This window comes from Kogia breviceps, chromosome 13, assembly GCF_026419965.1.
Source record: "Kogia breviceps isolate mKogBre1 chromosome 13, mKogBre1 haplotype 1, whole genome shotgun sequence".
Lineage (NCBI taxonomy): Eukaryota > Metazoa > Chordata > Mammalia > Artiodactyla > Physeteridae > Kogia > Kogia breviceps.
Genome location: NC_081322.1, coordinates 52967475 through 53199157, shown reverse-complemented (window position 1 = coordinate 53199157; position 231683 = coordinate 52967475). Strand labels below are relative to the sequence as shown.

Sequence of the window (231683 nt, the reverse complement as noted above, 5' to 3'; positions counted from 1 at the left end):
TAGCCTGAGTCAAAAGTAAAAATAGAGGCCCGCATACGCATTTTAGAACCTTTGAACATCACAAATCAAGTTAACAAACTGTAAAAACAAGGTAGAAATTTCCCTACCTTGACAAATATATCTTCAATAATATTTGAAAGATATGTGTAAAATTATAGTTTCATAAGGACAATAAGTTGGCAAAATATCCAAAAGACCAAATTTAATTATTTTTGTCTGGTGTCCATTGAATAGGAAATGTTTTAGATGACTAATAAAATAAAGACATATATAATTCATAAATCATTATATGTTTATTCTATAAACTTTTTTTCTTGCCTTTATTTCAACAAAATCATTAGTTAGGTTGTCAAGATTTGATCTTGTCAAGATCAAGATTTTTGCATAATCTGTGTTCTAATAGTAATGATCAAATAATTAAAAATGTAATTGTATTCAAAGCATGATTGCATTTAAAATCCAAATATGAATACATTTTACAAAACGTATTTTAAAATAAATGTAAAATTATTTAAAATTAACGTTATATTAATATGTTTTAAAGTTATAAAATATTAAGAATTACATAATCAAATTTTAAATGCTTCCACCTTTTGGCTATTGTGAATAATGTTGCTATGAACATTACTGTAGATACACAGTTTTATGCATTTTGCTTTCCTCACTTGACAACACAGGGTGGAAATTCTTTCATGTGAACTGACATAGCTGTAATTTACTTCTTTTAATGACTCCATGGTATCCGTGGTGTGTGTGCAGCACAATATATTCAGCCATTATGTTACTGGCGGGCATCCACTTTGTTTCAAGGCTTTTATTTATTTATTTTTTCACTCTGAAAGATGCTGGACAAAAATCCTTAAATGTAAGTTATTGAATACTAGTGTTTTATTTCTCTGGATTAGTGAGTTCAGATATTCATGTATAATTTGCATGGTAAATCCATACATTTGATTATTGGACCAGCATAGAAAAAGAAAGTCCTGCTGATTAAAAGGCTCCACATCTGAGCTGACAGAATGCTATTGTATACGTACCCAACACTATGACGCTCCTAGCAACCAGAAATGTCAACACCACGCTACTATGGCAATAAGCAAATGTTTAAGCTTAACAGAAAATACTCTAATATGTGGTGTTCAGGGAAGTTTTGACTATTAGATAGACATTAAAGGAGATACCTTTGTTCTTAGATACTTCCATAACATATTAATGCAAAGTCAGGAAACTAGATTTATTACATGTGACTTTGTGACACGGGTGGCTGAAGATACATTCCATGTTGCTACTGGCCCAATTTAGTTCTGGTTTACTTTTCATTAGATTACATTTATAATGGTAATTATCCCCTCCAGTCCTACTCAGCTGTGCAAAAAGGGTAAAGAAAATGAACTAGTGTTTATGGAGATATTTACTGAATTTGAGACCCAAAGAGGTGTGATCACATTTTCATAGATTCACAAACAGTATGATTCATATTTAATGTCTGGATTCAGAACTTTTTCACTTTAAAGCTGATGTCTTTCCACCACTTTGTTTAGGATTTACCCTTCGGGGACTCTAAAGGAATCCAAACCAAACCTGGTATCCCAGGTCTCCTATCTGATGTGCGTGGAGTGAGGGTGTGGCTTTCCCAGTCCACACCCTTTCCCAGTCCAGAGTGGCAGCCTTCTCTTTCAACTCTCTTAACTCCTCTGGACCCTATAACTGGAATTCAGTCATAGTCTTCTGATTTGCATTCTAATTCCCACGTTAGGTCAGAGCCCTGTCTTGGCTACCCATCCACTTACCTGGGCTGCTCTCTTAGCCCTTAGCCAGGATTGGCCACAGACTGGCTAAGACCCTTAGAGGCCAATTAATAACACTGTTATAATAAGTATAAGAAAATGCAAAAAAGTTCTGCTTTTTCCATGATGATTGCTTTGATGCTTTTTAAAAATATCAAGATCTGCAAAAACAAAACAAAACAAAAACCCCAAAATACAAACAAAAACATGTTTTGGTTCTCCTGCTTTGCCTAGTGCTTAGTTAGGTAATTGGGTGCTACAGTTCAAGTCTTGCTTTAACCAGATAGATGATTCAGATCTTGATGCTAGGTGTTATGGGCTGGATTGTGTCTTCCCCCACCACCCCTGCCAAAAATTTCTATGTGTAAATTCTAACTACCAGGACCTCAAAATGTGACTGTTTGGAGGCAGGGCCCTTAAAGAAGTAATTAATAAGGTCAGATGGATGGGCCCTAATCCAATATGACTTGTGTCCTTATAAGAAGAAGAGGGTTAGGACACAGATAACACACAGACCAAGGGACAAGCATGTGAGGACATAATGAGAAGGTGACCATCTGCAACCCAAGGTGAGAGGTCTCAGAAGAAACCAAACCTGCCAACACATTGATCTTGGACTTCTAGCCTCCAGAATAGTAAGAAAATAAACTTCTGTTGTTTAAGACATCTAGTTTGTTATATTTTGTTATGGCAGTTTTAGCAAACTATACCTCAGGTGAGCATTACAGCACCCCAACTAATCCTTGGGTTCACTTTCTTGGGCATCAGTCCTGGCCTAGGTAAGGAAGAAGTTCACCTTACTCTGTGATATTTGTCATTAGCTAGAAAAGGTTTAACGAATAAGCAATACTTGATACGTAAAAAGAAAAAAAATGGAACTGGCAGAAGGACAGGTTCCATTTAATAATGTATTAACCCTACTCCAAGTTATCAAAGAAATGAGCCACTAATGGAGTCAATAAAGAGTTTAGGTTGACCCTTAAAAACATGAAATACAAATCAAGGTACTTTATTGCTATTACTTGTTCCCTCAATAAACATGTATCTAAGATTTTCCATACCACTTGTAAAAACAATTTCAGTAGTAATGATTTGAGACTTTACAATAAATTTACAGAGTTCTAATCTTTTATATTAGTTCAATTTTGACATTTGATAATTCTTGCTAAATTTCCTTGGATAACTCTAGAAATGTGCATTTTGATTTTTTATTCTCACTTTATGGGTATTTCCATAGTTGTTTTGCCTGTGTAATATAACTGTTTAATCCAAAAAATCATTTCTCCAATTTATCTTACTTCTATTAATGGAAGATGTTATAGAAGAGCACATACTTGGAGTTTGGTAGACACGGATTTGAACCCCAGTTCTGTTATTATTAATGACAGTGTGACTGTAGACCTTTCTAAGCCTCACTCACAAAATCTCATAAGGTGGTTGTGAAAATTCAATTAAATAATGAATTCATCGTGGATAAATAGATATGTAAAAGTAAATATCTGACAAATGTTCCCTGATACTGTCAAATAACCCTGAAACAGTGAAATACTGTTTATTTATTTGAGCAGTTCTCAGTTCTTCTGAGCTTACTTATAATTTTCACTTTCCACTAATGGATGTGCAGGCTTACATGTCATACTAGTCACTTATTCACTTCTAAGACATGGAATACATTGATTAGTTTAGCTGATGCTTCTTTGAGTGTCTCTTAGGTGTCCTCAATTATATTAGTTTCATGGACAAATCAAGCAAGCATACAATACTTTGTGGGACCTGCCAAAAGGAATTTATGATCCAATGAAGACATAAAATGAAAATACATAAAATAATTAAAGAATAAATATTAACTGGGTAACAGTGTCTAGGAGTACAATGAAATTAAAAGTCAGTGAGTTGGAGAGATTAGAAAAAACTTTATGGAAAGAGTGTAGAGTACTATTTGAATTGGCCTCAATTAACTCTTAATACAACAAAAACACCAACAGTAAGAAATACTTTTACAGCACTTAACATGTTCCAGGAACAATTAAAGTACTTTACATTTATTAACTCACTTAATTCTCATCAAACCCCTATGAATTAAGTACTATTTTAATCCTATTTTAATCCTATTTTAATAATACTATTTTAATAATAATAATAATCCTATTTTAATAATACTATTTTATGAAGGGGGAAAGAGGCAAAGGAAGGGTGAGGATTAGTAATTGTGATATTCAGTCTTTCCTACCAAGTCTACAGGAAGGTGGAAGAGGTTAACCGAAAGGGAGAGTCTATTATGAATATTGCAGACGGACCATCCTTGTTGTTTGACAAATAACGTACAAAACCCCCAGCTATTCTTTAACACTCTTAAACTTCTCCCTCTCTCATCTCGTGTTATTTTTCATTTTGTTCTCTCCATTTACACTCATTGATAACCCTCCATCCCTCAAGATTCCTCACAGAGGTTGTGTCCTTAGAAAGTTTTCATGTTAATCCCTTATATCCCCATAGAAAAATATTATAGTTTCCTGATAGTACTGATATTATACTGCCTTGATATTTATCTGTGTCTATTTCTTATTATATTATGAGCAGCAAAGGAAATGAATAATGTCTTTTTCATTTTTATTTTCTTCATTCATTCCCTATTGCTACCCTGCCCTGCAACCCTGTTGCCTACTACATATTTTTCATACTGTAGGCATGCCTTAAGCATTTATAAAATAAGTAAATCAGTGATTACAGCAGCAGATTTTGTTATTCCCATTTCACAAAAGTGGAAAAGAGGTAGCTTTTTAAATAAATGTGAAAAGAGAACGAGGAAAAGAAAAATTTTGAAACAATGGCTGATTATAAAAGAGGGGAAGCTTGCAGATGGAAGAAAAGGATGAATGAAAAAAGGAATAAATTATGAAAAAGAAATTAAAGAGCAATAAAAATAGGGGTTGAAATTAAATGTGATTGGAACAAAAGATAAAAATATAAAAGAAAACATAGGTGTCATTTGGAGAAAAGGAGTTGTAGAAATGAAAGAGTAAAAGAAGTAAAATACAAAGGAAAAGAAATATATGAAAAAATAAGTGAGAAAAACATGAGACAATAGAGAAGAGAGTAGTGAATAGGCATTTTAAAATGTCTCACTTGTGGGAATAAATCTGCAACTGGGCCACCCTAGCAAGTCCTTCTTAGTAGAAGTCATGAGTCAGATGATTCGTTTTGGCTTAATTCCTCACCCAGGGCGTCAAGTCTTCATATAAGTATCCCAGACTCTGCACTGATTGATGATACAATGACGATCACGGAGGTGGTGAAATATTTGGTAATGGTGTTTCCAAAATATTTTAAAAATATAATTTCCTAATTATATTTGCCCAATAAATAATATTTGGCAAGAATGAGCTCCATTAAGGGTAGTTTGATATTTTCATACTAGTTTGATATTTTCATACTATTTTTTTTTTAAATTATTTATTTATTTGTTTATTTTTGGCTGTGTTGGGTCTCCGTTTCTGTGCAAGGGCTTTATCTAGGTGCGGCGAGCGGGGACCACTCTTCATCGCGGTGCGCGGGCCGCTCACTGTCGCGGCCTCTCCCATCGCGGATCACAGGCTCCAGGCGCGCAGGCTCAGTAGCTGTGGCTCACGGGCCTAGTTGCTCCGCGGCATGTGAGACCTTCCCAGACCAGGGCTCGAACCCGTGTCCTCTGCATCGGCAAGCAGATTCTCAACCACTGCGCCACGAGGAAAGCCCCATACAATTTTTGAGAATAAAGAAATATCTCAATTATTTCCCCCAGTACGCATTGTACGCCCTCACGGTGCGGAGTTTTGCGTATGCATGCCTCCTAGGAGTTCGAGCGTGGCTCAGCTGTAGTGAGACGCTAAGCTCGCTGACATTCCCAGGTTGGCCTGTGCCTCTAGCTCCCTCTGCTGTTCACGCTGTACTACTGCTGCGACCTGTGAATCCACGCGTTATTTTTGGCCGCTCAGTGAAAAATACATATAGCAGAAAAAGGCTCCTTATAAGAAAAAATGTCTATTAAAGAAAGATGAATCTCATTTTAAGAAGCCGCAAATGGTATTTAATTTGATTAATTTCCGAAGTTCCACTATCCCAGCACTAGAATTGCTCATTTTTAGCAAAGCCGCATTACTGAATATAGTACTTCAGAGAGTTGTTTCTTAGGATCAGATTTTTCTCACCTTGGTTAGTATCAGTGTTATATTTAGTAATAAGACATGAATGCATAGCAAGTGATTCTATTTGTAGGTATGGTTTTTTTTTTTAAAGTGTCTACATGATGTTAAAGGCACATGATTTCTCTGAGTATTTCAATGATTCACTAGAACAACAGAGTTTTGCAATACACTTAGAGTATGGTGAATATTTATTTAAACATTTTTAAAAGGTTATTTTCTTACATTTTAAAAGTGTGGTCCTTTCTGAGATCCTAGGAAACTATGCCAGCATTATAATATAGAATAAATTGCATTTATAATATGTATTACAATAACTGTTATGTTATCGATATAAATTTTAATTTCTGAGAAAACTATTTCCATAGTCACCAATCTACTGAGTATTAAATACCCCCAAGAGGGATAAGTAAGCACTGTAAGACAGGCCACTAACATCCTACTGCTTAGGCAGGGCAACCAGTATAGAGGGAGAGAAGACAATGAAAGAAAAAGGGATGGGTGGGTTCGGGGGTAAGGGTAGGGGTGGGGAATGAAAGGAAGTGAAGGGAAAAAGAAAGGAACAATTGGTGTATGTAGCAAAGGGGAATAGAGCACCAAAACATTTTTGCCTGGAAGATCATAGAAGAATGAGAATTTGGGTTAGTTGCACTCATATTAATCCTTTAATTCAATTTGACTTTATAGAGATGTTTACTACTATTATGAGAGAGCTTAAAAATTCATCATATAAATTTAAATTTGGCTTTTCTAAGCTTTGGAATTAACCTTAATCAATGGTAAGACATGATTTTGAAAGTTATTTTAAACAAGTACTTTTCCTGAATAAGCTTATTCTTTTCCAAGAATAAGCAATACTTATTCTTGTTAAAAGAAATAAAATAATAAGAAGGGTAAATAATGAAAATTAAGAGCCCTGTGGCTCCCTTCCCCATCTCCACCCATATTACTCATCAAGAGGCATAAAATACACACACACACACACACACACACACACACACACACACACACATTTGTATTTGGCACTCACAATATACCAAGCAGTACAGTTGGCCTTCTATATCCACATGTTATGATCTGTGGATTCAATCAACCCTAGATCAAAAATATTAGAAACAAAAATCCAGAAAATTCCAAAAAACAAAACTTGAACTTGCCATGCACATGTAACTATTTACATGGCCTTCACATTGTATCAGATATTATAAGTACTCTAGAGATGATTTAAGTATACACGAGGATGAGGTAGATTACATGCAAATATCACATCATTTTATATTAGGGACTTGAGTGTCTTGAGTATGATTTTGATATCCGAGGAGGTTACAGAACTAATACCCTGAAGACACTGAGGGATGGTAAGGGATTTTACGTATATAAACTCACTTAATCCTCACAATAAACACCATGAGGTATGTACTATTATCGTTCTTATTTTACAGATGAGGAGATAGGCATAGTGGTTAAGTTAATTTAGCTCTCACACAGTAAATCTCTATCGCTAAAATATGCTTATATATCTATTGCTAGATTTATCATTTTTATTCTTTATTGACTTCTTGCTATGATAGATCAGGATTTAGCTCATTTTTGCCAAGCTTTCCTGTATTCCCCTGCTTCTCAGTATATTTTTATCAAAAATTTAATCTTCTATGTAGTAGCTTTAGTTTAGTTTAGCTAGTATAATTTTTTTTACTATCTTGATTTCTTGTTTCTCCAACTATAGAGTATCTTTTGACACTTCTCTATAAACACAAACAGTAGCCCTGTTCTTCAGTTTTCCTAGTTTCCCTTCCGCCTTCACCTTTTGTCACTGAACTTTTACTTTTTTCACGGTTCACACCACATACATTCTGCGCTATAACCACAATAATTTTATACTTTGTCCATAAGTTGATTTTAAAATATAAAATTCAGTAGACACTGTTCATGTTATTAATGATTGTGTAAAATATAAATGGCCTTCACTGAAGAGGCAAGTAGTGCATTATATTTATATTTCCTTTTACAATTGTTTCTTTCTTGTAGAGTTTCTAACTGGTTTTGTTTTTTCCTTGATCATTTGCCTTTACTATATTTTACATTTTGTTCAAACTACCCATCATGCAGTCTATGATACTGTGAACATTTTTTTCCCGCCAAGCTCTCCTGCTTGGATCCCTCCGTCATCCTCATGATTAGCCAGTATGACTTGCTGTTCTGATGCTCCACTGTCATCCTGTGGCTTATCCTTACTGCCCTTCTGAGAAGAAGCCACTCTTTGCTGGTATTTTACTTTTTCTTGGATTATCCCTTCTTTTTTTTTGGCATATATCCTAAAAGGAATTTCATCAGAAAGCACCATGGTAGCTGAACTTTCCGACTGCATACATGTCTGAAAATATTTCTTGTTTCTGTCCTCACAGTTCATGGGTGGTTTTGCTGTATACAGACTTTAAGATGGAAAATCATTTTCCCTCAGAATTTTAAACATTCATCCACTGGTTTCTATCATCGGGTACCACTGATAATTCTGATGACAGTCTGTGTCTTGTTCCTTTTTATGGAATCTATTTTTATTTCCACACTAGAAATTTAAAGTATATTCTCTTAGTTTATTGTTTAGAGGTTTTAAAATGCTATGACTCAGTGAATGTCTTCCTTTTAGTAATTGAGCCAGACATATCATTGAGCAGACTTTCACTGAAGTACTTTAGCTGTAGGAGATTTCTTCTAGGATGATTATTAGTATTTATTATTATTATCACCTCTCTTCTATGATCTCTGTTCTCTCTTTCTAATGTTGGGCATTTTGTTTTATATTTTCTATTTCTTGTCTTTTAGTTCTATTAAGCTGGAAGATTTTTGGTATTCATATTTTAATTTGACATATATTGTAACACATTTGCCTTCTGATATTTAATCTTTAATAGCATCCTGTTCTTGTTTTTTTGTTTGCCTTTATACATGCAATAGATATGGTATCTTCTTGAATATTTCTGAGGGTACAAGTTTTTTTTTTATCCCTTTGTTGAGGAATTACCTCTGTTTTTCCTAGAGTCATTTTTGCTTATTTTGATCTTTCTCATTCATAGTGCAGGGTTTTTTTCTTCAGATATTTGGTGGTTCTTGCTTCGTTTATATTTTAGAAAGAGGTAATAGAAAAGCTGAGTGAGTTTTTGTCAAAGGCCGTTACTGCCCTGACAAGCCTTGTTGAATGTGTGTAGGTGCGGAGATGAACATTATAATTTGGGACTCTTAAATGTCAGAGTTCCAACTCCTACACAAGCTGCCCAACTTCTTCTCAAGCACTGTATTCAATTTTTATAGAGAAAAATGGCTACTTTTACTACTTCCTTTCTTCTTTTCTCCCTCCCTCCCTCCCCCCACCTCCCTCCCTTCCTTCCTTCCTTCCTTCCTTCTTCTTTCTTTCTTCTTTTTTTCTTCCTTTCACCCAGCTTTGGGATGAGGGTGAATGCTAGGTAATTGGACCTTCTGAGAAAGATGTTGGCTGAGAGAGGAGGGTGTAGGGGGAGATAACATGTTTTCTCTGAAGTCTTTCAATGAATCTCTTCGTTTTTAGCCTAGGCTTCACTTCTGCTCTCCACTGTAGTTGGCACTTCAAAGTTCTCAGTCATTTGGATTCCACTGGGAAGATGAGCTTTCTTCTACAGCTCACTCTGTGTGCATACTTATAGCATCTTCCTTTGCCTTAATTTATCAGTCATTAGTTCATCATCATCTGGTTCAGTCTTCCCAAAATTTGTTGCAATCATTTGGTGAGTGCCACACTTTCAATACTTGCTCATTGTCCATGTATATCATTTTTGTGTATACCTCTATATTATTTTTATTGAGTCTTGGGAAAGAAAGGAGATAAACATAAGTACTCTGTCTTTCATCTTGATTTTTTTTCTTGGAATGAAGACACAAATGGCCTTTGTCGTTCATGTATTTATTTGCTCAGTCAAGAAATATTAAGTGCTTGCTAACTCTATGCCATGCACTGAAAATACAATGATAAGCAAAACCAGAGAGTTTTCCTATGCTCATGAGGACACCAAAGGGGACAGATAAGAGAGGGGATCTGGCCTAATCTCAGAGGGCAGGTTCCCTGAGAAAGTGAATTTGAGTTGAGATCTGAGGAATAGGCTGAGAATGAGGTGATTAGATTAAAATGGGGTAAGAGGAAGCATGTTCTAGAAAAAGCAAAAGTTATTTACAAAGGTCCAGGCTGGGAAAAGAGAATGGCGCTTAGAGGAACTGAAAGAATTCTGGTGGCTACAATGTGGAGGACAAGGGGAAAGGCAGTGTGACCTGAGATGGGTAAAGCAGGTACTGGCCAGATAAGATCAGTGAAACTAGCCTTCTTAGGTAGATTCAAGACAGGAGTATTGATCCCTAGGAGCACTGGGAAGCCACTGAAGGATTGTAAGAGGGTTTCGAGGGTGGGAGCAATGTGATGAGAATGGCCTGGCTGTTGAGTGGTAACCTGAGCATGGGTGGGAGTGATGAAGGGAGATGAGTTTGGACATTAGGACAGCTGCCCAATTCAGAAGTGTTGGTTGTTTGAACTAGGGCTGCAGAAGTGGACATGGACAGGAGTGAACAGATTTCAGAGTTATTTAGTGGCTTGGACAGTGGAGTAGATTTGAAGAGCAAGGAAGAGGCAGTTTTTAAGGATGACTTTCAAGTTTCATGGTGTCATAGTCTAAACAAAGGGGAGCTGCAAGAGAAGGAGGCTTGAGGGGGAAAGAGCATAATGGTTCTGAACAGGTTGAGTTGAACTGTCCTTGAGATATGCAAATAGAGATACTGAGTTGGCTTTTGAATATGTAGATGTAAGATCTGTATACTGTATACGGATACTAATTTGGAGTCAATAACGTAAAACTATTAACTGAGACTTTATTTTTGAATGAGACTAATTAGGAAGAGAGTATAAGTGAGAAGAGTTGAAGGCATAGCGTTTTAGTCTTAAGTATTTTCAATATAGTATAGTAAGGAGCCTCTTCTCATTAAAAAAATTGTGTTTATAAGTAATATCAATAATTTTTCTAGAAAATAAGTTGAATATATGCCATAAGGACAGAGTTGCATGTTAAAAATGTTTACTCATGGTGTTCCCTGGTGGCGCAGTGGTTGAGAATCCGCCTGCCGCTGCAGGGGACACGGGTTCGTGCCCCGGTCCGGGAAGATCCCACATGCCGCGGAGCAGCTGGGCCCGTGAGCCGTGGCCGCTGAGCCTGCGCGTCCAGAGCCTGTGCTTCGCAACGGGAGAGGCCACAACAGTGAGAGGCCCACATATCACGAAAAAAAAAAAAAATGTTTACTCATAGAGGGTAGTGTAACTATTAATTGAACACACTTTGCTACATAGAGGCTATGAGGCCCAGAAAGATACCTGGTAAAAATGGTCATAAAATTCAGTTATTTTTCCTTCTCTTTTTTGGTAATAAAACATTTAGGTTTGGAAGTTTTTGTAATCTACATTTCAGTTTCCCTGTCAGTAATACAGTTTGTTTTGTTTTGTTTTTGGTAAGGAGGATAAAAGAGAGAGAGGTTTTTCCTTGTTATTTAAACTATTTGTTGGTAACACAAGTGTTACATTTAATTTTAAATAGATAGACTTTGGTTTAATGTTAGAAGAAAATCTAGCTGTAGGCTTTCCAATTTAAGAAGGGAAATTAGAGTTTAAATTATGTTCAAGAAAAAAGTTTTAGTAACTGTAACCATAAGTATTTATGCTAGACTCCAACTGGCATCTACTTCATCTAGATAACATTGGAAGTCATATTCCAGCAGGACTACCTGAAAATCACCTCAGTCAGATGAAAGTAGTTTCTATTTTATAACTCTAATGATGAGATTTTTCACTCAGTTTCTATAACCAATGCAACTATGTTCAATATAAATTTTATATATTTCCTCTAGGTGGTGCACAAAGCACAGTTTTTTTTGTTGTTGTTGGAAAATCAATAGCAAACTCCTAAAGCCTTTCTTGATTTTATCTTGCATCTGAATAAAACCAAATCTTCTCTATTTATCTATTATAATTTAATAATTGAGATGGCATTTTGTCATATCTTTGAGATAGTGGTGTGATTACAATAACTGCTTGGAGTATACTAAAATGCAGATATAATTTTTTTCTTGGTATTATTATAAAATTAATTTCTATCCCTCAGTGAAGAAAAATTTAACATATCCTATCCATTTCTTTTAGTTATTTCAAGTGAATCATACATTTTCAAATATCATTACCATCATTAACCATACCACTATCAATGTAAAATGAAAAATAGTCTACATTCAAGTACTTCATATTAGCTCTTAGAGGCGTTTACTGCTGCTGTGCCTTCATATACGTTAAGTAATTCCCATCTCTTCCCTAACATCAATGAAAGATACAGGAAGTCTGAATGCAGCGGCTTATACAGTTTGGATTAATTTTCTTCCGTTTGTTGCATAGGACAGAAGCCACCACAAGAGTGCAGGGCAGGCTTTTGCAAGAAATGGTACGGCAGTGGATTGGTGAGCACTGGACTGGTGTGGCTAGACAGAATCCCTTTATAGGTGTTAATCTGAGTTTTACTAATTTTTAAAACTTACATTGTTTTTCTAAAAGAAGTAGCAGTATTCAAATAACCCTTAATATCTTTATTAAATCTGAATAATTCTTTAAGGTTGCCTTTTGTTTTCTTCTGATGACTAATTGATCCAGAAGTTTAAGACTATGGTACTTAATTAAGGTCTGTTTTTCAAATTAGGATCTTCTTTATTCCTCTCTTTGTGGTAGACAATATGGTACAGCTATTTTGTGAACAATCCATTTTTAGCAAATATAAAGTATTAGTATTGCCATGATAAACATTTCTTGAGAACCCTGCTGTCCCAGGGTTTAGTATTTCAAGGAAGACTTTTCTAAATCTCAAATACATAGTGTAAACAATAAGTAAAATACCTCTGGAGTTCAGAGTTCTATTGAGACCTCAGGCCCTCCGTTGGGCCTTGAAGAAATGGGATGAGCAAAGGTTCAGACGAGAAAAATTCCTTCTTTCTCTTTCTTTTCTCTTTCAGTTTCTTCCTACTCATTATCCTCCTGATCAATTTTAAGTTATAAATGAAATACATGCGAATACAAAAGAAAGTAAAACAATAAAGATCTTGCCCCCAACTCTTCCTAACATTACCTAGAGGTAGCCAGTATCAAGACTTAGATGAGAATATTCCCTGATATTTTAATACATAATATTCTTATATTTTACACCAATGAGATATAACAATTTGTCTATTTTGCAACTTGTTCTCTTTATTTTGGTTTACTAAAAGGTTTATTAAGAGAGCATAAGATTATGTCAGCATGCTCTATAATTCTAACCTTCTTTATACAAAAGTGATGTCTCTGGGCTTCCCTGGTGGCGCAGTGGTTGAAAGCCTGTGCTCTGCAACGGGAGAGGCCACAACAGTGAGAGGCCCGCATACCCCCCCCACAAACAAAAGTGATCTCTCTCTTAGTGTACTAACTATATTCAGCCTTCCATTCTAGTAAGACTTGCAGTTATTACACTCACTATTATATGATATTTTGTGTGAACACAGAAAGAGTGCCTATATATTTAAAAATTTTTTTAATTTTGACATAATTATATATTAACAGGAAATGGCAAATATATGTATGTGGAGGTCCCATGCACCCTTCACCTACACTTCTTCAATCTGTAGTACAGTGTCAAAACCAGAAAATTGATATTTGTACAATCTGCAGAGCTTATTCAGACTTTGCTAGTTATATATGCACCCATTTGTGTGTGAGTGTGTTTGTGTGTGTATACTTCAGTGCAATTTCATCATAAATGCAGCTTCCTGTAGTTACCACCAGAATTACAGTAAGAACTGTTCCTCACCACAAGGCTCCCTTGTGCTATCCTGTTACAGCTATACCCGCAGTCCCTCACCCCTGGCAATAAGCAACCTGCTCCTCTCTATAATTTTATTTCATGAATGTTCTGTAAATGGAACTGTATACTTTGTAAACTTTGAGATTTCCTTTTTTAAAAACTCGGCATAATTCCCTTGAGATTCATTGATGTTATTGCAGCAACTTTTCTTTTTACTTAATGACATATCATAAATATATTTCCATATTAGCACATATAGATCAATCATATATATATATATTTGTTAATTTCCAAAGTGCAGTGTGCCATTGTGTAGATGCATCATAATTTATTTAACTGGTTACTTATTTCTTATTTGATCTTTGGGTTGTTTCCTAGATAGTATTTTTAATAGCACAATAATGTTTAGTAAGTAAATTTGTATATATATATGTGTATATATATATAGGCATATATTATATTTGCCTACTTGTTAGAGAATTTATAGCACAAGTTCTTAGAGTTATAAAGGATGCCTTTTAAATTTTTGAGAGAAATAGCCCTCCAAACACTGAAGTAATTTGTGTTGTCAATGAATTAGAGTGCCTATTTTCCCACCTCCTTTTTAACACTGAATGTTATCAAACTTTTAATTTTGTCTTTGTCTATGTCCTGGATTAAAATTTTATTTCATTGTTTTAACTAATGTATCTTTAATTGTGAGTAAGGATGAACCCATTTTTGTGTATTATTTGTTGTTTGCATTTCGCTTAGGAGAAAGAAATGTAAGCATATATTCAGGAAACTATGAAAAGGCAGTTTGGAGCTGAGTCTTTGATCTGGGGATCAGTAAGATATTAGATTTGAGATGTAGGGTCCAGATTGTGAAAAAATAATGAGACGTTTAGTCTAAAGGCAATGGTAAAGGATCTAACTGAAGGGTTGGTGTAAAGTTGATATGTAGTGTGTCAAATCTACTGTAATTGGGAAACTAGAAATAGGAATTCAATTAAGGTGCTATTGTGGTGCTTCATGATCTAAAATGATGGGGGTCTAGGCTAGGCAGGATAGTGGTCCTGAAAAGATTGATGAGAGGGGCAGTCTTAAGAATCAACAGGAGAGGGCTTCCCTGGTGGCGCAGTGGTTGAGAGTCCACCTGCCGATGCAGGGGACACGGGTTCGTGCCCCAGTCCTGGAGGATCCCACGTGCAGCGGAGCGGCTGGGCCCGTGAGCCACGGCCGCTGAGCCTGTGCGTCCGGAGCCTGTGCTCCGCAACGGGAGAGACCACGACAGTGAGAGGCCCGCGTACCGCAAAAGGAAAAAAAAAAAAAATGGGAGTTTAGAGACTGAGAGTTTATGGAAACCTTTGGGGAGCAAGAGAATTGAGGAGGAAAACGAATTCTGCTGTGTTTTTGTGGACCATGCATTTAGATCTCCTTTTTATGTTCTTTGATGAAGGCAAGTAAAGGATTTGGATCAGAAATCTTACACTGTGCTCCATGTTATGTGCTACTGATGTTACTGCTGGTGCTGCCAGGCAGGAGACAATGGGGTGTCTAGCGAAGAGCTTCCTTCATGCTTTTTCATCTGTGTACCACTAACTCATAACATAGTTCCTGGCACATGGATGTGCTTAAGAGTAGTGATATCATGCTGAGCTCTGCTTTCCCATTTCTTTTAACAGGAGCACCGTCATTTTTCAGGTTCCATGAAGTTTCCTTCCTTTTACCAAACTGGCACGAACCTATCACTAAATACCATCCATGCTCCTGCTATGATTATGCTGTTCCAGGGGTCATATTTAAATATCCACTTGGGTCAGATGGGTACCAGAGCTATCTGGTGTGAGGCAATATGGTTTTGGTTCATCTTGTAGAATCAGAGAGATCTGGGGTTTGGAGAGGAGCAGTGCATAACATCCACCTGAATCTTTCCTCTTAATTCTTATTCAACTGGGATAGACAAAGAAGTCTAGCTGAGGAGAATCTAAATGTTAGTTGTATTATTGCCAGAGCTGCTGAGACACTCATCTTGGGTATGTGGCAAAGATACTGAACCCCATAAATATTGAATAAATATAAATATTGAATCCCATAAATATCCAGACTTTCCAACCCACAGGCCTGTTTAGACTCTGACAGGCCTCCTCCCCCAGGGCATAGATGTAACATTTTAGTTGTGTTAAGGATAGAGGATAATGTGTACTCCCTGCAAACAAATTATTCCTAAAAGGAAGGTGAGGAGGGGAAGGATCTCAGCTCTGCTTGTCGAGTTCTTGTTCCCAAACTTGTCAGTTGAATACTGAGTTTCCCCCATTCTCTATTTGCCACATTCCATGGAGTTATTGTTTTTGTTGTTTATAACCCATTGGGTTTAACCATTAAGGCTATGGTCGGGACTTCCCTGGAGGTATAGTGGTTAAGACTCTGTGATTCCCCTGCAGTGGACCCGGGTTTGATCCCTGGTTGGGGAGCTAAGATCCCACATGCCATGTGAGTGGTGTGGCCAAAAAAAAAAAAAAGACTGTGATCAATTAGGAGTGTGGCTCTCTCTTTTTTGGGAGAAGATGAACTTTTTGAGACAGCTTCACTCCTCTCGAGGGCACTCGCCTCCTACTTGTTATTGAACTTCTACCACCGCAGGTTGTCAGTATAGATTTAGCACTCAAGGCTCTGAAATAAGTCAGAACATCATACCAATTAAATTGACATTTTGTAACCAAGGCTGACCACAGTATCCACAATCACTTAGCAGGGTTTTGCCCTGAGGTTGAATGCAAACATTAAGATATCTCTGGTAATTAGGTGCTATCAACACAGAGATGTCCTAAATTTGAATATAAATCCCTTCTATGTATAACATTTCTGGGGAGATTCCAAAGATTTAAAGTCTTGAATCAAATTGTATTGCTGAGGTTAAATTAAAATCAAAGGACTTCAAGTCTTCCCCAATTTCTTATTCTCTCTCTGGTGCCTGGGTTGTGTCCGGTTTTCTTTAGGATCCATGGCTAGAGTTTTTCACCCAAAAACATGTAGTGCCTTCAGCTGTAAGAGTTAAGTCTTTCATATCCTTGTCTTTAAAAAAGTGTCCAAATAGTTAACAGAACAAAAAGATCATCTGAGCACCAACCCCTCACTAGCCTAATTGAGAAAGTGGGCCAATTCCCATCTCCTAGAGCAGTGGTCCCAAGCAAAAGTTTGTCTCCAGGGCCTTTCATTTAGTGTTGCCAAAGTCCAAGTAGTATTTGAGAGCAGAAAGATTTTTCTCTGTTTAGAGTTGCTGCAATTCCTGTCCATGATTAGTTCCTTGAAATCCAAATCTACAACCAGGGATTTCAAAAGCCTGAGATCTCTCCTAGCAAGAGGTAATTTTGGCAAAATCCCATGGCCAGAATTGGGGAGCGGAATGTATCCATGTGCTGTGTGTTTTTTCTACAAGCTTAGGCGTTATGATGGTGGCAACTTTGGCCCATGGGTCTCATTTTAAATGTTTTTCTTTACCTTCTGTGTATTTAAACTTTTTCAATTCCCAGTTTTCCTTTTGAATCTTGCGCTTCTGGCACTCCAGAGCTTAATGAGTGTGGACTCTGACCAGAGGTATAGTCATCCAATGTCTTGTCAGCAGGCATTTTCAGACCCGTACCTGTTCTTTCCTTTCCTTTTTTTTTTTTTTTTTTTAACATCTTTATTGGAGTATAATTGCTTTACAATGGTGTGTTAGTTTCTGCTTTACAACAAAGTGAATCAGTTATACATATATGTATGTTCCCATATCTCTTCCCTCTTGCGTCTCCCTCCCTCCCACCCTCCTTATCCCACCCCTCTAGGTGGTCACATAGCACCAAGCTGATCTCCCTGTGCCATGCGGCTGCTTCCCACTAGCCATCCATCCTACGTTTGGTAGTGTATATATGTCCCTGCCACTCACTTCGTCACAGCTTAGCCTTCCTCCTCCCCATATCCTCAAGTCCATGCTCTAATAGGTCTGTGTTTTATTCCCGTCCTACCCCTAGTCTCTTCATGACATTTTTTTTCTTAGATTCCATATGTATGTATTAGCATACGGTATTTGTTTTTCTCCTTCTGACTTACTTCATTCTGTATGACAGACTCCAGGTCCATCCACCTCACTACAAATAACTCAGTTTCATTTCTTTTTATGGCTGAGTAATATTCCATTGTATATATGTGCCACATCTTCTTTATCCATTCATCTGTTGATGGACACTTAGGTAGCTTCCATGTCCTGGTTATTGTAAATAGAGCTTTCCTTTTAATCTGAACAGCCTGATCCCAGAAACCTGTTTCTAGGGAAGTTTTCCCCTGGCACCTACCTGAGAATCACTTAATAGATTTCTCAACTGAAGACCCTTTTGATAACTGTGAAAACTGCACCCCTAAGGACCAGCTCTTTAAAGCATTGTACTTAGTTTTTAAATGTCTTGAGTAACATTATTTTCTCCCAAATATTTTTCTGTTGTTGTAGAATATTTGTCTCTAGTTTCACTTATCTCTACTGTTCTGTTACTTCTTCAGAGAAGCTCAACTGAATTTTTAATCAGCTTCTTAAGTTGTTTTCTTTCCTTTTCTAACACGGTTTGCCTGATCAATCCACTTTTTTCCTTTTAATTTATTCTTTCTATTTCTACCCTGTTCCTCCAGATTACTTGTAGATGCTAATAGTGGTATAGTATGATTCCGGGACTGCCAAAACCTTTGCTTGTCAAATATATCTTGCCCAATTTATATGTTTTGGGTTGGATAATCTTACCCAGGAGCTATTATCCCATCCGACTAACATCGAATTCAGACTCCATATGCTTTGGTCTTGCTTGGCTCCACTTTTATGTGCCCCGTTGCTTTACCATCCCTTACAGTCCTAATTTCACCCATATTTCTAGTATGTGCTTTCAGGGTACTGTATTACTCTGAAACTCACCTGATAGTTCTTGGAGTATTTTACTGTGATAATCCCAATGTTCTCCCCTCAAATATATTGCAGAGTTTTATGTTCTTTAACAATTTAATATTGCTGTCCTAAACTTAAGAGTTTGTTCCCCAATTACTTTTACAATGGAGTCCATATCTGTAGCTTAAGAAACCACATCTTAATAGTTTCCAGGATCTTGGCCTCCTTGGGGAAATCATTCCTTTCTTTCTTTTCTGAGACTTTACCTCTCTCTTCCTCTCTCAGATGTTGTTGGGCTCTAGTAGCCATTAGATGTTTCTTCCTTTTCTAATGACTTCTTTAACATCAAACATTCCTGGATACGTTTCTTTTTCCTTTTAATATGTTTCTATTCAGACCTTCAGAATCTCATTTTTTCCCATCATATTTGTTTATCCTTTCTTCCATATTTCAATTTTCTCTTCTGAAGATGTCTCTCTTTCTCCAGCTTAGTTAGTCTCTTATTTGTGTTCAGTTTTCTACTTGGGAAATAAGTTTGAAAAGGCAAATTTGAGTCAGATTTTAGAGGGCCTTGAATGCAAACTCTATCCTATAGGTTGCTCTAATGTGGCTGCATATTATAATTATTTGAGGAGCTTTAAACAAGCCAAAAACTCAGGCTCATTTCCAGAGATTTTGAGTTAATTGATTTGATGGAGACTGGACATGGTGTTTTTAAATATCTCTCAAGATGATTCTAATTCTTAAGAAGAGTGAAGGGTCTGAAATTTTACTCTATTTGCTAGCTAAAAACTTAGTCTGCCACAGTTTCAAGGATGCTGACATAAAACATGAGATTCCTTAGTTAGAGATGAAGGGCAGCTTATTATTCATAGAAATATCAATGTTTTTGGTGCTGGTTCCTCAAGCCATAAGTCCCGTAGGGTGATACAAAGAGGGCCAGATGATACCTTTACATATAGTAGGTTTCATTACAGAAGGGGATTCAGGAGTTTAGGGGACCTGCATATTTTATACTAGAAAGTAGCATGCCTACCCTTTGCTCCAGAGGGTGAGATGCTATCTCTATCTTCTATACAAGCATCCTTGAAAGATAATGTGAAACAAAGGACAGTTAGTGCTTTGTTTCTCATGATGAACCTGTGGTAGACCTGTGCAAAATTGACTCTCAACAGAGTTGAGACCACATCTGTGGACAAAGGGGAATCCTAAAATTATTTTAAGCAGATGAATAAAAGAAATGCTTTAAATAATATATTTAACCAGGAAAGAAAGAAAGCATAGTCACAACTTAGAAGCTATTATACTAATTCAGGCAAAATTTGAAAAAGGCTTTGACCAGGTAGTTGTAGAAGACAGAGATTAATGCAAGAAGAAATTTTAAAGAAAAATTGATAAGCTTGGGTTATCGATTAGATGTAGGGGAGAAAGTGACTGACAATGAAATCTAGTGTTCTTTGTGGGAAAGTTATTTTTGGTTTCTTTAATAGATAATGAGATATTCAGGTTATCAGTTTCTTCTTTTTTTTTTTTTTTTTTTTTTTTTTGCGGTACGCGGGCCTCTCACTGTTGTGGCCTCTCCCGTTGCGGAGCACAGGCTCCGGACGCGCAGGCCTAGCGGCCATGGCTCACGGGCTTAGTTGCTCCGCGGCATGTGGGATCTTCCCGGACCAGGGCACGAACCCGTGTCTCCTGCATCGGCAGGCGGATTCTCAACCACTGCGCCACCAGGGAAGCCCATCAGTTTCTTCTTGAGTGAGCTTTGGTAGTTTATATTTTTTAAGGAATTTATCCATTTAATCTAACTTGTTGAATTTACAAGCATGAAGTTTCTCATTAGTCAGACAGGGATGGGATATAAAAATAATTGCCCATTACAAGGATGTGGAGAAAAGGGAACACTTGTGCACTGCTGGTAGGATTGTAAATTGGTGCAGCCATTATGAAAAACATTATGAAGTTTCCTCGAAAAAATTAAAAATAGAACTGCCATATCATCTGGCATTTTCACTTCTGGGTGTTTATCTGAAGGAAAAAAACCATTAATTTGAAAAGACATATGTGCAAAAATGTTCATTACAGCAATATTTATAATAGTCAAGATATGGAAGCAACTTGTGTCCATCAATAGAGGAATGGATAAAGAAGATGAGGAATATATATATATATATGCCTACTATGCAATATTACTCAGCCATAAATAATTGAAATCGTGCCCTTTGGGATACCATGAATGGATTTAGAGAGTAGTATGCTAAGTGAAGTAAGTCAGACAGAGAGAGATAAATATCATATGATTTCTCTTATATATGGAATCTAATAAACAAGACAAATAAACAAAACAAAACAAAATCAGACTCGTAGATGCAGAGAACAAACCAGTGGTTGCAAGCGGGGAAGGGATGTGGTGGGGAGAAATAGGTGAAGGGGATTAAGAGGTGCAAACCTCCAGTTAAAAAAAGAAACCGTGGAGATGTAACATACAGCATAAAGAATACAGTCAGTAATATTGTAATAACTTTGTATGGGGACAGATGGTTACTAGACTTATTGTGGTTATCATTTCATAATGTATACAAATGTCAAATCACTATGTAGTATATCTGAAACTAACATAATGCTGTAAGTCATTTCAATTAAAAAAAATTGCCCATTCATTTTAAACAGTTGAAAATATAGAAGTTTTTTCCCACTAAGAAAATGATATATTTTTCTCTTCCTTCCCTCCCTCCTTCCTTCCTTTCTTTCTTTTCTTCCCTCCCTTCTTTTCCTCCCTCCCTCTTTCTTCCTTCTTTCCTCCCTTCCTCCCTTCCTTCCTTCTTTCCTTCCTTCCTTCCTTCCTTCCTTCCCTCCCTCCCTCTTTCTTCCTTCCTTCCTTCCCTCCCTCCCTCCCTCCCTCTCTCCTTTCCTTCCTTCCTTCCTTCCTTCCTTCCTTCCTTCCTTCTCTCTTTCTTTCTTTCCTTGTCTTTCTATGTGTCTGGAGAAGTACCATGGAACAGGAGAAAGTGTCTTCAACTTTGGAAGTGTTCAGACCATCCATCAACAATTATTGATTGAACATCTGTTGTGTGCTTGGCACTGTTTTTTTTTTTTTTTTTTTTTTTTTTTTTTTTTTTTTTTTTTGCGGTATGCGGGCCTCTCACTGTTGTGGCCTCTCCTGTTGCGGAGCACAGGCTCCGGACGCGCAGGCCTAGTGGCCATGGCTCACGGGCTTAGTTGCTCCGCGGCATGTGGGATCTTCCCGGACCAGGGCACGAACCCGTGTCTCCTGCATCGGCAGGCGGATTCTCAACCGCTGCGCCACCAGGGAAGCCCTTGGCACTGTTTTTGAAGCTAAACTCACATTAGTAAATTATACCATGTTGGCCCTGATGGAGATAATATTCAAGTGATTGAAGACACTATCTGATGTCTGAACTCTAGTTTCCTCATCTCTAACGTGGAGTTTTCCTAAAATAAAGGTATTGTGACTTAATGAGGTAATGAATGCTAAGTTCTTGAAACATAACATGTACTTATGAAATGGTACCTACTATTATTATTAGCATATTTTCTTTGGTCTATAACTAAGTTTTTTCAATTTTTTTTTTGTTGAAATTTACTAAATTCCAGGTAGAACAAGTGGAAGTCTGAGGTTCCTTGGCAACAGGTGCAGTTGTCATGAGTAGCTCTCTTGAGCTACCCAAGCAGGTAACTCAAAACTACCTGTTGAAAATTGGTGATTAACCTTCTCTGAAAGTTCTTTGAGGCTAACATTTTCCTTCTGAATGTATGAAAAACACCTTTCCCTTCTTTACCCCACTGCACACATTGTCTTTTTGACTCACTTGTCACGTGAGTGACTTTAACAATGTATCAATGTCTAATTTACTTAGTATGTGGCCAGACACCACATACAAGCCACAGAATTTCTGTTTAAGCTGGAGAGTTATATCCACAGTTTCTATCCTGTGGCACATTTCCAACCAAAGGTTGTGAACATGAGGATAAAACACCTAATAGATTTTTTTCTTTTTTAGTCTATATTAATTCCATTTTACAATAGCAGTATGAAAGCCAAGCAGTATAATTTCTTGCTGCTTCATGCAGTTCTTGTGAATCATTTTGCTTTTGGCCTCAGGCCTTACAACAGCCACTTAAGGTACGGTCTGTGATAACCACTCAGAAATGTGCTGCCTAGTGTGCTGCCGTGCTTAGATAACCCAGTTTTGTTATTTCACTCAGCAGTAATGTGGCTTTGAGCAAGATGAACTTAATACCAAACACTCCTTTCTAAAGGAAAGCAAAGTTTAGAGTCTTAAAGGAGAGGATATCTCATTTTAAGAGGCTTCTGATCATTGAATGGTATGTGGATTATTGCCTTCTCGGTATGATAGAGGAGTAACCAACACTTTCATTCTCTTCCTATAAATCAGAAAGTGTTTCTGGATTAAAGTAGATTTGAAGGCTTTTTCTAACATTTTCATGCATGACTGAGGTTTTTGGTAACTGAATATATGACTATATTTGGAACTAATGCATATAGCTAACTCTTGGGTTTTTGGAGGGGCAGTCAAGAGTTCGTAGATCATTCTACCCAGATAGTTTACTTGATGACAGATTGATTTCAGTGAGGTCAACATGACTAGCTCTCTCTACGTGCTGGTTAGTGTCACACAGAGACACACATTGTTCCTTAGCCACAGGCTGTATTCAAGTTACTGGTTGGCTGTTCCCCATATGCTTGTTCAAAATTGAAGGTTGGAGCAAACACATCTATTAACAGAAATCAACTTGAAGTTGCATCTTGTACGAGTTCTTTGGAATTTCGTCTGTGAAATCATCTTATCACTAACTATTCTTTCTAGTAGGGAAATGTAGAGGAAAATAAGAGAGCAATTAAATACATATTCACAAATATGATGCACTGAATAGTGTGGGGATTTTTCTAAATTACTTAGAAGAATTTATTAGTTGTATGTGCCTTGGTGATATTTTAAGGAAAAAATAATCATAGTATTTTCTCCGAATAGCCTATCTGTTAAAGTAATTAAATAAGTAGTTTTTCTGTAGTTATCAGCAAATGCAATTAAATGACCTTATGTAGTCTTCACAGTAAATGCAATAACTCATTGTCTAATTCACATATTCGGTGTATCACCTGCAGTTGTTGATACTAGTGGCAGCACAGAGCTGTGGAGAGAAAAATTCTTTTTAATTTTAAAAAATATTTATTTGTTTATTAATTTTTGGTCGTGCACCACAGGGCATGTGGGATCTTAGTTCCCCGACCAGGGACGGAACGTGTGTCCCTTGCAATGGAAGCACAGAATCTTAACCACAGGACCACCAGGGAAGTCTCGAGAATAGGTTTTGGAGTCAGAAAAATTTAGATTAGAATTCTCATCCCCCTCATTGGCTCACTTTGAGTCATGATAGTCTTTAACAGAAGGTCAATAATATCTACTTCCTAAGGTTGATGTAAATATTGTATTTAATGCCCTTAGCATCGGAACAGGAACATCTACTGCCAACATAGTAATTTCTGATGTTGGACATAGATGTGAAATATCTTCTTACCTTTCATTAGTTCAGAAGTCTGTATAGTATCTATATTCCTCAAAGCAAAAACAAAAACAAAAACAAAAACTAATAAATCTTCTGATTGAAGTTGATTTTGTTAATTTTATAAAGGCATTTTATAAGAAGGCTTGTTATTTTCATGTATTTCTATTTTCTCTATTTAAAGATGCCCACAAAAAAGAGTTTTTAGCAAAAATGGGCACCCACTCCTGAGAGTAAGTGAGAAACTAAGCAAGCATCAGCTTTTATCTTTCTTTTCTATTGATATATTTCTATTGAGGGTTTGAGAGGTTAGATGTTCAAATTTTTATTCTTCCCATCTCATTTATGCCTAGTCTTCTCCTCTGGGACCTGCTATAGAAAGTAGAAAAGGGTAAGGAAAAGAATACATTGACCTGGATTCTGAATCCTTACGCTTTTGTGCAAAACATTTTTTCACCATCTCTTAATTTATTTCCCTGTCAAGCATCCAATAAGTCTTTTGCACAAAAACCATGCTAGCTTTGAAGCACTTAAATTAGTGTTTTGGTTTTCAGTGGGGAAGGATAAAATTCATGTGGGTTATTGCTGGAACAAGATGTATATTTGAGACTCTGGAATTCTACTATGATTTTTATCCTTTTTTTTTTTTTCTGTTTTGGTAGCAACGATCAGGGCTGGGTTATAACATTTGTGTTGTTGTTGCTTGTTTAATTTATCTTTAAATGGAATTGAAGTCTGTAATGAGTTTCTGCTTGTTAGAGCATCAGTGTTGGTGATTTAGAATGGGGAATTATTCTTTTGAAACAGTTCTGAATCAGTACCTTACAATTGAATTAGTTCTGTGCTCCTGGGAAATCTTAAAGTTCTGACTTCTTAAAACCTCATGAAACTTCTCCTTGATGGTAGCAGTTCTCTAAGAACATTACTAAGGTGACAATTATTTGAGCTGTATCTACTTTTTCATTTTGATAGTTACTCAGCATCATTTAGATTCCCCATGTCCTTTCAAATTGTTAATGTTATAGTCTGTCATTTGAATTTAATTTGTTTTTAGTGATTTGCTTCAGTAGCTATTATATTTCACCCTAGGAGTATCTCAGTTTTACAGGTGAAAATGAATTACCTGTATCTTGTAAATGAAGCTTAGTAAGAGGATACAAATGATAGGATGATATATATGGCAAAGATCAAAATACAATTATTGTTAAACTTGGTCTCAGCACTGAGACAACAGCTAAGGAATAAAGCTTTTGTGGTAAACAAAGCCTTGAACTAGAAGACATAACATCTGGCTCCCAGTCTTAATGCTGCCACAAATTTGCTATATGATTCTGATTAAACTATCTGGGCTTCGTTTCTTCATCTATAAAATTTGTGTGTGTTCCACAAGATTTTTTCCTAGTTTAACATTACAATTTGAGTGGTAAGAAGCCCAGAAGCATCCCTGAGCACAAAAGACTTAGTTTGAAATGCCATTAGGACCTAGGTTGAAAAACAAGAGCGTGGGTGTACTTGAATATGGATGTCAGGTCTCTGGTCGGACTCAGGAGGAAACACATGGCCCAGGGCAAAGCAGGCTGGAGGATTTGAAATCAGATCAGTCTGGACTTAGGGAATTGACAAGAGCCACAAGTGTAGGGCAAATGAATAGAAAGATAGATTTAAGGCACTATTCCAACATTTTGCCTCCTCCAATCCCTCATACACACATTGTTCAGGCAATGACAAACCCCAATTAAGTCTGGCTTAAGAATTGAAAGAAGAGGGCTTCCCTGGTGGCGCAGTGGTTGAGAATCCGCCTGCCGATGCAGGGGACACAGGTTCGTGCCCCGGTCCAGGAAGATCCCACGTGCCGCGGAGCGGCTGGGCCCGTGAGCCATGGCCGCTAGGCCTGCGCGTCCGGAGCCTGTGCTCCGCAACGGGAGAGGCCACGACAGTGAGAGGCCCGCATACCGCAAAAAAAAAAAAAAAAAAAAAAAAAAAAAAAAAAAAAAGAATTGAAAGAAGAGAGAGTAAAGCAGGAATATATTGCTGATGTAAACTGAATCTAGGTAAAAAAAAAGACAGACTAATCCTTACATATGTAAATCAAGCCATTTTTCCCTTTCATTTATGATTTTTAACGAAAATTGCTTTCTTATATTGAATTTAGGCATGTCTTGATATCTAAGGTGACATACTGTAAACCATCCCTTAAATTCATAATTCTCCTCATGTTGATTATTTAATTTTTTTTTTTTTTTTTGGTACGTGGGCCTCTCACTGCTGTGGCCTCTCCGGTTGCGGAGCACAGGCTCCGGACGCGCAGGCTCAGTGGCCGTGGCTCACGGGCCCAACCGCTCCGCGGCATGGGCATCTTCCTGGACCGGGGCACGAACCCGTGTCCCCTGCGTCAGCAGGCGGACTCTCAACCACTGCGCCACCAGGGAAGCCCGATTATTTAATTTTTAAAAAGCAATGTCAAGTTAATCACATAAATATTTTGGATCTCCATGTCTTTGAAACTGGGACTATAAACCAGGAATTTCATATTTCTACAAAAATGGAAGGATTCATTTCATTGAGTTTTCTTTTCTCTGGATCTAAAGGTATGTAAGAGTTAACAGACAATATAGATATGACTTTTAGAAATGAAAAATGAAAGGGAAGGATTCAGTTCCTAGGCAAAAATAGAAATTAAAATACCTATTGGATATGTCCATTTGAAGATCATGCCATCAACCCATCTTCTGAACTTCCCTCTCTCTTCCTCTGTAATTCCTTTTATGTTTCCTATTTCTTCCAGGTATCCAAGTCTAAAACTCAAAAATCATCCTTAACCTTTTCCCCTCTCTGGCCTTTTGTAGCCAGGTAGTTCTAAGACCTTTTGGTTCTCCATTTAAAATGTATCTAACATCTAACTTATTTTTTTTCATGTCCATTCCCCAAACTGCTACTGCGTTCTTAATTTATTCTCAATATATTCTAATTCAGAGGTTACTTCTGCACATTCCTTTATTAATTTTCTCATTCTGAATTTTAATTTTGAAAAGTTCTAACCATAAAATAAACTGCATTTATAAGTTGGCATGGTACTTGGTTAATTTACCTATACTTATAAATCCAAGATATGTAATGTGTAACTACCATAAAAGTTTGATCCACCTGTAATAATTAGCATAACCACACGAAGAAAATATGCTCTTTTAGCACCCTGTGCAGTCCTCCATTTGTGGATCACACATCTTGGGGCTACAAGCTACATACCACTGTTCTAATCCATTTGAGTGAAATGCTAATTTCATTATGTTTAGAGCAACTATAGAATTGATTGTTCAAACTGGATCACTTTGAACAATGAAAGGGAGGATATTAATAATTATTATAATTACTCCTAGTGGTATAAACTAGAACTGTCCCAGGTAAAGTGGGAAGTAGCATCATCCTAGTCATGTCACTCCCATCTATAATCTCAGTGCCTTCCATCACCAATGAATAGAACTAATTTTTTTAGCTTGGCATTCAGGAGCTTCATGTTAACCCTTCGTGTCTCTCTGATGTGTGTATTCACAGATCTCCTCACATCCTTTGTTTAAACTTTTCGACCCTTGCACCTTTGCTTATATTATTATCTCTCCTTGGAATGCTATCCCCATACTACTTCACCAATCTAATTCCTATAGAAATTTTAAAGTAGAGTTTATCCCTTTTATTTCTGATAAAGCTCCCATACTTTTAGTCTGCTGAGATTACTTTCTCTTCTCTCCGAACTCCTAAGCACTGGTTGATCACTTGTCTTATACATGAAAGCTTGCACTAATAACAGATTTTTAGGTTTAATTATCTGATAACTCTCAAATGGATTTCAAATTCCCCAAAGGCACCTTTCCTATCTTATACTTCCTTTTGGTACTTCAGGGTCTTCTTCTATTTTTTCTCTTCACTCTTGTTATCTAGACAAGAAGCTCTGGAGGTGATGTTAAAGTGAAGGAAGGGATTCTAGAGGTCGGAGACTACAAGAGATACTCTCCATTGAGATGAGAAACATGGAGGCTGGACAGATGGACAAAGAGACAAACTGGGTGGCTACACCAATAGTTAATAGATGGGGAATTGATGTGAGGCATCATGACAGTGGGTCATGGAGAAGGGAATAAGTAGGTTGGGAACAAATCATGGGAAAAGTTGGGAGAAATGGCTGTAGTAGAATTCTGAATATTTGTCTAGCCCTGGAAACTTGTTATTCAAAATGTTCCACAGTCCAGAAGCATTGGTATCACCTAGGAGCTTATTAGAAATGCATATCGTCAGGACCTTTTCTACACCTGCTGAGTCAGAATCTTTATTAATAAGATCACTAGGCAATTCCTTTGGGAAGTACTGGCCTAAAGTATCCATTTGTCTTTGCATATAGATTTTATGGTCAAGCTGGGTTCTGGTGCATGAGTGGATCTGTCTGAGTTGAATATTCAGGGGTGACCCTCAGTATATCCAGTAATAAAGGTGAGTTGATTAAATGCTGAGTTTAAATCTAGTTTTAATTCCCCATTATTTCCTTAGTGCTTCAAATGATGGTATAGGACTTGTATAGACTTTCACAAAGATGGGGATGGAGGAGATTTGAGCTCTGTGTGTGTTAGAATAATATTTTTCAGATAACAGACTGTGAATTAATGAGTTGGGTGGAGAATAACTGAAATCATCTAATTATTGATGAACCAGAGTTTTCAAGTGTCTGTTCATGTCATTAGGATCTGTAAGGTTTTTGACCTCAAATATATTCTTGCCAGTTTCAAGTGCTTCAGTACAGGAAAACAGTTGGCCATCTGGTTTTACTAAACACTTTCTCATGTACAAGGATGAGATGTATTACTTGGAGCAGCTAGAACTGCACTGTTGGAAGAATTTAGGACACTTCTCTATACAAACTATTTCTCAAAGATGAAGAGCTTGGCCTGTATCAAAAATTAAAGAAATTTTTGTTGAGAGTACTTCTGATTCTTTCTTCATATGCTTCAGTTTTCTGCAGCTGTGTATAAATAAGCATTTATTTAACTAGAGAAGGTATTTCACAGTTTGAGCTACACATAGCCACTTACCCACCTTTCCCTTTATGGAATAGAGAATTTTGCTCTCCAAATCTTTAAGTGAATTGGTTATGTTTTTCTTGTTGCTTTCATTATTAAATTGGAAATGACACTTAACTAGTTAAAATTTTGTTACTTAACAAGAAAAAAGTGAAGTTACATGTTGAAAAAGACTAATGGTAAATTTCTGATAAAACATTAGTTGTATTGTCCTATAGGAAAAAAAGCAACATTAAATAATAGAAAGTTACAAATTTCAGGGTATGGTGTTAAACATACAGTTTTCACTACAGATGCAACAAACTCAGAAACATGAAACCTTTCAACATTACTAATTTTACGCTTAAAATAAATAAATCTTTTCCTCCCATGATTTGATCTAACTAGTTTTCAGCAGACTTTCCTTTTTCCAGTGATCCCTGTACAATTTGTCATAGGATGCTTTGATCACAGTTAATAGCAGCAGAAAAATATAAGGTCAAAACTACCAATTTATATCTAGGAGGACAGAATCAAACAGATGTCAGCTGGCATATGTATTTGTTCAACCACAGGCAAGATTACTCAGCAAATACTTAGTTGATGTGTTTCTCGACTTTTGTATTTGATCCAATTGTTTGTTTAGCTAATAATTTGCGCTTGAAGCAGTAACATACAGGCATTTGTAAAAATATTGCTATTGTAAGATATTAGCCAGTAGCTAAATTTTAAATGTAATTTAACAGGAGGAGCAGGATATTTAAACTGGGGATCAAGGGAACTGGTGGAAAACAGTGACATAATGTCCTCAATATCAGTCAGATTGGAGTAAATGTATTTATAGAGAATTTGTGACCTCAAGGACTCCTTACGCATGTTCAGGCATACCTCAGAGATATTGTGGCTTCAGTTCCAGACCACTGGAATAAAGTGAGTATTGCAGTAAACCAAGTCACATGAATTTTTTGGTTTTCCAGTGCATATAAAAATTATTTATACTATACTGTAGTCTATTAAGTGAGTAATAGTATTATGTCAAAAAAAGTACATACCTTAATTAAAAATACTTTATTACTAAAAAATGCCAACCATCATCTGACACCCCTACCCCTCATCTCTGGGAAATTAAAGATTGTTCATGTAAGAGGCCTAACTCCTGATACTTTCAATTTCAATACTTGTACTGGTTCCTTTCAACCAAAATTCTAACTAATTTAGAATCATGGAAAATTTATTATGCTGACGTTTAAACTTATTTGGTGGTAAATGTGGCAAATTCTTTTTAAATACCATGAGGAAGAAAAATACTGACAAAAATCATTTTATGGGTTTTCATGTATTTTTTTAAAAACAGTAAGGGTGACACATTTTTGAACACTAAAAAACAATGAAATGTCATGTTTAAAGTCAGACTCCAGGCAATTTATTTGAATAATAAATCTGGTTCTAAAACCAGCAAAACAATTGAGTTAAAAATAATTCAGACGCTAAGTTAGTACAATAAAGTATACTGTATTGTTACATGCAGGAATCCCTGATGTCTATAGAGAGACCCCTGCAACATTTACACAACTCATAGCTTAAAATGAAGTAGCAATTCAGGGAAAAAGTGACACTAGACTATTTCCTTTTCTTTTCCTTTTAATCCACTTGCTCATTGTATATACAGTAATCCTCTTTTATTTATTTATTTATCTATTTATTTATTTGGTTGCACCGGGTCTTAGTTGCGGCAGGTGGACTCCTTAGTTGTGGTACATGGGCTTCTTAGTTGTGGCATGCATGTGGGATCTAGTTCCCTGACCAGGGATTAAACCTGGGTGCCCTGCACTGGGAGAGCAGAGTCTTATCCACCTTACCACCAGGGAAGTCCCAATATTTTCTACTTTTTTTTTAAAAAGAGAGAGCTATGATATTTTTTAGACCATTAGAGTTGGCTCTTTAGTTATCCAGTGACAAACGTCATGAGGCAGGTATATTAGTTTTCTATTGTTGCTGAAACAAATAACCACAAATTTAGGGGCTTAACACAACACAAATTTATTATCTTACAGTTCTGTAGGGTAGAAGTCTGACACCAGTCACTGGACTAAAATCAAGGTATTAGCTGGGTTATGTTCCTTTTTGGAAGCTCTAGGGAAAAATCTGTTTCCTTGCCTTTTTTTTTTAACTTCTAGAGACTGTTCACATTTCTTGGCTCCTGGCCCCCTTTCTCCATCTTCAAAGCCAGCAATACTGTATCTCCATGACAATTCTTTTGGCGGTACGCGGGCCTCTCACTGTTGTGGCCTCTCCCATTGCGGAGAACAGGCTCCGGACGCGCAGGCCCAGTGGCCATGGCTCACGGGCCCAGCCGTTCCGCGGCATGTGGGATCCTCCTGGACCGGGGCACGAACCCGTGTCCCCTGCATCGGCAGGTGGACTCTCAACCACTGCGCCACCAGGGAAGCCCCATGACAATTCTTCAAGACTCACATCTCTCTCTTCCTCTGATTTACTCTCTATCTTTAAGAACTACATTGTGATTACATTGAATTACATTGGATCTACCTAGATAACCTCCCTATTTTAAGGTCAGTTGATTAACAACATTAATTATGTGGATCTACCTGGATAACCTCCCTATTTTACATTGGATCTACCTGGATAACCTCCCTATTTTAAGGTTAGTTGATTAACAACATTAATTCCATCTGCAAACTTAATTTCCTTTTGCCATGTAAACCTAACATAGTCACAGGTTCCAAGTATTAGGACACATCATTGGTAGGGGCATAATTGTACCTACCATAGAGGGAGATGATGTGGAGCTATGAGAAAACAGGTGGAAATTCTAGAGCCACATGAAATATAATTCTTTGGGGGAATCTTTGGAATACTGTGAAGATGGCCCAGGGTCCTGCTTTGCAAGGTCTGGTCCATGGATCAGAACATGGGCATCACCTTGGACTTTGTTAGAAAGCAGAATCTTGGACCCCACCACAGACCTACTGATTTGGGAACTGCAGTTTAACAAGATCCTCAGGTGAGATTCATATGCATATAGAAGTGTGAGAAGCAAGGTTCTAGAAGAGGGGCTCTGTTCCTTTAACCAGAGAAACTTTCAGTTGTATGTGCTTCCGTTATTGGGCTACTACTAAGTTTTCACTTGAAGAAATTGTATGGGAACTGAAATAAAAGTTTGATAATCCCAGCTATAAAGGATGCAGAGACATTCTTTTCTCAGACATTTCTATTCCCACCATAAGTCCATGACTTCATTTGGCATTACTGACCTGCTTCTTTAAGTATCACAAATTTCTTATGGGGGGGTGGGTGCTGGGGAGGAGTGGGAGATGAAAAGTGACAGGAAAGTGTAGACAGCTAATTGTTAAACTTTCGGAGGGTGAAAAGAGATGTTTAAGTCTTGTATAGAGATTTAGAATGCGGCTCTACTTAGTGACACACTGAGCAAATTTAACTTTACTATCTATTTCTAATATATTGGTTTCTGCCAGACTCTTTTTTTGGCTCAACTTATCCATTTTAAGTACATTTTCAGTCTCAATTTAATATGCCATTCTTTTTTTTAACATCTTTATTAGAGTATAATTGCTTTACAATGGTGTACCATTCTTATAATATATAACCTTATTAATGTTTACTGAGTTTTAATGTTTTCCATGTGACTCTCAGCTATATGTATTATTATAAATTATTTTTGGTATAAGCTTATGCTTTAATAAATATGTCAGCACATAAACTTAGAAAATAGTAGTTTCCTAAGTCTTGAGAACAAGACCTGAAAACATAATCTCAATCTCTAGGAAAAGTATAGAATGTAGTAACAAAAAAACTGCAAGCACTTTTGGAGAATTTTGGAGAATTGTGACATCACAAGGCTTCAAAATAAGTTCATTGGAAACAAGTCATAATATATTTTATGTCATTCTGTAATAGAGTTGCTAGTATGGTAAATCAGGAAAATATGTGCACAACATAACTTGAGTAAAGCACTTGATATGCTTCATGTAATTTTCATTTGTAAATCAATCGATAAAATGCAGGGTGAATGACAGAAGTGATAAATTCTGGTCTGGTTAAAAACACTGTACTCAGGGTGTGTTGCATGGTGATTTACACAGAGCAGAGAGGTCGAAGGCTCATGATAGGTGTCTGTCCTTGACTCCAAGCTACTCATTTTTATAAAAGCCATTTAAGAAGATGAAAGAATGATGGTTTTTTTTTCTAATCTTTGATTTAAGGGTTTTAACGGGGTGATGAATAGAATATACAGTATGGGGAACTGGAATTAAAAATTGTCATTCTTAAAGGGAATGCTGTGATTAAAGTCACAGTGAGTTTCATCAGTGTGGAGGAAAATTTCTTTACATATCAGTAGACAGAGATGGTGATCTGCTTGTAGAAACACAAATGAAAAAGAACTAGGGTTCTAACTGATCATAAGTTTCCCATGAGCTAATAGTTTGATACAGCTATATGAGGGCAGGGACTACTTGATTTTGAATCCCCAAAGTCTAGCCTAAAACGTATCACTTTAGGTATTTGGTAAATGTTTGCTGAATGAATAATTACTGAATTATATAAAAGCTAGCATTATGTCTGGTTGTAGTAATAGAAGTCTAGAGTCTATAGTATAAGATGATTTACACCCAAAATAGTACATCTGCTCTGGGTACCATGTTTTTGAGTTACATTGACAAAATGCTATGCAGGAGAATAAAATGGAAACTTGAAGAAAAACTAAAAACTGTGTCCTATGGGGAATGTTATAGTGGAACAAAAGAGCAAACGGGGACATTTTAAATAGTCATTATTTTAAAAACTTTATGTAAACTTGAAGACAGTCTTGTTATTATAATAGGTTAAAAGCAAAACCAAAAGTAGGAAAAATGCAAAGCTATAAATTATTGTTTAACTTAAGAATTTTCTAACAAGGCTGTCCACTGATGGAACGGGCCTCCCTTGATGGTGATGCTTTTCCCATCACTGAAGGCTATGTGACCATGGGTCAGAGATGCTGGGTAAAAGAGTGTTCATGACATGGAAGGATGCCTTAAAGAAACTTCTGATTCTCAAGCATGTTAGGGTGTGGGTTGCAGATTTTTATTTTTAATCTACCATACTATTCAGGAAATATTTATTGACTTGGAATTTGTTAACTTTTATGGGGTTAATGTCTCTTTAGTTTGCATCTGTAAATTTGAATGAGCCAGAGGGAGAGGGTATAGTGCATAAGGAATGGGAAGGAATAGGACTCTTCATGATATTTAGGAAATTCAGAAATTTCTAGTTAACATCTGGATACTAAGTTTCTATGCAGTCCTCTTATTGATTTCTCTCCTACAGTGAATAAGTAAAAAATTTAGACATGCAAATGAAGCATCTCTGGGTTTCTTCTAATTCTTAGTAATTACATTAGATTTGTATTGCTTGAAAACTTTTTGTTTAATCATTCACTCATATCTCTTACTTTAAGGAATAAAAACATATTTAAGACATAATCCCTCAAAACATGAAGGGGGACACAAAACTTACTCTTGTAATAGAAAAGTGGAGGGGGACATTCAAGATGATTGAGGAATAAGACAAAGAGATCACCTTCCTCCCCACAAATACATGAAAAATACATCTACATGTGGAAAAACTCCTACAGAACACCTACTGAACGCTGGCAGAATACCTCAGAACTCCCAAAATGCAAGAAACTCCCCACGTACCTGGGTAGGGCAAAAGAAAAAAGAAAAAAACAGAGACAAAAGAATAGGGATGGAACCTGTACCTCTGGGAGGGGGCTGTGAAGGAGGAAAGGTCTCCACACACTAGGAAGCCCCTTCACTGGTGAAAACGGGGGATGGCGGGGGGGAAGCTTCAGGGCCGTGGAGGAGAGTGCTGCTAGAGGGGTGCAGAGGGCAAAGCAGGGAGATTCCCACACAGAGGATTGGAGCTGACCAGCACTCACCAGCCCGAGAGGCTTGTCTGCTCACCTGCCGGGATGGGTGGGGGCTGGGAGCTGAGGTTCGGGCTTCGGAGGTTGGATCCCAGGGAGAGGACTGGGGTTGGCTGTGTGAACACAGCCTGAAGGGGGCTAGTGAGCCACAGCTAGCCGGGAGGGAGTCCGGGAAAAAGTCTGGACCTGCCTAAGAGGCAAGAGATCATTGTTTTGGGGTGCTCGAGGAGAAGGGATTCAAAACACCACCTAAATGAGCTCCAGAGATGGGTGCGAGCCGTGGTTATTGGCACGGACCCCAGAAACAGGCATGAAATGCTAAGGTTGCTACTGCAGCCACCGAGAAGCCTGTGTGCAAGCACAGGTCACTCCCAACCCCCCAACCCCAGGAACCTGTACAGCATGCCACTGCCAGGGTCCCAAGATCCAGGGACAAATTCCCTGGGGGGAACACATGGCGTGCCTTATGCTGTTGCAATGTTATGCTGGTCTCTGCTGCAGCAGACTCCTCCTGCATTCCAGTTATCACTGCTGTACCCCTCCGTCTCCCTGGTCTGAGAGAACAAGATAGCCTTAATCAGCCGCTGCTTTAACCCCCTCCTGTTTGGGCAGAGAAAAGATGCCTGAGGGCAACCTACATTCAGTGGCAGGGCCAAAACCAAAGCTGAACCCCAGGAGCTTTGCGAACAAAGAAGAGAAAGGGAAATCTCTCCATGCAGCCTCAGGAGCAGGGGATTAAATCCCCACAATCAACTTAATGAATCTTGCATCTGTGGAATACCTGAACAGACAATGAATATTCCCAAAATTGAGGTGGTGGACTTCTGGAGCAACTGTAAACTTGGAGTTTGCTGGCTGTGACTGATTTGTCTCTGATTTTTATGTTTATCTTAGTGTAGTATTTAGTGCTTGTTATCATTGGTGGATTTGTTTATTGGTTTGGTTGTACTCTTCTTTTATTTTTTTTAATTAAAAATTTTTATTTTGTTACTTTAAAATTTTAATATTATTTATTTTTTTACTTTTTTATGTTATTTATTTATTTTCTCCCTTTTCTTCTGAGCCGTGTGACTGACAGGGTATTGGTTCTCCAGCTGGGTGTCAGGCCTGAACCTCTGAGGTGGGAGAGCTGAGTCCAGGACAGTTGACCCCAGAGACCTCCTGGCCCCACATAATATCAATTGGTGAGAGCTCTCTCAGAGATCTCCATCTCAACACTAAGACCCAGCTCCATCCAATGGCCAGTAAGCTCCAGTGCTGGATGGCCCATGACAAACAACTAGCAAGACAGGAACACAACCCCACCCATTAGCAGAGAGGCTGCCTAAAATAATACTAAGTTCACAGACACCCCAAAACACACTACCAGATGTGGCCCTGCCCACCAGAAAGACAGGATACAGTCCCACCCACCAGAACACAGGCACCAGTCCCCTCCACCAGGAAGCCTACACAAGCCACTGAACCAACTTCACCCATGGGGGGCAAACACCAAAAACAATCGGAACTATGAATCTGCAGGCTGAAAAAAGGAGACCCTAAACACAGTAAGTTAAACAAAATGAGAAGACAGAGAAATATGCAGCAGATGAAAGAGGAAGGTAAAAACCCACCAGACCAAACAAATGAAGAGGAAATAGGCAGTATACCTGAAAAACAATTCAGAATAATGATAGTAAAGATGATCCAAAATGTTGGAAATAGAATGGAGAAAATACTAGAAATGTTTAACAAGGACCTAGAAGAACTAAAGTGCAAACAAACAATGATGAATAGCACAATAAATGAAATTAAAAATCCTCTAGAAGGAATCAATAGCAGAATAACTGAGGCAGAAGACAGAGAGTGACCTGGAAGATAAAACAGTGGAAATAACTGCCACAGAGCAGGATAAAGAAAAAAGAATGAAAAGAATTGAGGATAGTCTCAGAGACCTTTGGGACAACATTAAATGCACCAACATTCGAATTATAGGGGTCCCAGAAGAAGAAGGGAAAAATAAAGGATCTGAGAAAATATTTGAAGAGATTATAGTTGAAAACTTCCCTAACATGGGAAAGGAAATAGCCAATTAAGTCCAGGAAACACAGAGAATCCCATACAGGATAAATCCAAGTAGAAACACACCAAGACACATATTAATCAAACTATCAAAAATTAAATACAAAGAAAAATAGTAAAAGCAGCAGGGAAAAGCAACAAATCATATACAAGGGAATCTCCATAAGGTTAACAGTTGATCTTTCAGAAGAAACTCTGCAAGCCAGAAGGGAGTGGCAGGACATATTTAAAGTGATGAAAGGGAAAAACCTACAACCAAGATTGCTCTACAAGCAAGGACTTCATTAAGGTTTGACAGAGAAATTAAAACCTTTACAGACAAGCAAAAGCTAAGAGAATTCAACACCACCAAACCAGCTTTACAACAAATGCTAAAGGAACTTCTCTAAGTGGGAAACACAAGAGAAGTAAAGGACCTACAAAAACAAACCCAAAACAATTAAGAAAATGGTCATAGGAACATACATATCGATAATACCTGAAAAGTGAATGGATTAAATGCTGCAACCAAAATACATAGACTGGCTGAATGGATACAAAAACAAGACCCAAATGTATGCTGTCTACAAGAGACCCACTTCAGACTTAGGGGCACATACAGACTGAAAGTGATGGGATGGAAAAAGATATTCCATGCAAATGGAAATCAAAAGAAAGCTAGAGAAGCAATTCTCATATCAGACAAAATAGACTTTAAAACAAAGACTATGACAAGAGATAAAGAAGGACACTACATAATGATTAAACGATCAATCCAAGAAGAAGATATAACAATTGTAAATGCACCCAACATAGGAACACCTCAATACATATGCTAACAGCCATAAAAGGGGAAATCAACAGAAACACAATCACAGTAGGGGACTTTAACACCCCCATTTAATCAATAGACAGATCATCCAAAATGAAAATAAATAAGGAAACAGAAGCTTTAAATGACACATTAAACAAGATGGATTTAATTGATATTTATAGGACATGCCATCCAAAAATGACAAAATACACTTTCTTCTCAAGTGCTCATGGAACATTCTCCAGGATAGATCATATCTTGGGTCACAAATCAAGCCTCAGTAAATTTACAAAAACTGAAATCATATCAAGTATCTTTTCCGACCACCATGCTATGAGAATAGATATGAATTACAGGAAAAAACTAAAAAATACAAACACATGGAGGTTAAACAATACACTACTATATACCCCAGAGATCACTGAAGAAATCAAAGAGGGAATTAACAAATACCTAGAAAAAAATGACAATGAAAACACAACCACTCAAAACCTATGGGATGCAGCAAAAGCAGTTCTAAGAGGAAAGTTTATAGCACTACAATATTACCTCATGAAGCAAGAAAAATCTCAAATAAACAACCTAGCCTTACACCTAAAGCAATTAGAGAAAGAAGAAGAAAAAAAAAAAAACCCAAAGTTCATAGAAGCAAAGAAATCATAAAGATTAGATCATAAATAAATGAAAAAGAAATGAAGGAAACAATAGCAAAGATCAATAAAACTAAAAGCTGGTTAATTGAGAAGATAAAAAAAAATTGATAAACCATTAGCCAGACTTATCATGAAAAAAGGGAGAAGACACAGATCAACATAATTAGAAATGAAAAAGGAGAAGTAATAACTGACACTGCAGCAATACAAAGGATCATGAGAGATTACTACAAGCAACTATGTGCCAATAAAATGGACAACCTGGAAGAAATGGACACATTCTTAGAAAAGCACAACCTTCTGAGACTGAACCAGGAAATAGAAAATATGAACAAACCAATCACAAGCACTGAAATTGAAACTGTGATTAAAAATCTTCCAACAAACAAAAGCCCAGCACCAGATGGCTTCACAGGCGAATTCTATCAAACATTTAGAGAGGAGATAACACCTAATCTTCTCAAACTTCTCCGAAATATAGTAGAGGGAGGAACACTCCCAAACTCATTCTACAGGACCACCATCAACCTGATATCAAAACCAGACAAAGATGTCACAAAGAAAGAAAACAACAGGCCAATATCACTGATGAACATAGATGAAAAAATCTTCATCAAAATACTAGCAAACAGAATCCAACAGCACATTAAAAGGATCATACACCATGATCAAGTGGATTTATCTCAGGAATGCAAGGATTCTTCAATATATGCAAATCAATCCATGTGATACACCATAGTAACAAACTGAAGGATAAAAACCATATGATAATCTCAAGAGATGCAGAAAAAGCTTTCAACAGAATTCAACACCCATTTATGATAAAAATTCTCCAGAAAGTCAGCATAGAGGGAACCTGCCTCAACATAACAAAGGCCATATATGGCAAACCCACAGCCAACATCATTCTCAATGGTGAAAAACTGAAACCATTTCCTCTAAAATCAGGAACAAGTTTGCCCAAACTTTGGTAAACAACAAGGTTGCCCACACTCAACACTATCATTCAGCATAGTTTTGGAAGTTTTAGCCATGGAAATCAGAGAAGAAAAAGAAATAAAAGCAATCCAAATCGGAAAAGAGGAAATAAAGCTGTCACTGTTTACAGATGACATGATATTATACATAGAGAATCCTAAAGATGCTACCAGAAAAATACAGAGCTAATCAATGAATTTGGTAAAGTAGCAGTATACAAAATTAATGAACAGAAATCTCTTGCATTCCTATACACTAATGATGGAAAATCTGGAAGAGAAATTAAGGAAACACTCCTATTTACCATTGCAACAAAAAGAATAAAATACCTAGGAATAAACCTACCTAAGGAGACAAAAGACCTGTATGCAGAAAACTATAAGCACCGAAGAAATTAAAGATGATATAAACAGATGGAGGACATAACATGTTCTTGGATTGGAAGAATCAACATTGTTAAAATGATTACAGTACCCAAAGCAATCTACAGATTCAGTGCAATCCCCATCAAACTACCAATGGCATTTTTCACAGAACCAGAACAAAAATTTTCACAATTTGTTTGGAAACACAAAAGACCCTGAATAGCCAAAGCAATCTTGAGAAAGAAAAATGGAGCTGGAGGTATCAGGCTCCCTGACTTCAGACTATAATACAAAACTACAATAATCAGACAGTATGTACTGGCACAAAAACAGAAAAATAGATCAATGGAAGAGGATAGAAAGCCCAGAGATAAACCCATACACTTGTGGTCACCTTATCTTTGATAAAGGAGGGAAGAATTTACAGTGGAGAAAAGACAGCCTCTTCAATAGTGTTGCTGGGAAAACTGGACGGCTACATGTAGAGGAATGGAATTAGAACACTCCCTAACACCATACACAAAAATAAACTCAAAATGGGTTAAAGAGCTAAATGTAAGGCCAGACACTATCAAACTCTTAGAGGAAAACATAGGCAGAACACTCTATGACATAAATCACAGCAAGATCCTTTTTGACCCACCTCCTAGAGAAATGGAAATAAAAACAAAAATAAACAAATGGGATCTAATGAAACTTAAAAGCTTTTGCACAGCAAAGGAACCCAGGGCTTCCCTAGTGGCTCAGTGGTTGAGAGTCCGCCTGCTGATGCAGGGGCCGCGGGTTCGTGCCCTGGTCCGGGAAGATCCCACATGCCGCGAGATGGCTGGGCCTGTGAGCCATGGCCGCTGGGCCTGCGCATCTGGGGCCTGTGCTCCGCAGCGGGAGCGGCCACAGTGGTGAGAGGCCCGCGTACCGCAAAAAAAAAAAAAAAAAGGAAGCCATAAACAAGATGAAAAGACAACCATCAGAATGGGAGAAAAGGTTTGCAAATGAAGCAACTGACAAAGGATTAATCTCCAAAATATACAAGCAGTTCATGCAGCTCAACATGAGGGTAAGGGTAAACTGGGATGGAGTGAGAGAGTGGCATTGACATATATACACTACCAAATGTAAAATAGATAGCTAGTGGGAAGCAGCTGCATCTCACAGGGAGATCAGCTCAGTGCTTTGTGACCACCTAGAGGGTTGGGATAGGGAGGGTGTGAGGGAGGCACAAGAGGGAGGGGATATGGGGATATATGTATACATATAGCTGATACACTTTTTTATACATCAGAAACTAACACAGCATTGTAAAGCAATTATACTGCAATAAATGTTAATTTAAAAAGTGGATATTTAAAATTCATAGATATAAGGATCACTTCCACTAGAAGCATTGTGTTGTTATTCAAAGACATGCTTTATTTTTGATGTGACCTTATAGTGCAAACATTACCTCTGGACTAGAACGATTTCCTAAGGGAGACATGCATTCAGAAAAAAGACTGGCATGTATGATGGTAATATGATAGAATATCTATGGCGATGGGGGGAATAATGACAAAATCTCTTTGTAGGAAATGGGAAATTACAGGCTCAAGATTTTCAAGGTACGTTGTAGTTTCTAATAACCTTCGTATTAAATCAGAGTGTAAAGGTTTTGTACCACAATCAGCCTAAGTAAAGTTCTGGAAATGCTCTTTGTGACAAAGTTGCTGCAAAAATACATAGAAAAACCAAACAAAAACACTTGAATTGATGTTTGTCATAACTTTTCCCCTCCTACTTGTCCCTGTGGATTTGAAAACAAAGCCAGTGTTCTGGTTAAACAAAGAGATTGTTCTGGGCATAACAATGTGAAATAAAAGATTTTCTGTCTAATTCTTCCCATATGTTGGACAAACTAAGTTTATTGTTTGGAGTACTTTGATGGAGCAAAAAAGTTAATGAAGTAAAAACAAGTAATGAATCCAGTAAATTTATTATAATCCTAAGTCTCCCACTGTCAGATGTTGCTATTAGTTGTTATTACATTGCCATTTCTCTAGGGTAGGATCTACAAATCATGTTTACATCTAACTAAAATAAGATTTTTTTCTAAAAAGAAAAATTTTTTTAAGGCTGCCATTTTTGAACACTTTTATTATCAGTTTAAAAATATGCTACTTGCTACATAACAAGAATATATGTAACTTATATGTGAATTCTAACATAATTATATAATGGACAACAAAGAACTCTGCATTGAATTAAAAAAATGCTACCAATATTTTATATCTAAACTGGATGCTTGCTTCCTCTCTTCTCTTCACTCTGAGAATCAACACAGATTTATCATTCTCTTGTCTTAAATTTAAAAAAATATGTGTATGTAAGCCTAGATGATATAATATTATTTTTGCTTGTGTTGAGCTATAACATTTGTGTCATACTGGAAATAGCCTTCAGATTAGTGCTTTTTTCATTTAATTATGTATGTAAGAGGCCATCTATATTGTTACAAATTGTAGTCTATCCATCTATACTATTTTATTATTCCATGTGAGAGCACACTACAATTTATTTATCTATTTTCTTTTAGATGACCATTGGGTTTTTCTAATTTTACTTTATTACTGTAAACATTGCTACTGTGAGCTTTTTGGAGCACATGTGCAAGAGTTTCTCTAGTGTACGTGTAAAACTTTTTTAGAAGTGGAAATTCTAGGTTATGGGCTATGCACATGTTCTGCCTTTACAAAGTAATGCCACACTGTTTTCCACAGTGATTGTTCCAACTTACCCTAGTCCTCATGTAAGTGTTACAATTAACCCTTATCTTCTCTAACACTTGATATTGTCAGATGTCTCCATTTTTGCCATTCAAGTTGTCATAAGTAAAATGTTTTATTATAAATGTGAACATTCACAGACATTTTTAAACAAAAGGAGATAGTAATAAAATGGCAATCAAGGAAAAATTGATGTTGTTCATTCATTCAACAAGTATTTATTGCCTACTGCTACGAAAAACATGAGTATATAAAGGAAAAAATGTAAAAAAAAATGTTCTCCCTTTAAGGAGATTACAATATACATAAAACTGAAACATTCAAATAATAGTACAAGACAGTATTATTATCATTTTTCAGATTTCCTTCTCCTCTCCCTTGATATTCTTTGTCTCTATAACTTAGGACTTCCCAAGAAAGAAACTTAAGTGTTTTCTACCTTCAAAATGACTTTGACTGTCTGTTCCGTTTTATTCCTGCCATTTATTCTATCAGCTTACACTCAGTCCATTGCCACAATCTTCTCTTGAAGGATAATCCAGATCTGAATATGAGCAGAATGGAGAGTTGGATGAGTGAGGCTTTTCTACATGGTGAAAAGATATGTAAGAAAGTAAAAGAAACCAAGGTGCTGGGCCTTAAATGGAGGAATGAAAGAATTTGGACTTTTATCCTGTAGACAGCAGGGAGCAGCTAAAGGATTAAAATGTTTTTCTCTTAGTTCCTGATTTACTCAGAAGGGATAAGAGATTATATTTAGAAGAGACTTGATGAAGCTAAATGTACAAGCAAAAAAGGCCATGTATGTAAGTCCCTGGAATATATTTTTTTTAATTTTTATTGGAATATATATTATTTACAATGTTGTGTTAGTTTCAGGTGTACAGCAAAGTGAATCAGTTATACATATGCATATATCCTCTCTCTTTTTTTAGATTATTTTCCCATATAGGCCATTACAGAGTTTTTTTTCTTTTTTCTAAATAAATTTGTTTATTTATTTTTGGCTGCTTTGGTTTTTCTTTGCTGCGTTCAGGCTTTCTCTAGTTGTGGTCAGTGGGATCTACTCTTTGTTGCAGTTTGCGGGCTTCTCATTTTGATGGCTTCTCTTGTTGGGAGCACGGGCTCTAGGCACGTGGGCTTCAGTATTTGTGGCACGTGGGCTCAGTAGTTGTGGCTCACGGGCTCTAGAGCACAGGTTCAGTAGTTGTGGCCCATGGGCTTAGTTGCTCTGCGGCATGTGGGATCTTCCCGAACCAGGGATTGAACTCATGTACCCTGTGTTGGCAGGCGGATTCTTAACCACTGCACCACCAGGGATGTTCCTGGAATATTTCTTTGATGAAAAAAAAAGAGTAAAATAGCATATGGTACCAAAAAGCAGTGTCTAAAACAATCTCTAAATTAACATTTTCAATAAATACAGTAAATTATACAGACAACATTATCCTGGAAAGAAATAAAATAAAATCTACCTTCTTTACTTCTTACGTGGTATAAATTATTCTGGATAAATTTAATGCCTACCATAAAGCAGTAGTATTCTGTTTCTAAATAGTTTATTGCTTTATTTTTAAACTTTTGTATTGTTTTAATGTCAAATGTGATTAGTTACTTTCCTAATTTGTATATAACACAAATTCCTACCAAACCCTGTAGCTCAGCATTCACTGATTTGGATTGTTAGTTTACATATCAAACATGGTTTTGGAAAGAATATGCAAAAAGACCCAGAGTTTGAATGAAGTATGGAATGAATGAGAATCAGGCATTTGGCTGAATGACATTCAGAATGTCCTATTTCTCTTAGTACTTCTTTATAGCATAGTTTTTATGAGACTGTTTTCCTGTGAGAATCTTTTCTAGTGAGTTGTGATACCTTGGGGAGAAAAAAATATTATTAATTAACATAAAATTCTATAAGTAGATCCACTGTGGTTCAAGGATAACAATGAAGGGAAGAGAGAAGAAAATTTCACGGTAGAAACCAGTCTGGAAACTCTTTTATGCTGTAAATGGAGTACAGCATTGTTTTTGGCTTCATTGTATAATGTTTACGGACCTAACTTTTCAAAGTAGATATTAACCTTTCAAAAGTAAACAATGAAACCTAAACATACATACAATCTTAAAATTACAATTTAGTTTACTCAATCAAGTCTGGGACATATTTGCTTATGATTGAAGGAAGCTGTTTTATGCCTTTATTAGAATAGTTTATTTTTGTATTTTATTCATTCCCTTTTATTCCTGTTCTCTTTTTCCAATCCCCACATAGCCAATAACTCTAATGTGTTTGATGTGTATGTTTTACATTGTATGTTTGAAATAGTCTATACAACTTTCACTATTAAAGCAGACTTTTAAAAGCAAACTAAGCTAAAATTTGTACCTTACTCTTTCTCAATTACATTATTCTTGACCTAAAAAAATAGCAATAATTTTCTTTATTTGGTGTGTGGCTATGTTCTGGCTGGTTTGTTTTGGAGAAAAATGTGGAAAGTACTAATCAGGTTAAAGTGTGGGAAAAATAAATCACACATAATTCTACTGCCCAGAGGTGACCAGTTAACATATTGGTTTACTTCCTTTTAACTTTTAAAAATAGTTCTTTAAAAACAGGCTTGAGATCATATTTTACAAGGAATTTTGTAATTTTTCTACATGGCCATTATAATATAAGCACTTCATTTAAGTATTTTAAACAAAGTTTTATTGGCTATATAATATTCCATTTATAGATATATCATAATTTATTTAATTACCCACTATTGTTAGAATTTTTAGTTGTTTTTGATTTTTGTTATAAATAATATTGAACATTTTGTACATAAATATTGGTCTTATATTTTATTTATTCCTGATGATAAACTATTAGGCATGGAAATACATTGCCAAGTTATTTTCAGAAAGGCTCTACCAGCTTTCATTTTTATCAGCACTTATAAGAGTGCTCACATTATTAAGCTCTTGCAAATATCAAATATAATCTTTGTTCTTATTTGGTGGGTTAAACTAAGGTAGCGTTACATTTTTGCTTATTTTGCATTTTTTTCAAATATTCACTATCCATTTGTAATTCTTCTTTATGCATTGTCCATCCACTACCTTCATTCATTTATCAATGAGGGCTTAGTATTTTTCTTATTTATAAGCATGATAAGTTGTATTTGCAAAGTATTTGAAATTTTTTTTCAGATTTTAATCAATTTTTGCATTTTTACTTACTATTTAATGTTGCAAAGTTTTAAATTTTGGGTTATTTAAAAACTTTAAACATTTGTTTTTTTATTATTTTCATTGCTTTTATTTTAGAAAACATTTTTGTTTGCATAGATTAGATAAGTATATCTTTACTGACTAAATGTAACTTGAATCCATGTGTAATTTATACTTACTCTCTAAATTGTATATTTCCCAAAACTCATGTACCTCAGCCTTGTCTCCTCTTCATCTCTAATTTATGATGTCTCCTCTATTGTAGCTGAGATTTGCTGGCAGTTTTTCTATTTCTTTGATCTGTCTGTTCTTACTATGCTGATTTAATTTCTGTAGTATTTAGCAGCTATGTTGCATATATCTGATGGGACTTGCCCTGAAAGCTTGGATTTGAAGAATTTTATCCAGTGATTGCCCTCAGTTTTAGGATTGTTTGGCCTCAGGACACTTCTTCACTGCTTTTCCCTCAGCACATGGATGCACCTTCATTGTGTTTCATCCAAGGACAATAGACTAATAACACTCTGGTCAAATCCTAGGAGCTATAGGATTCTTGGCTATTAAAACAAAACAAAAAAAATGAGTCAGCAAAGCAGCTGCTAGTGACTACAGCACAAAAGAGAACTAGGCAAGAATTACCTGCAGCCTCTGAATCATCTGTGAGGAGGTGATGGGGAAAAAGAACTCTTATAACAACATGTGGCCTGTGACCTGACTAGGAAGGAAATGGCCAATGGGTATATATCCACATGAACCTTGAGAGAATTTTGTGAGTGTGAAACTGTTAGGAAAGTTCAAGAGAATGAATATAATTGTCTCTACTGATTAAGACAGCTTCAGATTGTGAAAATGACTCTACTACCCAAAGCAATCTACAGATTCAATGAAATCCCTATCAAACTACCAATGGCATTTTTTACAGAACTAGAACAAAAATTTTCACAATTTGTATGGAAACACAAAAGACCCTGATTAGCCAAAGCAATACTGAGAACGGAAAATGGAGCTGGAGGAATCAGGCTCCCTGACTTCAGACTATACTACAAAGCTACAGTAATCAAGACAATATGATACTGGCACAAAACCAGAAATATAGATCAATGGAACAGGATAGAAAGCCCAGAGATAAACCCACACACATATGGTCACCTTATCTTTGATAAAGGAGGCAAGAATATACAGTGGAGAAAAGACAGCCTCTTCAATAAGTGGTGCTGGGAAAACTGGACAGGTACATGTAAAAGTATGAAATTAGAACACTCCCTAACACCATACACAAAAATAAACTCGAAATGGGTTAAAGACCTAAATGTAAGGGCAGACACTATCAAACTCTTAGAGGAAAACATAGGCAGGGCACTCTATGACATAAATCACAGCAAGATCCTTTTTGACCCACCTCCTAGAGAAATGGAAATAAAAACAAAAATAAACAAATGGGACCTAATGAAACTTAAAAAAGATTTTGCACAGCAAAGGATACCATAAACAAGACCAAAAGGCAACCCTCAGAATGGGAGAAAATAGTTGCAAATGAAGCAACTGACAAAGGATTAATCTCCAAAATTTATAAGCAACTCAGGCAGCTCAGTAACAAAAAAACAAACAACCCAATCCAAAAATAGGCAGAAGACCTAAATAGACATTTTTCCAAGGAAGATATACAGATTGCCAACAACACATGAAAGAATGCTCAACATCATTAATCATTAGAGAAATGCAAATCAAAACTACAATGAGATATCATCTCACACCGGTCAGAATGGCCATCATCAAAAAATCTAGAAACAAAAATGCTGGAGAGGGTGTGGAGAAAAGGGAACACTCTTGCACTGCTGGTGGGAATGTAAACTGATACAGCCACTATGGAGAACAGTATGGAGGTTCCTTAAAAAACTACAAATAGAACTACCATACGACCCAGCCATCCCACTACTGGGCATATACCCTGAGAAAACCATAATTCAAAAAGAGTCATGTACCAAAATGTTCATTGCAGCTCTATTTACAATAGCCAGGACATGGAAGCAACCTAAGTGTCCATCAACAGATGAATGGATAAAGAAGATGTGGCACATATATACAATGTAATATTACTCAGCCATAAAAAGAAATGAAACTGAGTTATTTATAGTGAGGTGAATGGACCTGGAGTCTGTCATACAGAGTGAAGTAAGTCAGAGGGAGAAAAACAAATACCATATGCTAACACATATATATGGAATCTAAGAAAAAAAATGTCATGAAGAGACTAGGGGTAAGATGGGAACAAAACACAGACCTACTAGAGCATGGACTTGAGGATATGGGGAGGGGGAAGGCTAAGCTGTGACGAAGTGAGAGAGTGGCATGGACATATATACACTACCAAACATAAGGTGGGTAGCTAGTGGGAAGCAGCCGCATGGCACAGGGAGATCAGCTAGGTGGTTTGTGACCACCTAGAGGGGTGGGATAGGGAGGATGGGAGGGATGGAGACGCAGGAGGGAAAAGATATGGGAACATATGTATATGTATAACTGATTCACTTTGTTGTAAAGCAGAAACTAACACATCATTGTAAAGCAATTATACTCCAATAAAGATGTTAAAAAAAAAAAAAGACAGCTTCAGATAAGCTGGGGTACTCAAATCTTTAATGCAGTATAAACTCTCTGAGAGTAGTTTAGTAAGTTATATGATTATTGTAGTCAATTAGATGTGAGATAAAAAGTAAGACAATTTAAATTCCGGGTAGAATTGCATTTTGGATCACCAATTGGAATGAGACTTGCATAAATGATCGTCGTGATGCATTTTTTCATACATTATGCTAGTGAAAAGAAGGTAAGAAGAAAGAGAGCTCAATGTTTTCCCTTCCCTACATGCACAAGCAAGGAGGAGTAGAAGCTTAACTGGCACAGAAAAACATCTAAAGGCAATAACTCCTTTGGAGGGAGTAATACTGATTATTGTTGGCTGTCTAATGTACGGGCTTTAAGAGGAGGACCAAGACTGTGATTTCCCCAAAAGAGGGGCTAAGGGAACCCCATGTTGTTGTTAATTCCTTCTTATATCAGGCTGCTTCTTACCCAGAGGTCATCATCTTGAATATGAAGCCTCCTTTAGCCCTGTTTAGCATCTACTGTCTTCATCCTAAAGCAGGAAATAGGCAGTGGAAGAAATATATATATATATATCCCAATTTCCCATCTCTCAAGAAAACTAGCCAGCAGGATACTGAGTGAATAAACAGAGCTGGAATTTTGAGCATTCATTTGGTTTGATTTTTCTAGCATTCCGAGTTTTGTAGAAAAGATTTTACCATTATTTTGACAATTGACTTAGTACTTCCTATTTCCCATAAGGCAGAATGTTAAAGAGAAACAGCAGCACAGCCCCCAATACCACAGAGTCAATACCCTCATGTCCTTTCTTTAGTAAGAAATATATTTTAAAATATTATCTTTTAGAGCCATCAATTGTCCCATTACCTTAAGCCAAAGGCTTTTGCTGGCTAGCTGTAGTCTTATTTATGCACATAATTAATTATTTTTCCAGCTGATGGTTATTTCAGCTAATGGTTCATAGTAAACCTTCTTAACTACCCATTTATTATCAGACTACGGAAGGGGTGGCCAGTACCACAGTATGCTAGAAGTTAGTTTTATGCAACCATTAACATTACTAGAATAGGATATCTTGAACAAGAGATTTTTAAAAATCTAAGGCTTACATAATTTTAAATCATGAACAATCTTGTGATATCTATCAGCCATCCAACCATCTTCCATAACAGAAGCCATTGTGCAAGGCCTTACTGTGGTGTGTGACAAAAGAGGGTGGCTCTCCCTAAGCTGGTACAATGTCAGTGTTAGGAATACCCAACTGTGATGTAAAAGTACTAATCTCTCCTAGTGTTTTGCGGGCCTCTCACCGCTGTGGCCTCTCCCGCTGCTGAGCACAGGCTCCGGACGTGCAGGCTCAGCGGCCATGGCTCACGGGCCCAGCCGCTCCGCGGCACGTGGGATCCTCCCGGACCGGGGCACGAACTCGCGTCCCCTGCATCGGCAGGCGGACTCTCAACCACTGCACCACCAGGGAAGCCCCTCTACTAGTGTTTTTATAGAACCTTTTCCTAGAGAGCCAAAGGCTCTGATTCTAAAGGCACAGAATCAATACCAACACCCTTTTCTTATGGTAGGCTTATTGATTTAGGCTCATCAGCACTTACTCTCTAATAGCCAGATACTGTGCTTGGTGATGAGACACAGAGAACAACACATAAAATATGGGCCTTGCAGTTTAGTGACTTTCAAACTTCAGTGTGCCTAAGAATCATTTTGGAGGCTTGTTAAAAATGTATATTGCTGGTTCTTTCCCTCAGAGATACTAACTCAAAAGATCTGGGCTGGGCCTAGAAGCCTAAATTTTATCAGGTATTTCAGGTAATTCTGGTGCAGAAAGTTGTCAGGAATCACTTGAAGGTTTAAGGCAGGACACAGACTTTGCGATCAGATTGGTCATGTACTGGTTCCCCAGTTACTATCTGTGTGATGAAGAGTTTCTAGATCCTGGACTCACAGAGTCTCAGTTTCCTTCTTTGTAAATTCCTACTTTATAGAATTATTGGGAAGATGTATGGAAGGTACTTAGCAAAGGGCCTCATCTGGAGTAGAAACTCATTAAGCGAGTGTCTTTGTTAGTATTAAAAAGCAAATCTGGACCAACTTTACTACTTTGTGCAATCCAGTTGGGAAATGTTCAAAGTAGGAGTCTGGGGATAATTGAAGAGTCTAGGAGGAATGGACTTATGATGAAAGGCAGGAATGATTCAGCATTTACATCTGTAAAAAGTTAAAAAGTTTAGAGTGGTTGTGGGAAGAGACATAGCTGAAGGGCATAGAGAAGACATCCCTGACCAAAATGCCGAATAAGATGATTAGAGTATTTGATGCAACTAAAGAAAGGAAAGGGAAATTGCAACAGTCTTCCTAACAATTCGCAGGGAGGGTTTTGGTCATCCTGATATGTGGGAAGGAACAATAATTACAAAAAAATGTTAAAATACCATTTCAACAAAAGCAAAAAAAAAAAAAAAAGCTGTTCTTTGTTGATAAATTAAAAAGAAAAATAAACAAACAGACCAACAACCACCCTAGGGAACTTTGTCTCCAAAGAGCAAAGAAACAACAAATTGAGGACTTGGTAAGGAATGGAGATCATCAGATTAGAGATACACATCCTGGGATTATTGTTATTTTTCAAATGTCATGCAGTTAGAGTGAAAATAATGAACTATATCTGTTTTTCATAACATTTTAGTGGTCTTATTAATTTATAATATAATTAAACCAAAAATAATTATTTTATTTTTTTCAATTTTTTTATTGCACTATTTTTAGCACTTTATTCACAAACTTTTATATAGTGCTTGAGTAAGGAGTTTCTGAACAATGGAAATAACCACTATTTTTGTAAAAGCTTATACAGTATGTGGTGTATGAGGCAATAAAGGTAAATTAAAAAGTCATTAAAAGTGAATTATTGGAAAAATAATTTACCTTTGTGAATTGCTTGAACCCTAAAGCAGAGGATCAGATAGTCTTTTATTGAAACAGGAAAACCCATATGGTCCTAACCTACCTGGAAATCTTTAAGCTATGTGCCAGTATAGAGAACCAATCTAAAGCTGCCAAAATCCAATTGGAAAGTCTCCTCATCTTATTTCCCCAAATCCCACCCACTAGAAAATCCCACCTTAACAGAACACTGACCAATCAAAGACTTTCTTAAAATATACTCCTTTTGCTCTATAAAATTTACTCTCCTTTCAAGCCCCTTCCAGTCTACCAGAACTAAACAGATAGTAGCTGACTTTTCACTAGAGTTAGCTCTGAATAAAGAGCATTTGATCAATTCCGTATGTGGTTTTTAACCTTCTGACAATTTTAATAAGGATTAATTTTTAGTATTCCTTATTCACGGCCATATACTGTGATAATGTATCACTCGAGATCACAGATCCTGTGTCACATCATTATCCCCATACATGTAGAGACACATCACAAAACATATACACGAATATTTTCAGCAAGCAGCTTCCCCCATAGAAGCAGAATATACAATCCTTCAGTGTTTTAGCAAAAATAACTCCAGAGAAAGTACCTTTATATTGGAACATTTGGTTCATTCTGGATGACAGTGTCATAACTTCATTGAATCGTCAGTTTTTTCCCAGTTTACTGCTATTGGCCTACCTCTTGCCAATCTCTTCTGCTGGGTGATGGACATGATCCATCCTCATACCTTTATTGTCTGTCAGTCTTGAAGAAGGGGGGAAAGACCCGGAGATGGGACAGGAGCAAGTGTCAGCTGTGAGAATGGAAAAAGTTATAGTTAAATACAGAGTGAAACAAAAATCAAATAATAATTTGTAACTAAGCAGGTTAATGCTTGCCTGATACATTGTAATGCTTTGTAAATATTTTAAAATAAATAAGTTGGTCATTAATAAGAAGAGTATATGTTCTTAGTCCTCAAATTAAGTTAATTCCTCTCCCACCCATGATTATAACATGAAACAGGTAGTGGGTGGGATTGAGGGTACTTTCACAGCCAATCTCACCTATAAATGAGTCAGAGAGTTAATGTGGTTTGGTAAATTCCTAAAAGTCTATTCCTCCAGAATTTCTCCCATACTCAATGGCCATGGTGACTAAAACTTTTAGTACTGGAGGAATTTACTTTTAGAGAATCCTGGTGAATTGATTATATCTAATTTAGGGGCCATTTAGAAGTCTCAATAAGGTATCTGGAAATGACGTTGTTATGTTATTATCCATTAATCCTTAATATTGACTTGTTTATAGGATTGAGAGTTTCAAAGGACATGAATCTGAGGGAATGGGAGTAATTATTCAAACAGGGACAGGAGTCATAAAAGAGCTGTAGGTAAGAGTGGGACACAAAATTTACTCATGCTGAAATTTTGGATAGGGTTGCCAAAAGCATTTCTCTATGTTGTTGATTACATGCGGTTGGAATCTCTTCTTTCGATTTCCTTTCCCTCCCTTCCCTTTCTTTCTTCCTTCTCTCTTTCATTTTACATTTAATTAAAGTAAAATCTTACAATTGAAGATCCTGTTAAGGTGTAAAACTGAAATGCCTAATTGGTATGATTTAGCATTCATTAATCACATAGATCAAAATATTGATAGTTTTAAGAACATTGGCAGACCTCACTGGGGAGAATGTAAAATGGGATAGTTGCCCAGCTCACCTCTGGAGAAAAGGTTTAGCATAAACATGACCTGAGAGGATGAGCAAGTCCCACCCAGATCACAGCAGGCCTGACTGCAGTCTTATTACATGGCCAGCTGACTTGTCTGGGACATAGGGAACTACCCATTAAATGAGGTCAGCAGTTGTGAAGAAAAGAAAGCTTGCAAAGGAAAATACCTTAAGTACTGAGCCTAGGGCGTATGCTGGGAATCAAAATAATGTAAGGGGATTTATTAACAACAGCTAACGCTTATTGAGCACTTACACGATTTCAGGTACTGTTCAAAGGATTTACATGTTCTAACTTATTTATTCCTACCACAACCCTATGAGGTAAGTATTAATTTTATCCCCTGTTATGGATGAGAACCTCATTAACATTAACAGTAGAGCAATGGCCCTTCCTCTGCGTGTCTCATGGTGGTCCATCCAAGAGTTTCTTTAGGGTACCTACTTAGGAGTGGAAGTGCTGGATCAAAGAGAATGCGCATCTTCTCCTCACTAGACAAGACCAAATTGTTTTCCAAATAGATTGCACCATTTTACCCTCCCAGTAACACATAAAATCTCCCAATTTCTTTATGTGGTCAGGCTTTCAAACTTTTGCCAGTTTGAGGGGTGTGAAATTGTATCTTATTTAACTTTGGATTTCTCTTTTTACTAATGCTTTATCATATTTTCATATGTTTATTGGCCATTCCAGTTTCCTTTTTTAGGAATTTACTCTTTTTATTCTTTCCTCATTTTTATCGTTGTACTTTTTTATTGATCACATGTGATTATACGCTTTGGCTACTAATTTTCTGCTGGTTATATGTAGTGCAAATATCCTTTCCAAGACTTCCTCCCTCCCTTCCTTCCTCTTTTCCTTCCTCTTACTCTCTTTTTCTCATAGTGTTTTTTGATGTACATCAGTTTTACATTTTAATAGGGTCAATTTATCAATCTTTTCCTTAATGGTTTATTCTTCCCATCCTGAAGGCCTAAAGATATTTTCCAGTATATGGTAACCTCATATTCATCATGTCCTAAGTTCTCAAATATTCTGTTTCTGGGGTTTCTTTCTGATCTATTTTTCTTTTTTTTTTCTTAAATCCCTGAGCCAATATCACATCATCTCAATTACTTTATAGTTAGCCAAGAGATCACAAGGGTGATTCTTCATACCTTATTATTCTTCTTCAGTATTGTATTTCTTTATCTTGAATCTTACTATTTTTCTTCAATATTATATTTAGTATTCTTGGGTCTTTGCTTATTCTTATACATTTGATTTAAAGTTTTGTTAACTTCAATAAACTGACCTTCTGTGAGTTTGGATGTAACTGAATGATTTAATAGATTAATTTGGGGGTGTAGATTTCCATTTATTTAGATCTTCTTCAATGTTTTCCAATAACATTTTATCCTTTTTTTCCTGACACCTTTTGTTAGATTTATCTCTGGTATCTTATTGCTGTTATAAATGGAAACTTTAAAAAATTTCATTTTCTAGCTATTTGCTATTGTTGTATGGGAGTATGATTGATTTTCTGCATTGATTGTTACATTGACCATGCATCTAGCAACACTACTAAAATCTCTGATTAATTGTAGTTATTTGGCTATCAGTTCTCTTGTGAAAATAGCACTTTTATTTTACCTTTCATATATGTGTATATACATATATATAACAAAAGCACACACACATATATATAACATATATGTAGATATCATAATATAAATAAACATCTACATATCTATGTATCTATAACCTATATGCCTATCATCTATCATCTATTATCCATCTTCTTATTCTTGTCTTACAGAGCTAGCTAGGTCTTCCAATACAATATTAATATTATATGGCATTGTTGACAGGGAGCATACTTCCAGTGTTTCACTCTTTAGTGTCATCTTTGTTTTAGGCAAAGAGGAAATTTCCTCCTACTTTTGGATAGGTTAGGTTAGGCTGTAATAACAAATGACCTTAACATTTCAGTGGCTTTCAAAGAATGTCTGGCTCACACTTTTTCTCCATTATAGGTCAGCTGTGACTCTGCTCCCATCACCTTATGCCAGGTAAAATGATAATGGTGTTGTCTCTGTAATATTACCAGTTACATGGTGAACAGTGTCTTGGCTCCTAAAGCTTCTGCCTGGGAGGGGCAGGATACATCTCTTATGATAATATTTCATTGACCAAAGGATGTCTAATGGCCATGCCTGATTTAAATAGGTTGGGAATATACAGTCCTCCCTTAGTGGGAGGGTATCATAAAGAGAGGCTGCAAATATTTTGAACACTAGTATAATTGTCCACAGTGGGTAGAGTCAACTGCTTTAATACCTATGTCTATTTAAGTTTTATAAAGACTTTTGCCCACAGTTTAAAACTTATGGAGTTATTTTATTCTCCCCCCTTTCTCTTTTTCTAAACCCAAGGAAGAATTTATGAATAAACAAGTAAACTTTCCTAAGTCTAAAAAGTCTTGTTTAAATAATCAACATCTTTCTACACTTAGTTAAATAGCTTTTGGGGTGAGAATCCTTATCCTTTGAAGCTAACTTGTTGGCATCCTTCTCTGTCTTGGGTTTGCTTATAACTGTTGTGATAGACACAGGAGAGCTAAAAAAATGTATACTTTTTTTCTTGATATAAAACCTATGCCCCTGGGCTTCCCTGGTGGCACAGTGGTTAAGAATCCACCTGCTAATGCAGGAGACACGGGTTCGAGACCTGGTCCGGGAAGATCCCACATGCCATGGAGCAGCTAAGCCCGTGAGCCACAACTACTGAGCCCGCGTGCCACAACTACTGAAGCCTGTGTACCTAGAGCCTGTGCTCTGCAACAAGAGAAGCCACCACAATGAGAAGCCTACACACTGCAACGAAGAGTAGTCCCCGCTCACCACAGCTAGAGAAAGCCCGCACACAGCAATGAAGAACCAATGCAGCCAAAAATAAATAAATTTTAAAAATAAATAAAATAGACAAACAAACCTGTGCCCCTGAGATTTTTCATATGAGGGTACTGGATATTAGAATACTGTCTTCCATGATTGACATTGTCTTAGGAGACAGCATTAGGGAATCCATAATGGTTTGAGATTATGACTGATTGTATTTTAGGAAATAATGTATTTTTTAAAAGATAGGAAAATCAAAAGGGAAATATTGGAAGACTCATTTGTCAAATATTATAGATTATCACTATGGAATGTGAATTAGTATAGTAATGGGAAGGTATATGTGTGCGTGTGTGCCTGTGTGTGTGTATATGTGTGAAGAGAAGAAAGTTAGAGAAGAGATTGTAATAGCTGCCACAAAAACCTTTTATGCAAGTTTTCTGTTGTGTCAGACTTGAGAAGAGTACAGTCTGCTTCCATGGTGTTCCTGGGCATGAATGTCAGTTGAACAGCCCAGGACTCTGAGGTCCTCTGGCTGAGTAGAGAACCTCAGTATGCTTGCATCTCAAAGACTGAGATCAGAATTTTTTACACTCTTCTTTCTCATCTATTTTACTCTTTCCTTCTTTTGAGTAAGTAACCCAGGGCCAAATCATTTAGTCATATGTATTACATTAGATTTCTAAAACTGTACACTCATTTTGAACAGTTACCTTAAAAGTTTTACCTATTTTTAAAAATAATATTTCAAATATTTTAAATATAAAAACTTCTTTAGCTTTCAAACATCATTATGTGAAAACTACAAAAGTAACTGAAGGCCTAGATAGAAAGATTCTTGGACTGGGGCTCAGAATGCTTGAATCCAGACTCTTAATAAGCTTCTTTCTAGCTTTTCTTATTGCATGTATTCTCTTCAAGGTAGGGCAACCTCCTTCAACACAAGAATGAGGAAGTAGGTGGCAAAGAGAAAAGGGTCTATTCTTATATAATTAAAGTTAAAATATTTTTGGAACAGCTAGCACAAGTCTGTAATTCCTTAGCTAAGCATACAATTTCTTCCATTGACTGACTGCTGCCTGTCTCTTCAATGTTACCATCTTTTCTCATGCCAAGCTAGTATACCTATAACTTTCCCAGATAAACTGCATTGTTTCATGCTCTCAAGACTTAATACACACTATTTTTTCTGTTTTGAATGTTCCTCTTTATCTTATCTGTCTTATGAGTCCTTAGTTAATCTTCAATTTAACAGCTCAAACCTTCTCAATCTCCTTCATGAGCCATGTTTGCTAGTTTCTTTTGTACCATAAGTGTTGCCTAGTATATTCACTTATCATGTCCTTCATCGTAGACTTATCTGTTTGTTGAAAAGAAGAATAGATAAAATCCTAGAACAACACTTGGCACATAAGTTGTACCCAATAATTGGTCATTATTATTGGGATTATTGTTCATCTGTCTTCTGAGCTCCTGGAGGATAGAGACTATATATGGTTTATTTTTACATTGCTAACAACACATTAAGAGTCTGGTACATGATAGGTGCTCAAAACACATTGGTTAAATTAATTAATTAGGAAATCTTTAGGAAAAAGTCTCTCCTTTAATTCATAGCCCTTTCATTATTTTGAATTCTTATTTTTATACTTAAAATTTCAATTTGAAAAGGAAATTATTAAGATCCATGTTTTGCTTCTAGATTCACATAAAAATGGTTTCCACAGGCTGCAATCAGAGAAAATATATGTTACTTGGTTAAAATGAAAGGCATTCCCATAACAAGATGATTTCTGATGCCAAATATCTTTCCAAAGGCTTTTTGTTTCTTTCAACATGATATTAGTTTTTTATTGCTGTGTAACAATTTGCCACAAACTTAGTGGCTTAAAACAATAGTCGCATATTATTTCATTACATAACTTACTGTTATATATGTCAAAAAACCAGGTGGGCTCAGCTAGTTACTCCAGTCTCACAAGGCTGAAATTAAAGGGGCAAATACTGTAGGCTTTTATCTGGTGGCTTTATTGGAGAGGCAATGTGCTTCCAGGCTTATTCAGGTTTTAACATCGAGGGCTGCTGGTTGGAGGTGGTTCTCAGCTTCTAGAGAGGTTATCTGCATGCCTTGGCTCATGCCTATTCCATCTTCAAAGTCAACAAAGGCATGTTGAATCCTTCTCCTGACTTTCTCTTCTCCCACCAGCTAGAAAAGTTCTCTTCTTTTATGGTTCGATTAGATTACATTAGGACTTGTGTGATCCCTCTATTTTAAGGTCAGTCATGCTCTACAATATTATATAATCATCAGAGTGATAATAATATCATATTCACAGATTCTGGGGATTAGAACAAGACATCTTTGGATGACCATAGTTTTATCTACCCCAGTCTACTGCCCCTCTCCAAAGATTCATATCCATTTCACATGTAAAATACATTCACCCCATTTCAAGGTCCCCAAAAGTCTCATTCCAATACAACATCATCTCAAAATTCAAAATCTCATCATGTATAGCATCTGAATCAGTGCAGTTGAGGCTCCTGTGCACAATTCCTATCATCTGTGGACTGTGATACTAAGTAAATATCTAATCTGCTTCAAACAGAAACTGGTGGCACATCAAGAAGATAATAGTTACAGACAGTATGGCTCAAAATGGGAGAAAAGGAAAATAAAAGGGAGTTTCTATTCCAAAGAAGTTTTGAAATCCATCTGGGCAGACTCCCTTAGGTTTCAAACCCTGGGAACAGTTCTCTGTGGCTCTCAGCTCTCCCCACTGAGCTCTCAGTTCTACTCTCTGGGCTCTAGGCCCACTTCCTGCCAATGGAATTTCAGGGGTCCAATAACCTTTCATTTTGTAATTTTTTTCCTTTTTCTTTTTTTGGTCTATGCTAGCAGTATTTCTGTTGACATAGATTTCTCAAGAAACTTGTGCGTCTCCCTTGGCACAGGGATTCATCTCAATAGACAGATCTCAAGTCCATAACACATTTTGAGATAACCTTTTCCCAATCTTTGGCTTCTGTTGAAATGGCTGATGGAGAGTATCCTTAAGCTTCCTAGAAACTCCTTGTTTTAAGAAGATCTGTGAAGCAAACCCTTAATCTCTTGAGACTTAATATTCTGACCTTCTGGTCTTTCCAAAATTTGAGCAAAGTGGTGCCCAGACACACCCAGCTTTTTCTCTGTGCTTCACTTTCAGAAACAATCTCTTAATTTTAGCAGTTTTTGCCATCAGGATAGGCTGAGGATTTCCCAGAGCAAGTCCTGGTTCCGTTTTGTTTACTGTTCTTTCATAATTTTTTCTCTCTCCTCTCACATTTTACTATAAGCAGCAGGTAAAAAACCAGGCAGCACCTCCAACACTTTGCTTGGAAATCTACTCACCTAAATAATTAAATTTATCATTTAGAAATTCTGCTTTCCACATAAATTCAGGAAAAAAATTCTGCTAATCTTTATGCCACAGTATGATATTGATCCTCTTTCCATAGTTTTCAATAACATGTTCCATGCTTCATTCTGACCTGTCCCCAGTCTATGTACTTGAAATCCATGTTTTAACTAACAGTTTATTCATGGCAGTCTAGGCTTCCTCTACAGTGCTCCTTAAGGTTCTCCTCAAACTTCTTTCAGCCTCCACTCACTGCCTAATTCCAGAACCACTCCCATATTTTGTGTATTTGTTCTGGGAGCACCCCACTCCTGACACCAACATCTGTATTAGTTCTCTATTTCTGTGTAACAGATTACCACATATAAAACAGCTTAGAGCAACACAAATTTATTAGCTTACAGTTTTGTAGATCAGAAAGGCCAATGTGCTGATTATCTGCTTAGGGTCTCCAACGGCTGAAATCAAGATGTTGTCTTGATGGACTGTATCTGGGGGATCTGGAGAAGAATCTGCTTCCAACTCATTCCTGTTGTTGGCAGAATCAGCTCCTTGGAGTTGTAGCACTGAAGTTCCTGTTTCCTTGCTGGCTGCTAGCTGGGGGTGGCTTTCTGCTCCTAGAGGTTCCTTGCATTCTTTCTCTTATGTCCCCATCCATCTTCAAACCAGCAATGGTGTATTGAATACTTCTCAGGCTTTGAGTCTATCTGACTTCCTCTTCTGCTTTTCTCTTCTGCTTTTGAAGGGCTCATGTGATTAGATCATCTCTCTCCCACAAATAATTTTTGTATATGCAGATCAGCTGACTTAAGACTTTAATTACATCTGCAAAATTCCTTCAGAACAGTACCTAGTTTGGTATTTTATTGAATACACAGGAGTTGAGAATTTTGGGTGGGCATTTTTAGACTTCTTCCAGGTAAAACCATTACTAGAGAATTGATTTAAATAAATCAATTTGAAATCAAGATATGCAACACTTATTTTTAGTACACTGTTTGAAATATATATTAAACACAATTTTATATTCTACAACTTCTTTAATGTTGATAAGCATTCCATATTACTCTTTGGACATGTAATTAACACTCTTATTTAAAGAAAAATTGCTACCTTATTAAACGTTTCCCTGAATTTGACTAACATCATCAGTGATTTCAAAGTTTTGGCCTAATTATAGATCTTTGTGATCCTCTAATGTATATGTGTTTCTATCATAGTGTAAGACAACACAGAGGATCACATTTTAAAATCAGACCAACAAATTAAAAATCTTACAATAGTCATGCAACTCAATTGTGGCCAATGATTTGAAACTGGAAGTGAGGCTTCTGGGAAAATTTTTTCCAAAGAGCCAGATTTAGCTGGTATATGTCTTCTTGCCCTTCTTCCTGACTAGACTGTGGATGAGTTCCAGTTGTGGAGCATGCATCTTATGACCACAAAGCCATTCCGACAGAAGGATCCAGAGGAATGCAGAGACTTGAGAGCTGATATTCTTGAGCTGCTGAATTAATACCACCAACAACTTATCTCTGGACACCTCATGATGTGAGAAAAACACAACACATTTTTGCTTACACCACATTTTTGGGAGGTTTATATGACTTGGCTGCAATTTTTTTTTTTTTTTTTTTTTCTGGTACGCAGGCCTCTCACTGTTGTGGCCCCTCCCGTGGCAGAGCACAGGCTTTGGACGCGCAGGATCAGCGGCCATGGCTCATGGGCCCAGCCGCTCCGCGGCATGTGGAATCTTCCCGGACCGGGAAACGAACCCGTGTTCCCTGCATCGGCAGTCAGACTCAACCACTGCGCCACCAGGGAAGCCCTTGGCTGCAATTTTTAACTGACATAGTAGTTCAGAGTAGTGCCTAGAGAAGATACAGCCGTAGAGGAGGAAAATACATAAATCCTTTGACCTGTCAAAATACTTTATTTATCTCTCTCATGACATTTGTGTGCCACTGTTGTATAAATGAAAATATAATCCCCTGTACTGGTCTAAAAACTCATAAAAGGATATCCATCCTTTGTCTCCACCACCTGTTAGCTTAGTTAAATTCACCCTAAATATTTGTTGAATGACATCAATAAGGGTAAAGATGCCTCCAATTTAGACTCTTGCAGCTTGACGTGTAAAAAATATTTTTATTATGAGAAGGGAATAGGAGAAAAAATAAACTCTGATAAAGGGGAAATAGGAAAATCTCCTAATGTGACTTTGCAGAAAGCATTCCAGAAAACTAATAATCATCATCCTCATCAACATCACCAAAGAGTGTATTCAGGTAAGAGAAGGCATAACCAAGGAAAATATAAAAGATCGGCATGGAATTGTATGAAGTATGTCAAGAATCTTGAAGAAAATGTTCATGACAAGCAAGATGGAGAATGCTTTTAAGTTATATTCTGGGTAAGACCTGCTTGGCCTGTGTTGTGTGATTTTCACAGATGACTGTAAAAAGAGGAAATTCTTATTTTTATTCTGTGCTGAGTAGCAGAATTTTCAAATTGGAAAAATGTAGCAAGATTTTTTCCTTTCTGGGTGCTTTATTTCCACTTCTCACATTTATTAGAGACGCCTATACTTTAAAAATAGATTGGATTATAAAAGAGTTAGATTTATAAAAGAGTCCCTAACTTCTATAAATTATTATCTCCAGATTGGGAGAAATTTAGTTATAACTTTAGTGAATAAAATACATACTTGGATATCACTTATTATTAGTTGATTATTTTATTCTTACAACAGATTTTTTGAGGCCCTACCTGAGAATATAGCAATAAACAGCTAGATCTGTTTTTTCATTCCCTGAAATTAATGTTTTCTGGGGAAGATAGGCACCAAAGGGATAAGTATGATGAGGTGTGAGCACTCTTAGGATGGGGAAATATGGATGTGACATTAAATTTGAGCAGGGAGAAACTTATCCTAGCCCTGGTATTGTGAAATAATGGGAAGATAGGAAAAAGACCAGAGAATGTTTGGTTTAAATCTGGTGGAATGATGATCTATGCCTCCAAAAAGTGTCTCTTGGTTTTGAATTTAAAAACTATTATCAAGATTCTAGAATTTCCCTGTTTGGCAAATTTTTATATTCTACATTGTAAGCTAAAACACTAAATTTAAAAATTTAAAATACCTACATGTAGTATTCATGGATTCATGAAATTGTCAGGATTAAATACCATGTTATAAGCCAAATGAGTGGTAATTACAGAGAATATATTTTTGTTTCCTTAATTTCTCTTTCTTGTCTAAGCTATTCTGTTTATTAAAATAAAGAAAACAACAAAACAAAAAAGAAAAAGTCAGACAAAACCAACCCAATTTCATGTAAAATAATTTATTATGATATTTTTCCTTGCTGTGGAACACTATAAATATAACTACTTTCAAATTTCAGAAGGGCTTATTACTTCATTCTGTAAAAATCTCAATTGACAATATTATTGTCAATTTAATAAAGTCAGAATTTTGCATATGTTTTTTTCCATTTCAAAATTAAATATCCTTTATATGCAAAACATCCTTCACAACAGTGTTTTCCTCACATGCTACTCCCGTGATTAGTATTAGCTTATGCTTTATAGTGCACTCAGTGTCTTAAGCCACAGCCAGGTTAATTGTGAAATGGTTAATTTACAGAGAAAGATGGACTTTTTAAACAAATCTCAGACATATGCATTATTAACCTGAAGAGAAACATTTGCTTAGGATGCTTCAACAACACTGGAAGGGATAGGAGAGAATGGAGGAGGAAGGAAGAAGGGAAAGGGAAAGGAAAAGACAGGTGAAAGAACAATTTTATTGAATACTGATTATGGAGCTTTATTGAATGGCCCAAGTGATGGAAAAATAGTCTAGGTCAGTGTTCCTCAGCTGGTGTTTGTACAGTTATTTGGGACCTTTTAAAGATGCAGATTCTGATTTGTAGTACAGAAGTGATGCCTGAGATGGTTTATTTTTAATAAACTGCCACAAGTTTCTGGTCTATGGATTAGCCAGGCTCTAGATCTGTGGTTCTGAGCATTGGCTCACCTGAGAAATACCTGGCAAAACAGAAAACTCCTGATGCTCAGGTCACACCCCTGAACCATTAATCTAGAATCTTTGGTACTGAGACCCAGGTTTCAGTGTTTAAAAAATTTCCCTGTGGATATAGCAATATGCAGCCAGGCTTGAGAAACCACTGGTCAAAAGATTATTGTCCCTCGTCATTGGCAAGAGCTGGTGGATTCACTCCAGTGGTACTTTAGAATCACTCATAAACTGAAAGTCAAATTACTCTATTACAACAGACTGCAGCTGAGAAAACAAAACATGCACCAAACTATTTAAATAAAAACCCAGCTCACATAGGATATGTTTGGCTGCATAGACTCTCAGAAATGTTATTGTTTCTGTCCTTGCACAATTTTGCTATTGAGTTCCTGCATATAAGCACATCTTGGGAATAGTGGTTGAAATAAGAAAAATAAGCCATTTAGTTTCTCCCTGCATGAGACTGGAGTGATTGCAAGGCCGATTTTTTCACATCAACTTGCCAGATCTCAGGGATGGCAGGATTTCAGGGAATGGATCTTTGAGTGTTGGTTCTAACTTATCCTGGTCCATTTCCTACAATGTGAGTTTCTTCCCAATATAGTACTTCTGATAACTAGAATTACCCCTATTTCCCACATATACGAAAAGTATCAATCTTAATTTTTAATGTATCATTGATTCTTAGAATTGTTTTCCTTTGCTCAAACTGACTTCATCAGCTAATATTCTTAACTGAAAGCAACTGAAAAGGAGTCTGGGTGAATTAAACAGAAAAGGAGTTCATTTAAAAGGATAATGAGAATCTCACAGGCCTGTTGGAGATTTGAAGAACCAAACTCAAGGCTAAATGGCCAGGAAAAATGCCCAAACCGCACTGTAGAACTGTCTGAAGGGAAACTGCTGCTGCTGCTGCTGCTAGATGTTAAATTTTTCCCTGCTGAAATTTTGCACCAGGAACACACTTCGATCGCTTTGTGGCTGAGAGCTGGATGCACTCTCACTTCCACCCTCACTAGAAAACCATGCTGTATAGTTCCTCACCTTGCTCACTAAGGTTTCCTACTGCAATGTCTGATTGAGTTTCAGGATTGCTCCTAACTGCAGGGGTATTTTCTACCTTGGAGAGGTGGGAGTTAAACAGTGGGAAATTCCTCATACAAAGGAAGGGTATTCAAAACATGCTGGTGCAATAAAGAAACAGTACTGTCTACCATCCTTCCTAGAGTCCTCCTTTTGTAATTCAAGTCAGTATAGGGAACAGTGCAGTTTTATTGCACTTCAATGAGCATTTATTCAGTTCTGCTGCATACTCAGGATGTAAACAAGACAAAAATAAATTGGTGTAGAAGTGCTTACAGTTTGTTAGGAAAAGTTTTGAATGGATTATTTTAATATAATATTGTAAAATGTAATGGGTTGAAATATATTCAGAAGAGGAGACCTTAGCTCCACAAACTGAGTGCAAAGCAGGAGAAAATAATAGACCATTCTAAAGCTCATTTGCCTTGACTTAAATCAGGTACAGTGAAATAGCTAATATAGTATTGCATTATATTTGTGTTTTTCTGTAATATTCTCACCAAATGTTATATAAACTCTTCAAGGGCAAATATCTATCTTTTAAATTTACTTTTTATAGTATCTAGCATGTAACTAGGCACATAGTAAGTGCCCAAGTATTTTTACTGATTTGAATTATTTTGGGAAATGTACAGTCTAAATACTCCAAAACATATCCAACCATACTGTGTAAATAATATTGTGGAATAAAATATTATTTTAAATCATTTGCTGCTTGACCATCTGTATTATAATTAACAGTTGATGGACTGGCAATGGGAAGTTTTAAGACTGGTATAGTTTTCAAGGGATTAAGCCTTTCTAACTCAAGCTATACTGAGACAAGATTCATGTGAAAATAGATTTTTAAAAAATTGACATTAACAGTTGTCATGATATGAATTACTCTGCACTTTATTATTAGTTTTTAAATTCTTATTTATTTATTTTTTATTGAAGTATAGTTGATTTACAATGTTGTGTTAATTTCTGCTGTGCAGCAAAGTGATTCAATTATTCATATATATACACTCTTTTTAAATATTTTTTTTCCATTATGGTTTATCACAGGATATTGAATATAGTTCCCTATTTTTAAGTTTTTTAGACTTTATTATTATTATTGTTGTTGTTATTACATATTTAAAGGAAACTTTTCCACTACTAGGTTTGTGTATATGACCTCTTCATGACTAGGAGGATGGAAATGTCTCAGAAGTTTCTTGTGCATACTTGAGATGCCCATAGGTTAGGAGGATGATTATATATCTGAGTAGGGAAAATCACAATGCTCAGGAGAAAAAAGTATGCAAAACAATAAAGTTTGCAAAGAATAGGAACCCACTGGTAATAGCTTAAGCAAAAAGGATAATTTGTTAAATGGATAGTTCTAATTATTTTTTTATCTGCAAAATATTCATTGTAAGGTTGTACTAAAATATATTCACCTATTCCTCTATTCCAGGTGGTTTCTAATGTTTTTACAACTAAAAATAATGTTGCAACCTCCATGTGCACATAGTAATATATTATGATATTTTTAACAGAAGTGGTGTTACTGGATATGGCAGATTCTATTATTGTTAACATTTACTCAACATCTCCCTTCCCATAACCATAAGGGAATTATACATAATCAAGATTGCCATGTAACTTAGTACCTCCCTATGGTATTATCAAAATTATAGATATAAAGTTGTTCATAATATTTCCTTATCATTTTAATGTGTTTAGGATCTGTGGTAATGTCATTTATTTCATTTATCATATTGGTAATTTGCATTTTGGCCCCTGATTCTGTTGATTCTTTTAACTCTTGACATTCTTCTTTTTTTTTCTTGCTTTTACTAAAAACTAAATTGTGATGCTTAATAATATTCTGGTACTCAGATATATGGTCAAACATTATTCTGAATGTTTCTGTTTGGGGGTTTGGGGATGAGATAACATTTAAATCAGTGGCCTTTGAGTAGAGCAGACTGCCCTTCATAATGTGGATGGACCTCATTCAGTTAGTTGAAAGCCCCAATGGAACAAAAGACTGACATTTCTTGAGCAAGAGGGAATTCTGCTAGTAGCCAGCCTTCAGACTTGCACTGTAATGTCAGCTTATCCCTGAATCTTCAGCCTGATGGCCTTCAGACTTCAACTTCAGCATCAGCTCTTCCTTGGTCTCCAGCCTGCTGGCTCACCCTGCAGATTTTGGACATGACAGCCTCCATAATCACATAAGCCAGTTACTTACAACAAATCTCTTTCTATAAACACACACACATCCTATTGGTTCTATCTCTCTGGAGAACTCTAGACTCAGTGACATGTCTTGTAATTTTGGATTGAACACTAGCCACTGTATAGAGAAGAACTACAAAGGCTGACAGAAATAATACTTATGCTGTGGAATGGCATGCGTTTTTTTCTGTCAGTTCATTACTGTGGGAATTTAGTTCAATATAATTAGTAGTTGAGTTGGGTTTAGGTTTTGTTGTTGTTATCATCATTCTCCTTACACATTAGGCTACAACTTTCTCCAGTGGTGGCCTGACAAGGCAACCAACTGAACTGAATTTCTAAGTGTGACAAGTCCCTCTGAAAAGAAAGTGAACACATGAACTCTGTGTGCTTATTGTGGGTGGAGTCTGGGGTAGCAGATAGTTTATCTCAGTATTCTTTCCTCAACCCTGATATTTAAGCAGTCCTTGTACTTGGTATTCTTGTCCAGCCTCAGTCTTAGGTAGAGCCTGTATGCCAGGACTTTAGGAGCAAGGCCTTCTCAGTATTCCTGGTCTTTCTTCTTGTGACAGAAGAGATACGTATTATATCTTTGGAGAGGTTTGGGCAGGATCGAATTTTCTTCCTCTTTCCCCATGGAAGCAGACCTCTGCTTTGTATCAGTGTAGGATTGTGGGCTAGAAGATTCTCCTGCCTCTTCCACAGAAACAGATAGCTTTTTCTTCAAGAAGCAGTCAATCTTTGTCTGATATTTTGGGGTGGAAGATAAGGATTCCTTCTACTACTTAAACCATGCCTAGGGTGTGGTGGCAAGAACGTTTGATGCCTCTTGCCCAGCATCTTAAGGTTTTTGCTTTATGTGAGAGAATGGAAGCAGCACTGCTTTGTTCCTGTGCCTTATCGGTAGCTGATCAACACCCACATGATGTCCCCATTGAGGGCAGTGGCTCTCCCTGGTATCCTGTTCTGACCAGAATCTTTCTTATGAGTACTTAGCAGAAATCCATGGAAAAAGAGTTTGTGAGCAAGCAAACTGTTACAAGCCCACACTTGGCCTTTAGGAATTTCTTAAAGTTTTAGCTGGTTTATTCTTGTTCTTTTTTCTTTTTCTTTTTCTTTTTTTTTTTTGGCAGCCACCTCTTCCTCTTGTGCTCCGCCATAGATGAAAGAGTTCATGGGACCAACCTCTTTTCAGAGGAACTTGTCACACTTTGAAATTCAGTTCAGTTAGTTGCCCTGTTACCAGAGGTGTCTGATGGGTTCAAGAAATGTTTTGCTTTTTTGTTTTATTTTTAGATTATCTGTATTTTTCTTGTTGTTAGGATGGAAATGATGTTCTCTTGAAAGTTTTTACACTCTAAGAAGAATTTTTTAAAAAATTTAAACAGCTTGTTGTCTTTTAAAGAAATTATAAAGAGAAAAATTTGTCTTTTATATTTACCCATATATTTACCATTTTCAGTGATTTTTTTTCTTCCTGTTTGAATTTCTACCTGTTTTCATTTCTGTTTAGCTTGAGGGACTTCTTTCAGCATTTCTCAGATCTGCTGGCAGTAAATGTTGTCAAAATTTCATGTGTATGAAAATTATTTTATTTTGTGTTTATTTTTTGAAAGATAATTCACCAGATACAGAATGCTATAATGACAGCTCTTTTTTGTTTTTCCATTTCAGACCATTAAAGATGTTGTTCCATTGTCTTCTGGCTTCAATTTTTTTTTTTAAACTAGAAGTCATCTGTTATTCTCATTGATGTTTCTTGGTATAAAATGTGTGCTTTTTTTCTCCTTTGGCTTCTTTTAAGATTGTTCCTTTTGCCTTTGGTTTGCAGCAGTTTGACTATCATGTAAGGAGGTGTTGCTTTTCTCTTCTTACCACGTAGAATGGTTTTCTTTTTATTTAACACTGAGCAAACAGTTCTTCTCCTATACATAGCATGCTTTCAAACCAATTTTTTGAACTTTTTTCATCAAAGCTTCTATGGATAAGGGATTTTATTAAGCCTGATCCTTCAAAACTTATAATGATCTTCCTTTACTTGATTTTAGACACCATGCATAGCGTACATTATAATAATATTTAGATAAGCACTTTTTTTGTGCTTACTCTGTTCCAGGCACTATGATGCATACTTAAAAGGCTATTATTTCTTTTAAACTTCAAAACTACCACGTGAATTAGATACTATTATTCCCATTGTACATATGAGAAACTGAGGCCTAATGAGATACAATACATTGTTCAGGGTCATAAAAAATGTGTTAGAACCAGGATGTAAATTACGACTCCAAAGCCCTTACATCATTCAGTATGTTTGATAAATTGAATTTTTTGCTTATAATTAAAAAAAAACCATTTATTTATTTATTATTTTTGGCTGCATCAGGTCTTAATGTGGCACGCGGGATCTTTCGTTGTGGTGTGCAGGCTTCTTCTTTAGTTGTGGTGCATGGGCTCAGTAATTGCAGTGCGTGGGCTTAGTTGCCCCATGGAATGTGGGATCTTAGTTCCCTGACCAGGGATTGAACCTGAGTCCCCTGCATTGGAAGGCGGGTTCTTAACCACTGGACCACCAGTGAAGTCCCTTGCTTATGATTTTATTACACGATTTCTTGTAATATGAAGACATTTGTCAAACTTTAGAAGATTATTTTTGCCGTGGAATTTACAAAATTATGGAAAAATAATGTTAACCATGATGAAATATTATATTTTATTGGGTTAGCCAGAATATCTCACCTTATTTGTAGTTTAATTGCACAATTTTTATTAAAAAAATTTTGTTGTTTTGTTTCAGTGTCAAAATTCAAGAGGTAAAACTAATGGCATTAAATGAAGAGAAGAGCAGGAAGTGGGGTATTATTTGCATAGCATATGTCCAGATGATGACTGCTCAGCTAGAAGCAATTTAAATTACGTGTCTTTATCTTTTAATAGGTACCTTTACTTCACTAAATGAGAGTAAGGAGCCACATTTTACTTGACGTACTAAATGATATGTTGCAACAAAATTATTTACAACAGGCAGCAAAATCTTCTATTTTTAGTGGAGGAAAGTACTTTGAAGTTTCAACATAGTTTCCAGAAGCAATATTTAATGAGAAGTCCAAATGACCTTGCAGGAGAAGATATTCATGAAGTAGTCATGTTTCTCATTGGTTTCTCAAAATTTTTGTGTTAGGGCCCTAAATTACTGCTGCATCTAGCTACAATTTTTTTTTCTATTTTTTCTTCACAGTTTATCAAAATAAGGGATAAAATAGTTCTCCTTACTGATAAAAACTTTACAGTTGGTATTTACAAATGACCCATTCTTAGTTCAGTGCTAATTTTGTTTATGCCTCAAATACTCATGGTGTTGTTTGCTCACTAGAATGCCTATTGCTTCATTCCACCAGCAGGTGATATGTAGTTGATAGTCAAAATGCTTTAGAGTTGATCAAAAATATAGGCATGACTTAGAATAAAATCAGTAATTGTAGACAATTAACAAAATGTTGAAATTTTTGTGTTCCTAGTTTAGCCATGAATCATTTATGACATTAGGCATGTAGATATTAAAGATAAGGGAAAATCAACATGAATTTATTTTTTATTTTTTTCAACATGAATTTAAATAAGATTAAGAAGTCAGCTTTTAAAATTTAATAATGGTGTCAACTTTCAAAAGGGCCTGGTTAGATTGTTTTATTGGAAGTTTTACTAAAGAGAATAGAAACAAATCAGATCCATGTGAGAATTTTTTATTTACTTTCAAGTATTTAATCTATCTATAATTTAAGTTTGGCTACTAACTATTGGTCAACACTTTTTCATATATTTATTAAATTTCTCTAAATTGTCTTATTATCTTGAGAGTTTTACAACCATATTGTCATTTGTAATTTAAGTAAGTATGCACTATTGGTTTATTAAAACTACACTTATGGACACTCTGATGATAAGATTTATTCATAATCCCTAAAAGTTAGCATGTTTTATTTTTGCTTTTTCCTTCTTGCTATAATCTACATGTATACACATATTTTTAAATAATTATATATGACTATAACAGATATTGACCTGTTTACAAACATAGATTGTAATTGTTAATTTTCCATGAAACAACTCAATTTGCATTTTGAATTTTCATTCATTTCTCTTGTTGCAGTGGGATGGGGCTAGAAGTTAGGTAATTTCCATCCCTTCTGGTGTTTCCTCCAGCTCTCTGTGGTTTATGCCAGCATTCCAGGGTCTTCTCCAGGTATGCATGTGTGTGTGGCAGCAGTGATATCTTATCATTATTCTAGCAATGACATCATGTGTTCCTAGAAGTATGGCTCTTTCAGTTCTAGAAGCTTTCTGCTGCTTCATTGCCACATCTAGAGCATGGGGATCATTTGAAAGGCTACGTTTTTATCTAGATATACCACAAAGCCATTTATTCCTTCGGACTTATTTCTTCTTGGTGCTGTTAGAAAGCAGGAAACATTCTCTCTCTTCTCTTAGGATCCTCAAACTTCTATTTCTTGTCTTTCCTTCCCTTTGTTGTTTGGTGAGTGAGAATATGGGAGGGAGGCTGAGTATTTTGTCCCCCAAACCAGTATTGGGATGGAAGACTTAGTGACAGTGGTTGGCAACTGAATGTTGAGTGGCAGCTAATGATTTCTATCTTTCTCTTCTTCTAAGTATCTGCATTTAAACTAGTTCTACTATGGTAGATTACAACTTGGATCAGCCTTCTGGTTAAATAAGAATGGACAAGTTGGAGGTGGGATGCTGTTCCTAGGCAACAAGTGAAGGAAGGGAAAGATAAAGAGATGGAAGAGGAGAGGAAATTTCCAATTAATTGAATAGCAAGGGAAGACAAGAATTTGTAGAAGAAGAGTTTTAGTGTTCAGTCAAGCCGGTATGATTTAGTGATTTCCTGTCTATTCAAACATGCACACATACACACTCAATAGAAACCTATTAGAACATGAATTCTAATGTGCTGTAGACACTTTTTGAAGTGTATCTGCAAATAATAAAACCTGATAATGGTGGCTGAGACCTCACCAAATATCTGTGTGTTCCCTTTGCAGTTAGATGGAGACCATGTATCTAATTCTGTCTAGTGGATGATGGGTAGAAATGATGGATGCAAATTAATAGTTCTGACCATGACTTATCCTTTAGGACCTTCTAGAAGAATATTCTATTGCCACAGAAATCCTGAAAGCCATGAGTTGAGATGGAGAGGACCTGAATCCCTGAGTCACCACATGAAAGATAGATGCCTTTAAGTGATCCCTAGCTAATATCAGGAAGTGATTAACTTTGATATGTTAAGCCACTGATTCTTGGGGGTTTATTTGCTATTGTAAGATAGGCTATCCAGTTTTAACTGATACAGTTTGGAAGGTAAGATGAGTATTCTTTTGAAGTTTGATTCTGTTACATGAATCTGTATCATAAAAATATTTACTGCAAAGCCCCTTTTCTTCTTTTAATAAGTAATATCTATTGGTTCTTTTGTTTTAAAAATTAAAAATCATTTACCATAGGACAGGTTCTGGACAGAGAAACTAAAAGCCAAACTATTGGGCATTCCTGCCAATTGAAGAATGGCTTGGAATGAAGATAAAGCAAGTTAGAAATTATAAGTTAGTGGAGAAATATGATCCTATTAGAAAAAATAAAAGGTTTATGAGTAACATTTTGGTGGCATGTCTATTTTATAAAATGAGGTTTTCTCAAGATCTGGAGGTCATTCAGATAGAGGCAATTTTTTGTCATTAAAAATTGATTTAACTGTTCTCTATTATCTCAGTGAAGCTCAGCATCTACTACAGAGAAGTCTTACATGAAAGCCCCATATTTTATTATTATTTGGTGTTACTATTGTCCAAAACCTGAAAAATGTTAAGTTTAGGAGATCTCAATATTTGGGGATATAGAAGGCCTTAGTAGTTTTTTTAATAAGTTTATAAGTGACAATAATTCAATTTAGAAAGTTAATATTTTTCTCCGAGTAAGAATTGGATTCTCTGGTTTCCTCCTTTTTTCTCTCCATCCTTTCCTCCCTCTTTCTTCCTTCCTTCTTCCTTCCCTCCACCCCTTCTATTTCTCTTTATTTCTTTCCCTCCTTCCTTCCCTCCCTCCATCCTTCCTTCCTTCCTTCTTCTTTATACTCCTCTGATTCTAGAAGAATTTGTTCTCCATTTTTATAATCACTTGAAATGAAGGTCTTATAAAATACTTTTAAGTATTTGGAATAATCTTTGTAAACCCATTTAATTTTTTCCATCTCCTCTGAAATCCTTTCACAAAATTAAAACTTTAGAAGTATATTTCAGATCTCTTCCAGCCTGTCACACTGCTATTTCTTTGTTTTTTGTTTTATTCACAAAGGAATTTATTTACTTCTTTATAACTTTCTCAGGCAATTGTTTTGTGTTCTTTTATATTAGTAAATTTATATCATTTTCCCACACTTTATACATAATAAAACCTTATTACAACTTATCAAGATATTTAGAACAAACTGGAAAACTTACTGTTAAGGTTTATTCCCTAATAGCCATTGTAGCTGTATTTTCACAAATTCCATAATTCGAATTTTGGGGAACCATGGTAAATAAGTGAGAATTTTAAAAAGAAGGAGGTTATTCTAAGACAGCTGTGGAAAAAGGAGTAAGTCAACAGCTGATGACAAAGTACAATTTAATATCAGAATTTAATACCTCTAAACTTCCCTTATAACTTGGTCCGATGTTTTGCCTTCTATGTACTTCTAGAGTACACATCTAGTGGCAGACATATTAATGGGAAGGGGTGGTGGTGGTGATGGGAGGATGTTAGTTCTAAAGTTAGCCCTCAAGGTGAAATCATACACAGTCACAATTACATTTTTAAAAATCCCTAAATAGCCAAGAAGTCATCAATATATTTTTTTGTTTGTTTGTCTCCCTGTCATTCCATTGGCTTCCTATCGTTCCCAAGACAGTGACTAAAATCATTAACATGTTGTATAAAGCCCTGCCAATTCTGGCTCAGACTTCTTTTCCAACCTCATCTTGCCCCAAGATCCACACTCTCTTCCTTTTAATTTCTTGGATGCTCTCTCCTTTCCCCATACAGTTCCAACAGCCTTCATCTTCTTCTCTAGTAACTTCTTTAATTTTTTAGTACACAGCTTAAACATTTCTCCCTCGGAGAAATATCATGTATTCCTTTTTTGCCCTATTGTAACAATCTAATCTTTCCGTCATAAAACCTATCATAGCTGTGATCTAACATTTATTCATAGTGCTCTGATTAGAAATCAACTCCCCCAACAGACTGAGAGCTCCACAATGACAGGGTCTATGTTTTGGCTTTCTGATTCATAGACGCCCATCTTCTTGTTGTGTCCTCACATGGCAGAAGGCTCAAGGGAGCTCTCTGGCGTCTGTTTTACAAGGATATTAATCCAATTAGAGAGGGCTCTGCCCTCATGACTTAGTCACCTCCCAAAGATCTCACCTCTTAATGTCACCACATTGAGAGGATTAGATTTCATCATATGAATTTTTGGGGAAACAAACATCCAGTCCATGGCAAGAACAAAATTTTGATTGTAAATCTGAAATTATCTGTATTCAAATATCTCTTTCAATGGGCCTAGATTTGAGTTCCATTAAATTTAGTACTGAACACCAAATTTGTAGCTTCCTTGTAACATATTACATGGTTTTGATGATATAGTTTTAATGAAAGAATTTTTATATTCCTAAATAGAGGCCCAAATGTCAATAGCATATTCACAATCAGGTTTTGCTGTCCTTTCCTGAAATGACTGCTGGTCTAGAAATCAAATCTCAAATTAGTGGTATTTACTCATGCCCAACTATATATATTATACTCAAAGGAAATAATATGCTTTAGAAAAAGGACTGAAATTTCTGGGTAGTCTTTAAACAAAACTACAGTCTATTTTTTTGAGAAGTCTCATTCAAAGATCAAAAAACATGTAATTAGGAGATAGGCTTCAGTTTCCAGAAATAATCTTTAGTAACTGATTGAAGAATGTCTATTTGAAGAATATATAATAATTTGAAATTATAATTTGCTTAATATTGGCTCCTTTGAGCAAGAAGGCAATTATCAGCTTAGGTTCCAAACCCTATACAGCTGTTCCCTCACTTTGAGCGAGCTGACCCCACTGTTAACTTGAAAAGTTTGATGTGTTTGTGTATGTGTGTGCACATAAGATGTGTAGCTCAAATTTACATTTCCAATTTAAAAAATGTCCAGATACCCATAAAACTTAGGTGAAAGAAAAGGTAAAGTATGTTTCCCAGTAGAAAAAAAAAATCACAACTGCTTGGCAGTAATATAATATAAAAGTACATGTGATAGTCTTAGTACCTTAGCTACTTCCAAAATTAATAAATTATTTACTATTCCTCCATGGGAGGCAGGCTATAGAGTAAGGAAGATCTGGGGTTGTAGAATTTGGCCAGCTTTGGTTAAAAATCTCAACTCTATTACTTTCTACTCATGTGACCTTGGGCAGTTTAGTTAATATCATTAAGGCTCACCTTTCTTATCTGAAAATGAGGATATATTTGGACCATCCTCCTAGAAATACAGTAGAGCTTAATGGGACAATGTATACTAAAAACTTAACTTAGGGGCTTCCCTGGTAGCGCAGTGGTTGAGAGTCTGCCTGCCGATGCAGGGGACACGGGTTCGTGCCCCGGTCCGGGAAGATCCCACATGCCATGGAGCGGCTAGGCCTGTGAGCCCTGGCTGCTGAGCCTGTGCGTCCGGAGCCTGTGCTCCGCAACGGGAGAGGCCACGACAGTGAGAGGCCCGCGTACCGCAAAAAACAAACAAACAAACAAAAAACTTAACTTAGTGCCTGGAACATAATGTGTTTGCAATTAAAGTTATGATCAATATTTTTATTATCCTTCAGAAAAGAGATTTCCAATGTTTTCCTAGAGGTAATGATTAGATTTATCAATGTGAAGCCTCAGGGTTCCTCTATTTTTGCTCTATATTCCCTTTTCCCCTTCTATTTAATTAAATTATTTATAGAAACAGTATAAGTATATAGAAGATGGATCAGGTAAGTGTCTTAGACAAAATAGAAGTTGCTTCTCTTACATGTGATAGTCTAGAGGTAGGTGGATGGTCCAAGTCAGTGGTTAGCCCTGTTCAATGAGATCATCCTGGAATCTGGTTTCCTTTCTTTTTCTTGTCCATCATCTCCTAGGGTGAAGTCTTCTCTTGCATGGCTGGAGCTGCTTCACTAGCACTTTGCCCATGTTCTAACCTTTAGAATAAAGGAAGGAGAAAATAGAGATCAAACATCTACCCTTTAGAAGATTGGCCCAGAAGTGGAATACTTCAATTCTATCTACATCCCACTGATCAGAATATAGACACATTGAGACATCTAATTGTAAGGAAGAATGTAAAAAGTAGTCTGTTGTGTGACCCTGTGCCAGGAGAAAATGCAGGAATTCTATTACTAAAGTGAAGGGGACAGTTAGCAGTGTCTGCCACAAATAATGTATTATAGTGCAAAAGACCTGTTGGACCAGAGGCCAACATAACTGGGAATATGACTTGAGTCAGTTCAAAGTAGTCTGGTGACCTTGAGATCAATGAGCTTCTACAAGTCTCAGCTCTCTCCAGGTCTCACTGCCTTACTTCTTTGCTGTTAGTTAGGGTTCTCCTTAACCCTTCATCATATGACATAATAATAACAAACTTTATTGAGCACTTGCTATGTGCTAGACACTAATCCAAGTATTTCACATGTATGATTTCATTTAATACTCTCAACAACCCTGTGAAGTAGGTACTATTACTACCCTCACTTTATAGACAAGGAAACTGAAGCATGGAAAAGTTAAGTAACCTGAGCTGTTGGGATTTGATTTCAGGTTTCTTAACTCCATAACTCAAGAGTTTATGTGAAAAGTGGAAACTAGCTGTTTTTTTCTTTTAACTATCTTTAAAAAAAATTTATTGGAGTATAGTTGATTTACGGTGTTGTGTTAGTTTCAGGTGTACAGCAAAGTGAATCAGTTATAAAATATATACTCTTTTTTTTAGATTCTTTTCCCATGTAAGTCATTACAGAGTATTGAGTAGAGTTCCTTGTACTATACAGTAGGTCCTTGTTAGTTATCTATTTTATATATAGTAGTGTGTATATGTCAACCCCAGTCTCCCAATTTATCCCTCCCCACCCTTATCCCCTGGTAACCATAAGCGTGTTTTCTACATTTGTGACTCTACTTCTGTTTTGTAAATAAGTAAATCTGTACCCCTTTTCTAGATGGAGTGGCAACTAGTTTAACCAAAATGTATTAGTTTCTTATTTCTGCTGTAGCAAACTACTATAAACTTAGTGGCTTAAAACAGCACACAGTAATTATCTTACAGTTCTGGAGGTCAGAAGTATGAAATGGGTCTCATGAGGCTAAAATCGAAATTTGGCAAGGCTGTTCCTTCTGGAGGCTCTAGACGAAAGTAGGTTTCCTTGACTTTCCCGTTTCTAGAGGCCACATGCTTTCATTTGCTCATGGCCCCCAGCCAGCAAATGCATCACTGCAAATTTTGCTTCCATCATCGCATCTCCTTCCCTCAGTCTCCTGTCTCCCTCTTTCACTTGTAGAAACCCTGTGATTATACTTAGGACAAACCCAGTTAATCCAGAGTAATCTCCCCATCTCAAAATCCTTAGTTTAATCACATCAGCAAAATCCCTTTTGCCATGTAAGGTAACATATTCACACAGGTTCCAGGGATTTAGATGTGGACATCTTTGGGGGAGCCATTATTCTGCCTACCACAAATGCCTCTTCAAAGGATGTCAGTAACTTATTAACAAGTGGTAGTTTGATAGGGATTGCATTGAATCTGTAGATTGCTTTGGGTAGTAGAGTCATTTTCACAATGTTGATTATTTCAATCCAAGAACATGGTATATCTCTCCATCTATTTGTATCATCTTTAATTTCTTTCATCAGTGTCTTATAATTTTTTTGCATACAGGTCTTTTGTCTCCTTAGGTAGGTTTATTCCTAGATTTTTTATTCTTTTTGTTGCAATGGTAAATGGGAGTGTTTTCTTAATTTCACTCTCAGATATTTCATCATTAGTGTATAAGAATGCCAGAGATTTCTGTGCATTAATTTTGTATCCTGCTACTTTACCAAATTCACTGATTAGCTATAGTTGTTTTCTAGTAGCATCCTTAGGATTCTCTATGTATAGTATCGTGTCATCTGCAAACAGTGACAGCTTTATTTCTTCTTTTCTGATTTGGATTCCTTTTATTTCTTTTTCTTCTCTGATTGCTGTGGCTAGAACTTCCAAAACTATGTTGAATAAGAGTGGTGAGAGTGGGCAACCTTGTCTTGTTCCTGATCTTAGTGGAAATGGTTTCAGTTTTTCACCATTGAGAATGATGCTCGCTGTGGGTTTTTCATATATGGCCTTTATTATGTTGAGGAAAGTTTCCTGTATGCCCACTTTCTGGAGAGTTTTTATCATAAATGGGTGTTGAATTTTGTCAAAAGCTTTCTCTGCATCAATTGAGATGATCATATGGTTTTTCTCCTTCAGTTTGTTGATATGGTGTATCATGTTGATTGATTTGCATACATTGAAGAACCCTTGCATTCCTGGGATAAACCCCACTTGATCATGGTGTATGATCCTTTTAAAGTGCTGTTGGATTTTGTTTGCTAGTATTTTGTTCAGGATTATTGCACCTATGTTCATCAGTGATATTGGCCTGTAGTTTTCTTTCTTTGTGACGTCTTTGTCTGGTTTTGGAATCAGGGTTATGGTGGCCTCATAGAATGAGTTTGGGAGTGTTCCTCCCTCTGCTATCTTTTGGAAGAGTTTGGGAAGGATAGGTGTTAGCTCTTCTCTAAATGTTTGATAGAATTCGCCTGTGAAGCCATCTGGTCCTGGGCTTTTGTTTGTTGGAAGATTTTTAATCACAGTTTCAATTTCAGTGCTTGTGATTGGTCTGTTCATATTTTCTATTTCTTCCTGGTTCAGTCTCGGTACGTTGTGCATTTATAAGAATTTGTCCATTTCTTCCAGGTTGTCCATTTTATTGGCATACAGTTGCTTGTAGTAATCTCTAATAATCTTTTGTATTTCTGCAGTGTCCATTGTTACGTCTCCTTTTTCATTTCTAATTCTATTGAGTCTTCTCCCTTTTTTTCTTGATGAGTCTGGCTAATGGTTTATCAATTTTGTTTATCTTCTCAAAGAACCAGCTTTTAGTTTTATTGATCTTTGCTATCATTTCCTTCATTTCTTTTTCATTTATTTCTGATCTTATCTTTATGATTTCTTTCCTTCTGCTAAATTTTGGGTTTTTTTGTTCTTCTTTCTCTAATTGCTTTAGGTGCAAAGTTAGGTTGTTTATTCCAGATGTTTCCTGTTTCTTAAGGTAGGATTGTATTGCTATAAACTTCCCTCTTAGAACTGCTTTTGCTGCATCCCATCGGTTTTGCGTCATCGTGTCTCCATTGTCATTTGTTTCTAAGTATTTTTTGATTTCCTCTTTGATTTCTTCAGTGATCACTTCGTTATTAAGTAGTGTATTGTTTAGCCTCCATGTGTTTGTATTTTTTACAGATCTTTTCCTGTAATTGATATCTGGTCTCATAGCACTGTGGTCAGAAAAGATACTTGATGCTATCTCAATTTTCTTAAATTTACCAAGGCTAGATTTGTGACCCAAAATATGATCTATCCTGGAGAATATTCCATGAGCACTTGAGAAAAATGTGTATTCTGTTGTTTTTGGATGGAATGTCCTATAAATATCAATTAAGTCCATCTTGTGTAATGTATCATTTAAAGCTTGTGTTTCCTTATTTATTTTCATTTTGGATGATCTGTCCACTGGTGAAAGTGCGGTGTTAAAGTCCCCTACTATGATTGTGTTACTGTCAATTTCCCCTTTTATGGTTGTTAGTATTTGCCTTATGTATTGAGGTGCTCCTATGTTGGGTGCATAAATATTTACAATTGTTATATCTTCTTCATGGATCAATCCCTTGATCATTATGTAGTGTCTTTCTTTGTCTCATAATAGTTTTTATTTTAAAGTCTATTTTGTCTGATATGAGAATTGCTACTCCAGCTTTCTTCTGATTTCCATTTGCATGGAATATCTTTTTCCATCCCCTCACTTTCAGTCTGTATGTGTCCCTGGGTCTGAAGTGGGTCTCTTGTAGACAGCATATATATGGGTCTTATTTTTGTATCCATTCAGCCAGTCTGTGTCTCTTGGTGGGAGCATTTAATCCATTTACATTTAAGGTAATTATCGATATGTATGTTTCTATTACCATTTACTTAATTGTTTTGGGTTTGTTCTTGTAGGTCTTTTCCTTCTCTTGTTTTTCTTGCCTAGAGAAGTTCCTTTAGCATTTGTTGTAAAGCTGGTTTGGTGGTGCTAAACTCTCTCAGCTTTTGCTTGTCTGTAAAGGTTTTAATTTCTCCATCAAATCTGAATGAGGTACTTGCTGGGTAGAGTAATCTTGGTTGTAGGTTTTTCTCCTTCATCACTTTAAATATGTCTTGCCACTCCCTTCTGGCTTGCAGAGTTTCTGCTGAAAGATCAGCTGTTAACCTTATGGGGATTCCCTTGTGTGTTATTTGTTGTTTTTCCCTTGCTGCTTTTAATATGTTTTCTTTGTATTTAATTTTTGATAGTTTGATTAATATGTGTCTTGGCGTGTTTCTCCTTGGATTTATCCTGTATGGGACTCTCTGTGCTTCCTGGACTTGATTGACTGTTTCTTTACCCATATTAGGGAAATTTTCAACCATAATCTCTTCAAATATTTTCTCAGTCCCTTTCTTTTTCTCTTCTTCTTCTGGGACCCCTAGAATTCAAATGTTGGTGCATTTATTGTTGTCCCTCAGAGGTCTCTGAGACTGTCCTCAGTTCTTTTCATTCTTGTTTCTTTATTCTGTTCTGCAGCAGTTATTTCCATTATTTTATCTTCCAGGTCACTTATCCGTTCTTCTGCCTCAGTTATTCTGCTATTGATCCCATCTAGAGTATTTTTAATTTCATGTATTGTGTTGCTCATCATTGCTTGCTTCCTCTTTATTTCTTCTAGGTCTTTGTTAAATGTTTCTTGCTTTTTGTCTATTCTATTTCCAAGATTTTGGATCACCTTTACTATCATTATTCTGAATTCTTTTTCAGGTAGACTGCCTATTTCCTCTTCATTTGTTAGGTCTGGTTGGTTTTTACCTTGCTCCTTCATCTGCTGTTTGTTTTTCTGTCTTTTCATTTTGCTTACTGTGTTTGGGGTCTCCTTTTTGCAGGCTGCAGTTTTGTATTTCCCGTTGTTTTTGGTGTCTGTCCCCAGTGGCTAAGGTTGATTCAGTGGGTTGAGTAGGTTTCCTGGTTTGGGGGACTAGTGCCTATGTTCTTGTGGATGAGGCTGGATCTTGTCCTTCTGGTGGGCAGGTCCATGTCTGGTGGTGTGTTTTGGGATGTTGGTAGCCTTATTATGATTTTAGGCACCTCTCTGCTAATGGATGGGGCTGTAGTCCCGTCTTGCTATTTGTTGGGCATAGGGTGTCCAGCACTGTAGGTTGCTGGTCGTTGAGTGAGGCTGGGTCTTGGTGTTGAGATGGAGATCTCTGGGAGATTTTTGCCATTTGATATTACATGGAGCTGGGTGGTCTCTTGTGGACCAGTGTCCTGAAGTTGGTTCTCCCACCTCAGAGACACATCCCTGATGCCTGGCTGGGGCACCAAGAGCCTTTAATCCACACAGCTCAGAATAAAAGGGAGAAAAAATAGAAAAGAAAGAAAGAAAGGAAGGAAGGAAGGAAGAAATGAAGGAAGGAAGGAAGCAAGAAAGGAAGGAAGGAAGGAAGGAAAGAAGGAAGAGAGGAAGGAAAGAAGGAAAAGCAGAAGAAAGGGAGGAGGGAAGGAAGGAAAGAAGGGAGGGAGGAAGGGAGGAGGAAAGGGTGGAAGGAAGGAAGGAAGAAAGGAAGGAAGAAAGAAGGAAGAAAGGAAGAAGATAAAATAAAGTAGGATAAAATAAAGTTATTAAAATAAAAAATAATTATTAAGAAGAAAAATTTTATAAAAACAAACAAACAAACAAAAACTGGTTTGGTCAGAACCCTAGGACAAATGGTGAAAGCACATCTATACAGACAAAATCTCACACAGCAGCACACACATACACACTCACAAAAAGAGAAAAAGCGTAAAATCATAATATATCTTGCTCCCAAAGTCCACCTCCTCAACTTGGGATGATTCGCTGTGTATTCAGGTATTCCACAGATGCAGGGCACTTCAAGCTGATTGTGGAGCTTTAATCTGCCGCTTCTGAGGCTGCTGGGAGAGACCTCCCACTCTCCTCTTTGTTCTCACAGCTCCTGGGGTTCAGCTTTGGACTTGGCCCCGCCTCTGTGCGTAGTTCGTCCGAGGGCGTCTGCTCTTCGCTCAGACAGGACGGGGTTAAAGGAGCAGCTGATTCGGGGGCTCTGGCTCACTCAGGCCGAGTGGAGGGTGGCGCACGGATGCGGGGCGAGCCCGCGGCAGCAGAGGCCAGCGTGACGTTGCACCAGCCTGAGGTGCCCCGTGCGTTCTCCCGTGGAAGCTGTCCCTGTATCCCGGGACCCCGGCAGTGGCGGGCTGCACAGGGTACCGGGAGGGGAGGTGTGGAGAGTGACCTGTGCTTGCACACAGGCTTCTTGTTGGCGGCAGCAGCAACCCTAGCGTCCCATGCCCGTCTCTGGTGTCTGCGCCGACAGCCACGGCTCGTGCCCGTTTCTGGAGCTCCTTTAAGCGGCGCACTTAAACCCCTCTCCTCTCGCACCGGGAAACAAAGAGGCAAGAAAAAGCCTCTTGTCTCTTTGCCAGCTCCGTGCCCGTTTCTGGGGCTCCTTTAAGCAGCGCTCTTAATCCCCTCTCCTCGCGCACCAGGAAGCAAAGAGGGAAGAAAAGGTCTCTTGCCTGTTCGGCAGCTCCAGACTTTTTCCCGGACTCCCTCCTGGCCAGCCGTGGTGCACTAGCCCCTTCAGGCTATGTTCATGCCGCCAACTCCAGACCTCTCCCGGCTTCCGACCAAAGCCCGAGCCTCAGCTCCCAGCCTCCGACCGTGAAGGGGCTTCTAGTGTGTGGAAACTTTTTCTCCTTCACAGCTCCCTCCCACTGGTGCAGATCCCATCCCTATTCTTTTGTCTCTGTTTATTCTTTTTTCTTTTGCCCTACCCAGGTACGTGGGGAGTTTCTTGCCTTTTGGGAGGTCTGAGGTCTTCTGCCAGCGTTCAGTGGGTGTTCTATAGGAGCAGTTCCACGTAGATGTATTTCTGATGTATTTGTGGGGAGGAAGGTGATCTCCGCGTCTTACTCTTCCGCCATCTTCTCTCCGCCCTCCGCGATGTGTTATTTAAAGTGATAAACATTTACAGTGATCTTTGCTACTGAATACAGATACAACACATCCTCTGTAAGTATTATCTTGTGGTTTAAAAATTCAAAATGCACTTGTAGAAATGTAAAATGATAAACTTTATAGACTATGATGACTTCTTTTTTACTTTTCTTTTCCCATTTTTTATCAGATTACAAATATAGAATTAGTCTTTAGTCTTTACTCCAATTTGGCTAGGGTAACTTGCTAAAGCCTGTAAGATTATCAGGCTTACAGAAATCTCCCAATTTTTTAAACCATTAATTAACCAGCTAAAATGCTTCCACCAAATAAGCAGGTATGCTTTAATAATAAAATCCTCTCTAGTGGTGTTGCTGATAGGTAAAAATAAATATGATTTTTTTCCACTTCACTGTCAAAATGTGCTGACAAGTAGGAAAATGGTTTATTTTATAAATAAATGTTTTCAACATAGACATATTTGAAAAACAATATACAGGGCATGGTAAAATTAACTATACAGTTGATGAATACCATAAGTTTTCAACTCATGTGCATAGTTGAAATAATTTATTTTATTTTAATTTTTTGTTATGTTATATAATAAAAATGTACAACTGAATATATAATACTGGTTCTCAACTTTGGCCACACATTAGAATCACTTGGGGTACTTTGAAAAAAGAACTGGCCTATGAACGTCAGAATCTTGGAATGAAGTGGGGCATCCACAATCTTTAAGGGCTCCCAAAGATATTCCAATGCTCAACCAGGTTTGAGAATCACTGGAATAAAATACTTTGGCTTCACCTACTATGCTGACTTATGGGAATGTAGATAACACCTCCATATATATATATATATATGTAATATACAAATTTACATACACACATAGAGATAAGATAATGAAGTACCATTCCTTACCTTTTCATGTTTTTTTCTTTTTTTTTCTTTTTTTTTTTTTTGCGGAGCAGAGGCTCCGGACGCGCAGGCTCGGCGTCCATGGCTCAGAGGCCTAGCCGCTCCGCGGCATGTGGGATCTTCCCGGACCAGGGAACGAACCTGTGTCTCCTGCATTGGCAGGCGGATTCTCAACCACTGTGCCACCAGGGAAGCCCTGTTATTAGTGTTCTTAATGAATTTTTAAATTTAAATCTCACAATACCCTTACAGAATAGGTATTTTCTCCACTTTAATAAGGAAGAAACTGAGGCACAGAGATGCCAAGTTACTTGTCCAGTGTCATACCACTGATAAGCTGTAGAGCCAGAGGTTGAAGATAAGTCTTCTCAATTCAGATTCTCAGCAGTTAATCATTTTACCATGTGGCATTTAACAGTAATTTGTATGTTACTAATTAAGTGGTTATAAGAGGAAAAAATTAATTAGATGATGATTAAGACCACTGTGAAAATATAGATAAGGTCATAAGAGATCTTTGTTGCTGTTTATATATCACTTGGTACAAGAAAGCTAATTTACTAAAATTATTCTAAGTTTTAAATACTTGTTTTTTTTTAATTAAATCCATCTGGGTTTAAAAGATCAAGTCCAACTAATAAGAAATCTCAGAGATCATCTGGAAGGTTTTAATGAACAAGGTGCTTTCTCATGTATTCTTTTTTGGGAATATAGGCTGATACGTTGAATCTGTTTAAAATAGGGACTCTGTGATTTCAGAAAAATTTTTGACTCTTTAGGATAAAGTTTCATGAAGACTGTAGATGGCAGCAACTTTCTGTAATTGGGTATTTGCTGTTCATAAGCACTTTTGGCTGGAGAGCTGGCTGAAATTTGTTGTAGGACTATGACCTGTGGTGGCTATGTACTAAGGTACGCAAGTGAATGTGTATTCTCTGTTTGGCTTTCCGAAAGCAATTTTCTGTTATTGGTTTTGAAAAGCTATCCCATACTCTTTATTTGAATAAGGATTGAAACACATTTGACTGGATCTGAAGGAAAAGCTGAAGTAAAGGCAGGTCATTCTCAACAAAAGTAATTTCAGGGAGCATTCTGTTATCATTCTTTGATATTGCATTTAGGCAGTTACATACTTTTTCTAAATACAGTGACTTGCATGATTTCTGTGGAATTCCAAAAGCAACGATCCAGTAAATTTACTAACAGTTTCAGTAAATTTGCTTCACGGATCTGATGATTGCCTTCTGCTCTTGGCATTTTCTACCTAATATACCATGTAATATGGTTCAAATCGAGAGTCTTATTTTGTCAAATCATTCACTGGAGAGGCTAGTGAAGGCTTTAACTGTGTATTAAACAAAACGAAGCCACTGATGGTTTGGGTTGCATTGCTTTTGAAGGCTTTATTAGAGCTGTCAAGGAAAATAAGTCGTTCGTGCTCCAGTTGCCCTTCAGACAAATGTACTTAAATATCTTGGATGCTCCTTATTTTTACGTTAAATTATATAGGAGTATTAAGATCGCTATAACTGAGATAACTCCTTGTGATCAATACCTCTCTTTGGATTGATTAACTGGTATTGATGAGAAAGGATAGTCCCATTAATATGTTTTAATATAATTAGAACATTAGCTCTCCAGCCCCGCAAAACATTTGGAACTTTTCCAGCACTGTTTGAGTTTAAAGAAACAGAGAAATGTTTTGTGGATCTGACCCTCCATGGGTTGCCTTCTGACAGTCAGCTAAGTTTTGGCATAACTGTATTACCCAGGCTGGTTTCTGGCTTCTCTTTTGTTTTTGTTTTTGGCAGTGGGCCAGAATCCAACTAAATATTTTTGGAAGCAGGACACCTTGTTCAAAAGTTCACAAGTCCAAGTAAATATTACTGTTTACTAAGACAAAATGAGAGATAAGATGAGCAAAAACCACTTGTTTATGGGAGCTTATTTTCTTTATGTAATTGGTCCCAAAGGGAAGATGAAAGCTAATGGGCTCCAGGGATTTGCCCCTTAATTAGTCTTACACTGTCATGGCTACAATGAACATAAAGCGATGCACAATTTATATAACAGAATGCCTTTACAATTCTGACATGTAAGGGCAAGAGAAACATGAAGAAATTTCTTTATATACATCTCTAGGGATATGATTAGCACCACAGAATCATTTTGTAGTGAGATGCTTAATGGAACAACTTTATTCTGTGACAGAACTGTCACCCAACCATTTTTTTAATTGTTTAAAATAAAAGAGACTATCAGGGCAGTCAGTTTCTCTCATTTATAGAAGTATTTAATGAACCAGAGAAAAATATCTATTTCTCTATCCTTACTAGCATTATGTTCAATAACACAGCTGAAATAGTATTAGGGGTCCAAATGAATTTTTTAGTGCCATGAATCAAATTTACTAAAGGCTATTTCTTTTTCTTTCTCTTTAAAAATTTATTGATGTAGAGTTGACTTATATTATTATTAGTGTCAGGTGTATAACATAATGATTCAATATTTTATAGGTTATTCTACAAAGTTATTATAAAATACTATTTTCTATGTGCGGGATACTGTATCCTTATGACTTATTTATTTTGTAATTGGCAGTTTGTACCTCTTAATCCCTTCACCTATTTCACCCCTCCCCCGACCCCACTGTCTTGTGGTAACCACTAATTTGTTCTCTATATCTGTGAGTCTGTTTCTGTCCTGTTCTCTTTGTTTGTTTGTTTTGTTTTTTAGATTCCACACATGAGTGAAAACATATAGTATTTGTCTTTCTCTGTCTGACTTATTTTACTAAGCATAATAACCTCCATGTCTGTCCATGTTGTCACAAACAGAAAGATTTCATTCTCTTTTATGGCTGAGTAATATTCCACTGTATATATATACACCACTTCTTCTTTATTTATTCATCTGTTGGTGGGCAGTTAGGTTGCTTCCATATCTTGACTACTGTAAATAATGCTGCTATGAACATAGGGGTACATATATCTTTTCTAATTAGTGTTTTTGTTTTCTTTAAATACTCAGGAGTGTAATTGCTGAGTCATATGGCAGTTCTAGTTTTAATTTTTCGAGGAACCTCCATACAGTTTTCCATAATGGCTGTAGCAATTTACATTCCCACCAAGTGCACAAGAGTTCCCTTTTTTCTTTTTCCTTTTTGCTGTTCTGATTGGAAGCTTTCCACTATTCTGCCTTCCAGTTTGCTTATGCATTCTTCTGTATCACCTAATCTGCTGTTAATTTCTTCAAGTGTACATTTTATTTCAGTTATTGTATTCTTCAGCTCTGATTTGCTCTTTTTATATTTTCTAATTCTTCATTGAAGTTCTCACCATGTTCCTCTATTCTTTTCCCAAGTTCAGTGAGTATTTTTACGACAATTGTTTTGAACTCTTTGTCAGGTAAATTACTTATCTCCATTTCATTTGTATATTTTCCTGGGTTTTATTCCTCTGTCATCTCATTTTGTTTTACTTTGTCTATATGAAGTTAGGTGAAACAGTTACCTATCCCAGTCTTGAAGGTGTATCTCTGTGTGTGAGCATTCCTATGCACTCTGCATGTGCCCCGTGCGTGACTTTGGTTGGGGAGCTGGATCTTAAGTGAGCTGGGCCGAGCTTCTCCTTGGCCGTGCTGGTAATCACTGCTTTGGTGGGGTATGAGGCTGGAGCTGGAGGGGCTGGAGCCACAGCCCAGTGCAAGCTATGGCTTCTCCCATAGTGCAGTAGCAGTCACTGCCTTGGCAGGTAGTGGGGCTGGGGCCGGAGAAACAGGAGCTGCAGCCCCGTATGGTCTTCAGGGTGTTCTGGGGAAGACTTGGCTGGTCAGCCGGAGCACCAGGCACTTTTCATTCAATCTACTGTCTCTGTGCTGGAACCCAGAGGGAGCCACTCTCTGTACATGCTCTTTAAGAGTAGAGTCTCAGTTTCCTGTAGTCCTCTGCTAAGCCCCACTGGTTTTCAAGACCAGGCAAGGGGGCTCGTCTTCCCAGGTCCAGACCCTCGGACCAAGGTGCCCAATGTGGGGCTGGAACCCCTTGCTTCTTAGGGTGGATTGCCAAACTTGTGATATGCCCCTCCTCCTCTGGGTCACCTGCTGTCGGCGTGGGGAGGGATTCCTGTGGATCCTAACGAGATTGTTTCTCTTCCCCTCCTACCAGTCTCAGTTGTATCCTTGGTTGTAGAAAGCCTTTCTACTAGTCCTCAGGCCATCCTCAGAGAGAGCAGTTCTATATGTAGTGTAGTTTTGGTGTGTTTGGGGAGGACGTGAGCTCAGGGTCTTCCTACTCTGCCATCTTGATCTTGCCTCCTCCTCTAAAGGCCATTTCTTAGAACCATAAGGGATTATTTCTAATTTCAACGAAATATCAGAAACTTGAAATTCATGAACTAATTCTTTCATTCAGTAAATATTTGAGTGGCTACTTTATGCAGCAATGTACTAGAAAAAGAGAAAAAGGTACCCACCGCTATGGAATTTAGGTTCTCCCAGGGTAGAGGGAGATTAAATAACTAATTTCTCAAAGTAATTAAAAAATTATGTGGTTTTTTATGTTGAAAGAGAAGTATGGTGTATCATTAAAATATACAAAAGAAGGATCTAACATAATCTGGGATTTCAAAAAAAGAGTCCTTTAGAGTTTATTTTTAATTTTTTATGTAAAATAAAATAAGATTTGGACACATATATAGTTCACCTGTTTCCACTGGTGAATGAAAGTTTTACTTTTACATAGAACGGCTATAGGACAACTCAAAGAGAAAAATATTCAAGAATTAGGAAAAAGAAGCTGGCATATTCTGTTAGCAAAAACATGGATATATTGTTTCTATGAGTTCTTATTAACAAATCTCTCACACAGGCGGGATGGTTATATATTTGAAAGGGAGAAGATAATTTGTTTTTTAGAAATGAATTTAACTTCCATTTAAATAAATTAGATTTGATTTTTAAGTTACTTTGTGAGTTGATTCTTACAAGTGGATTAAGTTTTTCTGAAAATGAACAGGCTGAAAATTAAGAGAATATTTCCTAAGAAAAAACATGTTAGATTTGAATGACTAAATTTGTGGAAAAACAAATCAGGAAAATATGTGATGTTCAGCCCTGTGTGTAGGTTTGTCCAACTCTAGTGAAAATGAGATGAGATTCATAAAGCATGAACACTTTATCCCATAGCCCAAGGGATAAAAAAAAGCTATTCACACTTTTTAGATTGAATTCTAATAACTTCTAAAATATAAGGGATTGGTTACCAGTAATAGAATTTGATTTTAATAATAGAATAGTTTTTTAAAGCTCAAAATTTGCTGGATATGTTTGAAAGCGAGAAGGAGGGAAAGAGGCTGTCAAAAACAAATTTAGTGGGGAAAAAAAAAAAAAACATTGAAAGGAGAAGCACAAAATGACAAAATTCAATTCCTGAAGATGCAGATGAAAGAACTGTCCTTTTGATGCCAGAAATTGTTCTTTCGCTCTTTAAGTATACATAAAAATGTCCTGACTATGTTTTAGACATGCTACTTTTTAGTAAACATTTCTGTTTTCATCTACTCAATCCTGGATGTGTTCTCAAGTCTTGTCAGCTAAGTCAACAGATGTCTTTTCTCAGTCTTATCAAAGATTTTAATGATGTGTATTATTTTTTTATCCAGAATTTTGTTGTTTTGTTTCCATAAAATATAAAACTATCATTTGTTCTGAAGCTTATATTAGCCTAGGTAAATTAATCTAAAATTATTCAAATCTCTCTTAAATGAACATGAGTTTAAAAATATGGCAGAACTGATCCCAATCATTTTCTTTCTTTCTTTTTTTATTTCTTTTTCTTTTTACTATAACTGTAGTAATTCACATATTTTGTGAGGGACAGATATGTAGCATGAGACATGACTTGGTTAGGTCACTTTGGAGAGGTTAGTATGGCACTGAGAGCCTGACTATTAATTTCATGGAGCTGTATCAGGGAACTTGTTATTTCCAATGGTCCATGTTATCTCTGAATAATTCAGTGAGCTGAAGATTATTGTTTTCCTTCCAAAAGGCAGAATGTGCTTCTGCAAAAGAATGAAACCAAGTGGCTCTCAACAGTCATAATGTAGAAAAGAAACCTATGTTTTCAATGGCTGTAGACGTTTGAAGCCCAAATGCTAATATCCATCTCATTGCCATCTCTTCCTCTTCTGAAACAAACCCTTCTCTTTAGGTTTTCATAATGGATAAGTCTTAGATCTTTCCTGAGTTTGTCAGTCCCATGTGATGAAGCTTATTTTTGTGTTTGTTCTTTGTGTTCTTTTGATTGTAAACTTTAGCAGCAGGGATGGGCCTTGATTTTACAACCTTGTATGCATGCAGTGACTTCATTGATGGGAGATGTAGTAAGTCCAGCTGAAGGAAATAATTATGATGGAAACATGTAAGTTGACAGTTTGCTTGAATCACCTGAGCTGATGAAAGGAAAGAACATTTTCCTCTTTTGATAAGGCTTCCCAAATGGACTCACTTTCTTTAGCTATGCTTGCACTACTATTGCTATTTCCATGAGTTCTAGTCTAAGTTTCATGAATATTAGGAGTTCCCAAGAGTGGGAGCAGTGAACAAGAAGTCCACAGCTCTGAGTTCTAATCGAGGCTTGCTATTTGAGTCACCAAGATTAAACTGACACAGGTTTCAAAACTGAAACAGATTTTCTTTGTGGCTTTAAGGTTGTTTTAAACAACTTTTAAAATAATTTTTTCAGAAGAGCAATGATCAAAAACAGTACAGAGGTGTCTATAAGGCCAAATATTTCTTAGATAATTCACAGATAATTTAAATTAAACACCTTTTAAAAAGTGAGTGAATAATTCACCAAGTTTTGTCATTGCCCTCTTGTCTTCATTTAAAATTTTTTTTGTTCTTTTAAGAATTGTTGATAGTACTCTGTCATTCCCATCTATGTGGACAAGTGGCCTTTAAATTTTTGGGCTTACAGGAGGGCAGTATAATACAGTGTACATTTGTTTGGGCTCTATAGTTAAATACTCCTGGCTATTAGCAGTGTGAATTTGGGCAAGATCATAAGCTCCTTTTGCCTGACTGGGAAAATAGGGATAATAACCATAACACAGGAAATTGTGAGAATTCAATGAGATAATTCAGATAAGATCATTAACATAGTCCTGTCCCACGAGCTTGTACTCCATGAATGTTATTTCTCCTCCTCCTCCTCTTCTTCTGCTCTTTCTCCTCCTTCCAAGGCTTCTTTGAGTTCTAGAACCCTTTGAGAAGCTAATGAGAGCTCTGACTCCAGCAAATGAACATATGTCTACATATTTTAGATAACTTAATAAAAATTACTCAAATTATTGATTCACAGTGTAGATTATATGGTAGAAAACTTTATACTTTATATATTGAAAGCCTTTTATTTTGATTAAAATAATGGTAAAATGAAGACTATAATTATTTAGCTGCATTTCATTTTATCTATAATTCTGTTTTATGGATATTTTTATTTTTTAAATTAATTTTGTACTAAGTTTTTATTTTGAAATAAATTTAATTTAAAGAAAAGTTGTAAAGATAGTACAGAGCACACTCATATCTTCAATATTTGGCTTTTCCTATTATTACTATGTTATCTAAATAAGCTAAGAAACCAAAATTGGTACATGTATTAACTAAACTCCAGATTTGATTCAGCTTTAACTTGTCTTCCATGCATGCTTTTTTCTATTCCAGGATTCAGTCTTGGGATAGAAATTGTTTATAACCATCATGTCTCTGTAGTCTTTTCTAGTTTGTGAATTCTTTCCTTATTTTTCATGATCTTCACATTTTTGAGAAATATTGGTTGGAGATTTTGTAGAATGTTCCTCAATTTGGTTTTGTCTGATACTTCCTCATAATTAAACTAAGGAAATTGAGGCTTAAAGAGGTCAAGTAACTTGACCATACCAGTAGGAGCTGGATCTGGAACTTAAAATAAGTTTTCTTCATCCCAAAGTATATGATTTTTCCACTATATATGAATTATACATATAAAAAATATACTTTAAAAATTTTGTCATAATATCAAAATGTCTGAGAGTAAGGGGTTTTAATAATTATTTTAATAATCTCATTAATTTTTTTCTATAATCTTTTAAGATTAATAGCTATTTCACTTGGATACAGTAATACAAACGTGATTTTGTGGTCACAGTATTCCCAGATCCAAGTATATTCTGAATATTATTACATTTCCAAAATTCTCCAGGTGGATAAAAATTCATTATGTTAAGAAGCATTTAGCTGAAGGTGCTGCTGAAAGCAGTCTCACTTCATTTTCCTCAGAGTGCACACTTGCTGCTAATTTTGTTTTTGCATTGAAAGTAAGCATCAAAAAAAAAAAAAATGTTTGACAGATACAGGGGAAAGTCAAATCAGAGTCTTGTGAATATTGTTTGAGAGATGTTAATTTTTAGGCATCCAGTTCCTAATTCTCAAATATACTTAAAATATTATGAAAAGTCATTGAGTATGGAAAAATCCATAAATTCCTGCAAAATCTTGTAAAATAAATTTCCTGGTAGCTGAACAAAGAGTTGAATTAGAACGATATATGCAGGTAAAAAGTCCATTCCCTGTATCGATTTGGATAACCCTCACTAACTGAATATGAACTAGTATAACTGGTCACTTCTCTATTTCTGTGTTTCTTCTAGAATGGTTTTATGTAGACTGACATTATAAGCTCGCAATAAAGTTTGCTACTCAGAAGACAAGTGATTTGAGGTACAAGGGAAAGGTGACTGTTTCATACATTTGATGGGAAGTTATGACAGAAGTAAAACAAATCAAAATAACTGAGTAGACACTTAAGTGACATCTGTAGAAATCTTAAAAAGTAGACTAGCATCTCACTAGTTTAGTATGGCCCTGATTTTCAGTACATCTGGGATTCAAAAAGAGGGAATACCAGGCAAAAGTTTAAAGAAGGTGAGGGACTTCCCTGGCCGTCCAGTGGTTAAGACTTCACCTTCAAATGCAGGGGGTACCGGTTCCATCCCTGGTTGGGGAGCTAAGATCCCACATGCCTCGTGGCCAAAAACAAAAACAAAACATAAAACAGAAGTAATACTGTAACAAATTCAATAAAGACTTTAAAAATGGTCCACAACAACAACAACAACAACAACACATCTTCAAAAAAACTCTTCAAAAAAAAGAATAAAGTAGTTGGCATTTTTTTCCATCCTTCCTTATCACCTGTATTATAGTATTTCCTTCACTAGAATCACTTTCTGTTATTTATCTAGGTCACTCTTGCCAAGTGGAAAAGATATAGTTTTAAAACCTTGCTGTATATTCCTTAGAGTCTATATTTTTGAAGCCAAACCCTTAATAAGAACCGGATCAATGATATGTTTTCATACATAGTGGCATCTGGATAGGAAACATATTTTCAGCAATTAGACCTTTAAATCATTCAAAATTTATCCATTTCTAAGGTCAACCTGGGATTGATATTTTTAAAATTATCTACTTCAGCTACAAGAAACAAGGACAATTTATTTATCCAATAATATCTATCAAACACTTACTATGTACGAGTTAGGCATGAACTCATAGTGATCAACATCAGACAGAGGCCCCTGCTCTCATGAAGCATATATTCTTCGGAGGCTGCAATAATAAGACATATATACACAAGTAAATTTTGTCAAATGGTGATAAGTGGAAAGAATTAAAAATAGGAAAGTAAATTGTGCATATGTAAAGTGATGGGATTGTGAACTTTTCTTCCCTAAGAAATAGGATGGAACATACATGATCAGAGTGAAGGGATATTAGTGTATACATAATTATTCATGTGTATTTAGATTATTTTTCCCAGGCAGAACATATAACTGACTTGAAAATTATCTTTTAATTCTGCATTCCATTTATGCTCAAAATGGCACATGGAGTTCTGCAAATTCAATAGAAATTTGAGTCTGTTTCTGGAAGAGTGACAAATGTGTGGGCACTTATCCTAGAATTCAGTAAGTTTTTCTTGGAGACTTTGCTATTAGGGCAGAAATCAAAGAGTCCTATAACCTTCACTGATTTAGTCAACAAATATTTATTGGGCTTCCTTTATGTGCTAGGCACTGGATATACATGTTGTCAAGCATGGAGCAGAAAGTGCTCTTGATGTCACAGAACTTAGGACCTGTAAGAAATATAGATAATAAATCCTTTCAACAGTTAAGAGTCTCAAGAAAGGTGAAGTAAAGGGTGCAATGAGAATACACCACAAGGATATGACATGGACACCAGTGGTCATTTAAAGACTTCTTGGGACTTCCCTGGTGGCGCAGTGGTTGAGAGTCCGCCTGCCGATGCAGGGGACGCGGGTTCGTACCCCGGTCCGGGAAGATCCCACATGCCGCGGAGCGGCTGGGCCCGTGAGCCATGGCCGCTGAGCCTGCGCGTCCAGAGCCTGTGCTCCGCAACGGGAGGGGCCACAGCAGTGAGCGGCCCGCGTACCGGAAAAAAAAAAAAAAAAAAAAAGACTTCTTGGGGGAATGAAATTAACACTGAGACTGCAGGAGGAGTAGAAGTGAACTAGGAAAGTGTTGGAGGGATTCTGGAAGATGAAGGTGGGATAATTGAGAAGAGGCAGAGGTCAGCATTTCAAAGTTCTGTAGGCAAGAGACACTATGTTGAGTATGGGGAGCAGAAAGGTTGGGGAAGCAGGAAAAACCAGTGATGGAAATGTAGGCAGTCCTGTTTCTCTCACACTTTATAGTCCACGTTAAGATTTTGTTTAACCTTATCCTAAGGAGCTGGGAAGTTAAGTAAATGTCTTAATAGGGTAGAAAGGGGACACAATGAAAAAAAGTTAATTTACAGAGCAAAAAAGTGGATAGAATTGGGCATGATTGGGAGAAAGGGGATCAGTTATGAGGATATTGCAGTAATATGGGTGAGAAATCCTGTGAAGTTGGATGAGGATTGTGGCAGTGGTGGAAATAGAGGGAGAAGAAAAACAGGAGATCGGTGATAGTTTAGATATCAGTTATGCTCAAAACATTTCACTTTGGCCATGGTCTGGGAGACAGCTTAAAAATCAAAAGCATTACTAGGTATTAAAGAAGGAGGATGTTTCTTAGCAAACAGGTATCTGAACACTTTAAGGCAGGTAGGCAAAGAATTTAACAGCTATTGCCACAAGTTCTGTATATATTTATACTGGCTCCAAATGAGCTCAAACAACCTCATAAGCATTATCAAATTAACACCAGAACATCATTTTGAATGACGTAAACTGCCAATAGTATTGTTTGATGCCTGTCTATTCTCGACTTTTGAGAGGAGATACTGATTGTTGGCCCCTTGACATCACAGGAATTAAGTAAGTTTTATAGGCTTGGTAAGACCCTAGCTGCATCCTAAGTCCCAGTCCACTAGTGGGTGTGAGCAGGCATGCACTTGGTTGTGGGTTTGTGGAAGATGGCTTAACTTAGAAACAGTCAAGAACAAATTGAAGAGTTTCTGGACAGCAGTATCATGCCTCTTATAATGCATAAAAATCAGAATTTCTGGTGCTCTTTTGCCACCTTTTGACAAAAATTTGATTTGGAATCAGCTGTGATTGACAACACCTGTCTACTTTACTGAAGAGATATGACAACTTCTTTTCTGGGTAGCTCTGTACCCATCTTTGCAGGAATGGTTTGCAGGCAAGTGAACATGGGAATAGCATTCTCGTGAAAACAAGCTCTACCACAAATGGGAAGAGCTACAAATCTCATTAAAAAGACACGGAAGCAACCTAAATGTACATTGATGGAGGAATGGAAAAAGAAGATATGGTGCATATATACAATGGAATATTACTCAGCCATAAAAAGAACAAAATAATGCCATTTGCAGCGACATGGGTGGACCTAGAGATTGTCATACTGAGTGAAGTAAGTCAGACAGAGATAGACAAGTACCATATGATATCACTTATATGTGGAATCTCAAAAAATGGTACAAATGAACCTATTTACAAAACAGAAATAGAGTCACAGATGTAGAAAACAAACTTATGGTTACCAAGGGGGAAAGGAGAGGGGAGGGATAAATTGGGAGATTGGGACTGACATATACACACTACTATATATAAAATAGATAACTATTGATAATAAGAACCTACTGTATAGCACAGGGAACTCTACTCAGTACTCTGTAATGACCTATATGGAAATAGAATCTAAAAAAGCGTGGATATATGTATATATATAACCGATTCACTTTGTTGAACAGCAGAAACTAACACAACGTTGTAAATCAATACTCTAATAAAAGTTAAATTTTAAAAAAGCCAGTGAAAATCACGCTATAGACCAAAAATGACTTAGGCATGTCAATAAAATAAATGGAATAAGTTTTGCTTTTCTTCCTTTGGCCTGGGGATCTATATTCTTAAAGCTGTAAGGTATGATCTCTTGGCTTGGTGATTTGAGAAGCAGTGAAAGAAGTGAAGAGTTTGCCTCTGAGAGGTAAAAATGTTTTTGAGATATGAGGACAGGACACTAAAAGAATTATGGTCTGAATAAAATTTTGTTTAAAGCAGGTGAAATGTTAAAATAATTTACATTATTCTATAGCATACAACTTGAGATTTTACTGACCATTCATTCTGAATGTTTGCTCTTATAGACTTTCTTCACTTAGCCCTGGTTACTTTCTCACAAAGTCAGCAAACCTGTAAAGCATTGCAGAGTTGTTTATCTTATGCAGGTACATGGCTCAGTGAGCTCTTTGTTTAGGCCAATGCAAGCATATTGCTATTTTCATACTTCTGGAGGAAATACACTGAAGGTTTTGTCCCTATTATTCTACTTGAGCAATTTCATACATATTGTTAATGATGGACTGACAATAGCTAGATCTGACTTACATAGCAGTGGCTTGAAAAGATTATGCAGTAGTTTTGACAGATGTCAGAATGCAGCTGACCCAAAATACTGCCCTTCTGCTGACTCTCATGCTTCTAACCCAACTGACATATGTTTAGTTTGTAATATTTATACTGCCCCTAATTACTATATTGTAATACTTATTTTAAATGGTTAGAATACAACTTTCCCGGAGAAGACATTGCGCGTTCGATATCAACCCATTAGTAATGATTAATTTATCTGATTACCTTTTATCACTTGTTGTTACAAACTTCATGTTAGGTCATGAGAAAAAATTTTAATTTTGGTTTGGCAGAGAAGGATAGAAGTATTAGAAACTAGAGTTGGCATCATCTCACAATGGGGTTATGGGAGGTGTTGAATTGGGCAGTGAGGGAGCAGTGTGCCAGCACTTGTATGGTGGAGTTCTAACAAACTGTGAGTTGGACAAAAATTATGGACTACAGTAGGGGGTGTTATTGTAGTATAGCTAGTTAAAGGCACTGTCTTTGGAATCCAACAAATCTGGGATAGCATCCTAGCTCTCTCACTTAGCAAATGTGTGGCCTTGGGAAAGTCACTTAACCTCTCAAAGCTTTGATCTAGAATTATTTTTATACACTTTGCACAGAAATCCCTAAATATGCTCTAAGACTAGATAATTTAAGTGACAATTCATAAAAATGTTTAGCCATAGTATTCAGAGATCTTTTTCTCCCAGAGACAGAATCATGGCCTTTTAGAAGTACCTTATTGCTATCTATCATTCCTGAGAGCTACTGAAATCCATCATATTTAGGGTGGCCACATAATGCCTCTCAAATCAGAACACCTTGGAAAGTGAGAGGACGCACTTAAAACAACTAATATATAATAATTGATCTAGAAGAGGTATAAATTGGAATTCCCTCAGTTAAACTATTTCAATCTAATGATGTTGAATGTTTGCACATAAGACAGAAAGGTTTAGAGACAAATTGCCTGGGCACCTAATAAAGGCAAAAGATTCTAAAAAGAATAGATGTTTTCTCTTCCCTTTCCTCCTGAACTGTTAGTAAAAACTATATCAGCATAAAACATTTTTGATTTATTCTACTCTATGTAAAATATTGCTATAGTGAATCATATATCTACACAAATATTTTAGCAGATATATTTTTCTCTTAACTCGAGTTCATCTGTAATAAGAAATTGAACCAATCAAAACACATTTGTATGGTTACATTTAAATGTATCTACACTTTAAAAATAATAAAGCTGATTGACTTTAACTTTCATTCTGTTGATGAATAACTGACATATTAGTCTGAACATGGAGTCAGTAACAGTGCATTAATATCAGGTTTCTAATTTTTGAACCATTAGACTTATTTGCTTTCTGATGTCTTTATTCCCCTATGAATTAAATAGAATTTATACCATTGACAGTGAAGGACTCTGTAAACATCCTCTGATTATTGATCTTATAGAGGTAAGATGATAATATAAGTATCATTCACATTCTATTCTAATACCTGATTATTTTAGGTGTCTTAAGCGGGTAACTAAAAATACCAATATTAGCATAATTTACTAGTTAATTAATTTAGAATTTGTGTTTTTCCACGAATGATTTAAGAAATAGTATAGGAATATCTGTATTTAAAATGATAAATGATTTAAAATAAACAAAAGGAAAATAAGATTAGAAAGAAAAGATGACCTCTGGAATGATGTTAGAATATAAAACATAGGTCATGAATTTATATCTGCTTCATGGAAGGGGTACATAAATATGTCCGTTAGCTTTAGCAGTCGAAAAAAAAGAGCAAAACACTGTGAGGTCCAACAGTGAGAAAGTCCATAGGCAAAAAATAAAACTACTGGTCTCCCAGAGCACATACTCATAGTGAGAGTAGGAAAAAAGTTTCTTCCATGAGAAATGTACATAGTATGACTTCCTTCCCATTTCTACAATATTAGTTATACTATGATCTAATAATACCAGATAACATTATTTTCCCTTTCTTAAGCTCTTACTTTCTTAAGATTCCAACACTAAAAAAAGCTAACAATCTACCTTATTTTTTTAACCTACTCACTCAAGTAACTTGCTTGTGTACTGTGTATGTAACAGTTTGATGTTTTAATTGTATTCTTCCTATATCTGATATGAAAATATGTATGCAGATTGCAATGTGAAGTAAATATTTATGAACTTTCATCAGATTGCTTAACATAAATGCTTATGTGAAGGCACACTGTTTTAAAATGTAGTCCTCAGTTCTTCCCATATAATATCTTTTTTTATTTACAGACCACTCTAGCCTTCTTCCCTGTAGGAGACATTTTTCTTATGTCAATAGCCTTAAGATTAAGAAAGCTGGTTCAGGGAGCTGTGTTCCACTGTACATGATATTCTAAGGGGGTTAAATGTAGAGAGTTTTGGCCTGCGGATCTTGCATCTGTGAGTGTGAAGTAGATTTGTCCGATTTGAGCATCAGGGTTGCCTCTGCTAAAGCAAGCTCACCTCTGTGAATGTGAGTATGATACAAAGTGTATTTTTAATATGCATCTAAAATGAAGACTAAACAGTTTTAAAAAATTATACATAACACAAATTGGAGAATGGGCAGTCATCTGGCAAATTAAAAATGAAAATAAATGTTGGTGTTTAGGAGCTCCAATAAATATCATCCCTGTCGTCCTCTGGGTTTGGAACTAATTGAAATACAGACTTAGTTTCCAATAGATGAAGATTTTAAAAATAAGAATTTGAGATAGCACTTTGACCTGTGGCCACATTTAAGGCTCCGAAAATGTAATTAAACTATGATCTCTCCCTGGGTCTGGTAAGCTTGCTGGAGAGATTAGCACATGTCCTGAGAAAAGGATGCTCAAAAAGGAGGATCCAAAACAAATGAGGTTAGATTTGGCTTCGTGTAGCAGAAAACTCAAAATAACAGAGGCTCAAACAAATAAGAGTTTATTTTGCTCTCACGTACAAGAAGTCTGGAGAGCGGCTATATCAGGGTGTGTGTCGTGGTGCTGTGGTCATTAAGGAGCTGGGGTTCTTTGTTTACTAGCTGTGTTACCCTGGAAAATTACTTCTTCTTACGGGTCTCAGTTTCCTCATATATAGAGTCAGTGTAGTGATGTCTGCATCTCAGAATTATTGTCAATTTTGTTGTTAAAATTAAACAAGATATAAGGCAACCATCAGAGTAGGTGCAGTGTACACTATTTAACTTTCAGAACTACAGATGAAAGTAAAAAAGTAAGAACTCTCAAGATTAAAAAAAAATACATAAAGAAGCAAAGGTGAAACTACAATGACAGAAAGCAGAGCTGTAGTTGTTAGGGAATAAGGATGATGTGGAGTTGACTCTAAAGGGAGGTGGGAATTTTTTTGGCATGATGGAATTGTTATATGTCTTGATTTTGGTGGTGATTATGTAACTGTAAATGTTCATAAAAACTCACAGAACTCTACACTTAAAAGGGTGAATTTACTGAATGCAAATAACAGTATATTTTTAAAAATGGAAAAACCCCATAAAATTAAAAGCTTGAAGATTCCTTGATTTGTAGGCATATGCTAAAACATACATACATACATTATGCACATAGATATACACTGAATAATTATACACTTTATTGCTTGATCTGCAGATGGACAGGATTAACCTAGAAAAGAGAGCTCTAGATTTTTAGATCTGGAAGAAGCCTTATAAGCTGTATAGACTAATCACATTAAAAACTAAGAAATTTGAGGTCTGTCAAGATGACGTGATTGGCAAAGAAAGGGCACAAAGCTGTTTCTTTGATGGCAGAGCAGTATTTAGAATCATGTTTCCTATTAGAGTCCTGTGCATTCTGCTATGTCATAATTTCCTTCTTTAAAAAATTTTTTTAGAGCAGTCATATTTTTTTAAATTAAAAAAGTTGTTTTTTCTAAAGTAGAAAAATATTAATACTAATCTTAATTGCTGGATACAGAAATCAAAATATTTAGCACTATTCTGAACTAAAAGCCAGATGAAAAATACAGGGAAATTTGAAGTTATTGTTGAAATTCCTATAAGTCACATGAATACCAGAATAGCTATGTCACTTTAACTGTGTGTGGTTGAATGCCCACATTTTATTAAATCATCTCTGTAGCTTTGGTATAAAAATTCTGGACAAGATGTCAAAAGACTAGGATCCCATCTTAACTTCACCACAAATCTGCTCTCGCTTCATGAGTAAATCTTATTCCCTTGAGCTCTTAGTTCCCTTATTTGGTTTGGACTAGATTAGCACTTTTCAAATATTTGGAAACACATTTAAAAAATGAAATCTCACATGGAACCCTAACATCTTAAAGATTAAAGAAAACTGCTTCATCTGAAGCAGGGTGGGAGCCTGTGGTCCCTACCACTCAGCCTCCTCCACCAACCGCTCTTCAGGTGTACTTTAAGATACTGCTCTGGAGTCCTAGGGTGCCAGGAACACAGTTTAAAAACTCCTAGAAAAGACGTCCTTAAGCTTCTTTTCTCTTTGAAAATACTCTAATTTGTGAGCCCCAAAATGAAAGGAAAGGCATTAGGCATTTGTTTTTCTAGCTGTAAGCAAGATGAAAAATAACAGATACTATGTAAGTCTTTTTCAATACAGTTGTGCGTCATTTCATTGAGACTTTAACATTTGCCTTAAAAAAGATTAAAGAACAAAAGAGAATAACTATCTTTTTGTTTGTAGTAAATCCACGTTGTAGAATGTTATCAACAAAGCTTGCATCATGAATATGTGTTTACTGGGGCCACAGTAACTTGGACTAACACCTGCAGTAACACTGCTGCTGTAGGTCTTGTATATCCAGCATTAGTCCAATGGGAGAGCTTGGGAGGATCTATCAGGAAATTTGGTGATTACCAGTGAAATAAATACTATTGCCAGATTGTCCTTGTTCATACACATGCAGATTGTGGATTATAAACAGACACACAAATAAATGTTCTATGGTGATAATCAAAAAGGCAGAAATAAGATTCATTACAAGAACATAGTGAAGAAAAACTTCAAAGAGCGTTGATGTTATAATAAAATGATTAAAAACAAATATCATGGGGCTAAAGGATAGCAGCCTGGATGCCCCAAGTTTGTATAAACCCAGTGGCTCAGGTATATAGTACAAAATAAGCATGTTTGTCCAAAAAGAGAAGCAATACTGACCCCATAATAGTCTTTGGCTACATACTTGGGCAAAACTATCACCAGCAGCAATGTTTCAACACAGACAAAAGTGTCAATAGTAGAAATGAGATGAAAGGAGTTCTAATTTGAATAATTGTATTTGGGGATACAGATAAGAGGCTGTGACAAGGAAATCCTAAAACACAGTGGCTCAAACAAAGTAGATGTTTAATGTAACTAACTAGAGGGAGGCTGCTGAGTCATTTAGGGACCCGGGTTCTTTCTATATTGTTGCTCTGGTATTCCCTAAAGTTGTCTTCAATTGCTTGGTGGACACTGGCTCACCACTATTTGCTTTAACTACTGTGAGATATGGAAAGAGAATTAGAGGACAAGTGATTTTTCCCTTTTAAAGATAGAAGGCTGAAGTTGCCCACATTACTCTTGCTTAATTACCATTAGCAAGAGACAAATCACATGGTCACATGAGGCTGCAAGGAATGCTGGGAACTCTAGTTGGGTGATCATATCTTGAGGAGGAGAAGAGTGTTCCTAAAAGAAAGGATAAGAGAAAGGAAACTAGAGGATAAAGTCTTGGCCACTGAATGTAAACCCAATTGTGTAATGAAGTTTCATTTTGCAATGCAGGAAATGCTTTCATGTTAGATTAATGGAATAAATGCGGGGCCTTTGGCTGAGGGAAAATGAAAGACATATGTAAGAGGGAGATAGAATGTTTACTTACTTTGTAGCATGATTGTTATGAGTGGAGAGCAAAGGAGTTCTGATGCTGATATCATCTTGATGCAGAGCCCCTTTGAGTCATGTGTGGAATACAAGTTCCACTTTGATTTGTATTTTCTGGTAGTTTTGGGAGCAACTGGTTAAGTCCTTGCAGAATCTAACAAAAAATTTGGTTTTATATTCATCAGACTTCTCTGAGGGAATGATAGTTATGCAAACATATGTCAAATTGTCTGTTCAAACTCTTAAACATTCAACTTCAATCCCTTTTGGAAAGAAGACACAGAATAAATCCAATCTGTTGTGGGAAATCTATGTGTTATCAATATTTGACTATAAGGATACCCTCAGTATTATTGACTTTCGGTTAGGAGACTAAAAGCTGTATATCCAACTTGGCACTCAAGGGGCACCCTTGAACAACTTGTTCCAAGCTTCTGACTTAATTTCTTTTGTAGGATAGCTAGTAATATGTATTTAGTCTAGGATAAATTTTGGTAAATTAACTAAACTTAGTAAAATCAGAAGTCCTATACAAGAGTTAACTATAGTCATTTATATGTGGATTTTAATCACTTTTTAAGGTCAGGTTTGCAAACAGCGTAAATGCTACAAACTTACTCTCTCACAGTTTCTTTCTCAAATTCCTGAATAGACTCCTACAGAGTTACACTGTTTGTGTTTGAAAGATCATATCCTGACTTCTCCTATGTAGGCTTTGCTGAGTTTAGAAAATTTTTGCAGCTGAGGTGAACCTATAGTTGCTGGGGAAAATCAACATGAAACGATCACTCATCCAAAAACATGAATTCTAACAGATGGTAACTGCTGAAAAAGTATGCTGGCATCAGATGATAGATATGTAGGGGAAATAATTCTGCAGATACACAATAATTTCTAAAATAATTTTTTTCTGTTTAGGGATCACTTTTTGGGGGGCTTTTTATTAAAAGGAGAACTTTGTTTTCCTCAATGAAAACAAATCTTTATTTCTAAAGGGCTACTATCCTGCTATTTTTACCTATATGAAGTTATGTGAGATACCGTGGTATGCTGCAAAGGAAATTGCATATGGAATTTCTTCACATAAATCAAAGTTCTGTGAGTGAAAGAGTAATAATTAATAACTAAACATCATATATTCGTAGAAAAATTTCTAGTAACTGAATAAAAGAATAATCACAAAAACCCAAATGATCGATAATTTTCCTGCAACTGAATGGTTTTTAAGTGTCCTCCAAAATTTGATCCCAATATTTAGACTAAATCTACAAATTTATATCCTTATTTAGATATTTTTCCCTATAATGCTAATAATGAAAGTTCTTAATTCATGTGATTATGGTAAAGATTAAAGTTCGGTTAACTCTTAAGCACTGTGCCTGCCACATAGTTGCATACTTGATTAGTGATTACTCTTATTATAGATTCATGAATTCCTAGAATGGTTGCTAATCAAGCTGTTTCATAAACCTGAAGTCTAAATTACACTCTGGACTTGAAATCCAGGTAGAAGAAGTAAAAGCAAAGCATTATTTATTATGAAGAGTGCTTTGATTATCTTTGATCTAACATGTTTTAAATTTGCATGGCTTTATAAAACAATGTCAGGTGGACACCCTTAATTTGATTTCATGTGACAAAACTGTATGCAAAAAGAACAATTTTTCCCTAATTATAAAATCCCTTATATAGTTAAAGAAAGAATTTTCCCCTTAAATGAAAAAAGTCCCCTATCAGGGACTTCTCTGGTGGTCCAGTGGTTAAGACTTCATCTTCCAATGCAGGGGGTGCAGGTTCAATCCCTGGTCGGGGAGCTAAAATCCCACATGCCTGGCAGCCAAAAAACCAAAACATAAAACAGAAGCAATGTTGTAACAAATTCAATAAAGACTTTAAAAAGTGGTCCACATCAAAAAAAAAATCTTCAAAAAAAAGTTCTCTATCATATATATATATGAACACATATATACACAAAATATACACAAATATATATAAACAAAAAATATATATACAAAATAGAGAATCCAAAAGGTGTTCTTCCCCAAGGAAGAGAAGTGAAAACTAAAATGATTTCTGCTGGGAATTCCAAGGCTCCTGACTTGAGGATGTGAACTGTTAAAACAGTTGCATAATTTGTATTGTAATAGACAGTATCTGGTGAAAATTGACTGTATAAGCTAAAATAAAAGCTTATACAATATTTTTCTAAAAATGTTATATTATGCTAGTACCTAATCGAGTTTTATCTCTACATTACTACTTTTATTTGTACATTCTCTAGCAGCAGAAAAAGTTGGAAGTTATAAATAAGTAACTAGAACTCTTATGTCCCAGAAGCTGAGAACAAGGTTTGGTGACATGAAAAAGGTGAAACTGTCATTTTTGGAAGAATGCTTAATCTGCTCTGTGTTGGATGACAATGCATCAATCCCTTCAGAGAATTAATTCACTTTACATTTGTTTTTGCTATTTTTTGTGCACCGAATTTTGACCTTTCTGTGAAGTCAAATATATTGCTCCTTTATGATTTATCTCACTAATTTAAATTTAGAGTGTCCTTCTTATTCAGGGGCTAGTAAAAAGCCACTATTTTATTCTAGCATTTTATCTTAACATAGTTTTTATCACTTGAAATTTATTTTGGTTTATATGAAAACATGATCTCAAGTGATTTGTAGCCAAAATAGCTAATTGTCTCAGGGCCATTTATTGAAAGTTATTTTCTTTCCTTGTTCATTTGACCTCCTTATATTATGTAATATATTATTAAAATTAAGTATTCATAGTATTTCTTCTGTTTTATTGATTATTTCTGTCCTTATAGCAACACCAAACTCTTTTAATTATAGTACCTTTATAGTATGTTTTAATATAAGGTAGGGCTGCTTCCATCTTATTACTCTTTAAAGAGAAAATTTAAGTAAAACTCCTGCAGGTACATGTTTACATGGAAAAATTATTGGGAAATTTTTTTTAGTCAGCATCCTAACACATTCTCCTGTCCAGGCTCTCAGCCATGGGCATAGTATAAAGGATCCCTCTTGCTGTGTCCTATTGCTTTAGGGCATCTCAGAAAGTTCTGCCTCTGAACTGCTTCCTGAGTCTTGCCTGTGCTTTATTTTATACACTTTTCTTTTTAAAAATCAAAATCAAGTTCTTATTTTCTGATTCTCTTTTGGGTCCTGATAATTTACACTGCTTCAAACTTGTTGAGACAGTTGTAGCTCACTCTTCACTCTGAAGACACAGACAAGTTCTATTTGTTCTTCTGCCCTGGAAGTGTGGTGAAAGTTGGGGAGAAGTGAGTATGGATTGCTACTGTGTTAATAGTGATGTTGGGCTTCCCTGGTGGCGCAGTGGTTGAGAATCCACCTGACGATTCAGGGAACACGGGTTCGTGCCCCAGTCCGGGAAGATCCCACATGCCGCGGAGCGGCTGGGCTCATGAGCCATGGCCACTGAGCCTGTGCGTCCGGAGCCTGTGCTCTGCAATGGGAGAGGCCACAACAGTGAGAGGCCCGTGTACCACACACACAAAGAAATAAATTTTAAAAAATAGTGATGTTATTATTTACTAGATTTCTCAACTACTGTCCAGTGTTTAAGTTTTCCTCTCTGTATTTCATAGTGCTAGCTATTTTATTGTCTTCCTGTTCTTATGGAGGTCTTGCACCATGCAAGCCAAACCACAAAGCAGGACCATTCCTAGCTGCTTCTCTTTGGTATTTCCGCTCCAAATTTTACCATTTAGCACCTAAGTATGAAAATAAACCAGTACTACCTTATACCTACATTGATGCCATTATTGCCTTTAGGGCTTCAAAAGAAAAACTTTTAATATTGATTTCTAAATTTTTACTTAGGAAATAAAAGTTGATTGTATGCTAGCCTGTGTTGAATTATCTTTTAGATACCAAATCATATTCTCCTCTAAGGAAAGGGACATAGCATTTATTCAGGTTGTAAAAGGGAGGCACAGAAAACATAGATGTTGAAAACATTGTAAAAAGGAGGCACAGAAAACATAGATGTTGAAAACGTTTTCTGTAATTTAAATCAAATGAGACACTTTATGCAATCTTAGTGTATAAAAGGCAACAGGTAACAATTGGATATTTTATCACACATGACTAAAGATCACAAACTATATGAGATTAAAAAATATCCATTGTACATAATCTTTAGCAACTTCAAATTCTAAATAATTATGTTTAAAAAACTAAAACCAGTTTTAATTGATTTGGACACAATGAGTATGTATATATATATATATATATATATATATATATATATATCTTCACTTTTCAGGTGGAGATATTGCAAAAATAAGGTACATGATAAACTTCTGTGACTTTTTAAAGCTAGAAATCTTGGTTTAAAGAAGTAATTTTCCTTTCTAAAGCATGCATCTGGAAGAGTATGTATAAGTATTTTTAAATTTTCTTGAAAGTACAACTTGGTTAATTCTTAATGATAACTATGATTTTCATGAGGGGAAAAAAAGAGAAAAAGTATATGAAAGGTCAGTTCCTCAAAATTTAAAATATTAAATGTTGCCCAGTCAATGTATAGCATTATAAGCTATACATTGGTCATAACAAATTCAAAGCATTCAAAATTTAGTTGCCTTTGGTAACATGGGCCTGAGCATAGAACCTTTTCAATTACTTCTCTTCAAAGATGACCTAATGTTTTGTCTTGTCCACACAAATGCATTCAGAGAGAAAACTGAAAGTCTTTCACAACAAATCCCATATGTAGATATGGCTTTAGCTCTTAAAATGAAACATTCTTACTTGTTATTATGAAATTTTAGCTTTTTCTGATTAAGGGATTCAAAACAAATGTTTATTCCTTCACATTGTTCTCTGATTTCACATTGCTTGTTTCAGCATGAAAATGAACATACTACCAAGTTGATCAGTCGTGATGAGAATACAGTCCAACCTCTGATTCACTTCCACTTGGTCAGTGCTATACAGGCACAGGATGAATCACAGGTGACCACATTTCCACATATGTTATAATTATTTTAAAAAATAAATAGAGTTTGAGTCACTGTAAAAACAGGATGAAAAACATGTTGAATGAATGTGGTCTAGAAATGGACTTGGATTTTTGGAGTTAAATAATTAAAAAGCTACCAAATAAAAGAATGAATTATTGAAACATTCTCTTGAATCTTCTTAGGCTCTTCTTATTTTCTATGAGTTGGAGAACTGCTTTAGGGTCTTTCATAAAGTTCCTTATTAACTTACACTGACACTGAATTTTTAATGCCAGAGACTTTTCTTAACACTTTAAAGGCAAAATATAAAATATTATTTCAATTAAAAAGACAAACTCTGACAGATCTATATAACTTTCAAGTTTAAAAAGTTAAATAGTTCTAATACTTACAAAGCCCTCATTAGGGAGAATTGAGGGTTGATATCATCTAATTACTCCTGAAGGACTTCTGGATTTTGTCATGTAAATGGAAATGGCCTTTGTAATGCTTAATTAGCTGCTCAGTCATTAAAAATAACTTTGATAATCTCCTGTACACCTGAAACTAATACAACATTGTTTGTTAATCAACTATATACTACAATATAAAACAAAAATTAAAAAAAAACCCTTTGATTTTGAAGTGTTCTTTTATACAAATTCAGAAGAGTTGAGGCAGATTAAGAGAAACTACCACATAGTTATTATTGATCATTTAGCATTATATGAATATATTTCTTCATTTGATGATGGTTGATTTCTACAGAATATGAGAAACATTTATTTCATTGTCATTCTATTAATAATTGCATTCAAGGCTATTTTACAGATTTAAATTATTGCAATTATCATCCTGACAATGTTTAATTTCCCATAATTTGACCAGGGTCTTCTGTTCAGGAACTTCAAAAACATTTTGAACCTGTGTGATACTCCAAAATAGTCTTCTTTAAAGCTTCTGGATTTTGAGCTTCCTGCCAAGCATATGTCCCTGAGGCACTCAGTATTTTAGTCTAATCCCGTGTCTTCCTAATGCTCATCGAACTAGGTCTCCAGAATTCTATTACCTGGAAAGATATCAGATGGAGTGGGCCACAATGGCACTTGAAAATGACACATTAATATCAGTCAGGGCAGTAGCCACTTTGAGTCCCATGAGAAGAGTGAAAGAGTAGCAACCTGGAAAATCTTCACTAGTCCATTTTCAGACCGTCCTGTCTCTTTATTCAGAATCATTATACAATTTCTCTGAAGTTACACGTGTGGCGGTTCATCTATGAATTTTGCAAAATGAAGTAATAGGCTCTGGTAGCTTGTGAAATATGTTTTTTTGAATTTATAAGCCAATCTAGAATAGCAGTGCTATTAGTATTTTAAATGTATTAGTATTTTAAATCTCAAGGTCTTTATTGAAACATGAAGCTTAGATGCTTCCATGGTTTTTCTGCTCATAGTTTAATTTTTTACTTTTATTTCATAAGTTGAATCTGAGGTACTTTGTTGAGTTTCTCGTTTGATAAATGTTCTTCTAGAAGAGCTTTTACCCTGTTTTTGATTTAGAAATATCTAACATGCTTTTACTTATTTGATAGGTGTTGTCTAGTATATGGCTTTATAATAAATATTACTTAATAACATGGAACTATGTTTATACTTTCTCTTATATATAAAGTTGAAAGGCAAAGGCAAATGAGGGCTTGTTTCATTCATATTTAAAATTTTTGTCTGATAAAGAAGAATAATAATGCATAGAACAAGATTACAGTGGACTGTTTGGACAGAACCAACATTTCAGCAAGAAGCAGTACTTCAAAATAACGACTACAAAGCTCAAAGAAGGCCCACTGAGAAAACTCAGACTTTATAATGTGACACAAACATGCCAAACCAGTGGAATAACATAGCTACACACATAAAACCTGAATGTTGGAGCAGGCATTATTGCAGTTGGTAAAACTGCCATAGCTGAAATGATTAGAAGGGATTATAGGCAGTCCAGAGAAATAAAATTAAAATGAAGACTATAAACATTAGACTTTAATCTTGTAGTTCCAAGTTTAAGCCAAAATAGTAGTCAGGCAAAACTGTGGAACTATTATGGGGAAAAATAATTTTTCTAAAATGCTTTTTCCTCAGTACAAACCCCAGAATAAGAGATATTTCCCTTTCAATGGAGAACTGTTGACTTGAAAAAAAATACATACTGTACAACACATGAGCAATATAGGTAGTGCATAATTATGGAGTTATAGTTAACACAAGACAACATTTGAGTTGTTGTATTTCAGGTCATGGGAAAGATTTTTTTTAAATTTGTATTTCAAAAGGAGAGAGGCATGCAAAGAAATTGAATGCTGATCTATCTAATTTTAAGTTTAGTTAACTTTGCAAAAAGTCTGTTAAATATTAAGAAACAGGATTTAAGATTCTTTAAAACACTTTATTTAGAGTTAGAAATATCTGTGATTTTACGAGTATATATTTCTTACTTGTGTTGAGTATTTTAATCCTAGTGAAATTCATAAACCTGTGATTTAATAGCTAGGAGTTTCCATTGGAGTTGTCTTCCTCCTTGTCTTCATGCTTTCTTGTGTGTGAAATATATTCTAAGGTTAAGAGACACTTCATTGTTCAATAGGAAGCTTGGTGAGAAAGAACAATGCTAGGATTTTAGTGACTTATGTTTGAATCAGATATCTTCCACTAACTGTGTGATCTTGACAAGTCTTTGGCCTTTTGCACCTCCATTTATTCATTTAAAAGTGTTCAATTGGATTTCTAAGGTCTCTTTTTGTTTGAAAGTTCCATTTAAATTTCTCATGATTTAGAATTGCTGACATTTCAATATGAGTATGAAAGTCTGAGTATGGAATAAGAAAAATAATTTTTAGTTATCTAGAAGATACTAAGAGAAAGCCTTTGAATATTTGAGTGTAACTTGCAAATATGAGTGAGTTTTGAATGATGTTTCACCAATTTGCCTGCCTTTAACTCTATGATCCTTAATTGTACTTAACAGAAGCAAATAATTATTTATAAAAAGATTCATATCTATATCTTTCTTTGAGACAGATAACAAGAACATTAAACAATCTATAATTTATTAATTAAAAAAATAGTGACCGTTACTCTCAAAAATATCAGGACTGGGGAGACCTTCAAGATGGCAGAGGAATAATACATGGAGATCACCCTCCTCCCAGCAAATACATCAGAAATACATCTACATGTGGAACAACTCCTACAGAACACCTACTGAACGCTGGCAGAATACCTCACACTTCCCAAAGGCAACATACTCCCCACGTACCTGGGTAGGGCAAAAGAAAAAAGAAGAAACAGAGACAAAAGAATAGGGATGGGTAAGCTGTGACGAAGTGAGAGAGTGGCATGGACATATATAAACTACCAAATGTAAAATAGATAGCTAGTCGGAAGCAGCCGCATAGCACAGGGAGATCAGCTCGGTGCTTTGTGACCACCTAGAGGGGTGGGAGAGGGAGGGTAGGAGGGAGGGTGATGCAAGAGGGAAGAGATATGGGAACATATATATATATGTATAACTGATTCACTTTGTTGTAAAGCAGAAACTAACACACCATTATAAAACAGTTATACTCCAATAAAGATGTTAAAAAAAAAAAAAAAGAATAGGGATGGGACCTGCACCTCTGGAAGGGAGCTGTGAAGGAGGAAAAGTTTCCACACAGTAGGAAGACCCTTCACTGGTGGAAATGGGTGGGTGGTGGGGGCAAAGCTTCAGAGCCATGGAGGAGAGTGCAGCAACAGGGGTGCAGAGGGCAAAGCGGAGAGAATCCCGCACAGAGGATTGGTGCTGACCAACACTCACCAGCCCGAGAGGCTTGTCTGCTCACCAGCTGGGACAGGCGGGGGCTAGGAGCTGAGGCTCTGGCTTCAGTCGGATCCCAGGGAGAGGACTGGGGTTGGCTGCATGAACACAGCCTGAAGGCGCCTAGTGCACCACAGCTAGCCAGGAGGGAGTCCGGGAAAAATGTCTGGACCTGCCAAAGAGACAAGAGACCATTGATTCAGGGTGTGCGAGGAGAAGGGATTCAGAGCACCGCCTAAGTGAGCTCCAGAGACAGACACAATCTGCTATTATCAGCGCGGACCCCAGAGACGGGCATGAAACGCTAAGGCTGCTGCTGCAGCCACCAAGAAGCCTGTGTGCAAGCACAGGTCATTATCCACACTTCCCCTCCTGGGAGCCTGTGCAGCCCACCACTGCCAGGGTCCCATGATCAAGGGACAATTTCACGGGAGAACACACACGTGCCTCAGGCTGTTGCAATGTCACACAAGCCTCTGCTGCCAGGCTCACCCTTCATTCCGTACCCCTCCCTGCCCCTGGTCTCAGTGAGCCAGAGCCCCCTAATCAGCTGCTCTTTAACCCCATCCTGTCTGGGAGGGAACAGATGTCCTCAGGTGACCTACATGCAGAGGTGGGGCCAAATCCAAAGCTGAACCCCAGGAGGTTTGCAGACAAAGAAGAGAAAGGGAAATCTCTCCCAGCAGCCTCAGGAGCAGCGGATTAAATCTCCACAATCAACTTGATGTACCCTGCATCTCTGGAATACCTGAATAGACAGCGAATCATTCTAAAATTGAGGCGGTGGACTTTGGGAGCAACTGGAGACTTGGGGTTTGCTTTCTGCATCTAATTTGTTTCTGGTTTTATGTTTATCTTAGTTTAGTATTTAGAGTTTATTATCATTGGTACATTTGTTTAATGATTTGGTTGCTGTCTTTTTTAAAAAATATACGTAGATATATATATATATTTTTTTCCTTTTCTCTTTTTGTGAGTGTGTATATGTTTCTTCGTGTGATTTTGTCTGTACAGCTTTGCTTTTACCATTTGTCCTAGGGTTCTGTCTGTCTTTTTTTTTTTTTTTAGTATAGTTTTTAATACTTATCATTGGTGGATTTGTTTATTGGTTTGGGTGCCCTCTTCTTTCCTTTTTAAATACTTTTAATTTTTAAATTTTTAATATTTTTTAAAATTTTATTTTTATTTTAATAACTTTATTATATTTTATTTATTTTTTCTTTCTTTATTTTTTTTCTCCATTTTCTTCTGAGCTGGGTGGCTGACAGGGTCTTGATGCTCTGGCCGGGTGTCAGGCCTGTGCCTCTGAGGTGGGAGAGCCAAGTTCAGGACATTGGTCCACCAGAGATCTCCTGGCTCCATGTAATATCAAACAGTGAAAGCTCTCCCAGAGATCACCATCTCAACGCTGAGACCCAGCTCCACTCAACGACCAGCAAGCAACAGTGCTGGACATCCTATGCCAAAAAACTAGCAAGACAGGAACACAGCTCTACCCATTAACAGAGAGGCTGCCTAAAATCATAATAAGGTCACAGACACCAAAAATCACACCACCGGACGCGGTTCTGCCCACCAGAAAGACAAGATCAAGCCTCATCCACCAGAACACAGGCAATAGCCCTCCCCCCCAACAGGAAGCCTACACAACCCACTGAACCAACCTTATCCACTGGGGGCAGACCCCGAAAACAACAGGAACTATGAACCAGCAGTCTGCAAAAAGGAGACTCCAAACACAGTAAGTTAAGCAAAAAGAGAAGAGAGAGAAACACACAGCAGATGAAGGAGCAAGGTAAAAACCCATGAGACCAAAAAATGAAGAGGAAATAGGCAGTCTACCTGAAAAAGAATTCAGAGTAATGATAGTAAAGATGATTCAAAATCTTGGAAATAGAACGGAGAAAATAAAAGAAATATTTAACAAGGACCTACAAGAACCAAAGAGCAAACAAACAATGATGAACAACACAATAAATGAAATTAAAAATTATCTAAAAGGAATCAATAACAGAATAACTGAGGTAGAAGAATGCATAAGTGACCTGAAAGATAAAATAGTGGAAATAACTACTGCAGAGCAGAATACAGAAAAAAGAATGAAAAAAACTGAGGACAGTCTTAGAGACTTCTGGGACAACATTAAATACACCAACATTTGAATTATAGGGGTCCCAGAAGAAGAAGAGAAAAAGAACAGGACTGAGAAAATATTTGAAGGGATTTTACTTGAAAACTTCCCTAACATGGGAAAGGAAATAGTCAAGTCCAGGAAGTGCAGAGTGTCCCATACAGGATAAATCCAAGGAGAAACACACCAAGACACATATTAATCAAACTATCAAAAACTAAATACAAAGAAAAAATATTAAAAGCAGCAAGGGAAAAATAACATACAAGGGTATCCCCATAAGGTTAAGAGCTGATCTTTCAGCAGAAACTCTGCAAGCCAGAAGGGAGTGGCAGGACATATTTAAAGTGATGATAAGGAAAACACTACAACCAAGATTACTGTACCCAGCAAGGATCTCATTCAGATTCAATGGAGAAATTAAAACTTTTACAGACAAGCAAAAGCTAAGGGAATTCAGTAAGACCAAACCAGCATTATAACAAATGCTAAAGGAACTTTTCTAGGCAGGAAACACAAGAGAAGGAAAAGACCAACAGAAACAAACCCAAAACAATTAAGAAAATGGTCATAGGAACATACATATCAATAATTACATTAATTATAATTTGATTATATGCTCCAACCAAAAGACATAGACTGGCTGAATGGATACAAAAACAAGACCCATATATAAGCTGTCTACAAGAGACCCACTTCAGACCTATGGACACATACAGACTGAAAGTGAGGGGATGGAAAAAGGTATTCCATGCAAATGGAAATCAAAAGAAAGCTGGAGTAGCAATTCTCATATGAGACAAAATAGACTTTAAAATAAAGACTATTTCAAGAGACAAAGAAGGACACTACATAATGATGAAGGGATCAATGCAAGAAGAAGATATAACAATTGTAAATATTTATGAACCCAAAATAGGAGTACCTCAATACATAAAGCAGGTGCTATCAGCCACAAAAGGGGAAATCGACAGTAACACAATCATTGAAGGGGACTTTAACACGCCACTTTCACCAATGGACAGATAATCCAAATGAAAATAAATAAGGAAATACAAGCTTTAAATGACACATTAGAGAAGATGGACTTAATTGATATTATAGGACAGTCCATCCAAAAACAGCAGTATACACTTTCTTCTCAAGTGCTCCTGGAACATTCTCCAGGATAGATCATATCTTTGGTCACAAATCAAGCCTTGGTAAATTTAAGAAAATTGAAATTTTTTCAAGTATCTTTTCTGACTACAATGCTACAAGACTAGATATCAATTACAAGAAAAAAATCTGTAAAAATTCCAAACACATGGAGGCTAAACAATACACTATTTAGTAACCAAGAGATCACTGAAGAAGTCAAAGAGGAAACAAAATAATACCTAGAAACAAATGACGATGAAAAGACGATGACCCCAAACCTAATGGATGCAGCAAAAGCAGTTCCAAGAGGGAACTTTATAGCATTACAATCCTAGCTCAAGAAACAAGAAACATCTCAAATAAGCAACCTAACCTTACACCTAAAGCAATTAGAGAAAGAAGAACAAAAAACCCCTAACGTTAGCAGAAGGAAAGAAATCGTAAAGATCAGATCAGAAATAAATGAAAAGGAAATTAAGGAAATGATAGCAAAGATTAATACAACTAAAAGCCGGTTCTCTGAGAAGATTAAAAAATTGATAAACCATTAGAAAGCCTCATCAAAAAAAATGGATAAAATTCAAATCAATAGAATTAGAAATGAAAAAGAAGTAACAACTGACACTGAAGAAAAAAATGGATCATGAGAGATTACTACAAGCAACTATATGCCAATAAAATGGACAAACTGGAAGAAATGGACACATTCTTAGAAAACAACAAACTTCTGAGACTGAACCAGGAAGAAGTAGAAAATATAAAGAGACCAATCACAAGCACTGAAATTGAGACTGTGATTAAAAATTTTCCAACAAGCAAAAGCCCAGCACCAGATGGCTTCACAAGCGAATTCTAGCAAACATTTAGAGAAGAGCTAACACCTGTGCTTCTCAAGCTCTTCCAAGATATAACAGAGGGAGGAACACTCCCAAACTGATTCTACAAGGCCACCATTACCCTGATACCAAAACCAGAAAAAGATGTCACAAAGAAAGAAAACTACAGGCCAATATCACTGGTGAACACAGATGCAAATATCCTCAACAAAATACTAGCAAACAGAATCCAACAGCACATTAAAAGGATCATACACCATGATAAAGTGGGGTTTATCCCAGGGATGCAAGGATTCATCAATATATGCAAATCAATCAATGTGATAAACTGTATTAAAAAATTGAAGGAGATAAACCATATGATTATCTCAATAGGTGCAGAAAAAGGTTTTGAGAAAATTCAACATCCATTTATGATAAAAATCCTCCAGAAAGTAGGCATAGAGGGAACTTACCTCAACATAATAAAGGCCATATATGACAAACCCACAGCCAACATCATTCTCAATGGTGAAAAACTGAAACAACTTCCTCTAAGATAAGGAACAAGACAAGGTTGCCCACTCTCACCACTGTTATTCAACATAGCTTTGGAAGTTTTACCACAGCAATCAGGGGTGAAAAATAAATAAAAGGAATCCAAATTGGAAAAGATGTAATAAAGCTATTATTGTTTGTAGCTGACATGGTACTATACATAGAGAATCCTAAGATGCTACTAGAAAACTACTATAGCTAATGAATGAAATTGGTAAAGTAGCAGGATACAAAATTAATGCACAGAAATCTCATACATTCCTATATAGTAATGATGAAAAATCTGAAAGAGAAATTAAGGAAACACTCCCATTTACCATTGCAACCAAAAAAATAAAATACTTAGAAATAAACCCAGCTAAGGAGACAAAAGTCCTGCATGCAGAAAACTATAAGCACTGAAGAAATTAAAGATGATACAAACAGATGGAGAGATATACCATGTACTTGGATTGGAAGAATCAACATTGTGAAAATGACTATACTACCCAAAGCAATCTACAGAATCAGTGCAATCCCTCTCAAACTACCAATGGCATTTTTCACAGAACTAGAGCAAAAAATTTCACAATTTGTATGGAAACACAAAAGACCCCGAATAACCAAAGCAATCTTGAGAAAGAAAAGAGGAGCTGGAGGAATCAGGCATCTGGTCTTCAGACTATATGACAAAGCTACAGTAATCAAGACACTATGGTACTGGCAAAAAAATGGAAATATAGATCAATGGAAGAGGATAGAAAGCCCAGAGATAAACCCACACATATATGGTCTCCTTATTTTTGATGAAGGAGGCAAGAATATACAATGGAGAAAAGACAGCCTCTTCAATAAGTGGTGCTGGGAAAACTGGATAGCTACATATAAAAGAATGAAATAAGAACACTCCCTAATGCCATACACGAAAACAAACTTCAAATGGATTAAATACCTAAATGTTAGGCCAGACACTATAAAACTCTTAGAGGAAAACATAGGCAGAGCACTCTATGACATAAACCACAGCAACATCCTGTTTGACCTACCTCCTAGAGAAAAAAAAAAACAAAAACAGAAATAAACACATGGGACCTAATGAAATTTAAAAGCTTTTGCACAGCAAAGGAGACCATAAACAAGATGAAAAGACAACCCTCAGAATGGGAGAAAATATTTGCAAATGTAGCAACTGACAAAGGATTAATCTCCAAAATATACAAGCAGCTCATGCAGCTCAACATCAAAACAAACAAACCCAATCCAAAAATGGGCAGAAGACCTAAATAGACATTTCTCCAAAGCAGATATACAGATTGCCAATAAACACATGAAAGGATGTTCAGCGTCACTAATCATTAGAGAAAGGCAAATCAAAATTACAATGAAGTATCACCTCACACCAGTCAGAATGGCCATCATGAAAAAATCTACAAACAATAAATGCTGGAGAGGGTGTGAAGAAAAGGGAACCCTCTTGCACTGTTGGTGGGAATGTAAATTGATACAGCCACTATGGAGAACAGTATGGAGGTTCCTTCAAAAACTAAAAAGAAAACTACCACATGACCCTGCAATCCCACTACTGGGCATATACTGTGAAAAAACCATAATTCAAAGAGAGTCATGTACCACAGTGTTCATTGCAGGTGTATGTACAATATCCAGGACATGGAAGCAACCTAAGTGTCCATCAACAGATGAATGTGTAAAGAAGATGTGGCATATATATACAATGGAATATTACTCATCCATAAAAAGAAACGAAATTGGGTTATTTGTAGTGAGGTGGATGGACCTAGAGTCTGTCATATAGAGTGAAGTAAGTCAGAAAGACAAAAAGAAATACCGTATGCTAACACATATATATGGAATCTAAAAAAAAAAAAAAAAAGGTTCTGAAGAACATAGGGGCAGGACAGGAATAAAGATGCACTTGTAGAGAATGGACTTGAGGACATGGGGAGGGCGAAGTGTAACCTGGGATGTAGTGAGAGAGTGGCATGGACTTATATATACTACCAAATATAAAATAGATAGCTAGTGGGAAGCAGCCGCATAGCACAGGGAGATCAGCTTGGTGCTTTGTGACCACCTAGAGTGGCGGGATAAGGAGGGTGGGCGGGAGACGCAAGAGGGAGGAGCTATGGGGATATGTGTATATGTATAGCTGATTCCCTTTTTATAAAGCAGAAACCAACACACCATTTTAAAGCAGTTATACTCCAATAAAGATGTTAAGAGAATATCCGGATTATTTGGCTTTCTATCATTTTTAATCTACAGCTATATATTGTAAGGAAGTCTAGGTAAACACTGTCAAAGTGTTTGGAGCTAGACATAAGAATTGAAGAATGTATAAAGTTCTAATGAATCAGAAACAAATTCCATGTCAAGACATGGGTCCTGTGTCTTGCTTATGAAAAAAAAACTTTATATTTTCTGCAGGTCGAATATTAGGTATAATAAGTTTGTAGGACTTAAATGACTACAGTATTTTAAATTGGGTCATGGAATGAGGTAAAGGAAATTAAAAGTTTGAGTTTGTCTTCTATGGGAAAGAGTCCTGGTTCTGGGAGCCAAATTTGACTCAGTGAGAGAAATGAAAGTATACATTTTCCTCCTGATATATAGATTACTAAAACCCAGGAGAATAGCCAGTTGCTAGAAAGAAAAGACTAAGCAAGAAAAAGTTCCAAGTTTCATAAATTTTGAAACTGATATTATTCTAATTGATCAAATTCCTTGGTATACAAAAGAGGTTATTTAGACTGAATGAAAACCAAGTGAGTTCTTACAAAATAATAGGTAAATCATGGCCAAAAAAGTGTTATTGAGAATTAAAGAGAAAGACAAAGCCCACTAAAAATGTGAAATCTCAAAAGAAGTTAAGCACATTAGAAAATAAAAATGTTTCCAAGACATAAGTAGGATATTCAAGAGGAAAGTCTCAGAAATCCAGTGGGAATGATGAATAAAAAAATGTCTGGTAGACTTTTCTGCACATTTTTCAGTTAACTATTAAGACAGTGACCTATATGGCTGTTAGAATACTCTTCTAAGTAATTCTCCTAGTGTTTTAAACTGCCACCATAACTTGCAGATAACACTGTGGTTTAGAGGAGGACCCAGTTTTCAGTAGTAAGAGTAAAAATATACTTGTAAATGAAGCAGTCTTGGCAACTTCAATTTTGATTACATTTAAGATACCTTATCAGTGTCTTTCCAGATATTTTGAAAAACAATTGGACATTTTGAAAGTCATCTTTTTCTGAGACTATGAATACAAATCCTTCTTGGAACAAGTCACATGTTTTATTCTTAACATACTATACTATATCCCCAAGGGGTACGAGCCAGGACAAAAAGCAGTAAATTTGAGGGATTCATGAGAAAATTATATACATAAAATAATAAGAGATCTATCTTAAAACTCCAAAATGGAATGAAAGATCAAAAACAATTTTTTTTGGCTGACTCTGGAAGTGGAGATATTCGTCAAAAATTTCCCCCTATCTTCTTCTCCCTGTTTAGGAGACAGTAGCAGTATGAACTATAAGACTGTAGGAATGTGTCAGAATATTCCATGTGAATGAGATGTTAATCTGGAGAACTGAATACTGACCATTTTAAATCTGCATATTTCTTGAGTGACAATATTAGACTTATTGAGTGACAAGATTGATGCCAGTTTAAAAACAGGCCCCCTTGAATTTTTATTACCTGACAACTACCTCCTGAAAAGAACCCCAGTTTATACCTCATAAGAACAGTTCTACAACATACAAAAATGTATGGGATGCAGCTAAAATAGTCCTTAGAGGGAAATATATATCTATAATTACCTATAGCAAAGAAAAAGAATGATATTAAATCAATAACCTAATCTTTCTTCTTAAGAAACTAAAGCAAAGAAGAGCAAGCTAAACCAAATAAAGCAGAAGGGAGGGAAATAATAAAGATTAGAACAGAAACAAATGAAACAGAGAATTGAAAAACAGAAGAGAAAATCGACAAAACCAAAAGTTGATTCTTTGAAAAGATCAGTGAATTTGACATTTAGCTTGTCTGAGCAAGAAATAGAGAGATGACTCAAATTACTAAAATCAAGAATTAAAAACAAATGCTATTCACCTTACACAAATAGAATTATAAAGGAATACTATGAATACTTGTTTGTCAACAAATGAGATAATCTAGATGACATGAACAAATTCTTTGAATGACATAAACTACTGAAACTAATGCAAGAAGAAATAGAAAATCTGAAAGGCTGATAAAAAAATTTAATTAGTCAACAAACAATTCTCACAAGAAAAGTACAGGCCCAAGTGGCTTCACTGGTGAATTTTACCAAATATTTAAATAGAAATTAATACCAATACTCACAGACATATCAAAAAAATATCAGAGGAGGTAATACTTCTTAACTCATTCCTTGAGGCCACTATTAACCCTCATACCAAAAGCAGAAAAAGACATCACAAGAAAGACAAGCTACAGACAAATATCCCTTATGAATATAGATGCAAAATTCTTCAGGAAAATACTAGAAAACTTAATCCAGTAACACAAGAGGAGGATTATACACAATGACCAAGTGAGATTTAGTCCAGGAATGCAAGGTTGTTTTAATACACAACAGTCAGTCAATGTAATACATTATGTGAATATAATACAGAACAAAAATCACATGATTATCTAAGTATACTTCCTATCAAAATCCTAACTGCCTTTTTTGCAGAAATTGACAAGTTGATCCTAAAACTCATATGGAAATTCAAGAGAACTGGAATATCCAAAACAATACTGAAAAAGAAAAATAAAGTCGGAGGACTCACACTTCCAATTTCAAAACCTACTATAAGGCTACAGTAATTAAAACAGTGTAGTACTGGCATAAATATATTCATATTGCTTAACGGAATAGAATCAACAGTTTAGAAATAAACCCTTAAGTTTATAGTCAATTGCTTTTGACAAAGGTGCTAAAATAACTCAATGAGGAAAGAACAGTCTTTTCCACAAATTGTGCAAGGATATCCAGTTGCAAAAGAATGAATTTGGACTCTTATGATATACCATATACAAAAATTAACTCAATGTGCTTCATAGACCTAAATGTAAGAGCTAAAATGATGAAACTCTTAGAAGAAAACAGAGGCAAAAATATTTGTGACCTTGGATTAGGCAACAGTTTTTTAGATATGATATCAAAAGCACAAGCAACAACAAAAAAATAGATAAATTGAACTTTATCATTTGGAACTAGTATCCATGATATACAAAGAATTCTTACAACTCAATGAAACAAAGAAATGTAATTTATTTTAAAAATGTGAGAAATATTTTTCTCCAAAAGAGATACAGAAATGTCCATAAGTACATGAAAATGCTCAAAAGCATTAGTCATTAGATAAATGCATATCAAAACCACAATAAGATACCACTCTGCATTTGTTCATATGGTTATAATAGAAAATGGAAAATAACAGGTGTTGATACAGATGTGGAGAAATCGGAAGACTCATGCATTGTTGGTAGGAATGTGAAATGGTGAAGTCCTTTGGTAACAGTATGGTAGTTTTTCAATAAATCAATATGTCTATTTTTATGCCAGTACCCCCTACCCTTCCTTCTTCCATTCCTTGGTCCCTCCCACTCTCTCTTCCTTTTTTGCTTCTTCTCTCCTTTTCTTTTGGATTATCTTTTATTGGATTTTAGAATCAAGGTTTGCTACCTAGTAAAATAGACTAGAGAACTTTTCTTTTTCTATAATTCAGAGTAGTTGAATAAATATGAAGTATTTGTTCTTTAAGGTGATATACAATACAGCCATGAAAACTATTTGAATTGGTAAAAAGATTTTATATTTCTAAAATCCTCTGTGATTATTAGTTTGGCCAGATTTTCTCATTTTTCTTAAGTCAGTTTCTTATGTTCATCCTTCTACTTCTGTCTTCTTTTTCAATAATTTCAACTTTCTTTTTATTGATGCCATTATTTTTATTGTTTTTGTTTATTGTAATTTTTTTAACTGCTCCTCATAGTGAATATTTATTTCACATTAAGTTGTTTTTATTGGATAATAAAGGCTTTTCAGCTATCATCTGAGTCTTATTTTAGTTGTGCCATATGAACTAGTGTAATGTTTCTAAGTACTTTCAAAATAATTTATAATTTGTTTTTCTCTTGGATTATTGAAAATTTTTAATTAAAATTTTTTTAACATCTTTATTAGGGGATAATTGCTTTACAATGGTGTGTTAGTTTCTGCTTTATAACAAAGTGAATCAGCTATACATGTACATATATACCCATATCTCCTCCCTCTTGAGTCTCATTCCCACTCTCCCTATCCCACCCCTCTAAGGTGGTCGCTAAGCACTGAGCTGATCTCCCTGTGCTATGTGGCTCCTTCGCACTAGCTATCTATTTTACATTTGGTCACTAACAAATATATGCCCATGCCACTCTCTCATTTCATCCCAGCTTACCCTTCCCCCTCCCCATGTCCTCAAGTCCATCACTACATCTGCATCTTTATTGCTGTCCTGCCCCTAGGTTCTTCAGAACCATTTTTTTGAAAAAATTTTAATTTATAAAATTTTTAGCCTTTAATATAAGTTTTTATTGGATTACATTTAAAGAATGAGACCTATGAAATATATCCTTTTTAAAACTTTTAGAATTTTAAAAATGTGATGTAAAATTGATGTATATTTTTCTATGAACATAGAATATATGTTGTTTTTAATGTACTATTTTATATATATATTCAATCAGTTAATTGAATCAATTAAATAATTAATATTCTTTATATTTTAACTGCTCACTCTGTAAAATTCTGAAAAAGATATTTTCCTATAATTATATTTTAATCAAGTTAATCTTTTTATCCAAGTTCTTAATTTTTTTAAAATTTTCATGTTGCTTGTTGCTTAAAAAGTATTACCATTTTATTTTTTTGATGAACTATATCCTTTGTCAATATGTTACAATGTCCCCCTTTTCTATTTCAATGTCATTAGCTTTAAATTTTACTTTATCCAATATTAATTAATTATGAATATCAAATATTAAATATCTAATCTTTTAAATATGTTTGCATTTACCCCTTTTTTAGTTTTGATAGTTCATTGTCACTGATTTGGATGTAGTTTTCAAAAAGAACAAAGAGTTGCTTTAAAAATAAAAGTTTGGTTATCTGTCTTTTGGTAGGAGAAAGCAACCTTTTACTATTTATTGAAATGGTTGAAAGTCTTGCTTATATTTCTTCTATCTCATTTTATTTTTGCTGTTATTTTATTTTTACTTAAAATTTTTCTGGTTTGATCAAGTTTTAGTTAATTCTTTTTTCCTTCTTACATATTTGAAGTTTCATGGCTGTCAAATTTGTTGGTATAATGCATTCATTTATTGACAAATTAAAGGTCAATTGTATTCTCACCATTGAGGGTACATGGTGAACAAGAGAGTTAAGGTGTATGCTGTCATGAACTTTTTATTCTGGTGGAGGCTGACAGATTATCAACCAACCAACAATAAATAATCACTTAATATACAAGAAAATATTAGATAAATACTGTGTAGAGAAATCAAATAGCAAAATATAATAGCAAGTGACTGGGAGGCTTCTTAGATGTATCATTTGAGTTCTGCCATCTTCCATATTCTGGCAGGTGGTGCCTCTTGATAAAGGCACAGTCACCATGTTCTCAGAATTCCCAATGCTTTTCCCTTTGCCTTTCTAGATAAGTTTACACAGATACATGCACAGATTTTTATTTATTTTTCTCATTTTAACATAATGTACATATGGAACTTGCTTTGGGGAAAAGAGAACATGTGTGTTTCAGTAAGATTAATATTTTTTCCTTCAGTAGAACTGAATGTTTTTCCACTCTGACATTTCATTAATTTTGCTTCAAGGAAAAGAAATGAGTCGACTGAAAGTGGAAAAAATGATAGTAGTAGCATATTGTGGTAATATATTTATTTCATGTCAAATTAGATCAATAAAAGATATTATGATTATCTTGTAATTCTTCCATAATTTTGTTGAGATTATGAAGATTTTTTTCAAGAAAGTTGGCCAACAGCTGATTTACACCATAGTTGCAGAATGCTGATTGATATCACAGCTTCTGATTGTGACAAAATATTATAATTTTGAGAGAATGAAATGCATTAAGATAAAAGCAGTACTATTAATTTACTTCAGGTTCAAAATTTGTCTACCTAGCCCTACAAGACATAAGAATCTTGGACAATTGAGGCTTTCATTTCATCATTAGTAAACCTTAATTTATTTTTATAGTGTTTGCAATAGAGGGTTAAACAATACTTGCACTCTTAACTATTAATTTTCCAGATAGTTATCAATAATAATTCAGGTTTTTTTTGAAAGCTGGTTTTCTTAACCCTTTAAAAAATCACTGGGGGGCTTCCCTGGTGGCGCAGTGGTTGAGAGTCCGCCTGCCGATGCAGGGGTCACGGGTTCGTGCCCTGGTCCGGGAAGATCCCACATGCCGCGGAGCAACTGAGCCCGTGAGCCATGGCCGCTGGGCCTGCGCGTCCGGAGCCTGTGCTCCGCAACGGGAGAGGCCACAGCAGTGAGAGGCCCGCATACTACAAAAAAAAAAAAAAAAAAAAAAAAAAAAAAAATCACTGGGATGTTTTCAAGAGTACAATAACATAAGAGCAATTAAAATTATCTTAAACTCTTACTTGACTAGAGCTACTTCAGACAAATTTTTGTGTGTCTGTGCAGCTCTAAGAGAAAATCCATATTTGGCTTTACTTGTTATATTACATGATAGTTGGTTTGAGGTTATTTAAAACTGTCTGAGTTACTAAGCGCTTAGTGGGGTTTTGATTAGTAACTGGCAATCTTCAAAAGGCCTAGATATTTGGTTTGGATAAAACTTGATTAGTTTGGATGGCTATTCAGATTTTCCCCCAAATCTCCTAGGGCCTCTTTCCAGGTCTTCTCTATCTGAATATCTCATTCTTCACCCATCTCCCAAGAGACTGAATTTCATGTTTATAGGGCTGCAGTTCCTAGTTAAATATTCTTGAAGCCTGTCTTTTTAAAGATTGACAGGTCATATGACCAACTATTTTTTAGAAACTTTATATTCATCATCTCTATACATAGATAATTTTCTTTTCCTATTATCAGAATCATGGACTTTTAGAACTATATGGGAAGATTTGAGATCATCTAATCAATTCTAGTTATAAATGTTAGGAAAATGAGTTTTCTAAGGTCCTTTAATTATGTAAGCTCAGTTGTTAAATGGAGTACAAGTAGTTCAAATAAGACTGTTGTAAGTGATAAATCAGACAATATACTAAAAATATCTGGCCATATTAGGCTACACACACGTACACAAACACACGCCTTTTACTTTTCCTCCTTCTTTTCACATAGAGTGAGTTAGTGGATAAACATTGACTGGACTCTGCCTCATGGATCCTCTTTTGACCGCAATTCCTAAAATCCTCTTCCTTATTTCTCTCCTGATCTAGAACCACTTCCTCCTTTTTTCCTTTTTCTTTCCTTGATATCTATTTTTCTCTTTGCCTCTTCCATCTTTGCCTTTCTAGTCATATGGGTTTTTTACCCATATATTTTTTTCTGGGATTAATAGCCAGAGTTTCAAGAATGCCATCAATATTATATATTGTTCAGTTCTTAATAATCCATCTCAAAGAGATGAGCATAAGGATGTAAATTATATACTACGTGTTTTTTATGTTCAAAGATATTCCATATAGAAATTATATGTTATAGAGATCATTGATAAGCAAATATTTTCCTTTTGGTTAGAGTTACTGATTGTAGAATATTTTCTATGTATCAGCTACTATGTTAAGTCCTTTGTACAATCATTTTTTTAATCCTCATAGATTTCTAATGAAATGCATATTTCCTCAGTTTGGAACATTCTGCCTCCTGATTGTCACACAGGAGGATTTTCCTCTGGTTTCACCTCAAATATCTCCTCCTCAGAGAAGCTTCCACAATATCTCATCTGAACAGTGTCCCAGGCTCTTCTTAACACATCATTTACTTTTATTTATTACTACTACCATATAAATATATAAAATTATCTTAGTTGCTTACTTGTTATTGTTTATCCTGCCCTGACAACTGTAATTTAAGCCCCATGATATCATAGATCTTGTCTGTCTTGTTCATTGCTGAATTTCTAGCACCTAGAGTGGTGCTGAGTACAAATGGATGTTCAATAATTATCAAATGATTTCATATTACTTCAACTGAACCAAATCTAGTAAGGCTTATTAACTTACGCAAATTACAGAGCTAGTGAGGGGCAGAATCGGCTGTCATACCCATGTTTCCACCATTTCAACATCCATGTTCCTCACCATAACCTTTGATTGCTCTCAGACTATCTCTGGATTCTACCTGAAAAAGAAAATGAAAACAAAAGCCATTACATTCTTGTGTGTGCCAAATCAGGGTCACACACTTTCAAATATTCTAGACAAAATTATTACTAAACAGCCATGCATGTTTTCCAGATTGTCATATTTATTACAGATATATTGTAATGATTTAGTCATTAATGGGACATTCATTTCTTCCTTTACTTATTAGGAAATTTCAAGGAGATCCTTTCGATCCTTTTTTCATATTGTGATCTAAGAGTGTGACCAGTATTTGAACTCCTCTTATGTTTATTCATTCAATACTCTGTAGCCTACAAAATAAATTATAATAGTTCATTGGTCCAAGAATTTTTGCACTTAATGTTTATGACATACATTATCAGATCTGACTATGGCATTTGAATAATTTGTGAGGTACCCAAGCTTCCAGTACCCTTAAAGTAGTTTCTGATTTATTGTTATGACAATCTGGGAGCTGGAATTTATTGGCATTATGTTTTCAACATAACTGGTACCACCACGTTATTATGCAAAGAATTAAGATTTCAGTCCTTGAAGGAGAAAGATGTTGGCATTTCCTTCTCTATAATTCATCCATGAATGAGCATCAACCATTTATGAGGAGAAGGAAGAAATTAGAAGTGTTATCTTTTATCATTAACTGAAAACAGAAAGAAACATTATTTGTTGTTTAAAGGGCTTTTCAGTAAATACATTTGTTTTATATTTTGCTAAGTTGTTTTTTTAAGATGGAAATTATGTCATAGAAGCAATTTTATTTTGAGAGTCTTTTAATAGGTAAAATAGAGAAGTTTATTAATGATTAGATATAGATATACAAGAAAGTTAAGTATACCAATTAAAGCAGTTTAAATCTATCTTATTCACAATATTGGGGTGAGAGAAACTCAGAAGACATGTAATTCCAGGTACTCAATTATATAAATGTTTTCAATTGGATTGCTAGAAAAAGATATTAAATGTCATCGAAAAATAAAGGTTGTAAACAAATTACCTTTAATCTCCTTTTCTGAACACTGATTGATTTTATATAAAAGTTTCATGAAGAAAATATTTTGGTATATGCTATTAGGTCATTGTTTTTACATAATTTGTGGTTACTATAGGTAGACTCTGTTAAGGAAGACACAGGCTAAAGGTTACCTACCGGAAATAAAAAGACAAGAAGTTGAAAGAGGCTTCTACTTTATCAAGATAGTCATAATCCTGGAACTACAGAACATTCAGAAAGATTTAAAGGTTACATTTTACTCTAATTGATATTGAGATTTTTCCTCAAAATATTTTTAAATTTAAAAAATATTTTTAAAAATCTGTATATATTTTAACTATTTTACATGAAACTAATGATATATTGTTGAAAACATACATGGAAAACATTTGAAGTATAGCTTTATGATGTAGCATATTAGAGTGTTCTGGGCTTACGTGGCTTTCTAAAATAATTTACAATTCATTAACCTGATTTTACTATGGAGATTTTTTTTTACTTGAACCTCTATTCTTTGACTTTTCTAAACCATATTTGAGAGGTCAATGTTACTACTTAGTGCCTATAATTATATTTCAACATTGTGAGGTCTGCCTCTTTGTGAGGTCAGCAGTAATATTTTATGATTATATTCCTGATGAAAATGTTATTTGATATATTTCAGTTGTTTTGTAAACTAGTAGCTTTTCCTAGTAGTAAGATGACTTTAATTTATTCAAGTACAAGAAGATATATGTTTGCCAGCATAAACCTGAGAAAACTAGCCATCCGGGACTCGTTTTAAAAGCAGAGTGCTCATAGAGGCTATAGAAGAATTAAGGCCAACCAAAGTAATTTTCATTAGTTTTCTTGGTTCATCTGTATTTAAATAGTAGCCAAACCAACTCTGTAGAAGTATTTGTAAAAACTGTTATGACTCACTATGTGACCAGCTCTTTCAAAGTGCCTCAATGATAATGTAGGTGTTTCCAGGTTATTTGGGATAAATTTGTTTAAACTGCTTATCTTGACAAGGCTACTCTCTTTAAGCTGAAGAGCCTATCTCTCTACCCATGATTGTCTGAAAATCTACTCTTTGCACTTACATCTATAATGCTCAATGTTGAATGTATGCATATTGAAATATTTCTCCATTATGTCAGTAATATTTAGATGTTAAGTGTGGGTGCTGTTGGAAGTTCTCTTAAATCATAAAGGTGCTTGGAGAGGACATGGCAAACTGAGTTAGTTTTAATAAAAAGTTTAAAACTTTAAAGTTTAAACTTTAAAGTTTAAAAACTATAAAGATTTGGTTTATTATACTGATATGTGAGGGGAATCTGTACGCAAAGTGGATCATTTACAGCTTTCACTGAAATTAAAGTTTCTAATGTACCTGTTTAATTTACCTGAAATATTACCTGTGCATTTCATAGAATTACAAGGTACCTAAATGATGTAGAACAATATTGATATTAAGTTATGATTCTCCAATTTTATTTTGACTTGAGTCAAAATTTTATTCTGACAATATATGGGAAAAGTAAATAACTGTGTTAAAAATGGTTATGATAAAACTTTGGTGTTCAGAAAAATGTTGCTTAGTGTTTTTTAAAAGAAGATTTATGTATTCATACAAATTGAATAATCTAAAATAAAAGGAAGGCTTAACGATTTTTCTTGGAAAAATTTCTAAAGCTAGAATTCTAAAAAAGCTTTTTTCCTCTTTTTTAATTGAAGTATAGCTGATGTACAATATTATATGTTAACAGGTGTACAATATAGTGATTCACAATTTTTAAAGGTTATGCTCCATTTATAATTATTATAAAATATTGGCTATATTCCCCGTGTTGTACAATATTTTCTTGTATTATTTTATACATAATAGTTTGTACCTCTTAATCACCTACCCCTATATTGTCCTTCTCTACTTCCCTGTCCTTACTGATAACCACTAGTTTATTCTCTGTATCTGTGAATCTGCTTCTTTTTTGTAATATTTACTAGTGTGCTGTAGGTTTTAGATTCCACATATAAGTGACATCGTACAGTATTTGTCTTTCTCTGGCTTATTTCACTTAGCATAATACATTCCAAATCCATCCATGTTGCTGCAAATGGCAAAATTTCATTTTTCTTTTTATGGCTGAGTAGCATTCCACTGTATATATATACGTATATATATATTCCACTGTAAATATATACCACATCTTCTACATCCATTTGTCTGTTGATGGATACTTAGGTTGTTTCCATATCTTGGCTATTGTAAATAATGCTGCTATGAACATTGGGGTGCATGTATCTTTTCAAATTAGAGTTTTTGTGTTTTTTTGGATATATACCCAGGAGTGGAATTGAAGCAGGGGACAAATCAGAATCATTTATGGAAAATCTAAATGTACATCTTTATACACAAAAAGATTTAAATCAGAGCCATAAACGAGAGCAAGGCCTTCAGAGAGAAACAGACCTGGGTTTGATTTTTAACCTTGTGCCTTACTAAAAATATAAAGCCAGATAACTTTCTCAAAGCCAGATCACAAACTTAAAAATCTACAATGACCCAGCAAAACTGAAATGAGAATTTGGCAGGATGCGGACTTGGTGATCTGGAATACCTGTGCTTCATCCAAACTGGAAGTCACTTGTTTCCATGCTCAGTGTTACTAGATCTTTTGATTTCTGAGAAAAGGTGGATATATGTATTTCTGTGTTCAGTCCTCTGGTTTTTATGTTTGGCAAGTAATTAAAATATTCTAAGAATACATCTTTGGCTGAGATTCATCTTGTGGGCACTAGATTGTGTTGTCTACTTTCTTATTAATCAAATAAACTTTTATTTATTTCCTCATAAGGAAGAGGATTTTTGTGAAGATTAATGAGATAATGTTAAATTTTCTGACATGTTGTAGATCTTTAATAATGGTTGGTTCCCACTGAACTTTCCTACTCAGTTTTCAACTTCTTTTCCCTTATCAGTAGAAACAGATAATAAAAGCTGCATCTACTGTGCAGCTTTTAGCTTTTGTGTTTATTATGAGATATGGATTTAGCTTTTGTATTTAATACACTGTGTTTAACTATTCAAAACCATCAAACAGAAAGTATGTTTCCTTTATCAACTTTTGGAAAAAATATTTTCACAAGGTGTCTACATAAAATGGAAAAGGTATGGTTTATATAATTACTTAAGCTACTTTAAAGATCCATGAAGTATTCCTTGGCAGATACTTCCAATCCTTATGGTTACTTAATATCCATATGACAAGAGACATATACTTGACAACATTAAGCCACTATTAAAGATAAATGAAAAAAGTTAAAGAAATGCATGAAGATATAGACACCATAATATTAATAAAAGTTTTCCCATTCTGGTGATTTTTACTTTCTTTATATTTGTGTGTCCCTTTTCAATGTTGTATGTTGTATAAATATTATTGATATAATTAGATGAAATAATAAAGCTATTCCATTCAGATAAAGAAATATGAATGAGAACTATTTTAGAAAAATAGATCATAATATATTTTCTATTTGTAATATAAAAGTATTTAATTCACTTTTGCTTGAATTAAGCTATAGTTAAAGGAATTGAAGTGAAACTTAAGAAACTGTCAGAGTAGAATAAATATATTTTTGTTCAAGTGATCTCAATTACAAAAAGATGTGTCTAAAAGTAACAGGATATATATTATTAAGCTATTTTTTAAAAGAAAAAAATAGGATACACTATATTCAGAGGAACCACTGGATGATTAGGTTGTAATAATGAATCATTATGTGTGATAAATGTAACTATGACAACTCCTCTGGTCAAATAAATGAACTTCTTTTCAAGTAGTCCTCTCTTCTGAAACTTTTCTCATGAATACTATCCATAATATACTTTTTAGATCCAGGAATTTCCTTTGTTACTTTATTCACTTTGGTTTCTCTCTTGTATTTATCTTTATTGATTACTCATGTCTTGGTACTCCTTTAATTTCCATCATGTAATAAATTTCTAGTACTTTTCCTTTCAATTTCAGCTGTTGTGGTCAGGCTGACTTCCTGACTGTCCTGCAAACCCACTTGAGTTCATTTTTATGTCAGGTAAAAGATTTATTGTTTTTAACCATGGGCCCTGTTAAGATTTACAAAACAATAATATAACCAAAACCCAAGATTATTAACTTTTAAATTAATTGTAAAACTTGAAAGAAACCTTTCAGGCAAGAAGATGAGTTAATATTTTAGAAATTGTATACCAAGGACTACATTGGTACTTAATAAATAACTAATAGACATTTAATATTTGTTGAATAAATGAAAACAAGTTATATAAAAAACATGCCATAAAAGGAGGGAAGTTACCCTCTTCTTATACTGCTTTAGAGTGAATACAATGTATTATTTCTATCAAGAGGACCTTAGTATGGTGTCCCATACATAGGAAGGAATAAGAAGTAATGTAGAATGTTTCTCTTGTCTATCTGGTTTTGGGGTTCCTGAGGGTTTTGTCTTTGATAACATTAGATTCCTTTCAAAAATAAATGGTTGTGCCCCATTGAAAAATGGGCAGAAGAACTGAAAAGACATTTTCCCAAAGAAGACATACAGATGGCCAACAGGCATATGAAAAGATGCTCAACATCGCTAATCATCAGGGAAATGTAAATTAAAACTACAATGAGATATCACCTCACACCGTCAAAATGACTATCATCAAAAAGAACACAAATAACAAATGCTGGTGAGGATGTGGAGGAAAGGGAACCCTTGTATACTGTTGGTGGGGATGTAAATTGATGCAGTCACTGTGGAAAACCATATGGGAGTTTCTCAAAACTAAAAATTGAACTACCATATGACTCACCAATTCCACTCCTGGGTATATATCTGAAAAAACCAAAAACACTAATTTGAAAAGATACATGCATGCTAGTGTTCATAGCAGCATTATTTACAATTGTTTAGATATGGAAGCAACCTAAGTGTCCATCAACAGATGAATGGATAAAGAGGATGTGGTGAATACACACACACACACACACACACACACACACACACACACACACATGCAGTGGCATACTACTCAGTCATGTTACAGCAACATGGATGGACTTGAGAGAGTTATGCTAAGTGAAATAAGTCAGACAGAGAAAGACAAATACTGTATGATATTGTTTATATGTGGAATCTAAAAAATACAACACACTAGAGAATATAATAAAAAAAGCAGACTCACAGATATAGAGAACAAACTAGTGGTTACTAGTGGAGAGAGGGGAGGGGTGGGGCAACATAGAGGTAAGTGATTAAGAAGTACAAACTATTATGTATAAAATAAGCTACAAGTATGTATTGTACAACACAGGGAATATAGCCAATATTTTATAATAACTATAAACAGTATAACCTTTAAAAATTGTGATTCACTATATTGTATACGTGTAACTTACATAATATTGTACATCAACTATACTTTTATAAAAAAAAATTGTTGTAAAGCTTATCTGAACTGAGGAAAGGTAAAACTGACCAGTTAGAGTGTTCTGGTTCCACAGCTTTAAATGATGTTATACCATTCTAAAACTGTTTGGTGCTGAAAATATGTTCAACTTCAGTTTATACTTGTTGACTTTTTCTTATATTGATAGACTAGATGAAAAGGAAAGGTCAAAGATGGCAAAGTTGGTCAGCACATGCTTCAACTAGAATTGAGCATGTGAGTATGAAAAACCTCAGCTGTCATTCTTGTAAACAGAACTAACTGTGGTATTTTAAGAGATGCATTCAGATTGAATCAATAATGACAGCAAAATCTTATTTCAAATTTAGTGTTATTTACAACTACACTTTTACATTTAATTCTGCTCTGATTTCTGTATTTTTTTGGGGGGGGGTCTTTCCTTAGTTAATTTAATTATTATGCTTCTCTTGTTGCTTCTTGCAGGGAACTTTTATGAATGATCTAGTTCTGATATTCAGTGCACACTGTGCTCTTTAGAAAGGTTGGATTAATGTGTGTTATATTTTCTCTCTTTCAATTTCCCAAAGCTTACTATTTTAAAAGGTTTTGCAGCTAGAGAATCTAATGATAAATCACCTTACTTATGAGTAAATTTAACAAATGTTGGCTGGTGGTAATACTCCATTAGTTATTAATGATAAAAAGTCGAGAATATATACCTGTATCATAAATGCTCACTGAATTGAGAATGATACAGTCCTGAGATTCTAACAACTATATTTATTAAAGAGTCAAGTAATAAGAATCCCAGAATGAAAAATGTATTACTTAATTCCATAAGAAATACAAGTTGAAACAAACAATTTTGTACGGCCTAAAATATTTGTCATTAATAGAGGCTATAATGATTTTTAACTAGCTGTATTAGTCTTTTACTTTTAGTTAAACAGAGGTTCTAGAAATTAAAATGACAAAAAGGAGACTTACATTGCCAGAAAAGTTTATGTTAATTAGCACCTAATGAAAATCTTTCATTTTTCAATGCCAAAATATCTGAGCCAAGATTAGGAGATTTTTAGCCATGATTAGATTATTTTCCAGTCATAAAATGTGTCAAACTGTAACTTGTGTTTATTAACATAGCTCTCATTTTTTATAAACTAGAATAAAGTCTATGTAGAATAGCAAGTAATTAAAAAACTAAATATAACTCTATAAACTTTGATTTGGAATTTCATTTGGATCTTATTTCTTAATGCCAAATAAACTCATACATCATAGATTTTAGAATTTATTAAATACCAGTCTAAAATTGGACAGCTTTTTGATTCTTTATGGAATAATCCAGGTCTCGAAGTAATCTATGTGAGAAAAATATGTACTATTTGAAATATTATGAAAGCTTTATGAAGGTTTATTTTCTAAGAGGAAGTAACCAAATTTAACCTTGTGTATTTAGTTGGCTGAGCAATATTTAAGATACATTTCCATCCTCATAAAGATGTATCACATTAAAAAGTCCAACTTTTTGCCAGGGGTGGGATGGTGGTGGTGGGATGGATTGGTAGATTGCGATTGACATATATACACTAATATGTATAAAATAGATAACTAATAAGAACCTGCTGTATAAAAAATAAATAAAATTCAAAAATTCAAAAAAATAAATTGTAAAAAATACAAAGTACTTTTTTGACAATTAGCTTTTATTATAGAAATTCTGTCAATTCTGTTTGTCTCTTAATGTTTTGAATTTTGATAAGCTTAAAGAAAATCTATATTTGAGAGTAAAATAAATAATTTGAAACAAATTCCACATTCTATTACCATAGGTACTCTAGAAATATATTGTATATTATTTTATTATTTCCATCTGCTTGTTTTGGCTTTGGTTTGGTCTTCTATTTTAGCTTCTTCAGGTGGAAGCTTAAAATATTGATTTGAGACCTTTGTTTTTTGTTTTAATTTAAGCGTTTAATGCCCCAAATTACCCTTTAGGTGTTGCTTTAGATTCATTTCATAAATTTGATATGTTGTGTTTTCTTTTTTTACTCAGTGCAAAATATTTTTTAACTTCCTTTATGCTTTCTTCATTGGCCCATAGTTTCTTAAAAGTGTTGCTTAAATTATGAACATTTGGGGTTTCCAGACATCTTTCTAATACTGATTTCTAGCTTAGTTCCATTGTGGTCATAAAACATACTTTGTACGACTTAAATTTTTAAAAATTGTTAATGTTTGCTTTATGTCCCAACATATCTTTGTAGCTACTCTGTGGGCATTTGAAAAGACTATATATATTCTGTTTTGAGGTGGAATGTTGTATAAATGTCAATTAGGTCAAGTTGGTTTATAGTGCTGTTCCAATTTTTTTATCTTTACTGATATTCTCTCTTCTGGTACTAACAATGATTCAAGGAGAATTTGTTGAAATCTCCAATGATAAATGTATCTTTCTCTTTTTAATTTTATCAACTTTTGATTTTTATATTTTAGAGCTCTGTCATTGAGTGTATATAATTTAAGATTAACATATATTCTTGATGAATTGACTTCTATATCATTATGTAATATCTTTCTTTTCCCTGGTAATATTTCTCATTCTGAAGTTTATTTTGATATGATTTTAATCATTTCAAGTTAGTTTTAATCAGTGTTGAATAGTATATATTTTCCTTATTTTTATTTCTAATTTATTTGTGTTTTAGTCAAAGGGGTTTCTTTTTTAAAATTTTTAACAGCTTTATTGAGGTATAATTAATTTATAAAAAGAAATGTACATTTTTTTTTTTTTTTTTTTTTTTGTGGTATGCAGGCCTCTCACTGCTGTGGCCTCTCCCGTTGCAGAGCACAGGCTCCGGACACGCAGGCTCAGCGGCCATGGCTCACGGGCCTAGCCGCTCCGCGGCATGTGGGATCTTCCCGGACCGGGGCACGAACCCGTGTCCCCTGCATCGGCAGGCGGACTCTCAACCACTGCGCCACCAGGGAAGCCCAGAAATGTACATGTTTAATGTGTACAGTTTGATGAATTTGGAAATTTGCAAACACCTATGATACCATCACCACACTCAAGGCAATAGACATCCCTAGCACATCCCAGAGTTTCCTGGGTCTTTGCTTTTTCCTTGTTTGTTAGTTTTTGGGTAAAAACACAATGTGAGTTACCCTCTTAACAAATTCTCAAGTGCACAATTTATTGTAACTATAGGTATGATGTTGTATAGCAGATCTCTAGAAATTATTCATTTAGTGTAACTAAAACTTTATACCTATGGAGAAACAACTCCCAATTTCCCTCAACACATTACCTCTGGTAAACAATATTGTATTCTATGTTTCTATGAGTTTGACTATTTTAGATTCCTAAGTAAGTGGACTCAATGGGTACATATCCAAAAGAATATCAAGGAGCTTTCTGCATTCCCATGTTCACCGCAACATTATTCACAATAGTCAAGACACGAAAATAGCCCACGTGTCCACTAATAGATGAATGGCAAAGAAAATGGAATACTATTCAGCCCCCCAAAAGAAGGAAACTGCCATTTGTGAAAACATGGATGAAACTGGAGGACATTAATGAGCAAAATAAGCCAGTCACAGTCACTATTTAGTATAACAAGTTCCTCAGCTCTTCAGATATACATCAAATTGTGAGATGCACTCTGCTAAATGAACCCAAATAAGTGTTTCTTGTAGAGAACATACATTTGGCTATTTCTTTTTCACCCAACTTGACAATATCTGCCTTTTAATTGAAGTGTTTAAACCATTTGCATTTAATGTAATTATTACTTTAATGATAGGACTGGTGTATATCTACCATCTTGCTACTTGTTTTCTATTGTCCCATCAGTTTGTCCCTCTTGTTTTTCTTTCATGCCTCTTTTTTGGACTAACTGATTATTTTTTATGATTTTATCTCCTTTATTGGCTTATTAGCCCTACCTCTTTTTTTAAGTGGTTGATCTAGAGTTTGCTATTGCAACTTAACTTATTATAATTTACCTTCAAATATAGTTTATGCCATTTCCTCCATCTCATCTTTTATGTTATCATTGTCATACATTTCACTTCTACATATGGTATAAATCCCACAATACATTATTGATATTTTCAGTTTGGACAGTCTTCTATCTTTTTAAAGTGAGTAAGCATAAGGAAAAAAAATCTTTATGTTTACCTTCATTTTTACTATTTCTGGCACTTTGCCTTCCTTTGTATAAATTCAAATTTCCATCTGGTTTCATGTTCCTGATGAATGAACACTTTCCTTTAAGAGAAAAGTAGTGCAGGTCTGCTGTCAATGAATTCCCCCTATTTTCTTGTCTGAGAAATATTTTTAATTTTATCTTAACCTTTAAAAGATTGTGTTTCTTTTTTTTTGCTGGGTATACAATTCTAAGGAGCCTTTTTTCTATCTGTATTTTTAAAATGTAATTTCATTATCTTTTGGTTTGTATAGTCTTTGATGAGAAGTCTGCTGTAAATTTTTATCTTTATTCCTCTTTGTAATGTTGGTTGTCTTCAAATATTTCTTCTATACAGTTTTTAATTTCTTCTTTGGGGACTCAAATTTCATGTATACTAGTGCATTTAATATTGTCTTCCCCCTCGGGTATTCTATCTGCTTTCTCTTTTCTTTCTATTTTTAGCTTGGATAATTTCTATTGACCTATCTTCAAGTTCAATGATTTTTTTCCATAGCTATAGCCAGTATGCTGATAAGCATGTCAAAGGAATTCTTCATCTCTGATACTGTGCTTTTAAAATTTATGACACTTCTATTTGACTCTTGTTTTACAGTTTCAATAACACTGTTGAAAATTCCAATCTTATATTATATATAGTTCATCTTTTCTAGAAGATCTGTTAACATGTTAATTGCAGTTATTGTAAAGTTGCTGTCTGATAGTGCCAACATATAGAACTCTGAGTATGATTTTATTGACTGATTTATCTCTTGACAATAATTTTTCCTTTGCTTTGTTTCATGCCTCATAATTTTTGTCTAAATGCTGGATATTATGTATAGAAGAACAGTTGAGACTGAGGTAAAAAGTATTTCCTCTCAGAAATCAGCCCATCTCTTCTGTCATGTTGTTAATATGGAGGGTTGAGTAAATCTTGTCAGCACTTGAGCTGGGTTTGGATTTGGCTGTTGCTACTTAAACCTTTATTCATTACAGGCTTTAAATTCCTATTGTGGTGGGCTGTTGTTATCTTGTGCTAGGAGTGATGTCTGGAGTGCTGGAGGGTTTTTCTCAGTATTCTTGTTCCACATTCACCTTTCAGCAGTCCTCCATGCCTATGCTACAGAGCGGATATCTCTCAATGTTCTTACCTCACCCCAGATTGCTGTTGATTGCTACTCATGTTAGGGGAAGAGGGTGCTATATTATCCTGGTCTAGCCTCATTTTTAGGTAGGATATCTGCTCCTGGGCCTTGGGAGCAGAGTTTTCATAGTCCAGACTTTCTAACTCATGCCAGCCAAACCCTGCCTTGTATATTTCACATGTCTTGGGTGGAAGAGTGTTTCCTCCTTCTCCCTCACTGGTAGAAGATCTCTGCTTTGTATCAGTGTAAGATCTCAGGTCCAAGAGTTTTACCTGCCCTCTTTCATGAGCAGAAAGATTTTCCTTCTTCCCTTTCTACTCATGTCCCAGAAACAGTGGAAGTGTTTATGTCCTGAAGATAGGAAGATTTCCTAATCACTCCCAGAAGCAGATGGGTTATGCCTCTACCCCTCCCCTAGAAACAGGATTTTTGCCTGGATCCTAGGGACATAGCACTTCCTGTCTCTATTCCAGCAACTGAATGCTTTTACTTTTTATAAGAGAAGGATCTGAGAAAATACAAAGTTTTGTATGTGTTCCCCAGGTGTAGCTGAACACCTGCATACTGATGTTACTGAGGGAAGCTTTCTCCAGTTTTCTACCATGACCTTCAATTTTCATGGAATTGGCTCATGGAAAAGTGTTCGTGAGTGAGTGTAAAATATACTTGTTTTGAGGGATTTCAGTTTTTCCAAACTTATATGCTAGTCCATTCTGAGCCTTAAAGAATTTGTTAAAGTTTAGTGTGATTTATTCTTACCCACTTCTATGGTGATCATCTCATCCTCTCATGCCTTGCCAAAGGTGAAAATTTGTGTGTACTGTTTCTCCTCAGAGAGCTTGTCACTCTTTGGAATTCAGAGCATTTGCTTGCCCTGCAAATTCAGCTCTCCTACGGAGTAAAGAAAATGTAGGTTTTGATTTTTTTTCTTGTTGTTAGGATGATAGCAACATTCTCTTGTGGTTTTCTGAATCCTAAGCAGATGCAGAACCTCCCTGAGTCCCTATAGTTGTTTTAAAGCAGGCTGTTAGCAGAACAGATGCATTAACTTAGTAGAATTAATCTTAGCAGAAAAGCAATAAAACATAGTTCACTAAATTTGAGACTTAAAGAGTACTAAGCATAACTTTAAAATAATTACAATATTGAAATATGGTCGATAAAATTATAGAGTTAAGAAACTGGCTATTGGTACCTGGAATTGTTAATGCAAATAATGAATTATGTGACATTTCATATATTTCTATGGTTATATTCATAACAAAAATATTAGTTATACCATGTTGATCAGATAAGTTTCTTGGAGGAAGTAGAATGTAAATTTTATATTAAATGATATGTGACTTGAATTAGGCAAGAAAGAAGGATGGGCAGTCTGGGTGAGAAAAACAGCAAATTCAAAGGCACGAAAACAGAAAATGAGTAGTGAGATTATGGTATATTAGAAAACTATAAAGATACTAGCCTTGTTTGGTTTATCCATATCTGAGGTTGGCAAACACAACCATGAGCCACATCCAACCTGAAGCCTATTTTTGTATGACCAGTGAGCTAAGAATTGTTTTTAAATTTTTAAAAGGTTGCAAAAAAAGAAAAACAAGATGCAAGAAAAACAAGAAGGATGAGATAAAAGAAGTTGAAAAAGAGGAGGAGACTGAGACTATATGTGGCTTTCAAAGCCTAAAATGTGTACTATCTGAACTTTCACAAAAGAAGTTTTCCAACCCCTGATCTGTGTAGTTTTCTTATTGTTTGTTATTCTATTACAGAGAAATAGAAATCCCCCTTGAATTTTCAAAATTTATACTAAATATAATTGTCATATTATCTAATTCCTCCCTAATTTGCTTTCAATTGATTTATTGAATTAAACTTATAATTATACTTTGAACTACTATATTTTTTGCACAATCCACAACGTGTTTTTTACAGTTCTAATTCATTAAATGTGGATTTATAATTTAAGAGATCACATAGTGCTATCTAGTTTTTACATTGCCCTTTCCTTTGTTTATTGGTGAGCCAGATACAACCATAATTTCATTTTTCAAATTGCCATAAATCCATGATGTACTTAAGGGGTTTGACAGGACCTGCAAGGAAAAGACAGGGCCATGAGATGACCATAATGTATAACAAATTGGTGAAACAATAGATTGACACTGGATTGTTTTCCATGAAGATAGTTTTGACTTTCTAATTTCTTCCATGTACTTCCTTTTTTTGTTTTTGGCTTTTTTTTTTAACTATTCCTATTTGCCATCTTCTATCAGATGGCTGAGACAACCACATCAATTAGACGGGGCTGAACATCTAAGCTCTTTTTCTCTTCTCTCTCTTTCTGCTTGACAGTGACAATGCTCGTTCATGCACGCTCAGAAGATGTGTGGTTATAAGAAAATAAAAAAACCTAAATCTGATATTCTGATTTTTTTCAGGTACTGATTTTTAAAAATTAGTTTAAAACAAATAGAGTGTCATTTGGATGATAATCGTGGGATTTGATTAAAGCATTTCATACTTGTCTCCATTTTAATGGACAATTGATAACTATTTAAAAATAAAAAATGATGTTTTTATAAATATTGCTTAAAATTTAACTCTTATGTAGTCAGATCCTCAATCAAAAACGTGTTCTTAACAAATAAAATATATCTTACAGTATGCTTTTAACTGTTTCACCTGCACCTTCAAATATGCCATAGAAATAACTTCATGGGGAACTTCAGTTTGTTATATGAATCTGTTCAGGGTTTGGCATGCAGAGGGCAGAAAGACCAGGAACATTATTTTCTGACATCTATTGCTCTCAGCAAATAGATACCAAAGCACAACAGGAAAATACCTGCTCTTTGTTTCAGACATTTTAGAAATCAGCTTATCAGTCTGAAAGCCAAATCAGATATTGTTCAATCCTAGAGGTAAAGATCAAAAAGATAATGTAACAGTCAAAGTAAGAATAAGGATAAAAAGGAAAAAGAGTTTGTTTTTATTGGTCTTCTTTTGTTAGTGGATTTTACCCACAAATTTCATAACAGGCTTTTTGCCAGTTCATTCCTTGGCTCTGTGACTTTGATGATTGCTGGCACCCCCATAAACCTAATGGACTTCATGGTGAGGAAAACTGACTTGTTGTTAAGAAAAAAATGTTAAGATAAACTTGGTAGGTTTTCTGTTAAGACATAGAGATTTAAACCTTGGATTAAAAACACAGCAGAGGAAAAGAAAACACATATTTTGACATTCAACTTTCAGATGTGGAGACCTCAAAATTATATTAGCAACAACCTGTTAACTAATGGTCACGGTCCAAATATTGGACCTTGGGGTCAACAGTAAAACTGCTCATTTCCAGCCTTCATCATTTTCAATCAAGACATTAATTAATTTATTTTTTAATTGGATAAAGAGATATTAGTAGAAAATAGTATTGTATAATTCTAAAGATCATTTCTAAGAAATGATTGATTTATGCTATTGACTAAGTTGTATCCTTCTGAAATATATACATTGAAGTCCTAATCACTAATGTTACTTATAGAGATAGAGTCTTTTTTAAAAGATTTTTTTTCATGTGGACCATTTTTAAAGTCTTTATTGAATTTGTTACAATATTGCTTCTGTTTTTATGTTTTGGTTTTTTGGCTGCGAGGCATGTGGGATCTCAGCTACCCAACCAGTGATTGAACCTGCTTCCCCTTGCATTGGAAGGTGATGTCTTAACCACCAGACCGCCAGGAAAGTCCCAAGAGATAGAGTCTTTTGGAGATAATTAAAGTTAAATGAGTTGATAAGGATGGGACCCTAGTCTGATAAGACTGTGGCCTTATAAGAAGAGGAAGATCTCTGTGTGTGTGTGTGTGTGTGTGTGTGTGTGTGTGTGTGTGTCCCCTGCATGTGAGAACACAATGGGAAGGCAGCCGTCTGAAAGCTAGGATGACAGATCTTACCAGAAACTGAATCCTGCTTGACCTTGATCTTGGACTTTCCAGCATCTAGAGCTGTGAGAAAACAAATTTCAGTTGTTTAAACCACTCAGTCTATGGTATTTTGTTATGGCAGCCTAAGCTAACTAAGACAATTAATTTGCATTCTGTAACTGCCTTAATTTTAACCAGGATATATGAGAATAAGTACTTCCTTGAAATACTTTAAAAGTCTGCTCCCAAAGTGAAAAAATCCAGCAAAGAAAATAATAGCCTAGAGATGTTGATAATTGATCCTGCAGTAAATATCACCTTTCAGAACTATTCATACCATGAAGTGCAACTGCCTTTTATGGTTAAGGGTGAGCATAGCATGGCTTTCCTCCTTCCAACAGACCAGAACTTCTTAGAAACATGTTTTACTATTTAAAGTTTAAGGCTCTCTTTCAACGTGTGCACTGCAGATATTTAATTGGATACAGACTCAATATTATGTCCAGTAAGTCAAAGGTTATGTTAGGATATAAGCTCATAACTTTTTCCTCTTTCTCACTGTGTTTCAACTATGCAATGCCTTTCTTTGCTTCAAACAAAGTTTGCAATAGCTTATCTGATCTTTGTTCTATTTGTATGATTTGACTTTATGATAATTAGTTTAACTAATATTTTGCTTTCTTTTTTGACTCTGAAAAGTCTTACCAAATTACCTGTGAAATTATAGTTACTCTTTGGCCTCAATTTTGTTTATGCGCAGGGAAGAGAATGTTAGAAGAGACGGAATTGTAAGGTTGTGAAAAGATAACAGCATGATGCTGCTTTGGGCATATGGGCCTTCCTCTAACTCAATTTCGGTTTGTAAGGATATCTGCATATGGTCAAATAACTTTCAGTTTCTAATTATGAATTATGGAATTAGTGAATATCATATATAGTTCATGCTTAAAATGTATGATAGTAAATACCAAATGGGACTTGTTTGTATAAATGAACATATGGAATCTTCAGGCTGCAGGAGAGTCAACTTGGGAGCAAAGAAATTTGCTACTGTTTAATCACTTTATATCCTGGATGATGAAGTCAAGATGTCTCCCATGCACGTGTTCATCACACGTGATCATGTTCTATGTGCCAGAATGGTGTGATGGTGGGGTGGAGTGATCTGCCTCTCTTTTTGTTTGTTTGCTCAGTTAGATTTCAGTGAACTTTGACAGAACTTAAATGCTTCTGACTACTGAGAGGGGGCGCCTGGTGGCTAAAATATCAAATACTCATAAGAAAACTGCAAATAATGCCTTTCCTTTTCTTTCAAATACCAGCAAGATGGAAGAGTTGTCTTTTGAGAATAGTACTGTCAGAACAGAGCCTATCTCAGTCCTGGAATCATACCCGTTTGGGAGACATACTTAAATGCTTATATATCTGTAATGGGTACACTAGATTTTTTATGCCTCCATTACATTACATTATTGGGTATTTTTCCCTGTGTTTGGTCCTGAGATTGAATCATGAATCTGTAATCTGAGAAGGGATGTGTGAGGGAAATTTTGGCAAAAAAGGATAGGGAAATAAAAGAAAAGTTCACTTCTTTAGTGGATTGAGGGGGAGGAGGGAATAGGGTTAGCATGATCAGATGGCAGTGTTCTTTTGCCATGTTCCTCGCCCAGTTTGAAGACTCTCACCCTCAAAATCCATTCTCAGGGAGGAGTACGGGCTTGTAGAAACATCTGGACACTTATATAAGGTCTCTAAGAAGACCAGGGAGAGTGAATTTCTTTCTCTAAAAAGACTAGGGAGAGCTGCACTTTCAAAGGAGAACTCCCAAAAGCTAGATCAGTCACCCATGCAAGAGGAGACCAGAGGAGTCTCACCCCAGCAGAGACCAGGCAGGAGTCCCAGGTCTCTTTCTGTTGCACCAGTGCCCACCCCAGACCTCTGTGGGGATGGTACACATTCCCTCACCCAGTCAGATGTCTTCTGAACAGAGAAGGGTGAGGTGCCCAAACTCTCAAAGACTGATCATTTTCCTAAAACTCTAAGCCATCCAAAAGATGCATTTAAACTAGGCTAAACACAAAGCTAAACTTCAAATAGTCCAAGTATTTGAGTTGAAGGAGACTGTTCAATTTTCTTTCTTTGTGACATCTTTTTCTGGTTTTGGTATCAGGGTGATGGTGGCCTTGTAGAATGAGTTTGGGAATGTTCCTCCCTCTGCTATATTTTGGAAAGAGTTTGAGAAGGATAGGTGTTAGCTCTTCTCTAAATTTTTGATAGAATTTGCCTGTGAAGCCATCTGGTCCTGGGCTTTTGTTTGTTGGAAGATTTTTAATCACTGTCTCAATTTCAGTGCTTGTGATTGGTCTCTTTATATTTTCTATTTCTTCCTGGTTCAGTCTCAGAAGGTTGTGCTTTTCTAAGAATGTGCCCATTTATTCCAGTTTGTCCATTTTATTGGCATATAGTTGCTTATAGTAATCTCCCATGATGCTTTGTATTTCTGCAGTGTCAGTTGTTACTTCTCCTTTTTCATTTCTAATTCTATTGATTTGAGTCTTCTCCCTTTTTTTCTTGATGAGTCTGGCTAATGGTTTATAAATTTTGGTTATCTTCTCAAAGAAACGGCTTTTAGTTTTATTGATCTTTGCTATTGTTTCCTTCATTTCTTTTTTATTTAGTTCTGATCTGATCTTTATGATTTTTTTCCTTCTGCTAGCTTTGGGGTATTTTGTACTTCTTTCCCTTATTGCTTTAGGTGTAAGGTTAGGTTGTTTATTTGAGATGTTTCTTGTTTCTTGAGGTAGGATTGTATTGCTATAACCTTCCCTCTTAAAACTGCATTTGCTGCATCCCATAGGTTTTGGGTCATAGTGTTTTCATTGTTGTTTGTTTCTAGGTATTTTTTGATTTCTTCAGTGATCTCTTGGTTATTAAGTAGTGTATTGTGTAGCCTCCATGTATTTGTATTTTTTACAGATTTTTTTCTGTAATTGATATCTACTCTCATAGTGTGGTCATTGCAAAAGATACTTGATATCATTTCAATTTTCTTAAGTTTACCAAGGCTTGATTTGTGACACAAGATATGATCTGTCCTGGAGAAAGTTCCATGAGCACTTGAGAAGAAAATTTATTGTCTTGTTTTTGGATGGACTCTCCTATAAATATCAATTAAGTCCATCTTGTTTAATGTGTCATTTAAAGCTTCTGTTTCCTTATTTATTTTCATTTTGGATGATCTGTCCATTGGTGAAAGTGTGGTGTTAAAGTCCCCTACTGTGATTGTGTTACTGTCGATTTCCCCTTTAATGGCTGTTATTATTTGCCTTATGTATTGAGGTGCTCCTATTTTGGGTGCATAAATATTTACAATTGTTAATATCTTATTGTTGGATTGATCCCTTGATCATTATGTAGTATCTCTTTGTCTCCAGTAATTGTCTTTATTTTAAAGTCTATTTTTTCTGATATGAGAATTGCTACTCTAGCTTTCTTTTGATTTCCATTTGCATGGAATAACTTTTTCCATCCCCTCACTTTCAGTGTGTATTTGTCCCTAAGTCTGATGTGGGTCTCTTGTAGACAGCATATATACGGGTCTTGTTTTTGTATCTATTCAGCCAGTCTATGTCTTTTGGTTGGAGCATTTAATCCATTTAGATTTAAGGTAATTATTGATATGTATGTTCCTATTACTTAATTGTTTGGGGTTTGTTGTTGTAGGTCTTTTCCTTGTCTTGTGTTTCTTGCCTAGAAAAGTTCCTTTAGCAGAACTTTTAGCAAACCAGTAAAGCTGGTTTGGTGATACTGAATTCTCTTAGTTTTTGCTTGTCTGCAAAGGTTTTAATTTCTCCATCAAATCTGAATGAGATCCTTGTTGGATAGAGTAATCTTGGTTGTAGGTTTTTCCCTTTCATCACTTTAAATATTCCTGCCACTCTCTTCTTGCTTGCAGAGTTTCTGTTGAAAGATCAACTGTTAACCTTATGGGGATACCCTTGTATGTTATTTGTTGTTTTTCCCTTGCTGCTTTTAATATTTTTTCTTTGTATTTAATTTTTGATAGTTTGATTAACATGTGTCTTGACGTGTTTCTGCTTGGATTTATCCTGTATGGGATTCTCTGTGCTTCCTGGACTTCATTAACTATTTCCTTTCCCATGTTAGGGAAATTTTCAACTATAATCTCTTCAAATGTTTTCTCAGTCCCTTTCTTTTTCTTTTCTTCTTCTGCGACCCCTATAATTCAAATGTTGGTGCATTTAATGTTGTTCCAGAGGTCTCTGAGACTGTTCTCAATTCTCTTCATTCTTTTTCCTTTATTTTGCTCTGCAGTAGTTTTCCCACTATTTTATCTTCCAGGTCACTTATCTGTTCTTCTGCTTCAGCTATTCTGCTATTGATTCCTTCTAGAGAATTTTAAATTTCATTTATTGTGTGGTTCATCATTGTTTGTTTGCTCTTTAGTTCTTCTAGGTCCCTGTTAAACATTTTTTGTATTTTCTCTGTTCTATTTCCAAGATTTTGGATCATCTTTACTATCATTATTCTGAATTATTTTTCAGGTTGACTTCCTATTTCCTCTTCATTTGTTTGGTCTGGTGGGTTTTTACCTTGCTCCTTCATCTGCTGTGTGTTTCTCTGTCTTCTCATTTTGCTTAACTTACTGTGTTTGGGGTCTCCTTTTTGCAAGCTGTAGTTTCGTAGTTCCCATTGTTTTTGATGTCTTCCCCCAGTGGGTAAGGTTGGTTCAGTGGGTTGTGTAGGCTTTCTGGTGGAGGGGACTGGTGCCTGTGTTATGTAGAATGAGGCTGTGTCTGTGTTTGCCTCTGGTGGTGTGTTTTGCAGTGTCTGTGACCCTATTATGATTTTAGGCATCCTCTCTGCTAATGGGTGGGGTTGTGTTCCTGTCTTGTTAGTTGTTTGGTAGGGTGTCCAACACTGCAGTTTGCTGCTAGTTGAGTGGAGCTGGGTCTTAGCATTGAGATGGAGATCTCTGGGAGAGCTTTTGCCATTTAATATTACGTGGAGCCAGGAGGTCTCTGGTGGACCAATGTCCTCGGCTCTCCCACCTCAGAGGCACAGGCTTGACACCCGTCTGGAGCACCAAGACCCTGTCAGACACACGGCTCAGAAGGAAAGGGAGAAAGAAAAAGAAAGATAGAAAAATAAAATATAATAAAGTCATTAAAATAAATAAATATTAAAAAATTAAAAATTAAAAAGTAATAAAAAGAAAAAAAGAAAGAGCATCCCAACCAAAATACAAATCCACCAATGACAAGAAGTGTTAAAAAGTATACTTAAAAAAACAAATTTGTACAGATAGAACCCCTAGGACAAATGGTAAAAGCAAAGCTATCCAGAAAAAATAACACAGAGAAGCACAGACATACTCACAAAAAGAGATAATGGGAAAAAAATTCATTGCTCTCAAAGTCCACTGCCTCAATTTTGGGATGATTCATTGTCTGTTCGGGTATTCCACAGATGCAGGGTACCTCAAGCTGATTGTGGAGATTTAATCGGCTGCTCCTGAGGCTGCTGGGAGAGATTTCCCTTTCTCTTCTTTGTTCACACAGCTCCCGGTGTTCAGCTTTGGATTTGGCCCCGAATCTGCGTGTAGGTCGATTGAGGGCGTCTGTTCCCGCCCTGACAGGATGGGGTTAAAGGAGCACCTGACGCGCGGGCGGGAGGGAGGGGTACGTACGCAGGGCGAGCCTGCTGCGGCAGAGGCCGGCATGACGTTGCAACAGCCTGAGGCGCGCCGTGTGTTCTCCCGGGTAAGTTGTCCCTGGATCCCGGGACCCTGGCAGTGGCGGGCTGCACAGGCTCCCGGGAGAGGAGGTGTGGAGAGTGACTTGGGCTCGCACACAGGCTTCTTGGTGGCGGCAGCAGCGGCCTTAGCGTCTCAGGCCCGTCTCTGGGGTCCGCCCCTCATAGCCGCGGCTCGCGCCCATCTCTGGAGCTCGTTTAGGCGGCGCTCTGAATCCCCTCTCCTCGCGCGCACCCTGAAGTCGTGGTCTCTTGCCTCTTTGGCAGCTCCAGACCTTTTCCCGGACTCCCTCCCTGCTAGCCGTGGCGCATTAACCCCTTCAGGCTGTGTTTACGCCGCCATTCCTCTCCCTGCGATCCTACGTAAGCCCGAACCTCAACTCCCACCCCCCACCCGCCCCGGCAGTTGAGCAGACAAACCTCTGGGCTGGTGAGTGCTGGTCGGCATGGATCCTCTGTGTGGGAATCTCTCCGCTTTGCCCTCCGCACCCCTGTTGCTGCGCTTTCCTACGTGGCTCTGAAGCTTCCCCCCTCCTCACACACACACAGTCTCCGCCTGTGAAGGGGCTTCTAGTGTGTGGAAACCTTTCCTCCTTCACGGCTCCCTCCCACTGGTGCAGGGCCCGTCCCTATTCTTTTGTCTCTGTTTTTTCTTTTTTCTTTTGCCCTACCCAGGTACGTGGGGAGTTTCTTGCCTTTTGGGGGGTCTGAGGTCTTCTGCCAGCATTCAGTAGGTGTTCTGTAGGAGTTGCTCCACATGTAGATGTATTTCTGATGTATTTGTGGGGAGAAAGGCGATCTCCACGTCTCACTCCTCCGCCATCTTGAAGGCCTCCCGAGACTCAGTTTTTTCATCTGTAAAAAATTAATTCCATTATCCCATTTATTATCAGAAATGTGTTATTATAAAAGACAAAGTAAACCCCTCCATGGATTTACAGAAGAAGGGCGCTAAGACCTTGTCTTAATTCCGTCTTTGAAAGCCTGGGCAAAAAAGAATGGGTTGTTGACGGAGAGTCCTAAAAGCAGCGTGCAGGGAGGTGGGAGGAAAACTAAGAGCATAGAGTATCGCAAAAGCTAAAGGAAAATTGTTTCTAAGAGGAGTGGTGAACTGTCTTGACTTTTACTGCTGAAAACTCAGAATGAAAACGGAAAAGTAGCTACTGTATTTAGCAGTATGGAGTACACTGATTACTCTAGTGGGCGTTTGATATGAGGGAATATTTGGGAATAGAACTCAGACTGCAGAAAGGTAAGAAAGAAGCAAGGAAAGGGAAGTTGTGAATATAAAGCCGCACTCCTGGGAAATTTTGCCGTGAAGGGAAATAGGACAGTAGCTAAAGGGGACTTGAGGGACGATTGTGAAGGTGAGAGACATTTAAGACTGTTTATAATACTGATAGAAAAATGGGGCAAGTGGAGAATACAAAAAGTATGAGTTCTTGGTAAAGCAGCAGAGAAGGGACTTTAGCACACAGGTTAGGTGTTGGTCTTTCCCGTTGCGGAGCACAGGCTCCGGACGCGCAGGCCTAGCGGCCATGGCTCACGGGCTTAGTTGCTCCGCGGCATGTGGGATCTTCCCGGACCGGGGCACGAACCCGTGTCCCCTGCATCGGCAGGCGGATTCTCAACCACTGCGCCACCAGGGAAGCCCGAGGTGTTGGTCTTGATAAGAGGTGAGGCCCCTTTCCTTTCCTTATTTTACCTGTGGGCCAGGAGGAGAGGATGGGCACAGAAAGAAGCAGGTTTACAGATTCCTTGTGGGGAGTTGCCGTCCGTGTCTCAGGGCTTGCAATTCTTTGCTAGGCAGGAGACCCAGTCACTTGTTGATAATTAAATGGGGAACCTGGGACAGGTTATGGAGAAAATTGGAGATTTGATTAGAATAGAGGAAATTAAAAATGATCATGAATAATTATCTGACTAGAAAAACATGTTGGCAGGCCAGGGGCGAGGGCCAGTTAAGGCTGTTGACTCATGCTTTAGGTACAATTCTGTCTTCCTTACTAGAATGCTAAGGTTTGGGAAGTTAAAAGGTATGGTTTTCCAGACTTGTCTTACTCAGGTACCAAATAAACATTTTATAATTGGCAATATTGCCCTTAGTTAATAAAGTATAACATCTTAGTTACCAAGATCACTGGTAAGCTTTTCCAGTCTTATATTTTAAACTGTTGAAACTATGTCCTATCTTACATTTTGTAGTAAAACAATTTAAATACCAAGAGTAAACTCTTATATTTCAAGTGATGGGATAGTTTCAAAATTATCTATAGAACCTTTAAAACTAAATAAGGAACAAAACAGCCTGCCAAAAATATATTTTAATATTTTTAAGCAACTGAAATGATGCAAATCTTTCATTGTTCTTTAGACCCTACCTTATTTTACACAAATGTTTCAGTTCCTTATGAAATTTGCGTAATTATTGGACTTTGAACCTTGATCCTTGAATTTCTCTTTGTAAAATGAAAAAGTAATGCAATTTTCCATACCTAGATTGGGAGTTAGCTCAATTAGTGGGATAATTTTTAATGTTAGTGGGTGTTTATATATGTTGGTTAAACACTAATGATTTCACTTTTTCCTGTAATAACAGAGGATACTTAAGGATAATTAAGATAGGAACTATTTTCAGGATTCTGTCTTTTTTCACTTATTTCAGATGTAGCTTTTTATGCTTTAGTGGCCAGGAGGTAGACGTGGTTTTTCTTTTTCTTGCCTGTAACAGATTTTAAAAGACAATTACAGATGTCTTTTTAGTGGTTTTCGGTTTGGCCTGCTAATCCTTTTCTGCTCTATTTCAATTATGTTAAAGAGATTCATGTCCACTGGCTTATGTAATCAATTTTTTTATAAAATCATCAGCTTTCTCTCTCTCTTTCTCTCTCTCTCACCAGTTTCTAGTATCCTTAAATCATACCCTTAGACTCCTAATACATTATTGATGGTCAAGATTTTTTTTCAGAGTGAATTAAAATATCCTAATGATTAGGGTGTTCCCATTCAGTTTTGATTTTTTTTTTAATGTTTTTGCCACTTGGAAAAGATCAGCTCAACAGCTGGATCTTAATTTTAATCATCTTTTGAATTTTTCTTTGTTTTAGTTTCCTTTGACGTGATTTCCAGGAACCATCTGAGAGAATTTGACGATGGTTGCTCTTTTAGAGACGTGCCTGTATTCTAGCTTGGCTGATTGTGTTTGATTTGAAGTTTCAAAGTGGTTTTTAAAGAATTTGAGGTTCCCTCAAACCCCAAATATGGCCTGCATGTATCTTCTGTTTCTATAAAGACACTTGTAATATGAGAGAAATTGGATCTCTTGGAATGTTTACCCTTAAATAATTTAATAAGAATACATTTTGGGTTTCTTTAATTATTTACATTTTCAAAATCTTTCATGTGTTTTAGCCCACAGAGCACACAGACTTGTCAAAGTATGCTATTTGCAGTGGAGCAGAAGATGAATGCTTTTGGGATTATACAGCTAATTCTCTCTCTTTTTCAGTGGTTTTAAACTTTTCAGCATAGTTATGCATAGCTATTGATGTTGTTTGTAATGAATCAGTTTCAGTAATTCACAGAAAAGAAGTGTGTGTGTGTGTGAGTGTGTGTGTGTGAAAGCATTTTCACAATCACCTGTACCATATCAAACAGCTTTCCTATCTAGGGTTGTATTTTTCAACACCTGCCCAGATATTAGAGCTCCATCTTATTCTTATTACATGGTCTTACATTCCTTTGAAAACTGGAGAATTTAATTCTTTCATCTCTCACTTGTAAATTTAAAAAAATATTAAAATTTATTACTCTATAGATTCTCTACTTGAAATGAGCTTATTTTTATTCATATTTGTTTAAATCCTGCATCTTTTCTCAAATGGCTTGAGGATACAAGAGTTGAGTTTAAAGAAACTTCAGAAAATAGAGTTTTGATAGCAAGATGCAGAATGTAATTTATTACACTAAATAGAGTGCTTACAGTGATAAAATATTTATTTGAATTTTTTTTCCTTTTAATCTGATCTGGAAGAGGGCAATAAAATTCAACAGGCCTGAGGTCATTCAGTGATATTTATACACTGATGGAGAAATATAATAGTAACTACAGAATCCAGGCAAACAAGGATTGAAAGACACCCCCCATCATTATATAGATTGAAAGTTCAGACATATTTATCTCATAGGAGAAAATATACTTAATAAAATCAATGGAAAGATTTTATATGGCATTCACTGAAATCCTACTAACTGAACTTAATTTACTACTTTGTTATTTTATCTTTTATTATTCTCTGTTTCATATCTTTTAGCCTCCTCAACTGTTTGGTTAGGTCTCTGGAGGCAGGAACCCTACTGTATGCATCTTTGTATTTCCTAAAATATTTCAGAGAAACTAGATAATAGTTAACATTCAAAACTTGACTTATTTAATGAGAAAATAAAATTGAGAATGAATGACTGTCTACAGTTAACTTTTTTTCTGTACTAAAGGCAAAATTTTGCCTGTGATGCTATGTGTACCCGGCAAAACTTAAAACCCTATTTTGAACTGGTAGAAAGACCATAAGCTCACCTCTTCACATGGTCACAGCAAATTTACAACTATTTACAGAAAAACCATGGATGAAAAATGAGGATATAAAGAAGGAACCACAGGGACATGGGTGGGTGTGGCAGAGTTTTGATATAGTTAAGTTCCATAACCACAGGTGGGTGACCCATAAATGGGAGAATAATTAAAATTACAGAGGTTCTCCCAAAGGTGTGAGGGGTCTGAGTCCCACATCGGGTGCCCCAGCCTGGGGTTCCTGCACCAAGAAGATGAGCCCCCAGAACGTTTGGCTGCAAAGGCCAGCAGCGCTTACTTTCTGGAGTCCCAGAGGGCTGGGGGAAATCGAGATTCCTCACTTAAATGGAGCACACAAAACCTTACATGTTCTAGACCCAGGTCCAAAACAGTAATTTGAAAGGAGACTGGGTCAGACCTAGCTGATCTGGAGAGTTTCCTGCCTATTAGCACAGTAACACAGCCTCACACTAACCAACAGCCTGACGGTGCTAGTACTGCGATACCTGTCAGGCAACTAACTGGGCAGAGACGCAGCCCCATCCACCGGCAGATGGGCTGCCTTAAGACCCTCAGAACCCACAGGCACCCTTAGGCATGGCTCTGCCCACCAGAGGGCCCAGGACCCAGCCCCACGTGCCAGTACATAGACTCAGGACCCTGAGGGCCCTGTAGTCAGAGACTCCAGGACCCAGCTCTGGCGGGCCGCAGAGCTGCTGTGGTCCTGCTTACTGGTAAGTTGGGGCTAGGGCCCAGGGGATCCTTGGGCTGGTGTCCACAAACTGGTTGGTGAGTAAGGCGGGAACCTGAGGAGAGTGCCAGCCTAGTGGTGGGCAGAACCAGGCCCTGGGGCTCCTGAGCTGGTGCTGGTCCGCTGGTGGGTGAGGCTGGTCCAGGGACTAGTACCAGCCCCCTGGTGGGTGGAGCAGGGTCCCAAGGTCTGTGGCTGTAGTTCCCTGGGGTTCCTGGAATTGGAGTTGCCCTGCTGGCTGTGGACGCAGATCCTGGCGGCTACCTGAAGGTTCTGGGTGTCCTGGGGCTAATGCCGGTGCACTGGTGGGAGGGGCTGGTCCCGGGCCCTCTCGTGTGGTGGCTGTGTTCTCAGGTGGCTGGGAAGTCAGGGGTTCCTATTGCAGGTGGCCTGTTGGGTGAGTGACATGGCCTGAAGTATCTCAGTTCTGGTGCCTACAGGCTGGTGGGCGGGGCCAGGTTCCTGCTTCGAGGGAGGACTCCAAAATGTCACTGGCCAGCACCAGTGTGCTTGTGGTACAACGAGCTCCTCAAAATGGCTACTGTCAGCATCTGTGGCCCCAGGGTGAGCTCCAATTGCCTCCTGCCTATCCAGGAGACTCTCCTAGACCAGCAGGTGGGTCTGACCCAGGTTCCTTTCAAATTACCGCTTCTGACCTGGGTCCCAGAGCATGTGAGATTTTGTGTGCACCCTTTAAGAGTGGAGTCTATTTCCTATAGCTCTCTGCATCCCCTGAAAGTATGCATCACTGACCTTCAAAGCAAATGTTCTGGGGGCTGGTCTTCCTGGTGCAGGACTCCCAGGCTGGGGAGAATAATGTGGGGCTCAGAGCTCTCACTCCTCTGTAATTGTAATTATCCTCCCCTTGTGGGTCACCAACCCCTGGGTATGGTTCTTGACTATACTGCATCTCTGCCCCTCCTACCTGCCTTGTGGTTTCTTCTTTCGATTTTTACTTGTAGAAGATATTTTTCTGCTAGTCTTCAGGCTTTTCTTATCAATAGTTGCTCTGTAAATAGCTATAATTTTGGTGTGCCTGTAGAATGAGGCGAGCTCACGGCCTTCCTTTTCCACCATCTTGGCCACCGACTTGTCCTGGCCTAGCGTTTTCTTACCTTGTCAGAACTTTGATGCTTTTGCATAAGTTTACAAATATTTTACCCAGAATTTTTAGTTGGTTGTTTTCTATGGAAAGGTTTTTCTAAATAACCTAGCCTTTATTTATCAGAGATGAAAGGGTGACAGAGACCACCAAGATGCTCATTGTATTAGTATGATAGGGCTGCTGTAACAAAGAGCCACAAACTGGGTAGTTTAGAACAATAGAAATGTATTGTCTCATAGTTCTGAAGGCACAAAGCCTAAAATCAAGTTTCAGCAGGGCTGTGTTCCCTCTGAGGGTGCTAGGGAAGGATCTGTTCCAGATCTCTCCTGGCTTCTAATTGCCTCTGGCATTTCCTGGCTTGTAGATAGCTGTCTTTTCCCTATGTCTCTTCCTGTGATGTTCTCCTGTGTCCATATCTGTCTCTGTGTTCAAATTTTGCCCTTTCTATAAGGACACCAGTCAGATTGGATTAGGGCTCATGCTAATGACTTCATTTGAACTTGATTACCTCTGTAAAGACCTTATTTCCAAACCCTATCACATTCTAAGATACTGGGGGTTATATATGTTAGAACACTAACATATACTTTTGGGGGGACACAATTCAAATCTTAATGCTCACCAACCCCATTTCCTCTTCATGGGCATCCTGAAGGCAAGATTTCCTAATCCCTGTCGCAGTTGGTTCAGGCCATCTGCTTGGTTCTGGCCAGATGAATGTGGTGGAAGTGATGTCTACTCTTACTAGACCTAGTCATAAAGTCTCCTGGATGTTGTCCTTCAGCTTTGCTCTTTACTCATTTACTCATTCATTTACTCACTTTACTCTGCCTGAATGTAGAGGACACTGAGAAAGCCCTGGAAGGTCTCAGCACACAAGATGGAGAAGCCAGATATCAAATCACCAGGAAAGGCCAGTTGCATTTGGCAAAATCCATTTGGACTGTGATGTGAGTGAAAAACATATGCTTGTTGAATGAAGGAATAATCAATGATAAGTCTTACTCTTAACTCATAGTAGCTTCTGTTGTATCTCATGCCTCTGCCTTGTTTCTCATTGATCTCAGGGCCAGAAAATCTCATTTGAAAAGCGCTTCTTTTTGATTAACATCCTGCTTTGTTGAGTTATAGCACAGCAAGTTTTTATAGCAAATAAAGCACTTTCGTGAAAAAATTCCCCTCTATTTTCATAGCAGTTGATGTTGTCAAAATAGTTTCATAATAAAGGTAGTTCCATTTACTTTATATAAGCATAAAAGCAGTATTACAGTGTAATAGTGCTCATGCTTATTCATCACTTGATGCTTTCATATACAAATTAGATTTTGTCTTACAGGATCAATTTTTTATGTAATTAAATTTTTTATTAGAGTGTAGTTGCTGTACAATATTGTATGTCACAGGTGCACAATATAGTGATTCACAATTTTTAAAGGTTGTACTCCATTTATTAGTTATTATAAAATATTGGCTATATTCCCCATGTTGTACAATATATCCTTGTAGCTTTCTTTATATCTAATAGTTTGTACCTCTTAGTCCCTTACCCCCATACTGCCCCTCCCCCTTCCCTCTCCCCACTGGTAACCACTAGTTTATTCTTTGTATTTGTGAGTCTGCTTCTTTTTTGTTATATTCACTAATGTGTTGTATTTTTTAGATTCTACATATAAGTGATATCATACAGTACTGCAGGATCAATTTAAAAGATATTATACCTTATCAAATTTATTATAAACACTCTGCCTTTGAAATATGACAACTATAATTTTCCTAAGTTTTAGATAAAATAAGGTCACATATGCACACCCATACATGCACACACACACACCCCTCTATGTATTTCTGGATTTTGTTCTGATATAAAATATATCAACTTCAAGATTTGTACTTGTACAATGTACTGGGTCAATTCTAGATCACAGAAGAAGTGTGTTTGTTGAGTCTGGTGCCAAATAGTAGAAAATAAATGAAAAATAAGAACAAGGGAAAAAATATTGAAAAGTATCAGAAAATGATAGCTTATAAAATTCTTGAGAATCTGTTTTGTTAAAAAAGTTTCTAAGTAGGTCATATTTCCCTCCATGTTATACAGCACCAAAAACAGTTGCCATTTTTTAAACCTGTGATTTTACTTTTAAAGATTATTTTTGCTTCATATTTTCTGTTGTTAAGGAGGGTGTGGTAATGAATTACCATTGCTTTTTGAATAGCTGAAGTCATCTCATTACTCATGTATGTAAGATATTACCAGGTTAAGTAGTTACCCTGTTGTGGAGGGTGTATATTTCTATTTCAAGATATAAAGTTCTATTACATAGTAATAGAAAAAAGTTCAACAAGTAAAATTTTCACTGTGAGAATTTACATGGATGTTTTAAGGATTGAATATAGCATTAAAGATTGAAGGAGAATTAATCTTCCAAGAAGAGTAGTAGTAACATATTTCTTCATAATATTTAAAAACCAGACAAGGCAGAACATTACAAAATCAGTGTTAGAAGATTATCTGGTATACACAGGGATATGGAACGTAAAGCCTGAGATACCTATTTTAGCCTTCACCAAGTTTTACTGCTTATTATGCTTGTAGAGGAAAGGAGGTGAGGAAAAACTACAGATCTTAAAATATTTTTCAGTATAAAAGTTTGCCTCTTACAGTAGAGCTAGGGTATAGAACCAGCATCTCATTGTACGGGAGTGCATTTCTGATAATCATTAATGACATTTCCTTATATGACACACCATTTGCTGGAATAGATACGTCATTTTAGACAATCATTTAAAAATACATACTCAGTGGAAAATCCTGCCAGTGATTTGTTTTAGTTTAAACCCACAAGGAACTGCTATGCCCCTGTACTTACATTTTTTGCATCAAATTAAGACAGGTTGTTCTCTATAAACTGATCAGGAGGTCAATCAAGCAGTAATGTCAAGATCTTCTATTGCTTCAGAGACCTTAAGTGGTCACGACAGAATTTTCAACTGAGTAACTGTTTAGGTCTTGTCATTTACAGGTTTTTTTTTCTCTTTTAATTGGGGTATAGTTGTTTTACAATGTTTTTGTTTTTACTGTACAGCGAAGTGGAGTTACCTGTACTCTATGGCAGGTTCTTATTAGTTATCTATTTTATACATATTAATGTATATATGTCAATCCCAATCTCCCAATTCGTCACACCTCGTCACTGCCTGCTTTCCCCCCTTGGTGTCCATATGTTGGTTCTCTACACCTGTGTCTCTATTTCATTGGCAGTTACAGTTAACTAGAATAAATTTTGCACATTAATTTGTTGGTAAATTGAGATAGGTATTAGAACAATGTTCTCAAAGAAGTTGCTTGGATGCAACAACTTGGATTATAGGGTTAAAAATGATTATTTGTAATATGATACTTGTAATCTTGAATTATTATTCTTTACCAGAAGCTGTGTTGTCAGCCAAGTTCTAGCAGTAGAAACTTATTGTTTGTGGTCTACACTGTCCAAGTCCAGTGATGATGGTTGATCCAGCCAGATAGGGTGATTGACTGCCTTCACTTTGGACTTTGTAGCCACTGAATGGAAACTCAGTATATTTGATAGAATTTCAAATGCAGATGAAGAACTGCCCACCTTTAATAAAGTTCTAAAACATCAAAAAGTTGGAATTTTAAAAAATGTCATAGTTTGAAACATCAATACTCAAGGAGAGCACACGATCATTCTATAACGCTCTTAACTTATAAAAACTGAAATAATCTTTCATGAAGTCTTAGGAGTGGCACTAGAATTAACTAAAGTAAGCAAGCCACAGTCTCTAGGTGAAAGAGAAAAGTGTGAAAACCATTAAATGGTTGCTTAAGAATTTGCAAATCTCTGCTTCCAGTCAAACCTTATTGAACTCCTCCATTTGCAAATGTCTTAGATTCAGAGATCTCACTCTTCAATACCTGTTCTGCTTCCATTTGTCTCCTGTTGTTTCTTCTTCTCAACCTGCCATTTGTCCTCATGGCCACAACCTCTCCACTTTCTCTCAATTAAACAGCTCTTTCCTGGCTCTACTTTTTTTCTTCTACTCCTCGTGCTTTCACTATCCTCACCTAACCAGTTATTTTCCTGCCACAATTGAAAGCAGTTACATCTGTTTCTAATTTGGGTTCAAAACCTACCCGCGTTGGTGTGGAACATTGCTTACATATGCATATTGATGTTATACAACAGTTTATGACTTTCATTCTAAGCTGTGCCCTCAATACTTCTCACTATTACTTCTACTTGCCTTCAGTGGTCCCCTTTTCCATTATTTTCTTAGGCAGTGTGGCAGAGTGGAAGAGTATGGACATTGGTGACAGACTTGATTCATAACCCAACTTCAGTACTTACTATCTGAGCGATCTTGAACAAACTATTAACCTCTTTGATCCTCAGTTTCCATTTAATTCTTACCTTATAAAGTTTTCTGTAAGGATTTAAGATAATGTAGGGAAGATGATTTGGGGAATAGGTTGCTAATTAATGGTCACAATTGTACTTAAGCTGCCTGGTCTGGTGTCTCTAAGAGTGTACTATGGTCCTTAAACTTTCTGCCCTACATCCAAATACCTAATCATCCACAGATAATATTGCCTTCTACTTTACAGAGGAAATGCAAGTTATCAAGTGAGTACTTAACTTCTCTCCCTTCCACTTCTGTACATACTTATGATGTCTCCCATTAGTTTCTTCTCTCCTATTTTAGAAGAATCTGTGTTTTATGTTCTTTCCAAAGACCCCAGAGGCAGTAGAGCATGGTAGTTAAGAGAACAGTCTGGTTTTCAACTGCCTGGGTTCTAATTGTCTCTCTACCACTTGGGCCAGTTGTTTAACCTCTCTGTATTTGAGTTTTTCCATCTCCAAAATGGATACAATGAGGCATGTACTTCATAATATTCTGAAACAGATTGCATTAACTAAAACATTAAAAACATGAAGTGTACTGCCTGGTACGCAGTATGAACTTCTGTTAGCCATTGCTACTGCTATGAGTTAGTATCATTTCCTGCTTTACTCTCTTCTCAAAATGCTCTCTGACTATAAACATACTGTGGACATTTAATCTCATCCATTGCATAAATAGCATTGATTATGCTATTAATCATGAGATAAAAATGATTAATTCATTAAGAGATAAAAATCTTGTTTTGCATTAAAATATTAAAATTGAATCAAGGTGGTTTAACAAGAGGAATGCTATTGAATTATTATCAAAGAAACCATAGAGTTCTTAAAATATGATGAAAAAATCATTTTACACAGTTGGTAAGATAGAAGTGAAGGCAAAATCAAATCATGATTACTGGTAGATTCTGAACAACTCAGAACTCTCCATATATGTAACCCTAAACTGTGAGCCTAAAGCAGGTAGAACATTTTTGACATAGGCAAGGAGGGGTGGATTTCAGAAATTTAAGCTATTAAGACATTATTTTTCATTATTAAGATTCTCCTATGATTATTTTTATCTATTCCAATGTTGCCTAAGCAGATATATAGTTGTGCATTAAGTATCACATTCCGTTTGGAGTTAAGAGCTGCATGCTCACTGAAAGGTCTTCCTCAGTGACTAAAATTTACATTTCTGAGTTACTTTTCCCATAAGGATATTAAAGTTTCCATTAATATTTTAAATATGAAAACTTAAAAAAAACTTTTGATGTTGCTCTCAGAGGATTACCTAATCAATGATATTATTTAGTTGCATATTATAATAGAGAATCAGAAAGATATGATTGCTATTTAAAATGTCCACCTAGTCATTTCTGCATAACAAACTTTATTTGAAATAGAGACCAACACCAGCCAATTTTAATATATTTACTGTACCAGTATTGGTGCAAAAAGAGATGGAAGGTTACTTTCTCTTCCACAAAGGTACTATTGCTGAATACACAGATCCTCTGATGTCTAATTAACAGTTTACATAACTGGCAGCATTACTTATGAACAAACTGTTTTGCTTGGAGTCAAAATTAGCCATAAATATCATGTACTTTAGGGTAAAAGTTACAATAGTATTTTTAAAAAAGACATCTCTTTCAAATTGTGAGACCATCTAACATAATCTGAACCAGAAATCTTGGAAAAAGTTTGTTTAGAGGTGAGCTATGAGTTCAGTATTTTGAGGCACAAAGGGAAGAGAGAAATAAATATATTTGATTGCATTTTAAAATCCTTCTTCACATAGAAAGTAGACAATGCTCTTCCTGGTAAGTAAACAAGTTAAGTATTACTGCAGCAAATGGAAAGAGCTAGAGTTAGACCTCCATTCAAGTTCATGTTCTGTTGGGATCTGGCCCAGAGCATGTATTTTTGTTCTTAGAACATTGGTTGGCAAATATAAGATACCCCATAAAAATAATAATTATTAAAAAATTCAAACAACTAATTGTTGGACATCCAACTTATTTTTACATTACAGTTTAAAATGTAAGTTAAAATGGTTAATAACTGAAGAGCATTTACATTTCCCAGGCTTTTTCCATACCAATAACTTAAAACTATAAGATAGATAGCCAGAAAGCAATATTCAGTCACGCATGGAATGTTCCTGTCACATTATTCAACAACAGTAAAATGTTTGTTAGAACCATACATATATGTGCTAAGATAACAGTTAAGGTGTTTGGCTTTAGAGTAAAGCTGAGAAGATAATTGAGGCTATATAGTAAAGTAAAAAAAAAAAAAAAAATCTCCCAACAAAACAGGTGGTTGGCTATTTGGCAAAATGGATTCAAGGTCCAAATTTTTCATAGACTAACTTTGTGAACTTGAACCACTTGATATGTCTGTGCTTCACTTTTCCAATTATCTAATAAGACGAGTAGACCAGATCAAGGGGCCTCGATGTTTTTGTGGCATAGAGTTGTATTTGATTTTCCTGGAGCTTAAGTTGATGATAGTCATTGTGAATACTGGGAGGTAAGGAGACAGAGAAATTTAAGAAAAGTAGAAATCCATGTATCTGGGAACAGAGCCAATATTGGGTTTTGTCAAGTGCAATCTGTTTACAATGGAAATGAAGGTAGATTGGTGGGAAAATCCTATGGGTAAGTAGAATGGTGGGAGAAATTTATGCTGTAAGATCAACAGCCTTGGACCATCGGACAAAATGAACAACTTTAAAATAAAGCTCATTGTAAGTTTGGAGCTAACCAAAATGATTGACATCTAAATTTATTTTATTATTTTAAAATGTCTTTGTTGAATACTATAATTACATTTTAAAATTGAACATGGAACCCTTTATGGAAAGTATATCTAAAAAATTATTTTATTTATAAAACTACATTTTATAATTCAAAACTTGTGAGAAATGTACTGTAATTTTCTTAATCATCTTTTAATGAGTAGCAAATGGCACTGTAAAGTGAAAAATAATTTTTGAGTAAATTTGAAACGATTAAAATAATTAACTTAATGGTCAATTAAAGCAATTACAATTTATCATATATATTTGGACAATCTCATTTTATTACTCATTATTGATAGTGACTATGAATCACTGCAAAAGTGATGTTTTCTCTTTTATTTTGCTTAAATTTTATTATTTCCTTTCAAGCTTATAAAAATAGTTTTGAGTGCTAAGTATCATTATATCCATTTAATAATGAGTAAACTGGGGCTAAGAAAAATTACTTGTTCAAAATAAGTTACTTAGTAAGAGGCAGAGCAGGAATTCATATCCAGGTCTTCCTAACACTGAAATCTGTGCTTTTAATCGCCATGGACTCTACTCCTTACTTATATAATTATTTCACAAATATTTATTGAACCCCTTTAATATTTGAAACAACTCTCTGGGCATCAGGTCGATAGGAGTAAATAACACTAAAAACTTGATGTCTTGGAACTTGCAAAGTGAAGTGTGGGAGACAGAAATGAAACTAAACTAAGTAAATTATGCAGTGTGTTAAATTATAATGATGCTAAAGAGAAATAAACCAAGGGAAGAGGACAGAGGGTGTTCAGGGGAACTATTGCAATTTTGAATAGGATGCTCAGGGAAGAACACTCTGAGAAGATAATATATGAGTTAAAACTGGGAGGAGCTGAAGGAAACTTGCCATGGGGTTACGTAGCAAATGAGAATTCCAGGAAAGAAAATAGCAATCATGAAGGCCCTGAAGTGGGAGGATGCCTAGCAAATTCAAACCACATAAAGGAGGCCAGTGTGACTAGAGCACAGTAAATACATGGGATTGTAGAAGATAAGATCACAAAAGCACAGGGAGCCAAACTTCATAGGAACTTGTAGCTGTTGCAATTACTTAGACTTGTCTCTAAGTGAGATAAAGGGCTACTGGAGGATTTTGAGAATTGTGCATGATCTGACATATTTTATCAGTGTTGAGAAGATCCTAAAGGGGAGAAAGGGTGGAAGCAGAGAAACCATAGGAGGCTAGTGGCAATAATTCAGGGGCTTTGGAATAGTGACTAATGGGGGAAATAGTGGGAAGTAGTTGATTCTAGATGTATCTGGAAGGTAGAGCTAATGGTATTTGCTGTGGTTTCAACGTGAATTGTGGAAGAAAACTTTGTAAAGCATTTTCTCTGAACTACTACAAGTTATGGAGTTGCCCTTAACAGACATGGGGAGAGCAGGTTTGCAGAGAGGATAGAGATGAGGTGCCCAGTTTTTAATATGGTAAACTGAAATGTCTCTTAGACATCCATGTGGAGATATGTTGTGTAGTTGGACCTGAGGCATAGGGGAGAAGTTCAGGCCATATGGGGAAAAATGAGTTATAATAGAGACTGGATGAAAGGGAATTAGTGAGGACACAAAAGGTATACAAGAATTGAGCCTTGGGTATTTCAACATTCAGCAGTTGTTGGAGAGATGAAAAGGAAACTTCGAAGTAGAATAAAAAGTAGGACCAAAAAGAAGGAAAATAACTGGGATTGTAGTGACCTGGAAGCAAAGAAAATGTTTACAAGCAGAGTGAGTGTGACCAGTTGTGTGGAAAGCTGCTGAGGGATCAAGTAATACAAGAACTGAGAAGTGGCCATTGAATTGACCGGCATGAAGGTTATCAACAGCAACAGTTTCAGCGGGTAGTGGGAGAAAATCTTGAACAGAGTGGATTTAAAACAGAATTTGCAGAGACAATCTTCTGAGGAGTTTTCCTCTAAAGGGAAAGAAGTATATGGAGTGTTTACTGAAGGAGGGAAATGAATAATGATGGCGAGAGGCCTTTTCTTTAGATAGGAGAACAACATTTTTATATGTTGATGGAACAATTCAGATGGGGGAGAAAACAGATGATGTAGGAGAGAGAAGTGAGTATTGTGGAAGCAGTGTTCTTGTGTTGGAGAGAGTAGATGAGATTAGAAAGCAAATGGATGAGCTGGCATTTGCTAAGAGCAAGGGATGAACAAGGAGTTCATCCATTTTAACCAGTGGGGAGAAAGAGTAGGTGGGAACAGATTCAAGTATCTGAGGGATGAAGTGGTAAAGATTTGTGGATGTTTTCTTCTGAGTTTTTTACTCACTGAGATGCTGGCATATAATGTTACATTAAATTGTATAATATTCAGATTAGGTAGATAAATCTCAGGTATTTTGAATTGCAGACTTACTCAATTTAAAATTTAAAATTAAAGACTAGAATGTGGCATAAACTGAGAATAAAACCTTTTGAAAATTGTAGCAGATTCACATTATGTCTGTTAAATAGTTTTTTATTGCTATAATAAAAATTTATGCTTATTCATGGAAAGAGCTGTTGTTCTCTTCTAGGTCTTTTCTCTTCAGAAACAAGAAAATGGTAATCATCATTATCAACCTTATCTTTGAAGATCAGGGACAGCAATAAATATAATGTTCTTTACGTGAGGGTTAAAATCATCATAGGGTGAATGAATAATTTCTTTTTTGTGATAGAGTAAGTGACCTTTTCAGTGACATGAGTCTGTGGGAGAAAGAATAAAATAAACATTTGTATATTAAAATTCTCAATTCCAACTATCTGATAACATTTCTTGTCAAACTATTCTAACAGCTTCTATTACTTTCGGGAATGTTTAAATAAAATCTTAACAAAAATAGAGAAAACAAGCTTTTCCCTTTCTCTATACTTTGTGCCAAAAGAACAAAGGTTTATATTGTACATTTCTGTTAGCAGGTACAAAAAGAATTTATAATGTGGGATCTATCCAAGAGGAATATTCCCAAAGTTTGCTTTAAAAAAGTAATTTAAAAATAGTGTACATTTAAGCTACATTTAGAATGTTCTACAAGCTTAAAGGATGTTTGGAGTCAGGTTTTAAAAACAGTGGGATTTAGTGTAATAGGTTTGGCAACAAAATCAGTGCAGTTCATACAACTGATGAATTGATGCAGACCTAGCTGACTAACACGTACCATGTGTTTGCTTTGGCAGAGAATTTGGAAAAATAATTTGGAGAAAACCTTATATTATTCAACAGATTTCACTTTTGTTGTTGTTTTGTGGGATTTTAAAAAATTTTCTAATCAGTCTTGCAAAGGTAGAGTTTGCAAAGATCTTCCCATTGATTGGAACCACATTTGGGCCTTTCACAGAAAAAAAAAAAAAAGATGAAGAGGATAATTCTACTTATTTCATATGTTTCTCTTAATTACCCACTGCTCAGAAATAGATTTATGACTAGTCATTTCTCAATTGATACCATGTTTATGAATTTACTCTATCTAAAAAACAATGCTATAAAATGCCCCTTATCAACATTTCTAACATAATCATGGCATGTAGAATCTTCTATTTAAACGTTGATGGCCAAGAACAGCACTGTGTTTTGCAGTAATGTTTAAGTATGTTATTCTGAGACTTGTTTATTCATAGACTTACTTTTTATGTTGTTGTTGTTCAGACATAAGATTAAAGATTGTTTCATTTGTAAAGTAGGTTATTTGAATATTGCTACAAGGTTTGAAAAGAGTTTTTGGCTTGTTAGAGTATTGGAATTCTCACTGTTTAGTAAAATCCTGAAATATTAATGATGGGATGAACTCAAGGCTGGAAAGAGCTCTGATTCCATTTTATGGGGTTGAAAGTTGCTTCAGAGGCTATTCTGACCATTATAAGATACATATGTTGAATATACTCTTAAATTGACTTCAGGAGCTAGACAAACTATTTTCCACTATAGATTAGCCTGAATTTCTGTGCCATGTTGTTAAACCATGCAGTTCAGGAGATAATGAGATATTTTCCTCAAAGAAGTATGAGCAATCCCTAAAGCTGGAGGTAGTGCAGTATAGCATACATAAATGTACAGTGCTATTACATAGGAAAGAGCTGCAGACTGATGAAGCAGGCAACTGATTTTCTGAAGTAAGCACAAACATTATTTGAAGATTACTCCATCTCTATTTTTTGGTGTCCTTGGACAAGTTGTTAACCACTGTGAAACTCAGCTGGACTTGTTTAAAAATGTGGATACTGATACCCACTTTATTTCCAAGGTTGTTATAAAGATAAAAGAAACTATGTACTGTGTATTGCACTTGGTACATGGGATCCTTCCTTTCCTCCCACTAGACTGTAACCTTAAGAGTAGGACTCTGAGGATCTTTATGCAGTCATCAGCACGTTCTCTTAGGTACTGAGAGAATATTCAGGGGAAGAGAATCTATAACTGCAAGGCAGTGGAAGAGGTGCCATTTTTCTAATCGATACAACTTTCTGAGATTGGATTTATTATCTCTCTTTTATTAAAAGAAAACAGGATTAGAGAGTTAAAACCAAAGCCATATAGCTAGTAGTATGAGAAGAAACTAGAATTCACAACAGGATGATCTACCTTTCAAAGGCATGCCTTTCTAGAGCTTTCTAGTGGAAAGGGAGGACTAACTTTTTTTGAAGTCATAACTATATGCCATATGTTTTCAAGAGACATGTTCTCATTTAATTTTCAGAACAATACTATGAGAAAGACGTTATCTTTCCCATTTTACATGAGAAGAAACTCATACCCAGAGATTAAGTAACTTTCTTCAGGTCATACAACTAATAATTTAGCAAACAGTGATGCAAATCCAAAAAAACAGTCCAGTTCAAACCCCAAAAAAGTCCAAAAACAAAAGTCCAGTTCCAAACTCATGCTTTTCCCAATACAACATGCTGCCTGGAGGTACAGGTTCAGCAAGATAAGAGGTCAGCACTTAGGGATAAATATTTGGGGAACGTGATTGGAATGTATGTTGAGGAAGAGGATGGGAGCAGAGATGAGAATCCAAGATTGAGCTTTTGGTGTGGGTGGCAGGGAGCTCAATTTATATTTCATCTTCTTCCAAACCTCTAGACTCCTACTGCTGTGCAGAATTTTCTGTTGCTTGAACTTTCCATGCTTCTGTACCTTTGAGCATGTATTTTACTCTGTCTAGAATTCCATTCACTCTCCTTTTTCTGGAAAATGTCTCTTTAACTTAAAAAATGCAGTTCCAAATTTATTTTGCAAATCTTTTGCTGACCCAACCAGTGTTGAATTGGATGCTCTTCTTTTGAGATCCTTTAGTCCAATATTGTCTCAGATACTTACCTCAGAAGCATCATTTTTATGACTCTGGAAGAATGAAATAGAATTGCTGAGAACTGATGGTCCTGAAGATTTTCTAATCCTATATCTAAGTGTGGATTTGATAATCCTGCAAGGTTATTCTAAATGTATAAACTCCTTAGATTGTAGGACAAGGGAGAATTGAAAGCTTTACACACACACACAGACACACACACACACATGCGCGCACACACAGGAAATATCTGAAACCTTGGGTAGGGTCTCCAGAGATCCTCACCACTGCCCCCATACTGCACGGTCTCTACCCTCGACATATCTACCTGATATCCCTCACCATGCTTTGTACATAATAAGCAATATGAACAACTGAAGTTCAGAGGAATTAGCACAATTACGTAAATTAAGGAGAAGTATGATCAAGATTAGAATGAACTAGACCCTTGTGGTATGTGGGCCTTTGCTGGGAAACAATGATTCTGTCACATTGATTTCCAAGTCCAACATCCTGTTTCCAATGCATATCTATCAACACCTTCTCCATTATCTTTTTTTTTTTAAAGAATTACTATTGTATTACAAATGTTTTCTTTTGGCTGTAAAATTTTGATTCAGCAGTAAAGTTAGATTTACTGACTGGGAGAGCAAGGACTGTTTACTTTTTTCTCTGCTTCGTGCCAAGTCTGTAGTGTGTGGTAGAATAGAGCAGTAGGTAATTATTGTTTTTCAAATACCATTATTTTTTCCAATCAAACATTCATTGAGAGTCATGAATTTTACAAGTGAATTTATCACTGGTGCAAATATAGTGATAAATTCATTAACATTTATTTTATCTTCTCCATTCACTGAATTTCCCATATGTACAGTCAGGGTCTATTAAATAAAAAAAGAAGAAAGACCTATTAGGGACAGCAAAGCAAAACATGAAATGCAGAGTTAGCAACTAATTGGAAAATCTAGAATTTTCAGGCAATAATAAAAGGCTTATTTGTCTATGTTCATTGTCCCTCCTCGAAGATATTTACTGGCCCCTTTACTTTGGGTTATATTGATCAAGGATAAAAGGGAAGCAGAGATCTATGGCTTTATTTAATCATTGAAAATAAAAATGTTTATCTTTGAAATATAACTTGGATCATGGTCTCATAGTTTTGTGGACTGGTGCTAATGCTGAAAATTCAAGACTATAGCTTTTGTGATTCTTGGTCAACAGTCAATGCTTGGCTTGGGCACTAAAGTCCTAAAAAGTGGGCTTGTTAAGTAAAAAATACATCTAAGTTGGATGAACAGAACAGTTTCAAAATGTGTCTTTGGTCTGGCATTTCTGCATTATTTTTTAAACCCACAAAATGTAGATTTTTATCTCTAACTTCTGTTCACTCACTTGTGGCTACTTTAGGAAGTAGTTTTTCTTTTCTTTACTTCCTCAGTGAGAACTGCAAGATAATTGTTGGTACAACTTGGTCACTGCTTAACAGAATCAGCTTGTTTATATTACTTCCTGTATTTTTTTAAGACCAGCGTTTGTTATCCCTTAAGAATTTCTCAACGCTTTCTGTCTTAGGGAATTTTTTTTTCTGGAGGAATAAGTCAGGGACTCAATTAGGCTAATAATTTCTTACCCATGAGGACATAACGAATTTATTCTCCACTCAATAGCCTTTGGAGAAAATTACTCAGTATTTAGAAGGGGGGAAAATCAGGCTATAAGAAATCCTTTCTGTGAGGCTACATTTCCCAGATTCTTGCCTTAAAAAATCCATTTCGATACTTTTAAATAATACTGCATGTGATAAATTAAGGCTCTCTATTTAAATCTACCTACTCTTTTAGGAATGAGAGGTATTAACAATTCTAGTTTGGCTGAGTAAAGAAATGTTAATGATCTGTCTAGCAGTTGAATTTAAGCATACTAGCTTGCCATTATGCTGCCAAAACAAATGAAAATTCATTGCCTGCTATTGGAACCAATTTAGTTAGGTAACACTTCATTTTTCGGGCATCGTCAGGGGAATGAGTTATTCCACTTAAGTGAATTTTCCACATAAATGCTTCAGAATTATCTTTTTAAAACAGAAATCAAGGCATGTTGGTTTCTTATTGAAATCCTTCAGTGACTGCCCATTGTCTAAAGAATAATACATTGCTTTATAATCTACCATTCCAGTTTCATCTCCCTTCAATTCCCCTACCACCTATGATCCACTTTAATTTGTTCACCATTCTCTAGACCTATCATGCTTTTAATTTTTTGATTCCCAGATGCTGTTCCATGTGGTCATGACTCCTCAACAGTTTACTAGATCTCTTCTCTCTGCTTCCAGGGCCACAGTATGTTTCCAGTATGGAAGCCATACCATATGGTGATTTAAAATTTCTATTTTAGCTTCCCTCACTAAATTGGGACCTAACAGTGGTCAGGGAACATACCCCTCTCCACCTTTATTCTTTAATCTTCATATCTTTAGAGACTCAGTACCTGAAAAACAGTGATATTATATTTATCTCCTGTGGGAGCTGTAACATATTGCCAAAAACTGGGTGGCATAAAATGAAATTTATTCTCTCATAGCTTTAATTTCTAGAAATCAGAAATTGAGGTGTCAGCAGGGCCATGGTCCCTCCAGAGACTCCAGGGGGGAATCTGTTCCATACCTCTTTCAGCTTCTGGTGTGTATCAGAAATCCTTCACATTCCTTAGTTTGTAACCACAGCACTTTATCTTTGCCACCATCTTTACATCACCTTCTCCTATGTGCATCTGTTTCAAAACTCCATCCACCTTTCTAAGGAAATACATACGATTTCACTTAGGGCTCACCTGGATAATACAGGAGAAGTTCTTCCTCTCAACATCCTTAACTGAATCACATTATTAGCCATATAAGGTAATACACACAGGTTCTAGGCATTAGAACATGGAAACATCTTTGGGGACCATTATCAGTCTATCACAGATACTTAATGTATTTTAAACTGAATTACCCATTCAAATGCTAAAACTTTCAAAATATAGAAACATTAAAAAAAACTACTAACTCATATCTCATGCTTAATTGCTTCCTTAATTAGAACATAGTATTCAAACCATATTTTCATATTTTCTTGACACTAGTGTTTTCTGATTTTCAAAATAAACTGTACTTTCAGTCATGGATTAATTTTAGGCTTCTAAATAATTTAGGAAAGCTCTTTCACTGCTCTCCAAATATATTCAGACTGCAGTAGTTATTGAGTAGCTACTTAATGAAGAGCTATACATACAAATAAGATGCAGTTTTTTCTTCAAAGAAGTTACTGATTAATGTGGAAAATAGACATGGAAGCAGACCTATATCAATAAAATATGCAAATGTTGTGTGGCTAAAGGTTAATAAAACCATTAAGCTTTATGTATGAGCATTTGACATTTGGTTAACTTTTTCTCTCTGTTCCCCTGGAAACCTGGTAAAAGTAACATATCAACTTTATTTTTGATAATGTTGGTTGTGGTAAAAATTGTCTGATTAGCAAATTCCATCTAGACTTGGAAGAAGTATGAATTAGCCATATTAAGAATAAATGAGGGGATATATGTATACATATAGCTGATTCACTTTGCTGTATAGCAGAAACTAACACACCATTGTAAAGCAATTATACTCCAATAAAGATGTTAAAAAAAATAAAAGAGAAAAAAAGAATAAATGAACTATAAATAATTGAAGAGGATGCCATAACAAGATTGCCAGGAAGTGCTAAGGGCTTAGCTGGGGTTGGAGATGAGAATTCATGGTTAAGCTATATAGTCATGTGATTTTTCTCCAGCAAGACCTGGTCATCCAAGTACAGGAAAAGGCAAGAAGAGTTTGTAGTATTCTTCAAGGTTAGAGTTTTGCCTGGTTAGTTTTAGTAGAATAATTTGGGTACTAGGGACTTAGAAATGCTGGCTAGAGAAATTCTGGTGATAAACCATGGGCTCTAGGGAATGAAAAGTAGATAGAAAAGGATTGATAAATTAGAAGGAAATGGAGGCCTCAAGGGCCTTTGCCCTTCTCAAGGTAGAAAGATGTTGTCAACAAGGGCATGAGAAACTGAAAGGAAAAGAAATAATGATTGAGGAAGAGTTGTTTGAAAGAAGCCAAACAGGGAACTATTCCCTGTGGTGACAAAGATGTGCATTGGGAGACTGACTGAAGCAAAGAGTAGGTTGAAGGTGGCTGAAGCTAAGAGGTTCAGAAATTATAATGCTATTGTGTAGCTGGATAATATGACTAGATGTTGAGATGACTCACAATAAAAAAAGCACTTAGGTGGAGACAAGACTTTGAGTCAAATGGCAAATTTCCAAAGAATAGGAAGAGTTGCTCAGTGTGAGCAGATGACAGTGGCCAAGAGGAAGAAAGAGACTCAGAAAACAATGAATTATTCAATGGTTGCACAAGGATACTTAGCATAGCATTTTGGTAATTTAAAAAAAAGAGAATTTTAATGTCCATTAATAGAGACTGGTTAAATTATGGTGCAGCCATATTGTAGAATCCATGCAGAATCCATATTGTAGAATCCACTTAAGATTGAAGTGGATCATGCCAATAAAATGGACAACCTGGAAGAAATGGACAAATTCTTAGAAATGCACAACCTGCCAAGACTGAATCAGGAAGAAATAGAAAATATGAACAGACTGATCACAAGCACTGAAATTGAAACTGTAATTAAAAATCTTCCAACAAACAAAAGCCCAGGACCAGATGGCTTCACAGGCGAATTCTATCAAACATTTAGAGAAGAGCTAACACCTATTCTTCTCAAACTCTTCGAAAATAAAGCAGAGGGAGGAACACTCCCAAACTCATTCTACGAGGCCACCATCACCCTGATACCAAAACCAGACAAAGATGTCACAAAGAAAGAAAACTACAGGCCAATATCACTGATGAACATAGATGCAAAAATCCTCAACAAAATACTAGCAAACAGAATCCAACAACACACTAAAAGGATCATACACCATGATATATGAGATATGTTCAACGAGAATAAATAAATAAGTAAATAAATAAATAAATAAATAAATATATATATATACTGAAACAATCCTAAAAAAGTAATTAACACCTGTCTTTTCTTTGCACTTGTACAATAGATTTAGGGAAAAAAAACAGGGGAAACTGACAATAGACCTTGAAGTATCTTACAGGAATAATTTTCCATATATGATAAGTTTTAAAATGAAATGTTTACATTTGTGATCTTTAAAGCAGACTAGTATAGGAAATCTCTTTAATTCTACTAAAAGTTTGGAAACAAATATATTTAATTTTTAAATTTCTTTCCAAACTATATTAGTGTATTTAATTAAAATAATTTCAGTTTTTTTAGGCAACAAATTATAGCTGAGAATATGGACTACATGTCTCTTCATTTATATTTCTCTCTCTTTAATATGTTTTTCTATGCAAGCATAATTATTAAACATGAAAAAGTTAGTTACTTGAATCAAAAATAATCTTTTCTCACTTATTATATCAATTTTATGAAGTTAAAATGAGAATTATTCTTTGTTCCACACAAAGTCTGAAGAGAAGCCATTATTGCTCTTGCTATCTGAGACCTGGAAAAAGTTTATTATGATCAAAACTTTAAATTAAAGCGAGAGAATACAATGACTCATAAGTAGATAAAAATTATGTCCCTTAGCTTATTCTTAAAGTTATTCTTAGAAATTTATTGGAATTATATATATATATATATATATATATATACACATTTAATTAGTGATGTTATCAGATTTAACTATGACTTTTATTATGGAAATGAGTGCAATATAATATGACAGATGATATTACCTTTTTACAAGAAATGATTACAGGATTTGAATATAACAGACTCTGAGATGACTTGCCAGAGTGCAAATGCATAAAGATGATATTCTCCCAAATAATACAGTGCCTTAAAACAGCTTTCCTAAGACCATGCAAGTGTTTAGCTATCTACAGACTAGGTATTTAACAAGAAAAGGGTAATGCCTTTGATTTCAAACTGGTTTGGATCTAATTTAATTGAGTTGTTTAATAATGTTTTCTTTTAAATAGGAGGGGACATTTTCTCTGCAAATTCTAATCCTTTGGTTCTGCTATCATGTAGGATCTGCTGTTAAGCTAGCTTAACATTTCACTTCTAATTCCTGGGCAAAGATTGCAGCAGTTTAGCTTGTGCAGAAAGGCACGTGTTTTTTCGCTGTTGACATTTCACTTGATCATTTACTATCTCTTTAAAAAAGTGACCTCCCAGCTTTGCTCTTTATCTCTTCTCTCTGTCAATTTCTGCCTCTCTTAGTCTCTGTCCTCTGGAAACCCTTTCATCAACAAGCACAGCCCTGCCCAGCTAGCGAGCTATTTCTAATCTGAGCAAGAAGTACATTAAAGCTTATAAATACACCAAGCCTGGAATTAGTCCTTATTCTGGGGCTTCAAACTAAACTGCACAATCTTTGCTCCAGAGGGAGACATTACCTTTATTATTCTGGTCAGGAAACAAATCTGCCCCTGTCCTGGAGACACTAACTTCCTGAGTGCTCAGTAAATTGAATGGAGCTTGTCTTTACAGATGGACTTAATTCGTACAACTGAGTTTCTGCTTAGATTTTCCTGTCTAGGATAAATTTCTGCCCCAAGCATACTCTCCTTGACTGAAACCCTTACATCTTACCTAACTTTCCTAATCTCCTTCACCAAGATGCTAGTCTTTTCCTTTCTCCCAATCATCTCTGCCTTATGTCCTGTTGTGAATGGGCTGATGACATGGACCCCAGACCCCAAGGACTGCATTTGAATTAGACTTAGATATGAATATATGCAAACATGCACCAAGTACAACTTCATCACACCTCTTTGGGCTTTTGTCAGACTGTCCAGTAAACCTCACAATCTATTTTATTTAGATTTTTTCCTCAGATACCATTGCTGGGGGGCAATTCTTCGTAGCATTTCTATATGACTGTGACAGCTTTTGTTCCATGCTATCTTTTAAGGGTTGTTTGTATATCAAACAGTCTTAGAAGATAGAGTCTCAATATACCCTATAGAGGTAGAGGGCAGATTTGTTTCCTGAACAGGATAGTAAAAATTTTATCTCCCTCTTGGACAAACAATGACACTGTTGTCTGGCATCACTCTTTATAAGACTGAATATTCTCCTGAACTCGAGGTTCAACAAACCCAACTGTCTGCCCAGCATCCACCAGGGCCTCTCTACACCGCCCTATGGTGTTTGGGAGTGGGGGGAGAACTGACTTAAACATGAAACTCATACTTCTTGCTGTGCTGTGAGTGAAAAAGCCATTTGTCTTTAACCCAGGAGTCTCATGTCTTCTGCTAGCATGTGTGAAACTGAGAAAGGCTAAAATCTCAGACTCTTCACAGGTTTTGCAACTATTCAACCCTTTTTCTGTGGAGTGGAAAGAATGCAGACTTTAGAGTAAATTGTACCAGAATTCAAATTCAGTCACTTACCTGCTTTGTGATCTCATACAAATTAATAAGCTCTGTCAGTCTCCTCATTCATAGCATGAGCTAACATTGTTAGGATTAGAAAGTGCATGTGTATAGAAATGTATATGTGTATACAGCTTTGCATATTTCATGGATCATAGAGGTAAGAATTGAAGCCAGGACATCTGGTTCTCAAAGCCACGTTCTTTCCACTGTACCACATGGATCTGATAGGAAATACCATTTGCTATATTGACTAACCCTCTTTTCTTTCTCCTGTTTCACTAATTTCGGACATAACTATTAAAAATACACTTCACTGTGTCTAGTTAATTTTTCACTAGATATTTTCAGAGAAAAGGAGGTATTTATATTAATTTGGAAGTATTGGTTGAATTGAGTATCTTGCTTCCTGGAAAATGACGTTTTGCATACATTATACATTTCCCCTTAAAATTTAAAGAACTGTAATCCTTTAAAAACTTCGCCTCTTCCTCTTCTGTTGTATTACAGATGATATCCAGACAGATTTTACATTTAACTTTTACTGGTTGAAATTTTCAAAGTACTGTTCTGCTTTTGCCCAAATATTCCCACTTTGCAATTGTTCACTTAGCCCTAAAACTTCCTCAAACCTACAAAGCTGATCAGATATGTTGTGTGACTAATTGAACCTCTTAAAACATAGTAATATTTTTAGAGAAAACTCTTGCACTTCTTCTCAGGAAGTCATGTATTCCATACAGTTGCATATCATTAGTATGATGCCATTTTAGAGACATGTGAAAAAATTAATTAGATTACTTATTCTACATTAAGGTATATCATACCTACAGTAAAGATCAAATTAGAAGTGTTTATATCATCTATTTTATTTAACATGGGTCTCCTTTAGATTTCTGTTCAGTTAGTACCCTCCATGCATCTCAGTCTTCTCTTTCAGTGAAAGTTATGAAGGCAGCATTTGCCTTTCCTTAAATTATTAAACTCCTTTCTTTATTCAAGGAATTTTTGAAATCTCATTTCCTTGTCTGGCTATGACTTGGGAAAGTAAGTATGTTTCCTTAGTTTGTCCCTAACTAAATATGCAATTTCTTATGATTTCTGTAACTATCCTACCATATGCATTTAGATATGGAAATACAGATATATTTATCTATTAATTCACATAATGATTCTGTTTTAATAATATGCATAATGCTTAGCTTCATTATATCACTACTCTTTTGAATTTAATTATTGCTAAGTGGCTGAAATAATGTTCATTTAATTTCATCTGTTTATTTATTTGCAAACTGCCTATTCCAAAACAATTAATGTTATCTATAAAAATATATATACTATAACTAAATATTAAATAAATAATAAATAAGAAAATTGGGGCAAACAAAAAAGAGCCACATATCTGGCTATAAGATTTCATGTAAACAAAGCAAATTGAGCATTAGGATTCCTGTTTTATTAAATGTCCATGAAATAATAAAAAAATTATTTTCTCTTCATTACAAAAGTTATTTTTTCTTCTTAAATATGAACTGTACAATGTAATTAACAATGTTCTCAGCCAAATATTTATGCCAACTGTTTTAGTCTTCTCTGGATGCCATAACAAAATGCAACATACTGGGTGGCTTAAACAACAGGAATTTATTTCTCAGTTATGGAGGGTGGGAAGTCCAAGATGAAGGTGCTGATTCAGTCCCGGGGGAAGATTCTCTTCCTGGCTTACACAGGGCTGCCTTCTTGCTGTGTAATCTCTTAGAGAGAGTTCTGGTGTCTCTTCCTCTTCTTTTAGGGTCACTATTGGATTAAGGTCCTACCCTTATGACCTCATTTAATGTTTATCATCTTCTAACAGGCTTTGTCTACAAATATAGTCATACTGGGAGGTTGGGGCTTCAACATACGAATTTTGGAGGGACACAAACATTTAGGACACAACAGCTATAGCAATATTTCATAAGACCATTTCTTCTAAAATCTTTAAGTATAGGCCAAAGACAGGATCCCAAGTATATTTGGGTAAATGCACAACTGGTGTTCATTTTGATAATAGCTAAATCTAAATTTGAAAACAACATAATTATTTACTAGCAGGATATGAACTAAAGAAATTTTGATATTTTCATACAATAAATTTTATGTAAATATTAAGACTGTATCTTCAGAGAATCCTTAATTAGGTGGGTAATTATGAAATGAATGTTAGTGAAAGAGTGAGGATACAATCTGTTTCTGTCTTCCATATCCCAACTGTAGTAATGTGTAGAGGAAACACAAGAACAAGAGATTAACAGTGATTAACTCTGGGAAGAGAAATCTGAAGTGATTTTATTTTCTCCTTTATACTTATAAAAAAAAGTTTCCACTTACAGTGATTACACATAATGTTTATATAATCAGTGATGGAAAACAGTAGATGTTAAAAAACAAATCATCTGACTTCTGACCATGAAAGAAATCCAACTACTGGCATAACATTTAAGGCACCATGACCTATTTCTAATCATCCTTTCTGCCTTTCCTTTCTCTTCATAGATCCCATCCCCTGGTCAAACTAAATTTCTTGCTGTTAGATGAATAGGTATTCATGCTTCTTTAACCTCTGTGCTCATGCTGTTAGCTCTGCTTCCACCACTAACTCTGTCCCTCACCTCTAACTGTTAAATTCTATCTAGTGATAATCTCCTCACTCTTCACCAATTGAATGATTTGTCTTTACTTCCCTAAACTCCCCTTGAACACATCCTTCCTACAAACTTCCAGGTTACTTTTGGCTTTTTATAGCAGTAATCAACTTACAAGGAAACAGTATTCATATAAGTGAGTTTTTTCTCCCTTTAAACTCATAGTTCCTTAAGATCAATCTTTTCCTGCTCATTTTGTGTCCTTCATGGGGGTGCTCAGCATAGATATAGCAGATGTTTCAATTATCTACTGTGCTGCATAACAAACCATCCAAAACTTAGCGACTTAATAACAGCAACTGCTTTATTTCTTTAGGACTTACCTGATCAGTTCTACTGCTCCACATGATGTTGGCTAGGACTGCAGTCACCTGAGGATTCAAATGGGCTGCAACAGGTAAGATGGCTTACTCAAAACCTGGTCATTGATCCTGGCTGTAGGCTGGAAGCTCAGTGGGGCTGGTCTACCCGAATATCCTGGGCTCCTCACAGCATTGTGGCTGGATTGCAAGAGGAAGCATGCCAAGAACAAGAATTAATGCTCTGAGTCAGAAAACAAAAACTGCCAGTCCTCTTAAAGGCCAGGTCTGGAATTGTCACGGTGCATTTCTGCCACGTTGTATTGGTTGAGGAAGTCAGAGATCCAGCCTAGATTCAAGGAAAGGAGAAATAAGTGCTACCTCTCAATGAAATAAGTGACCAAGGACTTGCAGCCATTTTGAATGACCACAGCAGGTAAACATGTTCATTTATTCAGCCAATATTATGGAGCACCTATGATGGACATTATTTTAGGCACTGAGGTTAGAGCAATAAGAAAAAAAAACAATGAGACAAAAACCAAACAGGCAAAACTCCCTGCTCATTGTGAGTTTTTACCAAGAAAAGAAAGAAAATAAAAAGTAAAATATATAATACATTAGAAGATGATAAGTACTGTGAGTGAGGTGACCTTGTTACAGTGTACCCATTGACTGTTTGTCCCCATGTAAATATTAATAGCATCATTTTCCACTCTCAAAAGTATCTTGATTTGGACAAAAATTTATTTGGCCATCCTAACTGTGGTGAAAAATGAAGCAGAAAAAGGCATAGGGAATGTAGGGTATTGGAGTCTACGTTTACAAATAAGATGATCAATAAAAACATCACTGAGAAAGTGACATATGAGTAAAGATCTAAAAGAGGTAGGGGAGCAAAATGTGTGAATTATTTATGTGCTTAAGCCCAGGGAAAATTTGCAATTTATTTATGCAAATGAAGAAAATTTTGTTGTACTTTGTAGATAAAATTTACAGCCTTTTGCTTCTTCTAAATTAGTATGCTCTGCAACTAATTTGATTAATCCAAGGTACTCAAGTCCCCCTAATTCTTATTTGTTTCTGGAAGTAAATTTGCATGTTACATAAAACTCACTTTGGTATTGGAACAGCTGCTGAAATGAATTAAATTCAATTTGGGCACATGCTTCCTTAACCAAAAACGAAAAAAGAGACCAAAGGAGCTACTTCTAAAAGCCACTTGTAGATTTTGCAGTGTATACTATTTGGAGAAAATTATGAAATATTAATGTTGTTCACCAGGGGGTGCTATAGTCATCTGAAATGAAGTACAGCAGCACAGCCCAACCTTCAGGTATTCCCAAGAGCTTAGACTTTGGCTTTGGAAACATAATTTTTAAAATGTTCTCCTTTTTTCATTTGTCTTTCCTTCTTTTCCATTCTCCTCATATTACCTCCAACTCCACAAAATGTATCACTTTAATGATGCTTTATGTCAGCTAATGTTAAAATCAGTTGAGATCACTTGAGACATAACTACTGATAGCAACCATGAATCATAAGCACATAAGTAATTCACAAAATGATGCAGGTATATCTAAGCAAGTATGATGTGCTGAAATACATTTCCTTCCTAAAAATTACCTTCACGTTTTTACCATGGAAAACACTAACATCTGGTTATTACATAATGTCCTCTAAAGGAATAAATACATAATTATACAAATAAACAGATTTATGATGATAGTGTACCTTTTTGTCCATGGGGCTCAAAGTTTATATTCAAGTGGGAGAATAAAAAGAATCATTGCACCATAAATTACGATAAATTATGGACCAGTTAAGTTACCTTTTCCCATAAGCCAGTATGACCTGGTTTTACTGCCCATAAATGTAAATAATAATAGTACTTATCTCAATAGGTTGTTTTGTGGATTATATAGGTAATCCATGTGAGACCTCTAACACAGTACCTGGCACATAGTAAGTCATTATTGTTGTTTTTTGCAGATCTAGAGTTGGACTATCTGGGTTCAAATCCTGCTATACCACTTAATATCTGAATAACATTGCTTAGGTTATTTAATCCTTGTGTACCTCTTTTTTAAAAAAATTAAAATAGTGATAACCATAGCATTTATCTCAGATTTATTGAGATATTTAAATGAAACAATACACATAAATCATTTATCACAGGGCCTTTCTCAGTAAACACTCCATGATTATTATTACCAACTGGCTGTACCATTTGATCAACTACAACATCTTCTGTATTTCCCAGATTTCTCTGTTCCTTTAAAATACCCAGCCATGTTCTGTTTGATTTCTCTGATGCTGACTTTCCTTGGTCTAAATTGTCTTTTCTTTGGTCTAAATTGCCTTTTCTTTGCTTACCCACATTTGGGTTCCCTTTCCAACCAAGTGATATGCTATCTGCCATTTGATCTTCAGGCATGGATGTTACCCAAGTGTCCTTGGACAGCTTCAACAGTCCTTTCATGTGGTACTGAAACGTCTTCATTTCAATTCTTTACTGCCATTTTTCTTAATTATCAAAGAAATCATTTCCATTAAAAAATGATTTGGAAAGATCACAGATGCACAATTGAGTAGAAAAAAAGGCAACCATTATATTAAGAGCATGCGTGGATTTGGCTCTGCCACTTGCTCACTGTAAAGTTTTGGATCACATGCTCTTTGGAAAGCCCGGGGCCCTTCCCAAGTGTCATGGTCACTTCAGGCTCCATCTTACCACCTTCAGCAGATTCTCATTTGAAGCTCTTCTTTGAATCTATCCAAGTTTTGACCATAGGTGAAATCAGTATCTGTCTTTGTGTTTCTCCCAAATACCCTTCTCTTATAAGGACTCTGCTTATGTGAGGCTCTAAGTGAAGGTCTTGGAGGACCAAACTGAGTTTACTTCGGCAAAGCTAAAGTAAATCCTAAAATTGAATATTAGAAATTCTTATTCTTTAAAGTTTCTGGGTGATTTCCTTATGTTATTTGGCTCTTTCTCCTACTACTTTTCCTCCCTTCTGTCCTTAATCTTATTTCTCCCATGAGAGAAAGAAAACAAGTTCTCCCACTCTCTCTGGCAGAATAACTTGACTCTCGTCAAACATATTGAGTTTTCTATTTCACACTACTTTCCCATATAAATAAAAAACCTTGTGAACAACATGTTAATGGCTACATATTATTCCATAATATTGAAATACATCATTTTCTAAATCAGCAATGGTTTGGACATTAAAATGTTTCATGTTTTTTACTAGTATAAATTAATCTGAAGTTAACACTTCTTTGTGAATACATTTTTGCTCACATCTCAGATTATTTCAAGAATACTTAGTGTTTACTCATTAAAATCTTGATAAAAATAATTTTTTTGCTGAAGAAATAGTCTTAATTTAATAAAATACAATTATTAAAAACTTTGAAAAATTTCAGAGCATTTTATTATTTTTTTCTTACCTTTCATTTCAAAATCAGTTCCCACCTGTGTTGGTATTTCCTGAAAAATTGGCTTATTTTATATGTCATCTGTGGAAGTTTACACTACCTGTGGTGATCATAAAACAGTAGGTACTATTAGCATATACAAAACACTGTATTTGTATTGTTTTCCTATCTTCCTTGCATATTATTATCTTGCCTCTTTTGGGATAATACATATTTCAACCCACAACTCATTTAGTCCCCTAGTCAAGCATTCCCCACCCCCCGCCCCAGTTCTGTCTCCAGGCACAAGAAAGCCTTTCCCACTGTCCTTCACCAAGGGCTGCAGTAGCCGTGGACTTACTGGACAGGACACTTCCCTTTCATCTTCCACAGGAGCATAAGGAAGGGTATTTACACCCAGTAGTGGTAATGGAGCGTCATTGCATGGCTGGGGCAGGCTGTGAGTGGAGGACAGGGGGAGGGGCCTCCTACCTGGTAACACTGCATTCCTCTTAATGCTCAAGAGGACTGGGGATTAGTGGTAGAATTCTACTTGAAGTGACTGGAAAGTTCCCTATGCTAGTTTGCAAAAGTTGGTAGAGTTGAACACTCTTGCATTGTCTTTGGGGAATAACTTCCCCTGATTGACAATAGCCTGATATCTAGAAGATGATTCTTTCCAATTGTCACAGTATAGGGTAAAAATGGCACTGAAATGGCAAAAGGTAAATTATACTAATAATTAAGGTTTGATATAAGTGAAGTTGTTTCTATCTGTTGGCAAATGGCTTGTTTCACTTCTGTTGCCCTTTCTTTCCATTCTGTACCCTGTATTTAAAGAAATAAGTAAGAAGGCTGTAGAAAATAATTCTAATTCCCAATCCAAATGTAGTACCACATAATGGCTGCTATGAATACATGCTTTTTGCATTCTCCTTAGGCACACAGAAGGAGTCATTCTTCCTTGTACTCCATTTTGTCTAGGTGGTACATAGAATGCTAAAAAGACCAGGGATTCAGATCCCTGAAGACCTTCTACATTAAATTAGTTGTGTACACTGGAATGAGCACATGAGAAGAATAACATGATTTTTCAGACCTTTCACAGTATGTGTAGATGAATGGTGTTTAATAGGCAATACTGTTAACTTCTCAACAACTCCCCCAAGGGTCTCTTCCGTGCTGGCCTTTTCATCTATCAGAATCAATGTGTTGCCAGACAAAGAACCCTGATTCATTTAGTGTATTCTGGTCACTCATTATACTGGCAATGAAGACTCTGGTTAGAAAGTTTATTAGATTTAGAGATTGATGATTGTTGAGGGCTGGAGTCTCAGTTTTATGAATGCTTTGTAGCTTTCAGCTTTAATGACTAACAAGGGAAGGATTCCTTAGGCCCCTGCTGTTAGATGACACAGGCATCAAAAAGAGACTCCTAATTAAAAAGAGCCAGAACCATTTTGCTCTGAGTTCTGGGGATTGGTTCACACAGTTTGGGAATGAACAGACTTTTTGTTTGAATCAAATCCAATAATTTTGTTTAGATTTGGAAGAGCTCTTGGAATTTCTCTTCCAATACTTAGTGGGCAAGTTAGAAACATTAGTAACATTTATTGCGGGGGGGTTGGGGGGGCCTCTTCCATTAGCTGAAGTGTGGGCTAGTGTTGGGAGCCAACGTTCACCAACCACAGGGGCTTTCTGGTACAGATCAGTGGTTGCCTGCCCCGGTATCAGTGTCTGGCATTGCTATCTGCTAATCAGAATTATATCTCCAATACTTGTCTGAAGTCTTCCTAAGAGCTACCCCATTTATAAGAATAAGAATAAGAGTAATGAAGATTTTAAACAATGAGCACCTATTCTGTAACAGGCAATGCTCAGTTCTTTAAATATATAATCCTACTTTAATCTCCAATACATGCCACAAGGTAACTAATAATATTATTTTTATTTTTTTTTTAGAGGGAGATACAGAGATTTAGAGGGTTTAAAAATGTATCCCAAGTTACTTAATAAGAGACAAAGTGAGAATTCCATTTTAAGTTTCTGATTCCAAAGCCTGTGCTTTTAGCTCTTGTGTTATATTACTTAAGTTTACCTAAATTGGTTGTATGATGAACTATAGTAATTGAAAGATTGAAGTTCCTGAAACTTCACATTAGTTATAGATTTAAATGTTTGCCTCCATGTGAATTTCAAAACCTCTAGAACATTCACCTGAGTGTCAGCCTGTCTTGTTTCCGTGTTTCAGTCTTCCAAATCTGAGCAGAGGGAAATAGCTGAAGGCCAGTGAGATGCTCAAACTGGATAAACCTGCTGCATTGGCCTCTGGCTGAAGGCTTGAGAGAATAACAACACTTGTTTTATAATGAGTATAATTATATTTTTAATAAACTTCAAGTGACTAAAATATCTTTCATAGGGATCATATCATCATTTAAAACGTCTTTTTTTTTGTAGCATAATGTCTGTAGCTTTCACATATCTTTTTTCCTTATTATTCTTACTGCTTTTATGGTCACAAAGGGTACATTACCACAGTGCCTTTTGAGGACAGAAGAGATCAGAAGGGTTTGGTTTTGACACTGATGCCAATTTAACCAAATAGGTTGAATACCCAACCTCTAAATTTGAAAATATAAACTGAAAGGCGTATAGTGTAGTGTGAGAATGTAGTGTGCAAAGTGTATCTAACTTTTTTTATATTTGTCTTTGATGTACCTAATTAAAGTAAGAGAGCCTTACTCCTGGGAGGCTTCTGAGGGTATCATTGAATTTCACTTTTGGGCATTTTCAGAAATATAGGGAAAAGATCACCTAAAAGAAATGATTCATTCTTGTTGAATTGCATTATGGCATTACTTATATCTTGCTGTCAGTGCCATTTTAAAGTTTAGACCCTTCGATTGCTTGGATTACTAAGGTTAGCTAACAAGCTATTAGAAATGTAAACTTAAGAGAGAGTCAGTTCCTAGGATGTGAAAAAGGAAACTCTTTATCACCCTCTTCTTTTCCCATCTAGATTTTTACTCTATTTAAAGGGTTGCATGTATATTATTTTACAAGGAAATGACCATGCCAAATGTCCTTCTTATATCAATTAAAGTCAACAAATTCATCTGGGGCATTGACCTTGTGCCAGACATTGAATGAGGTACAATGTCTACATTGCCTCCTGTATCTTCTATCACTAGGATTAATAATCCTTCTATAGTTTCAGTCCCACCTCAGATTCCTGCTATAAGAGAGAAAGAAATGAAGAGTTTTATTTTCTTTGTTTTCTCTGAACCTAGTACCTTGGTACATATGTTCCTGTCGTACCCTCAAGTTTCCAAGTGCTAGGCTTTCTTTCTGTTAGTTCCTTGTATTCTATGTGTGTTGCCCTTTACTGGGGCCTCTACCCACTAGCAGCCTCATACCTTGCACAGATCATCCAAGTTTGTGTGGGTTCTGGAGAGGATCTCATTTCCCTTCTGTTCCTTCCTCTCTGGGCTTACCTCTTGGTTAATTGAATGTACTTTCTTGACTTGCACTCTATAAAAACATTCATATTTGGTACCAAGTCTTCAGGCAGAAGCACAGAATACCTGTACTCCCAAATTTAGTTGTCCAAAATCTAAATTATAAATCTCCTAAGCCTTTGCTATTTTATTCTACACTTACAAAGATTTCTATTTTTTAAAAAATCTGAACAAAACAGTATAATTTGTCCTTCAGTTAGATTGTAAGTACTCTTCAGTAGTCTTCATTTCTTTAGTTAATTGTTTGCCAAAGTTAAATGGAATGCTGAGTCTAAGTTGTATATTTATGTGTAATCATGATAAAATCCTTCGGTTTGGGTTATAATTATTTTACAGCACTCTTCTTCAACATGAAGTAAAATGAGGACTCTATTCCTAATTAGGACTTTAGGAAAATTTTGTGCAAGAACCTAGGAATTATTTTGAATCTTAGCCCTTCTGCTTTTTAATCATCTTTGTCTTAATCATACTGTTTCTTCTGTGTTATTTTACTATTGCTTTGAATTTTCTGGAGAAACAAAAATTGCTTATGTGAAGGGATAACTATTTGGAGGGAAGTTTACTCAATGGATCCAATGACCAATTTTGGGGTGGCATTAATTGCTTATATCTTAGTGATACAGAGGGGGTCTTGGTGGCAAGGCAACTTCTTGAGGGTGACAGATTGTTTTACAAAGATTGAGATCTAAAAATTAATGAAAAAATTTAAAATAACACATTAAGTGTGTAGCAGAGGAAAAATTCTTCTCTACCTTCTTTGGGTCTCTGGCTATTCCAAAGAATTAAACTGACATAAGACATATTAACAGGGCAAAATTATACAAAAGTTATTGAATTTTTACATGCACATGGGAGCCTTCAAACGAGAAAGCCTGAAGAAGTGACCAGAGCTCGAAGCTTTTACATCTTTTAGACAAAGAAGCAATACATTTGTGAAGAATTGACAAGACAAAGGGGTTTGAAGAAATAACCAGGAAGATAAGGGTTAGTTTAACAACCTTTACAGCCCCCAATTCCTGTCTCTGATGATAAGGTTGTCTTCTATTCTCCAGCACAGGGAGGGTGCCTTTCTCATAGAATATTTATCTCCTGCTTTCAGGAGTACAAAGGAGAGTCAAAATGACCTTCATGCACTGGCTGTTTCTTAGGTACCTTTAATTCAAAATAATCAGTATACCAAAGTGACATATTTGGGGTTGCCATATTCTGAACCCCTTCGATGTATTCTGTGCTCTGAGAACTCCAGTATTAAATTAAGTGGAGAGCTCTCTGCTGGAATAAAGGCAGATAAATGTGTTCTACACCCTGACCTCTGATCCACATGCATGACAATAAAGTTAGCCCTTGCCCTTTATTTGAATGCATTGAAATTATGTATCTAAGAGTGGGTCTGCCAGTTAGCTCCTGGCAACAGGACAGGGATTCATGTGCTACATTGAAGAGATGAAGTACATGTGCTGAGCTCTGCAGACTCCTTCAGTCCTCTTGGCAGCAGGACCCAGGTCAGTGATACAACTATGCTGAACAATTGCTACTGCACAATTGAATATCCTGCTCTATACTTCCTGCATCATCTGTGGTCATTCACAGTAAGTCATATGGCCAAGTGTGATGTCAATGAGGCAGGAAAATATTACACTGCATTCACTGGCAAGCACTGCAGGTCACATGGCCTGCCTCTTAATTCTTGAAAACTAGTATTTCATGATCAGATATTTTATAGGCTTCAGTTTCATTGTCTTTCAACAGTTATAGTATGAAAGAAAGCATACATCTATTGTTTAGTGTTCCCTTTCCTTTATAAAATATAGTATATATATATCTCCATAAACAATGTATTTTAGTTTCACTTGTTCCTAAACTTCATAAAAATGGTTTCATACTGAATCACTAAATGTAGTTCTCTGTGGCTTAATGTCATATTTGGCTCAATATTATAAGTTATGTAATTTTGGTTTATTTTGGGCTCTTCATAATGTTTATGTGAATAGGTATGTCTGTTTCTCCTCCAATACAACCCTGTTTTAACTACTAATAAATGATAATAACTCAATGTTTTCCAGGACAAGAGTGCCCCCCCACCTTATTCTTCAGAAGTGTCTTGGTTAATCTTTGGGCTTTGCTTGTCCATATAAATTTTATAATCAGCTTGAAAAATTCTGTGAAGAACTTTGTTGGGGTTTTGATAGGAATTGTATTAATTTTGCAAGTCTCTTTGTAAATTTGACATTTTTTTGGAATATTGAAGCTTCCTCTCCACTAGCAAGTGATTAACAAATACAGTAAATGGGGGATTTTTTATGTCTTCATTAATGCTTTATAGTGCTCTATATAGAGTTATTGTACACTTTCTTAGGTATATTCTGAGAACCTTATATTTTATGTGTATTTGTGTGTGTATTTAGATACAAAAAACATGTAGTATATATTTTATATAAATATATAAATATAGATTTAAATATATGTAATATATAAATATATTTTTGTGTTACACATAAAATATTTAAATTACATCCACATAATATAATTTAATTAATACTAATATATTGATTTTAAATCTGTCCAGTTTGCTAAGTGCTTATATTATTTAAAACAATTTTCTGGTAGATTATTTTGGGTTTTCTTTGGAGATAAAAGCATCAATGTTTGAATAATAAAAATTTGTTTCTTACTCTCACTTTATCTTCATCTTTTCTTAATAAGCTTGCTAGGACCTCAACTCTAATGTTCAATGCTTTGTCTTTGACTTCAATCAAAGTTATGCTACAATTGCCATTAAAATATTTACTTTCGTTCTTTAAAACAAACACTTTATTGAGGTATAGCTTACATATGATAAAATCACATTTTAATAAGTATGATTTTTAGGTTTTAGAGTTATGCACATGTCTCCACAGTCTAGTTTTGGAACATTTCCATCAACCCAAAAGTTCCTTTGTTCACATTTGCAGTCAATCCGTACTCTCACCTTCACTACTAGGCAACCACTGATCTGTTTTTGTTGTCATGAATTTGTTTTTTCATACCATTTCACATAAATGGAATTATACAATATGTAGTTCTTTTGTGTCTGTGCTCTTTATTCAACAATGTTTTTGAGGTTCATCCATGTGTAGCATGTTTTATTGCTGAATAGTATTTCATTGTATGAGAATACCTCACTTAGTTTATCCATTCTTCAGTTGATGGACAATTGAATTATTTCTAGTTTTTGCTACTATAAATAATGTTGCTATGGACATTTGTGTATATGTATCTTTGTGTACATAATTTTTTATTTCTCTTGGGTAGATTCCTAGAAGTGGAATGGCTGGGTTGCATAAATTTATGTTTAATATTTTAGGAAACTACCAAACTAGTTTCCAAAGTGGTTGTACTATTTCACATTCACAAGTAATATATGAAGTTTCCAGTCTCTCCACATGCTTGCCAATACTTAGGTAAACTGGATTTCACCAAAATTAAAAACTTTGAGCTTCAAAGGATATTAACTCTTACAACTCAACAGTAAAAAGAAAAATAACCCATTTGAAAATGGGCAAAGAATTTGAATAAACATTTCTCTAAAGGAAATATACAGAGGCCAATAGGAACATGAAAAGATGGTCATATAATTATCCATTAGGGAAGTGCAAATCAAGACCACAGTTGAGATACTCCTAGATACTCCTAGATACTCCTATTCACTAGATAACTGAAATAAGGACATACAGTAATAAGTGTTGGTAGGGATTTCGAAAATTGGAATCCCCATCCATTGCTGATGGGAATGTAAAATGATGTAGTAACTTTGGAAAACAGTTTGGCAGTTCCTCAAAAAGTTAAGCATACAGTACCTTAATATGCAGCAATTACACTCCTAAGTATATACTCAAGAGAAATGAAAACTTATTTTCGCACAAAACTTGTACACAAATATTGATAGAATTATTCATGATAACCCAAAGTGGAAATAACCTAAATATCCAAAACCAGAATGGATAAAATATGGCATATTCATACAATGGAATATTTTCAGCAATAGAAAGAAATGAAGTACTGATACATGCTACAACATGGATGAACCTTGAAAATATTATGTAAAGTGAAAGAAGCCAGTCACTAAAGACCACATGTTTTATGATTTGCATTTATATGAAATGTCCAGAAGAGGCAAATCTCTAGAGACCAAAAGTAGACTAGTGGTTGCCTAGGGCTGGAGAGAGTTGGGGATTACATAGGTAGTGATTTTTAGTACGTGTGGGTTTCTTTTTGGGCTAATGAACATGTTTTAAAATTAGATAATGCTAATGGTCACATAACTCTGTGAATATACTGAAAATCATGGAATTGCACACTTTAAAAGGATAAATTTAATAGTATGTGAATTATGGCTCAATAAAGTTATTATAAAAATCAATGGATTATAAATATAAGGGTTTATTTCTGGACTGTCAATTCTGACCCACTGATATGCCTATCCCTGGGCTAATACCATACTTATATGATTACTGGTGCTTTATAGTAAGTTTTGAAATCAAATAGTTTTCCAACTGTGTTGTTCTTTTTCACAACTGTTTTTGGATATTCTATGTCATTTGCATTTCCATACAGATTTTAGGATGAGATTGTCAATTTCCACAAAAATGCCTACCACAGTTGATAAGGGGTGCGTTGAATTTATAGATCAATTGGCAGTTACCATGTTGACAATACTAAGTCATCCAATTCATGGACATGGAATGTACCTTCATTTATTTAGATCTCTAATTATCTCAGCAATATTATATGATTTTCAGTATGCACGTCTTACACTGCTTTTGTTAAATTTATTCCTAGCTATTTTATTATATTAAATGCTATCATGAATGGTAATGTTTCCTTAATTTATTTTCAGTATTTTCATTGCTAGTATACTGAAATACAATTGACCTTTATTTATTGATCTTGTAGCAATAAAATGTGACCTTCCTTATTTATTAGTTCTAGTAGATTTTATATGTGTGGATTTTTTTGAGATTTTCTACAAACAAGACTATGTCATCTATGAATAAAACAGTTTTATACTTTTTCTTTTCCAATTTGGTTGCCCTTAATTTATTATTAACACCACTACCACCACCATCACGATCATGATCATGAGCATCATCTAGTCTTAGAACCTCCAATGCAATGTTGAATAAAAGCAACAAGATCAGACAATATTGCCTTGTCCCCAGCCTTAGGAGGAAAGCACTCAGTCTTTCACTAAGAATAATGTTAGATGTGAAATTCTGTGTATGATTCCCCTTTATCAGGTTAAGATATTTTCCTTCTGTACCCAATTTGTTGAGAGTTTTTATTATGAGTCGATGTTAGAGATATCAAATAATTTTTCTGTATCTATTGTGATCATAAGTTTTTAATCTTTCATTTTATTAATGAAGTATATTATATTAATTGATTTTCAATGTTAATGCATCCTTGCACCACTAGGATAAATCCTTTTTATTATGCTGTTTCTTTTTATATATTGTATTTGTTTTGCCAATATTTTATTAAGGAGTTTTGGATCTTTCTTTATGAGTGATATTGGTCTGTAGTTTTCTTTCCTTGTGATGTCTTTGTCTTCATGCTTTGGTTTCAGAGTAATTGTTGTCAGAGTACCAATAACTATTGGTAGGTCTTCCCTTGGCTTGTATTTTCTGAGGAAGAATTGGTATTATCTGTTTTTCAAATAGTTGATAAAATTTCATCTGTGAAGTGGTCAAACAGTCAAGCAGCAGTGCAGTGGCTAATCAGGCCACAAGTATTATTACTGCAGTTGTTAAGTTGACTTTTCACACATATTTCCATAAATTAGTCATATAAGAAGACAACAGCCTAAATAAATTCAGAGTTTATTACTTGCACAGAAAACATAAGTATGATCAGCAGAGTCTAGTCTCAACTCCCCACATCCCTAGTGCCATAGGATGACACAGAACCATAGTCCAGATGGCAGACAACACATGCAGTGTGTCACTCTGTCATGGAGAAATGGTCTCTAAAATATGAGCAAGCAGTTTTATAAACTTCTGTAGAAGCCGCCAGCTATATCCTAAGGGAGGGCTGGGAGAGCAAGTTGGAAAGTTCTGTACTCAGCTGAAACCAGAGAGATGGATGAAAATGCCTGTGGCAGTCTTCCACAAGATAGAAATGAGAAATTGCCTTGTGACAACCCCTCAACAGACTTACCTCCTCTTGTTCCAGAAGAAATCATAGGACATTCCACCAAGACTTGGGTTAGACTGCAGTCAAGCCTTGCCTATGAGGCCTCTTACATGGCCTACGTGGAAACGTGTAAGGTTACTAGAGTGCTTTGGCAGAGGCTTTCTCGTACAAAAATCCTGGTACTGGGCTTTGTGGAAATATTTTAAATTACTAATTCAATTTCTTTCCTTATTTTAGGCCTATTCATAATTTCTATTTCCTCTTCAGTTAGAAAAAATATTTATTCAGTTAGTTTTGGTAATTTATGTCTTTCTAGGAATTTGTTCATTTCATCTAAGCTATCTAATTTGTTGGTTTAGCATTAATTTATAATCATTTTATTTCTGTAAGATTGGTAGTAATGCCCCCCTTTCATTCCTGATACTGGTAATTAGCATCTGCTCTTTTTTTCTAGTTCAGTGTAGCAACAAGTTTGTCAATTTTGTTAATCTTTACAAAAAACCAACTTTTTATTTCATTGTATTTTTTTCCATTTTTCACTTTTCTGTTTCAGTGCTTTTTTCTCCAATTATTATTATTTCTTTATGTTTATTTTGCTGCATTTATCTGGTATCTTTAGGTGGGAGCTTACGTTATTGATGTGAAATATTTTTTCTTATTTGATAAAAGCATTAAATGCTCTAAGCACAGCTTTATCTGCATTCCATAGATTTTTATATGTTGTATTTTAATTTTACTGAATCTTGATTATTATCTTTAATGAGTGAAGTCTGATATTGGTTTTTATTTCCAGGGCAAGGCTAAAGATATCTGAAAGTACATTTTTGTGTGTAAGGTTTGGATTGATTGGGTCAAATGTTTGTGAGTAGCAAGGTTTTTGATACTCCCAGCTCGATTTTTAATCTTTACCCTGTTTTTCAATCAGAGCTAACAGACTGGAATGTTTCTGAGTGCCAAGAGCAGAAGAGTACAAGGTTTCTGCAAAACTTTGGAAAGGATGATTAACTACTAGACAAGAAATTTTTCTCATTCCAAACAACTGGATTGGATTAACTAGCACTTTGGTGAAGCTGTTCTGAGAAACCACTTTTCTTTTCCATCTTCTCCTGCTGCCCCACATCTAAAGAGCACAAAGTGTTTCTAAGGCTATACATAGCCACGTGGGATAGTATTGTAATTAATACTGAGTTCTGAAGACCCTGCTTTTGCTAGTGAAATGATAACATATAGGAGAAAAATGAACATGCATTAAAAGGAGTGCAGTTACATTTGTTTTTGCCAATTTTCTTGATTTTTTTAATCAGATGCAGACTTGCTTCTATGGTGCTATAATATTTTAATGGTAAATATAAGCCTTGTGCTTGAGATCTGGCACAATACACCTTTGGAGGTGTTGCAGATACTACTCTTGTCTCAATGAAGAAGAACCTAGATCATAATCCTGCCTTCAATTATTGGGGCCACTTTGCTGAGACTAAGCAGGGAAAGAGAGAAATCAGGGGATAGAGAAGATTTTGAACATTTATAAAAATTTTAATTGCACCATGAAAATATGAGAAGATAGATTTAATTTGTTGGAGAATGACTTTCTCTTGGCAATGGAGGACATTTATGGCAGCAAACTCTAAGTGTTTTATATTGCTGATGTTGGCTAGGGGGTGAGTTGGTGAATGAGGTCACAGTGTGGTCCTACAGTAAGATTAAAAAGAAAATAAACACTAGTATCTGTTGAATCCTTAATAAGGGTCAGGACTCCCCTAAGTGGTTCTTTAACCTGGTCTCTTTGCTGACCTCCCTCAGTGAATGTTGTTTATACTTCTGTATCAGCACTTTTCACATTGAAACTCATATTTTAGTTATTTCTATGTGTAGTGTTTCCCCCCAGTATTACATCTTTAAGGGTGAGGGCCGGCTGTATTCACCTTTCGTCTCTCACAGTGTCAAGGACAATGCTTTGCATATAGCAAATACTTAGTACATTCCTGTTAAATTGAATTGAAATAAACAAGACAACATAAGCTTAAATGACACATTTCAGATAGATATAAGCAGAAAACCATAAAAAAATGACATAGCAGAATTGTCAAGTGTTGTAGAGCAGTTCAAAATGTGGTATACTCAAACAAATGAACATATAAACAGTGCCTTAAAGTATGTTCCAGGAATGAGGATAGCTTTAAAAGGATGACACTCTTCTAGGTGAGAATATTGTCTCAGCTAAAGCTATTTATACTATCACCACATTGTACGATATACATTGAATTTGTGAACCCAAATCCCTTAATTTCTTTTTTTTTTTTTTTTCTTTCGGTACGCGGGCCTCTCACTGTTGTGGCCTCTCCCGTTGCGGAGCACAGGCTCCGGACGCGCAGGCCCAGCGGCCATGGCTCACAGGCCCAGCCGCTCCGCGGCATGTGGGATCTTCCCGGACCGGGACACGAACCCGCGTCCCCTGCATCGGCAGGCGGACTCTCAACCACTGCGCCACCAGGGAAGCCCCCTTAATTTCTAAAATGTCATGTTGTTCTGGAAATTGGAGCTGCCTAGATGATTAGTTGAGTGACTAGTATTTTTGATAAGAAATTTATATCTCTTATTCCAGAGTATATATATTATAGTAACTTTCCCACATGGACTTTATCATGTGGCCTCAAATTTGTGTCCTAGAATTCGGAGCCTTGTAAAACATAGGAGAACCAAGCATTTAGCTTTTTTGTGTGTAATAATTCAGTTTTTGTTTTTACTTACCATGTTTTTTTAACACAGAGATTAGATTTATAAAAATTTAAAGAGAAATTTTGTTCAACTATTTCTTTATGTGATACAAAAACAACTTGGTCTTTCTCTCTTTCTGTCTCCTTCCTTCCTTCCTTCCTTTCTTTCTTCCTTCCTTCCTTTCAGGTAGGGCTCAAGAGAAGTGTTGCTGTGTGGTATAGACAGAAAGAGCAAAGACCTGAAAGAAGATGTGAGTTTGAACTTGAGTTAAATATGGCAAATTGTATGTCCCTTCAGCTCCAGGATTTCGGTTTTCTCACTTGTAAAACAAGAGGGATTGAGCTAGAGACTCTTCTAGTTTAATTTTGTTTATTTTTAAGTAGGTGAATTTATAACACACTTCTGCAAATGATGGATGATGAACTCTGTGAAGATAACGTACATTTAGGCTAAAATATAAATGTACTCGTCTAAAATGTAGATGTATTGGAGTGTTCTTTAGGTTTTAAATTGTGAGATTTTCCTTAAGTCATTGATTTGCTTTCTTTGCACTCAGTGTTCTCAACGTACATGATTTTTGTAACTGTTTACCTTTTTCAGAAATAAAAAGTTCCTAGTATCTTCAGGGATAATTAAATGTTCTGTGAAAAGAGTTTTGAAGGTGAAAAGCACTATGTAAATGCAAAATTTTATTATTGTTCTTTGACTGTCAACAATGCTTTTCCCAAGTGCTTTTCTGGACTCAAAACATATTTATTGCACTTCTGTTGTCCAGTTCCTGCTCTGAAAAACTACTGTTTTTAGCTGGCTAATAGCTTTTTATTCTTTAACATAAAATTGTTTAGCTCAATAAAGTCTCAGCCAAGAAACCTGCGAAACAGCCAAATGTTTCCAAGTGGGGAACTTGTCACTATCTTGGCCATTCTTCACAATTTTTGAGTAATGTTATTTCATTGTTGATATAATAGTGCTACATTAAAAAATTAATCAAAATAGAAAAAAACAAAAAAACAAAATATCACCCCAGGTTTTATAAACTCGAAATAACTACCATTAGCTTTAGGTAAATATTATTTCAGACAATTCTCTGTACTTGTGTGCCAATAGAAAGATATACACTCACTAACACATACACACAGGTAGTGATAATTTTTATGAAATGGGATCATATAATAATGCTAGTTTATATATGTCAATCCCAGTCTCCTAATTCATTCCACCCATCCCCTTTCCCCATTGGTATCCATACGTTTGTTCTCTACGTCTGTATCTCTATTTCTGCTTTGTAAATGAGATTGTCTATACCAATTTTTTCAGATTCCACATATATGCATTAATATATGATATTTGACATATATACACTATTGATACTATGTATAAAATAGATAGCTAGTGAGAACTCACTGTATAGCACAGGGAACTCTCTACTCAATGCTCTGTGGTGAGTTAAATGAGAAGGAAATCCAAAAAGAGGGGATATATATACGTATAGCTGATCCACTTTGCCATACAGTATAAAGTAACACAATATTGTAAAGCAACTACACTCCAATAAAAAAAAATAATGGTAGTTTAGCAGTACTGAAATTAACTAAGGTTTTAACACAAAGAAGAATTAAATGAATGAATTAGTTTGAATAAATATTCTTTACTGCAAGAGTTCAGAAAGATCCCACTGAAATTAAGAACAAGAGATTATAAAAGCATCAGTGTGGTGTCAAAATCTGTTTAATTTTTATATAGCATTATGTGACCTCTTATGTGAAAATAAGAAAGTGAGTTCTTCTATTGGCTCCATCCTCTTTATTTGATCTTCAGTGTTTTTATTCTTTATATTATTCCTTTTTCTTTGTCAAATCTTCTAAAGCATTCTTTTTCTATAACATAAATCTCACTGATGTTTAGTTTTGTTCTTCCTGCATGTGGGGGTATTCAGTGCCCACCAAATACCATGATCATTTCCACTGAGATCTTTCTTTTGATTTATCTTTTGGCTGGTTGGGCTTTTTACTTTTCTGGAAAGGCTCATAGGTGTTATATTCTATGACTTCTTAAATGTTTCAACTTGTCATTTTGGTTGTTTCATTACTGTAGAAAATATTTATATTTTGCCTTTGAACATATTTTCTGTGCCATTTGTTGCATATGCCATGCCACGTATACGGATTTCCTCGGCCTGGATCATCTTTTCCTTCTACGTGTATCACATTCTCTCTACTTGGTTAAACTCTTAATCTATTTCCTTTACATGCACTTGATAATCTCATGAGTATTTGTATGTCTGTGGCTTGATGTTTATAATTTATTTTTGGTTTGCAAATGGTGTTTGAACTCTCTGTTTCTCTGGCTCTGGAGTTTCTCTTTTTATTTCATATGATTGTTTATCTTAGCTTTGAGCTCTTATATTATTGAATTTATGTTCCTATTAAGTTCTTTTATAGCATGATGTATTTGTAGAGAGTGATCTTCTTTTCATTGGGTTTGTTTGATTATTTGTTTTTCTAAAATAAATTCTTCATCTGGTTTTGCATGCCATGATCTTCCCTGACTTTTTTTTCCTTTATTTTTTTTTGGTGTAGTGTGTGTGTGTGTGTGTGTAATACTTTTCATTTAGCTTATGCTAAATAGCAGCAGCTCTAAACAGACCATCTATTGGAACTGATTCAGGGAGTGGGTGGTTGTGATTTGCCTTTAACTACCATATTCCTCCCAGAGAGCTGAGTTTTAGAGCCATGTCATGGGAGGTCTAGCCACTTTTTCAGAGCCTGCTGGTGAGGATGGGCCAGGAAAGAGGTGATCTTGTTAAGGCCTGAATCCACTCTGTGTTGGATGGCCCTGGCCTCTGTTTTCTATTCGTAGATTTTGTCCTGTATCTAGTTACAGTTGTACTCTTGGTCCTGTGTCAGTATATTCTGGGGTTTCAGATCATTTTCCCAATTCAGAGTGAAGCCCTATCAGATGGTGAGCCCTGAAGTTTCTTTTGCGTTTGCTCAGAGCCCAAGACCTAGTCTCTAATAATTTGGGCCTCTATTCTTGAGGATTTTACCACAGCTTCCTAGTTTCTTTTGTCTCTATAGATTATGTGGTATTGGTGAGATCTGTCAGAAGTTGATTTTCCTTTTTCCACCAATACAGCTTCTGAGACCCTGGTTAGGAGCCTTGCTCTTTGAGCCAGAATCCCATTTCTCTCCTTGGCTGTCATTTTCAAAGTTCATGGAATGAAGTTGGGTTTTTTTCACCATATGGTTACTACTGGTGAATTTCAAGGTTTTTTTTCCCCTTGTTGTGCATTTCATCAATTTTTGGCAGATGATCAGTCTGCAATCTGACTTCACTCTCCCCTCTATACCTCAGAATCTCCATTTTTTTACATTTCAATCATCAATTAGATTTGTGAACACACTAATAAAAACAATTACATTTTTGCCGGTTTCTAGACACAAAAGCTGATGGTAGAGCTTTACACAAATCTCCAAAGAACTGGCTAATTTTCCCCTTTACCTGCTCTAATAGAGTTTTTGTTCTCTGGGGTCTGCTACTTCTTTATTTTTGGATTATAAAGACTAATCTTCTCTTGTAGAAACAATCACATTTCATTTCAGATTAATATGCACATAGACTTTCCATGAACACCTACCTGATTAATTTGGTTAATATTTTAAACAATATCAATAATCTAGGACTTTTAATATCAATAATCTAGGACCTTATTGGGCCAAACCCTTACATATACATGTTGCACAAGAAAATCTTTTCTATGGTTGCTATAGAAGAAACTTTATTGAATTCAGAATTAAAATTGAGATATGATTTGCTCTTTTATATTATTATGCTTATTATGCTGTTATTACCTATTTTGATATTTCAGAATAAGGATATTATTTTTGTTTTTAACTTTTAAAGTATCAGTTTAAGACAATGACAAAATGTTCTTTTTTTAGCTGATATTTGGTTTCTATTGTCTAGCAAGTTTGTAAGAGGATTTTTAGATTAAAACAAGTTCTACTCTTTTAATATAAAGAATGATCCACAGTTATTATTGTTTAATTGGTCAGTTCTGGTTTGGGCTGCATCTGTGCTTTTACTTTTGAGGTTCTGTCAGTTTTATATATATATATTCAGATTGCAGAGGAAAACAGTTTATAACTCAAACATGTTTTGTATTTTTATTTGTTTACCTGAAATACTGAGAATTTCCAGAGCTTAGAGATACCCACACGTTGATATATGCCCCCAAAAATACATTCCAAAGGCAGCTACAGGTTTGGATTCATTTGGTTGTATTTTAGAGAAACTGAGATTTATGACATGGTATAATAAAATCCTTCTACATCTTTGGGGAGGAATGCATGTGTGTGTGTAATTTCTCCCTTTGTGTATGTTACAGATTATGAGGAGACAAATAGCATGAACAATGTTTTTATTTTCATGATTTACATACCCCATTAAGATGTACATAGCCCTCCTCTTTACTTCTGCTACCATAGAACCTGTGTGGAAGGAACCTGACAAGACTGACAACCATATTCCCACCCAGTTCTACTTGCCTTATGTTACACTCTCATTAGCCATTACCATCTCTCTCCCTGCTGTACTCATATCACTTCTCTCTCACAAGTGTTTCTTCCATCTTTCTCTTTGCAATTAGCAATTACTCATACTCTGTTCCCTACATGTCTAAATAACCCCATTTCTGTACTTGCTTGTCTTATGTTTAAGAGCAAATTTCCTCTTTTGATTATTATGTGTACCATTTTTTTCCCATCATCAGTATTTTTACATAGCAGTTGAATTCTTTCAAGTTCAGGTTAAAAATGTCAAAAGTCACTATTTGCCTAGTTAACATATTCTATATGATATTCTATAGTCAGTATATGATTATTGACTTTTTATTTTCTTTTATGATATCTTTGAAAGGTTGAGCAAATAAAAATATTTCTTCTTTCAGTTCTGTTAGGTCTGGATAAGACATGTTGAAATACTTATAGTCAAAAACCTTGCAGTGAAGCCACTATTTCTTTTTCTTAATCTCTTCCACTACCTGGTAATGATATTTCAACAGTAAAGTCATTCCTTGAGTCTTCTCTCTAACCTTCATGCTTTTGAGCAGTCTTATGTAACAAGACAGGAAAGAAAACAGCAGCAGTTATGTTGTGAAAGAAAAAAAATCACTATGCATGAAAGAATTTAAGCAGTGTTTATATTAACTTCTATTCCTATTTTTAAAGTAAGCATGGTGTTAGCACAATTTTAAATATCCAAATGCAAACAAAGTCAGTTCTTTTCTTTCTAAGTTTAGTGGAAATCCTTCCTAATACAGGATGGCTACTGTGACAATGTCATAAGCTGGATTATACCTGCAGGTTATTATTTATATTTTACTTTGGTATTTCATAGATATTAGCATGTTGGTACTACTAGTAATAAGAATTGTTGGGCTTCCCTGCTGGTGCAGTGGTTGAGGATCCGCCTGCCAATGTGGGGGACGCAGGTTCGTGCCTCTCTCCGGGAGGTTCCCATGTGCCGCAGAGCAGCTGGGCCCGTGAGTCATGGCCGCTGGGCCTGCGTGTCCGGACCCTGTGCTCTGCAATGGGAGAGGCCACAGCAGTGAGAGGCCTGCGTACCGCAAAAAAAAAAAAAAAAAAAAAAAAAGAATTGTTACAGAGTTCTGATATCTTTTATTTCAAATTGAAGAAACGTGGTCACTCCTTGGCAGAAGAGATATAATGCAAAAGTAGTGATTAATCTCATGAAACTCTAAATGAGACTGGCAGTTATTACAATTAAGGATGGATAGATGAATCCAGGATGTTAGTTATGTCTTCCACATCCCAGATTCTATTTTTTCCACTTTATTGGGAGTAGAAATATATGTTATTGTCCAGAGGATCCCATCACTAGTGGTAGATGAAGGATAGACAGCCCTTGGTGCAGTGGCAGTACAGTTTTTAAAACATTCACAGTGGTGAACTAGGATACACTGGAATGTATACCGGCAAAAGGGAGTTCATTAACTGGCTCACTGTATTAGGAATTTAGAAATATGAGAGGAAGAGTAACTGTAATGACAAACTTGGTTGATGCTCTAGACAAAGTGGAGAGCAAGTATTCAACAATTCAAAGCTAAATATGAAAGCTAGGCAACCTCCTTGGGAGCATATAAAGAGACTATCATCACCTGCAATAAGAGGAAAGAGTAAGCTTAGGACCAAGACCAGGAATTAATTGTCAGAGTAGCTGAACACCAATGAAATTAAATTTCCAAGTAAAGCAGACTTGCTATGTGAACACTGAAGTACTAGTTGGGAAATGATTGGATACTGATAAATGTGGTGGGGAGATCTGAGCTGATGTCCTTGTAAATCTGGAAGGGTATGATTCCCCTGAACTCTCTGAACCCATGTAAGTGGCCTCCCTATAAGAAGCTGGGACTTCCTTCTTGCTTGGAAAGGAAGCCTAGACCTCGCCCCTGCAAGGCAACAGGTGTCAGCCTTAGGATCTTCCCTTTCCTTCTCTTGGGAATAGATAGTGCTTGATCAAGGTAGCTAGAAGATAAAGTTGGATAAGGGAGAGTTTACCAATTTGGGACTACTTTCCCAGGATACAGAATTTAACAGTCTGGCAAATGTCCTTCTACGAGGATGGCTTCTAGAAGCATAGAAAAAGCAATGGCCCTACACCAGGAGAGAGAAAACTTTTGCTGCTAGAGAGTGAGAGTAGATATTTTAGGCTTTGCAGGCCAGATGGTCTCTGTTGCAACTGTTCAAATTTGTCATTGTCATGTAAAAGCAGCCATAAAACAATACCTAAATGAATGAGTGGCTGTGTGTGTTTTCCAATACAACTTGATTTACAAACACGGTAACAGGATGGTTTAGGTCTATTGTTTGCTGACCTCTGGCCTACATTAAGTGAGGTTCAGATGCCAGAATTTTCATGGCAGACTGTGGAAAATGTATGGTAAAAGATTCAGACAAGTGTTTGTGATAGAGTGAATAAACTATGTTAAACCCAGAAGACCCACCATAGGAATATGTCCATGGAAAGGTCCAACAGTGGCCATCAGGAATGTGCTGGTGAGAAGGGGCACCTGCATCAGTTAGTAATTCAGTGGTGGCTTCTTTTAGCAGGCCAGGGCTGAAGATAGGAGTGCCATTGCAGAACACATAGCACTGAGGATGAGGGACATACTGAAACAATGAAGGCCAGGTGATAACATTTATGAATCAGGAACCAGGTATATGTAATTATCACAATGAGTGGCAAGATTGGAGAGACAGCCTGGGTGCCTGAGCATGGAGATGCTTAGTATAACTGGTATCTCTGACATTAAAAAAAAGGATAACCAGCAGTTTACTGCTTGATCTGTACAAAGGTTTCAAGGGTGGATGATCAGGAAGCTAAGAGCAGTTGCTTCAGTTAAAAGTCATTATCCCTGGCCCTCAAGCAATTTCACACCTGGATTCCATTGACTGAAAGAGAGGCCAGATTCCATGGAGGAAGGAGCCAGTAACACCATGGCAATGTACTTGGTAATGTGTACCCAGCTGTTTTCCCCAAAGGCACCTATGGTCATTTAATCAGGCAACTATAAAATATGGAAAAGGGAATGCCCAAACATTTTGGGAAGTAGATACAGGGTCCAGGTTGCCATCATGATGCCCTGTTACAGTGGGAACATATGAAATCCAGGCAATAAAATGCAATGGGCTCAGGCCTGGGTCCACAGATCTACTTAGTGGTCATTTCTTCAGTTTCTCATTGTGTAATTGGAATAAAATACTTGATAATTGGTACATTCCCCACATTGTCTCTGTGAGCCTGTAGTAGTAGTAAAGGTGAAATAGAATCGCTTAACTCTCTGCCGTCCCCTGAACAAATAGTAAATTGTTCATAATATTTCATCTGAGGAGGACTCACAGTGATTAGCACCACCCTTAAAGACATAAAACCCTAGGATGGTGGTTCCCATTATATTTTGATTTACCTTACCAGTCTTATACCTGCTAAAACCTGGTGGATCTTTGAGGATGTTAGATTACCACAAACTCAATCAAGTAGTAGCCCCAGTTTTAGCTGCTGTGCCAGGTGTGATATTGTTGCCAGAGTACATTTATACAACGTTGGGCACATTGTAGTGATTAATCTGGGAAATGCATTCCTTCCAGTCTTAACAGAAAAGAGGATCAGAAGGTTTACATCCACATAAAACAGATTACAGAATACTTTTACCTTTTCCCCCCAAGAGGTGTAAACTCTCCTGCCCTGTGGCAAAATGTAAACTCTCCTACTCTCTGCTAACCACACTCGGCCTTCTCAGTGCTTCTCCATGTGCATTTCAGCCTCTTTAATCTATTCTCAACTTCTTAGCACCTTAGCTTCTGTTACTTTTTAGCACTGTGACCTTCTGTATGATAGATGCATAACTTCTTCAGGCTTCATTTCTTCCTTAATAAATGGGGATAATAATTATGCTTCATAAATAAATGAGATCAGTTTTGTGTTAAAAGTTAGGTGGACATGGATAAGACCTAGTGACTCAGACTTTGTGAAATGTAATCAGGGTCTGTTTTAGTCAGCTTGGGCTGCTATATCAAAATGCCACAAACTGAATACCTTGTCAGCAGCACAAAATTCATCTCTCACAGCTCCAGAGAATAAAAGTCCAAGATCAGGGTGCCAGCGTGGCTGGTTTCTGGTGAGAGCCCACTTCAGGGTTGCAGACTGCTGACTTCATGTTGTATCCTCACATGGTGGAAAAGAAGAGCAAGCTAGCTCTCTAGACTCTTCTTATAAGGGCGCTAATCCCACTCATGAGGGCTCTACCCTCATGATCTAATTACCTCCCCAAAGCCTACCTCCAGATAGTATCACACTGGAATTAGGGTCTCAACACATGAATTTTGGGGGATCACAGTTAGTTCATAGCAGAATCTAACCAGGAAAAGAGAATGCACTTTAAGTAGCTGCAGCAGAGGAAATTTAATGCAGGGAATTACTTACATAGGTGATGCTAGAGTTGAGAACCAAACAAGGAATGCTGAGGATCCAGAAATTGGCAGCAGCAGAAGTGTTCATCACCACTAAGCTTGAAAGACAAAGGAATGAGATAAACTGATGCTGTTAGAGCTCAGGGGTTAGGTTGACTTAATGGAAACTGGAACTATGGTGGACTTGTCTGGTGGGAGCTGAAGCCAAAGAGGAAATTCAGCCCTTTTCAAAAGAGCTGACAAAAGCAAAGGATGGAGAGATGGAGAGAGAAATACTGGGGTTACTCCATTTCCTCTACCTTCCAGTATCTTGCCTCTCAGTGGCCAGAAGTCAGTTGACATTGAGCCAGGGAAACACCACCTGCAGAGGTCAGCCCAGAGCACAGGAAATATCTGAAGCCAACAGTGTTTTCATCTTTAGGAGGTCATGACATAAGGCTGCATCCTTGTGGGTAGGAGTGGGTGTGGGGTGTCCGATAGATGTGCTACTATTGCCACTATCAGCTCTTCTGGAATTAAGTTAATTCTTATTTAGGAAGGTGAGGAATTGAAAAAGAAAACTAATGGAATACTAATCAATAGGGAATGAATTTCAAATGCGTTATGCTAAGTGAAAGATGCTAGACATAAAGAATATGTATACTGAGTGATTCCATTTATATAAAATTCTAGAAAAGGCAAAACAATAGTGATGGAAAGCAAATCAGTAGTTTCAAGGGGCCAGGGTGTAGAGGGAGAGGAGTAACTGCAAAGGGGTACAAGGAAAATTTTTTAGGATAATGAAAGTATTCTTTATCATAATTGTGGTGCTGGTTGTATAACTGCATATATTTCTCAAAATTTATCTAATAGCACATTTTAAATTGGTGAATTTTATTTTGCATAAATTATAACTCAATAATGCTGACCAAAACAAATGAAATCAAATAGTTATACACATATATTCTTAATATATATATATGTTAAAGGGACATTAATTGATTTCTCAAACATGAAAATATCTCCAAATTTATTATCATTTACTATTATGTTCTGTTCTTACAAACTCAGCAGATGGACTGCTATCATGTGGGAGACTAATTTTCTAACCCATCCTTTGATTATGTTAGAGAAATCAAAGGCCATTTTTTCTAAAGTCACATTTAGAACTTTGGTTCTAAAATATATACTCATCTGAATGGTTGAGAAGATCTTCCACTTTCCAATGAGCATTTTGTCATGGAAGCCCAGTTAAAGTATATGGCTCATATGAGCCACACATTTAACATTTGACATCAGGTGCTTTAATTTTCTACACCATCTAAACAAGGCAAGTTAGAGGGAAAATGACTCTGTCAAGAACTCTGGATTCCACATGAAAGGGTTGTTTCAGGAAATTATTTTCAGAATCAAACTACGTAACTCCATGACTTCCCTGGAGGGAAAACTTGAAGTACTCTTGCCTAAAATAGCAAAGTTGGACTTCTAAATCACAAACACATTGAAAATTTGGAAGAAACTCCTCGGGAGATTAAAACAAACATCACAAAGTACAGTGCATAGAAAAGAGCTGATTAAATTCAATATCATTATGAAAAAGATGGGTGGTACAATTTCAAAACCTAATAATGTCATGGACTGACTGGAATTTTTGGAAACATTACTTAATGGAATTTTGGCGAGGCTGATGGAGGAGTTGATTACAACTTAATGTCATATGGAACTTACTTTCAAATACCAGTACTGTAGGTAAGATCCATAACATGGTATTAAAGAAACTCTGTGACTTGAGAAAACTCATTGTAGGGAGAGATTTGAACTCCTGATGTGGGAGAGGCTCTTTTGTCAGAAGGAAAATCCTGTCTCCTTGGAGCTAAGCCTGTAGACACAGACAAGGAGGGGGAGCTGTTTGAAATACCAAAGAGGGCATAGTTATTGTTTCCTGTATAATTGTCAGTGACCCACCAAGAGCAACTTATCTGCTTTGACATATTGAAGGTACACAAAGACTGCTGGGGAGTCTTTTGACATCACTCAGACTCTAATCTTGCCTCTGAAATAAATTTAGAGGAACTTTTATGTTTCCTAGAATTGGAGAATTGGTATGAAGGTGCATGCTAACCATACTTTATCTATTTGGAATTGTTCTATCTTTCAGGAGTCTTCATGCTCTTCTATAATTTATTTCAGTCATAATGGGCATAATCATCAGTTTGTCTTTTTGTAGATTTTTAGCAATTTAAAATAAATCATTAAATGTTATAATAAATATGAAGGGAGAGCTTTCTGCATTAATAGTGCTCAATAATATAGTTTTTAATTGCACCTGAGTTTCTGGCTTATGAAAATATTTTCCAGTGTCACTTTGGGGTCTTAAAGCTGTACTTAATCAGAAGAGTTAGGTCTTTGCCAATGGAGTTCGTAGAACTTTGTTATAATATCAGCGTGGTATTAGAGTGGAGAGGTAAAATGTCATTTTTCAAGCTGTAATGCAGAAACTTGATAGGCATGAAATTTTATCATTCTGAAACATGTTTTCGTTTAATCAGACTGTGACTTTAATCTAAGTGCCACAGTAATAGAATTTTAAATCAGTAAGTTATTCATCACTCAAAAAAGGTCTATTGCTTAGGGAAAATATATAGGAAATCTTACTCACTGGATCCTTATTTCAAGACCTTTCTGTCGTTGGATTGTGATTTTAAGTGCATTATGTTTTATGTCTTTGTATTCTATACAGCTCTGTTTTCTTTGAACACATAGCTGTTGTAGATGAGGCTGTCAGACTGAAAGGTAGAATGGATCTTGGGAAGTATTGGGGGAAACCTGCACTGGGAAGCTGAACAGATGTATGGAATGTGTTTTAATCCCTCAAGTCTCTTCAGATGTCAATTGGTTTATGTTTCTGGACGCTATCTGTCAGATCACATTGAACTATCTCAGTTTTATATTCCCAGGGATTGATTTTATTAATGAAGAACATGCCAGAACCTGGGGTTATCTGCAATGAAAGATAATTTCTTCAGGTCTTGTGAGCTGAAAGATGACTGGATGACCATGTCTTCTCAAATGGAAGAAATTAAAGCTTGGGGCCGTAGTGTGAATACTTTTAACAGCAAGCTGAAAAAACAACTGGACGCACTTCAGAACTTGCTGGCAAGTGTTTACAATCAACTGGAACAATTTCAGGGCACATTAGGAAAAGGAGGAGGAGGCCTGGACTGCTGCTGTGAGAAACTGGTACATAGAGTTCTCATCTTACAGCAATTAAATGCCAAACATTCCCCCGTCTATAGGGAGAATGATGTTGGGTTGAGTGAATGCTTAGAGTAAAATATACATTACAGACATAACAAACAGCAGCTATGACTAGGAAGTAGGACGTATTCTGACCTGGCTTGTGAACTTTATGTTCAATCCTCTTACTGCTTTGTGTGCTGAAGGCAGTCAGACTTTAAATCCATCTGTGACGTTAGAATTTAATTTCCAAGTTATACTCAGAAAACATGTGACTCATGCAGATTCAAAATCGGAATCACTGCTTATTTAAATAGAGACGTAGAGCATTTAATATGTTGCCTGATGTCTGAATCACAACTGTTTTAGCCTATAGATATTTCCCAAGGTTTCTTAATGCTTTAGTATTGGGGCGGGCTTTCTGTTGGAGCAGACAGCTTTGGTCAAGTGATCTTCTGCAGCCACGTGTGCTATGAGAACCCTACAGACACTCCAGGAACACCTAAACTCTCAAGAATGAAGTTTTTATATACTTTTCTATAAATTATTAAATATTACTCGGTAAAGAGCCATTATTCTGTTATTCCCATTAAGCAAAGAAGGGTATTTCACTGAATCTAGAATAAGCCTATTTTTGTTTTTGTTGTCTTCTATTTTGTTTTCTGGTATAACTTAAGAATGATATGTATCTGCCGTATACTTATAAACTCTATTAAAGTTAATTTACCACTTTCTCTAAAGCTGACATTTTTATCTAAATTGGACTTTTGACTCGTTTTTATTCCAAAACATTTGAGAACAAAGGATGCTTTCCAAAAGTAAAATCTAGACTCAAATTCTGTTGAATAGTTTACAGTTTACTTGCATTTTAATGTATAGGTTGAATTTTGTTCATTCCATAGCTTGTGTCTGATGGAAATTTTTAAAAAAGAAAGCCTCCAAAACTTCAGATATGTTTTCTATTTATGTATAAAGAATCAAAACATCTTTCCTGAGTATCAGATATTTTATAAAATACTCTACTTAAATCATTATGTATTGCTTTATTGAGCAGTCTGAACTGTGGGAAATTACCACGAGGCTTTCATTTGTTTCTCAATCACTGCCTGCAACCATGTGCTGTTGACTACCCCATCTTTATCATTACTTTCCAGCATGAAAATCTGTCACCTTCTTAATTCTCATCTTTTTCTTTTGTTTACTCATCTCTTGCAGATTTGTCCCAAGAGACTTAAATTGGAGAAGAAATGTTTGTCTTTTCACTCTCTCCTCTTTCTTTTCTGTGTGTATGTGTGTGTGTGTTTCCTTTCCTTTGTTAAAAAAAAAAAAGGAGGAAGAAGATGGAGAGGGCTGAATGTCTATAAAGGAACTCTGATTGTTTGTCCTTTTGCCTTTTGATGCTCTTCTGGATAAGAGAGTTTGATGCCAATTCTCCTTTAGGGTCCATGCCTGAATTTCTTGGGGTGCCTTGTGTTTGGGAATGGAGTCTGCCCATTTCCAGGTTCCCTGATGTGAGGGACCAAATCCCATTTGATTTTTTCCTAATTACTTCTCAGAGTCTGTTCCTGAATGTTCAGTGCAATAGACCTATTTTGCCACCTTGGGCTTGGAATGTTCAACAGGGCTCAAAACTAACTATCTTCCATGAGATCCACTTGACCTGCCTCCTTTCTGTTCCTCATGGTGGTAGTTCAGACTTTCCACAGCTGCCTCTTCTGTTCTACCCTCTTCCCCCGCGCCCCATTCTCCTTTTCCTTTGTTCAATACAATAATGATAAAGATCAACAAGTCCACTTCATAAGCTAATGTCCAGCTAGGAATAAAATACCAGTTTCCTTTTTTCTCCTTTTTTTCAGGCACCTCTTATGAATAATTGTCTTGAATACCCTCTCCCCAAAATTGGCAATGGGAAAGGGAGGAAGAAAACAACAACCATTCCATACAATTCCAGCAATTTTATTCCAATTCCCCCTACTTTTCCCAGCCCTGCTTATGCAACTAGAGGGAGGCGCTTGTGGAGATTACAAAGAACAGTGGGTTCAGCCACCACTTAGTAACTACTGGAGGAAGGATTCCACTGTATGCAGTTCTCTTTAGGTTGATTAGTACAGGATAGCTCTTTGTAGCTCAGACCTGAATCTTAGTCACTAATTCCAGGGCAACAAAAACATCCTATTCATCATGTTGCTACACTTATAACGTAGCAAAACAATTTTGTAGTATAGCTCTATATACATAAGGCATTATAAGTATACCTGTGATTGGTTGTGCTTATGTTCACTTGCAATCTCATATTGTTAATGAAAAATGACTGTAAACTTTTAAAGCTTATCCAGGGATGTGATTTTCTTTTTTAGCAGCTCTGATTTTTTTCTCCATCAGTCCACAGTCTCCTCCACATCTGACACTAATGGCTGTTAACCACATTCTCAATGAAACTCCTCCTGTTCATTGTTCTGAGCACCCAGATGTAATACCTTTCAAATATTCTTTCAGTTGTTCACCTGTACCCACTCTTTAACAAAAAAATGGATATGCCTTCTTCCTCGCTGTCATGGCTTACCATTCTGGACTGATCTCTTTTAACTTAAGGTGCTGTAACACTGACTCCAGTTTGATTCAAACACACATGTGTATTAGCCAGACTAATCTGGCTAATCTAATTTAAAAGGAACTTTCACAGAGCTTTCACCAACTTTAGAACACTGTCCTTTTTCAACGTTTACCTTAAAGACAAACTCTGCAACAACACTTTCAAGACTTCAACAGAGCTGTCATTTTCTATCTTTCCAATTTTTTTCCAGCCCTCTTTGCCTCTCAGGCTTTGCTTCAGCCATACGTGTATCCTCTTGTCTTCAGTGTCTCAGGTACACACACCTGTTCCTGTCTCTGTGTTTTAGCAAATACTTCCTCTCCTAATCAGAAAGCCTCCTAACTTCACTCACCTGCCCAAATAATGAGCTTTAAATATTATGCTTTGTCCTGAGATATTTCTGGAAGTCTCTAGCTCATTGAGATCCTTTCTCAATTTCTACATATAGTAGGTAGACTTCATTTTGCTTGACTTTTCATTCAATACATTTCCTGCTATGTTTGTTCCTCCTTGGATTTGAGTGTTTTCACTTACTAATACATTAATACTTACTAAGGTTGGTGATCATACCTTAGATTTCTTTGGTAAATATACAATATAGTGCAGCAGAAAGAGCTCTTGGCCAGCCCTCAGAATAGCAATGTAGCCTTGGGAAATACTGCTTTACCTCTTAAACCTCAGTTCTCTGGTCTGTAAAGTAGGAAAGTAATGTCCTTTCTGTCTACTTTGAAAGATTATTAGAAGTTGCAAATAGGATGTGAAGAGCTTTTAAATCTGAAAACAATGTTTTGCCTATTATTTTAGATGCATTTGGAAAAGTCTGTCTAATCTTACCTTAAGTTCAATATAAAGAAAACTACAGTAGTTGGATGGAATTGGGGATTTTGGGTTTTGCACACTCAGAAGGACAAGTTGATTATATCTTTCCAATGGAAAACTTTTCAGATTTGTTTGGAGAAGTAAATTTATTTTATCTGTTTAGTAGACAAGGGTGTTGAAGCACACAGAAAAATTTTGTGTCTTATATAAGACTAATGTTAGAACTAGAAATACACAAACCTTGTAACTCTTGGGGATCTGATCATCTACTTAAGTTTTTTATATTGTTGTAAAATGAAGAAAGCAACTAAAAGTTTGAAAAAAATTAGTTTTGAAATGTGGAGTTTTATACTTCATTAAATCTAAAATCTGTAATTTTTCTGAATTTAAAAATAATGTCCTCTATAGTTTTGTTTACCATGATTTGAAGACAAAGAGGGAGTTGATGATAATTTAAAAATTGTACAATATTCTGCCCTAATATTTCCTTATGACTTCTCATTTGTCTGGCATTATTTAAGGATGTTCCAGAGTTACATTTAGGGAGGTCAACTTCTAATGGGACTTCCAGGTTTATAACTTATGAAAATTGACTGAAACATTTGAAGGGAATTAGGTATACTTTCTTCTCCTGTGACTAATAATTCAACTTAAAATGTGGAGAGCAGTGCACACCCAGAACTGTAACTACATAAATTTAGATCAGGTTGAATATTTATTTTCTTAACATTCTGCCTTGTTCTACTGAGGCTTGTGATACAATTCTCAGCAGAGAAACAAACAAATGCCAGGATATCCATACCATATCATATCAGAATGAGAAAGAATGTGCTTTGTTTCACAACCTCTCCATCGTGGTAAAGTAACACTGTGACCAGGGTAAGGAAATGCTGACTCAGTGTTTCCCATCCTAAAATTTTAACAGCAATACCACAGACCTTCCTACACCCTTGCCAGGGAAAACTGCCTTTATTTGGCATAAATAATTGAAGTATATCTTATTGCTAAATTAGTATTCACTTCTAAATTCCTGAACATGTTTACCACAAACACTTTGTTCCTTCCAGCTTAAATAATATAGTACTCTAGGGACTAATTCTGTGGCTTTTACTTAGGAAATATAGTCCCAGAAGTAAGTCAGTTCTATGCTGTAAATTTATTCTAGTTCCATCATTTTTTTTTTTTTCCAAATTCTAGTGCTGCTCTCAGATCAGGTTGATAATGAAGATTTGTTGAAAGGGTACTGGATGTGATTATTGTTTTTATGTTTGAAATGGGATTTCGAGTTTAGATTGTTAACATAATTTTTTCATTAGTTTCCTGAATACATTTTTCTTAACACCTTTTTAAACAGTCTTCTTTTACAGTAACTGACAGGTTTTTTTTTTATACTGAGGAATAAAAACTGGTGACAACTTTCTATGTAAATTATTTATTTCCCTTGCTCTAATCTGAGTACCTTTTATTTATTAATTTAATTTAATTTTTTTTAACATCTTTATTGGACTATAATTGCTTTACAATCGTGTGTTAGTTTCTGCTTTATAACAAAGTGAATCAGCTATACATATACATATATCCCCATATCATTTCCCTCTTGTGTTTCCCTCCCTTCCACCCTCCATATTCCACCCCTCTAGGTGGTCACAAAGCACCGAGCTGATCTACCTGTGCTATGCAGCTGCTTTCCACTAGCTATCTGTTTTACCTTTGGTAGTGTATATATGTCCATGCCACTCTCTCAATTGGTCCCAGCTTACCCTTCCCTCTCCCCATGTTCTCAAGTCCATTCTCTAGTAGGTCTGTGTCTTTATTCCAGTCCTGCCCCTAGGTTCTTCAAGACTATTTTTTTTTAAGATTCCATATATATGTATTTTTCCTCTTTCTGACTTACTTCACTCTGTATGACAGACTGTAGGTCCATCCACCTCACTACAAATACCTCAATTTTGTTTCTTTTTATGGCTGAGTAATATTCCATTGTACATATGTGCCACATCTTCTTTATCCATGCATCTGTCGATGGACACTTAGGTTGCTTCCATGTCCTGGATACTGTAAATAGAGCTGCAATGAACATTGTGGTACATGACTCTTTTTGAATTATGGTTTTCTCAGGGTATATGCCCAGTAGTGGGATTGCTGGGTCATATGGTAGTTCTATTTTTACTTTTTTAAAGAAACTCCAAAATGTTCTCCATAGTGGTTGTATCAATTTACATTCCCACCAACAGTGCAAGAGGGTTCCCTTTTCTCCACACCCTCTCCAGCATTTATTGTTTGTAGATTTTTTGATGATGGCCATTCTGACTGGTGTGAGATGATATCTCATTGTAGTTTTGATTTGCATTTCTCTAATGATTAATGCTGTTGAGCATTCTTTCATGTGTTTGTTGGCAATCTGTATACCTTCTTTGAAAATTTGTCTATTTAGGTCTTCTGCCCATTTTTCGATTGGGTTGTTTGTTTTTTTGATGTTGAGCTGCATGAGCTGCCTGTAAATTTTGGAGATTAATCCTTTGTCAGTTGCTTTGTTTGCAAATATTTTCTCCCATTCTGAGGGTGGTCTTTTTGTCTCGTTTATGGTTTCCTTTGCTGTGTGAAAGCTTTTAAGTTTCATTAGGTCTCATTTGTTTATTTTTGTTTTTATTTCCATTTTTCTAGGAGGTGAGTCAGAAAGGATCTTACTGTGATTTATGTCATAGAGTGTTCTGCCTAAGTTTTCCTCTAAGAGTTTTGTAGTTTCTGGCCTTACATTTAGGTCTTTACTCCATTTTGAGTTTATTTTTGTGTATGGTGTTAGAGAGTGTTCTAATTTTATTCTTTTACATGTAGCTGTCCAGTTTTCCCAGCACCACTTATTGAAGAGGATGTCTTTTCTCCATTGTATATTCTTGCCTCCTTTATCAAAAATAAGGTAACCATATGTGTGTGGGTTTACCTCTGGGCTTTCTATCCTGCTCCATTGATCTATATTTCTGTTTTTGTGCCAGTACCATAGTGTCTTGATTACTGTAGCTTTGTAGTATAGTCTGAAGTCAGGAAGCCTGATTTCTCCAGCTCAGTTTTTCTTTCTCAAGATTGTTTTGGCTGTTTGGGGTCTTTTGTGTTTCCATACAAATTGTGAAATTCTTTGTTCTAGTTCTGGAAAAATGACAGTGGTAGTTTGATAGGGATTTCACTGAATCTGTAGATTGCTTTTGGTAGTATAATCATTTTCAGAATGTTGCTTCTTCCAATCCAAGAACATGGTATATCTCTCCATCTGTTTGTATCATCATCTTTAATTTCTTTCATCAGTGTCTTATTCTTTTCTGCCTGCAGGCTTTTGTCTCCTTAGCTGGGTTTATTTCTAAGTATTTTATTCTTTTTCTTGCAATGGTAAATGGGATTGTTTCCTTACTTTCTCTTTCATATTTTTCATCATTAGTGTATAGGAAATCAAGAGATTTCTATGCATTAATTTTGTTTCCTGCTACTTTACCAAAGTCATTGGTTAGCTCTAGTAGTTTTCTGGTAGCATCTTTAGGATTCTCAATGTATAGTATCATGTCATCTGCAAACAGTGACAGCTTTACTTCTTTTCCAATTTGTATTCCTTTTATTTCTTTTTCTTCTCTGATTGCTGTGGCTAAAACTTCCAAAACAATGTTGAATAAGAGTGGTGAGAGTGGGCAACCTTGTCTTGTTCCTGATCTTAGTGGAAATGGTTTCAGTTTTTCACCATTGAGGATGATGTAGGATGTGGGTTTGTCATATCTGGCCTTTATTATTTTGAGGTAAATTCCCTCTATGCCTACTTTCTGGAGCGTTTTTATCATATATAGGTGTTGAATTTTGTCAGAAGCTTTTTCTGAATCTATTGAGATGATCATATGGTTTTTCTCCTTCAATTTGTTAATATGGTTTATCACAGTGATGGATTTGCATATATTGAAGAATCCTTGCATTCCTGGGATAAACCCCACTTGATCATGGTGTATGATCCTTTTAATGTGCTGTTGGATTCTGTTTGCTAGAATTTTGTTGAGGATTTTTGCATCTATGTTCATCAGTGATATTGGCCTGTAGTTTTCTTTCTTTGTGACCTCTCTGTCTGATTTTGGTATCAGGGTGATGGTGGCCTTATAGAATGAGTTTGGGAGTGTTCCTCCCTCTGCTATATTTTGGAAAGAGTTTGAGAAGAATAGATGTTAGCTCTTCTCTAAATGTTTGCTAGAATTCGCCTGTGAAGCCATCTGGTGCTGGGCTTTTGTTTGTGGAAGATTTTTAATCACAGTCTCAATTTCAGTGCTTGTGATTGGTCTGTTTATATTTTCTACTTCTTCCTGGTTCTGTCTCAGAAGGTTGTGCTTTTCTAAGAATTTGTCTGTTTCTTCCAGATTGTCCATTTTATTGACATAGAGTTGCTTGTAGTAATCTCTCATGATGCTTTATATTTCTGTGGTGTCAGTTGTTACTTCTCCTTTTTCATTTCTAATTCTATTGATTTGAGTCTTTTCCCTTATTTTCTTGATGAGTCTGGCTAATGGTTTATCTATTTTGTTTATCTTCTCAAAGAACTAACTTTTAGTTTTATTGATCTTTGCTATCATTTCCTTCATTTTTTTTTCATTTATTTCTGATCTGATCTTTATGATTTCTTTCCTTCTGCTAACTTTGGGGTTTCTTTGTTCTTTTTTCTCTAACTGCTTTAGGTGTAAGGTTAGATTGTTTATTTGACTTCTTTTTTGTTTCTTGAGGTAGGATTTGATTGCTAAAATCTTCCCTCTTAGAATTGCTTTTGTTGCATCCCATAGGTTTGGGATCTTCGTGTTTTCATTGTCATTTGTTCCTAGCTAGTTTTTGATTTCCTCTTTGATTTCTTCAGTGAGCTCATTTATTAAGTAGTGTATTGTTTAGCCTCCATGTGTTTGTATTTTCTACAGACCCTTTCTTGTAATTGATATCTAGTCTCATAGCTTTGTGGTCAGAAAAGATTCTTTATATGATTTCAATTGTCTTAAATTTACCAAGGCTAGATTTGTGACCCAAGATATGATCTATCCTGGAGAATATTCCATGAATACTTGAGAAAAATGTGTATTCTGTTGTTTTTGGATGGAATGTCCTATAAATGTCAATTAAGTCCATCTTGTGTAATGTATCATCTAAAGCTTGTGTTTCCTTATTTATTTTTATTTTGGATGATCTGTCCATTGATGAAAGCGGAGTGTTAAAGTCCCCTACTATGATTGTGTTACTGATGATTTCTCCTTTTATGGCTGTTAGCATCTGCCTTATATATTGAGGTACTCCTATGTTGGGTGCATAAATATTTACAATTGTTGAATCTTCTTCTTGGATTCATCCCTTGATCATTATGTAGTGTCCTTCTTTGTCTCTTGTAATAGTCTTTATTTTAAAGTCTCTTTTGTCTCATATGAGAATTGCTACTCCAGCTTTCTTTTGATTTCCATTTGCATGGAATATCTTTTTCCATCCCCTCACTTTTAGTCTGTATGTGTCCCTAGCTCTGAAGTGGGTCTCTTGTAGACAGCATATATATGGGTCTTGTTTTTGTATCCATTCAGCCAGTCTTTGTCTTTTGGTTGGAGCATTTAATACATTTACATTTAAGGTAATTATTGATATGTATGTTCCCATTCCCATTTTCTTAATTGTTTTGGGTTTTTTATTGTAGGTCTTTTCCTTCTCTTGTGTTTCCTGCCTAGAGAAGTTCCTTTAGCATTTGTTTTAAAGCTGGTTTGGTGGTACTGAATTCTCTTAGCTTTTGTTTGTCTGTAAAGGTTTTAATTTCTCCGTCAAACCTTAATGAAGTCCTTGCTTGTAGAGCAATCTTGGTTGTAGGTTTTTCCCTTTCATCACTTTAAATATGTCCTGCCACTCCCTTCTGGCTTGCAGAGTTTCTGCTGAAAGATTAGCTGTTAACCTTATGGGGATACCCTTGTATGTTATTTGTTGTTTTTCCCTTGCTGCTTTTAATATTTTTTCTTTGTATTTAATTTTCGATAGTTTGATTAATATTTGTCTTGGTGTGTTTCTCCTTGGATTTATCCTTTAAGGGACTCTGCACTTTCTGGATTTGATTAACTATTTCCTTTCCCTAATTAGGGACGTTTTCAACTATAATTTCTTCAAATATTTTCTCAGTCCCTTTCTTTTTCTTTTCTTCTTCTGGGACCCCTATAATTCAAATGTTGGAGCATTTAATGTTGTCCCAGAGGTCCCTGAGACTGTCCTCAATTCTTTTCATTCTTTTTCTTTATCCTTTCTGCAGTAGTTATTTCCACTATTTTATCTTCCAGGTCACTTATCCATCCTTCTGCCTGTTATTCTGTTATTGATTCCTTCTAGAGAATTTTTAATTTCATATATTGCGTCATTCATCATTGTTTGTTTGTTCTTTAGTTCTTCTAGGTTCTTGTTAAACGTTAAACGTTTCTTGTACTTTCTCCATTGTACTTCCAAGATTTTGGATCATCTTTACTGTTATTATTCTGAATTCTTTTTCAGGTAGACCGCCTATTTCCTCTTCCTTTGTTTGGTCTGGTGGGTTTTTATCTTGCTCCTTCATCTGCTCTGTGTTTCTCTGTCTTCTCATTTTGCTTAACTTACTGTGTTTGGGGGGTCTCCTTTTCACAGGCTGCAGGTTCGTATTTCCCATTGTTTTTGTTGTCTGTCCCCAGTAGCTAACGTTGATTCAGTGGGTTGTGTAGGCTTCCTGGTTGAGGGGACTAGTGCCTGTGTTCTGGTGGATGAGGCTGGATCTTGTGTTTCTGGTGGGCAGATACACGTCTCGTGGTGTGCTTTGGGGTGTCTGTGACTTTTTTATGATTTTAGGCAGTCTCTCTGTTAATGGGTGTGGTTGTGTTCTTGTCTTGCTAGTTGTTCGGCATAGGGTGTCCAGCAGTGTAGCTTGCTGGTTGTTGAGTGGAGCTGGGTCTTGGTGTTGAGATAGAGATCTCTGGGAGATTTTCGCCATTTGATATTACGTGTAGCTGGGAGGTATCTGGTGGACCAGTGTCCTGATCTCGGCTCTTCCACCTCAGAGGCACAGGTCTGACACCTGACCAGAGCACCAAGACCCTGTCATCCACATGGCTCAGAACAAAAGGGAGAGAAAAAGAAAGAAAGAAAAATTAAAATAAAGTTATTAAAATAAAAAATGATTATTAAAAATAAAGAAATTTAAAAAGTAATAAAAAAGAAAGAAGAGCAACCAAACCAAAAAACAAATCCACCAATGATAACAAGCACTAAAAACTATACTCAAAAACAAAAGAAAAATGGACAGACAGAACCCTAGTACAAATGGTAAAAGCAAAGGTACAGAGACAAAATCACACACAGAATCATACACATACACACTCACAAAAAGTGAAAAAGGGAAAAAATATATATATTGTTTCTCCCAAAGTCCACTGCCACAGTTTGGGATGATTTTTGTGTATTCAGGTATTCCACAGTTGCAGGGTACATCAAGTTGATTGTAGAGATTTAATCCACTGCTCCTGAGGCTGCTGGGAGAGATTTCCCTTTCTCTTCTTTGTTCACACAGCTCCCGGGGTTCAGCTTTGGATTTGGCCCCGCCTCTGCGTGTAGGTCCCTTGAGGGCGTCTGTTCCCACCCAGACAGGACGGGGTTAAAGGAGCAGCTGACTCGGGGGCTCTGGCTCACTTAGGCCGGAGGGAGGGAGGGCTACGTATGCGGGGCGAGCCTGCGGCGGCAGAGGCCAACGTTACGTTGCACCAGCCTGTGGTGCGCTGTGCGTTCTCCCAGGTAAGTTGTCCCTGGATCATGGGACCCTGGCAGTGGTGGGCTGCACAGGCTCCCGGGAAGGGAGGTGTGGATAGTGACCTGTGCTCGCACACAGGCTTCTTGGTGGCAGAAGCGGCCTTAGCATCTCATGCCCGTCTCTGGGGTCTGTGCTGTTAGCCGCGGCTCACGCCCGTCTCTGGAGCTCTTTTAAGCAGCGCTATTAATCCCTTTTCCTCGCACACCGCGAAACAAAGAGGCAAGAAAAAGTCTCTTGCCTCTTCGGCAGCTCCAGACTTTTTCCTGGACTCCCTCCCGGCTAGCCGTGGTGCACTAACCCCTTCAGGCTATGTTCGCGCCGCCAACCCCACTCCTCTCCTGGCTTCCAACCGAAGCCCGAGCCTCAGCTCCCATTCCCCGCCCACCCCGGTGGGTGAGCAGACAAGCCTCTCGGGCTGGTGAGAGCTGGCTGGCACCGATCCTCTGTGCGGGAATCTCTCCTCTTTGCCCTCTGCACCACTGTTGCTGCGCTCTCCTCCATGGCTCCGAAGTTTCCCCCCTCCGCCACCCGCAGTCTCCGTCTGCAAAGGGCCTTCCTAGTGTGTGGAAACCTTCCCTCCTTCACGGCTCCCTCCCACTGGTGCAGGTCCCGTCCCTATTCTTTTGTCTCTGTTTTTTCTTTTGCCCTACTCAGGTACATGGGGAGTTTCTTGCCTTTTGGGAGGTCTGAGTTCTTCTGCCAGCGTTCAGTAGGTGTTCTGTAGGAGTTGTTCCACGTGTAGATGTATTTCTGATGTATTTGTGGGTTGGAAGGTGATCTCCACGTCTTACTCTTCCGCCATCTTGAAGTTCCTCCTGAGTAACTTAAAAAACAGGTTAAACCCATTGAAAAGTTAGTTAAAAGCACTTTCTACTTTGGAAAACAACTCAAAACTTTATCAAGACTTTAGGTGCATAGGTGATCTTTGCATTTTGTGTTTTGTTTTTCCCCATCTGTATCCAAGATATGTCCATGTCGTGTAGTTACTGCTTTGACCCGCATTATTCTTTCTCTGCCCTCAGCCGCTTTCCTGACTCAGGTCCTCTTTGTCTCTTTCATGTTGGATTTCATCAGTTGGTAGACTGATCTTCTTATGTCTAGTCTCATTTTTTAAAAAACTTATTAGTGATAAATATTCATGCTCTTCAGCAGTATTTTCAATTCTCTTCCTTCCAGCACAAGGTAAAGTTGCACTTTTTTTTTTTGTTGTCCCTGTGTGAAATGTGAGATGTGACATGTGTCACTTCTTGTTGGGAACCTATCAGGACAAGGGCTCAAGTCACATGTCCCCTACCCTCTTTTGCTATTATTGCCGGTGATGCTCACATGTGAAGGCTCTGCCAGCTAGCGTCCTTGAATGAGGATGAAATGGAATAGCACCCTTGTCTCCACCCTAAACCTGAGACAAACCAAGAAATTTTAGTTGTTTTAAGCCACTGAGAATTTTAGATTTTTGACTGCAACTTAACATAGACTTTCTTTACTGGTAGACCATTCTACTCACAAAATAAATCTTTGAAGAGTAGTCTTTTCAATATGCAAATCTTGTGCTGTTACCACTGTGCTCAAAATTCTTTTGTGGGACTCCAAGATAGATAAATAAAAACAAAATTCCTAACCGTGGTACCCAAGGTCCTTTATGAACTGGCTTCTAATTATTAAAACTAATAAAAGAATTTATTAATGTGACAAATTTTAAAAATATAAAAATATATAGATTTCCTATATATAATGGAGTGAAAAATTTTTCAGTTATATCATCAGCTTTCCCCCTTTCTCACTATACTCTTTAACTGTGCCATTTATAGTACACATTTAAATAATACCTGTTTCTAGGTCTTTGCCAAATTTAACTCAATATGTATTTTCCTTTAACAGATGACTATAATCTTCTTTCATCCTAAACTTTTTGTATTCACAACAATCAGTGGGGAAAGTAAATTTATTGTAACAAATGAGAGGAGCTTGTGTTTGGGTGTCATAGAGAGGTGGGTGGGGAATCCTGCCTGGGGCATTTACTAGTTGCATAACCTGAGACCTGATTTCTAACTGCTTTGAATTTCAGACCCCTCCTTTACAGAATTAGGATGACAATCTCTACCATAGACAATTGTGAGGTTTAAATTAAACCATGCATTTAAAGGGCTTGACATAGAGTTAGAGCTCAATTATTACTGGTTCATTCTTTTGCAGATGAGACTATAGAAGCTCAGAGTTAACACCAGATGAGTTTCTACTCTTTTCCAGGTTTTGGCCTAACAGGTTTGTACATTCAAAACTGATTTAAATTTCATTTATCCTTCCAGATTGTCACTTCCTTTAGTTCCTTTTCTTTATTCTTCAATATCTATGAACGCTGCTGTGGTTGGGGGGGAGGAGACTGCACAGAGACAATACTGACATCACAAGAGCCCTCGAAGCCTTATTGGAATCATATGGAATCCTTAGGTGGTGATTTGGAAAGTACTGCTAGAAGCATCTCTCATCACTTTTAAAAGGTATTTATCCTTCAGTCTATCCCTGACAAGTACTTTAGGGAAGCAATTTCTTGTGACTACAGGTAAAAAAAAATCTGCAAATTAAGGCTCATAAACATGTGGAGGACTCTTTCTAGTAATGGTGATGTCTCAAGGCAATGTATCAGGGCAGCTTGGGATTTGTAGGTAACTCAGAAAAATAAAGAAACCAGATACTTCTTAATATTACTGGCATTATATTGTCAGTTGTCTTTTATTAACACCAGAGATTTTAAAGAGATAGGAATTAGAATTTCTATTAATGTCATATATTCAATAGCTTTTGGAATGTGGGAAATATCCTTGCTGCTTGGAGAATCATTTCTTCCTTTTAAACAAAGAAATGTTGGCACTTTTAGTGGTGAAACTCCCAAATTTCATTGAATTCTTTACCATATGTAAACTACTATGCCATAATAAAAATTATGTTTAAAAAACCCAACAGTGTAAAAGCATAGGAAAATGGTAATCTCAAGTTAGGTAGAGTAAACATGATTAAAAAAATATGCAATATAAGCATGATTTATAAGAAAAAAACCAATCTGTAGATATTTACATGGAAACACAGCAAGATGTTAATAGTGGACACCTCTGCAGAGTGCTGTTAGGTTATCTTTAGTTTCTATTTCTTAATTTACTGTATTTTCTAAAGTTTGTACAATGACTCACATATTTTATTGCTATTATAAATGTAATTACTCACACATATATATATATGAAATTTATCTATTTTGCATATTTCTGAAATTGGTCACATTACAGGGCTCTTATTAATTCTTGTTAGTGCTATCAGTTGACTTACTGTTTAGCAGCCCAGAAACATGTTAAATAATAGTCAATAACCATGTGTTAGTTGTGATTTTAAAAGAAATTCTCTACTATGTTATTATAGGTATGCTAGCTCTGATTTTTACATAAATATTATTTATTAAGTTACAGAAACCCCCTTTTTAGACTTATGTCTCAAATGCCTATTTGGCATCCTGTTTGAGTGTCATGCCAGCCTGTTCGAGACAGTTCATTTTTCACTGTTATGCCATCTCCTCTTCTTCCTTTTAATAATAGACTCCCCTACGGTGCAGCTGAGCATATAGCTGTCCTCCTAGAGGCCATGTGAGGTGTAAGTAAGCTTTGTCTAGTGTGATGGGAGCAGAAGTGATGTCTTCAACTTCTGGATCATGTTATTATAAGGAAGTGGTTTGCATTCCATTCCTTCCCTTTCCGCTGGCTGGAATTAGGCAACAACAGTGTCTGCTGTCTCAGATCTATGTTGCCACTTCTGAGGATGTAGCAATAACTAATCCTATTACGAGTATCTAGCCTATGTGTCCAAAGCAGCATAGTTCAAATCTTAATCTCTCCTGCCCCTTTCTTCACATCTTCTCTTCCCTGAAATGCCCCATTGTTATGATTTATCACACCTACTCCATTCAGCAAATATGTCCCCATATATATCTCCAACCGAACCACTCCTTAACATTTTTCTCTCTGGGCTAGACTAGTCTGATAATATTCTCCTAACTGTTCTTCTATTCTTGTGGCTTATAATATGTTCCCCACATAGCAGAGTGTCTTTTTAAAAATGGAAATCAGGTCACATCACTTCTGCTTAAAACTCTCCAATTGGCATCTGTTAACACTTAAAATAAAATTCTAGCAAGAAAGTTTCTTTGAGATCTGGCCTCTGTCTTCTTCTCTGGCTATGTCTCTTACCATTTTCTTCCTACTCAACTCTTATCTACCAACACTGGCTTTCTTACTGCTCCCAAGACATACCATCCTTATTCTCACCTTGGGAACTTTATATTTGTTATTTCTCTGCCTTCAAAGTTCTTCTTTCAAACATTGTCTTAGCAAACTCTTCTCTGCATCATCCAAACTTATCTGAGCAGTTTTTTCCCCACTTGCCTTCTAAAACAGCTGTTTCTTTCTAAATGACACATTTCCTTCCTTCATAAGGTGATCTAACACCTTAGTATTACCTGAAATTATATTATTTATTCTTTTTAAAAAAATATTTAATATATTTTTCTGTCACTATAATATAAATTCCATGATGGTATGGATGTTGTATTGCTTATCCTATATTTCCAGAACTTAAACAGTGCCTGGAACAGAATGGGTACTCAAAAAATATTTGTTTAATAAAGCAATATTTAGTATTACATAAAATGATCAATTTTATATTTTATCTGTTGATATACTTTATTAATATATTTGCTACTATACTTTTATTTCTAGACTAAACTCTTCTTGATCATGCTCCCTTTAGTTTGATGTTAGATAATTTTTTCCTAGTATTTTTATTGACATTTATAGATGAGACTAATCAGTAGATTTTGGGGTTATCTTTAAAAGCTTCATAAAGTGAACTGCAGTCTTCTACCTTGTTCTGTGCCTCAACATATTCTATAGAAGAAATATTATCTGTTCCTTGTTAATATGAAAGAAAGCACCCATGAAATTGCTAAAACCAGGATAGTTAAATGATTCTTTTATTACTTTAAAAATCCTTTAATGATTAACAGTATAACTAGGTATTTGATTTCTTCTTTTTCAATAATAATTCATTTGTTCCTAGAGAAATATTAATCTTATTGAAATTTTCAAGTTTAATACCAATGACATTTTATACAATTTTATGATGATTTTAATACCTATCTTTGGTAGTCTTATTGCCTTCTCATTCACAGGTGTGTGTGTGTGTGTGTGTGTGTGTGTGTGTGTGTGTGTGTGTGTGTGTGTGTGTTTGGTAGTTTAGATTAGCCAAAAGTAACTTCTCCCTGGAAAAAACACACTTTTTCTCAAGTTACCTCTCTTCCTTTCCTCCTTGAATGGATACCTCCTACTTATTCTTTTATGACTCAATTTAAACAGAACTTCCTTAGGAAAGTGACACTGATTGCCTCATTTCAGTGAGGTTCCACCTGCAGTCCACAATATCTCAATGTATAGTTAACTTTGGCTAACTATAAGCAGTTACTGAAAAAAATAAGCAAGATAAAGCACAGTATATATACATGGCTTGGAAGGGACCTGTGTAGGGTTTCTAGAGAGCTGGAAATTTTCTATTTCTTAATTTGGTGATGTTAAATGGATTGTTACTTGTTGATAATTTACTGAACTGTATAATTGTTTTTATACATCCTGAAGATTTCTGATGTTACATTTCACAATAAATAGTTTTTAAAACTTGATACACTATTCCTATTTTTCACTTTTTTTTCTGGTGAGAACTTCACCACAGAGTAGACCATTGTCTAAAGACAGAATTTGGGCACTGTTGATGTGACAATTTGGAGTTAGCAAAAGATTTAAAGTAGGGAACTCTCCATAAAATTAGAAGAACAAACCTAGAGGTAGGGAAACCAGTTATGAAGCCATTTCAATAGTTCCTTTGAGACTTTGCTCCTGGAAAAGATGGAGTTACAGTAACTAGATTTACCTACACAACTGACTCAACCAGATCATGAACAAAATGCATGAGGTAATAGTTTTAAAGGCATTGTATATCAGGCAATAAAGGACAGTGATTCTTTTTTTTTTTTTTACATCTTTATTGGAGTATAATTGCTTTACAATGGTGTGTTAGTTTCTGCTTTATAACAAAGTGAATCAGCTACACATATACATATATCCCCATACCCCTTCCCTCTTGTGCCTCCCTCCCACCCTCCCTATCCCACCCCTCTAAAGTGGTCACAAAGCACCGAGCTGATCTCCCTGTGCTATGCAGCTGCTTCCCACTAGCTAGCTATTTTACATTTGGTAGTGTATATTAGTCCATGTCACTCTCTCACTTCATCCGAGCTTACCCTTCCCAATCCTTGTGTCCTCAAGTCCATTCTCTAAGTCTACGTCTTGCCCCTAGGTCTGTCAGAACCTTTTTTTTTTAGATTCCATATATATATGTGTTAGCATACGGTATTTACTTTTCTCTTTCTGACTTACTTCACTCTGTATGACAGTCTCTAGGTCCATCCACCTCACTACAAATAACTCAATTTCATTTCTTTTTATGGCTGCATAATATTCCATTGTATATATGTGTCACATTTTTTTTAACATCTTTATTGGTGTATAATTGCTTTACAATGGTGTGTTAGTTTCTGCTTTACAATGAATGGTGTGTTAGTTTCTGCTTTACAACAAAGTGAATCAGTTATACATACACATATGTTCCCATGTCTCTTCCCTCTTGTATCTCCCTCCCTCCCACCCTCCCTATCCCACCCCTCTAGGTGATCACAAACCACCTAGCTGATCTCCCTGTGCCATGCGGCTGCTTCCCACTAGCCACCCACCCTACGTTTGGTAGTGTATATATGTCCATGCCACTCTCTCACTTTGTCACAGCTTACCCTTCCCCCTCCCCATATCCTCAAGTCCATGCTCTAGTAGGTCTGTGTTTTATTCCCGTCCTACCCCTAGTCTCTTCATGACATTTTTTTTTGTCTTAGATTCCATATATATGTGTTAGCATATGGTATTTGTTTTTCTCCTGACTTACTTCACTCTGTATGACAGACTGTAGGTCCATCCACCTCACTACAAATAACTCACTTTTGTTTCATTTTATGGCTGAGTAATATTCCATTGTATATATGTGCCACATCTTCTTTATCCATTCATCTGTTGATGGACCCTTAGGTTGCTTCCATGTCCTGGCTATTGTAAATAGAGCTGCAATGAACATTGTGGTACATGACTCTTTTTGAATTATGGTTTTCTCAGGGTATATGCCCAGTAGTGGGATTGCTGGGTCATATGGTAGTTCTATTTTTAGTTTTTTTTTTTTTTTTTTTTTTTTTTTTTTTTTTTTTTTTTTTTGTGGTATGCGGGCCTCTCACTGTTGTGGCCTCTCCCGTTGCGGAGCACAGGCTCCGGACGCGCAGGCGCAGCGGCCATGGCTCACGGGCTCAGTCGCTCCGCGGCACGTGGGATCTTCCCGGACCGGGGCACGAACCCGTGTCTCCCGCATCGGCAGGCGGATTCTCAACCACCGCGCCACCAGGGAAGCCCCTATTTTTAGTTTTTAAAGGAACCTCCATACTGTTCTCCATAGTGGCTGTATCAATTTACATTCCCACCAGCAGTGCAAGGGTGTTCCCTTTTCTCCACACCCTCTCCAGCATTTATTGTTTGTAGATTTTTTGATGATGGCCATTCTGACTGGTGTGAGATGATATCTCATTGTAGTTTTGATTTGCATTTCTCTAATGATTAATGCTGTTGAGCATTCTTTCATGTGTTTGTTGGCAATTTGTATATCTTCTTTGGAGAAATGTCTATTTAGGTCTTCTGCCCATGTTTGGATTGGGTTGTTTGTTTTTTTGTTATTGAGCTGCCTGAGTTGCTTATAAATTTTGGAGATTAATTCTTTGTCAGTTGCTTCATTTGCAACTATTTTCTCCCATTCTGAGGGTTGTCTTTTGGTCTTGTTTATGGTATCCTTTACTGTGCAAAAACTTTTAAGTTTCCTTAGGTCCCATTTGTTTTTTTTTAATTTCCATTTCTCTAGGAGGTGGGTCAAAACGGATCTTGCTGTGATTTATGTCATAGAGTGTTCTGCTTATGTTTTCCTCTAAGAGTTTGATAGTGGCTGGCCTTACATTTAGGTCTTTAACCCATTTTGAGTTTATATTTGTGTATGATGTTAGGGAGTGTTCCAATTTCATACTTTTACATGTACCTGTCCAGTTTTCCCAGCACCACTTATTGAAGAGGCTGTCTTTTCTCCACTGTATATTCTTACCTCCTTTATCAAAGATAAGGTGACCATATGTGTGTGGGTTTACCTCTGGGCTTTCTATCCTGTTCCGTTGATCTATATTTCTGTTTTTGTGCCAGTACCTTAGTGTCTTGATTACTGTAGCTTTGTAGTATAGTCTGAAGTCAGGGAGTATGGTTCCTCCAGCTCCATTTTTCGTTTTCAAGATTGCTTTGACTATTCGGGATCTTTTGTGTTGCCATACAAATTGTGAAATTTTTTGTTCTAGTTCTGTAAAAAATGCCAGTGGTAGTTTGATAGGGATTGCATTGAATCTGTAGATTGCTTTGGGTAGTAGAGTCATTTTACATCTTCTTTATCTATTCAACTGTCAGTGGGCACTTAGATCGCTTCCATGTCCTGGCTATTGTAAGTAGTGCTGCAATGAGTGTTGTGGTACATGACTCTTTTTGAATTACGGTTTTCTCAGGGTGTATGTCCAGTAGTGGGTTTGCTGGGTGTGTGGTAGTTCTATTTTTAGTTTTTTAAGGAACCTCCATACTGTTCTCCATAGTGGCTGTATCAATTTACATTCTCACTAACAGTGCAAGACGGTTCCCTTTTCTCCACACCCTCTCCAGCATTTATTGTTTGTAGATTTTTCGATGATGGCCATTCTGACTGGTGTGAGGTGATATCTCATTGTGGTTTTGATTTGCCTTTCTCTAATGATTAGTGATGTTGAGCATCTTTTCATGTGTTTGTTGGCTGTCTAGGACAGTGATTCTTGAGACACTGGAAACAAATGAGGTGAGGCCTACAGTTCTACAGGTGAATTTCTTGACAGTGAGTCCAAGCCCTCCTTTAGGGAGGAAGAATCCAGGCAGAGCCCAGCAGACTCCTTAAGTAGATGAGACAGAGCTGACCATCTGGGGAGATGAAGGGAGTTAGAGTTCACAGGACAAAGTGTTGGAGAGGAGAGAGCTACATGAAAAGAGAACTTCTAAGATAGGCAGAGTCACCCTCTAGTATTCAGCTGATTACTTATCAGCTCATTCATGTAAGGAAATTATCTAGGACAATCCAAAAGGATTAGACAGAACAATGTCTAAGATTCATACAAGAACTGGAATAGTGCCTGTTCCTACCAGTCAGACTGGAAAAGCTTATGATACATGTGGCTTTAGGTAGAGCACCCAAGAGAGTCATGGTTCATTAGTGGGAAATAATTAGCCTAAAAGTTGCTGGTTCTGCCTAACAAAGCTTAAAAACAAGACATAATAGGATCTGTTTCTAAAAAACTTAGCTGCATTCCAGAACAAAATTGAAGAATATTTATAGTAATACAAAAATATCTAGTGCCCAATAAGGTAAAATTCATAGTGTCTGGCATCTAATAAAAATTATTTGACTTTCATAAAAAATGGACAATATGACCCATAGTAAGTAGAAAAGCAATCAATTAAAATAATACCTAGAATTTAAACAGATGCTAGAATTAGCAGACAAGGACATCAAAAGTTATGACTGTATATATTTTATATGTTCAAAATGTTTTGCAGAGACATAAAAGCTTTAAAAAATACAAGCAAACTCCTCCAAACAAAAACTACAATGTCTGAGATGAAAAATACACTGGGTGGGATTAATAGTTGATTGGATTTTGAAGAAGAAAAAGATCAAGAAAATATTGAATTTGAATATACAGCAATATGAACTTTCTGGAGATAAAAAGCAAAAAAATGCACAGAACATCAGTGATTTATGAAACAATTTCAAGAGAACAACTATATGTGTAATTGGAGTCCCCAAAGGAGAAGAGAGAGAGAGTAGGAGACAGGAAGAAAAAATTGAGGAAATAATGGCTGAAAATTTTCCAAATTTTAAGAAAAACTATAAACCCACAGATACAAGAAGCTCAACAAATCTCAAGCACATAAACATGAAAAAAAATATAACAAGTCATACAACAATTAAAATAATAATAATCTGCTAGAAAAATCTTTAAAGGATCCAGTGAAAAAAGACATATTATGTACAAATGTCTTAGAGCAAAGTCAAGAGTGATAGCAAATTTTTCTTCAAAAAGTAGGTAAGAAGACAGTAGAACATCTTTAAAGTACTAGGAAAATACTCTAAAACTAGAATACTATACCAAATAAAAATATCTTTCAAAAAAGAAGGTAAAATATTTTTTATACATATAAGAGCTGGAAGAATACAACACCAGAAGAACCACAGTAAAAACATATTTTAAAAAGTTCTTCAGGTAGAAAGAAAATGATATCTCTCCATTTATTTAAGTCTTCTTTGCTTTCTTTAATCAGTGTTCTGCAGTTTTCAGCATATGAATATTTCATATATTTTATTATATTTATACCCAATTATTCATGTGTGTGGTACTATTATAAATGACACCAGTTTTTTAAATGTTTAATTTCTAATTTTTCATTGCTAGTATATAGAAATGCAATTGATTTTTGTATGTAGATCTTGTATCCTACAATCTTGCAGTAATCTGTGGGTATGGTGAATTACATTAATTAATTTTCAAATGGAACTAGAGCTTGCCCCCCAGTATTAATGGGCCAGAGAGTAAGGCCAGACAGAGTCTGATCCAAAGAGGTCAGTTTCAGTCGAGGTTGCTTTTGCCTTATTTTTCTATAGAATCAAGAAATAAACTATATGAAATATAAACCAGATATCAAGAACAAGACAGCATGAGAAAGTATACCTCTCACAAACTCACTTATACCTCAGAGAGCATGCTGTCAGTTCAGTGGTCCTAGCAGTCAGTGTGGATAGAGGATCCATAACCATGGGTGATTCCTTTCTTTTATTCTTCTTTATCATTATTTTATCTGAGAGGGTACTCTTTCAGTTCACTTCAAGTTATTTTATCCTAATGTTTGCATCTGGGTTATCTTTCTTGCTGCAGTACAGGTTTACAACCTATACTATTTTGTTGTTCACACTCAGTGCTGCACCACTGAGCCTGCAACTCAAGGTTTCAGTACAGGCCTACCCATGACATACCGTAATAAGCTTATGATCAATATGTGCAAAGAAATTCTGGTAATCATACAAAAAGGAGTTAAACAACATTTCAGAGATATATATTTTTTCCTGAGGGATGAAAGAAGTGTGTAAATAATCATACATTTTAAAATGTTATATGCACACCAGAAAACTACTAGAGCTCATCAATGAATTCAGTAAAGTTGCAGGATACAAAATTAATATATAGAAATTTGTTGCATTTCTATACACTAACAATGAAATATCAGAAAGAGAAATTAAGAAAACAATCACATTTAACATCACATCAAAAAGAATAAAATACCTAGGAATAAACCTACCTAAGGAGGTAAAAGGCCTGTACTCCGAAAACTCTAAGATGCTGACGAAAGAAATTAAGGATGATGCAAACAGATGGAAAGATAAAGGGAACCCTCCTACATTTTTGGTGAGATGTAAATTGGTGCAGCCACTATGGAGAACAGTATGGAGGTTCCTTTAAAAACTAAAAATAGAGCTACCATATTATCCAACAATGCCACTCCTGGGCATATAGCTGGAAAAGACAAAAACTCTAATTTGAAAAGATACATGCACCGCAACCTTCATAGCAGCACTATTTACAATAGCCAAGACATGGAGGCAACCTAAGTGTCCATTGACAGATGAATGGATAAAGAAGATGTGGTATGTATACACAATAGAATATTACTCAGGTCATAAAAAAGAATGAATGCCATTTGTAGCAACGTGGATGGACCTAGAGATTATCATATTAAATGAAGTAACTCAGACAGAGAAAGATAAATTATATCACTTATAAGTGGAATCTAAAACAGTGATACAAATGAACTTATTTACAAAACAGAAATAGACTGACAGACATAGAAAACAAACTTACAGTTACCAAAGGTTAAGTGCAGGGAAAGATAAATTAGGAGATTGGGATTAACAGATATACACTACTATATATAAAAGAGATAAAGAACAAAGGTCCTACTATACAGCACAAAAAACTATATTCAAAATCCTGTAATAAACCATAATGGAAAAGAATATTAAAAAGATATATATATATATATATGTACTTCCCTGGTGTCACAGTGGTTAAGAATCTGCCTGCCAATGCAGGGGACACGGGTTCCATCCCTGGTCCGGGAAGATCCCACATGCCGTGGATCAACTAAGCCTGTGCACCACAACTACTGAGGCCTGTGCACCCTAGAGCCTGCGGGCCACAACAACTGAGCCCACGTGCTGCAACTATTGAAACCCACGCACCTAGAGCCTGTGCTCTGCAACAGGAAAAGCCACCGCAATGAGAAGCCCGCGCACCATGATGAAGAATAGCCCTGGCTCGTGGCAACTAGAGAAAGCCCGTGTGCAGCAATGAAGACCCAACGCAGCAGAAAAAAAAAGTTTATATATATATATATATATATATATATATATACACATAAATCACTTTGCTGTATACCTGAATCTAACACAACATTGTAAATCAACTACAATTTAAAAATGTTATATGCAATAAACATGATATAAGTTGAAAAGAGAAAAAACTGGAGCAATTTTTCCTGGAAAAGGATATTATAACAATTGTCTTTAAATATTGAAAGGATTGCTGCATAGGAGAAAGAATTAATTTTGTTATATTTAAGTAGAAAACTAAGACTAATGGGTGGAAATATTAAGAAAGGGAGATTTAAAAGTCAATGTAAGGAGTAACTTTAGAGCAATTAGAGCTGCTAAAAAATTGAATGACCCAATTTTTAGGTAATGAATTCCCTCTTATTGGTAATGTCAGACAGAGTTAGAAGGGACATGTGTCAGAAATGCTGTCAGTAAAATTTCTGAACTGGTGAGAGTTTGTAAAAAAAGGGATTTCTAATTTTTTTTCCCTAAAGAGCCCAATTAAAGTAGGTCAACAAAAATATTTTTAGAAAGGAGAAAACACTACCTTGGAGACAGAAACATTTAAATCTCTTTTAGACTGAAGAGGCACAAGGACTTTATGTCCAAACAAGCATTTTGAAAAATCTCAGTACTGTTCATGAAGGAAAAATTCTATAAAACCCCATTTAATTAGAATATTAGGATCAGGCTATTTTGTGTCTCTGAGAATAATGGAGATGTACTCTCTCTTCTTGTCCCTTCGTAGTATTTCAGAATGTTTGTTCAAATAATAGCTGTTTACAAAAATTAGCATACTGTTTTTCTGTCCCTTGTAAATTAGCATCCCTAAGTGGCTAAAAGATTTTTCTAGGCTTCCAAGGGTCTCTATAGCATTCATCAGAGTAACTGAAGCTGAATACATTTTTTTGCTTGCACAAATTTGTTGCTAAGAAGAAAATTTGGTACATCTACTTACGTAATGCTGCTTATCCTTCTCCCTAGGAAACACCCCAATTTTCACAATGTTAGAGAGCCCCAAACTTAGCCAAAACATGCTTTGTGTTTCTTTCGGGCTACTGGGCAACAGGGTAGTCTATGGGATAAAAAAAATTAATTACCTCTGTTATTAGAAGACTGAACCTAAACAAAAGCCCTTTAAAAATAAGCAATGTCTGTCATGAAGTGTTTAATGGTACCAGTTTCAAGTAAGTCTTTACTTTAAAGGACATGAATTGTATTTTCCAGTAATCTAGGGTGCTGATAAAACTTACATTCAAGAATTCAGAATACTTAGAAATGGCATCTCAAATGAGATTCTTAAACTACCACTATACCGACTTTGCTACAAATGTAGGTCCTTCAAATTTTGTGACAGGCTTAATAGAGTATGTATTTCTGGTCTGCTTAGCCATCCTATTTGTTCTTGGGTCTGGAGCTGACACTTCCAGGTGAAGTTCACCCGTGACAAGCTGCAGGTCATCATCTAGCTTGCCTCTGCTTTCTTCTGGCATAGTCATGATGGGATTACAGACATCTTCTATTTCTTTCTGTTAGCACTTTCATCTTCCTGACCAGCAGTCTGATTCCTAGCCAGCCAATTGGATAATAATGCTTCTTTTGTCTTTATTATTGATCGTAACTTAGTACTTTCTCGTCTCTAACATGAATTTTTTTGTGGAAAGATTTGTGTCAGTTTCTAAGAAGAGACCTTGAACTCCCTGCTTTGTATTTCTCAGACTCTTAAACCATGTGCTTAATATTTTGTTACAAATTATTTTGATATTGTCATTTTGCCTATACTTATCTAAGCAGCATACATTTAAAAAATGCTATTAGCATTAATGTAAAAAATTAATTTGTGTCTGAATTCAAGTTTGTCAACAAGTTCT

The 231683-nt window shown here is 36.0% G+C and overlaps 2 long non-coding RNA genes across 7 annotated transcripts; one reads left to right on the top strand and one right to left on the bottom strand.

The window, feature by feature from the left end:
* Positions 1-43758: 43758 nt before the first annotated feature.
* LOC131767717 (uncharacterized) lies at positions 43759-178137 on the bottom strand. 5 transcript variants are annotated; one of them, XR_009338824.2, is made up of 9 exons: positions 177934-178137; positions 142754-142804; positions 139563-139694; positions 126909-127026; positions 111969-112140; positions 93893-93974; positions 76108-76276; positions 52344-52458; positions 43759-44220 (listed from the first exon to the last, which is right to left on the bottom strand). It is a non-coding gene; the product is annotated as an uncharacterized lncRNA (long non-coding RNA). The 5 variants fall into 5 exon arrangements; XR_010836016.1 differs by lacking the exon at positions 43759-44220 and having other exon boundaries at positions 51476-52458; XR_010836017.1 differs by lacking the exons at positions 43759-44220; positions 111969-112140 and having other exon boundaries at positions 51476-52458.
* LOC136792357 (uncharacterized) lies at positions 177461-229835 on the top strand. Of its 2 annotated transcripts, none has more exons than XR_010836021.1 (4): positions 177461-177507; positions 177927-178007; positions 193930-193989; positions 229531-229835. It is a non-coding gene; the product is annotated as an uncharacterized lncRNA (long non-coding RNA). The 2 variants fall into 2 exon arrangements; XR_010836020.1 differs by lacking the exon at positions 177461-177507 and adding an exon at positions 177678-177746.
* The last annotated feature ends 1848 nt before the right edge of the window (positions 229836-231683 follow it).